This window comes from Polyergus mexicanus, unplaced genomic scaffold, assembly GCF_030449975.1.
Source record: "Polyergus mexicanus isolate NDT 795.1 unplaced genomic scaffold, iyPolMexi1.0 SCAF_1, whole genome shotgun sequence".
Classification (NCBI taxonomy): Eukaryota; Metazoa; Arthropoda; class Insecta; order Hymenoptera; family Formicidae; genus Polyergus; species Polyergus mexicanus.
The window spans coordinates 5,070,694-5,359,051 of NW_027223321.1; the positions used below are offsets into that span (position 1 = coordinate 5,070,694).

At 37.0% G+C, this 288,358-nt stretch overlaps 9 protein-coding genes, 1 long non-coding RNA gene and 2 other non-coding genes across 22 annotated transcripts in view; 6 read left to right on the top strand and 6 right to left on the bottom strand.

Annotated features, from left to right (window-relative positions):
• Positions 1-782: 782 nt before the first annotated feature.
• On the top strand, positions 783-5,697 carry LOC138933022 (uncharacterized). Its single transcript, XM_070295439.1, is given in 4 exon segments — positions 783-803; positions 805-861; positions 864-967; positions 5,096-5,697. Coding segments are annotated over 4 exon segments (513 nt in total). The 3' UTR covers positions 5,427-5,697.
• A 1,042-nt stretch (positions 5,698-6,739) lies between these two features.
• Alpha-man-ib (alpha-Mannosidase class I b) lies at positions 6,740-10,904 on the bottom strand. Its single transcript, XM_070295415.1, has 11 exons — positions 10,163-10,904; positions 9,859-10,026; positions 9,618-9,771; positions 9,323-9,508; positions 9,093-9,241; positions 8,810-8,998; positions 8,556-8,743; positions 8,336-8,462; positions 8,091-8,255; positions 7,824-7,973; positions 6,740-7,750 (listed from the first exon to the last, which is right to left on the bottom strand). The coding sequence occupies exons 1-11, from the start codon at positions 10,259-10,261 to the stop codon at positions 7,532-7,534; spliced, it is 1,794 nt and encodes a 597-aa protein (XP_070151516.1). The 5' UTR covers positions 10,262-10,904; the 3' UTR covers positions 6,740-7,531.
• Cypl (peptidyl-prolyl cis-trans isomerase-like 1 Cypl) lies at positions 10,527-11,764 on the top strand. The gene is made up of 5 exons (XM_070295428.1): positions 10,527-10,837; positions 10,907-11,040; positions 11,108-11,197; positions 11,330-11,437; positions 11,506-11,764. The coding sequence occupies exons 1-5, from the start codon at positions 10,767-10,769 to the stop codon at positions 11,619-11,621; spliced, it is 519 nt and encodes a 172-aa protein (XP_070151529.1). The 5' UTR covers positions 10,527-10,766; the 3' UTR covers positions 11,622-11,764.
• Positions 11,765-15,285: 3,521 nt separating this feature from the next.
• On the top strand, positions 15,286-228,942 carry LOC138933029 (phosphatase and actin regulator 2). Of its 10 annotated transcripts, none has more exons than XM_070295452.1 (16): positions 36,441-36,798; positions 51,481-52,844; positions 54,134-55,351; positions 94,200-94,364; positions 94,797-94,895; positions 97,255-97,602; positions 210,845-211,060; positions 214,534-214,758; positions 215,457-215,706; positions 217,480-217,512; positions 219,684-219,829; positions 221,516-221,672; positions 222,237-222,292; positions 222,536-222,639; positions 222,894-223,066; positions 223,399-228,942. In XM_070295452.1, the coding sequence occupies exons 3-16, from the start codon at positions 55,039-55,041 to the stop codon at positions 223,412-223,414; spliced, it is 2,301 nt and encodes a 766-aa protein (XP_070151553.1). In that variant the 5' UTR covers positions 36,441-36,798; positions 51,481-52,844; positions 54,134-55,038; the 3' UTR covers positions 223,415-228,942. The 10 variants fall into 10 exon arrangements, with proteins under 10 accessions (XP_070151607.1, XP_070151553.1, XP_070151580.1 ...); XM_070295479.1 differs by having other exon boundaries at positions 219,687-219,829; XM_070295469.1 differs by having other exon boundaries at positions 54,269-55,351.
• Positions 29,330-30,614, bottom strand: LOC138938220 (uncharacterized). Its single transcript, XM_070305054.1, has 3 exons — positions 30,474-30,614; positions 29,880-30,039; positions 29,330-29,575 (listed from the first exon to the last, which is right to left on the bottom strand). Exons 1-3 carry the CDS (start codon positions 30,553-30,555, stop codon positions 29,557-29,559), a joined length of 261 nt encoding a protein of 86 aa, XP_070161155.1. The 5' UTR covers positions 30,556-30,614; the 3' UTR covers positions 29,330-29,556.
• LOC138933090 (uncharacterized) lies at positions 191,360-192,849 on the bottom strand. Its single transcript, XR_011446923.1, has 3 exons — positions 192,072-192,849; positions 191,670-191,748; positions 191,360-191,378 (listed from the first exon to the last, which is right to left on the bottom strand). It is a non-coding gene; the product is annotated as an uncharacterized lncRNA (long non-coding RNA).
• A 1,064-nt stretch (positions 228,943-230,006) lies between the features above and the next one.
• S6kl (S6 Kinase Like) lies at positions 230,007-276,237 on the bottom strand. 2 transcript variants are annotated; one of them, XM_070295552.1, is made up of 10 exons: positions 276,149-276,237; positions 275,617-275,759; positions 275,363-275,457; positions 274,979-275,246; positions 274,814-274,898; positions 274,607-274,714; positions 274,363-274,521; positions 274,147-274,235; positions 230,701-230,925; positions 230,007-230,335 (listed from the first exon to the last, which is right to left on the bottom strand). In XM_070295552.1, the coding sequence occupies exons 2-10, from the start codon at positions 275,671-275,673 to the stop codon at positions 230,204-230,206; spliced, it is 1,218 nt and encodes a 405-aa protein (XP_070151653.1). In that variant the 5' UTR covers positions 275,674-275,759; positions 276,149-276,237; the 3' UTR covers positions 230,007-230,203. The 2 variants fall into 2 exon arrangements, with proteins under 2 accessions (XP_070151653.1, XP_070151662.1); XM_070295561.1 differs by lacking the exon at positions 276,149-276,237 and having other exon boundaries at positions 275,617-275,935.
• Bnb (bangles and beads) lies at positions 263,998-271,371 on the top strand. The gene is made up of 3 exons (XM_070295542.1): positions 263,998-264,316; positions 268,780-269,279; positions 269,420-271,371. Exons 2-3 carry the CDS (start codon positions 268,788-268,790, stop codon positions 270,377-270,379), a joined length of 1,452 nt encoding a protein of 483 aa, XP_070151643.1. The 5' UTR covers positions 263,998-264,316; positions 268,780-268,787; the 3' UTR covers positions 270,380-271,371.
• Trnan-guu (transfer RNA asparagine (anticodon GUU)) lies at positions 273,610-273,683 on the top strand. The gene has a single exon. It is a non-coding gene; the product is annotated as a tRNA-Asn (tRNA).
• Positions 273,948-274,019, bottom strand: Trnaw-cca (transfer RNA tryptophan (anticodon CCA)). Its single transcript has one exon. It is a non-coding gene; the product is annotated as a tRNA-Trp (tRNA).
• Positions 276,238-276,489: 252 nt separating the features above from the next.
• On the top strand, positions 276,490-279,148 carry Ubce2m (NEDD8-conjugating enzyme UbcE2M). Its single transcript, XM_070295595.1, has 4 exons — positions 276,490-276,772; positions 276,838-276,932; positions 277,107-277,313; positions 277,554-279,148. Exons 1-4 carry the CDS (start codon positions 276,670-276,672, stop codon positions 277,692-277,694), a joined length of 546 nt encoding a protein of 181 aa, XP_070151696.1. The 5' UTR covers positions 276,490-276,669; the 3' UTR covers positions 277,695-279,148.
• Positions 278,332-288,358, bottom strand: part of Msk (importin-7 msk) — a 10,705-nt gene continuing 678 nt past the window's right edge. Inside the window, exons 2-19 of the mRNA XM_070295583.1 lie at positions 287,936-288,017; positions 287,703-287,853; positions 287,440-287,598; positions 287,161-287,317; positions 286,885-287,075; positions 286,608-286,781; positions 286,380-286,525; positions 286,149-286,312; positions 285,394-285,513; positions 284,980-285,306; positions 284,714-284,900; positions 284,206-284,429; positions 284,031-284,123; positions 283,707-283,933; positions 283,382-283,587; positions 282,850-283,119; positions 282,609-282,752; positions 278,332-282,450 (exon numbers count right to left, since the gene is read on the bottom strand). Of these exons, the coding sequence (XP_070151684.1) occupies positions 282,383-282,450; positions 282,609-282,752; positions 282,850-283,119; positions 283,382-283,587; positions 283,707-283,933; positions 284,031-284,123; positions 284,206-284,429; positions 284,714-284,900; positions 284,980-285,306; positions 285,394-285,513; positions 286,149-286,312; positions 286,380-286,525; positions 286,608-286,781; positions 286,885-287,075; positions 287,161-287,317; positions 287,440-287,598; positions 287,703-287,853; positions 287,936-288,017 (3,090 nt within the window). The 3' untranslated portion in view covers positions 278,332-282,382. The remainder of the gene's footprint in view (positions 282,451-282,608; positions 282,753-282,849; positions 283,120-283,381; positions 283,588-283,706; positions 283,934-284,030; positions 284,124-284,205; positions 284,430-284,713; positions 284,901-284,979; positions 285,307-285,393; positions 285,514-286,148; positions 286,313-286,379; positions 286,526-286,607; positions 286,782-286,884; positions 287,076-287,160; positions 287,318-287,439; positions 287,599-287,702; positions 287,854-287,935; positions 288,018-288,358) is intronic.

Genomic DNA, 288,358 nt, shown 5'->3' on the forward strand with positions numbered 1-288,358 from the left:
TTCAGTCAGTGACGCGATTGCACGTTGTCGATATCGCGTACAATTCTCGAGTTGATCGCGATAATAAAATCGCGAAGGATTATATACCATGACGCGATGACGGAGTTAAATACTCGATGTATATTAATAAAGCGTGAGGAGACGTTCGTTAGACGCATGAGATAATACGAGAAGTAATACAGTGCGCTTGACGATTCTTTGATGTGAAAAAGAGAAATATGTTCTCCAACAAGTATGGTAAATCTCGCGGTCATGGCAAACCGAAGAAAGAGTCTAACAGCAAGAAACATCACATTGGCAATTGGATGCATTCGAAGAAAAAGAAAAAGCACGAAGCTAACCTCTTTCCGTGAGTCTTATCCGATATTCTAGAGTTCCATTTACAATATTAAAATGATACGCCTCGGTCTCGCGCCCTCGCGTTTCGCAACGCGACGATTTCATCGAACTCGAGAGATCAAGAGAAAACCAGCTGATAATTTAAAGCCCTCTATGAGACGCGGGAGTTAAAGGGCAAAATTTATCTGACGTCATTCGTCGCCCGTTTTCCATCGTCACGTGTCACACGAACGCGACGAAGACTGTCAATTGTGGATTTTCCGCGCGGAAACCCGATTCTAGGATATCGCGCTCGTTTTTAACGCGAGTTTCAATTCACGCGGCTGTTTCACAAATCCCTTGTCCTGCGTTTTCGCATGCGTGCCATGCGTGCGCGTACGTGCGTACGTCGTGTCACGCACACCCGCGCAGATTCCTCGCAGTGAGCGAGATCGGTTCTCGAGATGCCTTTACGTCGTCGTGCAGTTTCGATCGTATCCGTCATCGATCGTGTTGATCGCGACCGTACCAACGGCAACGACGGTGCACCGGTGCAGCTTTGGTGCAGCAGCGCTCGCGTTACCGTTGACAGTGTCATCGGCACAACGATGCGCTTTAAAAATCCGTTGCCGCAACACGGGAGTTATGAGTAAGTCGAGAAGGAAGGGAAACCGTTGCAAGCGCGTTGTAGGTTAAGTACCTTCGCCCCATCCTGTAATCCTATCACGTGTCCGCTCGCTCGAGCATGGTCGCGCCGAGGAATTTTTCTTTCGGTGATTCGTAGAAGGTTTACGATGTTTCGCGCCGGCAAAAAAACCCGTACACAATCCGTATATTTTGATATTTATTCGATTTATTTTGTATTTATTATTCGTTTTTTACTACATTCATAATTTGTAAAGGCTTTTTGCTTTCTTTTTATACTCGGAGACTTTTGGTATTTTGGTTATTTTTGAGGGGAAGAAGACTCGTTTTTAATGGGAATATAAATTAAATTATCGCGAAAGTGCAGAGATTAAAAATGTTATTTATATATCGCACATCAAATAACTTGGCGAATGAAATACGTACACAGCTAAAAGGCTTTCAGCAAGTATCAAATAGACTGATGGAATATTATAACCATGTTCTTTGAATTCTGTGCTTCGATCGATACCATAACACAGGTTAATATTTATAAATATACTCTATGAGAGAGACAGAAAGAAAAGAATCGTAAATACGATCTGGGTTTCAAGATTCTGTTTGTGGAAACCGGTTGTCTTTCTTTCTCTCCAATGAATTTTTCCAACGAATATCACTTCACGAAATACAATATAATGACTCTATAAAAATAGATGAAGAGATAGATTGAGAGAAACGTATTTTATAAACTTGCCGATTTTAAAATAGTAATAATTTCTGCAAATTTGCTAATTAGAATAGCAGGATATTCTAATCTTCGAACTTAATGATTCATTTACAAATTCATATTTTTTGTTATTTTTTTTAAATTACATTCCCCCCCCCCCCTATTCAATTATCTAATTATATTAATGTCTCTCTCTCTCTCTCTGTAAAAAAACATAATTAAAAAAATTATCTGGTAAAAAAAATATATAATTAAATTAATTAATCGAGAAATTAATATATTTCAATTTTCTAAAATAAATCTTAATTTTTTTTTCTTTCATACATATTTCCGTAATTATCGTATCGTACCGAGTTTCCTATAGTATACGGCACTGCCGTATAACACGTGTAAAGCTCATCCATGGTGGGATAGCGTTCTCAGAGTTCAGATCGGGCAGTTTCACGGCGACCGTTGACGGCGCGCGATTGTAATACCGGTATATCTTTCGCAAAGTCAGCGTTTCGATTCAAATTCGTAGTTATACGTACGATCGAACGCACGGTTTCGATCAGAATTTTATTAAAAAAATAAAAAAATAAAAAAAAAGTGATACACGTGTGCGTAATAATTATTAAAAACATATTACGTGCGTAAACAAATGGTATAATGGTGATAACTTGTGACATCACGTAAATTCGAAATTGTATGGAATAATCGTGTCGTTATTAATCATATATATATATATATTTTTTTACTTATCTAACTATTTATCTTACAAGCTGATTAATGTTTAACACATCGATACTTTTAATTGATAAATGATAAACTCCAAAGTAGAAAAAAAAAGTCTCTCCGATGCAGTATAGGCGAAACTAATTGCCCTGACAAATTTGAAGTTACTATAAAAAATAATGGAATATTACGTTCTTGCATAACATTATATATCGCGGAAGTGTTTGTACCGTGACAGCTATTTTTTACATTTGTTGTCCGTGCACGCATAGTTGAGAATGTATCGATTCGGTGCACATAATGCGTGATACTAGGAAAGCGTTCTAATTATTTTACGATATCGTTTTTACGAAAAATTCAAATTTATTTATTGGAAACTCTATTAATTTCTATATCGTCACTTAATCATCAGCTTCTCAATTTAATTTACATCTTTTTTTGTCAGAGGAATTATAATTGTATTTATTGTGAATTTTGCTCGCAGATTTTTTTTTTTTTTTTTTCCGAACAGCAAATTTATACGTCAATAATTTATGTACATTAACAAAGAACAAAATTTTGTTAATATATCCTTATAAAAAATACAAAAGAAAAAAAAACCTTATAAAAAAAATCGCATTAAAACGTTCAGAGGTTACTTAATACCACGAAATTACGTTATCAATGTTGCTATTGATTATCGTAATTTACTCTTGAAACGATTATTGAAAAATAACGAGATAATCGAAACCGCTTCATCATCATAAGCGTTTTATGAGTTTTATCAGACTTTTAATAGATTTTTCAATATATATATTGGAATATTAAAAACAATCGCGGTTTTTTTATTTGAATACTTTTAAAAACTATTGGCAGTATATCATAAATCTCGTTATTATATTATAATTTTGCAAACTTGTTATGTGTAGCTAAAGTTAATATTATTTTACATTATTTATTTTAGATAAATGATATAATCCAAGTATATAAGTTTTAAATTTTCTGACGCAATCGCAACGCGGGAAATGCGTGTTTCTCTTATTGTTCGGTGGCAATCGCAAAATAGATAAATCAGCGCGTAATCGTAATTCTATCGTCGTTTCTATCCGTGGAAAAACGAACGTTACACATTGACCTTGAGAAATAGTTTTTCTACAGATACGAAATATTTTTCTGTCAGCTGCTTTGTAGAACACAGCTGCAGTTTTCACTCTAGGTTTGACCTGGAGCGAATACAATTGACACGAAGGATCCCCCCTAATAGTATCCCTTAATACTAAACTAGCTAAACCTTGTGGTATTACGATGTCGCACGGTTTTTCTCATATATATCGGCATTCTTCTCTTTTTCTAAAATTTTAGAAAAATCAAATAGCGATTGAGAAATCAGACTCAGTATTGCTCGTTTGACTTTTCGATGATAACTAGAACTTTTAATTAACTTCTTAATTAGAGTCATCGTGTTTATCGTTTTCTATTTTTCATCGATAATATATTCTTTCAAAGCGTATCATAAATTTTTTCATTTAATTTATTTAAAAAAAAAAAAAAAAAACAGCTAATAACTATATTCAATCATTTATTTGATTAGCAAGTCTAATTTGAACGAATTGAAAATTTAATATCTTAGATCTTTTATGAAATCAATGATAAAAAAAAATCATAATTATATATTATTCTCATGTATTTTTTAAAATAAGATCGTTAATGTTTATTACATTAGAAGAATCAGATGTTCTTAAAGTGTGACTCTAGATTTTAATAATCTTTATTTTTTACGAAAGAAAAAGAGAAAAGATGGACGAGAAGAAATGCTGTTTGAAAAGAATCAATTACGCGCCGTTATTAATTAAATTTCAATAGAGAATATACGGTATGCAATGTAGGTCTAGTTAACGTTCGTTAGTCTCTATTAGCCAACAAAATGACGGTGGTATTCCGTTAATGTTCTTCACATGCTCGAGACTCGATCAATTGAGATGTAATCGGTGCGAGTGGATGCACCAGATGCGACGCAAGTTACGTACGCGATAGTAAACGTAATAAGCCTTTTATGATGGAAGATTTTCCATATACGATGTTTACAGAGACGCGCGTACATCAAGGAGAGTACAATTCGTAAGCATACATGATTGATAATTTTTACAGAGAGAAATGAATACCTTTCGCAGTTGCTTTACATATTTGAAAGACAGGAATGCGAAAAGTGATTAGATTAAATGGACAATACTAGATGAAAGTTATGTGATACTGGGCGCGTGGGAGTGTAATAGAAGTATAGTATTTCAAAGACCAGAATAAGTTCGCCGATAAAATTACAAACATTTCTCACGTGACGAGGGTTGGACTTGCGAAACATGCAGCAAGTGTCGTTTTATTCTACCCTAACCGCGGAGGAGAAGGCTCGAACGCACCCTTTTAAGAAAACTAGATGGTAGGTTCGCTTCCCGATGATTCCGGAAGATGTAATCTCGAGATATATTTACATTCTCCTATTCGTCTGATATCCCGTCCAGCGAATTTACATATTCGAATGCGACAGAAATGTATTTTGTAAAAATCTAATATTTCTATTAAATAAATATCAGTGATTTTTAACTCGCTTCTCTGAAAAACTTGAGAAAATGAATTATAATGTATTTAATTTCTCCGCTCCCTTTCAATTATTTAATACATATTTTCTTTCGGTTCTTAATGAAAGTGAATTAAATCAAAATATTTCGCTTCTTTCAGCGTGATAATGTCCTCCGGGGAACCATCGCCTCCGGCGCAGGCATCGATATCCACGACGAGTTTCGATGTGCTGGACAACGCGAGACTGATCAATGCCGCTCCCATAACATCGCAACCATCGAAACCCAGCGGGGACAACATCGACACCGAGGCGATAGAGGAAGCGGTACCGATCGTACAGACGACTTTACCCGTGCCAGAGTCGAAACCAGAGATCGAGAAGAACGGTCTCGACGTGGACACGAAGAAGTCGCCCGACGAGACGGATGTTTCCTGTCTGATCAATTGCCTTTACTACACACAACAGTGCTGCGATTGCACGATAGTCTGAGATCGTTCGAGGTCCTTAGTTAAATAAATGCCGAGGGAAGGAGCGTCGTCCCACGACTCCCCGATTCGATTTTTAGGATCTCGAGACGCTCTTCTCTCCGGCGTCAAATTTAAAAATCTGATTATGCAATAAGTATCGCGCGCTGTGAGGGTACTTTGTGATATATCAGAGAAGTATAGGAGAATATCCTCGCGGCGTGACATGTAGAAAATTTTATAAATAAATATATGAATGAATGTGCGTGCGCGTGATGCTCGCGCTTACATCCAAATTTTGAATGCTGTTGTATGATATTTCGAACACCCGTTATTCGATTAAAAGCAATCTAACAAACATATATACGTGAATAATTAACTTATATTTTTAGACCGCACGCTTCAACGAAAGTGTTTATCGTAGTTGCAAATATGTACTGCCATTGTACCGTGTATTCGTGGTAAACTGTAATGGTAAGTCGTAAAGAACGTGTCGAGTAAAGAACATTACATTAAAGTCAGTTATTAGTTCATAAGCACTTTTTCGCATATGTTATATATAGAACAAATTATTCGCTATACTCTTAAATGTCTTCCTTACGACCTCAAGTCAACGTTGTTAATGACACATGAATTTGACAGTATTAATTGTGACAGTTTGTAATTATTACAGGCACTAATTAAAATAATATCAAACAGCATTTTCCGGTATGTTGGTATAAGAATGCATTTATTACAAACGAAAGGTAATTCGAGAACGATTCTTTTTCGTTAATGCGCCAGTAACTAGAAGTAGTAGTATTTCTATAATGCAGCTGATGATTAAATCGAATTTTGTTTTATACAATTGTAACAGTAGCGTATTCATTTATTCTATCTGCTTCTACTATCTGATAGCATATGTATATATATATATATCCTAACATTCTTCGATAATGTTGCTACTTGTAGATAACATTAAAAATATGGACACAAATAATTTAAATATCTTCTTCCTACATTTTTATAATAATGTAAATTTCCATCGAGATTATGATTTAATCATCGCGCCGCACCGTATTAATGGCCTATATAGTAGTCGCAAACAAATATATTTCCTATTTTATATAAATATTCATATAAATATATGTAAAAATATAATTGTATTTATATTAAATAATTATAATTATATTATTATTATAATTATATAAATATTTATATAATAATTGGAGATTGCAAGTATACAATGTAATTTATTCATAAGCGAGGACTAGATTATTTTTGTAATATAAGATACGAATTTAATGTGAAGACTGCACTAAATAATAATTTTTATATATATATATATATATATATATATATATATATATATATATATATGTATTGCGTATTCTTAAAAATGATGTGCACAACTAAAGTTAGAAGTTTTGTGAAAAGAATATATGGGTAAGTACAATATGTGCTAAAAGAAGTTCTGTCTAATTTTATTATCTACACAATAGATAGAAAACAATAATCTGTATATTTACGAAATTTGAAATTTGGAAATCTAAAACACTAATAGCATCTATCAATGATTTGCCATATTTAGGCATGTGGTATATAGGCGCGAATAATGTTGCATATTTAATAATTTATTTGAAATCACATTTCAGTGATATAATGAATTGAGGAGAAAATAGATTTTCACAATCTTATATTGTTAATTTCTTTTGATATAACTATAAAAAGCTTTGCAATGCGATCTCTGTTGTATATTCAAAGTTTTGAGTATTTATAAAGAAATTGATTTAAAAATAATCATTTACTACATGGTTTCAAATCATCTGTAATCTTTTGTATTTTTGCCATAATATTTAAGCATTAAGTAAATTTGTGGCTATTTATATATATTTATATATATATAATCTTGTTTTGTATCATCATAAATGGACTTCTCTTTAGAAGAGAATTTTATTGAGAGTTTAACAAATCGAGAAAGTTTATTACGTCGCGAGAGCTCGAGAAGTTTAAAAAACTTTTATTACAGAAACAATGGTTGATCGTTTCAACAAAAACGATCCATAATTGGGCATTTAAACCATTATTTAACGGATATTAGGAATTAAGGGATTTTAGGATAAAAATCCAGATTTCATATAGGTTTACGCGTTATGATTCGTATATGGGTAACGGATGACCCTCTGAATTGAATACCCACCGATCCAAATCTATCAATTGTCTAGTGTCATCAAATAACAAGTACAAGTATTTTAAAGTTTCGGCGAACCAAAAACTTTCCGTCATATCTTGTTGACGCGTTTGTTGAACATTCCGGACATTACCAATACTTGTGTAGCCATTTTCGACTTTGGTATAATTCTCAAAAGCCTATTGAGATGTGTTTTACATTAGAGACATATAAAATGAAAATTTTCACGAGAGAGTTATGTAACACACCCACCTGAAATATCTGCCAACCCCAGTCTTGGTAAGTTTTATTTCCCGTAAAGTACCACATATAAAATAAACTCTCAATGAACTCGGGTCTCAGTAAATTGTGAGCATCGTTTGTTTTTACGTACATATCCATTTGATTATCACCCTCCACTTTCTACAGAATCAAATGTGGCTTATGAATCTTTTTTTTTTATAGCGTACGATATGAGGAGAATCGATGTTTTATTTTATATTTTTTAATCAAATTGATACGAATTTTTTGTAAACTTACTTGTATATTAAAATAAGTAATCTCAGGCGCGAGAAACGTTGGTTGGATCGCGTACGTTTGATAACAAGTCTTAACTATTTCTTCCGCAAGAGTATTATGCGTCTGCAATAGTCCATGATGTGCACCTAATGCTAAAGTACCTCCTAAATAGCATGTGAGGTGATCCTACAATATAAATTTACGCAATGTTCTATTTTTCTGTGTGTGTGTGTGTGTTGACTATTTTTTCCATTCTATTTATTTACCATTTTTGGTCTTGTTTCTTTGTTGGCACCGACCAATTCAGCGATGAATAAATATTTATTGACCGCTGTGTATTTAACGAGATGCTTTTGCGTTCCGGTAATACCTAACAAGTAATCGTCCCGTAAACTAAAAAAAATGTAAATAAATATTAAAAAATATAAAACTGGTTTTGAAAGCTTATATTCTGCATAATAATAATTTTTAGTGAGATATACTAACTAGTCTATAGTTTTTCCAGTTTGTAACCATTGTTTTAATAAGTATTCATAATAACTATCGCCGCGAGCTCCTAACGTAATTGTTGCATATTCTCGAAACTGACCAGTATTAGCGTTAATAAAGATGGGAACTAAGCCATCGTATTTTTCTAATTTATGTACATGTTCGGAAACTTTTCTGACTGCAGCCTGAAAAGATAATGAATTAAATATCTACTGCATAAATTGCTTAAAAGATGCAATCACTAAAATTACCTCAAACTTAGGTTGTCCTGTGCTACGACTAAGATCGCGAAATTCTAATTGAATCGAAGTAACTTCGCTCGTGCTACTATCAGGCCCCCATTTGGGACTATGCGCACTTCTAGTGCCGAGATTCACATCGGAATATGGAACACCCGACCTGGTAGAGAATGCTGGCATCATGCGATCGCCTAAATCCATCTTGGATATCGTCATTAAAATGAGAGATTAAAATTTATACGTCAAGACTCTGGCAGAATAAACCAACTAAAATTATTTTAAATCCATTACTTACGGCTTTATTTAAAAAGAGTATATCGCCAGAAAGATGATATGCCGCCAATAAACCACCTAATACTCTAATTGTAACTTCAAATAAATTAACATCCCTATTCAATGTAAACACTAAACTCTCTTCCACCCATTTCCTTGCCCTTGAAAATTCTAAAACACGATAGAAGAAAAATGTGTTTTTTTTTTCACACGAGATATTTTAAAGTTTAATTTAGCACTATTCATACACACCGTCATTTAATCCCATTATATATATAGTATCCAACGAGTCTACTATAGTAAGACCTAAACCAAACCATTCGTGATACCTCCTCGATATCGGCTTAACATTATCGTGACCCCAAGCATATTTCTTATACCCATCCCAGGAATGCTTAAACGCAGCTACAACCGCTTGTTGCCTACTATTTTGTGGACCTAAAAAACCCTGATTTTTATAACTTAAGCATAAATAATTGTAATTTAATCTAATTATAATTATCTATATATTATATATATGATTTTTTTTTCGTGAATTATAATCTACCACTAAATTTGAGAATGTTTGGCTTTGGTTGTGGTGGTTCACCAATTTGATCATCATCGACTTGATTAATCTCTGGTTGAAACTCGGGTTCCTCGATCACTTCACCAGGTCCAGCACCCTGTTCATCGTTATCTACAACAACTTCGTCGACTGCCTGTGGAATAAAAAGGAAAACGCAGCTACAACCGACTCGATATTTTTTTCAACACGGATTTTTCAAGCTTCTCTCGTCATTGTGTACCTTTTCATATTTGGCAGTTTCTCGTACAACTTCTACATTATTATAGTCTACCTCGTCAGAGGTACCAGCTTTGGTTTCGCTAGGTAAGAGATAAAATATTACAAGTATAACTGTGATAACTGTAAAGTATAGTATATTTCTCTGAAACCTGGACAATTGGTTCCATTGCTAAAAGAGAAATGTGCAGCCAAGTGAGGAATAAGTATGACAGAGAGATATTATATTATTCGAACGCATAGATTAATAAAAAAATGACAAGAACAGTATCGCGGTATATCTATATTTTTCTTTCAGATATACGTACCCTCCATAAACTGCGCGAAGTGCCCCGTGCAAACGACGAGCTATCGTGAATATTCAAACTAATATACTCCGATTTACTCGAATCTCTCGGCGAGAACATATTCTCATGCAGGTTAACTTGTTCCGGCACGTGCGGAAACTCGTCGTGCTGTCAGAATATTCGATATATAAAACTGCGACGAATCAATCCAACATGCCAAATTCCTCATTTATACTTTTTTTTTTTTTTGTTGCGAATATAACGTTTACGTGTTTTTACATTTTCGTTAAATTTATTTTATATATTATTACTTTGTAACGCGTATACCCTGCGCATGAAGCAGATGGCGCTCCATATGTGTACTTGTCATACTTGTGTCCTTGTCTGTAGGTAGGTTATGCTTCGGGTCAGTGTCAATGTCAGCACTGAAAATTGTTGATTGTGGAAATCTATAGTTCACGTGTGTGTGTGTGTGTGTGTAGGTTATCGTAAAAACTCGCCTTACCGTCTGAATATAATTATTGTTTCTTTTTACGAAAAATTCTGCTGACAGATGCGATAATATTTCGCTATAATTTGTTGTTTAATTGGATTAAAAAAAAAAGTACGTAAAATACAGACCACCATGTGCCTCTCAAATATATCCGGTGTGCCGGATAAACATTGGCAACCACCTTTCGTTGCCTTCGAGACTACGTAAGTTTATCCTGATTTTCTGACTTAAAACTTGCTTGAAAGTTATACTTAATCGATTTTAATTCTTAGAATGGGTGAAGTAACCTTCGAGTTATATTGGAAACACGCTCCCATCACGTGCAGAAACTTTGCCGAGCTCACGCGACGCGGATATTACAATGGCACCAAGTTTCACAGGATCATCCGTGACTTTATGATTCAAGGTAATGCATCGGAAATGTATAACGCGAGATATTTAATAATATTTTATTTCATGTGTCTTATATTTAGGTGGTGATCCTACCGGGACAGGAAAAGGTGGGATGTCCATATATGGTGAATGTTTTGACGATGAGATACACGATGATTTGAAACACACAGGTAATTTAACTTCTTTTCTATTGCCAAATAATTAATAATAGTTGTTGCGATGGATGACGTAATAAAAAAAATATATATATATATATATTATTGTTAAATTTCAATGTATACGATATTATAATATATATGTAGGTGCTGGAATATTGTCAATGGCAAATTCTGGACCGGATACAAATGGATCACAATTTTTCATAACGCTCGCACCTACGCAATGGCTCGATGGCAAACATACTATATTCGGTAAGCTGCGACAAATTAACTGCAATTTATCACGCATATTCTAAACTATTTTCATATTTACTTAATAGGTAGAGTTCATACTGGCATGACTATAGTTAAAAGAATTGGACTAGTTGAGACAGATAAGAATGATCGTCCCGTAGACGATGTTAAAATTGTGAAAGGTTCTGTGAGGAATGCTTGAATTTTTATAAGGAAATCTGTAAAGAGCCTTCTTAAGGCTTTTAAATTTAAAAACGTATTTTTTTTTTATCAAAACATTTTCCCCATTCTCATTTCTCTATGCATCTGTCATTTTATTATATATATGTATATAATAAAGTACACAAAAATGTGGAAATAAAATTTGCATTACTTATATATATATATATATAACTTGCAATCTCCAAGTAGTTTCTCATTACTGTAATTTCAGAGATGAGTGTTTATATTTAACCTAACCAAACAGTACCTGGTCGGTAAGGAAGCGAGGCGAAGCGAAACGAGTTTTACCGTAAAACGGTAAGGTAAAAGCGCGATTTTATCGACACCGATTTTTATCGATAATAGGGCGATATACAAAAATAAGGACTCACCGTTTTTGCGACGCTACCGTATCGATATCGGTGGTTCTCGGAATTGCTGCTATCGGCTTACCTCCCCCCCCCTCCACTTTACTCCATCTTCCAGGAATCTTCCAGGAACGGCGATCCCCGAATCCGGCCGGCGTGTATCCGATGTCATCGGCTCCCGGATAACACTTATTTCACTTATTTCACGTGTACTCGAAGCTACAACTGCAGCGAAATACGGAGGGGGTTTCTCCGATTCGCGTACACGCTATTTAATATACAAGAATAAGCGCGTATAACGCGCTTCACTATATATATATGCACTTTTGCCTACGAGCTTTATATTATTTACGCCGCTCGTTATACGCACCGCGTTATATACACTTCCGTCAACACTCGCGACGATGATGAATTATGAGCGAAATTCGCTTTCGGGATACGAGAAATATACGTATCGACGGAGATTTGGAATCGCGGAGCTACGTCATGTCGCGACCGTTCGTTTATCGCTATCGTAGCAAACCGATTACCGATGCCGATGCGCGCGATTAATCGCGTGACATTTGACGACGGGACGAACGCGCGACCCTAATTCCCGCGCCAAACTCACTCACGGCGAACATGAAATCGCGAGGAACAGGAGCTAACTTTTCGAATCCCGTCCTGCCGCGTCGCGAGCCGTTCCGTTACTCTACCCTTTTGATTCTCGAAGCAAAGATAGCCGCGAGACAACGGGCCAATCACAGCGCTCGGTTCGTTGTCAGCTAGTAGATCATTGGCGGATAGTTTTGTACCCGCTTGCGATTCTCGAAACGCGAATGCAGCGAGTCGATCACAGTGCTTGGCTCTTTTTCGAAGATCACTTCACACGAGTCGTGCATACAACGATACTTGAACAGGAGAGAGAGAAAGAGAGAGAGAGAGAAAATTAAAATATCCGATATATTGAAATAAAAGGCGTAAAAATAAGCCAACTGAGACTATCGTACCTTGATTGTTGCGTGATTAATCTTGAAAGAATTAAATCTTCTGCGAATATATGTATATATTCTCAGGACTTCTTTTCTCTCTCTTTCTCTCTTCTAGAAAAATTATTCGCCATCTACGTAAGTGAGAGGAGCGTAAAGGACCGCGCGATTGTCGAGATCCGCGATACGCGAAACGGCTCGATCGCGATTGATAGATGATATTTTTAACGCACTGTATGAGAAACGCTCGCGATACTTGGTTCGAAACACTCCCGTATTTGCGCGAGAAACTCATACGAGGGTATGAAACTCGCGAGAAAATACGGAACGGTTCCTCGAATTTCAACTATCGTCGCGACCCGTCCGTTAACGACTATACGTATGTACGTACATGCTTACGTACATACGCTGCGATTCTCCAAGTACGAATGCGCCCGATGTAGCTGACCAATCACAGCGCTCGATTCGACGCAATTGTCAAAGTGTCTATGCCCTAGTTGCGCAGCGAGCCAATCACAGTCCTCCTCCAAGTATTTACGAACAAAATGTCAATTATGATAAATGTTGGTAAAATGTAGATAGATCGAGGTCAACTGAAATTTTTGAAATATTGAGATAATCGTTATAAGAAGAATCTCGATTATCGTATCATGATTATTATGTTAAAAGGCTTTTTGGGAAAATTAAATTAAATGATGCGCGCAAGTAAGTAATTGTTTTAGCGTATATCGATCGATTGGCAGAAATATATTTATACATATTTGAAATGACGATGGATAGAAGAAGCAGAGCATTTTATCTGAAATTTAATGTTAATTATACATTTAATCTCCTATACTTTTTGAGTCGTTAAACAATACACATATATATGATAACATTTTTATCCGTTTAAAATTGTATAAATAATTCATCAAAATTTGTCTTAAAAAGATGAAAAGTTATTTTTTAATAACAATATATGGTAACATTTTTGTTTCAATTACTTAGCTATTTGTTATTATTATAATTTGTTCTTATAACTTGTTTCCATTGAAAAATAAGAAAACATCTTAAAATTAAACTTTAAATGCCGTAGAAATCTTTTATGACAAAATCAATAACAGGTAAAAATGTGTGTGTGTGTAAAAACCATGAGCAGTGAATGTGAAAAAAGATATTAGACAGAGTCTTAAATATCTTATTAGACATTTTTAAATTTTTATCAATTTAATATTAGTTTCACTTTGTTAATTTATTTCCGAGGTAAGGATGTAAAAACTATGAACAGTAAGCATGGAAGAAAGATTGTCATTTTACTTATTTAAAGAGTCTTAAATATTTTATTAGATATTTTTAAATTTTTATCTATTTAATATATTACATTTTTATTTTTGAGTTTATTTTTCTGAGATATTTTTTTAGTTTCAACGTGTTTTTTTCTTATTAACTGTATTACAGTGTATTTTTAATGGAAAAAGTTATAAGAAATAAACTATAATACAAATACACTTTAACATAATTGGAGCAAATTTATTAACAATTATAAAATTACTATTGTAATAAAGATTTATATGACTCCTTTCAATATGATTATTCATTATTATTTTTCCATTAATTTAAATAAAGAAAATGTATTTTGTATTCAACGTTTCAAAAGGCATAAGATCGCGTATAATTTCTATTAAATTTCTTTAGATGGAAATTAGCCACCATTATAATATCCATGTTTCTTTTCGACAAAATCAGGAGATTTGACGTCACGGGATTAATTCGCGGCAACTTCGCGTTATACCCGAAGTTTCTAACGGTCGTCTTCTCGGTTCGGACGCGTCCCTCGCCCTTTCCGCGTTTGTCGTGTCTTTTCATCTGTCAAAAGTGAATCTCGCGTGCTAACGAGTGCCGAATCGAGTTACGAGTGATCGGTTTAGCATATCAATGGATCGGCACGAGCGCGATTACACATATTTTTCATATAATCGGCGTCCGTGGCGTCGCGACGAAAACGCCGAACGGTGTACGATTAGAAAAATGGCGTAAGTGCAATCGCTTCGATTCGGCGGTGCAAGTACATTTTTCGCGTCGGAAGTGAATTTGGCGCGCGGACAAGTGTCGGGAGTGCCGGATTGAATTACGGGCGATCGTTTTAGTCGTGTGTGATCGATCGGCAGGATTATACGTGACCGATGTCTATCGTGTCGCGTTCGAAAAAACCGAACGGTAAAATTATAAAAATGAAGTAAGTGAATTTGCCTCTAGATGCACAGAGTGCTCTGAAATTTGACCAAATTCGAACACCGACGTCATAATGGTGCTTCTTGGTCTAACTCGTGTTAATTTCGTGCTCGAGTAAAGGCGGTCGGTATGTCGGACTCCGTCGTTATCCGCCAAGTCCGATCGTATCGTTAGAATTGTCGGTGGAATCTGTCCGCGAGATGTCGCGCGGACGCGAATCACGGCGATGCCGCCATCTGGCCTAATGTCGGCGCGCCGCCAACGTCGCGGGCCAGGCGTGCGTGGAAGTTTCGAAAAAACGGGCCCCGAGATAAGAAACGGTCCCGGTATGCCGACACGCGAACTAAGTCGCCGCGGTGCCGTGGATTAACGACGCGACGCGAGAGTTAACTTGAAAATGGCCGAATCGTGCGAGCGATTGGTGACGGTGTCGAGTGCAGTGATCGGTGCAGTCCCCGTGCATGGACAACAACAACAACAGCCGCCGACTGTCCCGGAACCGACGAGGATCCACGAGAATCAGGAACCATCCGGCCGTACCGGTACGTAAAATTCCCCTCCCTTGAAACGGAGTGTCGTTGGCGCGCGTGCCCGAGTTCACGGGGTCGCTTCTCATTTGAATGGCGAGCGTCGAGCGTGGCCGTGCAACAAGTGGGCACGGAGCGCTCTTGCATGCCGGACAGGTGCGTAACGCGACGACCTGGTCCCTTCCTCTCTCTCTCTCTCTCTCTCTCTCTCTCTCTTCATCCTCGGCGAGCTCTTTTGCGAATCGAGGGTCGATTTAGTTCGCATATGTGAGCTAGAGATACTAAAAATATACCGTCTTCTCAGATATCAAGTAACAAGTTCAGAGAGAGCCTGATACATTCAAACATATGTAAATAAGATATAAGATTACGCTAATTTCTCTTTCATGTAATTTTCACTCGTTGATCTCTAATTAATGGCCGCAGTTTCCTTACCCATATCTTGCTTATGTAAACAGTTATATAAATAATGTATTATCATGTAAATAGTGTGATACGATTTGTTTTCATTCTCGATACGTTGAATTTACTATTATTTATCGGAAGATAGAAGAGATCTCATTTATGTCACTCTGTAACGGTCTCGACTTTCTTTGCAATATACATATCTTACGTCCTTACGTGGTTCACCTGCCTCATGCTAAAGAACGATAAGAATTGATAAGTCGTACATGACGTGTCCTTGTAAACGGAGATACCATTAATGCATTTTTTCTTAAGAATATTATTCTAATTTTAATTATAATCTTTTATAAAATTAATTTCTTCAAAAGAACGAGTTTTTTTTGAGCTATTTCAATTTCGCATAAATAAACATGTATTTAAATTGCATCAACAACTTTCGATTAAACTTTTATTTTTGTGATTTTTATTTCATACTTATTTAACACGTCTTAAGATATAATTAATAATGATATTATGTAGACTGTTTACTTATAATATTTACGGTTTTTGATTAACTATGGAAAAAACCTAGAATCAAATGGATCCTTTTATAAGTAGACAGGAGATTGAGAAATGTACAACAAATCTTATTGTTAGAAAATTTTTATTATATCTCTATATAATTAATTTTCTCTTATATATTTTTTGTTAATTTTTGACTTTATACACATAACTCAATCGAATTCCATTCTCTTTTATATTTCTAACAACATTAGCTAGCTTGTAATTTTTCATGCTTATTTTACGTATAATTTATCCAACGTTTATTTCGCAAAATTATTAAATTAATCAGAAATATTATAGTTCGCAAGAGATTCCAATTTTCTCTTTTCTCTTTCAAAATATTCCTTACGTGTTTCTCACGAAACATTCTAAACGTTTTCGTTTAGAATATCACGAGTGAATGAGGCAGAAAAAAAGAGAAATGTATTCGCGTTTTACTGCAAAAAAAAAAAAAAAAAAGTAACGAGTTTCTCTCGGCGTTTTGTTGCATTTATTGCGCTTGCCTTTCTTTATTTCGATATTTTTGCGGTCTCTCGGTTTTACGATATCATGAACAATAGTTTATTACACGTACCATCGTTATAAATTCTGATAACACATTTCATCAATTTTGATTTATTGCTAATATTATCGCGAATGAAAACTTTCGTTTGTGTAGTAATAATAGAAGTTTATTTTCATATGCGAATTTCAAATTATCCTCACTGGATATAATTACATATTTGTTTCAAATTATTTAACTCTATTCTATATTTAAATTAATTTACATAGAAACGCCTATAATATAAAATATATATATATATATTTTTTTTTGCTGTGTAAAACATATGTTTACATATCGTAAGGATGTATGTGGCAGTTGGTATTATCGCGACTGCAATTGCCAGCAGTTACGATGGTAATATACGCAGTGAAATATGAAATATTTCCCGTGAAGCATTTTCTTCTCTTTAGAGATTTTAATTATGTCACAAAAGCGGAATTATTGCAAATATAAATGTTTGGGAGTGTTATATATTATTGAGATTGTTAATGCTGTCTTTTACTTTTGTAATACACGCGACTCCCCATAGAGGACACTATGTGAGGTTAATCCCTCAGGGAAATTGTGTTGATTATTACCGTTTTATAAAACTGAATAAAATAACACAAACCTGCATAAACTCTGCATTACATGTTTGAAATATGTTATGCGAAAATTTTACATAATTTTAATTAAGCTCGTGAGAAAAGAGGAAGAGAGAGAATCATAAGTTAAATTTACATATAAATTTCTATATTTGATAACTAGATTAATGTTTAAATATGTGGACCAGATTAAACGAAAATATCGTTGCCAGAAGGAAGTTTTATTTGCATAAACATGTAAATTTTTGTATGCTTGATTATTATTTAATATAATGTATAAGGCATACTTGTCATTGTAAATTTGCAAAAAAAGTTAATTTTGATATTTAACGCTTTATGCAATTTTTTTCTTTAGCTTTTACATATACATGTAATATTTATGCTCAATTTTTTTTTTTTTTTAGCGGAGGAGGATGCAAAGGTTGTTGCAACGAGTGAGATTGTGGACAAGGAGCAAATCAAGACGCAAAGTAACGGCGATACCGGTGAGTTTTACATTGAAATAATATTATTATTTAATAATTGTTAAATAATATTGATACTTAGACGTTATCATATAATTATTATTTAATAGCACGCGAAAATATTTTTGATCAGGGAATTTTTTAATCGACTATCCGCGATAGATCCTGTGATACAAATATTCGATAAGAAAGCTTCAGAATTATCTCTAATTAAATTTTCATTGTCCACGCCTATTATTCACTTATTAAACGAATCGTCAACAATATACTCGCAGAAAAATGTTTGAATATACGCTTGAATAATTCTTTGTACTATTAATTTGATAAATTTCGTGAAAAATATGCAAAGATTCGTCTATTTAAACGTTTTCGATCAAGTCTATATGTTCAATATAAAAGTCTTTTGAAGAAATCTCTAATAAAATCTTTTATTTCACGTTTCTTACTTAATGGTCCAATGAATCGCGAAAGGGATATTCCAAGAGAATATTTGAATATTTTCCTCGCAAGGATTATCCATTAAGAAGCGCAGCATCAAGAATTTTATTGAAGATTTTTTTCATATATCCTCGAATCTGTCCAGAAATTTAGAATTTCGAATAAAAGAGAGCTCGCTGCTAATGACGAAATTTCTTTTTTGTTGAATTCGGCGGGCGGGAAGAATGGGGCTTTGAGAATTTCGTAATTCATCGGGAGCTTTTGTCACAATACGCGCAAGGATTAAGGGGGAGAACTTTTAGGGAAGGTCCATTATGTGCGATTATGCTCGTTCAATCGTCATATTATTGCTGTCATATTTTGACATTTCTTCTTTTCCCCTCCATATCCATAGATCTCGTAATAAATTCAAGACTTCTCCGTGTTCCGTACTTTGAATCGGATCCTTTGCAAGACGCTTCGGGGATAGGTTGAGCGACACGATTCTGATTTTAGGAACCTCGGGGTCGCGATAGTCGATAAGTAACGTCGAAGGAGAAACGCGGAGGCGTTTGGGACGCTCGTAAATTATATCGGCGCCCACCGATTACTCTCCACCGTTTTTGAAGGGACGACCTTCACCTTGATCTGTCTTTCGCAGGTAAAGTCGAAAGACCGGATATAGCATATAGCATTGTAGGAAGCGAGTCTTTTATTTAACACGTAATCGACGCGTTGCAGCAAGATAGATTCGCGTGTCGTACGCGATTTTATGAGTGAGTAAGAACTATGTAATTCATACACCGTGCTTCATAAGAGGATTATGCGATATTCCGTATGAGAGGACACATGACCGAGAGATGAACGCATGCGTGTGTATGCATACTCGATTGAATCCCTCGGCGCATCTAAAGTTTGATATTACGGTTACTGGCACCAATGTAATACGAATGTCTTAATCTTGGAGTAATTCGTATCAGGTTGTTAAAATTTCTATTATCCTCATAATTTCAGAGCAACCAAAAGAATCAAGACAGTAACAAAAATGGTTTATACTTTTTTTTTTTTTTTTTTTTTTTTAACGTGATCAATATATACGAAATTATATTTTAATTATCGTAAAAATATCGCGAAAAATCATGCGCTTTTAATTTGATGATATCGAGAATATTTAATTTTCGTTATCGAGAATGCTTGATAAAATTTGATGGAAACACAGAAAATGCAAGCTCTGTTCAAACTCGAGCACATTGCAAATCGTGGGAATTTCGCGGCGAGCGCAATCGTGCGTGCACGCGATGCCGATGCGATGAGCTTTTATTCGCGATAGAATTGTAATTTTAATACCTCGTTTAGGGAGACACGCTCGCGATTAACAGTTACATATACGGCGGACGAGTGGACTATATGCGTATTTCGAAGCCCGGTAGTCGAGCTTAAGCTTGCGCTGTTTGGCCGCTCTCGGTCTCCCTTTCTCCACTTGTCGGGTCGTCGGTCTATCTCACTCCGCGCCTCTCTCTCTCGCTTTCGCCCGACGTCGAAATCCCCTCCCATCCCCTTCCTCTCCCTTCCGCCAGGGTTGGCTCCCTGGGTTCTCTCTCATCCCCAGTGCGCGCATCGAACCCGTCCTGGACGAAAGTCCTTCCCGCTCCGTAGGACGCACGTTTCCTCTTCCCGACGATCGACGTTCCCGACGTTGTTTCATTGGAGTCGCGATCGGTCGATCCCGTTTCCGGTTCCTGCGCGCGTCGCGCGTTACAACGTTCGATCACGGACGTTCGAGCGATTGCACGATCGTGGGTGGATTTAAGGGAGATAGTGCGTGTTTAATGTGATGGTGTAGAAAGGGAATATTCTCGCGATCGAGATTAGATGGATCGAAGGAAACGAGAGATCAGGATTTTTGCGGATGCTGCAACGGACAGCGCGATAGCAACGACGATAGATCGATGACAATCTCACTCGACCATCGTCTGAGGATATGAAAGTGATTGGTAAATATGTAACGTCACTTTAATCGCATCGTCGGGGATCACCGATAGATGATCGATGTGCAAAATCGCGGGTCTCGAAAGTCGAAGTGTCGATAGTATCCGCGAGAAATGACGAAAGAACTTTCTTTACTTACGTCACCGTGCGCTTAAGATTAAGTATCATGAATTTTCACAAGCGAGAAATCTCGAGCGAGCTTTACGTAAAAACGTTACCGACGAATGCTTGGAAAGCATAAATGAAATTAAAATTATGTGTTCGATCTTATAATGATCGCGGATGTAAAACGGTTAATTAAAATCGAATTTCTATCGAAATTTATATCAAGCATTTTTATCTGACGTGCATATTAAAACAAGAACGCATATCCGTGTATTTTCTATATGTTATTTTTTTTAGAATCCATTTCGCTTGTTTCGTTTAACGATTCATCTTTGCCCACCCCCGCGTTCCGTTTAATTTATATAACATTAACAATCCCTTAAAACTTGACAATTAAAACAATGACAGGTTTATAAAGTTTAACGTGGCGTGAATTTATGAATTACGAATTGCCTTTTGTACTATCGACGAGATCGCGAAAACGTAGACGGAAAGCAATTGGTATTGCGGCCGATAAATTGGAATAGTCGACGACCGTATTTGATATTACGCGAGGGAAGACAGGACGAAGCTGCGAATTTTTAAATTAAACGTAGAGAACAGTCGGAGATCGCGTTATTAGCATCGGATTTTCGATTTGCGCGAAGGAGACTTGATCTCTCTTCTTTCTCCGCCAACAAAGGCGCGGTTCAATTTCTCGTTGGACCATTCCAATTCGCCAATTATCGATCAACCTAGCGCGTTTCGACATATAGATAATGCCGTATTAATTCACACCTATAGAAATAGACGATTGACGATCGCATCGTGAACAGAGACGGTTTCTATTTAATGTAAGTTATAACACGCACACATAGTTTGCACAAATCGCGAATTTCGACGACGATATCATCGTCTCTTTCTCCAGCCTCCGTACTGCAACCGTTCGTGTCGATAAAAGCTTCGTCGAGAAACAAATATGTTTACTGAAAATTAAATGGACACGATTTGTATAAATATCATTGTATTGACATATTAAAAACTGCTGTTGTATATAAGACACGACTGTAAAATATATTCATTTAAAAATATTGGAAAAGATTTTTATTTTTAAAAATAACGCGATAATTTTGATATTTTTTTTTTTTATAATTCATAACAATTTAGCTTTTATTAAATGGTGATAAATAATGATGAAGATTGCATAAAAGATATCGAAAAATAATTTAGATTTTATTTTGATTTATGCAAAGTTTAGTTTGTCATTATTCATATTTTTTGTGTGGGCTTATGGAAGAATTTCAGCGATGATAAATAAATTATTAATATTTCTCGTTTTGTTATATTGTATTTTACTGTCATTCGCACTATCAAACTCGAGGCATCGCGCTTTGTTAATAATTTGAAATCGAAATTGCGCGTTAATTATGTATATCGATTGGGATTGATTTTCTTTCTAGCAATAATAGCCGACGACAGACATGAAAGCCACCACGTTTTCAATTGCCATATATATTTGTTCCGTTAGATAATTTTATCGAGGTCAAACGTCACTATATCGCGTACTATTTATTATGGGAAATATTGTACACGATTTTTGAATCGCCGATAATATCCAGAAGAGGATATTTAACTTGCAATTTTCCAACCAAGTGCTCCGCCACGTATAAAGGAAGAAATGAAAAATAGAGAGAAGCTTTTGTATGCGTCGATATGGTTAAGATAAATGAAACTTATCCATGCTTCGACTTTCTCTCGGTATCTGAAAATTAGTTATTTTTTTCCGATTCCAAGATTCTACCGATCCATCGGTCATCCCGTCGACCGTTTCACGATGAAACGATGACATTGACAGGAATGGTACGACATATGGGACGTCACAATGGCACGTCGACGTGTCTCATTTAATCGAGTCAAGCTCGCAATCGAGAAACGAGGAACGTACGAACGAACAATTCTGAGGGGAAAACTCGAGGGACATAGTGTTGGCGCGCGTTGCGAATGGGATAAAAATTTTGTCGGTATCTGCCGCGAATAAATCCTGTCACGCTCATCGCGCGTCGCGGACCGACTATTGTTTTTCCTCGATTGTTTATGTGCGTGTGTACGTGCGCGCGGCGCAAAAACCATTACCTTTAGAGGGGGGGCAGGTCGCGCTTGTTTAGATTAGTAGCGCGATCGGCATCAAGTCGTCTTCTGTGTTCGGTGTCTCACCTCTCGGTGAGCGATCGCTACGTCACTCTGTCGCTCTCCGAGGTAGCGAGCCTGCTGGGCCTCGCCGACGACGACGAGGTCCTCGCGGGCACGTCGGAGGAGAGCAGGAAACGCGCCCTATGGCAATTTTATTCCACGGGCATGCTCACCCACAGCCATAGCGACGGAGAGTTCCCGATCTACTCGCAGGGTGAGTGCAAAGATAATTTTTAATAGGATATTGAATGAATGAAATATAATAAAAACGCAACCGCGAGATATACATAAATATGCATCTAACCAGATGTTCGGATAATGGCCGGAATCGACTGACAGATATTTTTCGTTGAAAATTTAATTTTGCGTCATTAAAAATCAAACGTTCTTTTAATACGAGCCATCGGATGAGCATCGGTATAAATAGCATCGGAATCGATAGTTATAATCGTGCTGCGATCGTTGCGCTTCGACGATCAGCTGCGTCACGTAACGCGAGCGAAAATCTATATCGTCTAAAAAACAATTCTTTTGCGCAGATAAAATCTGTACGTCATATCTGCATTTATAGGGTTTATATATTTTTATACAGTGTACTGAGTGAGCGAGCGCGCCATGCGTAATACACATATGCACATTATACAATATATATATATATATATATATATATATATGTGTGTGTGTGTGTGTGTGTGTACGTTATAACAAAGATGCAATGAGAGAATCGATTCGCGCGGGGATACATTATTTTTTATTATTCTTTGTCGAACGCGAAAGGGCCGATGGTTGTTTACATATATTGCAGTTTTATCGAAAACAATACTACCTGCGATTATCTTTAATAGACATAATTGATATTGACATTAAAATCATAAATTAATGAGGGATGACAGTTTAATATAATCTAAAGTACTGTGGTGTCCATAAATATTGTAATAATACATCGAGATAATTGCGCGCGGTTGTAAACATCCATGATTATTACAATTACATAGGAGAGATATGTATGTAATAAGCACACACACATCATCGATCGAGCTATATTTTTTATCGCGGATACCGTTTTTAGTGTTGGATGAGAAAATTTCGTTATTTTTTAAAGGAGGGATTAATCGTGCATTCGAATAGCCCGTCATTATTTATGCTGAATTTTAGTAATATACGTCAATTAGGAGAGATAAAATAATCAGCACACGTAGTTAGATTCTATTAAATACGTTTTGAATATTTCAAAGCATGGCTATCGATACTTCAACTCACAAACTTGAAAAATAATTTGCTCTCTGAAAGTGTCATTTTCACGCTATAGAAAAAACTGAATACCTTGATATTTCGTGTTTGATACCGTGTTCCTCGGATGATACAATGCTTAAATAAATTAATGATGCATGTGATTTGTCGATATACATATACATACTTTGGTTGAAAGTCGATCCGATATTTTCAAACATTCTCTCAATCGATTGAACAATAGAGTACAGAATGTATTCGTGACGTGTATAGGTATATGTAACGTGAAACGTCAAAAATACAAATTATTGGCAAGTCGAGGGAAAGTTTGAACAAGTTCTCGTTGCGATGTGTAAAGTAATAAATTCTTCAGCGACTTCGCGCGATGTTCCACCCGTCCGAATCCGTCAGTCAGCTGACAGACAAGACTGATTTCTCGAGAGACGGCGATATATCGCCGCGTCAGTCGTGATGCGCGAAAAGTATGTATGAGAAAAGTTACAAATATCGTCGTAGAACACGTAGTCGCACACGCCGAAAAGAAAAGCAATTTGCATTTCGTTTTCCGTGTCATTTCGTCTGTAGCTGCGAGTTTTGGCGTCTACAGTGAATAGGATCGCCGACAATGAATGCCGATTTCTTTACCGACAAGTCGCGCTACAGAAGAACAATCGATGAAACATGCTTGCAAAAACGTCACGTGGAAATTATAAACAAAATTTTTAAGATATATATATATTTTTTCTCTTTTCATAATTTTAAATAGAAAAATTTAATTAAAATTCGCACATCGAGTCTTGTTAAGTGTCGCGTATAAAATCTCCGTGGAAAAGATGCGTTACGTATTTTAAATGGAATGATGTTTAGTACACGAGTCGCCGTCTCGTCTCGGTTTTTTTTTGTTTTTTTTTTTTTAAGAGTTTTCATATCTCTTTTTATCGCTAACAAAAGAGAAGAAAGGAAATAATCTTGAATTCGCGACGTTTTCTCAGACGCAAAGATATCCAAGCACCTTGCTGTAACTATTGCTTTTTATTATACCCTCTCGACGATCGGTTGTTGATTAGTACTTAGACGCAGGCAGGAGCGAAAGGCTTGATGGAGTAAGAAGTCGCAAACACGGTTGGGGCATCACCACCAGGAATCATTACTCACCGTATTCTCGCCGACAAAGTTCGACTGACAAATCACAGATCGTGATAAAGAACGGCGATTTAGTCGTCGCTCAACTGACCGTTCCAATTCGTCGGCCAAAGAACCGCGCGAATACTGAGAGATTTGCGGGCGTTCATGACGAGCACACGGCAGAATGTAGAGACGCAAGGAGCCGTACAAATAGATCGCGATATCTTTCTTTTTTTGCTATAAATCTTCTCCTATTCCAACTGGCGACCGCGCCACGGAACTATCTTTGGTTGTAGGAGATCGAAGGGTAACGGGAGCACGCGTTTATCATGTCCACCTATTGTGGGCGACTCTACGTTCGCTCTGCGGAGAGAAACGAGAGTCGTTTAAGAGCACGATCACGGAAACAGGCTTGCTAATAAAACAACGAGAGTGCCGTAATGAGGAAACATCTCTAGGATTCTACTCGCACAATGTCTTTCTTTCTATTATATACTTTAGCGAGAATTTTTCTTATTAATTCTAAGATAATTTTCACTTTTTTACAAATTTCAAAAATTTATATTTTGCAATATTTTAATTGCGTTAATTTTTATTTTTGACAACTATGACAGATATCATTCTCAGAAATATGTGAAAATAATTTAATATGTTTGACATTCTTTTACAATATATAACTGTAACAGATTTCAAAAATTTGAAAAGGAAAATTAAATTTATTTATTTAATTAATTTTTTAATTTTTATTTTTTCATATATAAATCCTTATTATACGCGAGTTTAGATATTTTAGTAGGCGTCAAAATTTTAATTGCGAACGTCGATCGGGCTCACAATCAGTGACCGCTCTCGCACTCGCATATAAACGGGTATTTTTGAAAGAAATATGACGAATATAATTCGCCATCCGCATTGAACTTAATCGAAATCCATTTCGTCGCGCATTTTCGCACCCGCGTGGTATCGGCGAACATTACGAGCTCGCACGTCGAGAAGCCGGCATTTAAATCTCACGGTAAGAATTAAATTTTGCGCGGTCGGTCACAGTGGAGATGCTGGCCGAAATTCGTCTTCGTTATTTCCGCGTCGACAGAAAATTAAATCAGAACTGTAGGCCGAGGAACGCGGCCATCTCACATTAGCGGGTGGATAAGATGTGTTTGTCGCGTGTAGGCGTTAAAGAGACTATCGCGAATAACACTAAATATATTTCGAGTATTTCGGTACTCGGGTGGTCACTTGGTTCAGTCTATCATTTTGATACAGAGTTGGCACCTCGCTCCGCAAGATTAATGATTTGAAATTCGTTTAGAATAAATGAATCTTATCGCGGTAGATGAGACTGTGCGAAAATTTATTTACCTCACTATTCTCGGATTGACCATTGCACGCACACACAAATGAAACAGACGTAGAACATTGAACGTAAATCTTCGCCATTTAAGATAATCTAAAGAAATTACCGCAACGTCGAGATTGCATGAAAATTTATATTCTTCTTCCGTTTTATAGCAATTATTTTCGAATAAATATAATGGAACTGATAACTGACGACGCTACTTTGCATTTGCAATGAAATAAATGATCATAATTTTATGAATTTCGAGAGGAAGGAGGAGCGTGCTAAATTTACAGAGGCACTTTCTAATCGCGCCCAAATTAGCGGATACCTCGCGAACCATCTGGTCAACCGAAAAGGAGATTAATTTAATTTGCGTTTAATCAACGTGCAGTCTCTAGCATGAATATTCAAGGCGTATCTCTTTCCACGATGTTTCGCCAACCCAAAGTCGACAAAAACATACGGCTCATGATCTATATACATTCATCAACGTGTATTTTGCTGTACCGTTGGTTGTCATGCATTTGCCTCTCCATTCGAGGATGGTTTTTCATTCGCTTACGCGTGTGATCGCGACCGTGAGCAGTAGATTATAAATTTATATTGCGTGACTCGGGAAGCGCAATTCGGGACTAATTAAAAATGCGTGATCGCGCGACATATTTGAACACGAGATTTTTCATCACGGACGCGCGGTTCATAAAATGTTATTCAGTCCTCGTAACAATGCGAGTTGAAAGAGTCATTGTTGTCGCTTGAAATATTGCAACGATATTGCAGATTGTAAACGATAAGATGATAAATATATATTTAAGATATAAGAAAGAAATGTAAAATGATGGATCGATACTTTTGATGCATGCGTGCAATTCTGTTGAATTTAATTTTGATATCAATCGTCGAACATTTTGCGCGCGGTGCGAGGAAAACCTCTTTTAATCTTTGTGAACATATAATAAGCCGCAATGATAAAAGCCGTGTGTATTGTAGGACGCAACTCCTCGCGTTCGATGCGAAAAGAAAGAAAGAAACGAGACAGTGCCCATATTGTTGTTGCTAGAATTTATTCCATGAAGATCTGAGATTAAAAAATCGAAAAAAACGCGTGCAACTTTGTCGTTCCCTTCCGTATTGGCTGGCTGCAACTTCGGGGAAGCTCATCCTTTTAGTGCCTCGTTAAATATTCACTAGAATCTCCGTTTAACCGTTGCGAGAGTCGCCGTGAGAGTCCCCGGCGAATCGACTTCATTCGGCGACGTTCTTGTCCCTCGAGACAACGTATCGTCGCGACCTTCGAGATAAAGGGTTCATTAAGATCTCCGCGTTCAAAATCAATGTGTCAAAATCAGATGATTAAAACAGCGCTTTCGTTAATTCTCACGGTGGACGTCGTCGGATTAAAGTCTGAAGATATAAAGAATGTTTATATTTTTTTGACATTTTACTTTCTGCGCGACTAGTCTCAGAAAACATTATCGGAGTATATAATCTCTTATATAATCGGCTTTTTCAAATTTTTAGATAAAGCATTGAATTCTGGATATGTTAGAACAAGACTCAATTGCAAAATAAATTAATACTGAAAATTTATACAAAGTTTTCAATCGATGATCTTCTCGTGAATTTCGTATCTCTCTTAAAATTAATAAAATAAAATAAATCTCTTTCTGACGTAATTTTTAGAAAGTTTTGAAAAAAGTCCCTGAATATATAGTATTAATTGAGCATTTTATTTTATACAATTTCACTCTCTTGTTACGACTTTAAAGTCACAGAGCCGTCAGAGCTCTACCGTATCTTTATCGGTTTTCTAAGAAGCAATATCCTTGGAATAGCGTTCCTTGGAGCTATCAGTATTTCGGTCGATCCAATCACCGGTGCGAACTCCAGTGCGGAAATCAGCAAGGCCCACGGAGCTGAGTAACGTATTAAATTCCGGCAGACCGCTATCGTAAATCGGGGACAACGCATCGATATATCCGTTAGATATCGATACATCATCGTACGATAACAAATTAGGCCGGAACTGTTCAATGCGGGCACCGTAATCATTGTAATCGACATAATCCCCGTTTCGTTTTACCGAGATATCCCATGATCCGTAAAAACTGCCCGATCCCGATGTCCTGCCTGACAGTTTTGTGTTCTGCATCAACATTGTAAATATCGTTGTCGCTTGTGAGAGACAGAATAATTTTCTCCTTTCGCGATAAATCCAATAATAGTTTTGCGAATATTTGAAAATATCCTTATTTTCTTGATTATTAAATATTTTGCGAGAATTTGTGAAATCCCTTATAGGTATCGATGTCACTTTGATCGCCGTTATCAAAGCGAGACCGAATCGATAGAGACTCTGATGTTTCATTGATAATTGACGCTCTATTACCTCTTAGTTTACAGCTGATACTGGCTTAGTATCTCGCACGATCACTTATATATATATATATATATATACTGTCTCAATGATCTCATGTAAGTAAATATTTGGCTGTGAATTTAGCAAGTGGCGATATCCTTGCGGCAATTGTAGCTTTCCGCAGAAGCTAATTATTGTTTATCCGCTTATCGAGATGATCCTCGTCAACCAACTCCAAAGTCACCGTAATTTCGACATTCGAAAATTGTATGATCATAGAGGAAATATAATTATTGCTTTATTTTCTTTTGATTATATTTAATAATAAAAATTGCTCGCAAAACGAAGCGATGTTATTTACATTTTTATGTTTAACATTTCTTCTCGTATAAGAAATAAGCAATATATAAAATGGTCCTTACTTATATAAAATAATAAGAAAATAGTAAAACTTAAATAGAAAATTTAAATAACAGATACTATAAGTTATATATGCAGCTTATGCTATAACTTAAATAAACATAAACTGAAATTTTTTTTTACATATTCACGACGTTCCAACGGCTTTCTTTTTCTGCAACTTCTTTCAACGGCCCCAGCCGGCACTATTAAAATAAACAATTTTCCTTTATATTTGTCGGTTCATTAGAGTTTTGTTTAATTTAAATACTCATTTTGCCTGCGTATTAGAATTTACAAATTGTAGGGATCTTGTTAATTAAGCGCTATGCATGTTCGTGCTCATTTAAAGAACTAAAATGAGAGACACATAGCGTTTTTCGTAGAAAAATATTTTTATATTACATTTAATATATTCCGCGCATTTATACACGCATAGCGTGTGCTTGATAGGGGGATGTATGGGCTCCTCTTTAAATCTACATAATCAATTTCAATTTTATGTTTTACCCGACATTAACGTAGGACACGGTAGATGATTTTCGATTTCCGTTTAAGACTGCACCTCCATTAACAATGTTGTCATCATTGTCGTCATAGAAAGGTCTCCTGTACCAGAATAATGGAAATCTGTAGTATGTGTCTCTAGCGATTAATCCCTCTTGACCGTCTGTAAGATGAAGATTAGAAAATTAATTATATAGTATCTTTAGTCGTGTTAAGGATGCGTATCAACGTCTCTTTTCATTTAATTTTACTTTACACTTTAACATTATTTAATGCGATTTATTTAAATTACAGAAGAGCCTAAATCTTCATTTAGTCAAAAATTAATTTAAAAGGAAAATTAAGTTTTCAATTTTTGAGAATTGTAAACTTTTTTGTTAGAGTTGTGTAAAATTTTTTCCACGTATAAAGGGCCATGCTAATTTCAATAATCACAAAATTTCTTTTTGAAAAATATCTTCCGGGTACAAAATTATATTATAAGATTTTCACATAGTCCTCGTATAAAATCAGTAACTTTTGCAAATCAGATTTGATAATACAATTGAATAGAATTGATAATCGAACAACGAGATAAATTGATACGAACTAACTCACCATCACCAAATTGAGGAAATGGTAAAGCGTTAACGAAGTTGAGTGCCGTGAAAACAATTGCGAGATACATCGCGAATCTCATTGTATTGCGCAGTCGTCTCACCGGATATAAATTGTACTCGATGGAAGTACTCGTGTTGAAGTTTGTCTGAATTATGCCGCGACATATCTTACGTTCTTATATATATACACACTTGTTCTACGCCTCGGTTCTTTCTATCGAATAACACGCGAGGCGTTAATTCGAAGACGTGACTCGAATGACTAATTTTGCTAACGAAACCGACCTACGGGAGAGTTCTATCGCAATAGTAGGATTCATCATTGTTAAATTTAAATATTCTGATAGGAATTTCCCACATCTTTGTTGACAAACGACATTGTGCTACGATGATGACTTCATGCTGATTCGAATATTTTTCTACATTTATCGATACATACGATTCACGGCACGATAGGAAACCAAAACAGAATTTTTCCAATCACGATTTTTATTTATTCGCAATGGAACATAGACGAGAACGACACCTTCTTCTAGCAAATCGGGATTGAAACTCATGCAAATTATGAATAATTTATTTTATCGTCGCTTACGTAATTTCCCATAGGATTCGATCCCGCAGACTTGCCCTTCGTCTGTGTATGTGTATCGGTGTTTCTCGTTGTGTATTCGCGCGATCGGATGTCGAGAAGCTTCCTATCGATCGCCTCGCCTTCCTGGAGCAACATCGCCCGTCGTACAGTTTAAAATACTCCGCCGAATGCGGAGACGGAGACCTTGCAATACTATTGCAACAATCGCTCGATCGGATTTGCCAGACTTAACGAGAACACTGTCCGTGGCGTAACAAACGTTTCCTCGAGTTTCCCTTCGCAAGCTCAGCGTCGCTCTTTGTGCGTTTAGTTGACGTGAAACTTTATTGCTCGCGTGCCATTACGAAAGAGACCGTGTAACTTACGCTCGTTATCAAGCCGTAAAGCGATCTCGTTCCCGCTCGCTTACTGAAGCACAACGCCTTATTCCTCTCGCAGATTTAAACGGAAAAAAATAAATACAAAATCCGAGCGGATGTCTCGGGGAAAGCGATAAAAGATGGTCCATTGAAAAGTGGGAATCGCCATAATTAGTCTTTGGCTTAATCCTGCTTGCGGTATGAAGGATAATGTCGATTACTAAGCGATGATTATACGGTCTCTGCGTTAACTGTAAACGATATTGCTTACGTTTCTTATCTTTATCTCTCTGTTTAGAGAGTTAACTTTTCGTGCGACGTATTTTTCAAATGAAAAGGGACGTCTCTCGCTTGCTAAGGGGATTTAGAAAATTAACGCTTAAAGAATAATTAAACTTTTAGTTTTGCGAAAATGTCTATATGGTATATCCTGAAACAAATTAAAGTACTGTACAATTTAATTGCCATTAGCTTAATGTCAAGAAGGAAAAAAGTAATTATTCTAATGCAACGCTTTATCACTGTCCGAAAAGAACTTGTGCTTTCCGTTGTTTCTCTGCTGATACACGTTCGTTTTCAGCTTCCTTACATACGCTAGCTCACACACGCTTATTGTTTATTGTGACGATCATCTATATAAATTTTTATTGTTTTCTATATCTTTACAGAGCGTCACTCGCGTCACGTAAAATTTTTCTAACAAAGTGTTCTTAAAAAATTATAATCTGCACTTATTAACAATGCATCTCGACTGTAGAGCACAAGTTTTCAATCTTTTAACGAATCCAATAACATGTAGAAGCATCGATAATCTGCGGAATTGTCAGATTAAGGGCAAACTTCGAAAACGATTTTAATAATTTTGCCGAAATTATATATCTAAGAGAGAATCTCCCTTTTTTTGAAAAACTTTCTGGCGATAATCGTAAATTAAATTTTGCGGTAGATGGAATAATTATTTTTCGTAAAGTTCTTTCGTTCATGTTTTTCAAAGGAAAACTTTTTTATTTGAACATAATTAGTGCAATATTGATACTTGATAAATTAACTTCTTTCTCTGTCTGCCCTTGAATGATATATTTCAACATATTCATATATTTTTTTAAACCGTAAATCTATTTCAACGATCGATGAAAAGTTCTCTTTCAAGGTTATTTTCTCCGCCACTGAACTCGGGGAATGGCATCTCGGTACTTCGAAAATCTTTTCCAGCTCGTGAGCGTAAAGGGAGAGAGAGAGAGAGAGAGAGATCTCTTTCTTCAGTGTTCATAAAAAGAAAGAAAAAAAAAAAAATCGCGTCATGAGATTCTCGATGGCGACCAAGGCGCTTGACGCTTCGTCGATCGATTATCGTTATTAGGTTATCGCTAACGAGTGCTTTGAAGTAAATCGTGCGGCCGTGTGTCTTTGCTTCCCACAAAGAATGTCAAGGAATACTTCTATGAGCCTTTTTCCAATCATTGCGTCGCAAACAATGTAACGACGATACGAAGGGTCTCCTCCGTTGATAAGCGTTTATTTGAGCAAAGTGCACGTGAAACAGATAATGCACGCTCACGTACCGTGAATGGACAAACGTTCATTGAATAGTTAAGATCTCCTGACGCGTTTCCGGTTGCAGAATACGTTGCGTTTTTGCAGCTTTTGTTATTTTATCGAGCTAATATCGGTGGTTGTTCGCTTTTTTTTTTCTCTCACCCACATGTTGTTCGTCGCCAACGTGTATGTACATATAATACAATGCTTTCGCTGCGTTAAATATTAAAACCGAGGTACAGCATTTGTTGATTAATCTTAAATTCAATCAGGTTTTTTTTTTTTTTTGTTTTACATAAACAGCAAATTCGTTGAGAAAAGAATAATGTATTCTTTCGAAGAAACGTTTGTTATTTAAAAGCAAGTTTTAATATCTCCATCATAGATGTTGACAAGATATTATAATAAATTATAGATTTACAAGATTATAATAAATCTTTTTTAGTTTCACATTTCGCCGTGAATAATTATATCATATTTTATATATATACATATATAGGTTCTTTTTTATCAAAAGGACAATGGAAATGATCTTCGTCCATTTACGGATCATTGATCTCGCAAAAAGAAGTGATCTTTTACACCTTACGGATACTCGACGACAGATATAACTGTTGTCCGATAATTCCTTTGTTGGCGAGCGGGAATCACACTTCCTCTCTCAATCTTCGCTTCGCGTAAGGTCCACAATCTTCTGTTTTTGAGATTTGGTGTTAGTCCGATCACGTAGAGCGTTTCTCGGTCCCCTTTTGCATTGCAGGGGATTCGATCGAATTCCCGAGTGGCTGGAGCCACTCTACCCCGTGACTCCCGCATATTGACGAAGGAGATTTGCCGAAGAGGTGAATCGCTTGATCGACGGTGGTCTTTCATGATAGAGAATATCGTGAATATTAAATCGTTAAAAGCATTGATATACATATATATTTCGACAGACTGAGGACACTGATTTCAATCGACGATTTCACTGCGATACCGTTCGATTCGAAAGAATTAAACATAATATTAATAACCAATATCGAAGTATACAGGGCTGCCCCGAACGTTCCAACCAGACTTTGAGATCTTATAGGAAATTTAATTCTGAAGAAAAAATTTCCTATAAACATAAGCATATAAGCATTTTTCGATTCACGTTTACAGGAAATTTTTTCTTCAAAATTAAATTTCTTATAAGATCTCAAAGTCTAGCTGGAACGTTCGGGGCCACCCTGTATATAAATTAATAACGCCATAGACGATAAGGCGAGGGATGATTTTACTAATATCGGTTAAGCTCAGTCGAAAGGCCATATTCCTTGGCATCGATCTTGGTAATAAATATATCTACCCCTATCTAGCGAGAAATGACCATCGACTAGATATCCCATGACCTTCCCACTTGGCTCTGCTTGGATGATAGCGAATACTGTCACGCGGATACTATGCTATTTGCGTCGTGTAACGCGACTGTAAATTATTCTTAGGACGATCGCGGCGATGGTCGGACGACATTCGTTCGAGAGAGCATCGAGGCACGACACCGTTGGCCGTCGCCGCACAATCCGATCATCTACTGGTCGGCTGATCACAGAAAGAGAGAGAGATAGGAGAGAAAGAGAGAGAGAGAGAGAGAGCGGCTTTCCCGTGAAGGGGATAGTTCATCGCGTTTAAGTATCGGCAAACGAACGCCGCGCGCCAGTGTTAGTGTGTTACCTGAAACGACGGAAGCTTAGCAAGGCTAAGGTGGTACCGCGTCAGCACGTTTCACTACAATGTAAACACGAAGGCCAGGTCGCGGACTCCAGTGTACTCGGCACTGCTGACGGGAACGGCCACGCGCGAATTCCAGCTGATCTCTTCGTCGCGCGCGATACGTCGTCCATCTCGATTATCGAAATAGCGAATTCCCACGGTTGAAATTTGATTTTGATAAATCGTGCTCTTTCGGAATAACGTGAATCTCGAATGGCTTGGAAATTTCACAGACTTTTGCCGCCGTTTCATCATGTCGAGGACTTTAAAAATTCTGCGAGTTAAAACGTGCTCTTGAAGTTGACAGACTTTGCAAGTTAGCTGACGTGTTAACGGACGTGTGTGAAACTCACACAATTGATAACATTAACTTTGCAAATATCGAAAACCGTACACTTGAATATGTTCTTAATGTTTGAATATTACAAATGAGATTTATAAAAATTCATTTAAAATTTAGATTGAGAGAAAAAGAGACTTTCAATTACTAGTATAGTATTTTTTTTAATATTGACCGTTCGTTTATTGTTACTTTTTTAATTCATGCTTGTTAATCCGATACAAGTAAATCTACGTTTTTAATACACATTGAATCGTTCGAGCGAATCGTTTGTCAATCTGTGAATGTGACACGCATGCTGATTAGATAAGATTATCGTTTCTATCGAGAATAATCTCGCGCGAGATATACGTGAATTGTCTAAATGACGGATATTAGATTACCGAGGAACTAATCAAAGGATCAACACGCTTTAATTTTTTTATTATAAGTAGTACTAAAGTGTTTGTGATAAAAATATTTGATCATTGACAAGACGAATCGTTTGAATATTTAGTCGAATATTAAAAATGTGCGAATGAAAGTAACTTGAATAGTCGAAATTATCGAGCTTGCGTGACTTTGATTTTCACGAATGAATCTACGATACGAAATTTGTATTCGGTCAACGGATACCGTTAATAGGAAATGTTATTTAGCTTCGAATATAGAGAGAAACCTACAGTTGTAGCTTGTATTTATTCGTCTGGTTTAACACACATAACCGTTGATCGCGATTCCTAAAATTCAATTTGCGTGGAACATGTTGCGTAAATTTGCGCGTATCGTTAAGTCTTTAAATGTCATTACGCCAACACGTAATTTCGTAGCGACCGAACTCGCCAATTGATGAAACGCTATCGCAGACGGTTTCTAATTAAAGAAACAACTACTGGCGAGTTGCTAGCGTAAATATCCCTGCGGTCGCGCCCAGAGTGTATTTGTCCGGTCTGCGGAGGGTGTGTCTTTCATGCGCAGGCTAGTTGTTAACCACGACTGAGGGGACGCATTCCGTGTTGTCCCCTTACGGGGATAAAGTTAATATCGGGATGCGTTTTGCTGGCAAAGTAATGGCAACCGTGCACGATACGCACGAACGGGTCAGTCTTGTCTTCGGATGATGATAAAACGGTTTAAAGCTTTCTCTTTCTGAAATAAATTGCGAGCTTGCGTAAATATGAGAAACAAAATGGAAACGAAATTGCATATTGAAATAGTATTGAAATTAATTGAATCGGTCACGTGTCAATGAAAAGGATAACCTTTTTAGTTATTTGTAACAGTTGACACAAAATTGAAGAAATAAGTTTATTTTAAATAATATGTCAACAACGTACCTGCCAAACAAAGTATCTTATAGATCTTTTAAATCTTCCGAGCAATTTAAAATTATTTGTTTCTTAGATAAAATATCGAGATAATAAAGATAAACAATTATAAGTGATAGAAAACGAGCGCACGAAAATAGATTGAATTAAATCGATGCGCTAAGTTTTGTACCAGAAGTGCAAACTCGCTTTTTTAACGTTCAAACAGTTGTAGAAAAACTTACGAGCCTTCGCATAAATTTGTTTCTGCGTGTCGCAAGCTGCAAGTCACGCAAGAAGTTGATAACTTTGTCTCAAAAACTTTAGAGACATTGGAGGTTTGCGAGGAAAAATGGCGTGTGCCTGTGGAATTCTCTGTGAGATAATGTAAATAAGTGCATATTGCGTGAGCTATTGCTGCGTGTCTTCTATATATTACACAATGAGCTTGTGGCGGTTCGGACCTTTCAAGGATGGTATGTTCACATTTTGTATCATATATTGTATATAGTTTATCAACTACTCGTCCGATTATTATATATAGAGTAAAATTTCCTTAATATTTAATGCTTTATTTCTAATTTTACGTTATTTTAACGTATTTTTTTATATCGATATTTTTTTTATTCTTTATTTATCCGTATGCGTTATCCTTGTTTTTATATTCTAATTACAGTGCTTTTCCATTCGCGCGTGATATACAATAATTCGCAATGATATTTCGCTGTAATAATATCTGCGAGCAAAAATTGACAGTTGCCATGGATAAAAGATAAGTTTATTCCATATGGTATATTAATTGAGAATACAAAGCACGAAATTCATTGCGCTTAATTAAACACACTCGAACGTTACATATATACTCGGACGGGCGAAAAAAATTGATCGTCGATATTCTACGTGACTAACGGAATAAAAAGCTCTTCTATACACATACGTATATCGCAATAATAAACTTTGCTTGCGCGATGGAATTTATTGTTACTTTCATAGACGTGCAACAAATATAGTATATAGTTTCACTCAATCCTTTGTGAAAATGTTCACCCACGATGCGCGACTATGATTAGAAGCTTACGGACTTTCTTGAAAATGATAATGAGATAGTATGCGCATTTACATAGTAAAGTTAAAGAACTTAAATGGTTGCGCTAGCACGTCTCTCAGTCTCTCTGGGAGGGATAAGTCACAGTCATTTAAAAATATTATTTTTCTTGAATAATAGTAAAATATCATCTTACATTTAAAAAGTTTTCAAACTTCTATCTATGCTTTTCCTGTTTGAATGGAGAAATTTTTTTCACGTTTTATTATCAACTTGTACGAATAAAAAACAAATTTTTTTTTGAGAAAAATTAATATCTGCAATATTTTAAATAATCTTACGAATGATCTTGACGTTCAAATTTTTTTTATGTAATGAAATTTCCACACGCGTATTTTTTAAAGCAACATACTTTTTGTTTTAGTTAACTTTTCATTTTATTCGTGCATCAGATGTTTATTAAAATATATATAATATAATATACGCTAATCTACAAATTTATGGCTTTGTTGGCAAGTACTCGATTCATCACGTTAATAGATAAATTGCATATATAGTTTGCATAGCTCATCGCGACATCGCGTTTCCAAAACATCTCCGATCGGAGCACTTCATCTAAATAAAGAGCATATCTTGTACGCGTCGACTTGGCAACGAACGACAATGAACATTTAGGTCATCGATTGCTCTCGAGAAACGCAGTGTCCTTTTCCAGAAGTCCCTATACGATCTTGCGAATAAATTCTGAGTAATTCTTAACGTCAATGTTTAATATAACTACTATAGAATTAATAGTACTATTACAGAATTATTTTAACTATAATAATTTATTATATAAAAACATACATAATTAAACTGCTAAAGAGAGAGAAAGAGAGAGAGAGAGAAAGAAATGTATGTCATAAGCGACTCCGTTTTAACGTTATATCAATTATACGAAATTTTCAGCGTAATAAAGTTTCATTTCGATAATGCCTATCTGGTAATCCGACCAAACAAGATTTTAACTTAAACTCGATTTAAAAACAATCGAGTTTGTTTGTAATAAAATTTACTTTTATTTCCTTCCGTTCGCAGTATAGAAGATCTTTGTCGATCAATTGATTACAAAAATGTATTTAAAGTTTAATTTATATCACACAAATACTTTTGAAAATGTGTATAATTTTTAAAATATAAAATATACAAGATAACAGCTTAAAAATATATATCTTATTAAAATGTTGATGTTTCAAAAAATTAATATATCTATCTCTCTTTCTTTCGCGTTATTGCATAATTATTATTGATCGACGGACGGTTATTTCTCGTAGAAATGGAGATTCATTCTGTGGTGCGTTACAATAAATAATTCCAAGCCTGTAATTCTGAATGATGAAGTCTTTTATCTTTTTCAAACGATTTCCTGCGCCGTGTCTTCGACATGTTCCGATGTTGCAAAAGGCTTGCGAGAAGGATTCCATGTTCGTGAGCGTCCCCGGGAGAGTAGCTGACATTGCGCGTCTCATTGTTACGTAACCATTGTTGTATTGCATGAAAAATCATTCTTTCCTCCGTATCTGACATTTCGAGTCTTCTACTCTCGTCACTCTGAACGATTGTACGGTTTCGTTGTAAAATACCTTTCGTCCTTTCACTATCTAACTCACAAGCTTTGCTATCGCAAACGTGAAACGTATGCAACAAAGATGCGCGCGATATAGAGTCAGATACGAGCAGCAGAATCGAGCATTCGGCGAAAACCGAGACGATGTTTGTCGTTTTAAAGTGCTACTCTCGAGAGTTTCTTGCGCGGGTTTAGACACGGATGCTGCGATGCACGTTCAACAGCTTCGATGGATCCTTTGCCTTCCCGGCTTCTCGCTAGCTAGTGATCCACGTAAGATTTCGCCGCGATGGAAGTTTGAAGAATATAATTTTTCTCGAAAATATAGCATAGTTTTTCGCGGTACCGTATTAACTACATATGTGTATAAGGTATAAATATATTCTCTTTTTATTAAAAAAATAATATACATATAAATGATATTTAAATATTATTTATATTTTTTATATCACACGCATATATGATTATCTCGAAATCGTGAAAATCTTAATTTTATATTCTCTGCGAATTTTTTACATAACTCAGCGAAAAGTATGAAATGTACTTATCGAGCATACATTCAATGGAATATCATGGCATTAAGGCAACCAGATAAAATTTACAGAAGGTCGGTTTTATGATTTCCGTTTGGACGATTTAATGAAGACGGTTTGACCTCGTGCACATAAATTTCTCTCACAATCCCGATTTCATGTAGATACTTACGTTTATCGGATCATCGGCATCGTTTATCAGAATATTCAGCGACACTATTTTGTCCAGAATGTTCCAGCGTGTACAATATTACGAAAGCGTCTCTGAAACAGACGTCGCGCTATCGCTCGCATGCTTACTTCATTTTTATCTCGGCCACGTAACAAGTAGTTGTAAAAACGCAGTACTTCCGTGCCTTTTCATTGCCTTCTATCAGCAAATTGAGGTTTGTCGCGAAAAGTAGGTAGAAATGCTAAGGAAAATAAGCTACTTACTTACTTTTCCTCGCTGTCTCTTCTTTCTTCGCTTTGACTTTTATATTTCTCTATTCTCCGTTGATCGCGAAAGTTTCCTTGATACAATCGGGTAAGAAGCGTTTGCGGATGAAAGCTTCCGAAAAAAGCGTGATAGGAGTGGAGCATATCGCGCCTAGAGAGCGCACGGTTATTGAATAAGGCAAGAAATACTGCAGGAACTCGACGTCGAAAAACTCGATGAGCCACCACCAACGTTATCGCCATCATCATTGATGGGGGGGGGGGGGGGGTCGAGCGGCTTTGTCTCGCTTTTTCTCGCAAGAGCTCATGCCACCCACCAACTCGTCGCACATAGTTGATCGATTTTCTCGATGGCTCCGAGCAAACTCGCGATACAGTGACGGTAATACATCGTAAACTCGCGCGAAGAGCACGCGGAAATTGGTAAACAGACTTTGCGCAAACCGGCCGGTCGTCGCTCGCGAAAACGACAGCTCGTGAAAAAGTAATTTCGCGCGCGACGAAGAAAGATGTTTCTCTCGATACGAGAGAGCGTGACGGAGGTGCAATGAAAATTGTCACGGAATACGACGGTCGTGAAAAAATAATGGCAATGGAGAGCATCTTTCTGCGCTTATTCAAGCTCGTGTTGCGCGATTGATAAAATAGATGCGTTGAAAAGGGACTTTAGTTTCGCTCATAAAATATCAATGACGCGCGTTTCCATGAAAATACTCGCGCAAATATCTGCGTAATTTCGATCTTATGATGATGCGCGATAGTTCGTCTCATTAGGATAGCCCTTGACAAAATAATTACATGTACAAAAAGTTTCATAACTTTCTTATTATGATACATCTTGAAAATTTTCTTTCCTTAGACTTAGAGACTAGAAAGGATATTTGCCATTGACAGAGGAGGGAAGATTATTTCGCTATAAGCTGCAATATATTGTTCGCGAAACTATTTCAATAACAGCTTCATGCGCTTTCAGCCGGGGACAGTTTCGCTACCGCATCGTCTCGTGTATTTGTAAGTTTTCCGTCATCAGTCGTAAAAAATTTTATGACCTACGAGATATGACAATACGATTAAATTTTTAATAAACGAAGATTTACTGTTCAAAGAAAAATAAGCATTATTTCTCGCTTCTCGTGTAAATCAAAATTCAAATTTCAACCAATAAATTTATGTATAGGCGTAAAGGAGCTCGGGTGCAATTACATTCTGCTCATTATAATAATTGTCGTAGTTGCTATCTACATTGCTATGTAGAATGAGAAACGAAGCGATGGCAACCGATGGAATATTATGTCGCGTAATCAGTGCGTGAAGATATGCTTTCGTAAGTATAATGGATATGAAAGATAAATTTGGGGAGTGATGTCTCTTATGTGAAAATTGCTGCAAGTATCCGGCATCAAAATGGAAATTCTAGATTACCGTAAATGCGCGACAATGTGACGTTTCATATCTGTTTCACTCCATTACATGCTAACAATGAAGTTTGCTTTGTTCGGCGAATGCAAATGCATGTCTCCTTCGATGACACCTATCCTCTTACTGCACTTTTTCAAGCGATAGCAAATGGGAAATAACGTTACTTTCGCCTAGTTTGACTCTTTGAGCGAATTTCTCTCGTTACTCTCGATCTATATACCTGTCAAATGCGGTTATGGTTTAATTAGATTTTCAGTATCAAATGAGATAATTCGTCTCTTTAATAATCGAGCACAAGTACTTTGTAAAAGTACTGTATTTTACAAATTACATTAAGAGATTTTGAAATTTTTTAATAATGAATTATAAGTACGAAATCGAGTGTGTGTGAGAAAGAGAGAGACTCTTTGAATTATCCGGGAAAATTTAAATTTGCAAAAAATTTTGCGAGAAAGACCTCTCCATAGATATAAATTACCCTGTAGATACTGTGTTTCATATTTGCAATTGCTTTGTCTGCGGATAACTCGTCCACGCAACGGGTCTGCAAAAGGCAGAGAAATACGGAACTAGCCATAGATAATCACAGTAATATACCTCGAACGACAATGCTTTTGTGGCACTCGAGCTGCGATATAACAATCGATATTTTAATGAAGAGGAGTTTCGCGTGCGGCAGATTAGGTATCTTGCGATTCTAATCGCCTTTAATGAGTCAATGTCGTAGAAATTTATTACGGGTACGCTCGTCTCGAGATAGAAATACGCGTAAAAACAGAATGTTGTTCCGAAATGAATTTAAAGGGAAAAATCAATATTCAGAGATTACCGACAATTTATTTAAAACCACTTTTTGCAAGCTAGCGGTTTTTATTTTTATAATTTTAACACCACAGTTTAATATAATATACCATATATTTTCGTTGAAATAAAAGTTATTTAAATTTATTCGAAAATCTATTAGTTTATATCTTTGATCTTTTATTTTCTTATAAAACTCGTTAATTATTAGAAGAGAATAAGAAAGAGAAATATATATATATACATACATTTATTGTTTTGAATATTATGAAAAAATTCCGTTTTTTCTTAGCTTCCCTGATAATATCTTCGATTTAAGGAAAATACACGACTTTTGAAATATTCTCTACAATATAAACGTTGAAAGCGTTGGTTACCTCGACAGGGAAGAATGCGTCTGACGGCGAGGATAATTCCTGTCACTCCGACACATTTTCCCTGCGCGTCAGTTTCGCGTTTATTGCAGAAATTTATCCCGGAAAAATGCAGAAAACGAGCTGCTCGTGTAACGTGTGCGAAATGCGGTACATTTTATTCTACCGAAGGCACATTTTCGCCATCCTGTTCGCGAAAACTGCGCTGATATAACTATATAGGTTGCGGGGCCGTGATACGCGCCATTGATTCGGGCGAGAGATGGGTGTTCGCGAAACAGTTTCCGTGCAAGCGGATGCATCATCTCCTCCGTCGCGCTGCGGAGACTATCTCTTAATCCTCCATCCTTTAATCATCCGACGATGTCGCATTGGCGACATCGTGACCCATGTTAATTAATAATCGACGAAGAAAGGATATTATCCGTTCCGTGATTACTCATCCCATCATAAAAGTCACTGCAGTTTTTCGATCGGCGACCGGAAACGCCTCTGACTACGATCTGCCTACATTCACAATGGTATCTGAAAAAGGAAATACGATTGCTCCCGGCTAAAAAGTCCAATTGCTCTATATTATGCTCTCCGTAAAAAAATATTATATTACATTCGCGGAATTCGTAGATTATTTGCTCTTATCTAGGTCTTTGCATTCGAATTGAGATGGTTATGTGTGTACGCATATAAATTGATATATTCATGAATCTTGTTTTATTACGGTTTTCTGCTCGCCTTATTTGAATTTTTCCATCTTTATACTCAAAATACAAACAAGCAAATGATGTTCCGCAAAGCCGAGATGCCGAGTGAAATTCTTTTCATCGACTCGACGACTGATTCTCTCAAGAATTGGAGAATAAATCTCTCTTCTCTCCTTTTTACTAATTTTAAAATAAATGGATTCATATTGAATTGTGCATGGTAACGTATGCGCGTGCGGTGTAACTTGCACGGTAGGAGCGAAGCGAATGTCATGGAAAATAAATCTGAAAATTTATCTGGTACAGCAACTACTTGTGTGTGTGCTCGTATTACTGACTTCGAGAAGCGAATCGTTGCCATATAATTGCGAAACTCTACGGATCCGTGAGAAGTTGTGCGCTTCACCATGTCACTTCTCCGATGCAAGATCTTCTGCATCCGACTCGTTGGAAAATTTCTTCGATATAGGAAAGCAAATACGCACGCGACGCAACTCGCTCTTAAAAGCCCGGCAACTATCTAGGCAAAAAAGAGAGACGAGGGGGAAAAAGAAGGATGAATCTCATCGACCCGCGAAAAATCAATATCGCGCACGTGCTACCTTTTTCGAACACATAGATCCGTCCGTCCTTTACGGTGCATTCTGCAGGAAAATCTCGTTGCATTCGCCGCGATTATTTGTAGAATTCAATGTGCATTGATGCGAAGTGCTCTCAGCGTCCGCAGCGTTTCCCTCGAAATTCTATCGTATATTTATGCTGCAGAAACCGTCGTTGACTCTTCTTATAATTCTATCTCACATTCTTATATATCCATGGCCGTCGGCGGTGTCTTTTTTTAAGAGACACCTTTTTGCCCGTTTCATAAAATGCAAACTCGCAGTAATAAACAATATTTTAAATATCTTTAAATAATGAGTACTGAAACATATTCTTTTTATTATGATTTGTTATCTTATTTTTATATATTAAAAATAATTTATATCGTGAAAGATCTATAGTTTTTTATTGTGAGAGAAATTGAAAAATTTGAGATTTAATAAGATGAGAGCAAAGCGACAACTCGCTTCTCTCCTAAGACGTCGCGGCTAGCGTTAATGTATGACTCGTGTAATGTGTGCAGCGCGTTCTTCAATTATTTCTCTTCTTGATTCGACGTATTGAAACCGGTACGTAATGGCTTTCCAATAATAACTGAGCAATTTGTCGAAGAATGCGCGGCGGAACGAAGAAAAGAATCGGTAAAAAAAGCGTGTAATTTTCTCTCTGTACATCGAGCAACTCGTAGAAATTAGCGTCGTATCTTCCCCTCGCTTTATCGCAGGGAGGAGTAGCCATGAAGAAAGGAAGGAGAGACAGATTAATTCATTTAATTTCCATTTATCTCCATTACGCGCGAAATCGGATTGAATTAAATCTTCGAAATTGCATTTCGGTGATCGGTGCGAAAAATTTATTAAAAATTATTTTTTTTATGCTACACATATTTTAACATATTTTCATTTGTACATGTATGATTTTGCTTGTGTATGTATACTATATTATATTTAGTAGATAGTATACGTAGAAGGAAGAAGGCAGAATATTTTTGCTTTTAAATATTTTTCTATCTGAACGTATTCTTTATCGCGGATTCCTGATTTAGATAAGATGATGACAAAAGTACTTTCTTTTTTTATTATCATTTGAGAGAGTTTCTTATCTTATTCGGCGCATATTCAGTTTGGGAATCTGATGTAGATCATCGTGAACCGCCCTGTTCTGGTTTTGTAGCATCGTGAGGCTTCGTAAATCACCTTCGTGAAACTCGTGGAATTCCCAGATGACGAGAACGTCATCCGAAGAATTTCCTCGCGGTAATTCTCCGATGTGGTTCTACGTTAAGAACAGAAAAGCTGCGATGTGTCGGTAAAGCCGATATCCCGATTTTCCACGTGGTCTTTAAGGAAATTTAATCCCCTTTGTCGGAGAATAATAATTGCGAAAATGTATAACAAAAGCCGAGTCATATGGGATTATCATTTAATTCGTTTTTTAATTGAAGATTTTTATAGATGGAAAATCGATTCGATTTCTCAAAGTATTTAAACAAACTTGAAAAATTTCAAACATTTAAATTAATTTTATTTCGATAACTATTTCTTTAAATAATATTAATATTCTCATATTTTCTCTCTTTCTTTCTTGCAATTCCTCCCGGAATAATGTCTCTTACAAGATATAAAACATCGCAACGCTGATTGTGCGTCGCGAATAAATCAAGAAGGGAATGTTGAAGGGATGATTCTCGCGCGAAGCAAATGCCTGTTCGATTCAAAAATATATGCATTGTTTTTCTCTCTCGCATGCAGTCCACTCATTTTTAAGCGTGCGGTTGATTTCAAGCTCAATATTTGCGGCGGATACGCAAAAAAACTGATCCGTCCCCGTAACACGCTGATAAAACGCGAGCACGGGATAAATCAAACGTATTATTATGGAGGGTGCTATTAATTTTACGGCATTTGACGTTGTTCCACGTGCGAGTCATAAACGCGAGAGACGCTTTGTTGATACATGACCACAACTCGAGCGACGTACGATATCCCGATAACATTGGACAATAAAATGATATACTCGTTCCTATGAATAAAAATCACCGATTAATTTCAACAAATACGTAGATATATTTTTTCTATTATCTATAGATTTGACGGAAGGGGATCAAATTTTACTCTTAATATTGCGAAACGCGAAGCAAATATTTAAAATATACGTAGCACACATTATGATAAAAATATAATTTTTTTTTTTTTTTTTTTTTTTTTTTAATATAACGATTTATATGAGTGTGTGCGCGAGTTGATAATACCTTGAAAAATTTTATGGAAGAAATTAACGTATAATGTATACGAGAGAAACGAGAAGCATATTTAAAAACTATCGCAAAGTCATATAGTGAAACGTCGATTAAGAGCGATATTATTGAAATATCGTTGAACATGGACGGGGAAGAAAAACCGAGCTTGCTGGAGAAATAAAGAAATTAATGGACCAGCACGGTTTTCATCATTCGCGGTTGCAATTTGTAACCAGGAATTTCGTTACGATTACTCGCGATAATCTCCCGTATACCGAATCGGCAAACTTGTGTGTGTGTGTGTGTGTGTGTGTGTGTGTCGCTGCGAATAAAATACAGCTGGACCGTAATAAATGCGACGCATTGCAGTCTATCAATTACTGTCACGTGCAAACATCTCAGTTGCAAAAATATACGATTTGTCGCTCAACCAATCCTATAACGTAGTGACGAATATTTTATGTTCTATTGTTTATTACATGGAAATTTTTATCAAATCTGCAAAGAGAGGTTTCACATGTGACAGCGGATATGTTAATAACGAGAAACTTTTACGGTCTAAAAGTCTAAAAGATCCGGTAATTTCGCTCTACCGCAATAATTTCCGTCGAAATCGCAACTACTAATAGAGGAAGGCAGGCTGAATCTACACGGTAATAAGGAAAGCAATCTCTTATACTTTGCCTGTCGTTCTCATCCTCCCCTGCCATTAATTTCCCGCCATTATCGCTCTGAACAACATCTTATCCAGACGGTTAGCTAACAACCTGATGGGCGTGCGACAAACTTAGTTATCCTAAATTTCTCACGCGAGACTTTTTGTGTTCCTTTAAATTTACATCGGTCTATGCAATTTTATACAGGGTGTCCGACATGTAAGTAGCTAAACGAAAAGTGGAGATAGATCGGGTCAACCTGAAGCGAAAAGTCCTATACCATTTTGCTAAATTCGCAATAATTATTATGTTATTAATTAAAATGTCTGAGGACTTTTCGCTTCAGGTTGACCCGATCTATCTCCACTTTTCGTTTGACTACTTACATGTCAGACATTTTATACTCTTGCTATCATATTTTTAATATTCTATAATAATCATTCTTTCATCTTATTCAATTGAATGTTTAAATTGAAAAATCTTGAAAAAATACATTATAATAATATTTATAATTATCATATAATTATAATCATCAATATATTTTCTAGTAAATTGTGACAAGTTATTATTTTTAACAAGAATGTTTTCAACAAGATATTTTGAACAAAATAAAGCGTGAATTTTCTTTTATCGTTAATTATCGTAATTCTGGGATTGTATTTGGCGAGTATAAGCACACGTGTCTTATACGCGTTACGTAGTGCGTTTAGTAGCCGGTGTATTCTCGGGGTATTGTTTACGGGTAAAGCGTTACTTCGTTCAACCTAACAGAGAGATGGGTAACCACTGCCTTGTGCCACGCACGCACTCTCTCCTTTCTCTTTCTATCGTATGTTATTCTCCTTTGAAGACTATTATGCTGCGTCTTCTTCCCTATGAGAAGATGCGGTTTACTCTTTAAAGGTAGAGAAAAAAGAAGTGGCATCATCCACCTCGATGCGAGTAATTCATCTTGCAAAGAGACTAAGTATGCCAACATTTTTTTTCTTTTATATTTTGATTAATACTTGTAATTACTTGTAATAACTCTTACATAATTTCGTGACGTAGGTATATTTTCAATGAAAGAAAGTTTCAATACTGCACAAAAAAATTTATATTGTAATCTAAATAAATCTTTGCTCATATTGCTTAATCTAACTTAATTGTGTTGAATTTAAATTTTACATATTAATTTTTTAAAAAAGATTAATTATTTGTGCTTTTTGTGAAATCGAAATCGGCTGTGATTTCTGAAATCTATCGATATTGGCTTTAATATCGCAAAAAAGAAATTACATTGCGGCGAAATCTGCAGTAATGAATTACAACCTACGAGTGTTGCGTGTTGCGCAAGCGGTAAATTGCATCGTTCAAAGTGGCCATACTCCGTGCGCGATTTCGGAAAAGGACTTGTCTCGCTTACGAACGATATTTTCGTCTGGCGTGTAATTCGCACAACTGTTCGTGTCTCGTAAGTAGCTGTATTTAGTATAGGGGAGCGCGAAAGTACACGTCGGATCGTACAAATGCTCGACCGTCAGCTGCTCGAGACGCCTCTCTCCGATGCACTGTCACTTTGCTTTAATTATACATACGTCTCAGCCATTTAATGGTAAATTGTCTTATAATTCGGGTCAGCTGAGAGTCATTCTTTATTGCAATTGTAATACGTTTAAACGGGCGGCTGCGAGGAATCCTCGGAAGTTCGTATCGAATCGGCGTGTAGACAATTGTCAAGATTAATCCTTACGGATCTCTTAATATTCCTTGTTTGATAAATAAATCGTTATGTGCGTTGAAGATTTTTACGAAGATCTCTGTGCATTTTTTAAGTGCGGAACATAATAAAGTTGTTCGCCGACAGATTGTTATTTTTTTAGAAATATGTAGATTGACCTTAATTTATATAGCGATCGATGAAACGGGTCAGGGGACAGTTTTATATAGCTCGCTTAACTTTGCGAGCGGACCTTTGCCATCGCGCCGGCGAGAGACCGAGAGTTCTTTGACCGCTCAACTGCGATACAATGCAACATTTTGCGTCGCAGTATTGACACATACTAAATAATACGCACTGTTGAGACATACCAAATAAATCGATAAATTTCATGCAAGTGTTTAATCGAAGAGATGATATATGCATACATATATATTTCCGAAAGGGATATACAGGGTGTCCCCAATTTAAATGGCAAAACTTGAAGAGCGTGCAAAACCGAAAAACCGAAAAACTAAGACAAGAAGTCCCTTTAGAGGTTTGCTCGTTTTTACTCCATTTTAAAGAAAATTGTAAAAATTCAATCTCTCATTGTCGGTTGCTCTCTCGAGTTGATTGGCACCGAATGAATTTTCTGCTTCTTGAAGCAGAAACAATGTCTAGCTGCAATTAATGAGATCAGTGTTAGATGTAATGCTTGCATTGCTGCAAGAGGACAACATTTTGAACAATATCTGCATTAAATAGATAATAGATGATAACATAAATAAAATGTAAATAAATAAGTAAAAAGAACGAAAACTTGTTTTTTTTTTCTTTTGTGATTTTCTCCAAAATGGAGCAAAAACGAGCAAACCTCTAAAGGACTTTCTGTCTTAGCTTTTCGGTCCCCTACGCGCTCCTCAAGTTTTGTCATTTAAATTGGGGACACCCTGTATTAAAAAAAAAAAAAAAAAAAAAAAAAGTAATATAGCCGGATATGTATTTATAATCTGTTATTTTTCTAGCTGTATTATTTATATGAAAATAATGATATATAATGGACAGCGAAATTTGAAAGAGAAATGCGTGGTACGTAAAGTTTCGTAAGAGAGAAAAAAATAAATAAATGTCTGCATTAATGTCGCAGCGGAACATCCGCCGTGCATACATTCCGTTTTTTGCACAATCCTTGTAATGTGTATAATAACTAATAATTTCTAAAAATAAGCTATTCTTATATACCATTAGCAATATGCATAGATTAAATGTGTACAAGGTTTACGTTCGTGATATCTCGCGGTTACGTAAGACGCATCGCGGATGAAGCGAGATGATGCGAGATTAAGCGAGACCAGGTCCGATATCGCATTTACATATAAATTTGCGAGTTTTTGTTTTGTAATTATTTATACGAACGCGGTAACTCGTTACGTTTAATTAAAAAGAGCTGTGTTCTGTTAAGAGATAATTTGATTTAATAGCAAAGACATTGATATGATAATTTCTTGGAATATTTCATAGGTATTCTTGTGCATAATGTATAAGTATTATACATTGCAGCGCGATGTTTCGCATATTTAAAAAGATCCAATAATTTGATAAGAAGATTCACGATCCTTAACGATTCGGATATACAGATTCATGGATCGATTGCATGTTGCTCAAAGGCTGCATCTCTTATTAAGTATTGATTACTGACGTGCATCCGCATGTAACGCGCATACTTTCTAACCGAACGACCTTGGCAAAATCGATACTCTCGTTCCGTTCTCCGCGTGCGAAATATTTCTCATATCTCAAGCCTTAGTTGTGACAGCGACCAGACTGGTGAGCCGAAAGGAGCGGTAGAGATCCGCGAGTCGGTTTAAATTAGCGAGTCTAGACGTCTCGGAAATACAATACCACGTGGTCGCACTACATCCACCGTCTGACAATTCGAATATTCGCGCGTCCGCCCACCAAAAATTTTCAATCAAAAATCCGTCTGGATCTTCGCAATGTGACTCGACGACTGTCTGCAAAAATAAAGCTTAGCTAGCCCGCACCATGTGTAATCTACAACTATACATGAGATAAATGTGCTCAACCTGTCAGGAGTCGCGCGGTCGTGAAAAGTACAACTTGTGCACAGTAATCTCAGATTTATCGCTCACTAACAATAGCTTTTACGACAGCGAGTTTTATCTATTCTTTTAATACTCAAACAATTGAATTTTGAGTTTAGATATAATTTATCAGCAAAATTTTTTATCGGGAAATCTTTAATTTATTACTATTATTCGTGATTGATAAGCAGCGAATTAATTGAGATTTTCCACAAGTTTATTTAATTTACATAAGAATTATCTTTATATCTACATGATGAATTAATGTTCCACGCATTTTATAGGAAAAATAGTCGGCAAGAAAATTTTATTTTTCTGTTTCAGGTATGTATTTGAAAATCAATTAGAGAAGGAGAGAGATCCTTTATGTGATTCGTCTGATTTAGTCGATCATCATTCCTCGGTGTCTTATTGTAAGTTATATAACATACATTTAAAATTATCACCTCGTAAAAAATAGCTGTAGTCTCATTGTCTCTGCATATATGTATATATATTCATTTAAATTACGGCGAATGCACTATGCTCGCGTCATCCTTCCACCAATCCATCGCTTCGTATTTGCCACACCCATGATTGTCATCTCGATTCCTAGACTTACGCGTGACTTACGCACATTTAAGTGTGCTCATTTAAGAAAGCGCGTGGAATTGATAAAGTCATCTGATATGAATAGCAACTTTCGCTTGCCATTCGTTATAGCTCGGAACATAACAAACACGATACAATGATTGAGATTACAGGCAGACAAAAGAGAGAATTTAACATTTTTTAATTATGGGATTGTAAAGGCTGCGTTCCCATATATTCTTTTATAATGCTACAGGGAAAAAGTCTGCGCATAATTTCTAAATTAATCTTCAAATTTAAAATAACAATGTGAAAAACGAAAAGCGTGAAATTTTAAAGACGCATATTTATTTACATATGTCAATACATCAACATTTCATTCTATTTCAGATAAATAATCATAGAATTTTGGTGTCTTAGCAAACTATAGATACTCGGATAAACAGATCTCTGACGAAATAAATTCCGAAATTAAGAGCATAACAAAAAGATAAATACACATGAGGTTTGAGATATAATTCAAACTTTTAAAAATATATTTAATTAAATTAAAACAAAAAAAAAAGAAAGCATAATTTACGATCTCTTTAATTAAATTGAAAAAAAAAAGAAGGAACAATTTATAATCTCCCTCGCGTATCCACGTGCACAGTTACAACTTCTCGGCCTTTTTACAACGCGTCTACATTTTGTACAATTTAAATCGTGAAACGGATCGCTCTGATCTAACAATAAGAAATTTTTTTCACACGGTTATAATCGTCAATGTCCCCGGGTGTAACGCGAGGAAGCGCTCGGAGGACAAGCCGGCGATAAACGTTAATTGAAGGAGAGAGTTACGGCGAAGAGGGTATAGGCGCCTCTACCGTCACCGCCAGCAGCAGCCGGCTACCGTCGTCTCGTCGCCGCGAGATGACGCCGCGATCGGCATGGCCGCTCTCAGTCCTCGTGAGCCTCCCTCGGTGTGTGTTTCGTGGCGCGGTCGTCGTCGCCGTTACCCGTCGTTCTCCATCGCTTCGACCGCTTGTTTTCGCACGTCGTCGGTCGTCCACGGCACGTTCGCGATTAATTAATTCCGTTCGCGAATCCGTCCCGCCCGACATCCACGACCGACGGCCCGTCTCATCCGTCGCGTTCCTCCACCGCCGGACTATATCCGTCTCCCTCTCTCTCTCTCTCTCTCTCTCGCGCCAACAGGAGGAAGAAGCACAGCATCGACGGCGACGGCATTCAGTGAGTTCGCGTCGTACGCACGTATCCGTGTTTATCTCAGTGTGCGTGACAGTGCGTTGTGTATATCTGACGTCGTCGGCGTCGGCGTTATCGTCATATCGACGACGAAGAGGATCGCTGGAATCTCTCTTGTGTTCTCGATCGGCCATCTCTCCGTCTCCTCAACGTGTCTTTCTTTCCCACCGTTTAAACTCTCCTCCCGATCCTCTCTTCCCGCGATAACTTTACCTTACCTTACCTTACCTTACCCTTACCTCGATCGCGTTACAAAATCGGAGTACTACGCGCCGCTCCCGTGTGTTTACGATCGTTGCGTCCTCTTATCGCCGTCTCGCTTTCCTCTCACCTGCGCTCCTGCCGCGGACAGGTGTCCCGTGGAAGCAGCCAGAAGCGAGCCGACGCCTGTGTACGCTCTCTGTGATATAACGTCGGCCTTACCCGCGCCTCGACGCTTCTTCCCGAATCCTGCCGAGAAAAACGAGCCCTCCACTGCCCGAATCGTCTCCACGACGATTATCGGAGTACGTACATATCATATACATCGTGTATACGTGTGTGAGAGCACGGGAGAAAAGAAAATTTTTACGCATATTTTATGTAACGGATGACGAAACGCCCCTAGTATCGTCGATTTGTCCTTGAAGGTTAATCGGTCGTTGGACTCGTGAATGGACCTTACGTAGTATCTTTTTACGTATCGTATATTTCCCGCTGTATCTCGTGTTTATTATTTAATAAATAAGAAAATGCGCGTCTGTGAAAATTGTTTCTTAGGAAAACACGTGACTCGATCGAGTGACGATCACGTATCACGCGTACGAAAGTAAGTGTATCTAACGGTTATTTGCATCGATCTCTCGATTAGGGTGAGCGATAGGTGATAGAGCGTGGTTAATTGTCTGTTAAATATCGCAGGAAAAGTCGCGAGGCGCGAAAAGAACCCGTATACACGAAGAAAATAAATCGTTTCTCTTGTTTATCGAAGAGATTTATTTTTGTTCGAGCATCTTTCTAAATTAATGTCGGGGAGTGATTGATTAATCGAACGTGACGGTATAACGTAGAATTGTTCGCGTAAAGAGGATTCAGAAAACAACAACAGATACGACGTATCGTGTAACGTTAAGCGTTATTGAAATTAATGCAACAGAGAGAGAGATGAAAGATTTTTTCGCGCGATCGCGCAAGAGAATCGTATATATTACGTTAACATAAACAGCGATATCGCTAAAAATGTATGGATTTTTATTCTTACACACGCGCCGAATAAAATTATTATTCTATTTTATCGCGTTTTCATTAACGCGCCCCAATCAGGTTATCCCTCGAAATAATTTTGTCGTTCATAAATCTGGCAGTAAATCGCGCCGAAGTAATTAAATATCGATGGCCGGCGTTTCATATCGCACGGAAAGCAGCAGCTTCGATATCCTTCAGTGATGGAACGATTCTACCAATTGCCGAATACCTCCGAGAATTCATTCGCATTCGCGTCGAATTACGCGAAAAGATCTTTTCCGCCTTAATGTTAAGAAATTCTGGAGTGAGATACAGATACGATTTTGATTTCAATTAATTATAAATGCATTTATACAGCCGGATCGATTAATCTCTCACACACGTCGATTATAATATATTCATGATATTAAATTAATAATTACATTTGACATTCGAAAATTAGCAAGAAATTATATTGAATTATTTCACATTTTTTATAAAAATGTATCTACTTAACGAGACCGCCAAATCGCATTTATCCACATTTTCCCACGTAAATCAGATCATATTCTAGTTATATTTTTTTCGATAGATCTTTGAGAGAAAATCCTTTAGTCCGCCGTTGGTTGTATAATCGTCGGGTGCTCGCGAGTGAACACAATGCACGCCATTCATGACGATCGGGCAGTGGCTCGTAGTTAAGTTTTCCTCATTCGCTGATGCGCAGGGACGCGCGACTCTCCTCCAGTCATCAACGTCGTCCGCCAGTCGCTCTCCAGCGGTTCTCCTCCGAGTGCGAGTAATTTTCCATAATGTGTGCCAATCGCGTGGAATTCCGTTGTAAATAGCCAGTGACTGTCCGTGAAGCCGATCCCGGCACAGACGATGATTTTTCGTCCATCTTGGTTCCCGCTAAAGTGCTCAGTGCCATCATCTCGATAGAATAACGAAGTCACTCCGGCATCGAAAAGAAATTTTCCGCGAGTTAATTGGTCCGACGTCAACAATAGAGCGATAACGTAGAACGTCGCTCGATGTGATAAACGCCGCTCACGAGATCGCGTTCAATCGACAAGCGTCATAGATTTCTGAAAACGCATCTGCCGGGATAATAGCGCGACGATCAGATGCACGTTAGTCTACGGAGTGATCGAGAATTCCCGATAAAGCTTGCCGAAAACGATTATCGGAAAACGTGATCTCTCGTAGACGATCGTCTCGTCGTCGTCGGAGGAGGATCGCGCTCTCGAGCACGTGGCCGTCGCGCGCGAATCTCACCGTCGAGCCGTGGAGCCGCGAACGAGAAGCGTCGAACGAGGACGACGCGAGTCGCCGCCGCCGCCGCCGCCGAACTCTCGAGCAGGTGCACACCGGGATGCGCGCCGCGTCGACAGGGCGGCCCACCCGGTAGCTCCGTTGCCGGCTCTCGTAGCGATTCTCAGGCCTTGGCGCCGGAAGAGACGGGGTCGCTGCAAGGATCGGGCTTCGAGCACCGCGATGTCGATACGCGTGAGCGGCGTCTACCTGGTGCCCACCAGTCCGGGCGCCACCGACAACGGCGGCAACGACAAGAGCGTCGACCATCGTCGTCATCAGCAGCAGCAGCAGCATCACCATCACCATCATCATCATTCGACGAAAACGGTGACGATCGTGACGGCGCCGCAGCGCAGCAATAGTCTGGATTACCTCAACTTCGAGGAGAAGCGACAGATCATCGCTTCGTCCTTGTCGCTGAGCGATTTCCTGGCGCATGGACCGGCAGCGGCCGCGGCCGCCGCCAAGGAAGTAGCAGCGAATACGGTGATAGGTGAGTCATTAAACATGTCGTTCCTCCTGTCATGAAAAATCGCGCGATTATTCGCGCCGTGAAAACTGTGCACGTGGGTATACTGACAATATAGGAGAAAAAAAATTATACGCGATACAATTGACGTTTAAACGTCAAATATATAATCAAATTTGTCAGACTTTTAAAAGACTCGTAATCTTGGAAAATTTTATTACGATAAAATCTCTCGCGATTATGATTACCAACAAGATTTTTCCAAGCGATCGAGTAATTTAAATAATGTAATGAACAATTTAATAGTGACTTTCGCGTTTGACGCGAATCGCGGTAAAAGATGTCGCGACGTAAAAAGATATTAGTTGTTGCGATGATACGAGAGCCTTTCTCTATTCGATTGGTTACTTCGTTATATCTACCTGGATAGATTGAATACGAACAATCGGACGAGGCATTCTTCTCGGTCGATCCGGTTTTACGGTATTCTACTATACATAGCGTGAATATTCTCATTTATCTACGACAGTCGTCGACGTCTGCCACGTTTTATTCTGTCTGCTTGCGATGATATTGGAAATAATTATCGCGTCAGTGCGGTAAGCATTTTACCGCATTGTATTTATTTTTTCATGAATATACACGATCTCGATATATTTAAATATTATTGCATTTTTTTTTTTTATATATATAAACAAGCTTTACCATATAACGATAGACTGTACCACAAATTATATTTACTTTCAAATATTTTATTATAATTTGTAAAACGATTCTTTTCTTCTCTGAACGAATTCTAATACTTACGATCAAAGAATTTAATCTTTTCTCAGTATATTATGAATTATTCATTCTTGAATTGGAATGGAATTTTATCAATAGAAACGCGAGACTCGAGTAAAAGTTGTGAAATACAAAGTGCTCACTGCTAATGAACTTTAGAGTGAATTTTATCGCTTATTAATTGATTCTTACGCGAGCGTGCACTTTGGCTCTCGATGCCAACTACATTAAATAAACTAACAAGTTGGATGGCGTAAATATTGCCTCGTAAATGCAAATCCCGATAGAGAGAGAGAGAGAGAGAGAGAGAGAGAGAGAGAGAGAGAGAGAGAGCCGGCAGATTTGTTGCCGAAAGAGTTAGTTAATAAGTGACGACGAATGTGACGTTGACGTCCATCGCGTTTCGATTATTCGAACAATAATTGTCGGCGATTCATTTTCATCGATGACGGTTGCGTGATTTACGAGCGATTGAGAATAGATGGACACCGGCTCTCGGTCGATGCGATTAGCGAGGCAGCAGCGGTGAATCGAGATAATCGACACAGGGAAGGGTGGTAATGTCGACGGGTTAGAAGTTAGAAAGGACGGGGGATGGCAGGGACGGGTGAAGGAAAAGACGAAGATGGAAACGCGCGTGCGACTTGTGTATATCCAAGGTAAAGAATCACATCGTCGTTTCACTTGGATTCCGAGTCAAGGAACTCCGATAGCAAACGCGAAAGAGGCACGACTTGTAAACAAACCCCGCGTGCGTGGACTGCGTGCGTGCGGGCGTGCGGGCGTGCGTGCGTGCGTACGGTGCATCGACCACTGTCTACACGGTGTCCCGAACGACGAAGTCGATACTGCCAGCGAGATGAGCAGCGTTAGTCTTACGCGACGGAGATGGTTTCTCCTCCAACATCCAGTATACTTGGAGAATTTTTCGAGCCTTCTTTCACTTGTCGAGTCTACCTGGGGACTCTCGTCTATCGCGGTTGGGTATCGTGCGAGGTCGTCGCTCGTTGTGCGAAGAAAGGGACAAAGGGAGGCGGTGCACCATGGCGCCGGTAGTCCTGCTTTTCCTGTCTCTCTCCTCTTCCTCGTATGTGCGAGGTTATTACACGGCCCTTTATTATCTCATGAAAGTAACGTTTTAAACGTAGCTCTTTGGGAAACACGGGAAATTGCGCGGATAGCAAGGGAGGATAGACAGCAAAGGAGAATGGATAGTTAAATATGGAAATTATACATAGTTTTATCGTATTTTCAGTATATGCGACGTATTTTTTTTTTTATCGCGGTATAAAATATTATCACATACGCGTATCAAAGTATCAATTACAGAAAATAGCCACTAATGTTCTCGTTATTATTTGTACAACATAATTGCTTGCGATTCGCGTTATGCTTTTACATTACGTCACGCAGGAAGATAACAGCAATAAATCTCTGCCTTAACACTTTTAATATTTCAATTTGTAATACGAGTTTCTTACGCACAGTTTCTTATTGCTGTAGACGATAAGAAAAACGTGTGATCTCTTCCGACCGGAACTGTCATATCAAATATTATCGTGCGGTTTCGAGATTAATATTTGCTCTGTCTATTACATGAGATAATTAAGGTAAACGAAGGTAAAGTTTCGCGATTTTTGTATCAGTATTATATGATTAATCGTTCGGTGATGTTAATACGTTGGGAGCCTGCGTAATCGTATTTCACGAACAGCTGATCGAAATGATATAATAATATTTTAGTTGCATTCTTTCCCCTTGCGATTTTATATACAATAAAAAGAATAATAATAAAAAAAGTAATAAGATAACTTTGATTAACATATAATATGCCAATTCAAATCTTAATTATAAATAAAATCCGTCTCTTTCGCAAGAGGTTTTCATGATATTATTTTATACTTTACTTTGTTGTTTTTTTCTTGATCGGATTTTAATAACGCGCGCATTTTTCCCGCTGATAATAGGTACGCGCTTAAGATTTTTTTATCTTCTTTTGCTCTTCCACCGAGAATTTTCTCGAGAAAGTATCGGGTTTATATTGCGTTGTAGCTGAATCACGTACTCCCGTTTCCGATGATCAATCATCCTCGATACACGATTACAACTACATAAAGAATCGAAATATTAATTTTGTCTACAGTTTTACTCTATCCAAATATATTATGGAACAAATTTTCCACGTAAATATTGCACGCAGAGAGGATTGGACGTTCATCTCGATTGCTAAATATTCTTTTTCAAAAGCAGACTAAATTTTTTTTTTCCGTACAATTAATCGATGTTAGAAGTTAAAAGAACAAAGTCGCGCGGCAAATGCAATTAATGGAGGGAGTTTCGACATTGGCGAGACCAATATTTAGCTCACCGCCATTACGAAACCGCTTCATTAACAGGCTACGAAACAATAAACACGCCACGATGCGTTACGCAACGCGTGTGATCGTCCATGCTCGAGCGAACGGGAGAAAAAGGCATGGTTGATGCAGTAATGGGTGCAGAATGCAGACGTAATATGGCAACGTCGCGCGGAAATCATTCATTGAGTAGAGAGCCGCTCTTGGTCGGTCGACGACTGGCCGACCAACTTGGATAAGAACAACGGAACTTTAGCGGCGAAGGGTTCTCCAATGTTGACAAGAGGCCCGAGTTCGTCAAATCCGATGTCTGCGATGCGTCTTAAGGATCGAGAAGCCAACCCTAAATCCCCATTAATCCTTATCCAAGCACGCGAATCTGTTGCGCTTCTCATGCGATTTAAACTCACTCTCTCTCTCTCTCTCTCTTTCTCTCATTCACTCACTCCCTTTCTAGAGTTGACGTTTCGAAAATATATTTCTAGTTTTATCGGATTTTATTTTTAGTTGTCAATAATCAAGACAAATGTATTTATGTAAATTTAACGTACTCAAGTTTATATTATAAATTAAATACTCGTCGATAATAGTTGGTCTTTTTTTTTTAAGTAATCTTGTTTTTCTTTTTATCGTTAATCTGAATGACTTAATAAATTTGTTCGTTATGTAATTAGGTATACTCTATTTTATATCTCTCCGTTTACGCGAAATTTATTATTTTCCAGCTGTGATCTTTACTTATTTAATATTAAAATAAAACAACATTTACTTATTCAAATAATGTTCTTTATTTAACTCTATCAGACACGGTTTTATTACTTGGTAATAAGATTCGTGTGAATAACGTAAATTCGATACGACGTATAAAAATATAAGTCTTTTTTTTCTTACATCTTCGATATAATTTCCCCCGAGTCAAGGTAAAGGCAGAGAGAAATTTCCTCGTTTAATCCATAACTATATATATCAGGTAAAATGTTCATTGTTCCACAGAAATAAGAGTGTTCTCGCGTTTCTTATCTAGTCTTAACTGCTCTCGTAGAACATCTTTTAATCTATTTTATTAAAGCTTTACACACTCTCTCTCTCTCTTTTTCTCGAAAATAAGAAATTTACATTTAGTTATCTTTATATATAATTTATCTTCACTTATTTTTTAATTATTTAATAAATTTTCATTAATAGCATACATCTTCGTTAACGATAAAAATTAAAGACAAACTTGATACAAAAGGATTGTGTGAGTGTCGGAAATGAGAATTATATGTATGAAAAGCATCTCTCTCAAAATAATATTACATATTTTCTATTAATATCAATATTAACAAGTTTTTTAGCGACGCTGCAAAATTAAAATGTGTCTAAAATAAATAAAAATATTTTTGCTAGATCGTTACCGTAAGAAAAAGTACATTCGTTTCAAGATCGTTGATCTCCGATAGACGTGTTTCTTCGTTAATTAATTATTCAATCGCGCATATTTCTCCTTCTCCGAAAGATATTTCTTTGCGTAACGCTGGCGCTGGCTTATCTAGTGATGCTAGAGATAAGAACAAAACGTGACTCATACAAGATTCATCGTCTAATTTCGCGCGTATATACCGAACATACGAGCTTTTCCACGGCGGAAAACTCGTCGTCTGAACGAGATTGGCAATCGTGTCTTTTTCAAGTCGTGACCTTTTTCAATCTGTCAATGATCATTAATCAAAGGTATTTAAATTGATGTCCGCCTAATCGAGCTGCTATTTATAAATAATTAAGAATCAATATAAAGATCATTTTACGTAAGATCAATTAATGCAGTCTTATCTGGAATTATTAAAAGTGGAATAACTTGAGCATCGCTACAACTGTCGTTCCGTATATTATATTGTATTATGTTACGTTGCGCGTCTGTATTTTAATACAGGTCTCAAACTGACATGCCCAGAAAGTCGCCGCGGGCGTATAACTGTACGGCACAAATAACATCTTATCTAGAAAAGAGTACGAAGTACGGAGAAAAGTTTGCGGTCGAGATTGAAAGTCGTCTGGCGTTGGGGACACGTCGAGAAAAATAGCTGCGAAGTTTCCGTTGTGTGATATATATATATATATATATTTCACGATATACGTGCTGGTAAATGCTCTATTCGATTCACGTATCGGGACACGGAGGAATATCTTTTTTCAGATAGAAATCAAAAACAAAATAAAGAATTGGTAGAGATGTTTTCGTTTGTTAATAAAAATAAATCGACAAAGAAAGCAAATTGCCATAAATGTACAATGAATTAGCATGAAAAATAGAGGAAAAATAAGCAACGTCACGAAGAAGCTAATAGGAATTACTGCGTAACAGCTAGATGTCAATGGAGTTGTTCAGGAATTTTTGGTCGCAGCAGTTCACCTCTCGACCTACCCTTAATTTCGCTCGAGGTCAAACTCGTTACATCTCGTGTCTTAACAAGCCGCCGTCGTCGTATGATTTGCTCATTGAAAGAAGAGCTTCTTAAGCCCATCGCTCGGCAGCAGTCACGTATTTATCGCGGAATGTCAAGGCTGCTGCTGGTCAGAGCGAATGTAAATTTCTACGTAGGATAGCGAACGATACGCATCGCGTCTATAAAACGCGGTGGGTATCAATGGGAGAGGCTCTCTTGTCAGTCTCTCCACGTCGATGATCTCATAGATTTAGCATCGTGCGCGAGGAAGAGCGAAAACGACGCGACAGCGGCGCCCGCCTTTCGATTTGTCATCTTTCACCTTTCTTCATAAGCTTGTCTCACGTCCATTTCAGTTACTTCTCTCTCCTTTTCTCGCTTAACTCGCCGTATAATTAGCTCCTCTTTGCATTTGTATTCGAGAGACGCGCGGTTCCCACGTGTCGTCGTCGGTGAGTGCGCTTGGCATTACGAAAGTCCGTCGTCTCATCTTTTTCGCGATGTGTTAACGTGGTACGCGATAAATGAGTTATTGCATTCGCGTTACGAAATTTATGACAGTACGGGCAGTTCACGATATAAAACCCGGAAGTTTATACGACATATATAAATCGCGAGCGACGATACCGATTGGATAGACCGCCGATTATATCTTTATTTTTATGTGCAATAAAGGAAAACAAATTTTTTTCTAATTGTTTTTCACGACGCAGCATACATTCTTTAAAGATACATTTATTCATAGATTTGTTCATTTTTTTTTTTTTTAGGTATTCTGTCTTTTTGTTGCTTTTAATTTTTTAAGATTTATTTATTTTTTGATATATGCGTATATTAAATAATTAATTATATAAAGTAATGAAATGAATGTAGTTAAGTATTGCGGCAGGAGTTTTCCTGTCGTAAATTGAGCGATTATACACTACTTAGACATTTGCGAGGGCGTTTGGCAAAGTGGTGTTTGCGAAGGGTGAACAACTTTGCGGCTATTTTCGACAACGCTTGGTGTCGATCATCTACTCGCAGCACAAGCATCAGAGCCGTATTTTTCCATCCGACTCTCATCATATCGAATAACTTGAATCGAAGAGATCGATATGTATTCGAGTAGCTATTCCTATCGAGCAGGTGTTTCTTTTTTCTTCCCCCAACCGTTACTTGCTCCTTTCTCCTTGACAATAGTCTCTTATTATGGAACAGATAGATTTTGCTCAGTGTCGTTCTTTATTTCTTTTTATTTCTATTCGGAAATTTGCAAGCTAGGAAATATATATTTAAAAAATTAAAGACGTAATTAAATATTCTTGAATTTATTTACAAAAAATTTAAAGAGATCTATATTTTTTAGTCATCTTTATATTTTTCAATTTTCCTTTATAAATATTCTCATAAATGTCAACCTCAACTTTTTATCGTGCTCTTGATATACACTATACACGGGCGCACTTTTAGCAAGAAATGATTTTCTAGAAATATATTATCTTTTACAAGTTCCGTTATGTCAATTCTCACGTTTAAAAACAATATATCAGCAGCGACTAAGATTCATCCAGCCGTTTGCGACACAAGAGGCGTGGATTAAAAAAAGCCGAAGCGTTCGTTCTCCCATAATGACAATAGACTACGATTCGGGACGTGTGAACGTGCGATCAAAGCGAATACGAAGTGAAATTGAAGTGCGGCGGGATCGGTCAATGTAGCAAACTTTGCTGGACGCCATCACGCCATTTCTAATTTACGGTTCTCCGTAACCGAGTTAAGGCGAGTTCCTACTGTCCCTTTGTAAAGTTTCAACGGCGCCGCTCGTGCGTGCACGCGTGCGTGAGTCGCTTTGCGACGGCGTCTTGGCGCGGATAAGATGAATATTAAGTCGTTCACACGATTGAGAGGGTTAATTTTAGTATTAACGCGCCCACGATTATCAGAATATGTTCTATAGACAGCTCGAATATTAAATCTCATTCACACTAGACAAATACCAACACTTTGCGCCTGGCAATTAGATTATAGTAATTAGCATGTAAATGATTTGACAGGAATTTCGCATTGCGTAGCATTGCCGTTGATACGAGTTTTCTTGAAGCTTAGAGTGAATAGAAAAATATAATTAAATAGCGTGAAATATTCGATATGCGCGAAAAATTAAAATAATAATCTTTTTCTGTTTGCAATTATTCGAAGAAAAGTGAGATGATAATTTGATCTTAAATCGATGTACGCAAATATAAAAATCTTTTGAAAGTATTGTCATTTTTTGGAGGAATTAACGTGTACGAAAATTAATAATACGTCAAAATAGTCAAATTAGTGAATCATTTTATTTATGATGAGAGATACTCGGAATTAATAAACAATGTTATGCTTTCCTGGTACGACTCATTGACTATAGTGTTGATTCATCGCTTACGTCAGACATATACTTGTCAGAAATATATTTTTCGATAATCATCTAGTACGTAATATCCTGTGCAATCTAGTGAATAAGAAATATTGAGCTCCGGTTTATTTCATTTACAGATTTTAATGTTTACAACTACAGAATTAATTTCATCGAAAAATACTTGTTTGAAAAGATTATATTATTTTTCCTATACTCTACATAAGAATAATATTCGTTCATATTTTATTTATATAATAATCTAATTTAATCGAACAGATTAAAATAGAACAGAATAAATTCTGCGAGTAATATGACAAAATGTCTATTTAAACTAAAATACATAAATTATGCTAAGTGTTTTTGAGAGACCGCATTACGTAAATTGAGAAGAGTCCAATCATCAAAGAATTTCAATTTACAATTAAATCATATTGTTCGTAATTTTCACTTGATAAATGGCTCTGGATTGTCTTTGAAATTACTTTGATGCAACGCGACGACAGATATGTAGTCGTCGGTGCTGATGTCGACAGAGTGTAGTTTTTCTCACGAAAAGAAATTGGTATTCGCGTCATTTGCCGCTCGTATAAAATCATCTTTATTAACAGAATGTCATGTTGCAACTATTATCAAGAGAACGGTATGAAGGATATAAAGTGTGTTGGTATAGAACAGGTTCTCTTCCGCGAGCAGCGAAATTGCAAATGCATCGCCGCGTTGTTTGCCTTATTTGCGATTCAAGTTAAACGCGAATTCACATGACGCAACTGTGTATAGTCATGTTTTCGTTGGTTGTGATCGAGTTTTATCGATAATTTGATATCGATTTTAGTGTCGTAGAGAGTGTTGGGTATACGTATATGTATACGTTTAAAATAAATTAATGTGGAAAGTGGAATATTTTTAGGAATGAGAATTTAAAAATTGCAATTTATATTCTAATAAATAATACAAGGTGTTATCTCACACATAGGAAATTATAATAATATTAAAATTGCATATAATAATATTTTAATATGAGAGAAAGAGAGAGAAAGACTTTAATCCAAAAAAAAATTTTAAATTAAAAATTTAAATTTACCAACGTAATTTTTTTTTTTTTTTTTTTTTTTTTTGCGGTCAACTAGGAGATGATCAAACACATCGAATAAACACGATTCTTGTAATGTGAAAATAAATGGACTCGTCTGCTTCTCTTCTTCATTATTCTTCGTCTTCCTTCTATCTCGCGCTTTAATTGAAGTCGTTTAACATGGATAAAATTTCTCGCGCAGCTTTGGCGAAATAAATTACTAGTTTTCTGCTTGCTGTAAATTTTAACACGTTTTCTTTGTCTTTGTTTTTACGAGTATTTTGATAATTCGCGATAAAAATGTCGCTTGATTTCTTTTAAAAAGCAAATATGGAGAAAGAAATATCAAATGATTTTAGAAAATATTTCTAGACCTTTATCTCATGCGTGCGGTGCCTTCGTAAGTTTCTTGACGAACGTGACGATTTTCCTAACAAAGCAATTCTCTAGATTGAATTATCATGCTTCTGAAACGCATAGTGTGTCCAATACGAGAGGAAAGTTCATGTATTCGCTGATTGCTGTGCTTCGTACAAAGTTCGATAATATTATTTAATTTATGTCAAATGAATTCTTTACGTACGTATCGAAGCGAAGAAAGCACGTGCGTTCCGCATTTCTGGGATATCCGATATCCTATCGAGTCGCCATTTGATATTCTGCCATCGAATCACATACCGTATCAGATTTGCATATCGAAAATGCGTTATTATTTTCTTCTTTTCTCGAAACAAACATTCTATACAAACGTACTAATTGCCGATACGCGGTGCCCGAGATAAATAAATTGGAAGATTCTAAAGGAAAAAGACACTGCTTTGAAGATTGCATCATTCTAAAGAATGCATACGTTGCCCACGCAATATTTATAAGACTCGAAGTTTTAATGTCTTATCTGTGTTTAAACATTCTTAGAGTTGAATCTCATAAAGCTTCAATGAAACTATTAAATATTCAAGAATATGTGAAAAACGAGAAATTTTATTCGCATCAACAATAGATCACACTTTATAACAGTATTAAAAACGAAATGCATACATTTGTCGATACTTAAATTGCCAATAAATGATTGAATGAGTTTCTGCTCCATTTTCTAGAAACCCAATTTGCCTGAGAAATATATTCGCGACGCTTTCACGAGATCGGTGACTCGAACGGAATAAGAGAAAGCATTTAATAATACGCTTTATGAATTAATGTTATTATTATTGTAATTCTCAATTGTCATTATAACAGTTCTCCTCCGTTAGCGCTTTCATGTCACGCTAAGTGAATACGAGACACGGTAATTTAAACAATAAAATATAGATATACGAAAGTATATAATTTAATTAAAATTAAAGATAAATTACCTTTCATATAATATGCTTAAAATATAATATTAAAAAGAGAGAGAGAGAGACCTTTCTTGTGTGCGAACTCACACAGTATTTTTAATTTATGATTTTACGATGCTACAAACGCGATGATCATTCGCACAATATCGAAAGTTTTTGCGATAAAATAATTCAGGGAACGGCGCCGTAAACAGCCAATAGTAGCCGCCGATAAAAGTTTCATGAATGAAAACAGGCGGCCGGGATAGACGACCGGTATGTCCGGGCGTCGATCTTTCTCTTTCGCAATTTCAAGATGTTCATAAATAATTCGCAAGAGAGCTCTCTCGGCGAATCTCGGGGATGGGGCAAAAGTGAGAAAATGCAGCGGACAAATATTGCGGATAAATATTTACGCGTACAGCGTAAGTATCGTCAAAACGCATTGCCGCATGTATGCAACGAGTATCCACTTTCTCCCTTTCTCTCTCTCTTTTCCTCTCGACTCTGTCTCGGCATCTCGTTTGCGAGCGAAACAGGACACGCCACGCTAATTACTCATTACGGCATAGGGACGAGCCTAGAATATTTCCGGGCAGCAACACCATCAGAATTAACCAGTATCGTATTCCGATCTGTAATAGGGTGAATTGAGGGTCAATTATCATTTAGACATTATCCAGAATATCCGCACGCGAATTTATAGATTCAATTTAAATGTCTGTAGAATATAATTTATTATATATATTCTCTCTCTCTCTCTCTCTCTCTCTCTCTCTCTCTTTATATATATATATATATACAAGCCTTTACAAGTAACAATTTTATTGAAATTTGTATTGAAATTTAGTAGCAAATTGTGAAAATACGTTTAGACATTCTATATATCAAACTGTACACGCACGTGTGCTGAAGACTATACATAAAAAATATTTTTCGTACATTTTAATAAATAAAAAATATTTAATCTATAAACTCACGAAATTGATACATCTAAGTGGCACAGCATTTCCTTGTCACTCGCGCACTTTGCATTGAAATATAACGTGTGTTTTAAAAGGCTATTTTTCAAATCCTTACGAAGGGGAAAAATCAATCTTTCGTCCGAGCTTTTTGCTGAGCTATACGCGTTTCCCCTCATGTCGATGGCAGTTGCGTCGCGATCGCCGCCGACACCTCCCTATTTTTTTTTTTTTTTTCCGTAGCACGTGGGAAGCGTTTATTGTAATCTCCGGTTAAGCTATGGAGAAAGGAGAAGAGAGAAAAATGCCGATGAGCGTCATCCATTAAAGCAGTGTGAAAAGCGACAACGTATCACAATAGACCGTCAAATTTGTGTGTCGCGTCGATAAAATTATTATCGCTGTCATTGCAAGATATTAATACTTTATTAATTTTGTTATAAGAATTTTATCTCTCGTTGTTACATACGATATTACAAAATATTTGTATGATAGATAAAATTGCCAACATTTTTATTTACCGTTGAGCTTCTCGATATCAGAGAGCTGACTTTGCGACCCAATTTGTCCAACTGCCATAAATCAGCGGAATGCATTTCACATCTTATCGCGAAACTCTCGCCGAGATATAATATCTTGCGGAGCTTAAATCGATCGACTTTTTAACGGCGGATATATTTTGCCGACATTCTTCGCGAATATCGAACGCAATACATGATACATTGCAGAATTGTCTCGTATTCGAACGAGCACGAATAACAATCGATATGGTTCATAGTGTATCAATTGTCGAACGAGTGGAAATCAATAACTATATGAATGCTTTCGAATTCGTATAGTTATTGATTTCCACTCGTTCCGTTATCGATTTCCATTCTCAATTTCAGTCATTTTTCTTACAATATTTTTGATAAAAATTGCGTACGAACAGAGCCATTTTTCTTAAAAATAATAAAGAATTATAATAAAGAATACTGATTATGAGTAATAGAATTTTAACGTAAAAAATGTTTCTTGAATCAATGGATATTTATTAATTCTCACTCAAATAATATCCATTAATCTTTGAATTAATAATCTATTACGTTTTATTAAATTTTTGTTCTTAAAGCATGAAATTACATTAGGTAAAAAGAAAATAAAACTTTCGATTCGAACGCATTGCTCAGAGCGCAAATATTATCAAGTTAAATGAATTGCTGGATACAATCTGAATTATTGCAAATTGTCGTTTTCAAGCTTGCATTGTTATCCATTTCGTCACGATATCACGGCATCGTTGACACTGTTCGCTCAATGCGTTTGAAAGACCTGGTGGATTCGACGATGTTCGCGATGTCCGCAAAAGTAACGGATCTACGCGTTACTCATTCTACCGTGACGTCACAAAGTGGTTCAAATCGTCGTTGATTTGCAATATCGTGAATACAAATGCGAAAAAAAATTGCGATGAAATCGATTGTTTTATAATAAACGTATTACTACGGTAGCCTGCATTTCGCGTCACAAGAGTGACAAAGTATGATAAGTGACAGGTGAACTTTGACAGATGAATTTTTAATCGCATAATTTAAATTATATTTAAAAATTAATTTTTTTTTTAGTTTAAACGTTATTAAACAATAATACGAATAATAATCATACTGGGCGGATAATTTTTTGTTTATAACTAGTTTTCTCATTGTATAAAAATGATTTTAAAACAAATCTCGAAAATCTTTCTCGACAATAACTATTTTTCCCCTTAGTCGTTTATTGTCGAGAACTTAATGATTATACGCAATCGATTCTTCCGTCGAAGACTTTCGAGATTCCTCGAGATAATTGGAACGAGCAGCGTCGCGTTTCTTTTGCGCTCTGACATCGTCGGAATTGAAAGATTTCTTCCAATTCTTCAGAATGACTCGGCGTCGATCGAAACCGAATAGATTTTTATGTAATGTCATTGTCCTTCCTCGTCTTGGTCTTGATATCCAACGTAAAAAAATTACAGTAACGGCAACTAGCTTTTACAATTTTATTGTTCAATACGCGGTTTACACGCAAAGAAGAGTTAGAATTTTTATTTATATTCAAGAAACGATAGAGAAATAATTATTAATTTAAAAGTTTCCGTGTCAAATCACGTATGGTATTTTTTTTAAATGATTTTTTTGAAGATTAAATAATTATATCAATCCTGGATTTCTGTTAAACAAAATTTCTTTTGAAATCAGCCGTAAGTCTTACTCGCATTTATCTATTGATAAATTCAACGTACTTTTAATCGAACATTCGATAAGACAGTGCATGCTTGTTGTTGCACATCGGCGCCAGTATACATTTGCTTCATTGTCGCTTCTACTCGGCAACAAGACCTCTTTAGACAAGTCGGGACTGGCCTGGTTCTATTCTAGTGCCGTGGCTGACAGGATAAACACTCGCGATACCAACGACCCTGTCGCAATATGGCGCGGTCAAGGTTTGCCCAGACATCCTCAAGGTTCTTTGGCGCATTTCGCGATTACCGTCCTGGCGCACCCGATACGAAGCATCGGCTCATAAAATAGCCGCTATTCCGAATAGTAAGTCGTTCACGATTGCCAAGTCAGTGCGAATTCTGCGTTTTGTCTAGGCTCGAGAACTGGCATGTAAGATGATACGTTCGTTGTAAATAAAATTCCGGTACTTTAGTTTCTCGAACGAATTCGACGTGAAGATTTGTTAAAAAAATATTTGTTTCTCAATATTAAATATTTTGATAATATATATATATATATTTTTTTTTTTATGCAGAATATCTTATGTTTTTACGAATTGATTCTTCTTTTTGAAGAGATTGAAGGGTTAACTAACGCTAAATCTTGCCGTTGTTAATGGTCGTATTCCGGTAATTCCGGATAGTTGAAACAAATTTGTATATCGGCGTTTTGTCGATTCTCCTGAGAGAGAAACTTGTTTTTCTCCGCTGTGAAAAACTAGTCGACGCATCGTACATATAATTGCGGTAACACGCTGGCGGAATGCGGAATATACATTCCACTTTTGCTTACGTAAGAAACATCGTTTCTGTCTTATCGCATCTTTACTTGATTCGATCGTATCGTAAAAGATGACGAGACGATATCGATAACTGGCTAAGGAAAGTATCTCATCTGTCTCGAGATACATTATTTTCGCACATTTTTATAATTAGTTGGCACGCGAGAAATCAATTTTCAACCAAGCGCCCATTCTCTCGATTAGATTTACTGTCGGCGTTTCTGAAAAGTGGTACTAAAATCTTTACGCTATGCCAGAGATTCAGCCGTTGCAAAAGGTTATATGGGCGCGCCGAGACCGTTTTATAGGCCGTTGCATCGGTGTGTGGTCAGGGTCGACGGATGTATCTACACGAGATTGGTATACATTGAAGGCTGATCGTGCATTCCGACCTCTCATACTTTTATTTTCATAGCTCCTAAAATTCTTTCTAAATTTTCATAAAGCATAAAGCATAAATTCTTATATATTGTATACGTAAAAATAAAATTATACATAATAATCGATCTTTAACACACAATCTCTTATAAAATAAAAATAATAGACGAGCGAGGAGAGGAAGATAAGACAAAAGAATTTTTTCAACGTAGAGGAAAAACCGTGCGAAGTTCCGCGCGACTAATAGAATTAGCCACGATGTTTTCACAGTCGATGACCCGTTGATTTGATATCGGTTGCCGCTCAAGCGTATCTATCGATCAGACGCGGTTATCGATTCCGCGCGAATTCCCGACCTTTCCTCGATTCCATCTCCTTTCAAAGAGACTACGGCCAATTTGACTAGGTTAATGCTATTGAACTACGTATATAATGTGACTATGTAATATCGCGATATCGAATTATTCTATTCATATGACCGATATATACACCTACTCATTTGTTATATCATTTACATAGAACACGATATCATCGCGTGCGATAAACTTTATCTACTAAATGAGTCATGCACTATTTATCAGGGTTGGGAAGTAACGCGTTACTTGTAACGCCGTTACCGTTACAGTTACTTTTTTTCGGTAACTGTAACGGTAATGGCGTTACAAATTTTATTTGTAACGGAAAAAGTAACTTCGTTACATTTTTCGGTAACGAGTAACGAATTTAACAGTTACTTTTATCGTTATTTTTTTCAAATTTTTTGATTTATTTAAGATATTATTCTTGCTATTGTGCGTGATAAAATTTTTATCTTAACCGTAAAGCCGTAAGCAAATCGACCAATTAGCATTCTTATTATGTTGTAAAAATGCTTGAATGTGATTGATCAACTTATGGCTCTTGCAGACCAGTGCGATGACGCGACGCGCGATATCCAATGAGAGCTTTATCTTTTCGGAAAAGCAGAGCTCTCATTTACTACCAGTTCTAAGTACCTTGCAACGAAAATTAGAAAATCTCAATAAATCTGACCTTATAGATTGCCATTCATTAGTTGAAGCTATTCAGCAAGGTTTAAATAAAAGGTAACTTATTAATTTGATTAATACATATGTTATTTAATTTTAAATAAGGATTTAATTGAAAAATATTATTTTATTTTAAACTATTGATTCAAAAGTATTAATTTCAATAAAACAAACAATGTCGCTTAATTTACTATATTTGATTTTAGATTTCTTACAATATTTGAAACAAAAGAATTAATAATAGCAGCATGTTTACATCCAAAATTTAAGTTAAACTGGTTAACCGGAGAAAAAAGAAAACGTGCTGAAAATTACTTGGAGGATTTATTGGGAATCCGATCAACTGAAAATTCTTCAAAAGCTGGAAAATCTGACGATCACGATGATTTTTTCATTTTTGAGCAAAAAACGGTGCAAAATGAATCTGAACAAGAAGAATTGCAACGGTTTTTTAAATCAAATAATTGTAATATAGAAATGTTAAACGACTATCCAAAACTTAAAAAACTTTTTATTAAATATAATACAGCTCTACCAAGCAGTGCATCTGTAGAAAGAATGTTTAGCATCGGTGGCTCTGTATTAACACCACAAAGAGGGCATTTAAATGATGATACTATGGAGCAACAAATTTTATTAAAAATTAATAAAGAATTTCGATAAAATTTAATCATTTATTTTGTAATAAACCTTGAATGATATCTTGCTTACAATTTTTTAAAAGTTTTTCTTATGCCAAATAATTTATTAGTTTGTATTGTAAAAAAGTAACGGAAATTGTAACGACTCGTTACTTTTTAGTAACTGTAACGGTAACGAGTTACTTTTTAGAAAAAATAACGGTAACGGTAACGAGTTACTTTTATAAAGTAACTTTCCCAACCCTGCTATTTATATGTATATGTGTATCGCGCAAATATCCAATATTTTTTAATAGTAAATATTAAACATTGGTTTATTTTTAATAGCAAATAGTTCAAATATTCATTATTTCTTGCTATCTAATATGTTTTTCATTTTGTGAAAAATATTAAAAATTTCTGTCAAACGAATATAAATATATTTAAATCATTTCTGTGCCGGCGCGCGGAAAAATTTTGCTTTGTAATGCGAGATTTTTGTAGCGATCTCGAGATGACCGATCGAATTTTAAAAAATATGATCGATGGACGTTCGTATAATTCCATCGATACAATTGTTCTATGGTATTCGTCATTCCCGTTGTCAAGTGTACATGAGAATGGCGTAGTCCTAAGTTGACTGTCCGCTCATTCATCATTGCAATTTCGTCTCGCAATTTCGTTGCTTCGAATACCACAGCGGTTCCTTATTTGTCAAAATATCCTGTTTGCCGAGACAACCTTGCGTTAATCTCGACTAAGCGAGAATCTTGTTTCGATTAAATACGATATATTTGCGCTAGAGTATGCGAAATGTTTATTATTATATATACGATTTTCATATTACAATTATTACTTTAAATGAATCGAATTGGCGTGTCCTCGCGATGATTGACGTAAGATAAGAATGTTTTTTATACATTAAATAATATTTAGAAAAAATATGAAAAAATTCGATTATACGCTGCAACGAAATTGAATGCAATTGAAATAGATACATGCATTTTTTTTTCGTTGAATATATTCAGAAGATTCGTTGGCTACAACCTTTGAGAGGCTCATCTCTCGCGCAGCTTCAATAGCGCAGATCAAAGCTTTCCCCTCGATCATCCAATCTATCCTTTTAACCCTTTTCCATTCAATGTATCGCGGATCGATCGGAACGGAACATCGAACAAGTTCACCCATTAATCTAAATTAAACGGTTTTTCGCGTAAAATAAAATATGTATTATTGAAATTTCAAATATATATTATATCTTTTTCTCTTATTGTCTCGCTCGTTTTTAATTTTTTACTTTTTATTCAATTTATGAACTTGGAAATTTATATTTTTAACTTAACGCTGGTAGAGTATTACATATCGCATCGAATAATATTCATTGCTTAAAATTTATGTGTCAAATAAATAACAGCTCGTTTACTTGACGAAGAATCATAGAGGAAATTGGAGATAAAACTCTTTAGAGAAATTTAGTCTATTTGTGCTATATCGCTGCATATGAGCGACGGACGTGAGCAATGATCTCAACTATTCGCTTCTCTTTTCCCCGAATTCCTCGTCGGTCACTCCGCGGATCGGCCAAGTATGTCGAGTCAACTTTTGGCGAGTTTCCACGAGGAAAATAGTTGGCGGACGCCTTCGTAACACTGCCAGCAACCTTCCACGACAATTAGGTTGTAATTTCGGGGGACAAACGGAGGAAGGAACGACGGCCGTGATTAAAAAGGCATTTCTCGCAGTGCGAGCTGCACTCGGAAAATTCATGCTTTTCTGAATTAGGGCATATAAAATCTTTTAGAGCAGTATTAGAGCATATAGCTCGAGAAAGCTAAATAACGAGATATTTGCTTTATTTCTTAATAAAGGACGATGTAGAATCAAATATATTATTTAATGTATCTCTACATTGGCTGTATATAAAATTGCTATTGCACCGCGAACCAAATTGCTTTTATCGAATTATCAAGAATTGATTGGATACGTGAATATTTTTTGAGATGAAAAACTTAAGTTACGACGTCCACGCGAACACTCGTCTTAGCTTGTTGGCACAAATATTCCAAGATTAAGATGTCAGTAGGATATTGCTGCCAGATATAGCTTTTTTTCTTTGTGAAACATACATTGCCGGTGAGCTTGTAGTCTCGTTCGTTCGCATAAAGTCGTGTAAAAAGATCGTAATGCGTGCCAGACGATGTTAGCTGCAGAATGCGCCGGGCGGCGCGCCGATAAAATGTTCCTGCGCATTCCTCGGTAAAGAGTTCGCCTACTTCTCGAACTATTTGTCGGATGCGGGGAAAATTTCATTGCTCCGAATTGGCGAAGAGGATTTCTTGGAATTGGGCCATCTTTTATAACAAATTCCGTATAGGGCCATTAAATATACTAGGCCGCCCACTTCCGGCAGAGCGAAAGTCTTTGCTATGCGACGACAAATATTCTTGCATTCCTTTTTAATATTTTATTTTAATATTAAGTATCAATATGACTATTTAAATATTTTTTCACGCTTATGCTTACCTATGGTTCCTTTTTATTTTTCTTAATATTAAAAATATACTAAGTATTTTAAAAATACATTCATCGCTTTCTATTTGTCACTGATTAAATGTCGTATCGTATATCTTTGTAAAGCGATTAATGCGTCAACGTCATGGGAAGGCGAGTCGCGAAAATACGAAAGACGCTACGAAAGGAGAGAGTGCGCGTAGAAAGAAAGAAGGAACAACATCCGCCCATCCGTCGTACGATTCTTTTTATCCCACGTATGATATCTTCGTCTCTCGAACTACGGATGTATGCCCTCGCGCATCCTGAATTGTCTTTCATTCTCCCGGTACGTGTCCGCATCGTGATATCGTCCCACCCTTCTGTCATGTATTTATATAAGGTACCTATCCGCCCGCTACGTCGATCGCTTTAAGGAATGTAACGGTTCCCGGCGGGAAGTAAGAAAGAAAGAAAGAGAGAAAGAGAGGGAGGGAAGAGATGGAGGAGGATGTGATAAGAAACGGAAGAATATCCTCTTTGAGCTTTAATCCGCCCGACAGATTCTCGAGCGATGAATATAAAATGCCTCGTATTTGACGTTGACTAATGTCACGTAGTAGAAAATTGACTTGTAAGGAAAAAATGCTCTCTACTCGAATTCGCAACAGTTAATATTAATTTAATAATGTTCGCGCTTGAGAGCAGAATATCTCCGCACGTAAGATATCGCAGAAGTAAATTTCGCACTGTTTTACGCATAAAGCTATTCTCGGGGGGAAAAAAAAAAAGTCAAGTATCCGGGAGTGAGTTAACTAAAGTCGAGAACACGTGCAAAAACAATTCGGCCGTGGCGAGAAATTTTTCGGAACCGATCACAAGCCGATCAGCGCGATTTCATTGTTTAAACGGCAATATTTTTAGCGCACCATTTATTATCGTCGATCGTTTCCTTCTGCCGTGCAAATAAAATGCAACCGCCCACGTTTAAATTCGTCGCCGGCAAGGCCGCTGCCCCGCGTTCGCTTTATTTATAACGTTTAGCAATTTTGTATCCGCGAACTCGAATGGAATGTCTGGGTCGTCCGGTCGTCTGGAATCCGCCCGTGCGCATCATTTTTTTTTTTTTTTTTTTTCCCGTAACATGTTGGTAAACATATATCAACGCGAAACTTTTTGCCAACACTTCCGCTCATCTTCTTGAATAAAGGTTAAATTTTCTCGTTACATAGTTTATTCGCGCAAACGAAACATATAATAATTAATATTTTTGAAGGAAGAAAAGAGACTTTAATTTATACAATATTTTCTATTATTTATACAGAATTACGTATGTGTAATTTCTTACAATTTTGCCCTCATGTGAGAATTGAATTTTGTTAAAAATAAAATTAATAAAGATAAATTAATATTTATATAAGAATTAAATTCTTATGAATCTTAAAAATTCCTCTCCCTCTCTCTCTTTATTACGCGATATTCGCAGAGATACTCAATTTATTTTAAAGACACTGTTAAAGACATTCGATAATTACTTCATCTAAACTTGGTAAATAATCCGCACATCGATTTCTTAATTTGATTTTGTTTTTCTCCCTTCTCTCCACGTCTACCAACCGCGTCTTTATCGATGAAATGTTCTCGATGAAGTTTGAGGGAGAGAATTGAAGTGAATCGATCGAAGGATTTAGTCGTATAAAACAAACCCGACGAATTCCGGAATGAAGAAAACCCAATATTGAATCTAGCAGGAATCTCGATCTTCTGCGAATATTTTATCGCTGTCTCTTGAGGTTTTATCGCGAAGATTAAATCTGATTTATTGATGTGATTTCTCATAAGTGAGAAATATATTTTTATTATTGTATAATACATAGATTTTTAAAACTAGCTCGAACTAGGATGAGAAAACGGACGCGAGGCTGAATTCGTATTTGCAAATAATATACGGGATAGAAATTGCAAAACGAAATACGAACGAGCTTGAAATGTTAATGAAACTGAAGAGAATTGACGAGCGCAAAGAAGAAAAATTAGGGATTACTTAAACATCGAAATACGCAAGAAGCGCTAAAGGTTGCTCCTTTATTCGACTGCAATTTTATGCAAATACAAGGTGTAGCTATTGTAACGACAAGCCGCGGGAATTCCAGAAGTAACAATATAACAACGACATTTGGAATAAAATCACAAGCGAGCAACTATGCATAACGGAGTATCGGAAAATCGATTCCGATTCGCCAAACTTCTATTCGCAACTTTATCTATTGTCATGCGGACATATAATTAACGACTATCCCAAATGTGCGACAAACCCTCGGAATAAGTTTTTTTTATTGCATACTATATATGCTATAAAAGCTTCTAAAATTTAGGAATATTTCGAAAATTACTCTCACTTTCCTTGAATTATTCTGACATTCTAAATGAAAAGGAAGGTTTTTCGAAATAACTGTTACATACGCGATAATAGAATAACACGTTGAATTTTTTTAAGCACGTGAAAACGCATCTGCCCAAGTTATACAATACCATAATTTTACCATCGGCATAATCTCCATATCGATAAATTATCAGAAACCATAATTAAATTCCCGTGCGAATTTTATACCGTTTTATGAGCTTTTCGATGTATGATGCGTACGCGATCTTACTTTTGCACAGCTATAACAAATTTTCCGTTTAACCTTCCGAAACGTTCTCTTCAAGGCCTTCTTCATGCATATAAAATATATGCAAATACGAAAGGATTGTTATGCGCGTAAAAGCGAATGACTACGTGGCTATAAATGTGCAAAAAGCCGTGTTTTAAGCGTGATCATCGATTTATTTCGAGACAAAGGTTATTGTCTTCTCGCACGATTCTTTTTCTCGCATAATACAATATTTATCATCGTATCGTTTACGTGATGAATTGGAATTGATTGATTGTCGGAATTTCGATAAATCAATGGAAACTTTGCAAGTGCTATTTCGACATCTCGAGGGGAAGAGAGAGAGAGAGAGAGGGGTGGGGGGGAGGAGAGATTCTCTCGATGACGATCGCATGACTTTTCTGAAGCTGGCATTGACGATTCTTCGCGGAATTTGTTATAACATTATTATCTACGTCACTTTCCTCCCTTTTTATTTTTCTTCCATTAATTTTCCCAGATTCTTTTGACGTTTGCGCGCTATCATGCGTTATCACGGCACGCGCATGGTTGCTCGCCATAGAGAAGGATATTTTCGCAAGAGACGCTGCTTCCGAAGATTACTCTAGTCGAATCTTAATTCTTGCCTCGCGCTCTATTCTTTACGTTTCCGTTCCGTACGATCGTGTAGCAAGCCGGATAACATTGATTTACGACGGTACGTGACGATGATACCTTTACAGAATGAAAGTTATCCTTTATGTACTCTTCTCTTATTTTTTCTTTCTATAATTTGTTCTACATTTCGTGAATTTCTTTTTTTTTTTTTTTTTTTTTTAAGAAATTTGATAATTCTACTTTAATTATGATCATATTTTTTGCAAGTTTTCAAACTTGTTTATCGGCTTGGTAATAATTATATTATTTATTTGATAAAAGTAACAATACAAAGAATTGGGAAGGGAATTGTGAGAAAAGTCTTAAAGTCTCATTTGAAACGTTTATATTCGCATGGGTATAAAAATCTAATGTGTAATTAAATTGACTTTAATTAATTTTATTTCATCGAAACGAACGCGAATGTGCATCGGATCGATGCGACTGATGAGAATACATCTAGAAATATCTTTCGGAAAGGCTTTCCTTGCCGCTTTGCTCAAACATGCAATTGAATTTATACGGTGTGCGGTTTACAAAGCAAGCCGAGAAAACCACGTATCGATCCGAGACTGGCGCATCGCGTCGTATCTTGTCTACTTTATGCTTATCTCGCATAAGATGGATATAGCGTTCTTCTATAATCATAGTTAGGATCGTATATCTCATATAGAGACATTTCGAGTGAAAGCTGATTTACCTAATATCTGTGCACGGAATATTCTTGCTTCCTCGCCGAAATCAGCTGATCGCGCTCCGCGATCGGCAGCGATGTCATTATGCAATGCGAGCGACACCAATTGCACCAATTCTATTTCCGTCAAATTCTGCATACACGCATTCATGGCGCAACTGAGGGCATTGTTGTTATCGCGTTACGTAAAATCGGAGCGAAAACGGCATTCCGACAATTTTAGCTATTTTGTCACGGTCTAGTCAATTTCCCAATTCATTTCAACAAAACCGTTATTCGACGAGATTTTCCTCCATAACAAAATTAACAATAATAACGTCATTGAAAATATATTGTATATATATATATGAATATTATATCGATATTATAAAAGTATTTAATAAATTTTTTATTGGACATAAAAGAGCTTTTATATAGGAAATTTACTTAATTATTATAATTATATCTTTATCGTACATATCTTGTTAATTGTTATAATCGAGTGCAGGAATTTTCGACAAATTACGGCGAATATCGAATAATACGCGGACAATCTGTCGTTATATACGCGATGCCGCGTATAACGATAAGTCATCTCACTTGACAGCGTCACGTATTTGCTCATGCGTGGCGCCAGGACGACGCGCGCTTACCACTCCGACATTTTTCCAGCGACCTTACTTTAATCGCATTCGCCATTCATCGTCACTCGTACACTGCCAAGGTCTTTGAGCTCGCATCTTCTTTCACTCTAGCATCTCCTCCGCACATCCCTCTCTCGCCCTCGCCCTTTCTTTCTTGCTCTGCCTTGGCACGTTTTCAGGGCTAAAAAAAGCAGCGCGCCTAACGAAGGACGGAAAAAAAGAGGGAGAAATCAATTTATTATTCTGGCCTGGCTCAAGCTTCGTCAGCATAAGTAACGAAGATACTGTAACGTTAAATATTCTCACGATAACATAGCGATAACAACATAACTCGATGAATAAACATAGATGATAGTATCTGTGTAGATAAATTTGTTTGTAACGTCTCGCGTTCATAAGTATGTGTGACAATATAATCTAACTATCGATTTATGCGCTAATTAAAGACATAATATTAATTTGATCGACGATTCAATTCATCTATATGAATGATCCAAGCTTATCCCATGGAACAACACAAGTCTATATTTTAAGATTATGGAAAAGGCGTGTAAGAGAAAAATTGTGAAGAACATTGTAAAGACAAATTATTTTATAGAAAAGAAAATAGAAAAGGACAGTGTATACATGACAGTGAGAGATGAGAAGAGGGCGGTAACGAGAGGGAATCTCCTTCCCAATGGAAGTCGAAAGTCACAATTCCCTCCCTTCTTGTTCTCTTGTTGGCGGTTTTGGCGATTCGCCAACTTTTCGGATCCCATGATCACGCGCGCGCGTACCATAATCACCGAGTACTCGGTCGTCGTCGTCGTCCTGGTCGTCGGGGTGGAAGGTGATCGAAACTTGTGCAGGAGGTCGCGATCGCCCCGGGCATAATGGGAGAAAGCGGAATCGGGGTTGCCGCAATTATCTTTTATCGCGGCGCGTTAACTGCAGTGTGCGTCGAAGTCATCGTTGGATTACTCCATTCGTCAGGAAAGAGATTAGCCCTTTCAAGCCGTGAATTATAAGAGTATTCTATTGTTCCGACTTTTCAATTCGTTCTTCTTGAATGAAATTTTATGTGTGTAAAAAGTAGGAAAAATTGATCGAGAAAGAGCAACTTTAATTATGTTACGAAATGATCGAATCGGATGTAAAGATATCGAGTAAAATAAAGTTTTAAAACATTATTTCGTTAATTAAAAAAAATCAAGTGCGAAGAACGAAAACTTTATAAAAGATAAGTTTGTGAAACAGACCATTTTTATATTTTTACATATCTCCTTTTCCCAAAGAATTTCAATCAATTGAATTTTATGAAAATCATCATGTATATTCTAATAAAACTAACTCTTGCCAAAATATTAAATGCGAAGCTTACAAAGATTGCAGAGAGTTTCACGCGTCATAGAGCGTCGTATATCTAGAAAACTAGTATTTCCCACCACGAGCTCCGGCTTTAGAACGGCATTGCAGCTGCAACTGCAATGTTGGACTTATTCACGCACCCGCGAGAGCTCGTATAAGGACGTTCGTTGCTTTTCTGGCTTTGTGTCTCGCTCGATTTTGTATCGCATATGTGTCGCACGAAGGCGCGAGTCGTGATACAGAGCGAGCAAGGCACGGATATTCTACAAGACGATTGTAGACCGATTTAGCTAGAGTTGAAATTTATCCTGCGAATTATGTAGTTGCTATGCATAAATTACACGATTGTCTACACCGATTCATATGTATTCTTGCTTTAATCCTTTATTTTTTAAGCAACACCCTCGCGACAAACAAATGTAAATTTGTCTCGACACGAATATATATTTTACATGCTCTATATAAAAGATTTTATATTATTTTCTATTTTATAAAATTACGATTAAAAGTTATTTATTGTAAAATAATCTTGATATGTATAAGTAAAAAAAATATACTTTTAATATTAAATTAAAAAAAAAATATATATTCTCTTTGTATTGCAGGTATGTATTTATTGTCGAATATCTTTTTTCGATTTTTCCTACACGGTTACAATGATTTGAATCGTGAGTAAATCACATTATATTATTTTATGTACACAATTTAATTGAATTTTAGTATTAATATTTATATATGATTTTAATATTGGCTCGACAAAAGTTTGATTTTTGATTAAGTTATCAGAATATTTATATAATATAGCATAATTCTCTTTCATTTCTCTTTTCAAGAGATAGTACCTTATCACATTTTTTGCTGGATATATTTTGTTGTCTCAATTAATGATTCGTGACATCATTAAACAGTTACAATATATGCAGACGTCGGATATATAAGATGAGAGCATGACTGTGCACTTTATACTATTTCAAATTGATGGTGTTGACTTGACGGATAGCTTTAAAGTCCATTTGTCGCGTCGATAAACATACGATTTATCTTCTTTCAGCAGACATAGGGAAAACAGCTTTTCCAATTTTCGCCGCTTTCGTTCATTATTTTCGCTAGATTAAGGGAAACGCTACACTACCTTGATTTCGTTCGCGGTGAGCACTCGCAGAGTGAATTTAATTTATGCCTGTAATCTCTCTTGAGATGTGTACGTGGCGAGACGCGAAAAATTTCGCCTCTCTCGTATAATTTCTCGGAATTATGAAGGAAAGAGAAACATTTCTCGGCGTTTTCGCCGAGGCGAAACTAGGGTGCAATCGAGAAACAATGAACTTAACTGCGCGCTTAACAATAAAAGCGGAAAGAGATTGCCCTCGCGAAATTGAAAATTTCTCGCACAGCCTCTCAATTTTATCGATTTTACAAATGCTGACGATGAGTTTTTTTTCTTTTTTTTTTTTTAGCTTTGCGTTATTGTCGGTCCGTTTGTCTTTATATTTATTCTCAAGTTGAATTTGTTTTAATTAAAGATTCAATGAATAGGATCAAGAGATTAATATTTTAATTAAATTAAAATTAATAATTTTATAATATTAAAATATTATGAAAATGTGCAGTTATTATTATGATTCGTCTGAGCAGTCTCGTGCTCTGTACAATGTAAATTTTAAACTCTTACTTTGGTTGCGATATTTATTGATTTTATTTGATGATAAAGTTTGCTCCTTCACCAATTTCCGAAATGTTTTTTTGCCTTGAGCACTTCTCGAGGGACATGTTCTTAGGTCAAGTATATCACGCTTTCGAAACTGCAATTAACGTTAGTGACCAGAAACGAGTAATTGGTTTAAAAGCTCAGACCTCTTGCATCTTGCGTAAATATATGATAATTTCATACAAATACGTTGATTGGAAGAATAACTCGTATCTTGCAAAAATATATCTAGGCATCTCTATACATCTAAATATCCGAATATTTCTCATTTACCTTTTTAAAAAAGATCATTTAAATTAAATTAAATTAAAGTTTAATGTCTCTGGTTTAGTTGCTAAGATTTGATATTAATCGTTAAAAAACTGCCGAGTCAATAATAACTTTCTTTTAAATTTTTGTTTTGATTTAACGATACATTTATTCGTACAATAGGATTAGGAAAATTTGTGTATTCAACATTAAACACAAATTGAAATAACGTAGGATAATGAAATATTATTTATATGCATGCTTTAATGATATTAACATGATGCTTGAAACATATTTAGTCTATAATGAAATATAAACCAATATCGATTCCATCAAGCTTTACGAATCAGATTTATAGTAGACTTACGCACGCGGTGCACGCGCGTGTTTTAAATGTAAATTGCTCAATAAGAAGGATTAATTGATAGTGACGACAAATGAGCCATGACGAGGGAATCGTAACCTCTACCTAAAAGCAATTTAGATAACGGCCGCGTTTACATGGTTTGCTGCAAAAGAATTATCGCATTGTCTATATCAAAATTTTATTCCGCGCCTATTGAAATAATTAAATTCACGGACCGTTGCGTTAAACAGTAAATTTAATTAATTAATCTACACACTCGGAAGTGTGTGCACGCGGTCGAAGCTGCAGCTCGTTATCGAAAATACGAAGCTTAATTGTAGCGAGGTTCTCTGCAAGTTTTGACATTGTCATTAATTAGAACGTTCGGACGTGTCAACTACATAAAATTCGTAGCATCGTTGCGTCGCACTGAGAACAATTTTTGAAATGCTACACGTTGCAAAAAGCTTTTTCCCAATCGCCGGATGCAAGATCGAATTAAACTCCATATTTCGCGTGGGCGCGGAAAGCTAGTTTTATCCGTAGTAATCATCAATGGCTCTTTTACGTCATTGAAATTCATTTACAAATAAAAGCGATAATGTTGACTTAAAAAATTTATACATTATATTATGTACGCGTAATAATAAAGATCCGTGTACGAATAAAATTGTTATCTTACAGAGTTTTATATCTTCATTTATTTCGACTATACTTGATAGAAAATTTATTGCTTTGAGTATATGAGAAAATCAAATATTATTTCTTCGAGCGACGTTGGTAATTTTGGTAACGAGTTTTTACGTCACAATGAAATGTGGAAAGTAGATTGCTCGAATGCGCACAATAATTACAAACAAATCGTAATTTTCGAGTTGTTCAATAATAGCTGTGACACCTTTTTCTTTCTATTTGATTCGTCGCAAATACGAATTTAAATTTAATTTTAGACTTTTAGAATTTGCATATGTACGTATCGTGTTGCAAGTAGGAAGAGACACGAATAAGGAATAAGAGAATGGGGGTATTAATATGATTTCAAAGACGAAAACTCCCGTTCGCTATATCATTTATAATCATGGCGAAAGGTCACAAGTCGTTATTATAATTATAGCGACACGAGTTTGTAAAATATTCCACTTGTGCTTCAACGATTAGAAATCGATCGAGTCATATCCCACGTAACAGATTCTATACGCGATTATTTAAAATACGGTTGGTTTTTTAATATATATATAAGTATATGATTAAATATCAAAATATATCGATCTGTAATCAGTAATACTCGAGATAAAAACAACAATGTTTTGCTTGAAAAGCAGTAGAGTCATGTTAAAGGAAGATTAATATTAAACCAGTATGTTTTTTTATATTTATAACGCAATCACATCCCGAAGATGATAAAAAGAGCTTTTCAAGAAAGCTTCGTTAAACTTTTCACGAGCACGTTAAACCGGAAGCATGCACTTATTTATGGTGTGCGCGATCCTATTAATACGCGAATACATGTAACAGTCGGCAGCAATGTGTGTTGCAGAAATGGCAGTAGTTCACCTTCCTTATTTTAGAACTGCAGTCTGCGCGCAATTCTTATTTAAATGTAGTTGCTAATTAATGTGATATTTATATAAATGAATTCAAATGTTACTTTGTATTCTCTCTCTCTCTCTCTCTTTTGCTTTTGTACAACATATATCAAAGTCGCAGTCCTTGAATGTTCATTTATGTTAAATAATAATTATCTTAGATTTTAATATTTTTTTGACGCTCAAAAAATCTTCAAACTTAAAATTTTTCAAAATTTCAAGCCGAAATATTATTATAATAATATCTGTCTTTCATCGCTTTCTCCGATACGCTCGAGAAATAATAAATTCAATTGCAGTTTTTGCCCTCTCTTTCCAAACGTTACAAACGTTTCTTTTCTCCCGTTGCTCCAGTTGCATATAAAAGAAGATATGTTCGCTATACGTCGTTTGTTCTATGTAGATGGTCGCGATTATCATACAACTATCTCTGCGTACAAATGCATGCCATTCCTACGACCACGTGTTGGGCTGCACGCACATTGTATGTGTATATACGCCAACGTAAACGCATTACTAACGCTAATATACTATATATACGGCGGCGTATATACACGCGAGAGCAATCCTACGAGGCGGCGAATAACGGTGCTACTCGTACGAGAGCGTTTACAACACAAGAGAAAGAGAGAGAGAGACAGACAGACAGACAGAGAGGGAGGGAAGAGGCTTTATTAAGCGGTCGGACGAGTAGAGGGCGAGTGGCCGCAGAGCGGAATCCAGTCGTCTCTGCGGTGTCGTCGGACTCGAACATGAACGAGTGCTACATTATACGACGGGCAATTCTAGGTACTATTTGCCTTCATCAGCGTAAATGTCACGGATGGCTTTCAGACAACTCGCAACAGTACTTTTTACGTACGAAGAGAATGATAATGAGCGCGCGCGTTCATACACATGGTGCTGCTTAAAAATATATTTTCTGATGACCTGCGATAGTATCTTGTTGTCTAATAGATCTTGGGTGCTTCGGAGAATTATTTATTAACTCGTGGTAAAATCGAAAAGGTATCGATATTTTTGGTTGACGTTTATGGAAAAAAAAATAATTTAGTTTACGATGTATTTTTCTTTTTTTTTGGAGAGTTGATTCAATTTTTTTTTTTTTTTTTTTTATGAAATTATTTTTGAGGCAAGAGATTCTGTATAATAAATATTTTAAAAGAGAATATATTCTGTGTGTGAAGTATTTTTCTCTTGGGAGAGAAAGTAGACAGAAGTGCGTAGGTGGCCGTGGTCGAATTTAGTCGTTGCCCCGAAATATCTCATTTGAATAAAAATCGATTCTATTCCGCGTTAACATTTAACGGCTAACTTGTTCGATACAAGTGGGTCGAAAATAATACGAGTCGTTGTTCGTATTCTTTTGTGCGTAAAATTGGAAACTTATTCATCGTCGAAATAATTATTTGCATATTTATTGGAATCGCGCGTGGAAGGGATGACTTTGAAAAAAAAAAAAAACGGTATTATCTCTGACAATTTATTATATCTGCATCGTCGCACAAATGCTATATTCAATGACCTAAATAATGCAATTAACGTATAACTATCAATTTTTTATCTTTCGATGATTCGACACAGAAGATGTTTCGAAAGAAATTACTATTGAATATTTATCGTGCAGGAAATTTTGCGAAGGATAACGCCGTAAAGTGTATTGAATGAGAAATATTCGCGTTTCTGGCAACGCGTGTTACATTTGGCAAGTGTCGCTGGAATGTGATGTATGAACTTGCATTTCTCTGCCAAATTTCATCAAATCCAATACCGCGGTCATTAGCACATAATTATCATTCTCTATACTATACAGTTCTATTTTTGCAGTTTGCCACAAGTATTGTCTTAAATATTGACCTGAATTGTGAGACTAAATTATGATGTTGCTTTGAAAAAGAAAGAGAGAGAGAGAGAGAGAGAGAGAGAGAGAGAAAGAGAAGCTATAGCTCCAAATAAATTTTTTTTTCTTGCCCAAAAACTTTTAAACTGACATTTATAGAATTGTACGAATAAATATTCGGTGACGTTACTTATGGCCTGGCATTCCTAAACAATTTTGTCGTTTCGAAAGAATAATTTGTGATGGTAGTATATTAACATTACAAAGCGGAAATGCGATAGAGTTATATTTTTATGCGAACACTTTAATAAATACTGCAGCTATATTTCTCAGATATCTTAGGTAATACAGAAAAGCATAAAATATAAGAAGAATCTTTTCACAACTGTCACTATTTATTTCGATATTATGACAAGAATTTATTATAGACACGCTTACAGCAACGAGTTACGAAAATGTTGAAAGAACACGATCTATATTGGCTGTCATCTCGACACGTTACGATTAAATCGTTTTTCGGCGAAATATAAGCTTTTGCTGCAAGCGCAGAACGCAAACGCTTGTGTACAGCTTTACGCGCGCAATCAACTCTTTGCGTTTGTACATGGAACGAGCGAGACGGACAGTGCGGATGTGTCGGTGCTTTCGAGGTTTTTTATTTGCCCATCCATAGCGCGTTCACCTGCTCTGCGAAAACTATTTTTCCGTCTGCGTTTTATTGAATTTTCCAATACACCGTGAATATTTATTTGAACGATATCGAGAGTATTTTCGGTCAATTGTGATAACGCCGTTTCGTCTGTGTGTCATAGTATTTAATATGTTATAGTAATATTTATAATCATTACAGTGATAATATTTTATATATATATATATTTTTTTTTTTTTTTTGTGAATGTCTATCGTAAATGATATCTCTATCGTCTTGAAACATGATAATGATAATCGGGAAATATATATCAAAGAGTTTCTCATGCTTTAAATTAAAATTATAGATATGAATAATATATTTAAACAGTAATAATTTTTCTTGTTACTATATATTATTTTTTTCTCGATAGGTTATTATTTCTTTCTTTTCCAATAATAACCTTTGAAGTTTTACGCTTAACGATACTCCCTTTATAATTCGCATATTAATATAGTACCTTGAAAAAAAATGTTCTCGGATTTATATCTTCCGATAATCGCGGAAAACATCCGTTCGTTTGCAGGAAATTGACAAATTCAATAAAATGAACACATAGAATATACAGTCGATGTGGTTAACATTTCGACGATATTTATTGCACGTGTTTCTTTCATTTTGCCTTGAAAAGATTTATTAATGGAAAACAGAGGTATCTCGTTAATTTTTGCCTCCGAGATAATTTTAGATTTAATATGCGTAACTAGATTTCAGTAAATTATAGATTATTCCATCCGCGTACGTCAGAACGTCGTGGTTGTTTTTAGATTGTTTCAAGTTAACGCTCGCATTTTAATTAAATTATTTACATTGCTGCACGTGACTTCTCTCTGCGTTTACAAATTACATATATACGTATCATTATTTTACTGAAACGTTTAAGAGTATCGGAATTTCTCGGAATGCGTTTAAGAGAGAGAACGTTCGCGGAAATTGCATTTGTTACGAATCTCGTGCAATTAGTAAGTAACGTGATGTAATTTAATCGCTTTACGGTTCACGTCTACCTCTAATTCGTTCGCCGATCGCGAATTTTTCCGATCTGCTATAATTGATCGAACGCAATAATGTCGACCGAGGAAATCGCGACAGTCGGGTACGCATGGTCAATTATAGCGCCCGAAATTGCTACGATTTTAGAAATTTCGGCGACATTTAATGGCCATACGTATTCCGTATCTGTTTTACTCGTGGTTTTGTTTCCGAGAGAAGTCTCACAGTAATTGCGTTTGGATCTACGACGACGAGCGCGTCCTCGGGTTTGTATCGAATCTTGAGATTGTAATCGAGGAAAACCGTCTTTCCGCGGAGAAGAGAAAGGTAGACGACCCCCGCCTTCACTTCAATTCCATCTTCTCATCCGCATCGAATCACGGCTCAATGACTTTTGTCTTATTACTCCTAATTGACTTTGATGTCAAACGCGACTAATTAAAGTTTCCGATTGCTCGCCGAAATATTATTGTCACAGAGCTCGATAAAACAAATAGTTGACGGCTAAATGGACTAGCAAAATTGAAACCGCAGGACACAAAAATGTATTTGTTTCATATCGATTCGATATTCAAAAAATTTTAAGAGTTCGTCATCTATTGAATTATTTATTAATGTTTAAAGCTTAATTTATGGTTTTTTTTTTGTTTTTTTTTATTCCAAGCTTACACGAGTGTTACAATTTTGGACATTATATGATATATCAAAAATATTTGATAAAAATTAAAAAAATTGTTTCTCAGAAAAAGAGAATATTTATCTATCCAGTAGTATAAAAGTAAACAATAGATATTATTATATTTATGAAATATAATTGTTAATTTATATAATTAAAGTCGTATAAGATTTTAACGAAAGTGATCGTGAAAGGACGTGGACGATGCTATTAAAGATTAACGAGCATTTAATTCTTGTGAAGGGCCGAATAATAGAGACCCGATGCGTGTGTCTTCCGTAATTCTCTCTCTTGGTCGAGGATATTTTTGACAATGGGCATTGCCTTTATGGTTTCCGATGCTTTGTAATGCGAGATTCTGTCTGCCATCGAGCATGGTTTTGAATTTAACGATTCCGTCATACTGGCATCGTCTGTCTGCTCTCGAATCGTAAATCCGCGCAAGGTCGATTTGACACTTAAATGTGACATATTCTATGGCGGTAACTTGCAAATTCTCTCCGTTAATATTGCATCTTTGTGAGAGAAGGTACATTAATATTATTTAGCTATTTTAATTATTATAAAAAATTTTTACATAACGTTAACTCTATAATTTTCTCAAAAAAAAAAAAAAAAAAAAAAAAAAAAAAAAAAAAAAAAAAAAAAAAACTGTTTATTTAAAAATAATTTGTGACGAGTGCATATATAATATATACATATATTAGCAAAGAGCGTAAAATGTAAGAAACAGTAAAGAAGAAGATAATTAGCTTAAGTTTAAGTTGCCGCATACAAATGATCATGTTCAGACACCTGACGAGCTTCTGGTCAACGCGGCAGAGACGTATCCGGGGTTTCAAGTTGACAACCAGCGGCCAGGTAATTGGAGAACGGAAAACAAAGTGGCGTTACCATGGCAACACCCCAGCATCCCTTGACGGTAGGGATGCCGCCACTGCCGCCGTCGCCGCTATCATCATCGTTCCCGTACCCAGGGCAACGTGCCCTCACTGCTACAATCCTTATTCCATTTGTGCATTTTTCCGCCCGTCGTCTGCACTTGTCTGCCGCGGATTGGGAAGGAAACCGCGTACACATCGATAATAATCAATCGGAGGATTACGCGTCATATGTGGCAGATTCTTTAGCTTTTATCTTTAGCTATTATGGTTAATAATACATAACAAATTAAGAACAAATGATAACTTGTATAAGATATAAATGAGGTACGATAGTGATTGGAATCTTTTCGATTTTCTCGCATACATGAGAAAGATGAAGAGTATATTCAAGAAATACCTTGGTTCCCTTCTAGTTCTCCGTTTAGCCATATACGAACTATGACCCGGGTCAACCGATTGTGGAATCGGCACGGTTCAAGGGACAATGACGCGTGTCTATTGTTGCGTCGGGTGCGCCTGTTGCATCGAAGCAATAGCAGCAATATCGAATTCTAACGCCCGGTTAAACGACATTCGAGTCCATTTGTCCGGCCACCGCAAGTCGATTAAGCGACATATTATGTTCATTATCCCCTTGGGATCGTTTTAATGACGTTTAATAATTAATTCTCTCTCTGTTTTATGCAAATAATTCGTCAGCGTGCAAGTTTCACTCATCCAGAAAAATCGCTGTTAATGTCTGTCAAATAGACAGGCTCGTATCTTTTATCATATTAGGTAGGAGTTTTATTGCGCTCTAACTGGGAGTTGTATAAAAATATCTGTCGCGACGTGATATTCACCCTCGCGCATAATAATTCCGCGAATAAATTATTATTGATCAACGAATCAATGATATCGACTTAATGCAGCTTCTCATAAAGATTAATCCGATTAACTTGCAACCATTTTATAATGAGAATTAGTAATTTAAATAAGAGTTATTAAATCATTCGCTCATCAAGCTATTAAGAACATGGTTACAACAGATTTTAATTGTTTCAATTATAATGCAAACTTTTGTAATTAATGAAACATTATGTAATAATATACGTAATTTAAATTTTATTCAAGCTTTTATTATAACACGATAACTTCTTTTTCTCATCGCTGCGATTTGTTTTTGTTAATTTCTTTTTCTATTATATAATTTGCGATATTTTCATACATTGTTAATTAAATAATTGCGTCGATTAGAAGATCGCGCCAAGATCGATTTTTATTTTTCTCCCCCCCCCCCCCTTTTTATTTTTCTTCTTATTGTCAGCGGGATTATGATTCTCGTCTAACAATAAGATGCTGCACATTTTCCAACAATGGTGAATACGGTCTATCGCGTTAATATTGCCATTGTCTATAGATCTGGTGCAACAGTTGTCGACGGTTTTCGATACGCGTGAATAGGTCCCTAGGAACATCGGAAGTGTTTTGTGGCGTCAATTATTCCATTTTAGCATCGGAGCTGATATACTCTTTTCCTTCCTTTCGCGGGATAAAGGGGAAAGCCTGCGGGAGATAAAGCAGAAACTTATTACACGTGTCTCACTTAGAGAGTAGAACTATCCGTCTATCTGATTTAGGAAGATCATGCAATCGTTATCATACATTATTGTCAGACAAAAACGTATAGCTGAAGTGACATTAATATTTTTATAATTGAAATAAAAAAAATGGGCAATACAATTATTAAAATATACAATTCTTTTTTAATTTCGACGAAAAATTTTCAAAATCAGGCATAGAAAGCATTACTCTCTCAATTTTGTATCTCTCGCGTGTCTATTACATAAACATAGTAATTGTTGTTTATTGCTCGTTTTTTAAACTGGTTTTTTTATAATAATCGAGCAACGCAACGTTTTTATCAAAGGGCTCACTCTTTAGCTCGCGATGTTTATTTTAATAAATATAACTTCTCGACTATCGCGGAAGGATTAACGCTTTGTCGGCTAATTAAACGATTGTCGTTTAAGCAAGGTTCGTCCCACGTCACGCTCCGAAAGTCGCTCTGTTCAAAGGAGCGATTTTTGCCCTCCAAGACGTTACGAGAATCCCGGAGGGGTGCTTAAGGTTACCGGTAATCGGCCGCTTCTACCTTACGCTCGCAAAACTGCCCTATCGCACGTTATCGGCCATTATTCCCCACGGGGATGTTTCTCAGAATCGCCATTCGACAGTGTTCGACCGTGCACGACGCACTTTCCTTCCGTCACATTTCACCCTCGTCGCACTTCTTCCCAAGTTATATACGAGGCTTTTGCATTATGCATCGTAGGGTGACGATGCGAGCAAGGCGACACGGATTGTTTATGATTGTGTTTATGGAAAATATTCTCTTTACCTTAGCGATAATCTAGATAGTTCTTTTCCAAAGCGGATTTTGAAGTGGATCCCATCTACATTTTTTTATATCGACAATACATGTGTATTCGGGCATAAGTAAAATGCTAATTAAAACTTATAGCAGAAATAATTTTTTTAAATTAAATCCGCTTCTTCATAACTTGCGAATAAATAAAGAAATCGCTGCAAACATCTTTTTTTTTTTTTTTAAATGCCGCGATATTTTATCAACGTTTATTAAAATAACGTAGATTTATTAAAAAATTAGTTTTGATAAGAATTGACTTATTCTCTCGAACTACACAACTTTTTTCTTGCAATTCTTCGTGCGATGTCTTGATTTTTTTACTTGATAAATTGCAAAGATCGTTATATGTACAATATTTACAATAGTTTTTCCCGTTTGCTGCGACAATTGTATTTGTGCAGAGGGGCGTCTCTCGATAGATGCGAGAGGGCAGTAACTACTGTATTATGTACTAAGACTGTAAATAGGAAGATAGTAGATGGCCGATAAGTGTTGGTTGAAAGGGCGTATTCAGAGAACAGTCTTTTAAAACGAACTCACTCTTCTTACAAGACCATAGCGCGATAAAGACAGGGTCGAAAGCAAGACGGAATGCCTTGCTTCTAAATGTAGAATTTAATTTTACTCGGTAAATTTTGTTTTATCTCTAATTAGACGTATTTGTTTGTCTTTGCTTCTGCGCGAATTTTATTTTTCAGTAGTAAAAAAAATCATTGTCGAATGATTAATTTAATTTATCTTGGTTGCGTCTATTTATGAATAATTGAAAAAGTTGCTTCCAAAAATTTCGTTCAATATCTTACGTAAAGATTTAACGATGCTGTTAAATTTTAATTATTTTTCTTATTCGTCTTATCGATTTTTACTAATGTGTTCGATACATTCCTTGTTATGCATATGAAATATCGGTAGATTTATTCGTTAGCATCTGATTATATTTGTTGCAATATTGATTTTGTAAACATGTGTTTGGCACAAGTGATTAATTTGCAATGGATTTTGACGTCAATAATTCTCTGGTTTTTCACTTTCTGTCAGCTAAAATTGCCATGGCACATTTCGCTTTCTGCTTCGGAGTGATTGGATAAACGTTACGGAACAACGCGATGAAAAATTCGTTAAATTATCTATGGGGTACTCTCTTGTGTCGAGTATCGATTTTATGTTGACATGAGTTGTGCTCCTGTCTGCTAGTAAAATCAACTAGAAAATAGAAACAGGCTGGATATTAAAAGTGAAATAAAAAAATGTTTTCTCGTATAGGGATTACATTTTTCTATGGATTATAAGCTAGTCATTGCTATGTTCGCGAAAATGCCTTAATAATGCTTGGTATTACTTCTCCCTTTATTAACGGAGTGTAAATTAATACATTAATTAAAATCAGTCAAATAAATTCAACTTTTGCTCATTGTTAATATTTTTCGTATAAATTTTCGTATTTACATATCGATCAATACAGTAATATTTGAAAAGAACACAAAAGCATTAATTATTGCATTATATGAAATTATTGTTTATTCAATAATCAGATCGTTTATAATATCTATTTATCAACAGATTGTTTATAATATGTATTTGTTATTAGATTGTTTATAACATGTATTATTATTTAAAAATATTTTTTTACATAAAATACTCTTCTCGCGTATTATTATATTATTGTTTTGCGCACATTTATTTTGACAATACTTGCGTAATAGTTCGTGCGCTGTCACGAAAGTTTAGTACACATGAAAAAATGTGTTTCTATCAAACTTTTCAAATCTCGATTAAAACTTCATTGCAGGAATAGTCGTGCAGTTGTAAAATAGTTCGTAATATAATGTTACATAAAGAAATATATATTTATTATATTTGACAAATGCGTTTTGCCTATTTAAAAAAATATCAATCTGTCTCATTTGCGATAAAAACTATAATCAAATATTTGAATATTGCTAAAGATTATAATATTAGCGATTCTTCTTTTAATTTGGTTAATTTCATGTTTGGCAAAATTTTATCAGAAATGTGTTTTTATCTATTTACGAATAACGTTATCACTCAAATATTTTATAATATCGATAAAATTTTTTATTTCGAGGAAATATTTTTTATCGAAATCCTCTGTAAAAATACTCTGTTTTATTTTCTCAATTGTCATATATGAAATATGTAGCATAGATTTAAATAAAAGAAATCGTGGTTTTCCGTATTAGATAAACTAAAAACCAATGGATCGATGGCCGTTTATTCGTTTCCACCCTTCCGGGCGCCGATAAAAGGGTTGATGGGAAACCTTGCATCCCTGGTCGGTAAACGCGGGTAACATAGGCAGCTACGTTTTATTGGAAAAACGGAAGATCTAGCTAACATATCCCAGGTTGATACTCCTGTATCACGCAGGACATGGATAAAGTTAGTTTGTACCGTATGCGAGTAATCAATTTTTGCAAATTTACATATTTATTTAAATAATCATTCTCGATGACTAACATACTCCGTGAGCACAAAACGATAATTTTGAAATCATGACTTTATGAGATTAATAATGTTGAAGTATGATAAATATAAAGAGACTTAGAAATTGAAATTAAATTTATTCTACTGCGATGATTTTTTATACATGAATCGAGTTTTTTTTTTTTATGTACGAGAAGATGTTCACATTAATGATGTAAAATTTACATCAATGTAATTTTTTTTTTTTTTTGTTGCAGCGAAAAAGCAAAATGGTGCTGCTTTACGAACAAACAGTTTGGGTTCGGGTGCGAGAACGCCGCCCTTGGAAAGAAAAAGTAAATTTTCGGCACTCGGTAGACTCTTCAAACCCTGGAAATGGAAGCGGAAAAAGAAATCGGATAAATTTGAAGCCGCTTCATTATGTGAGTATATAAATGTGCTTATAGTGAAAATAATATTTAATCAAATTTTATTTATAATATTTGCAATTTAAATGATATTTAAACCGGAAACATTTTATATAAAGTATCTAATAGAGAGAATTTAATCATGAATTTTGCATTCCTTTTCTTTTTATATTGGACATTATTATATTACAGAAAAAAATGCGTTTTAGAATAATAAATGTTACTCAATTCAAATATATACGTCTAAGTAAAATGTTTGTGCACGTGAGAGAATGCACATTAACGTATTTTAATCATCTAGAATTACCCGGTGTATAACGTTTTAAACGTTTATCGCGCGTGATATCGTGTTGCGAAAATAATCGTGCCATTTAAACTGCGCGTTACAGATAACAGAACAGACAATATAATGACGTTTTCGCTCGTTTTCTTTACCTTTGTTAATAGCGCTCGAGAGAAAAATCTCGGTACGTGCCAGCAGAGATGAGTTGGTGCAAAAAGGGATATTGCTGCCCGTGATACGATCGACATCGTTTCCGGAAAATGGTGAGAGTCTTTCTTCTTTATATATATATATATATATTTGTTGTCTACTATAATTTATTTTATTTCTCGATTTTAGTCTTTTGCAGATTTAACTGCGCGAATTTTCTTATTACAAAATTTGCGATATATCGTTATTTTGCAATTTTTTGTAGTATTTTACTTTTTAAATGGACCCATAAGTTCTATCATTTTTTTTTCTTTTTTTTATCATTATTTTTCTTGATAATTTTTTCATTGCGTGAAGCGCGTGGAAATTCGCGAATATTGGAATATTGAAATTTGCACGCGTGTCAGACAGACATTTCCGTTTACCTGGCGCGGCGAAAACAGTCCATCCGCCCTTTCGGCAGACCGGCCAGGAAACGAGGAACAGACTGCTAGAGGGTGTCGACAACTTGCCACCCGGTATAAGATCGTAATTGCGTTTTGCAGTCGTTACGGTGATAGAGACGTGAACTCAATTTCCGCAATCGCGACTAGTTACGTCGCGTCGAAACGACGCAATTAATCGCCCAGCTGATTTCAGACTCCGAGTTACGTTTCTTAAAATATTCATTTCTTATCATTGTCCGCGATATTAAATAGTAGCATAGGCGCGATCCTTCTTACCGACATTGTACGGAGACCTCTCGAGTAGTTTCGCATTTCGTTCGTACGTGGAGTTAGTTGGTTGGTTCGTTCGTTCAACGGACGAAAGATTTCATTGTCGCGATGAGATGGTCGATTTACACAAAGTTTCGAGAGATATTTCCAATTCAGCACTGATAGAACGTTAAAGTAAGTTTACTTTAGTTTTTACAGAAAGTATAATTGCTAGCATCGCATATATACTTTTTGCAAAGACAATGCTTGAAGACACACGACTTGTGTCGGGGAAGTAGATCTCGAAACGCTTCTTGCCGCTCAAGGGCTAATGAAACTTCTCGAATGATTAATATGTGTTCTCTCGGTACTTAACACAATAATTGTCGAGTATATCCTTCGTCAAGGAAACCTTGAGAATTCTATTGATTCCGAAACTATTCCGTCATTAGTCATATCCTTATCCGAACAATCTGAACTTTACGAGGCAAATTTTAAAAGAGAGAGAGAGAGAGAGAGACAAAAAGAGTGTACAACACCTATATTCTACCCTTTGTAATTAAAGTATCTCGCTTGGTTTCGTCAGATTATCGCGAAAAGTTGCGAAACTTGTCGGCGGCAATGACGTAAAGCCATTTATCAACGTACGTCATCCCGTTGGTTACAACGAGAGAGATACGTTTGTTTAAATTAACCGCAAAATCGACGGAGACTTGGGAAATGGCGGGGATCCGGATGGAGAAAAATGTAGCGAGAGATATTGCGTAGGAGGAGAAAGCAGGAAAAATATCAACATATACCAGATATCAGATGTCGGTATGATATATGAAAAGCTCAACGTCATTATCGCTCGACATACATATACCTGCATCGAATATCAATGTTTTGAAATATTAAATTTTCTTTTTTACATATAAACGTTAAATATTTTTTATAATTTTTTTTATATATATTTTATATATATATATATATATATATGCATATACAAGATATCTGTAATATGAAAAATATTTATTACAAACTACGGTATAAGTTTCGCATTAGAGATAAATATGAAAATCATATATTTGTAATTTTATTCTCTCTCTTTATTTTCACATATGTATTGTTACTCTTATATTTTCAGGCATGCACATTATTTTCATATAAAAGAAATTTTATATATATATTTATCCATATATTAAAGATTTTTAATTTTTGTTATTGTATGTATACAATATAAAATATCGCATATATTGTGTCGTTTTTGCGGTGAACTGAATTAATGCCACATCACTGACATCGATAGTTGTCGCATTGCTGACTTGTTACGCTTTGTGCGCTGATTTCCTACTTTCAAACTCTAACATTATCGAACGAACTTCCGGTTACACACCGAGAACCCTCTTGACCTTTGTAATTCTATCCAGGTCGATGTTCGGAATCTCCTACATTTAAATTCAATCCTTCTATGTAAATCCGATCCATCTATCCTTTGTATCCTTTGCGTATGTATTTCGTTTCTTTTATATCCAATCTTGCAATCTCAACTAACATTACACCGTTCAACACTCTCATCGATGGGTAGAATTTCAAACGTGTTGTTGGCATTCATTAATAAAATTTAGCATCTTTGTTCTTTCGCCCTAAATACGTAACAAAATTTGCCACGCAAATTTTATTTAATTACTTTGAAAATTGATTCCTGGATGTTTGCGAATTAATTAGGCTCGAATGCCAAACAGCATTATTTATCCGAACGAGTTAATATTCAAGATCGAACCTTGTCTTGTTGCAGAAACGATGAACGAGTCGACGGACGCGCAAAAACCGCCGACACCGCAGCAAGCACCGCAGCAGCAGCAACAGCTGCCATCGTTGCAGCAGCAGCAGCAGCAGCAGCAACAACAACCATCCGGTGGCATCGTGACGAGTGGCATCGGGGGTGGCGATGGCACCCCCGCAGCAACACCTACGTCCGCCGTGCAGCAATGCCAGCAAGCGGTACCTTCCGCTACGCCGACCCCTACGACTGCCAACTCGCATTCTGCAGGACCGCCCAGCAACAATCAACCCTCGCCTCATCCCTCGCCCCTTTATCCCGGAATACCGCAGCAGGCCGGACAGCCCAACGGCAGCACGCAAGGTAAGACGCAAACATCGATATGATTTCGACTTCTCGCCAAGCACGAATATGGCCGACGTTCGTTTCCGATTTCGGGTTTCCGCTCGCGTCACTCGCCTTGGTAATCGCCCTCGTATTGCACAGTTAAACGCGAGTTCGCATGGTTTCGGATTGACGACCGCTACGGTAGGCACGAATATTCACGTATAATTTCGTGAACCGTAATACTTGAACGATAATAGCGTGCCGGTATTCTATACATCGAATGTCGCTTGATAAAGACGAGGAATGTTAAGAATAAAATGTTACAGACGATTATAACGCGATGACGTAAATGATATTCGGTTGTGCTAATCTGGAAGCAAATTAGGCAGATACTCTCGGGATTTGATGTGTATTAATATTGCACTCGCGAGAGGAGGCAGGGAAAACAAATTATTTATTTCATTTTTGTTATATAATATTTAAAGGATACTTTGTTCGCGATGTTATATATGTAAATTTCACCGATATCATCGTATAATAGATTACCGCCGTGTTCGCATTCGTGAAAAGGAACATTTACAATAAATGTTCTAACATGTCTATTCGTAAAACCAAATCTAATTACGTGCTCATATCGACAGGTGCTCATTCCAATCTACGTTACATAATCAATAATGATGTGCGAAAAATATTTATACGATGAATTATATTCCATGATTATTTTCTTATGGTTCTTTTTATGGTAATCCTTCCACGTTGCTTTATCCTCAATTTATTGTTCATCTTTATCCGATATTTCGCGTATTATCGATTACATTAATATTTCAGAATATAAGAAATTTTAGTCTTCTTTGAGAGAAAACTTTTTCGGATTGTGGCATAACGAGCTTCGCTCTTATCATATCGAGCGCCTAAAACACGTATATACATACAATGGTGTAAGTATAAGCGATGACCTAATTACAGAATGTCGTGTACCGGAGATAACATTAATGGACTACCGAGTACAATCGCGGTGCATATTGTGCTATGTACGGCCGATTAAATTTCTCGTGAAATTCGCACCTCGTCCTTTTAGCAGTGTCTTGTACAGAATTTAATCAGAATTATAAATGTCAAGTCTAAATATGATTGGTTATAATAAGTGACGTTTTATATAATTCTCTGCATATTTTATATTTTTTTATTTAAGATTGACTTCTTTGAGAAAAATAATTCCGCGATAAAATTATACATATATATATTACATATATTTTTTAAAAGTAAACGATTTTTTCGGTTCAACAAAAGATTCAGAAAGAATCAACGTAATCTTTTGGGACGCCATCGATTATCCTTCGAGATTTTATTCATTTTATAATATGTTACTCAGTCTTTTGAGTAATATTATTAGTCGATATATCTGATAAAATATATAGATCGTGTGATCTAGATTTTGCATATTTTCGCAAAATGGCACGACCAACGTATTTTTAAAGTTAATCGAACGACAATCTGTGGAATAAATAATGATATACGGACGCGTCAAAATAGAAGAAGCCAATTTCAGTCAGTAATTCATTCTTCAATTCGATATTGATTTTCTGTTTGTAGCATAGAACTCATTTCTTGCTCTGAATTTTCTCAAAATTTCGTTATCTTGAAATCGAATAAAGTCTAGCGTTATTGCTTCTCACATATTAAATTTTTTATACATGTAATATTTATTTGAAATAAGTATTTCTTCGTTATTCAAGCTTTCAACTAATTATTTAAAAACTTACACAACTCTTGTGCGAACGAAAGATTGTTTATACATGATTATTTTTTAATTACTTTTAACTGCGCGATGAAAAATATTATTTATGAGATAAATATTATATAAATACACGGGAAAAAAAATTAGCTGCCGTAGCTAAAAACTGCGTGTGGTAGATTTTAGTCGTAATATTGTATATAGACAGCGAACATCTTAGCTGTGATATCTATTTATTAGGTGCAACAACAAATCGTTTCGCTGCAGTTTAGATATTTATTTTGCAAACCATGATTAGCTATGATGACGAAAATTTTTTTTTCCGTGTATATACATATATATTTTATCGTTATTCTCTTCATATTTCACAATTTCGATCAACAGACTAAATATAAGACAAGAAAAACAAACGTGTTTGCACGTAGCAAATTAGCTTTTGCGAACAATCCAATCGTTACACGTAACTAGCTGATATATAGCTTAGGCAAGGTTATCGGGTTTCTTCGGAGATTTAAACTGAAGCCATAAAAAAACATATTATTATAGAATTTGTAATGCGATATTGCAAGTCTATTTCTCCACAAACTTTTCGCAGAGGCTTGTATTTTCAACACTCAACACAATTCTAATTCACTTGAGACTGACGTTGACTTTCGCAACGCGAAACTTTCGGGTAACTTTACGAAAGAGATAATTATGTAACTTTCGTACGCCACACATTTATCGTCCGTTCTAATTGGATAAATTCGATTAATTCAATTAACCTATACGGATAATTTAATTTTGCGCGGATCAGCAGTTCTTTAGTGTATTCGATATGAAATAATTTCAGTCTTACTATATACAGGGTGTGCCCAATTTAAACGGCGAAACTTCAGGAGCATCATAGGGGACTGAAAAACTAAGACAGAAAGTCTTTTCTTTTTTTGAAAATCACAAAAAAAAGAAACAAAACAAGTTTTCGTTTTTTTACTTATTTATTTACATTTTATTTATGTTATCATCTATTTAATGCAGATGTTGCTCAAAATGTTGCCCTATTGCAGCAATGCAAGCATTACATCTAGCACTGACCTCGTTAATTGCAGCTAGACATTGTTCTAATGATATTTGATGCACCGCATCTATGATTCGGTCTCTTAATTCCTCTCTTGAATTGATTGGCACCGTAAAGGATAAGTCATCAAGTGTTTACATATATAAGGAGGAACCTTGAGGCAGAAAATTCATTCGGTGCCAATCAACTCGAGAGAGCAACTTGACAAGGAGAGATTGAATTTTTGCGATTTTCTCTGAAATGGAGCAAAGACGAGCAAACCTCTAAAGGACTTCTCGTCTTAGTTTTTCGATCCCCTACACGCTCTTGAAGTTTTGCCATTTAAATTGGGAGCACCCTGTATAATAATTCATGGAAGTAGGATAAAGTGGAAGCAATATAAAAATAGAATATTAGATTTATTTTAACTTATAAAATTATTATTATACACACGTAAAGAAATATATGTTTATTTAATCGTATACGCACAGATCTCGTGTTATTATATTTATATATGCGTACATATAGAAATATAATAGATCCTTTATCGCGAGTTTACATCTTCGAATTTGTGACGCAATGCGCATCAGAGAAATGTGATAATAAATTTATATATTTTTTTTTTACGTGTGTAACGCGAATATATTTATTCGACGCAGGAGTATCGTAGAGAAATACACTTCTTTCTCCATCTCTCGCTTATTTTCTTTCGAGCCTTTTATTTTTTCCTCTCCGTGGCGGCGCACTATTCGCCGTGACTTTACTTCAAAGGGAAGTGCAAAACCGTGCTCTCAAAGATATTTTGCTGCAGCGGGCGTAATATATTTCAATGGCTCCGTTGTGGGCCCATCGGGCGCATTTTTCTCGCGCGCGAAGAATCAGAGACGTCGCGCGTCGCTGGACGTCGACGCGAGACGATTCTCGCCAGTGCATTAGGACCGATGCAATAAACCTCTAGCACCTGTTACCGGTGACAGGTTATTTCATGGCGCGGAGTTAAGGGCCAGCTGTCACCACGGTAGATCGTTAATTCGAGGGAAATGCGGCGACGGCGCGGAATCAGTGCTATGCGATCTTAATTTATATATCCATCATTTCTATTTAATCGATCAATTTCTGTGAAATTTTTTATCGGGTGACTTATATATAATAGACCCTCGAAATTTCTATTCTCAAAGGATCGGGATCTGGATACGGTCACCATATATATGTATGTATCGCGCATGCTCGATAATGTATCGGGGATTTTACTACAGAGAGCTTGAATAATGACGGACCTTCGGAATTAATCCCTCGTCTCATGTCATACTTTGTCCAAGCAATTTTCGGGTATTAATCCCAAGCTTCTGTATAAATATTATCATCGAGATCGATCGATTTTTGTTGCGCGGATTCATCGAGCGACGAAAGTGAGAAAAATCATAGGGGAAAGATAAATCCGCAATAATTCTCGCTAAATTGATCTCGTTTCGGGTGATGTTTTATTTATCGCAATTTTTAAAAGATTCTTTTATTCGTTTGCGATTCATTTATTTCGTTTAACGAAATTCTATTCATAATGAAACAATGAATAATATTTCTGTCACACCTCACAGTTCCTTCATATAAGATAAACTTTTATTCTTTTTTAATTTAATTAATTAAATTTAACGTTTCTAAATACGTATAATGATAAAGGAAAAGAGAGAGGCTTAAACAAAATTTGCTCGCTAAAAAAGCTTTCGTAAACGTGACGTCTTTTATCTAACGAAGACGTGTCGGATCTTTTGCTTTTGGATGTTTCTTCGTCGCTAAACTTTAGAAAACCGCGAGAGGGTGCGAATTATATGTTCGTGACGAGGACGACAGGGCAAACAGGGAGCGAAGCTTCGTGTATACGCGCGGCCGAGCACGGCATTATTCGCCATTTCTCGTTTGTCTCGCGGGCAAGAAACATAGGCACAAACGGCGATCGATACATCCCTACAAGCATCACGGCTAGAGCCTACGAAACCTCTTTCTCCCCCATTCCATCCTTCTATTTAAATCCGTCTGCGTTCCACGGAAAAGATTCAAGTTGGTGGACAAAGTCACCGGATCGTTAACGACCGTGTTCTCGCACATTGCGTCTAAGTAAGATTTAACTCTTTATTTTCTGCACAAGACGATCCTTCCTGTATTATATCAAATTCTAATCTCTTAACAGAAAAAAAAATAAATAAATTTTTTTATTTATTGTTTTTACGATCTTATGATTGATTGTCGAAATACAATATTTACGTGTGTCAGAACTGATAAAAATCGTTTCTCATAAAATTCGATATATTCATATTTTATAAATACTTGAAGAATATTGTGAGATATACGAGTCGGTTTTTTGTTTTCAGCGAAAGGCTCGAAATCAAAGAAATACGCGAAGAATCAGCATAAATTGTTTTTTATTTCAACGAGATATGAAATAAAAAAAAAAAAAAAAAAAAAGATCGCCATTCGGCTGGAAGTTTCTGCTCCGCGGCGGGCAATATATTTTTTCATTTCCACGCCGAGAAACGACAACTCAACCGTGGCTAATGTCGCCGTACGGTCGATAGTCGCGTCAAGAATCGCGTCTAGATTCAATCTGTTTCATCCGTCTGTTTGCGAATGTTCCTTATTTTCAGTACTTTGTCACAATTTCCCCTAGTTCAATCTCATATGATAAATATATTTAAACAGATGGGAAGAATTTTTTTCTTTTTTTTTTTTTAAACATTGATTAATTTTTTGTCGTCTTTTTCTTATTAATACGTGTAGCCATTTTTCAATTTGTAATTAATGATTCTTCGATTCTATTTCATGTGACAAATATGTTTAAACAGACGGGAAGAAATTTTTTTTAAAACATTGATTAATTTTTTATCATCTTTTTCTCATTAATATGTGTAGCAATTTTTCAATTTGTAATTTAATTAATGATTCTTCGATTCCTTATTTATTAATAAATAAATCGTAAATACAAAAGGTCGACGCTTTAAATGTTTAAAATATCAAATTTTTTATATCGGTGCATTAAACGATGTCTTTCTGATACCGTAAAATGGATAGAGACACAAGCGAGACGTTCAATAATTCAAACATTGAAAAACAAGGGGCACGCTGTATCACTGGGAAAAGACTCGTGTTTTCCCAGCAGTGAAGCCGTCGCGGTATAGTTTCTGTAACATATAGGCTCGCACTGCAAAGAGACGACGAGATACAGAGAGAGAGAGAACGAAGGAGAGAGACGACAGGAGTAGAGAGAAAGAGAACGCGACTACTTGCGGATCGATATTGACGCGGAGCCTTTGTGAAACCTTACGCCGATGTTGATGACGAAATTCACCTTCATTGAGCATCTTAGCTTTTCTCGGAATTTCCTCTTTCGGTAAATTTGAGGTATGCCTGATCGTATATCTCGTGTATCCGCGTCATGATTTCGTGTTAATCACATGACATATCCTCGAAATAAGAAAATAATAACTTCCTAAAGCTTATTCGTATGACAATTTTCGATTAACGGCAAATCTTTTGTGATTTTCGAGATTTTTAACAGCATTCGATGTGATTCGTATATAACAAAACTTTCACGGATATCAATTTTGAATTTTCACGCCTGCGAGACGTGTTATCGCGGATTTATCGACAGCCATTCGTCAAAGCGATTCTGCGCTAGAGTTACGGGAAATCGATATCGACCAGGTATATTCGTCGAAATACAAGCCCTGCAATTCTTGCTTCGCGATCATATTATTTTCTGGTTTACAAAATCGTTTCCGATTTACTCGCCTCGCAGAAAAATGTCAATGTTGCGCGGTATTGCGGTATTCCGACAATTTTATTGCAGCGCTTTGCCATCGTTGTGAGCGAAAATGATTACATTATTATATCTTCTCGTAACTTGCAGTACTTACGGTAATCACGATTTGATAAAAAGTTTTCTGTTTCGCAGCATCGCGTTCCATTTGTTTTATATGCAATTTTCATTTCTTTCCCCGTTCCGATACGAGGAAGAAAAAATATCGGAGCAGAAAATAAAGCACGCGCGTTTCATAGGATGAAAGTTGCGGTGAGAAAATGGAACCCGAACCGAAACTTCTCTGTCCAGGCTCCATTAATGTAACTCAGGGGTGGTTTTAAGGATAAAGTGGAAAATTGAATCGCAACGATAACGGCAGGAAGATTCACTTAACGTCGACAGCGATTTAACCCTTTCAGAGTACTCGCAACTCTCCCATCGACGGACTCTATAAAGGAGAGATCCGTCTAGCAAGAGAGCATTTGAATTTTCAATCGGGCCACATATATTTTCCTCCTTCCATTATTCCTCGGTATCTTCGTGCCGCTTCCGATCCCCGAACGATGAAAAATCGCGTGACAAAGTTGTTACAGCTTGAAAAATACGAATAATATTTGAAAAATGGCACAAAGGATGGATAAATATTTTTTAAAATAACAGCGAACGATCTTCTCTTTTTAAAACGGACAACGAATGAATGTTACAGACTTGTGCTGCATTTCATAGAGAAGAATCCTTCTTTAGAAAAATTCTGCGTGTCTAGGATCTTAAAAACAACGCGATATAATTCGTAATACAACCACGTACTAGTTTCGCGAACCCCTATATATATTTCACCCATCTTTGCGTAGGAAATGGATTTCGTGGTGTCTGAGAAGATACTACGTCATATCCTAATGCAAAGTTTCGACACGGCCTATCGGGTGGACGGAAAAACTTTCCGCGCTTTCGGTTCCCAAGAGTTCTGCTGTGGGCAGGCAAGCATATTCAAAGTTGTACTCAATTTCTATGTTTTACCGACGCATGTTCGGTGCGTCCTTACGGAAGCCAATTTTGGAACGTGTTTTCCCGACATGGCCCTCTATGGCTATGCTTATCTAAGCTTTGTTTCTCGTTGTCTTTTATTCGTCGTTTAGCAGATTAGATTGTATGAACTACTGCATTATTATTCGATCATTTAACGATGACAGTTTTGTTGGCGTAAATTTTATTCTGCTCCAATATTTTACTTCAATTTTAAAAATGCATACGCGATAAGAAACTATCTTTGAAATTCAATTTTTCCATACGGAAAAATTGAATGAAAAGTATACGTGCAGCTATGCGCGATAGAAAGATATTTGATTGGAAAAAGATAGAACAAGTAGATATTCGAAAAATATAAATTGATAGATTCCACGAAAACATCGCCACTGGCACTGACATGATCCGGAAAAAAAAGAAAAGGAAAAAAAAAGTATGCGCAACTAGTTTCAACGAGGGGGTCACGTAATACACGCGACGTAGAAAATACGTCAACTTGATGAAAATAACGATTATGGTTCTCTGGGAAAAAATATATATTTTGCGCGTACGATTGAATGAAAGAATCTCGCGACATACACGTGACAAGCATGTGACAGGCAAGTACGTCATCTCTCCGACTGATCGACGTTGCGTCGATCAACGGACGAAAAAATGCACCGCGAAGATGATGCCATCGATCGAAATGCTCTTCGAAAAACATTTTTCGCATCTCCACAATGCGGTCGAATGGGAAAATTCGGTACATCCGGTGAAGTTTCTCGCACGTACGATAGTTTGTAAAATGCGAGAAAATAACATGTTTGGCGAATCGCGAAGGGGATTCCCGGAATTCCTCGTGAATATTTTCTATCGCTTTTCGTATCTCGCCGTCGAGAGGTCGATGAACTCTCGAAAGGGGAGGAGTGCTTTGAAGTAATTCTAGGAGGTTACATAGTTTGCACGTTTGACACGGATGATAGTTCGGGTGACCGCAACGTACATGTTTCGTCGAAAACGTATACACACGTGAAAGTTTTTGAAAGCATCGCGTGCAATGTTGTTCAAGCGTTCTCGTTTCTACACGCGTCACTTCTGATATACAAGTTGATTCACGCGTGTGAATCATACGCGACACGTACGACATATGAAACATCAAAGTTCTCTTTCTTTCGACGAGACATTGACGGAACGCGGAATGACGACGAAACGAGATTACAGTTGCGCGAACAGATCTCTGAGAAGTTGAAAAACTTTTAGAATTGCTTTATATCGCTTGAAAAAAAGGGGGATCGAGATGTATTGTAAAATTGCGGCCTTGGACATTTTTTTTCAGACGCGGTGCGCGTAAATATTTTCACGGAAAGTGAAAGACGATGGGAAATGTATCATTCGTCCCGTTCGTCCGGGCGAGGAAGGTCCATCTCGAACCGCGGTTGGAATTCGGCCCATTGTAATTTTTCACGGGTATAAATAAAAAAATTTATCCTACGCAAGATTGATACTTTCTTTGAAATCTATATTAACTATTGATTACGTCCCTTCTTTATTAAATACATCTAAAAATGTCTCTTACATTTAGATTATATTGAATGACAAACCTCGGCATTGTAAAATCTCTCGAATAAGATGAAAGTTCTTGATCGAAGGCGGTAGACTAACCCGTTTGACTTTTGCCAACTTTACGAGAAGTTTAGCTTCGATTCGAGAAGACCGATGTCGTGAGTTCTAAGTTCCGTTCTTCTCCCGTACTCTCAAAGATACGCGTATGACTGAATTTATCTGGTAGCGTTGCACGTTGGCAGAATTTTCAAACTTTTTGAATAAACTTTTAAAATCGCATTCAGAAATGCATTCAAAAATCTATTCAATTAGTTAAGTGGATAATTAAAGAATAGCAGCGAGGGTACAAGCTCCATAATTTATAACTTTCGTTTTAAATGCGAATTTATACTTTGATTTAAACGTCATGAATTATGAACTTACTTTGCTTTCTTGGATTGAATTATATAATTAAGTCATCGTCTTAATAAAACGGAATATAAATAAATATAAAACAATCTTAACTTTGACATTTCTATTAAATTTTAATAGAGCTATTAAAAGCTTGAAATGTGGAATACACAATTCGTGCAACAATCTTATTACAATTTATATTTAGAATTTTAGTAGAATTATTATTTCCGAAATAAAACATGTTAACTGCGATTAACACCAAACAAAGACATCAAAGCAGTCTCAAACTGACGTCGAAGCAATTGAAGAAGCTTACGGCGACAAATGCTGTTTCCCTTTAATCCAATAGCTGCCTATCTCGGCTATTGTCTTTCCAGCAAGCTTTAATCTGAATATATAAAGCACACACATACATATACATACATATACCAATTTAAACGCTATCGAATAATTTACATTGCTCGGATCATTGCGGTAAATTTACAGTCGCGTGGGTTAAGAACCCCTGGATTACATCGTTTCTTCGACGTGCGCCATCAGCGCGATAAACTTAGAGGTTTTGCGCGCGCGTTAGTATATAGTCGGCAAATTGGAAATCGATATGTCGACTCGAGTCTCTGTAGAGGTATGTACGATACAAGACCGTGTCCCGTGCCGTGTATGGATCAACTATAAGCATGTTTGCAGGCGCGTCGTCCAGGCGAGGCGCGATCGCTTTGAAAACTATCGTAGGAGTACGATCCGCGTTAGTCATTTAAATATAAAGAGCCATGTACATGTATATAGGTAATCGCAACGATCACGGTGTTTTTTTTTTTTTCGTCGCATTCGCCTGTAATACATCGCTGAAGTAACGACGAAATTGCTCAGACGACGATCATCTCATTTAACGATGTATTTTTCTCAAAATACATACAAATATATAACGCCTTCTTATTTTTTTTCATATTACATTTCCGCTTTGGATGCAAAGCAGAATTTTGTATTTTTCTTATGGCCTGAGTTTGGAAAATTCTTTATTAAATATTCTTTTATTAAATATTAATTTTGCGCATAAATAAATATATTGTAACATCCTCTTTAAAACTGGTTTTTCTTTTTTTTGTTCCAGGTATGTATTACGTCTAATTACGAGTGTTCCGTAACTCTTCGACTCACTGATCTTAGGAATGATCGTGAGTATATCTAATAAAAAAAAAAAAAAAAAAAAAAAAAAAGTAATGATGTTTTTGTTTCAATTTACGCCAAACATTGGATGTGTTTTAAAACGTAGTATCTTTTTCTCCTTTCAATTTGTATTACAAATGTGAATAAGAAAAGCCTTTTTTCCTTCGTCGCCTTTTTAATTGAGAATTCACGGTCGCCAGAAAGATATACATTTTCTTAATGATATTTTTTTCATCTCGACTTTAAGTACTTTAAGCACTCTATTGTTATTTAGTACATTAAGCACACTATTCTTATTTCTCTTTTTATTAAATTTTACGGCGCTTTCGCATTTTTGTATTCGCCGCAAATGAAGACACATCTACTGTTCGCGGGAAACGATTCTGTTTCGTTGCTTGTAATTTTCAGAAAACTTTTCTCCAGATATTTTACGCGACATTTTTTCTCTAACCGAAATATTTTTTTTTTTTTTTATTTGACGTGTTTTTAACACATATCTTAGAGTTTAATTTTAATATTATTTTTAATAGAGTATACGACGAAGAGAGACGAATATTGAATTGCGATTTGCCCAAGGAGATGTACATGTTAACGTATAAATCAAATAACTCTAAAATTAGCGATTGGCTATCTGTCATCATCGCATCTTCTGATATTTTGACGAGCGCAGTTGATCGTATAATAACGAGGTTAACGAGATAACTCGCGATTAATTTTCTAGTTCTCTCTCGGAGATCGGTATCGCAAATATCTCTGTGGAGTTCTTTAAATATTCGCCTGCATAAGTGGGTCGTTCAAAATGGATATCTTATTAGAGAAGAAGTATTTAAATTGATAAGATTGAACGAGTCATCTTTACTGGAGGAGGAGAATGAACTTTTCGAATAAAAATCTCGTAATTTAGCGAAAGTTTAATCAATATCGTCTAAATTTTAAAAAGAACTCAGTTTTTTTTTCCCTCTCGAAAAGCAATTCTCGCTCTCCCTTACGGTACCGATTAAAAAAGTCCGGTAATCTATAAGCGTGATAAATATAAAATATTTACTTGAAGACTAATGTTTGGCGAATAAAAGCTTCCTGTCTTAGGTTCTTTGCGAAAACGCGCAGTAATTATTCCGTTCTTTAGACGGACGCTTTTTCTGAAGAAGGAAAAAAAATCCATCTTATTTCTTTGTAAAAAAAATTGGAGAATGACGAATCGATCGTAAGTCACGACCGACCGACGTCGGTCAGCCACCTTCGCGTCAGGTGCATGATCGCGGATAGGGTGGTCGGTTATAATCGACGACGGCGGTTGTGCAGCTGCACCAGGAGAGGGTCAGCACGGGGTTGGAGAGGCCGCCGCCGGCCCGTCGAGGGGGTGGGTCGGTCTCGTCCCTCGACGGGGGAGGAAGCCAGCGCGCAAAGGTGGCGTCGGCGTCGCGACGCCCGGAGAGAGTCAGTCACAAGCCGACCTCGACCCGCCGCGTAACCTCTCAACTTTGACGTAAAAGTAAAGCGTTATTCGTCGCGAATGCGGTGGTGCGGATTTTCGGGATCGGGTACATCATGGCAGGTTAAAGAAAATTCGCGAGACCGCGAATTCGTCATCGCGAAATTGTTGACGCGAAACGCTCCATAGGATGATGACGCGCGTCTCGAGAGATCGAATCGCGCCATGCTGCACTCGTGCACTCGTGCATTCCGCGAAGTGATACGCGTCGCGTTGTTTTGTCGAGGAAGCTTTCTTGAGGAAGCGAAATCATCGCCGAGTCTCGCGACGAGTAAGTCCCAACCGGGAGATGACACGTTTAAAGTCGAGTCTTGCGCGTAATTATCATACATCGGGTCACGTACGTGCAACGTGAGTCTACTACCGGACCCTTCATCTTTTCCTTCTGTCTGCACGATCGAATTTCGTAGACGAGCGCGGCGATCTCGCTCGGATATTCTTTTCTTTAAAAAGAGGCGCGAAAGGACGCACGACGTCGTCGACAAACTCGAAATAGGTCACGCGACTTTTCCTTCTAGATTCGCGCCTGGCAACCGTGCTACCGATCATCGCCGATTCCACTGATAACCGATTTGTCGATTTCCTGGATTCGAATTAAATCGCCGATGAGCGCCTTGACCGAGCGCCACGCGTCGACCCGGGTATCCGCGTGACCCGGCGACCTAACGTATAGCGGCGTAGCTGAGGTCACTGGGTACCCCGCCCGGATGCTACCGTCAGAGAATTTCTCGCTTCTTCTTACGAGTAGCGATTTCCTGCACAAGATGATTTAAAGAAGAGAAAGTCTCGTCAAAATTATTCAAAAATGACATAAAAGAGAGACTAGATCGCTTACAGATTTTACTCGTGAAATCTTATTTAATTTTTTTTTTTTTGCGATTAGCAACTGTATCTGCGCGATAATAAAATTAGTACATCTAGATGACATATAATCTACGTTGTTTAAAAATTATATAAAAATATATTTATATATTAGAAACACTTAAATTATAAACGTATGTACGCGACGAGATTATTTTTCCTTTCAAGTTTGGATTAATGTTCGCAGCATCAGGTTTCATTCGTTATCACGTCCATAACAGTTCATCATTTATACGAGGTGTCTCGACAGATTCGCGTTTCTTATCGCGGTTGGTCACCGTTACTGCATCCTGTTGATAAACCATTGTTTACGTCGCAGGCGTTGCCTGAGCACGTGCTTGAAAATCGAATATGATGAACAAAAGGGGCCAGCTGTTTTTGCGAATCTTTCTCGTGACAAAATTCGATATTCATGTATCAATCTTCGTCACAGTGGTATAACATCAATAATATTTATAAAGAAGGAGAATATTGGATAAAGCTTTTGCCTTTGAATAACAACGTAATTGATAAATATTAATATTAATAAACTAACACGTCATTAATTAAAAAAAAAAAAAAAATACATTTGTTAATTATTAAACACGTAATCTTTTGTGAAAGCGACATATTTCGATAATATCATCAAACGTGTAGTTATTCTATAATAATTAGCATATTGAAATATTTTCCACTGTAAGAACCGGAAGGTCGACAGATCGATATTCTTTTTGCGCGCGCAATAATCCATTCGCGATCGCGCGCGCGCGATTACAACATCGTCATACGTGACCGAGAAGTTTAATCTCCGAGTTATCTCGCGAGTGCGCGGGGCCGATCCGATCGTGATTCTGATCGAGTGAGGATGCGCCGGCGTGCGACGTGGACGAGGACGCATGCTGCCGAGAAGCACGCGACGACGACGACGACGACGACGACGACGACGGGCCAGTAATCCGTGCCTCGGAGTCGGTGACCTCTCGACCAATCCGCAGTCCAGACGAGTGTGATGTTTGATGTTGCAGTGGTGTTTTATGCGGCGACGAAAAGGTGTGCACACTCTGTCCTCCTCATCACCCTCGTCTCGTATACAGTATATCGTATTATAACCGCTATATATGCTCCCGGTAACCCAATTTCTTTGACGGTGCTCGGCTGCAGATGCAACTGCGGCACGTCGTCGACCACCTTCTTTTCCTTCTCCCCCTTTCCCTCTTGTCTCTTTCATCGCGTTCGCGGCGTCGATTTCCCGCAGTTTCTCTCGCCGTGATTTTCGCCTCATTCGTGCATGAAAGGCACGAAGGTAATGTGTAAGAGAATTACTTTGCGTTGGTATTAATTTAATTCGCTCTTCGTCCCACGAATAATTTCTCTGTTTACTGCTTATTTATATTAATCTATTTAATACGAATAGAAAAATATATAGAAATACCATACACTTTTCGCGTCAGTACATAATAGATTCACGGTGAATCCGCACAAGAAAGTCTCTCGAGACCATTCGCGGTAGTGAATTGAGGATCTAGATAACGAAACGTATTAATTAGCACGACCGCGAATAGGACGATAGTTAGGAAAGCATTTAATCCGTTTAGGCTCGATAGAGGGTAACGCCGTGGAAAGCTCGATCGATTTGCAAGTGGAGAGAGCTTTACGAAGGACCGAAAGGAGGAGCGCGGTTATATGGTGGAGCCCCGGAGTACTTCATCTTTCGTAGGTGAAGTGTGTCGACACGCGACAACGACCGGCTGTGATCCAGGCAATAACCCTCAATGGGTACCACTTATTGTTAGTTTAACGGGTAGACCGTAAAAATGAGCCCGCCGTCGAGTCGATTGGCTAATCGCCGCGATCTTGTCACTCGCGATGCATCGTTTATCATGAAATCGCGAACGGATATCCCGCAGCGTAATCTTAATCATTCGCGTCGAGAGTCCTTGATTTCATAACGTGACTTTATTACGTGTATCGCGCACATGCGCCAACGTTTATTTACGTTGCGTCGCATTTACACGCACGGATTAGCGTGCGATGCAATATGGCTCTCTCTCTTTCTTTTTCTCTCTTGTGGCTATCGATCTAAATATCCTAATTTGAATCATGCTCTCGTATGACATACTTGCTCGTGTATATCGAGCTGGGTTTTAATAATGGCAAGTTTGCAATATAATATTTAAAACGCGGTGAATTATTCTTAAGGGGGCACATCCGTTTAAACCTTCGAAAAATGAGTAGATTTTCTAGATTTTTTTTGCAGCGCAACGACTTGATAAAAACTTTTTTTTATTTTTGTTACGGTATTAATGCAATATTATTAAGTACTTAAATAAAAATTGTCACGCACGGTGTGCATGAAAATATAAATTCGTTCGTTCATCATATTCGAAATCAAAAATACAAGATTCTTTTCTTTTTTTATTAAACCCATTAATGACTATCCGTTATCCAAGCGTTTTTTTTTTAATTTAAAAAAATTAAAAAATAGCGGCATATTGAAAAAGAGTTTTGTTTAAAAAAAAAAAAAAAAAAAAAAAAAAAAAAAAAAATGTTTATAACAAAAAAATGGGGAATCGGATTAAAAAAGGGCTTCATACACACCGTACATAAAAATATAAATTTGCAAATATTTGCATAACAAAAAAAAAAATCAAGCTGAAAAATTTTATTCAAGTATTTAATAATATCGTATTAAGAAAAAAAAAAAAAAACGTTGCGCTGCAATAAATCTAGAAAATATGTTCACTTTTCGAGAGTTCAAACGAGTATGCCCCCTTAAGTGTCTTATATTTTTGAAAGGAATAAATTAAGTCAGATATACTCTTAGGGTGTATAGATTATTTCTTAAAAGGGAACGGTAAATTAGAGAACGTTTTCACCTACTTTCACTCTTTGTGTTAATTATCAGCTAAATGCGCGGCTTGAAAGATATGCGTGACCCAACATCGTAAACAAGAAAGTCCCGTCACTTGCGCTCGATGGTTTTATCTCAACTGGCATATGACTGGCCATAAAATTTTATTGTTCTGGCTCTATAAGCGCGACAGTTTTCATTTTGCCAACGCGAAGTAGACGCTACCTCCTCGCATCTTCGCGTAAAATTCCGGGCATGTGCCATACACGTAACGCCGATATCATTGGCAGTATCGTTTATTCTTTTTCTTTTTATTCCGTGTAATTGTATTAAAGCGTCGATTCATCCCGATACGGTTTAATACAGAAATATTAAGGATAATAAATTATCGGATGTTCATTATCGCGCTATTTTAATCTGCGATTTTATTAATTTCGCTCCGACCTAATAATGTATCTCTGCGCTTTGTCAATTTTCCCTCCTTCATCGTCGCTACATTTTCATATACGTCGGTGGATTATAGACGATTCAGTGGCGTGACCTAATTTTACAATTAATGCTTTCGAGATCTAAGGGTCTGTAAATGAAATCTCGCATCCCTTCTCGCCGCTGTCGCTGAAATAGCCGCGCATCGAATTTTTTTAGTAAAATTTTATAGCAAAAGGTTGTTAGGGCTATATGTGCATACAATGACACATTGTACCGTCCAATATTTTCATAATTCATCGCGCCAAGTTTTCATACAGTACACTTCAAATTTAATATTCAATTCGTTATTGTGGCAAAATTGAACATGAAACATTGTTGTTTCAATTGTTTGAGAATTGCAGGAAAAGAAAAAAGATATCGATATCCCATTAATAACGCGTGCGACGAATCGTTTGAATAGTCACAAACAGTTTGATTGATTTCGGCAATAAAGTCAGGGAAATTTATATTTCTCTTGTTTTTTAATTTCATGTTTAGTTTTTTTTTTAAGCTACATATATATTTAGGCATCGCTATACAAATTAACAATAATATTTATTTAGCTAATTTTTAGGGTGTAATATAATTGACGAATTTTTTATACGGTTGCTGGAGGATATGTCTAATCGCTTATCCAATTTGTTCCGAGTCTTTCCTGTCTAGTAACGATATAGATGACCATTTTGAAGATAATGGTTAGTGCGATCGCATAGCGAGCCGAAAGAGACCGTTGTTTCGTGCATCTCTCCAGAAACGACGCTTTACGCGCGATACTTGATGATGAAGACTTTTAAGATAGTCTGGATTCTGAGGAAGATGCTTTCGGAATTACGCATTGTTCTCGAGTGCTGACGAAAAGTACTTTTCTAAGGGGACGATTACACACGGGTAGACACAATTGATGTCATAAAAGAGACGCGCTATAAGAAATATAACGACTGTTGAGGCACTTTCGGATAAGAAATCGTGACGAGAAAAAAATATATATAAATGAGTGTTATACGAGTCTGTTTATGTCAACGCCACACGTATTAGAACTGGAAAGGATAGCTGCTTTAGTTTCAATTTCGGAGCATCAGTAGTTTTTAAATATAGTTGATTAAAAGCTAAAGCTTTTGACGAATTCAAAAGTGCTAAAAATAAAATTTAGTTACTGAGATGTTTGTTGCAAATTTCAAGTGCATAATTTTAATGTTTTAAAGTTGAAAAATATGTTTATTCTGTATGTATTCTGTGGAAAACATTTTTCTAAAAAGAAAAGGAAAAGAAAACTTCTACCTTGTCTCAAGGATGTAAAATATAATATTGTTATATACGTTTATATATTGTTTATACGTTTATAAAAATTTCTTAAATAGAAATGATTCTTTACTAGAGCGAAATTGTAATTTAAAATAAAAAATCAAATCAAAAATTACAATCGATATCTCTTATTTTATCGTCGACATCGTGGTCGTCGGTGAAAGAACAGAGATTCCGACTTGTATTATGTTCGCTCTTTACGAACGGTTTACACACGATCCTCGTCTATGCGGGTAATATTTGCATCTACCTACACGTGAGAAATGGGGAGTATTGACATAGTTTAATAGCAGTGTAGCCAAGCATCAGGCGGATTTACACGCGTAAGCCCTTGCATCCCGTAATAGACAGTCGCAGAGATGCCATTGCGGAACGTAGGATATCTCGGGAATTTTAGTTGGCGAAATATCCCCCTCTCTCACCCCCGTTCGAATATTCCCACAAGTTCTCTCGCGCGCACGTGTTTCGCTGCTGGCCGCACAATGATCTGCCATTATCATGTCGCACGTATGTCGATTTTCCGATAATAAATCTGGCATTTATTTGGGTTAACTAGCCTCTAGCGATTCGCTATATCTATTTCTAGATTCTATTCCTGCTCAGAATATAGGCACAGAAATTGTGTTAATCATAATTAACTTAGTTTGAATGCTCTGATATAATCGAGTTAGCGAAACAATCCTAAATTTATTACGATCGATGACAAGACTTGTGCTTTAGCCAGAGAGAATTTCTGATTTCATCCATGATTTTTTTATACAATCGGAACCACAGTTTAAACTTTATTGAGAAAAGCGGCAGAGGGGGGTAATCGTTAGAATCGCAAAGCATATCACTCGAGGGTGACAACGAACGTTTCTCTGTCGAAAAGCACTATCTGCTTTTCTTCCGCCTGTTCATCTCCGTCAATGGCATGCCGTATGTACGTATTTCGTTGACCTGTTGTCGAAGGCCAAGCACAAAACGGCAGCGCCGTCGTCGTTTCCGGGTCAAAGTTCAACGAACGTACTTCCGCGTTTCGTACCGCGACGTTCGTGTTGCGCGAGGGTGGTTGACGCGTATGCGCAATACGCATATACGCGCGTAAGCGCGCGCGCGTGTGTATGTATGTGCGTGGAGGAGAAGGGGAAGACAAAGGGAAATGCGCGCGTTACACGCACCGGCGCAAATCTCAGAATAGATCAAAGGAAACGCCTCTAATATGCATTTGCGATATAAAGCAATGGTATTTTTCGGCTCTGTTTCGTGTCTGTCAATGTTAATTCTTCTTGCTGGAGAATTAATTTTTTTAATCTGTCACTTTGTTCTGTGTTAAATCGATCATCTGTTTTAAATTGTGTAAAAACTATTTTATCTTGCGTATTTGACTGTAAATAATCTTATATTTTTATACGTAAAAAAGAATTGTTTACATAATTTAAAAGAGTTGCAGAGTAAACAGATGGTGCGAACGATTGATACATCACAGAAAAATATGACCGATTAGAAAACAAATATTATATGACAAAAGTGGAAGTTTTTTTGACCTAATAATCCCCGGGGATTTTATTTTTGCGAAATTGTCTCAGCTACTCGATAGGTTAAGGGGCCGATTAGTTTTGATTCCTTGAGGATTCCTTTCGCATACGTCACGTGTCTTACGTCATCGGCCGAGGTATAGGTCGGCGAACTGCGACCTAGATTCGATAGACGGATAGATTCCACGCATTAACTAACGCGATTGCGGGGCAATCCGGTATTCGTCGATCCGAAACGCGCAGCGTATCGATCTATCAGCTTGATTTTTTTACGCGCGATTTATAACGCGATGCAACTTGCCATAAAATTTAAGCAGCTTATGGCGTTCTCGCCCACCGTGAACTTTCTTATAAAACCTTAGGAAGATCCGAAGAGGCCGCGAGGGAATATTATTGATCGTATTTTTTCATCTGTACAATTTTAGTTTAAAATTTTTATTCTTCGGATCTCTTCGAAACCATAACTTCTCTTCTTGTAAAGTAGCTTGTAGTAAAATAACTCGTTACAGGAAAAGTTTAGGGATGTTGAAACATCTAGTAGAATCGTGATTGTACAGTCAAAGGGGAAGGAAACTGAATTCATAATTTGAGAAAATGATGCAGCTCGTAGAAGAAATAAAGCAAGTAATTTGCAGCGTTTGTAGCATCGAGAGAAGTTACTAATGCAATAAGAAACGAGATGAAATACGTTTCAACTCTTTGATGTTCAACTCAAATCTTAAAATCAAGTGAAAATTGAACAGACTCTGTGCGCCGGAGAATTAATTACAAGCTACGTTTTTTATCGCGGAATCTTACTTTTACGTACCTGTAATAAGTGCTTCAAACACTTCGTCAAACGCTCGTGTCCACCGATTGATCCGCTCGCATTCATATCTCGCCACTAAAGACGATTTCGTAATTTACGAATGTATTGGATGATTGCATAAGTTCGTGCCCGATTTTCATAGATGGCATTAAGTTTCTGCATGGCGGAGTTCTATTGTTTTCGTGTGGTAATTGTTGCTTACACCGAATAGATGACGTTGTCTTATGTCAATTTAGCGTCAGATATTGTTCAGATAAGTCCATTTGTGCATAAGAGAAATCATTAAAAATGGAGAACGAAAAGGTGCATTTGCGGCATGTAATGCTATATGAATTTCGGAAAGGCGCGAGTGTTGGGATTGCACAAAAAAATATTCAAAGCGTTTATTTGGACCGCGCTCCTGCTCTCCGGACAGTCAAAAAGTGGTTTGGCAGATTTCGAAATGGTGATTCCAACATGGAGGATCAACCCCGCTCTGGACGGCCTTCTGGCATCGATGATGACATTGTGCATGCCTTAGTGGAAAGAAACTCAAGAATTACAACCGAGGATATTGCTGAGAGGCTGAACATCGATAATTCGACCGCTTTTCGTCATTTAAAAAAGCTTGGATACATTTCCAAGCTTGATACGTGGGTGCTTCATCTCCTGACTGAAAGGAATAAGCTGCAGGAAAACTGCAGGAGTTGCAATGGGAAATTCTGCAGTACCCGCCATATTCTCCAGATATTGCGCCTTCAGATTTTTATCTGTTCCGGTCTTTGCAGGATAGTTTAAATGGCAAGAATCTCAATTCCGAGGAAGCTGTCGAAAACCACCTTACAAACTTTTTTCAAGAAAAACCAAGTTCTTTCTTCAAAAATGGAATCGACAAGCTTATAGATCGTTGGAAGACCATTGTAGAAAAGAATGGAGACTATATAATTGATTAATAAAAGTGTTATCTCTAAAATATAATCTATTGAAGTTTATATTTAAATCGGGCACGAACTTATGCAATCACCCAATATTTTCTTCGGCCACGTGTCTAACGAGAATCGATAGGGTAATCAGTTTTAACTCACAGGAAAATCGGCGGATATCCAGCGTCGAGGACCTTTTCGCGGTTAAATCCAATGAGTCACAATGAATCGGAACATCGCCTTCTCCCGATTTAAATCACCGTTTTCTCCCTTTATTCACCCTCGAGTTGTGCATCGCCGCTTGATGGCTAAACCGCACGTTTCTCTTGCATTGCACACCGAATAGGATTCGGCCGTAAATGGGATCCCAGGATGCGATTCCGCGTGATAATTTATGTCTTTTTCTTACGTTCCTTGACGCCTCACACGTAACTCGCTTTATCTCCATCTCGCGTTATTCAGGAATTTATTACATTTTATTACTGCGGGCCTCTCTCGTCTCTTTACCACTTGTGTAATTCCCGCATTCGTTTTTCTTATCGCCTTTTACTTGTTTGTACGAACAATTGATTCAATAACGAATATATGTATAGCCAATTGTGTTTGTTTGTTTTGTGTTTATTGCGTTCAATTTTCTTTAATACAATATGAAGATTTATGAATCTTAATTTTTTTATTGCAGTTGATATCATACTATCATGTAGCTCAGCTATTATTTTTATTCGTTTTATCGTTTCAAACATCAATCTCTTTCTCGATAGAAAAAGACAGGTAATTTAAAACTGATCGCTCAGCTCTTGGCTTTATCTGATTCTTTTCTACGTCAATGGAATTTAATAGTTTTTCCGCATTTTATATAATACAATGCTCACGATTCGTGAATCATCGTTCTCTAAGGCAGAAGAGCCACAGTAAATATCTCGATCGTTTAATCACGTGATTGATCCGCTTGCACGGGTCTCTATTTACGTGTATTTTCTGGCGCATGGAAAATCTTGCTTTTATTAAATATTTTAGAATAAAGCTACCATGAATAAGTTTCGCAGTATCGCTACCAAGAAAGTGCAGTCAATGTGTCGCACGTGCACTATGTATAATATTTTGGTGCCTCATGAATAAAATAAAAATCGCCGATGCCATCAGAAGTATCATAGAAACAGCAAAATGGCTAACATTTCGCATCGAAGAAAGTGTCACGGCTGTAGCTTTCGTACCGACGTTAAAGCAGAAGCGTAATGTATAAAGTTTACTCGAAACATCTTTCACGCTGAAACTGAAGTTTATGAATTATGGAATTTTTTTATTCGTCGATCTTTCGTATATCTTTACATTTAAAGGCTTCTTGTATCTATTCATTCATTATTCGTCGGTCTTGTCATTCGTTTCATTCTTATCCGTCTCATCTTATCTCTCTCAAGTTTGTCTGTTCTCCATTTTAATCTTTTCAATTACAAATATAAATGCTATTTAGATCTTGGTACATTAACAAGGAAGATCTCTTTAGCGGCGAATTGCATAAATTGTTTTTGCAACGAACGGAAGAATGAAATTGCATCTGGCTAGCAGTCGTAACGTACTTATGTAAATTTTGTTTTGACCCGGTCTATAAACTCGAGAAAGAATAAAAGATTACGTTATAATTAATGCGCGACTCGCCTTTCGTTAACAAGGTGTATTTCCAAGTATATATCAAAAAGATTGTAGGTTAAATTTGAAATAAATTCTCCCAGAAAGTCTCTCTCTCTCTCTCAATATTACGTTTTCGCGCGAGTGTGTGAACATATGTGTAGTTGAATCGAGAATTTTGGAGTGTGCAAACTTTGGAGGCGATATTGTCATACAGGTTAATTTCGTAAACTTATTACGCGACACCGTGTAACTTAATCGTATACAGAAATATTTCGAGTAGTCGAGATAGGAATAGTTTGCGAATGCAATTGCTGCTTGTATTACCTAGATAATGTCACAATCGAAATTATATAGTCTATTTAGCGAGTAAACTATTATAAAAAGCGTCAGAACTTACACGCACGTGGCCAGTTTTATCTTTGACAAAGATGGAAATATTGTATATTAACGAACAGAACACGTTTATTCTTATCTGGCCTTATACTCATCAGATATAAAAATTGATATTATGATTAAATAGTAATAAAAATACAAAGAGAGAATAAAACAAAGGTCACAAAATTAATGTACGCGCGCGTATGTTGACAATACAATAATTTAAATTATCAGAAATATACGATGCGAGAAGTAAAATATTTATGCAATATTTACGTTTTTATTTAAGATAATCAAATTATCAAAAATTTGTGAAAAATTAATATCCGTCCTTCTTCTAAAAACAAATCGACAAAATATCATTTTTTTTTGTTTTTTTCTTCTTCTATTTCGTTGAAATATTTCATTTTATTTTGAAGCAAAAGATCTATCTATTTAAGAAATTATCGTGTACACTAATATAATTATCAAAATAATATATCGTTGAAAATGCCGATTAATTTTTTCATTTAAATGAAAATTGAATATATATACAGTCTGTGAAGCTAATTATATGGTGAAATTGTGTACTTGTAGCATCGTTTACGTTGGCGTTTGCATTATTAAACAAATGACACCGATCGGATTTTGCATCAAAACACCATCAAAATTTGCAGCCTAATTAATACCATCTCTATTCGTTGCACACACTATCGTAAAGCTGCGTTAATATTTAATCACGATTGTACAACATTCTTTTCTCGTTAATACATACGTATTGAAATGTTTCTAATTTAATTAAAAACAAAATTAAATAATATTACTTTACAAGGTAAACATGTATGATATTTACTCGTCGGTAATCATGTTAAATAATCCTATCTAAAAATTTTACGTCTCTAATATTATTTATGAGAGGAGAAAAAAAAGAGAGAGGAAGAGTATATTACGGTACGTTGGGTTCGAGTAAATATGTATGATGAAATAAAAATATACGAGCAACAGATATCAGTCTTTCCGTTGCTTGTGGTTGTACTCGATTATCGATTTTTCCCATATAAAGTTCATAACTCGAGTACTTCTTGAGTTTTGCTTTCTTAAATTTAAAATCCAATAATCCCTAATTGGGTCGCGATAACAACATATTACTATCTATCTCTCTGTTCTCGACACGACTTCGATCTCTGGCACCGGAAATAAAAATTACTTTCCACGTTATGATCACTCGATCATTCGAAAACGAAATAAAAATGTCGCACAAGTGAAAATGTATGATCGTACATTTGTCTAATATATTATCGAATGAATTTTTATAATATCCTTTTTTCGAATTTTACAGTCTCTTGAGAGAGAAATATTTTATCGTATTTCTTCAAGATGTGAAGTGTTGACATGAGAAAACGTATTATTAATACCGTATAACTTTTTCTCTTGAAATATGCAGGAAATTAATGAAAGTAAAATAGAAGTTTTATCGTAAAATTTATTGGAAAGTAACATTATATAAATTTTTTGCAAAATATTTAATATGTATATTTTATCTCTCTCTATTACTTAGCTAATTCTCGATCCAAACTGGGCATAGAAATCATTTCAGAATAAGCATTACGCATGCGATTACTCATCAATTTCTCCAAAATCGAGTTATTTCAAACTTTCTAGTTGCAGTAATACAATTATGGGGCGCGCAGTAGTAAAGCTCCGCGTCTAATCAGTCTCGTCGGACGTCGATGTCGGTGTAGACTTTGCGTGCAAAACCTCGAACGGCAATCTGCCTACTGGAAAAACGGTTTGTTATCTTTCGTATGTATGCGTTCAAATTACACATGTGGTGCTTCTGCTTTATACGAATAAATTGGCCTTAGTAACAAATCGTTGATCTATGGATATAAAATTCGCTGAAATTTTTCCGCGCACGCGACAGTATTGAATGTTTAATATTATATTTGAGATACACGAAAATAATTTATTTAAAATACAATAATTTCGATATTGTTCAACCAGCTGTATATTCCGCTATATAGATCCGAGATAATCAACAACGCAGAAAACGGATAATTGGATAGAATTCGATTCAATTAGTACTTACTAATTTTAACGGGCGCATTATTATTATTATTGATACGCCGAATCTCCACATAGTTTCTGGTTTATCACGGAATCGAGATGCGCGTATAAATTACACGGGATTAATTAACGCCACGTGTAAACGAGGAGCATCGGCTAACGGTCACGTATTTACCGAGCTCGAGCACAAGCCCGATGATCCTCGTTCGGCGCGTATCGCGATCGATTCCCCTGTGAGTCTCCCGCAACTTCCGCTAATGCGTTGTGACGAACAATCGCGAACAGAAATAGCCAAGATAATTAGCGACGGTTGAGCGATTCGCAGTAAAATACGAGACATATAATTCCACAATTGAATGCAAGCATCGACGTTTTTTTTTTTTTTTTTTAATATGCGTTGCACATGCGCGTCTATCGCGCGCTTGAGAACTCTCTTGCATTTCTCATTCCACTTGTGGTTAATCTCCTTGCGTGTACAGTAATCGCTTTTTAACGGAACGCAAAACTGACATTTCCAAGACGAACGAGTAATAAATTCGTATCCTTTCGCGTCCCGCTAAACTGTCAAATGTTGCGCTCGCATTAAACTCGGTTACTTCTTAGAAAATAATTTTAACGTACTTTCCCGTCAAATGGAATTTATAGTACACAGAATTATACACAGAATTGATGACGGGGGATCAATGAAAGTCTACGTAATCAAGAGCATCGTAGAAATTCAAGCGTCGCTACCATATTCATTGTCGAAGTTGCGATATTTATATTGTATATGCGAAACAAGCGCAGTTTACGTCTAACTTTATAACGTATCATTTAATCGACCATATTTTTTATCGCGGAAGCCGTCAGAAATGTTCGGAGCGTTATCACGGCGAAGTATATCGTACGCACGAGAGAATATTTATTAATTAATAAAAGCGTATCTCCCACGCAACACCTCATCCGATTCTGTCCACCCTCGTTCGATTCCGTAGATTAACGACATTAATAAACGATTATACATTTTTCTCGTAGCGATATTAATGCGCACATTAATCGGTATACGGGGATGTTGACACGCGCGACAGATTGCGTGCACGCGTGTGCAAGCTTAAGCTGCGAGGAGTAAATGCAATCAGAAATAGCATGTTCCTCCCGCTTTATCGAGCGCTCGATTTCGTGCTTTAACAAATCAGGAGAGTTATGATTAATTAATAATGAAGCTTGCTTTTTTTTTAAATATACGCATCAGTTGTATATATTTTTATGAAATAGCATTGATATTTTTCAATATTAAAATACATTGTAGCATTTGAATTTCATCTTTTTTATATTAAAAATATTGGATCGTTCTGTTTGATAAAAATTGTTGATATTTAAGAGCTTGGAGGGATCAACGAAAATTTAAATGTCAAAGTTCGTCGATTCATATTATTTAGTATAATCAAGCGAAATAACATTAAACCAGACACAGCTACGTTATTTGAACATATACGCTATATCTGACAAGAATTTATATTTGTCATATCGCACATAAATTTGCATTGCGCGCGTATACAGCATAAATGACACATTATTATTATTATTATTATTATTTTTTTTTTCCATTAAGGAAAACACTCGCGGGTTAATACGTGAAGCAGTCGCGCGAGCTGGGCAACCTGATTTTTAAAGCCGTGTTATCATTATGCGTTGTTATCTGTTCATTTTTTTTTCTTTTCAATTTACTCTAGAAAAAAATGGATGACGACAAGCCGACAACGGAAGCATATCGCGAAATTGCATTGGGAAATGGCAAGAAATAATTCATTCGCGTACGCAGAGATAGGCAATCTTATTGTAATTTCTCATACAACTGCAAAACCGCGATAGTGTCCCATTCGAATCATCGAGCGAGCCTTGACTGATTTCCGGTCACGATTGCCTAGTTCCGATCGTCGAAGTGATGACGGAGGTACAATTGCCGGGAGAAGGCCGGAAGTGCAAATAAAACGTTCTACACCGATACGAAAGATTATACAATATATGCTGCGGTTTATTATTAATTCAATGATAAAATTTATTTTGATAATACAATCGTCTATATATTTTATCGTATATTTTATTGTGTAAAACATTATAGAATTATTAAATTTTCATACATTTTTAAAATCTCTAGTCTGCGATTTATTTTTATTTATAATAAAAATAAATAATTATCTTTATTTAATAAAATAAACTTTATTTAATAAAATAAAGATAAAATCACGATGAGAAATCTCGTTACTTAAAACGTAATAAAATACTTTCTCTTACACTTAAGTTTAAGTTTTTCTTAAATTAAATCATCAATAATATTTATAAAGTTTTAAATAATATCAATAAAATTTTAATTAAATTATTTAACTAAAGGCTTTCAAGCTTTCTGTAATAGAAAAATTATGTCTTATAATACACAAGATATATACTTTTTTTTTCTTTTACCGCCAATCTGTAGGATGTCGGACGTTGTAATAACAAGATATTGAAACGAGCATCATCTATCGCGAACACCGCCCATTCCATCAATCAATAGAAGACAGAGAGAGAAGAGCTATTGACTATTATGGACAAAATCGCTGATAGTGTTTGAAACTTGCGCAAGGATTAACTAGTAGCAATTAGTTGAGAATAGGAGCCCTTCTCAGAGAAGAGGTTTTAACTAAACGTCTATCCTTACGAAAACGCCACGACTGTCAGAATAATTTGCCAACTCAGTTCTATCTCTCTCTTTCTCCTATCATTACATCACAAAGGACTAAACAATCCTCTTATCGCCAAATTCCCGCTTCCAGCGTAAAGTAACATCGCCAAACCAATGGCAACAAGCGATTCGACACTTTGACAATCTCGCTCGTCGTGTCACTTGGATCGGTCGCGTTTCGACCGATCTCGGACCATCGAGCGTCATATGGCGATCGACGAACCGTTGATATCCGCCGATTGCCGATGGTAGTGCGCGTGACAGGCGTCGGACGCGTGAAAAAGCGAGCGGGAGCGCGTGGTCGTCGTTAGTGCGCGATGTGCCGCCGGCTGGGCACTTCCGGTCTCGCGATCTCGATCATCCGTCGCGCCCGTGAGGCCTGTCGATCGTGGAGAACGTTGTCGGCGAATCCCTCATCGTCGCCGTTGCCGTTGCCGCCGTCGTCGTCGTCGTGGACGCCGTGGACCAGGGCCCCGATTCTCAGGCCCCTCGGATCGGTCGCGCTGCGCTCCTCTCGGCGCCGCTTGGCGAGCTGAGGGCAGGCCGGAGGATCCTCGGCAACGGCCGCACCGATGATGGGATTTATTATGGGCTGCACGTGTTTCAAAGGTACCACCCTGTCGCATCTCTTCCAAGGTTGGTACCGCTTGAGATTGAGCTCTCTCGCAAATCATTGAGCTCAAAAAGTCTCTTCTCTACCCCTCATCAATGATTGCACGATGTGTGTATATGTATGCGCGCACGATTTATATGGAGATCGATAAAGTGGAATTTGAAACATTTTACGCTTTAAACACGTTTATAATTGAACATCGAACGTTTGAAGAACATTTACTTTTTACCTTCTAACTTATAAAAGTAAAAAAGCGCAATTTTTTTATCGAATTATTACGTTTTGGATGACTATTAAAAAGAAAAAAAAAAAAAAAGAAGAATATTAGAAAAAATTAATACATATTTTGCATTTATATTAGATATTGTTCCTTGTATCAGATAATTATTTAATATTGATAACGCGGATAATTTATTTTTACGTTGAACGTGTTAATCGTATCTTTAAAACAAATAATTCCTCAATCATATATATAATCGGTATTGATATAATACAGTAAAACGATATATTATTGTGTCTCTATTTCTACATATGTTATCAATCTCCAATCTCACATATATCTGTATTTTTTTTTTTTTTTTTTTTTGACTCGATAAATTTTTAATACTCATATCACTGTTTACACATTGATTGAAGATAAATCATACAAAGAACAAAGTTGTGATCTATAGGTGGTCTACAAAAATAAAAGTACAAGTGCATTTGTCGTCTTAAATAATATATCACGAAGAATGTAACTTTATTACTAAACACACGAAAATGCATGAGATAAGGAATTGATGTTAAAATTCAGCAAAATTGAAATATATATGGAATGTTCGTTTAAATTCAATAAAATTATTTCACTGCTTTCAAAGATTCTATTAATAATGTCTTCGCGAGTATTTGTTGCTAATGACACAGCTCGTTACTCTGCGAAGATTATTCTTTTGTATAATTTGGTTGATTAAAATTTATACGCGCTTATCCGCGTAATCGATAATCGATACTCTGTTCCAACAAAATATTTTATTATATGTGATTCATCGACACGTGTTGTCACTCGAACGAACGAACGGATGGAGGGAGGGAGAAGGTTGAAAATCAAATAGCGTTATTTTCCGCACCCTCTGTGCGCGCACTTATATGCCTAATATCCATTTACACACGTGCGAGTGTGTATCTATATCCGGAATCACGGGCCGAAACTATTTGAAGTTCGTAAATGGTCACGTGTTTCGCGACGCGTAACTGTCACTTCCCCAACCAAGCCAACACAGTTCACATCCTCGCTTGCGTATGTATGCACGTGCACACCTACACGCGTGTGCGTGTATCCTACGGTCTCGTTTTACTGTTATGTACCGTCCCGTATTTACCGACGACACGCGGATATCGTCGACGTTTCGCAGACACCGAAGCACGTCAGGGATACGTGCATCGTAATGAGAGACTAATAAGTTTGTGTATTGGAATTGTTTTCGCGTAATAATGGAAAATTTACATCTGCTAAGTATTTTCACACTTGACGCGTAGATATTGTTCTCGCGATAAACGCGAGAAGTACTCCACGTGCGAGAAAGACGGAGAAGATGTGTGAAAATATTTTGATCTTTTTTCATGTAAATCTGTTATTAAATTATATTCGGATAATAAAAATAAGGAACAAATATTTTCACCCATCAACAGACTTAAAGATTAAAGATGTAGAGTGAAATTATAATATCAAAAATAATATTCTCGAGACGGGTTAATTTCGATTAAATTACGATTTTTAAATCCCTCAAATATCTCGAATTTTTTCTCCATTTTTCGACATACAATGCTCACGTCACGAGATGACACTTGGAGAGACTAGGCATTGACATTTTTATATTCCTCCGTCTAGCACAACGATGCCATTGATCACGCTGCTGTCACGCAGGTGAATGCGTTTCGATGGCATTATGAAAGCGCTTCGCGTGGAAAACAATGCCGCCCTACACGGTGTGAAGGCACCTTGTGTTCTTCACACGTGTGACGTGTCGCGCGTAGGTATTTCATTGCGCTCTTCCTCGCGCGACGTGCATAATAAACAGCGAATCGTGCTGTCCGCGACGGCGTTTTCTTTGTAAGCAAATTAAGCGCGTCGGCGTCGCCGAGGAGACGGCAATGCGCGTCGTTACGCTAAGCATAATATAATAAAACGAACTTCTCTTCCTCGAACGCTTTGAAGGAAGATCCGTTCAGAAATCGCGACAGATTTAATGAAGATGTGAATATTTCAATATTTTCTCCGTAAAAACATGTGTATCAATTAACGAAGGGAGCAGGCAAAAGATGAAAGCTCGTTGACATCGGTTTCAGGAAGCTATAAATTTTTCTCTTTTTACCGATTTTCCAATGAAATAAAAATTTATCTTTAATTTTTACCATGAAGTTTATTCTCAAAGGATATATCTAATGATTCTGCGGAGCTTTGTACGCGTTCAGACGAGATTTCTACTTGGCATCTGTGATGTCTTCGGAAGAAGTTCCATGAGCTTCACTTTATTGCTTTAAAGCTCCATCTTCTGTGATATTTCACGTAGTATCGAAACGTCCGGGAAATCCTTTTCGTATATTGCTTGTGAATCATTCCACATACATCTGTTACGAGTACCCAATCGCAAAGGACGTAATTAGAGTCTCATGTTAATTTACACTCGTCAAATTAAACTCATTGTGGGATTATCGCTGAAAATTTTCAGGTTTTCATGCTCCTATTTTTTCGAGTACCGTCTACTTCGAGCTAACACGGTTCAGAGTAACATACAAGAGCTAACACAGAAACGCACGCTTGTGATACGCGCAAAAGCTTAATTATCATACTATTATAATTCAAAAAGATGCAGAAAAAGCGAGGAATTGTTCAGAAGGAGAAAGAGGAACACGAGAAAGATAAAGTAAATTCGGTATCTCGTGTTAGCTTTTAATTATTTCTCGTATGAAGGATTTCACCCGCTATATGTCGTAAAACAATCGTGGCGTTTATTGTTATTCTCTTTCGTTGTCATTATTGTCACGTGGTTTGAGCGAGTAGACAGCTACGCGAGACCGCTGTCATCTCGTTTGAACAATTAGAAATCATCGGCCTACGCGATTAATTAACTTCGTGGACTTTGTACCGAGGTCGACTATTTAGCAACGTAGGTATTTCGCGGAATTTATGTATATGTTTGAAAAACAGAAGCGATAGGTTAAATGAGACAGTTTCATTGTGATGATTATTTCTGTGCGTCAACTCTCTTCTCGCGAACAAAAGACGAAGATATCGATCGGTAGATTTGTATTGACGCAGAGTGCGCTTCGATAAAATCAGACTTAATTAATTCTAACCACGTGTTGCAATATCACGAGTTTAATAGGTTTAAGTGGAATTGCGTATGCGATACTCTAATAAACTTTATAAAATCGGACTTGTGAGAAATTCTTTTACCATTCTTTTTTTTTTTAACTTATTAATAAGCTACGCAATTTTTATGATGTGTTAAAATTGTGTTTCTTTTTTCTTGTTTCAGGTACGTTAATTACATCATCATACACAACAACCATTCATGTATTGCATTCTTGGCTATCGATTAAAATTGTAAGTATATACATTTCAAATTTTGTTCGATCAAACTATGTGATTATAAAGAAAAAGTCTAAGTAGATAAAAGAAATAAACCGCTAATGGTTTATATTGATTTCTGACGATGTTATATATTAAAATGTATTTTAAGCATTTGCCTTACTTACACATGCGGACATTTAATAATTTCTCAAATAAGGAAGACTCGGTATGTTGCGTAAACATTGCGACATTTAACTGTTCAAAGGTTTTAACGTTTAACCTTTCTTAATATCGATTAAGTGAATTGGTATTTTTCACATGTAACATATGTATTCATAAAAATTTTAAATGCTATATAATGCATCCGGGAAAATATAGCTTTTATTAGTTTCACCAGAGAATTTTATCTTCTAAAAACTTGATGTTTCTTATATTAAGTTTTGGGAAAGTTTAAATTAAATATTTGAAAAAAAAAGTAAATCTGGAAAGAGAATCGCTCGTATCGAAGTTTCGAGGAAAATCGTTTGTTCTAGATTATACAGGGAGAAAGATATATTTTTCCTTTAATATATCTTCTTTAAGAGAAAAACAACCCGATAAATGTTTCTTCGATTTAATCTAATCATTTTCCTTGCGAAGACGACAGATGTTCTCTGCAAATCTTTCTTTTTATTTAATTCTACGAGGCTGAATTTATTCGTGGATATTCTATTTCGGTGCCTGGGTATTTTCAACCTTCTTAAGGCCGTGCATGTTATCGATTTAATATTACAGAATTAGCATTCTCTTTGGTCTTTCTCTCCTTACTTTAGCTATGAATATCGCTTCATATGAGCAGATCTTTCAACCAATTTTCTCGTTTCTCTGTTTCTTTTTTATTTTAGCACGTAGTCGAGAAAATTTGTCAAGTACAAACAGGCTCGTAAAAAGACTCGCATTTATTTTATTGCAATCTAGTAGATCACTTGCGTTCTTTTAGAGATGATGCATGTCGCCATCTCTCACAAGGTTCGGAGATGCTTACTAACGATCAATAAAATCTCGCGCGGGTTTATCGTGGCGGAAAAATTGATGAAAAATTATTAGCGCTAAAAACTTTAGGAACATAAGTATGCGATATTATTGCATATTTATAAAAAAAAAACAAAAAAAAACGAAAGAGAGAGAGTTTGTGAAATTATTTTTTCGATAAGACTTGTTATAAAAAATGTATGATAAATATTTTCCTCTTCGAATCCACTGCCGGTAAGGCTTTTCCTACAATCGATTACAGACCAGTACCTCCAGCAGATTCTGTCCATGATGTGGCGCCTCCGTGTTTGTTCTCGGAAATATCTTGTGTTGCCGAACTGTTGGAGTAATTAAGGTATTTTGCGTATTATTTGCCTGCATATCAACTCTAAATTTCGTTCGAGATCTTAATCATACTAGATTATCTGTAGCTAATTGTCTTCAATAATATTCATAATGCTGATGATATTTATTCCGATATTAATTAATAATCTTCAATATATCGGTAATTAAATATAAAATTAAAAGTTTCTAAATACCAGAAGAAATATACGTAAAAAAGAATAAAAAGCTTATTATCCGTTAAATTATAATTGTCTATTGTGTTTTTAATTTGTTTTTCTATTGGCTTCTCATATTGATGCGCCGAAACGATGGTGGCGCTTCCATATAATTAACTATCCTAATCGTTATAAAAATAATTTCACGACAAAATTGACGCATCAATTAATTAAAACTTGCTAATCAACTTTGCCGACGATGCGCATATTTTAATAATGCAAATCTCGTTTTTTTTTTGTTTTTCGTTTTAATTAAACGGGACATCCTCCACAAAGACAAGTGGCAAGAGACTTCTTTCGTTAACCCTGCATTATAATAAATTATTCCGCGTCGATTTTAATCGCTTTTCGCGATCGATTTTCGCAGACGCGATAAAATTTTTAACCGGAATCTAGTTACTGTTAGCAGGATCTTGTTCGTTTTTTCCTTCTTACCTTCTTTCTTATTCAATGCACGAAGACGTCGGCTATGCTCTAATAACGTTGCTCCATTATTCTTATTTTTATTATTATAACACTTTATGATATCTCAAAAAGAGATTGCGACAATGATTCATGTTTAAGGATGTATGATATTATATATCGAAACGTTAACAAAAGCATGAAAATTTCGTTTAGACTATTCCCTTGACGGTTTGCAAATTATTTCAGTTTAAAGTTAGTATTGATTTTTATGGAAAATCGCGTATCGTAGCACTTATTGACAAGGAGAAGATATTGCCAACGAAATAAAAATTTTCACATATATTAAGAAAATTCTAATAAATATTTATGCAAAACTTGATTTAAATTTTCAGTTACTTGTTTAAAAGTCATTTACTAAAAATTGTAGAGAAATATTATCAGTCTCTCTCTCTCTCTCTCTCTCTCTCTCTCTCTCTCTCTCTCTCTTTTTTTTATTTCTTGATTTCAGGAGATATTCATGATCAAAAGTTTTTGTCATAAATAAGGAAAAATATTAATTATAAGTATTTTCATTTACGAAGACGGTAAAAACTATATTATTTTGTAATACTTTAATTTTTTTTATAATTCGATTTATTTATATTTGATTTTTCAAATAGTATAAACGTAAGAACCATCGCGAGTAATCATTAATCTCGACGTCCGGAAAGGTCGGGGTGAAAATTAAGAGAGAAAGAGAGCATGCCGATTTCCTTTTCTACAGCTAACAGCCACGACCCTGATTGTTCGCGCAGCGCAATTAAAGCCAGTCTGGAATTCTTCCAGTAAGGAAGAGGCTGCGAGAGGAATCGGCAATTTCGCATGCACCAGTTCCAGGACTTTTTTTGTTAAACGTGGAGTTTAATTAAAATCAGCGCGTGAATGGCGCGATGACTCGCGCGGAAGAAATCTTACTGACATGTTTCGGGCGACGACACCGCCTAGGAAATTGCCCTTTTGCGCACCATTTTATTGTTATTTCATGGGTTAAGAGTCTGCGTACGATGTAATACAATTTTATGGCCTTCGCCGCGATATCAGAATCGCTCCTGATTAAACGGGAGATTTCGAAATTTGCTTTAGGTTGCCTGGTAAACCGTATTACTTTCCGGCGTGAATTAATCTCTCGGGAATAATGTGAGAAATAATTAATTTTTAATCCTTTCAAGCGCCGTGGAGTTATGTAAACGTTGCTAAGTTTTTCACGGAAGATGAATGAACAATCCATTCTTCTGGCATAATATTAATGCAAGCTATATTTATAAACGCTACATATATGAAATTTTTATACATATAAAGTATACAGTTACTTGAGAAACGCTACATTAATCTATATAACTTGTCTAATATCATCTTTTCCCCTTTTTTTTTCATACGAATTATATCGCGGGAACAATTTTTATTGTCGTTAACGATAAATCTTATATCACTTTTTATTGATGTAAAATATCTTTTCTTTCGTCGCGTGTGTTTTAGAAGAATGGAGATCGGATTAATAATCAATGTTCATTCATTTTCTTCCGTTTCGTGTTGAAATTGTTCATTTTTTCGTCCAGAAAAATTTTTTGAAAAACTCAATTCTTCAGGATTAAATAACATTGCCAAGCAATGCTGCGAAGAATACGGATGTGCGAAATGAAGCTTTTATAGTTTCATGAGCAGCTTTTGAACAACCGACTTTCATTACTTCTCACTCGCTGACCTAATTCGCCGCCACGGTTCTCAGCACGTTCGCAGATCGAATTATTTATCAGCAGAGTCGGTACAATCGGTTTAGTATATCGGTTCTCTCGCTAACATCCTTCTTAGCACTTAGATTCGCCATCGTGGCTATAAAATGGGGAATAAATTATTCCTTCGGGAATTACGACGATTTACTGTCGATTGTGAGCTCGTAGTTGCTATCTTAGCGAACTGTCAAAACTATCGCTCCGGCACGTGTACCGCAAGATCTCTCTCTCTCTCTCTCTCTCTCTCTCTCTCTCTCTCTCTCTCTCTCTCTTTTTTCCTGTAGTTCCGAGGGCTCGTTTTGTCAGATCGCATCGCGATTATATAACATCATTTTTATTGTATTTTGTTGAAGTATTTCGGGATCGTGTCGCCATCTTCCAAAATTCCCTATGGCTGCCGAAGTTCGTATGCACTTGTCGTCCTTAACCCACATCACGTGATACTCTCAGTCTGCACGTGGCGCCCTTTGAGCATCACGTTTCCCTCGGAAGCTCAATCGGTGTCTACATCCTTGCCCTTCTATAACACGAGCTTTCATTTCCAAATACGTAGTTTTATATTTTCAGCTGATTCCGCGATGCAAAATTCACAATTGTTTCGTATTTTTAACGTCTCTTTTCGAGAAGAGATAAAAAGGAAGACCTGAATATATAGCGCGGTCTTTGCTCTTGAATTATTTTTAACTATGTACACAGTGTATTTTACAGGAAATTTACATTTAAAATGATAGACAAATCGAATTTACGCACGTTACGCATTCTAATCGCTCCTATATCTACCTACGTTGGTTAAAATTTCGCGAACACATGGCTGACGCGCGTAAAACGAAAACGTATTGTAGTTTGATTTTCCTAAACGTCGCCGCAAATCTGTGTGTCGCGAAAAAACTGCGAAATGGTAACCGCGTATCGGATGAATCGCGGATCGATTTTCCGAGCTGTTGTCGCCCGACGAATGGCCGCTTTCATTTACCGATTAAAATCGGCTATCGAAGAGCCGAGGGAAAGTACTTTCTTTGTCAGGATAAAAAAAAAAAAGCAGCTACTGGACGAACATTGCGACGATATCGAACGCCCATCAACGAAACTCGCCTCTAAAGCTCTTGCAGCGAGAAAAGAGCACGCTCCTTCGTCGCAGTGTCATTCTTTAACGGTTTTCACCGAGCTTTACCCGACGTTTGCGTTACCCGAGGCGAGTCCGTCGCGGCCCGAATAAGGAGGTCACTCCGTATGTGTGTCCCCAAGATCGAATGGAGAGAAGGATGGACCGCGTGGATTTGTGACCTCGTTGCATTCATTCTTCTCGATCTCATTCGAGGCTGCTTAGCGCTGCACCCGCGACGAAACGATTTTCAGAAGCGTTTTAAAGCGCCGAACGTGCCGCTGCCTATTTTATCCGGTCAAAAAGCTTCCTCTTTTTGTCGGTACTCCTTATCTTGCGAATACCTTTATTTACCGCTTCTTGTTTTTCAAGCCGCACTAGCCCGCGTTGAAAAGTTTTCGAAAGTTTTTCGAAGACGCTCACATCTGACACTATACTTTCCTTTTTTATTTTTTGCTCTCGATCGCGAGATTTAATGATATTAAAAAAAGATAAAAATTCTCCGAAAAATGCTGTAAATATATGAAATAATTTTTAAATTGATATAAAATATTATAACTTTTTATATTCTTTTTAAAACGAAGAAATATAATTAATTATGATGCGCGATGTCTCAATAAAGAATCAGTAAATAAATATCGATCGTTGCGGAAATCTTTTCACCATTCATTACCTTCTGCCGGATGCAGAAACGAATCGCAAACGTGTACTACTCTCTCCCTCGATTCGTTCGCTTTTTGCGTTTTTGCTTCGGTTTAAAGCGGCCGATAGAAAAAGCAAGAAGAGGGAAGGGAAAGCGGAGACGTACGGCGCGGTACACAATGACATTTGGTGGAATCCTCCAAGGAAGAGCGCTGTTGATTGGAAACCATTTCACGGAGCGTTTCCTTGCAAAGGTAAATGAGAGAATCGCGTCGTAACGACGTGAAGGGAATCTCGTGGCTTCTCACGAACGTGTAATTGATGCTTTGCGATCGATAGGAATGCTGCCTATTATGCAATGGTATATAGATCCGACCGAGCGATTCGAATTTCCCCGCCATCGATTACGCGAGCAACATGCGCATGATTGATACGGTATTTTTCGAAAATCTTTACGTACACGAAGAGGCGCGATTTATTACGGTAATATAACCGCTACAATTTCATAAAGTCTCTCTCTTTTTTTTTCTTCTTCTTCTTCTAAAAACGCAAGTTCATATCAGTGAAATTCTACAAAAACGTACATTTCTTTCAATGCAATAGGATACATTTTACAAATATAAATATAATGTAATTTTGTTTCACATACACATTTTTACAGGTTTGATTTTGATGCTAGAGTTCTAATATCTATTAAAAAATATCGCAAGAATTTTAATAAATGAAAATCAATGTTAATAAAATATTTAATAAAAGAATGCCGCTTTAAAATATCTGTAGAAGATTACAGAAAAGTAATTGCGATTACGATGAAATGGTGCGGATTTAAAAGTTAAAACAGCTCATCATTTTTGGTACATCTACGGTACATCGAAATTTATGTAATCGCTTAACAAATTAATAACGCAAAATATTATTTATGTGAAACATATTTGAAATCGAATAACAGATTTCTTTTAATGAAACGTGATAAAATGTTACAATAAATTTTTGTTAACATTATTCAGCTACAATATTTCGAAATTGAGTATTTAAGATCGAATAATAAATGTTTCGTATTACTGTTCGAAATTGATATTTCATCAAAACGTTTATCGAATTTTATTTAACGTGAACATGTACAATATAAATCTCTGAGATAACTGTCATAGTTGCTATGTGAAGCTAAAATTTCCATATTCATTGTCCATGGCATCTAGTACTAATGTTTGCATAAAATGTTATCAAGCGTGAACAAGCAAGCGTTTCTGCGCGGTGCGCGGTTAAATTTACGATATACCAGAATAGATTATCAATTTTCGTCTAATAGCGAGAAATGGCCACGAGATTTACGCCAAATAATTTCCACTCTGTATAATGAGTGAATTCTTAAAAATCTTTAAATTAGAGATTTTTAGATTGCATGAAAAAGCGTAAGAAAAGAAATTGAAAAATAACAATTTAATTACAATGCATATGCATTTTCGAAACTATTGAATAATTTTTAACGCTGCCCTTTCGCGTAGCTTACTTTTAATACGTATGAAATAATTATTTCGGGTCACGTAGTTACCGTACGGTGGTCTCTTCGTAAATTGGCCTGCAAATGGCAAAATATCAAAGGCGGAAAATAATGGAATCAAATTATTACTGCAATGCACATACACGTTTCGTGACTACAATTCTACTTAATTCCCTCGACCAGCGCGAGAATATTTGTATCCTTAGGTTTTATTTATCAGATTTTAATTTTCATAAGATTATCAAGCGATGTCGTCTGTGCTGAGTGCGCAATTCGTTTTCTGTCAATTTTTCACGATTTAATCCGTTATAGATGCGAGAACAACAGTTCGCGTTAAATATTGTTTTTTTTTTCGCTCCATGTGTGCTTTTAATCATCTCGTTTGCGTTGCGATATACGAAATGCCGATATTCCATGCATACCGACACCAGTTGGGAATTACCTGACACCGACTAGAAAATAATTATCCTACGAGCTATACTAGTTATACCGGGAGCTTATTGGTATGTGAATCGTACGTAGATGGTATTTTCGACACTCGGTAAGCGTCACGTTTATCGAGCGTCTAATAAGTTTGTACGTATTTCTCTCTCTCTCTCTCTCTTTTTCTCAATACACCCTAATCCCGGATAACTCGCAAATTCATTTTAAATAGATCCTTCTTCTTAATTAGATTCACATTAAAATCTGGACTGTTAAATTATTTTGGATAGCTTTTACATTTTGCAAAATATTCTGTAAAAACGTTTGATAATTATTGACTTAGAATACATAATTCATAACTGAAAATACAAGAGAATGCGAAAAAGATTTTGCATTGTTATAAAAGTAATAATTTATTAATATAAATATTTTTTTTATTAATAATCTATAGGACTTAATATATGGATAAAAATAATTAATATAGACTAATATTAATATATAATAGATAAAAATAGTTAATATAGATTAATATTAATATAGATAAAAATAAAATATTTTTTAAAAATCTATACAGATAAAAGTTATATATTGTATATCGTAAATAATTAATGTTAGTGAAGTTAACTCATGGATAAATGTTTTGTGTCTAGATTAAATCACGCCCACGTTCATTAATCATTTAAAAATCATCAATTTTTAAACGTCGATAATCTTTAAGCAGACAGGCAGTTAGTTAAGTAATTGCATTGTTTATAGGAATTATGTGAATAAAGTAAACGCTTAAACGCGTATTTTTTTAAAAATTGTGTTGTTGAACTCGGAGCCTTCTGTGATTAAAAATCTATGCTATTTGTTAGTATTTATTCAAAATAGATCAAATACCATTTGATAGTTGAAAATGATGTATTTGAATGATAGCGCTGAATTTTTTATACTTTTTTTTATTATTAATAATGGAAAGATATTTTTCGTTAGGATCGAGACATAATAATAAATTAATCAATATTCTCCAAGTATAGCAAATAATTCTTAACAAAGTTAGAATTTTTTGTCTCAATAATTTATTCTTTACCTCATGACGCAAACTTGTGGATGAACATGTACTTAATATTTATGGGAAAATAAAATACACGGAGGAAAAAATTAAAAGGAGGTATTTATATTTATGTAGGCGTTAATTACAGAGGAAATGATGACGTTAATATAATGCTAATATGACGCTAATATAATACATCATTATATAGACTGATATTAATTAATTCATATTATTGGTTTTATTTAATTATGTAAAAAAGAAATGAAGAGTCTCTTCTCTTTCAATTCTCTCAGACAATTCTTTCAGAGTAAAATGTAAAAAAAAGATCAAAGTAAGATCTATTTAGGATTTAAGAGTTTCGTTTGCGTGCTAGTGTCAGTATTGCAGCGACGCGATAAAGGATTCGAAATGAAGATAGAATCTACGCAGGTATTACGATGAAGAAGATTCAATTAAGATTGTCGCCAAGTAGTACGATTTTAATGAAGGCGTAACCTCGAATCGATAGATTCGAAAAATCTCTTGTGGAAGTATATCGTTTATGCAAGAAAACAACAATAAATTAAATCCTTCTATCTTACAGTACATTTGATTTTATGAGATACCATTCTATTGTATTATTTTGTCTTATATTCTCTTCTTATTTTGTTTATTAAATTAATCCGTTAATTTGTTTGGTCTTTTATTTTTATTGCAAATAAAGAGAAAGAGAGAGAGAGAGAGAGAAACTTTATATCAACAAGAATAGATAACTTTATAATAATGTATAAAGATATCATTCATCAGAACGTTACGGGATATTGTTTCTTCTTTTTTGACAATGTATCATGAATGGATTACGGTAAAATTTTTTTTACATCCGTTACAATGGAGCGAAAAGAAAATTATTTCGTGGTCGACGATGATGCATTACGAAAAGGACGATGTGTTGTCGGAACGATATCGGAATCGTTACATATCGGGGCTTGACGAGCAGGTACGATTTCGCTCGTGTCGACGAGAGCCGCATCGGTGACGGGTAACGATAGCGACACAGCCAGGGCCACGAAATCCCCGGGACGCGAGTCGCGCGAGGAGGCGGCGACCCCGCACCGCGCCTTGGCGTTGCAACTGCGGCTGCAGTTGCAGCGCGCGCCCACCCGCATCCCCGCCGTGAGAACCGCAAAGTCATCCCACACACGCTCTCCTTAACCTTCCGTCATTATTTTGCCGTTGGCGTTTGAAGGACGAAGGGTAAAAAAGGCGCTGACAATGATCAGCTGGAACGATGAGCTATTAAGACAGTTGGCGCGACGTAGTGAACGGAAAAGTATTTTTACGCCTGACATTTATTTACATAATTCGCAAAATTGCGAATCAACGAGAGTCGAAGATTAATTCAGGAGATATATAATTTTTGAAAAATATATTGTATAATAATAGATCTATTTTCGCCTCTTTCAATACATGTTTATGACACATATTTAAACAAGAATCGTTTTCACGGTACAGTTATTTCGTTTATTTTTTATCGCAATTATGTATTTCTCTCTTTTTCTGATAACAATGTAAAAATTATGTGTGCATTTGATTATATATTTAAACAACTGAAATTTCTGGGATTTGTTTTCCTTTGTATTTTAATTGTAATATGCACTTTGCGGAAATTGTATATTGAATTCTCTCTCTCTCTCTGTCTCTCTGTAAAAGCATACGCGAATACAACCGCAAAAATAAGATCTTATAGTGGTATTATAATATAATAATAATATAGTCGGTGCTTAAAGCTGAGAGACAAGGCGAATATCAAGGTCGCACCTGGTAAGCTTCCCCAGATTTTCCAGAGAGCTTGGGAAACCTTAACCATATCTTTACCGTATATCCTTGGGTATTAGAGATGTAGATCGTTATTCAGGCGGCTTCGTGGATCTGCGAATTGCTCTTTGGATAATCCGCAGTGCAATAATGTGGAGAGACTTAAAAACTTTAATCTCTTTACGAATAACGAACGCAGTAGATTAAACTCGATATCGTAATATAATTAATGTAGAAAATTTCAGAAATTACCATCATCTATTGCATTATATCGATTAACATACTGTTATTAAAAAGCAATAGCGGTAGAAATAATGCTCTGGAAAAAAGGAGAAAGACCAAGCGTGTATAAGAATTTCTTTCACTTATATAAATTTAATTGAATTGCGGAAGAAATATTGTATTGTATATATTCTTGCTACAATTATTTTAAATATTTTATTTGTACTGTTATTTTTATGTTAAAAGTTTGTCTCCGGACAAATACTTCCATCATCGAGTTCTCAGAAACGTCGACTAGTCAAGAAGACACTTAACGAAGTTGAATTATTACGCGCGAAATTTTTCCTTGACCTTTCTTTTTATCGAGCATCCTTCCTCCTTTGCGCGATCTTAAATCATCATATAATATCGTAAGAGTCACCTCGCGCGTGTTATCCTATTTCAACCAGACGCGTCTCCAGTCGCGAAGAATCTTGTAACTTTGGGCTTCCGAGGGATTGTCATACGAACGAAGTTTCCCCTACTGTCTACGGCGAGTAACTATGTTCCCAATCGCGGTAGAAATGTAAAAAAAAGGAAACTTCGTTTCCCCCTTTCTTTTCTTCACGAGCGTAGTAGTCTTTTCTATCCTTTTCAATCCTCCAAATCGATATGGTTTCCTTTTTGTACGGGCCAAAGTAGGGGGAGGATCTTGTTTTCTGCCACGGTTTTGCGAAAAAAGCATGACGTTTCTCTCGACGCTGCTCGTTTCAGCGAGAGCGGCTTTTGCGAATGCGCTCTTATGTACCACGACTAATGATCTTTGTGATTGATACCGCGACTGTACGTTCGCGTTCGGTATCTCGTTCCGAAACCCCCCCTTTCGGGGCACATGTTTTTATCTTTGAGAGAGAAAAAAATTTAATTTCTGCCTGGCCATTACATCTGGAAATTAGGATATGTAAATAGCTTTCCGAAAAAAAAAGAGACGGAATTCTTTTGGCAAATTCTGGAAAAGGTACAAACAAGGAGCACGTACAAATCTCAATTAATTAAATTGTTACGAAAATGATCATCGGGTCTCTACGAATTTCTACGAAAAATAATCCCTTGTCCAATTTTCGCGACGATAAATCACGCGGCATTTATACACGCGCGAGAAACTGTCGCAGCGCGATCGATTGTCACAATGAGTCGAATTTTATCGTCGAGATTTATCGACAGTATTGAATTCTGCGCCCTGGAATGTGGTGCGCAAGCTTGGCACATCGGAATCGTAATTCTTGGGAAAGGACGTGCAGCCGTTTCAAAAGCGGCCTCGAGAGCTGCATTGGAAATTCGCGTCGTTTCTAAGTGTCAATCGATTTCTATCGGATACGAGGATAGCAACGGCAATCGCCGAGAGTGTAAATATGCCCGTCGTATCTTAAGAGTGGGTGTCGCGAAGACGGCAACAATCGGCACGTGTATAAAGTGGGGTTGTTGCTACCGTACATAGATGTTACTCGCTTTAGAGAAAATGAAGTTTGAATTTATTAAATCCGCACGCATGTGGCAAGAAATATTTATCAAAATATACATTTCAAAATTGAATCGTTTATGAAAGGTTTTTCTCAATTTTGTTTCGACGAATAATATAAAGAGAGAGTCGGAACGATACGTGATAATTTATTTAACATTTCGTCAATGGTAGCGCGTTACGATAACATGTCAAGCAGCGAGAGGAATTTTAATTCGATAATGCAGATTGAATTAAGCGCACTGTGTATTAATGCAAGACGAACAGATCCGATTTTAGATTACCGTTCTCGGGGCTATGCATTTATCATCAATTACGCGAAAGTTGATATTTATGTAGGGTTTTATATGCATCGGTATTTCACATTTTGGCACGCACGAGTATCGAGGAGCGCGCTTCAACGCCCCCGCGCATTAACTCGTGGATAATTAGTGATATTGCATGAACTAATGTTTGCTCGACGTTCTCGAGGAACAATGGTCCCCATAGTAATTTACATACACGCGGCACAATACATACTCGGATCCGATTAATAACTTGGTAGCGCAATGCAGGCTGATCCGGCGTCGAAACTTGTCGCGCGAGGTCACGCGACGAGAGAGACATTTGCCAAATATAATCCCGGCAATATCGCGTTTAAAATGATTTGGCGGCACGTGTGTTCTATCGGGTCACTTATTTACCCGTTCGCAAGTTCGGCAAAATAAACCTCATTAAAAATAAGTACGTCGCGTAATAAGTAGCTGAAACGTACTCCGATGAAAAACTCAAAGTGTATCGAAGTAAAACGAACATTTTTTTTTTTTTTTTTTTTTTTTTTTTTTTCATTAAAGCAGAATATATTTTTCTCTCAATTTTGATACAAAAGGAATAAAATTTTTTACAATTACCCCTATCGAGCTAGCCTCTCCACCTTGCAAAAATAAAAAAAAACAAATAGCGTACAATTATGAGCCATTTATGAGCTTTCATGTCCCGCAAATTAAAAATTTTGAGCTCGTTGCGCTACACAGGAATTTAATATTTATGGTGGGAGGGGGCGATATCGACTCAGCCCCCCACCACTTAAAAATAAAAATATTCAATCAATCTTTGCGGCAGAATTAGGAGCTATTTATGAGCTTTTAAGCTAATATAGTTTTAATTTTTGAGCTCATCCCCTTAACCCATAAAATCACCCTACGTCTTCCCGGCACAAGAGAGAACTATACTCAAAATTAAAGAAATTAATTATTTTCCGACTAAATATTGTTTATCGATTTATGAGCTCGTAAAATACACAAATTTCAATTATTGAGCTACAATCCTTTTACAATAAAACCACCTCACATCTCCCCGGCGCAAGAGATAACTATACTTAAAATGAAGGAAATTAATTATTTCCCAATTAAATATTGTTTATCGATTTATGAGATATCGACTCGCCCCCCCCCCCCACCATAAATATTAAATTCCTGTGTAGTGCAACGAGCTCAAAATTTTTTATTTGCGGGATATGAAAGCTTATAAATAGCTCATAATTGTACGCTATTTGTTTTTTTATTTTTGCAAGGTGGGGGGGGGGCTAGCTCGATAGGGGTTTTACAATTATATTTATATCATTCTTATAACTAAATATTTTGTTAATAACATTAATGCAGATTTTTTTTTTCTATTTGCAAAGAATCTGTTAAATTCGATATCGCACGGCAAAATATATGCGACTTCTAATATTCGCGTATTTAAAAATCGAAAATCGTTTTGTATAATGTGTCACCTTTGTAGGGAGATATTCAGCGAGCGATGATCAATCATACGAACGGCGGTATATTAAGAGCGTCGACGGGCGTTCTAGCACGTTATTACAATCCCGCACGTGGCAACACACTAAAGACGGGTATTTCTTTATTTTTTTGCGCGTCTACGCGCGAAAACCATCATTGATATTGTATGTGTCGCAACCATAGCCAGAATTCAGATTATACCGCGTGACAGTGAACGATGAGCTTCTCTTGTTTGGGGCTATAAACAATTTCGTGTTTGCGGACACGTGGCGATCAGCTTGACAAGTTCATTATCGCGATTGAGATCTCTGCGTCATTTGCCAGTGAAAATACAAAAAGAAGAACTCGCCTAGTTGTTCCACTTTTATCGCTGATAAATAATTCCTTTCCGCTGTGCAATCGCAGAAATAAGAAAATATCTTTTCTTTCCATGGAACGTTCTCCTCGCGGTTAATTATTTCGTTGAACTCGGTGACGTAAAACGGTAATCGTGTTACGCCAAAGTAGCAGTAATTAAAGTTGACTTTTAATATAAGCAATTAAAGAGCAATTAAAACTTTTTTTATTGTTTATACGCGTATAGAACAATTGTCAAATTTTTAAATAAATTAAAAGAAAGATGCATCTTTAATCATTTCTTATGAGAGATAAAGAAAATAATTTATATGATTTATATGATTTTTTAAATTTTTATTTACGTATTTTATATTATTAAGAAAATTCTCGGAAGAAATTTTTTATAAAATAAAATAATTTCTGGACGCGAAAAGGAATAGAGAGATTGAAGAGATAAATATGAATAGATGAAAATATAGTTCTACGGATCTTGTTGTGGCAGCTTTTCAAATAGCGCTATTTGTATTGTAGTAGCAACGTTGTTTCGTAAAACTATTGTAAGAGTAGCTATTAGCGATACGTTACTCATTTCTTGGGTCGTTTGTTCTTTTTCCCGACCATCGGAACGTAACACGCATTTCCCCTTTAGGGCAGTGCATAAAACCGTCGAGAGAATTCCGTAGCATTCGGTAAACGTGCCCGTAAAATTTATGAGCTCTTTCAGACTTCTTCACTCGGCAACTCTGTTCTGGTACATAGCTTCCGTAGTCTGTGATGAAGAATTTCATAGACCGTGCAAGACGATCCGCGTAACCCGTCGCGAAACGATTTACGTGAAATCATCGATCAGCTGATATCTGTCCGACAATTTTTAACGAGAGATATTTTCTACAATAATAAATAATATTAGTTTTCTGATAAGATTCATATTTTATGCGAATTGTAACATTTTTTCTGATTTATTACTGCGCGAATAACAGGCAATATAATTTTCATTTAAGGGAAAGAGAGAAGTTAATATCGATTGCACGAGTGCGATTAATTACGAGAATATATGTATATTCGCTCATGACCTACTTACGCGGAACGCGGAACGTTTTCGCATACGAATGTCTCCGCGAAACGAGAATTTCCTCCGATGCGTAGAAGGATAAAAAGGGGAGAAACCGAGAGAGATGAACTCCCAACACGTAGTAGAACCTCCCAGCGAACTGTACGGGAACGGAAGCTGCGAATCCGTTCAATTGTACGAGACTGCCTTGTAATCTCATTTTCATCACCCCGAGAGGACAACGACGGCATTAAAGATTAAACTCCCGCGATATTCAAACGAACTGTCAATCGTCTTACAGTATTTGCCGGAGTCGTACGAAATTTGCTAACACCCTAGCGTCTCCGTCTGGTGCGAATTATTCTTTTTCATCTCGCTGACGTATCTTGATCTCTCGAGATGCTGCAAGTGATCGTTCGTTCTACTTGAAATATTAGATTTGGATAAAGAAAGAATTTGAGAGAAAAAGAGAGAGAACTTTATTATTATAAAATACATTTTATTATATATATATATATATATATTTCGATAAACGTTAAATATTATGTTAAAACGATATAAATATTTTATGTAAATTCATGCTTCAATTATACGAAAATAATTATTAATTTTCAAGCTATAAAACAAATTTAATGATAAATAATAACGAAAACGGAATGAATGTTAATACATATAACTGATGTCATTTTAATCGATTTTTTTCTCGGAAATTATATGAAGAACGTTTATGCAAAACCGATATTTTGTATATAATAATCAAATAGCATTATATCACGAGCACCAGACAGTTCGCAACAGCATCGAGACATTTTCTTAGATTACTATCAAGAATGTGATGAGTATTTCATGATGTAAAAACGTTATATAGTGTGTATGTATTATAAAAATATAGAATAAAACATGCAAGAGCGTGCTTGTAATTTTTATTGGCTGTGAAAGTTTGCCATTAACATACATAAGTAACGCGTAATGGATCAACGTGAATAGAGCATTATCCACGTAAATAGCTTACGTGACAATGTAACACGAAAATAACGAGTTTATTGTGCAAAAAAATTGCCCGCTGTATTTTTACGTCGATATGCGTCGCGTCGAAATGCGACGTCTCGGACAGATGGATCCAATATTAATGGTTATCGCGACCTTAACCCGGGCATCGGCAAGGTCGGCGAGGTTTCTACGACGACCTCGTACGAGGTATATTCCTTTCGCAGCCGATGCGATGGAAAAGCGAGCGGGAATATGGTACACGCGAGTAGATCCGCGACGGGTAAGTCCGTATGATGGAAACGATTCACGTTGCACGACATTCGCCCTCTTTTCCCGAGCTTTCATGAAAGATCTTCGTCGTGCCTCGAGACACCGGTCCTAATCCGTTCTCGCCCACACTCGCTACCTCGATACGCGAAAATCCTCCCAGCGAGACCGAATTCCACTTGGACGAGCATTCTTTTGAAATCTAATTCCTTTTTCAAAGGAATATAATATAATATTGAAACTGTCGAGAAAAATAGCGAAGAGATATCATAGCGGAAATTGCATTTACTGTGTTCTCTTAAACTCTGTTTAATATCCTGACACGATGAAACGAGATATGCATGTATTGTATTGAAGCATTTCATTCGATAAATCGAAAAGGAACATATTGCTCGTCTTAATCTTCTCACATTATTACATCTTCGATATTGTATAATGTACGAATTGAATTCCACTACTCGTAACGGGATGCATGTTGTGTCTCGCGATAAAACAAAATATATATATATATATTTACAGGGTTGGGAAGTAACGCGTTACTTGTAACGCCGTTACCGTTACAGTTACTTTTTTTCGGTAACTGTAACGGTAATGGCGTTACAAATTTTATTTGTAACGGAAAAAGTAACTTCGTTACATTTTTCGGTAACGAGTAACGAATTTAACAGTTACTTTTATCGTTACTTTTTTCAAATTTTTTGATTTATTTAAGATATTCTTGCTATTGTGCGTGATAAAATTTTTATCTTAACCGTAAAGCCGTAAGCAAATCGAGCAATTAGCATTCTTATTATGTTGTAAAAATGCTTGAATGTGATTGATCAACTTATGGCTTTTGCAGACCAGTGCGATGACGCGACGCGCGATATCCAATGAGAACTTTATCTTTTCGGAAAAGCAGAGCTCTCATTTACTACCAGTTCTAAGTACCTTGCAACGAAAATTAGAAAATCTCAATAAATCTGACCTTATAGATTGCCACTCATTAGTTGAAGCTATTCAGCAAGGTTTAAATAAAAAGTAACTTATTAATTTGATTAATACATATGTTATTTAATTTTAAATAAGGATTTAATTGAAAAATATTATTTTATTTTAAACTATTGATTCAAAAGTATTAATTTCAATAAAACAAACAATGTCGCTTAATTTGATTTTAGATTTCTTACAATATTTGAAACAAAAGAATTAATAATAGCAGCATGTTTACATCCAAAATTTAAGTTAAACTGGTTAACCGGAGAAAAAAGAAAACGTGCTGAAAATTACTTAGAGGATTTATTGGGAATCCGATCAACTGAAAATTCTCCAAAAGCTGGAAAATCTGACGATCACGATGATTTTTTCATTTTTGAGCAAAAAACGGTGCAAAATGAATCTGAACAAGAATTGCAACGGTTTTTAAAATCAAATAATTGTAATATAGAAATGTTAAACGACTATCCAAAACTTAAAAAACTTTTTATTAAATATAATACAGCTCTACCAAGCAGTGCATCTGTAGAAAGAATGTTTAGCATCGGTGGCTCTGTATTAACACCACAAAGAGGGCATTTAAATGATGATACTATGGAGCAACAAATTTTATTAAAAATTAATAAAGAATTTCGATAAAATTTAATCATTTATTTTGTAATAAACCTTGAATGAAATCTTGCTTACAATTTTTTAAAAGTTTTTCTTATGCAAAATAATTTATTAGTTTGTATTGTAAAAAAGTAACGGAAATTGTAACGATTCGTTACTTTTTAGTAACTGTAACGGTAACGAGTTACTTTTTAGAAAAAATAACGGTAACGGTAACGAGTTACTTTTATAAAGTAACTTTCCCAACCCTGTATATTTATATATATATATATATATATCATCTTATCTTATTTCTGATAGAAGATTCAACTTCGATAGAATTCCCTATACGTTTCATGAAACAATGCGCGTCTATCCCAAGAGTCTCTCGTTCTGGCGGAACGGAACTAGCAAATAGGAATATATCGAGAATACGATCCGAGCCCCGGAGTCGAAATCGACGAAAGGGGAAAATCGGCGGCGTGGAAACGGGGAAGAGGGGGGTGAGGGAAAGGGAGAGGGAGCGACCGCATAGGAGGAATACGAGGGTGTAACGAGATGATGCGAAAGTGGTGGAGGGCGGCATAAATCCATAATGCCCGTAACGCAGACCGATAGATTAGCCCGGTTGACAAGAACAAACGACCCGTAGCGAAGCTTACCGTTGACACAAGTGCATAACGACCACCGCAAACCCCTCTTGCCCTCCCTCCCTCCTCATCCCTCCGCACACGCACCGCCGTTCTCGCTGGCGCGAGACATCCGCCATTGATTTATCGCGCGATGTTTTAACCGCAGACGTCCACAGAACGCGGATGAGGGAACATCCCGGACTAAATCGGGGACGTCTGTCGTAATGTCGAAAGACTCGCGCGGTTGATGCACTCGGGGATGATGAGAATAGCGTTGATAGCGAATTTCGCGACTCGTTTGAACTCGAGAGCTTCAATCGAAGAGCTCGTTCGCGCGAGTTTATTAAATCAATTTTTCGACAGAGTGTCCTTTCAACCATGTACCGTATCATTTGTACGCGAGACACGCGATACGCGTAAAAAGATCTACTCGGGTGAAACAGCATCGTTGATCAAATTACGCGCTGACGCGACGATACACCTCGTTCCCTTTGATTGCACCGATAATCGCAATTATACAATTAGTGAAATTGTTTTATATTAATTATTTTTCTTTCTATTCGATCGACATATACAATATGTATATGTTTTTCACGCGCCAGTTTTGTTTAATCGAGCGATTTCCTTATTTCAATACACGTGTACGTACACGTATATAATTTATGAAAAAATATATTTTATCTGAGAATTTATCTGTTACGTGTGTTGAGATATATTTATATTTCAGTTTTTCTACTTCTTAATTAGTGAAAATCGCGATTCCATTAAGATAAACTTGGGATATACGAGAGCAATGCGGTTATCGGTTTATTGAATATATCCTGCTAAGTTTCTAGTTTCTATTGGAGCATATCCTCCGTCGTCTTTAGCCAATATCATTAAAATCGATATCAATGACGATAACAAAGTCGGGTGGCTCTGATGTATAGCCACGGAACAATGTGATTATCGATATCGGTCAAACTTTGACGAGTCTCGACTACGAAGATATCCCGATAACGGTCGGCCGATAAAGTGCATTAGATCTCTCGATATTCAAAACAGGCGCTCGCGAAACTAATACCATTACGTACTGGTAGCACCAGTCGATACCGGGGATGGATCGGTCATAGAATTTCATTATATAGGTAAAATTATACAATACTTTGATCAGTGTATAACTCGATGAAAAGAAACCTATCGAAAGATAATCGCTTCGCGAGAATCGTACAATAAAATTATTGCTCGTCTCTCGTCATTTTTATTTCGATAAAACTTTAGATGAATGATAAGAAGGAAATTATTACCGGCTTAAACGCGACAGCGCAAAAGATGATATTTTCGGTTAGTAATAACCGCATCAACGCACATCGGTCGCTCTCGCAAAACGTCGAAACGAGCTGGCTTTAACGGCCTTCCGCCGTTCCAGCATTGCTCCCGGCTTTATATTTCAATTGCGCCATTGTATTGGGTGATTGCATAAGTTCGTGCCCGATTTAAATATAAACTTCAATAGATTATATTTTAGAGATAACACTTTTATTAATCAATTATATAGTCTCCATTCTTTTCTACAATGGTCTTCCAACGATCTATAAGCTTGTCGATTCCATTTTTGAAGAAAGGACTTGGTTTTTCTTGAAAAAAGTTTGTAAGGTGGTTTTCGACAGCTTCCTCGGAATTGAGATTCTTGCCATTTAAACTATTCTGCAAAGACCGGAACAGATAAAAATCTGGAGGCGCAATATCTGGAGAATATGGCGGGTACTGCAGAATTTCCCATTGCAACTCCTGCAGTTTTCCTGCAGCTTATTCCTTTCAGTCAGGAGATGCGGCACCCACGTATCAAGCTTGGAAATGTATCCAAGCTTTTTTAAATGACGAAAAGCGGTTGAATTATCGATGTTCAGCCTCTCAGCAATATCCTCGGTTGTAATCCTTGGGTTTCTTTCCACTAAGGCATGCACAATGTCATCATCGATGCCAGAAGGCCGTCCAGAGCGGGGTTGATCCTCCATGTTGAAATCACCATTTCGAAATCTGCCAAACCACTTTTTGACTGTTCGGAGAGCAGGAGCGCGGTCCAAATAAACGCTTTGAATATTTTTTTGTGCAATCCCAACACTCACGCCTTTCCGAAATTCATATAGCATTACATGCCGCAAATGCACCTTTTCGTTCTCCATTTTTAATGATTTCTCTTCTGCACAAATGGACTTATCTGAACAATATCTGACGCTAAATTGACATAAGACAACGTCATCTATTCGGTGTAAGCAACAATTACCACACGAAAACAATAGAACTCCGCCATGCAGTAACTTAATGCCATCTATGAAAATCGGGCACGAACTTATGCAATCATCCAATATTATCCCCACGAAGTCCAGATGTTATCGAAGCGATTGTACAGGCGCGTGCGTTTCCAACGCGATGGCTGCCGATGTCTCTGCGAGAAGGGACGAGCAATGGTGCTTGCGAAAGTCATAACAAGGTTGCAGTTGTTATGCAAGTTCGTCAATGTTAATTCTCTGAGTAGCGATTTAACGCTAATTTTCAGAACATGGTTCATCCATTAACCGCGACATTAGCACGTACGTTGGCTATACGAATTTTCGCGGTTACGTAACGATCGTTTCGTGCGTCCATTTTAAGTTCAACGCGTCTTCAACTCGCGAGATACGCTCGGAAAAAAAAAAAAAAATATTTTTAACATTTTCAATATACTGGAACAAATAATTACAACATTGCGTAACGTCTGATAAATTTACACGATAACTCCAGACGATGATAAGATAAAAGATGGCTTGCGAACTGCGAGGCGTACGTGACGTGACGCGACTCGATAATTCTCCATATGATGTAGCACTTAACTCAAGATAGATAACGCCCATTCATCTTTAGCTCATGCTAAAGCACAATCATTAATGCAACGCTTTTCTCGCGCACGTACGCATATATGTAGCAGATACGACCTGATGGCGCCCGCGAGACTCCCTCTCTATCCTCGGAGGAGGAATCGAGAATGTTTAATGACGACGCGGCGCTCCGTAAACGCCTTGTCTCTGCGCAATTATGCTAAAACGATGATTATAATTGCGCGATCGTCGTACCGTCGTACTTCCGTCGTACACGTGACGCGGATTTTCCACGGGGAGGCCATATACAGTATCTCGGTACGGTTTGCAGAATATAAGCCGGGTATATACGGCGGAAACTAGGCGGGACATTTTCTGTTTTATTCCTTTTTCCGCTTTTTCTCCTGCAGTAAAACATCCTCTTCGGCTTCGCCGTCGTAAACGCGTCGTAATTTTCTCCGGGGCATCGTGTTCAGTCGCAACGATGAGTTCGTGTCGTTATTATCGCGAAAATCAAAGACTCGTGAAAATTAAATTGAAAAGAAAAGATGAGAAATTTTATTTTTGTCTCTCTCTCTCTCTCTCTCTCTCTTTCTCTGTGATATTCTTAATTTTTATTCTTTAGGATATATAAATATGTTTTCTTATCTTTATTACATATTTATTATGGTCTTAAAATGACGTATTCGCTGACACGTATTAGTCATTTTAATTCAAGTTGAGAAAAATCGGTTTGCCCGCGGCCGAGTATCGAAATTCTCTTTCCTCTCGTCAACGCGAAGGGACCAAATTTAGTTCGAGGATTTCGAGGCTCGTGATAGACTTGTAAAAAAAACTACATGCCCGTCCAATAACAGAAACGGTGAGTGCTCTCGCCGAAGGCACTTTTCGATCTGGCGAGCGAAAGAGATCTGAAAGGCCGCGAAGAAAGAGAGAGAGAGAGAGAGAGAGAGAGAGAGAGAGAGAGAGAGAAAGAGAGAGTGGACGACCCCAAGAGACGACATTACGTACCCTCGACACTTCGGGGTTATCTTGCCGACACCCCGGAGTCTCTCCCCGGAGATTGCCGATCGTGCCCGCGAACTGGGTTAGCCCGGATAACTTTGGATGCTTCCGTACCGTGACATTACGTCTGCGGGATAAAGGCGGGCATTAATTGAGAATAGAGGGCGGTATCTTGACGATAATATTCCCTTCGAGATAAATCTTGTGCAAAGAGATGGGAAGAGATGGTGCACGCAAATATTTAATGAGATCTTACTTATGTTAGTCGCAATTTTAATATCTTCGTTTATACTTATCTAGAAAGCTGGGGATATTAATCGCTTCGACTAATCACTTATTATATTGTAAAATAATCATCTTTGCACAACAATCTTTTGATTTAATGTGATGTAGATATGCGAAAGTAAAAATTAGTCTAAGATTATAAATAAATTGAGAGTTACGCGATAAAGCGCGCGTCGGTTTAGAATAGTGCTATTTTATTAGCTACATCGAAATCCCTGGGAAGACGAAAGGAAAGGAGAAGCAAAGCCACTCGCATAATTAAATTTTAATTTTAATACTCTCGATGTATAGATTATTCCACCAGGATTCATACTTATTCAGCTTGCATATATATATATATTGTATATATCTTTTTTCGTTTATTAGAAAAATTTTGGACCTCGTTTACATTTTAATAATCTACAATCGGCCAGAATTATAAGCAATAAAGTTTTAGTATTTAGATGTGAATCTGTAAGTAATGTCAAGTTTTAGCATTTAAATTGCATATTTTGTACTGCCATGAATAATTGAGTCTAGAAAGAAACGGAGAATCGCATAAAGGGGCTGATAATCCGCTGTAGAACGCGCGGATGTGCACGTATTAATAATAATCCTTTCTGTAAACTGTTCTATTTATAAAGTGCTGCATTTTTTTAACGTCGCAATCGCGAGAAATGAATATCACAATTAAGTATTCTCGCGATACCGGGGCGCGGTCTCGAAATTCTTCTTACTCTCGCCGAGCTGTAAGAGAGAGCCGTTCGCGCACGTGCCTCGTCTCACCCGTAAAAGCTAATTTTCCTAATTTTCACGTTAATTTATGCAAAGAACGCTCCGCGCATTACGGCGCTTATCCCCAAGCCACATTTTAACGTTCCTCCAACGCTCTGAATAATCCAATACGTCCGTCGGTCGACGTCACCCACACGCCAAACACCGACAGCGCGCGCCAGGTTCTTATGCAAACGAGGACAATACATTTTTAATTTCATGCAAAACCACGCAAACCCGCCACCTGCCGCAACAGCGCGTTCGCGACAGATTCGACGTGGACGAGTCGACATTTCGCCCGACGCGCTTTACTAACCAATCGTTTTCTCGCGATCGGTTCGCATTTTCCGGTTAAATTAATCGTCCGGCGAGAGAAGCATCGTCTCTGGCCAGGAGAGAGAAATGGGAGAGACTGCATATATCGCGCCGGATTTACTAATGACTAACCGAGAAGTCCGTGACTAGCGTACATTGGATCATATTGATTTTGCCCAGGGACTCTCGGTGGATTTTAACACACACGTGACTGATTCGTGTCATCAATGATACGCTCGAATACGGATTCTTTATTTACGCAGCGATTACAAGAAGCATCGCTCTATAATTTTATTTATTTCTAATAGAAATATTAGGGAATGGAATAATATTGTCGGATTTTTATATTATTTATTGCAATAAACGATAATAAGAAATGTAGTACCGAGAATAATGTATGTTATTTAAAATATGATATAATGAAAAGGAAACGGTGAAGAAGGAGGTTAATTAAAATGTGACATGTACAGTTTAATCTTACTTTCTCACGTTTTTTTTTTTTCCCCCAATTGTTAGAACTTGTCCAGCTTTATGATTCATCGATAGAAGCACACGATATGCACGACTACTCGGAATTAGGTCAGAACTGCTGAGCTAATTACGGCCCAGCAATAGATAATTAATGGATAACCAGCGACACGGTGAACCCGACAGTTTATTCTCGTAGGAACAATGCTTACAGATGTCTGAGCAGGATAATAGTATTATAATATGGCTTCATATAACAAGGATGCTTTACGTATCTCTTTTTAAAATGTCTTCTTTGTTTAATTAACAATGACACATACGAGAGTCCGTTATGTATTTTTGTTTAGACGATCCAACGAATTACAAGCTTATTGATGATTTTTACACGGATGAATAACGTCATACATTCTCGCGAAACGAGAAATTTTCCGAAATGAGATAGTATACACACCTGACGTTTCGACCAAAGAATCGAAAGCTTTCAGGATTTATCAATTCACGCTCTAATAATCCGACGCATCAATAGTCCGTCCCGTCGCTTTCGTTTGTTCCGCCATTTATCGTCGAAATGAGAAAGCGCTGGCCTTTGTTAAATCAATTCGATTCGTGGATGCATCGTAATCATCGCGATTCTAATTACAAGTCTACGCGTCGAGGGAGATTTCTTTCTTTCTTTTTTTTTTTACGCTAATACATAGATAATAAAAAGATTGCTCGATATGTTTTTTTGCACATTTTATTTCGCCATCCTACGCATACCTGACCGCAATGATTACAGAGTAATTAAAAACACCGCGTGGACAAAAGCGCTCACGTGTGAAATAAAAAAGCACGTGTGTCATAAGACAGTTGGCGAAAACGGATTCCGTCGCGTATCGCGAATGATTGAAATTTAATCTTATCGATCTGTGCGAAAAGAATGGACTCGCACGCGAGCAGAGGCGAACGTGGATCTAAATAATCTATATAAATCCCAGTTCGTGCGATTATCGGAGCTCTTCAAGGTTCATTGTAAAGAGTTTGAAATATCAAACATTTGCGAGAAGAATTAAAGTAAGGAAAAAAAAATATATATATTTCTCTGGATTTACGTTACATCTGTTACGTCTAACAGTAGCTTATAGGAAAGCACTTTTTTACGATTGTGCAGTAAAATGAAATCATGATTACGAAGGACGAGAAATGTTCGGACGCACGTGGATACCGGTGCACAAGCAATCGTGTGATAATAAATCGTGTCAAGGTGTCAAAGGCAATAACAACTTGGCCTCCCGCATTGTCCGTAAAATCGCGAGCTTTTCCGTTCGCCGATGTCGCGTCGGAAAAGCAGAATTGAATTGAATTGAACTTGTCCGTAACTGAAATGTCATTAAAAGAGAGCGATTATGCGCTGACTTCGAGAGACTAAGTGACAGATAGCGAGGGAAAGAAGATAAGCGAAAGGAAAGAATGGAAAGAACGAGTACCGAAATAAGTCGCGTTTTGTTCAGCGAATTCTTCGGCGACATTTCTTTTTTACGTTTCAGCTATTGTTCAACTATAATCTACCATGTAAAGTCAAAGATTTTTAAAAATAATTTTTATTTTTTAAATCGTTTCTATTATAATTTTTCTGTCAATGCTTTTTGCCTTAATATCCGAAATCTGACTAAATTTTATTTTAATCGATTACTGGTTTATCTGTAATGTTAAAATCTTTCTTTATTTGACTGTTTCTCAAGAAAAACAGAAAAGTAGTTCTGTCCCTAAGTTTGCGTATTAAAAATAATTTTTGATATAGATGCTCGTGAGCGCAACGAGGTATCGACGCTCGAACCCTCGTTCCTTTTGTCGACTCAATATAAATGCAAAATTTTCACACCTCGAAAGAGACAGAGAGGACAGGAATGAAAAGTGAGACAATCGGTCTTTTCGAGAGAGAATCGGAGTTGTACCTTGATTTGAATTCCTTTGTATAAACGTTCGCAAGCACTCAATTGCGTTCGCAGTTCCCGCATCATTTCCGCTTTTCTTTCTCTCGCTCTTATAATGACATTTAATATGGAAAATTTAGGATGTATTATAAATACCAATAGCGAAGCTAATTTCGAGCTCAAACACGCTTGAGATCGTCGGATTCTGAATTTCAAGATTTAATTTCCAATTAATTCGGAGAATTTATAATTAACGAGTATTACGTAAAATGTATACGAGCATTATAGTATATATATTAATTATGCGAATGATATACGATAATTATCGAGATTATATAACTCGTGAATATAAAAAAATCTCTGGGCCTTTATTAATATATGTTGATTATTGCAAATTTTTAAATAAAAACTTAATTTATACAATATTATTAAAAAAGTGCTTTATCTAATAGCGATTGTTAAATTTAATATAAATTGATTTTAGAGTAAAATCGAAACTTTACTCTGCGAATAGAAAACTTTTATTGCGCAAACTAATTTTTTATGAGAAAATTGCGCAACAATAGCTATAAATACGTAGTGTATTTCATGAATAATACGCTGCTTGATTAAAGGTAATTATTCAAAGAGCTACTCTGTGTGCACTGATACCCTTGATATTGCGTAGGAAAGGCCATAATTATTCTCGCGATCATTGATTGACGTCGAATATCAAACAATACGTTGCGAATGCGCCGTCATCAAATACTAGCGAAACTCTTGTTTATATATATATACGTGTGTGTGTGTGTGTGTGTAAAGAAAATAATGTACATCAAATGCTGGAATACAACAATGAATTATAATCGCGATTAATTGAACATTACCCGAGGTTGAAAACGATACCGAAGGGCAGTGCATTCTTTTCGTTATAAGAGTTATAGTCTTTCCGTGTAGCTAATTATGGGGAGAGTTCCACGTAAACACATTAATTAGATAAGGAGAATGAAGGTCGGAGAAAGACAAGACAGTAATGAGAACTTTGAGATATGTATATTTCTGTTAAAAAAATGTCGTTCAAACATCAACAACAACAAAAAAGTATTATATTTCCGGACAGACATAGCTCATATTATCGCAAAAAAATAATAATAGCCACATCTAATTTTTTCGCGAATACTTTTCACGACATTTCTTTGTGTGTGAATCGTATCCGCAAAAATTATATATCATCTGTTTAAAAAAAAAAAAGGAAAAGGATATCGCTAAATGTGTAAAAATTCGCAAGGAAATAGAGATGTGTGCATTGCTTTGAGAGAATAAAAGAAATAGCGAACAATCACATGTGTCATGCCCGATAAAAATATCAAATCGTATATTGAAGTTTTTTTTTTTTTTTTTTTTTTTTTAAGTCGCTGTATAAGAATATCAGTGACGCGAATAGATGGAAATGTATGTCGTGCAAGAGCATCCGCGTGAGAGATTTATTGCGAAATCGTAGCGTTTGAATTACTCCGCTCTCTTTCTCCTTTGACGTGGAATTTTTTAAATAAAATATTTTCTCGCTGAAATTGGAAAAAAATTACGGACGTTACATGATGAGGGGATGTGCGTTAATAGATTCTCAAGCGCGCCATATGCGCTGTCGGGTAAAATGGGTTACGAGAGCCCGCCAGACCACAATCCGCAGAGCTTAATATCAATTACTAATTGCCATTAATATCTCTCTATTGCTTCTGGGAATGTAATCTCCGCGTCTGAACGATCTGCCGACGTTATTGTTAATATTTGCGATACGATCGCGCGCTTCATCTTTTTAATTGCATTATTTTTCAATTGATCATCATTTATGTGTGTTTAATTTAAAAAAAATTTTTAATATTTTATGTCTATATATTACTTTTTAGGAACAACGATAACGTTTGAAGAATTCTTTTGAACGCCTGTCCCTCCTAGTAATTCGTCGTAAAAGTATCGGAGAACAGAGTTTCTCTTCTCCCCTTTTCTTTTCGCCTCATAATTAATAAATCGTTTAATTATTTCCGACAATTCTCCGACGGTATAATAGTGAAATGAGCCGAATCGGCCGACGTGCCGCATTGCGCTCACATAATTCGAGAAATCTCGCGAGAGGGGCCCGTAATTTTCCCTCTCGGAACGATACTCGTAGACTCGCCGAGCGTATAATACGTCATTCCGAAGTTTATCTCGCCCCGACGCAGCGCTTACACACCTCTCGGTTGACTTTCGCGCGATTTCGCGCATCGATGGAGCGAGGGTGAAGAGGAGGGAGGGGGGGGGAGCGAGGAATGGAGGAAGGGTGCCTTTTCACAGATGGCGAAACGCTTTCCGATTATCACGTCCGTGCAATGCGCAGCGTGCGTGCGATTGCAATGCGACCGTGCATTATCTGTACATGTATGGTATATATAGGTATTTTATATATGTGTGTGTGTGTGCGCATCCTTTTGCCCCTGCGTCGTCACGGGTCACACACAGTCGCATGTTGCAATCCGCAAAACGTTGGTGATAGTTATACTCCGCATTATTAATACCGATTCTCGTTCATCTCTCCTCCCTCCCTCCCTCCCCCACTGTCCGCGAGAGGGATACTGAAGGCGGTACCGATCTACCCCCAGACATTAATCTCCCCGAATGGCGGTTTGTAACGCCATTTAGGAAAAGTTAGGAAGATTATTGAGTTGTATTGGCTATATTTCGCTCGTTCGTTAGCCGCTCGTGCGAGCGAGATGTTTGAAGTTGCGCTAGGATTTTATCGCGGCGGAATATTTCGAGCTATCCACTTTAATACTCGCGATAGTATTTTTATTTCTCTTATTTTTTTATTTTATTTTATTTTATTTTTAGCTTCGAAGCACGTGTGAAAGTGCGGTGTTACGATTAATTATTCGGCAAGTCGCATCGTGCGCAAGCTCCGTAGCGTTTAATCGGCATGGCATTTAGCATTTGGGATCTCCCTAGACATCGGGGGTGTGAACTTTCACATATTTGCCTGGGGCCGAACGGTAGCGGAAAGCATATATACATAATATTGGTTCGGATGGCGCTTAAACACGAACTAGGTCTCATCATCAATCCTGAGATACGGAACACGTATAATCCTCGTATGTGATGTTTCGTACGAAGGCTTTGAATAATTCAGCAAAGGATTTGTGGGAGAGAAACGGGCGCGTAACAATGTTGGAAGAGAAATGACGATTACTGCAATTAACAGTATAAACTTTTTATTAACTTGCGGGAAATTGGAAATCTACCCTTCTTTAATTGGAAATCTACTCTTCTGATAACTAATTTCACAGTCGCTGCACCGATTAGTTTTGGATAGAAGCGACATTCGCGTGTCACGAGCCAACCAAAATCCATTTACTTATCCGTCTCATCATCATTCGAATTTCCGTTACTTAAACTACGAAGTAATCTCTGCGTTACCACCGTTTGCTGGAAATCTTCGTAAAATTGGCTTAAAATGAATTTCGCCTAATCTCGCATGCTAGTCTTATCCGAAGGGCACGGAGCTAGCTTCCAAGATTAAACAATTTCATAGTAGACATATAGCAGATGCGGTTGTAACGTGAGACTGGAAGGAAGAGTAAGAATGATATATGTGGAAGATTATACCCGCAAGAGCTTGCTCTTTTCCAGATATTTACCGTAAAATTGGATAAATATAATATTCCAAAGGAATTATTATTTAATCTCGCTGAAAATTCTTGATTAAGAAGATATTCTGAGAGCTTGTACGATAAAAAGGAGAATAATTTCACGCATAAAACCATCTTGCCCATACGTCTATCTCTTACAAGACGCACGTTTTGCGTCTACGACGATCTCGGATGCGTCTTCCGGAAGATCCTATTCTTGCAAACATTGATTTAAGAGTTCCTCCTGGCCAATGGGCGTAACAGCGTAATTTTTGCGCTGAACGCGATGAATACCCGCAATATATCTCGCTATGTACGAGAGGAGAATAAGGACATATCTAAGTGGCGGCGAAACTGCAACCGAGATGGTAACTCCGCGAGTAGGTCGTGAGTGCTTTTGGCATTCTTGAACACCACCGTCAGGACGAGCAAAGGAAAGGAAAGACAGAAAGAGAGAAAGAGAGAGAGAGAGAGGGAAGGAGAAAGACAAAATACGCGGGAGAATCTCGAGACAAGATCTTGTCTCTTTTGTATTAGATTAACCTTGGGAGAGACGTGGGTGGCGTGATGGTTCACTCGTAGGTGCTGGAAGAGGAAGGGAGGGCAAAGGGAAAGGAGAGAGCTTTCAGAGACGTGATCGTCGTAACTCCGCGCGAAAAGAAGGAAGTATTTCTGGTTCGCTGTGGGACGAAACGACACTTCCGCTCTTTCCTTCTCGTCCTTGCCCGTCAGCGATTCGTCCGGAGGAATAAAATGCTGGAGAGAACTTTCACGAGTGGGTGCTTTCGGAGCGCGGGGGGCGTGATACGCGTCGAAACGATCGGATTCGCGCCTCGTGGGGGATTTCGGGGAAAATCGGGGAACATCCCCGCGGCGATGAGAGAAAATCCCGTGACACCGACATTGTTCTCGCTTGCTGGTCTAAGTCTTAAGACATTAATAATGGATGCCAAATTTTTTTTTTTTTTCTCGATCGTTCGTTTCTTGTCGTTTTCTCACCGCCCATTGTGTACGCTTCCGTAAAAATTCTCTGCGATTAATTAGGAATAATGATTTTTAAGGACACGTTGTAAATTTTTCGTGAAAAAATTATTTATCTAAAGAAAAAAATTTAGCCGATATCTTTTTTATGTATACAAATATATTATATTTTTTAATTAAGTAAATACATCCTTATATAATTAAAAACAAATACTACTTTTTAGAATAAAATTTTAATGAGATCTCTATTAATAAGATATAAATGATTTATTTAATATAACGCAGACAAGAAAGAAAAACTTATACATCATATGTAATTTCGCATTGAATTAAACAATAGATAAGTTGTTTTATTAGAATAAATTGTTACTTTCTTGTATCAACGACTGCAATAATTTGTATTAATTGTGTAACTTAAACTCGTTTGCTATCTACTTGAATTGTAATTAATTGGGCTTGTCCAACTCGAAAGCCACTTTCTAGTAGTAGCGGCCAGATACAGGTCAGGCAGAAGGATACACAGCGGAAGCAAGCAATCGCCAACGATTTAATGGCTAAGTGGTAGACGATCCAATATAGCTATAGACAATAATTATTCCTTCAAATAGTTTCGCAAATGGAAATAATTAGCACGTCTTTTTGCACGAGAATTATTGAGTTGTTGATATTTGTATGCCGTTTTTTTCATGTTTAATATTTCGCATAAAATGTTTTACGTAAAATTTATTTATTTAAAAGTTACGTAAAACGATCTGTCGTAGGAAGAAGAGAAATCTTTTTCAATCCTTATATTTTACGTAAAAATTATAATCTGTTTGGTTAGTCTCGCTTTCTTGCATGCATCAAAGGAGAAATTGCGATTGAGAAACGATATGTTAGCTAAAGCATTTTAAAGATTATCTTTTTTACGGCGAAGATGGAATTTCTTTCAAGTTGAAAGAGAGATATTTAATTACTAGAATTCAACGAATGCGCAACTCTAAAGCAGATGTGCGTCGACTCTCCTCTCGCGAACAACGAAAGACGAAAATATCGGCCGGCAGTTACTTTCCAGGCTTGAAAATTTTGGGGAAAATTTTTATGCCATGGTCGCACAACTGACTTTATCACGAAATTCGCTGGAAGAGGATCTTCCTTTGCTTTACAAATCATTTTCGTGCTCTCGTTGCTTTTTTTATCTTTCGACATATATTATCGTTTTTAACTAAATAAATCCTTTTCATATTTTAATCCGCTCGTGCTCTTTGATTTAACTTTATTTTAAGAAATGCTGTATTTCCGTCGTGTTTATAAAAAATTTCGTTACACCTTTTTATGGTTATATATCATGAATTTATATGTCATGAGAAATAAAAGCAAAAAAACGTAAAGAAAGCGAACAAGACTTGTGATGTTGGCATACAATTTTCAGGAGATCACATCGCTTGGAATGATTACGCAACATTTTCCTTGCTCATATTACTATTGAAAATGTAGAGGAAATGGAAGCTTCGTTGCATTATATAATAGTCATGCACATTCTATACGAGTGCATTTTTCGCGGAGTATGACCTCATTGTAAATTATGCAACAACTGCAATTGGTTATATGTCATTGTATAGTGATCACTTTTTTATTTTTCTGTTTTAGGTAAGTGTATTACGTATTTGAAAATGTTTACGCACATTTGCGGGAAAAATCGCATCAGTACACATCCAGAAAACGTAAGTGACATAAATATATTACCCCCTTTTAACAAAATAATATTTTATTTTCACGACGTGCAATTATTAGCACAATATTTTTTTTTTTTTTTTTGTGACATGTTGCATTCCGTGTAAAATACGTGTTTTTTTTTTTACCATTTTATTTGTAAGTAAAAATAAAATACTTTTAAGCAAAGTCATCGCTCGTCACACTTTTCTCAATGAAGAAGGCGCGCTTCACGGTAAGATTTCAGATTGCCATTTTTCAGGAACGCTACTTTTTGATTGCCATGTCCATTAATGTATATCGAGCGATGCATAGAACAGGCAATTGGGGGGAACTATGTTGAACGCGGGCGTGGCTTAACGCCAACTAAGGCACTGCATTATTGCGGAAAATATAGTAGAGGAATGAAATATATGTATATCGATGATGGCACAGCTTTATCTTCATACTATGGTGCACGCGAGAATAGAGAAAATTATTCAGAGAGTCGCACATTACGCTTTAACGCGACTGAATTGGTATTATTTCCCGCGCTCGAGTCTTATTTACGTAATATCTGCGGTGATTTAGCAACTGGGCACCGTTCATGCCGGCTGAACCGACATCCGTTACAATATTTGACACTTTATGCTCTGAATAATGAAGGCCACATTCGCCAATTAAGAATTACACTCTTCCGTTCGGTATAATTTACGATTAGGAACGCATTGATCTAGGCAGATTGCAACAGGCCGCTACGAGAGAAAATGGGGGGAAGGGACTTTACTTTATGAAAAAAAAAAAAAAAAAAAAAGTGAGGAAAGCAATCTTTATCGATCCGGTGGGGTTTCGAGCCTATACAATTCACACATATCTATTCGAGGAGGAGCTCGCTCGTGAATCAAGCCGAGTCCACACGGAGAAATACTCTACTAGCGCTCGTAAACATTTGCCCATCGGCGCTGTATCGATCGTCGTTTATATCTGAAATTTATTTCTCAATCCCACGTCGCTCCCGCGGGACACCGACGACAAAAGTCGCGTAAAAAGGGATTGCTATCGCTACACGAGTAATACAAGCGTATTTGAGGCTCTATGCGATTTGCTATTCTTCCTGTAATCCCGGTCCCGTCGTCCTAAAATTGCCTTATCTCGGCTCGAGCGTGTTCTTGGCGGCTGCGGATAATCGTTCATTTTAACCGCCGTGTTCGGGGAAGTTGCGGAACGTTCTCGCATACACGGGCACTTTGTTCGTAAAAGGTCGAGCTGCTCGAAGAAGTGCAGGCGCTCTTATGTCAGGGAAAACGGATAGGAGGATGCCGGGATTGGGACGAATCGCTTGGAGTGCTTGAAATAATATCGCAAGAACGCTGACAAATGGACCGTTTATTTTGAAAGTGGTGTAAGTCCTTTTTTTTAAAAAATGAGATATGACGTAATTTATGCTTAATTTAGTGTAAACTTTTTGTTTATAACTAATTAGTATTTAATATCTTAAAAAATGCCAATGCTTTGTTGAATTTAAAATTGGCCGGTAAAAGAAATTGCGTAACCATTGATTATGAAAGTGGTGTAAGTCCAATTTCCATCACGATGCCAGGCCTATTACATACGAAAAATATAAGGATATGCAGCAGCTATTACCTTATATACCTCCTGTGCATCATGAATATTTCAAAACACTGCCACATGAAGAGCATAAATAATTAATAATACCAATATCTTGTGTTAAGTTTAACAATATATAAATATAATTAACGTTCAAAATAAAAAATACTAATTCTATTTTATTTCTTGTTATTATTTATAAACAAAATTGGATTAATATGAAATATATTTTAAGTGATATTTGTTATTTCAAAATTGAAATGAAATGATATTTACAATTGACTAATTATGAAAGTGGTGTAAGTCCATTTGCAGCCTGGAAATATATATTATTTTAGTTAAATTCGCCGAAAAGAAATTTATATAATCAAATTACATATTGATAAATTAGTACAAACATTCCCAGACTTCACATAATTAACCTATATTTTTTAATTGTCAGATCTGCTAACATTTAATTTTCTCGAAACAAAAGAAAATGGACTTGCACCACTTTCAAAATAAACGGTCCAAATATTTTCGCGCGAATTCTCGTTCTACCCCGTAGAAACTTGGTAATTGGAAAAATTTGATAATCTTTCATTACCACGTGCATTTTTACATTGGCATTATAACAAACCGCGATGGAAGAATAATCCATTGGTATTAGTCGGGTCGCTTTAGAAACAAACTTTTTAAATTCGAGAGCGGCGAAAAAGAGAGACGTTGTATGTTTTAAACAATCTTTCTACTTGCAAAAAAAAAGAAAAAAATTGAATTTATCGCTTCGGTTCAAAGGAACTGATACGTTCTGCGAATACGGAATGCCGAATGTCTTTCTAGCGTCTCTCTCAATTAAAAAATCAATTAAGACCGCTCTGAGATAATTGCATTACGTCGCCGTGCTCGAGAAGAATTGTATCGTAACGCTCGTTGCTAGAAAGGGGGATTATGATTGAATTAATAATTCGAACGCATATACATGAACCGTAGTAGAGCGACGCGCCGGTATGTTTGCGCCTCGCGAGCGTAAATTTAATATTATTTTTTATCTCTCGAATGCACGGAGAGGAAACGTTTCCGCGCGAAACCATTTATTTTGCTTAATGCTTAATGCGTGGGATTAATAGCTCGTGACATTCGCGTTTCGCGAGCGTCTTATTAAAGCGAATCTCATTCCCTCATTTATAAGCGACCAACTCTCGACGGAGGCGATCCGCTCCTAATCGAGATTTAATTTGGACGGATTATTTGTACTCGACTTAACGCGTGCGCGGCTCGTATTATATATGGTGGAACTATTTCTGAATTCCCGTAGGAATGTGAATGCAATTCGCGAATCGAACGAGGATCGAATGCTGGTTTATTCCAATTTGGCTACGCGATAATTTTCGTCAATAACAAAAAAATGCGAAAATCTACCGGCTCTCACATTTCGCATCTCCTCTCATTATTTTTCCATGCGATTTTTGATGAATTGTCGAAAAAGTTTTCGCTTCGCGGTAAGAGAACAATATAGCTACTTCTATAGCCGGTGATTTTTGAGAAAATTTTCTTGCGCGAATTCTTGTATCGGCGAAACACCGACCGACCCACCGTTGCCTACTTGGAGATAACGCGAACTTGTAACTTTGGTAATAACTTTGCTAAATGGTAGATTCGGAAGATGATAACTTGGCCGACGATAAAACATTTTAATCGCGCCATCTTGTTTTTAATCATTTAAAGAGCATTTAATAAGTTTCGGGAAATTTCAGTGGAAATTGATATTGGATTTTATGCATTGCGGAAAATTTCCCCACGCGATGAGTACAAATGTCAAAATTGTTGAGATACGATAAATGTCAAAAGAATATAAAATTATTATAATCTTTAGATATATTATAATATTCTTCGTGGGAGGAATGTTTGATTTGGCGATCAATTATTCATGTTTCGATTACACGTTGAAAAAGCAATTCAGTCAATTCCCGATTTCAATAGCTATCACGTATTTCCCATAGCGTCTGCGTATAGGGTGTCTCAGAATTTATCGGAAAACACGCTTGCTTTTGTTCGTGAAATTTTTTCGCGCTAAGTTTTCGTTATCGGAAATTAATAATACACCTTCGGCCCACCTACGGGGGCCCGATTGAAAACGTAGGTCTTTTTGCGGATTCGCGCGTCCTTTGTGAATTTTTTGAGACACTCCTTGTACGGTTTCGATACCTTTTCTGTTTGCGTACATATGCCAGGATCGTACGTGTTAGAGGAACGAGAGTAGAGGAGAGAGAGAGAGAGAGAGCCTAACACCGAGGATTGCGTGGAGCAAGGCTCGGAATAAATCGATGGTGGCTGCATGCAAATTATATATGATTCCTACCCGAAGGCTACTTATAAACGTAAATAAGATCATGTATGTTAGATCGTTCACTGAGGCTGGCTCTCGTAATATGAAAGAAAAATTTGATTTAATTTTTATTAATCAGCGATACAATTAAATCAATCTTTCTTGGCCCGTGTAATCGCTCATACTTGTGTTTATGCGTTCGCCTTCTTCCTTTATAGAGAAAATTACATAAAAATTAATAATTAAAATATGAAAAATTTAAAAGAGCGCGAATTTGATGATTTTGATGATCGCATTTTATCGCGATTCTTTCACCTTCTATCGCGTATATTAATATTGTATTTACGTGTTCATTAAATTGTTTCGAGTATTCGTGCCGGCGAGATGAACAGCGAGAGACAGCGATGATTCTCCATCATTTCGGAATAGCTCTCGACAAGTGAGGAACGTACCCATGTATTTTATTAATCGAATTTCGACCACAAAATTGCCGGACGTGGCCGGGCCACAATATCATCCATCTATACATACGAACCGATTTCAATCTACGATTCAATAGGCCAACGCGAGACGAAGCATAGATAGTTATGAATTGAAGAATGAATCCTAAACGAAATTCCCCCCTCCCCCCCTCCCCCCCACCGATGTCGCTATTATGATACTTACGTCGCAGTATCCCTGGCACGGATCGAGTCTTTCATTAACGGGATTGATGCATTCGTTCCCGATGCCACATTTAAAATATATTGTAGAAATTGATATAAAAATAATACATCAAGATTAAATTAAATTTTGTAGTATTTAAAAAAATTATACATTGAACATACACATGTGTATGTAGTTTATAATAGCTAAAATAATAATATAAAAAGAAACAATATAAATTTTTATTATATCGTAACGCCTTTTGAAAATAGAAGAGGAATATGTCTCTTTGTAGAAGAAGGACAATTTTATTTCCGCACCTAACGCATACACAGATATCTTTTTCATTTCCGGATAAAATGTTCCGGATTGTTCTAATTTCAGATTAATAACATAGGTAGAATTTCACGCGAGGTTTTTATCTGTGTTTTATTACCAGATTACCAGCGGTAGTATTGACGTTATTGCAGTACGCGTGGATGCTTGATAAATGAATTCCGCATGATTGAAAATTGCAAGTAGACACTCGATCATGGTTATCCCTAGTTTGCCCTTCTCTTGTCAGTTTATTCCTGTGCAGTGGGCGTTCGAAAGAGACTGGGGTGGAGTTTCATCTGCCGAAATCGATATACAAGGGAACCCGCGAAACATACCGACGACGATGTAGGAACCGAAGAGAGGTCAAGGTCTTGATCTTCGGGAAAATTCGCAGCACTCCCACTCCAATATTTACATCCCCCCCCCTTTTTTTTTGGACAGAAGTACCGAGAGTTTGCGGCGTTCGTTTACAGTTGCTCGGTCACGTTTCACGTCATTACGATGGTCGTTTCTGAAGGGATTTGTAATCAGCAGCGATTTGTTCGAAAATTCCGAATTTTAAGAGCTCCTAGAGAATTTTTAGAAATTATCCTTGCGATTTTTTTATTATCAAATACTTTATCGTTTTCCAGGAGCTCAAATATCGTAATCATTTAACGTATATTAATCTATCTAACGAATAAATGAAAAACAGATTTTCATTTAGTAGACATGTGCCCGAAAATCGTAAAGTGTCACAGCAACACACTCGCGAAACACAGAATAATATATGTATAAGAACTTAAAATACCGCAGATTAATATCTCTCTCTTCCTAGATGATATGATAGAAATGGATGAAAATGATTATTTATTCTTGTTAAATTTTCAGAACAGCTTTGTTTTTTTTTTTACTCCCTTCATCTGATACCTAAAGTCTCAGTTTCAGTTTTAATAAACTACTAGTGTCATATCTGACAGATAATTAATTTCTATAACCCAGAGGTAGAGATAAATGAATCAAGAAACTAGCCACTCCATTTTTTTCTCCTTTACACAATTTTAAAATTGATGAATACTTAATTTATAAGAAAGAAATATATTCTTATAATATATTTCTTTATATTTGTTTTTCTTAAACATCAGCTTTATTTATTTTATTTTTTTTTTTTTTTTTAGAAGGAAAAGTAATCCGAGAGAGAATAAGATAACATGGTTAAGCTGACTGATGATTATCATTGACCGAATTCTCGCGTTGCCATCTTTGTTCTGCTTTTTCGCAAAGTATGATGTGGTAGCCTCTTATCTCTCGTTTTGCAAGCTGCTGATAGCCCGACATAACTTTGCTACCCGCCATCAATTTATTTCCATAAGTTGAAAGTGCCGGGGGCAATGGAGAGAAACGGGAAGAACTGCGGGTCCCCCCAAATCTCCCTGTGGCCTTTATAGTCCTTGAAACTTTCTCTCACTCCCTCGGGCGGTTACATCGGGATTACTCAGCAAGATGGCGCAAATTGAAGCATTAAAGCACATGCGAATTGTCGCGAAACCATTTTGCTTTCTCATTTAGAATTTTACAAATTATTTTTAACGATCTATTTCATTAATGAAACGTTTGTATTAAAATGAGGATAGAAAACTCTAGTTTTCTATCAATTTCGAAATTAATTATCATCGACATATGGTATATTTCTGGATTTTGTTATTGGCAGCTGGGAGTTTGTTTCTGTCTTTTATATTTCCTACGTTACGTTAGTTTCAGTTCAAGCACAGAGTAATCGATCAAAAAAAAAAAATGCGATTATGGTAGAAAAAGATGAAGGTATGTTTCTTATATAAAAAACTTTCTGCGTTAAATTTCTTATGATTTCTCTCACAAGATGTTTACATTAAAGAGACATTCAAACTTCTTCCCATTGATTGCAATTGTAAAGTCATAAATGTTTGCCTTTCGTTTTTTTTAAGATACATTTTTTTTTTAAGCAAGATATATATTTTTTTCTTTATTTCACGCGCATTCTTTTTAATGTAGCACGTTCGATTGAAGCTTCTCTTTCAAAAGAACTTTTAAAAAAACTCTACTTTTATGAGATTGTCCCATTATTATTTATCAAGATTTTTTATTTATTACATTATATATATATTTATTTATTACTTTAATATTTCCGACGATTATTATAACAGTTAAAAACTACAAATAGTGTGTCGTCGATTATTATTCTTTAAAAGCTTAAAGTGCGAATATAATTTATGTTCTAAATTTTCTATGTTACCGCGTTTGTGTAGCGTTATCGTAAACAATGTTATTAAACACATGCGTCTCGTGAAACGTGGAAAGGTTCTTGTTCACACGAAGCGCGCGAGGGAACTTGATAAATCAATTACTCAAGTGATGCGCATTTTCTCGCCGATCGCACTTTCTCCAAACCACATTTTCTTTTTTCCAGAACGCAAAGTAATTGCTTCATTTCATTCGATGTCGATTTGATACCTCACGTGTCCGCCTACGCTTTAATACGTTTAACGAAACTTTCTATCCAAGCGTATATTTCTGGTATTAGCTCGCGTATCGGAGAGAAAGAAAAAGACAGAGAGGGCAACTGCGCGAGACACACGATTGGAACTTCTTCACTGAATTTTTATACGTCCCGCACAGCTGAGACCCGGCGATGGATTCTCACTCTCGCGAGAAAATTCAGTGGAGCGAAGATAGTACGGGAGATCGATGAGAAATTAAAAAAATGTCAAGGTTTCACAAACACAATTTCTTCGCAATATTTTCTGCTTCGTCGAAGAAAGTAAACGGCAGTAAGCAACTTGTAATAATAACGAAAGACAAATATTTCCACGTCATTTCGTATTCAATGTAACGCGATTGCCAAGAGATCTATATAATTTCTGTTGATATACAAGTTCTGATTTTATAACTTTTAACATTAAAATGATAATGTAAGCGCACGTTAATATTCCGTTGGCGGATAGAATTAAGAGAATAAAATATAAAATTAAAATAATGTGCGATTAACTTTAAAGTATCTTTTGTACAGTCAAGAGAGAATAAGAAAACTTATAAAAATCTCTATTTATATAAAGTAAACTATTATTCCAAATTTAAGTGCATTCGTGGAAAATTAAATTAGACCAAGTTACCTCGTAATAATTATTATTTCAATATTATTATAGCATATGCAATGTGTATATATCATCTCTCGTGATATATTTTTATTTTTTGAGAGAGATAGAGAGAGAAGAAAAGGCAGTTTAATATATCCAATCGCAAAAGTAACTTGAGCATCAATACGCGAAATTGGCATTACTTTCCCATCAAACGATTAGTATGGGGAAAAAAAAAAATAAATAAATAAGAGGAAACAATATTCTTTGTAGAAAAAATACGGGTTACTTTTTAAAAATTATAAAAAATGAAATAATATTCTTTTCTCACTTCTTAGTTTTAATACGTTTATGTAATAAATATATTATATCGATTATAAACTTTGAAGATAATTAAGTTAGAATTATTAAACCAATATATTTATCGTTTAGGGCTCCACGGTGGCTCATTATCGCCGAGTTTAATCGTGCATTGTAATTCAAACTCCCGAAACTGATTGCATATGCGGGACAGATATTATCGAATTGATAACATTGCGTTTAGGTACGTTTACATCGCGTCCACGCGTTCGTTTGTGTTGGCGCGAAGAGCGTGAAGAAAAGCCAACTTGTTTGGAAATTAAATAAATTCTTACACACAATCGGAGAGATTCGAATTAGAGCGACATATTTGAACAACTTCAATGGAACGTCTTGTTGTTCTACCAGTCGGACAAAATCGTAGTTGAGTAAAATCGCCTGTCGTCCCGTGTTAATAAATCGCATGCGTCTAATTACGCCATCTCCAATTAGCTGCCGCGCGTCTACCTTTCTAGGTGAAACGTAATCAACGACTATTCTACGCAATTATACGATTTAAACAATTCACGAGACGAAATGGCGTCCTCGTGCAATGCGTTTCTAACTTTTCCCGCGTTGACATCGCTAAATGCGTTTACACATTGATATTTATATATGCGAGATGGGTGGAATTGTTTAATTATTTTCGCTTAAACTGTTTGACGATTATCGTGCTTCTATGTAATTGCAATTTGCTACAAAACGCAATTTTGCAGATTTAACGAAGTTTTTAGCTTCATTGTAATGATAATGTGACAATATCTTTGCGAGGGAAAACGGTCTTAGAAAAACAAGACACTTTTACAAAGGACTTGAAGATTGTGTAAAGAGATCGTTTCTTTTAAGTCGTGAGACAGCACATTTTCAGGTATTTCATACAGCAGATATTGTCCATTAAAAAGGCGCGTGTTTCGGCTTTTCGAAAAAGAGAGGGGAAAAAAAAAAAGATTGGACGCGGGCAAAATATCGTCGACATCGCGTTTCACAAAGGCTTATGAATGCAAAGTTTGGCCGATGTCGACCTTGACCGAGTTTCGAGGGAAAGATAACCGCCGATGAGAGACAGGTCGTGGAATAGACAAGCGTTTGTTGGACATCAAAGCTTGATGAACGGCGGAATCATGGAACAGTTAAGCGAGATATACGTAGTTGTGATCGACCTTAACCGAATTTCAACCGCGTGAAAGGCACGTCTCTCGAAATTTTTTCATCCGAATGATTTTCGATTTCGCCGACATGTGAAGCTTTTTCGCTAATTTAAAAAAATTTCCAAAACTTTATCGCATCTAATAAGTAAGAAAATGATGAGTATTTATTATTTATTTTATTTCATTTATTATATACGATAGTTTCTCTCGCGTATATGTTTAAGGGATCTATCTTCCTAGTTTGACATTCGGAGAATAAGGCGATTTTTGGGAATCTTTTTAAAAGAAAAGTATAAAACACATATTAATTCTAAACTTTGCCCCGTTTATTAAATAACATTTCAAGTATATCCTGAATTTTTTTCAAACAAAAATATTTGTCTATTTCGGAGTTATATTAGTTCATCCCATGATTCCAGTCCTTGTAATCATTTGAAATATAAAAATCGAAAAGTTTCTTCATCTGTATGAGTGTAGCTATCGCGTGAATTAGCAGCGTCTCAAAAGAAATGTCATTCTTCATCAAAAAATTCGTTAGTTTTGTAAATCGCAAAATTCGAATTTTGCAAATATTGATTTAATTCTAGTTCACACGATAGCCACACTCATATACATTTAGAATCTTTTCGGTTTTTTTTTTTTTTTATGTCAGATGACTATGACGGCCAGAATCATGTTCGCCACGAACCTTTTTTTTTCTTTTTTTTTTTTTTAAGACATCCTGGTTGGATTACTAATAACTGTGAAATATTTTTGTTTGAAAAAAATTCAGGACATATTTGAAATGTTACTTAATAAATGTGCAAAGTTTAGAATTAATATGTTTTATACTTTTCCTTAAAAAAAAAATTCCCCCAAAATTGTCTTTATTTTCAGAGCGTCAAACTAGAAAGACTTCTTAATTTGGAATAATTTTTCCGATCGTTCGATCCATAAAAATATAACAAGCGAGCCCAGGAGAGATTTAATAAATAGACAAGTCCCGATGAGATACACTCCGAGTCTTCGCGCGAACATCGTGGTATCCGCACATCAGGACACCTGATGATCGAACGATTCATTCATCCGCGACACGAATAACCATTCACAGGCGACTGCCGGGCGGCGTGGGTGCGATAAACATGAAACGCGTCGCCTGTACACGCGATCTCGTCCGCGTCATGTGGCGTCGCGACGCTATTTCAGTACATTCTCGGCGCGTATGACGGGGAAAATCGGCTGCGCCTGTAGAGACGTCATTGACTCGCGCAAAAATATATTCACCGCGATATCGTATACAGCTTTATAACTGTGGGCGAACTGAAATCCCTTATATAGAGTGTCTCACCGGATGTCCTTTCAGCCATAGATTCCTCGACGGTTTTAGTATCGAGTTTCCATAGCGACGATTCGATGAAAAGCGACGGAGTTATTTAATGCTGAAAATCGAAAGATCTTACATCTTAACTTGGAAGATCCAAGTTGAACGCTAAATCGCTACCTCTTACCTATACCGATTACTTATCAATTTTATGAGAACTGGATAACTTAAGCGTTAGTTGTCTAAATATTAAAAATTCAGAAATGATATATGGTATACTATTGTGAAATGAAGTTATGCGTTTATACATTTTATCTTCTTGTATGAATTCATATATAAGATTCTATATTAAATTAAATTATTCTCAACGCGATTTACATCAGTGCGTAAGTTTCTGCTCGCCGCGGATCCAAGCAAGGCACATGCGCGTTTTTGACGTCACGTAGGGAAAAGAGGAAAAAAGCTATTTTCTGAAATCTTAATGAATCGAGTTGTACCTGGCTTTACAGCGAGTGTAGAATGATATTTATTTAATATTTGTCATCCTCCAGTATGCGCACATTAAGGAAACCCAATATGCCCTTACCTTTTCAACGAGATGAAAACTTTAATCGCACGTGCGCAACGTGTTCAAAATTCTTGAAACTATGTTTGAAATGTTTTATTCAAGTTTGTGAGCATCGCAGCTGGTTTAAGGGGATTAGTTGCCTCTGTATGAATGTCCTTGGCGGAGCCAATTTTTACGCGTTTCGTATTGTTACCTAATTGAAAACAACGTGTCTCAGTATAGTGAAAAATGACGTTTCTTGCATTTTTAAACTTTTATCTCATATTTCGCAGCCTCCTCTGGAAAAACGTAATATCGCACAGCTGACAAGTTTAATAAAATCTTTGATAATCGTCAACGCGAATGATAATCTCACTACGATGCGGCGAAACAAAATTTTGCTAATAAAACTTTTGTCCGAGAGCGAATTCTGATCAGTCGTTTCAGGAGTATGGAAAAATTTCTTTTTTTCGAATACATGAATTTTTAACGTGGAAATTTCGCGTGTCGCGCGAAGATCAAAGATCGAGCTTTATTCGCACCGTGTGGAAAATTCAACAGCTATTTCGCATGTTGAGAAATTCAATCTAAAGATGATGACTGGCACGAATTCACATTCTTGATGCGACATTTATGAAAGAAATTACGCGACGCCATTTAAACAATCGTAACTGTCATCGCATTAGCATTTTTACATAGTTACATAAAACTCATTGTATATGTTTTATTTTCGATATTCTTTGATGAATTTGAATAAATTCTATGCCGATTTCGAAATTCCAAAATATGGTAATCAAATAAGAGATTTGCATAAAGTTTATCTCAATACAATTCTGAATACATATGTATACATTATTATCGATAAAATTTAGAGGTAAAAATAACAAAATAGTTTCCTCAGTGAGAATTATCGAGCACACGCAGTTTTTTCCAATCACTATTTTCGTTTCCATCTAGAAATTATTCTCTGACAAAACTTATTTTTGTAGGAATCTCCCTCTCGCGAGATTTATTTTTACAGATTGGCAATAAAACGAATTCTTATTCAAGATTTATTTACTCCGAAATAACTTTTGGTTAAAAGTTACATCTGCGAAATCCGGATTTCTGTCGTTATTTTATGGGTAATGCATATGTGGACGATATGCGCATTCAAACACAACAGTGATTATAATAAATATCAACATACTCGACGATCGTGGAAGAAATTTACCAAAAAAATTGCTACAGGTGATATCCATAAAAGATGAGAAAAAGGCCAAGCAAATAAATTTGTCGCAGGAAATAAAAAAAAAAAAGGGAGGGGGGGGCATTCGTCACTCTTACGATTGCAGCGTGGGCCGCGTATTATTTATTGCTCGTGCACTATCATGTGCAACGGAAGAGCATGGAAATTTTCGCGACGCGAAAAATGTCCGACAATGGCGTAAAAAAGAGTTGCATCGCGTCGCGAAACGAGGTAATTAATTATTCCGTGAAGAACGGCGGATGTATCGATGGCAGCCCAATAATTGTTTTTTCACGCGTGACTATATAAAATATCGGAATTTTTTTCACCGACGATGGTGCGTTTATTTTGTTGGGAACATCTCGCCGCTTGTCACGAATACTGTTTTGGCGAGAAACACGCACACTCTCTCTCTCTCTCTCTCTCTCGCTTCTCTGTCTTCACTGAAAAATGCAGTATTCTGTCAGACATCAAAACGCGGTACTTTAGCAATTTATCTTCTACAAGAAAAATATACAGTCATCTAACTTTCTCAAATTTAAGTAAGTTTGGCACTCAGTTTTGATTTAATCAATCTTATCTCCGATTTAATTAAACTTTATTTTGAGAAACTTATGTATTAAAGTAAGTTAAACCGCACATGATAAAATATTTAAAAACAAAACAAAACAAAAAAAAAACAATTACGTTTTAATCGGGCGAATTTCGCTGATTGTTCGATTATTATCGTCGTCTCTTCGGTGATCATCGCAGTTGATGATATCGCGCCCCTCACGTACGACGGAACACGTGTGTGTAGATTGTGACGACGAGACGACACTTTCATTAACGAGCCATCTTGCGCATAGTAGTCTCGTTATAAAATCTAGGAATTCGTTTTAGCGAAAGAGTTTGCTGGAAGGCTGTTCTTCAAGCACGTTCGAGTCATATCATAATTGAAGGAGTCGATGTTTTGTGACCGCATTCATTAATTTTTCCACCACATCTCTTTCATCTCTTGCTTTTTTTTACGGCCAACGTAAACTTGGCTTCTTTACGATACGTCTCTTTTACGAGATCTTTTTCCCCCGGAAATTGCTAATACGCGACAGCGCCAGGATATATATTTTCATCTCGGTCGAAGGTAAACGACTATTCTAATTGGCTGTACAAACGCGAAACGATTATAAATATATAAGTAAATCGATTTAATAAACTTCCGTTTCGCTTTAATACGCGCTTTAGTGCTGTTACAAGTCACTTTGAGAAATTAAATGTGACTCTTTGAAAAGTAATAACGTTCGACATTTTCCCTGCAATGCTTTTCGAGATGTTTCGTTATATATATTGTATATAATCGATGGTGAAAAATATACAATATGAAAAAGAGATACTATGAGATATGAACAAGGTAATTGGACGAGTTATTATTATTTTTTTTTTTTTTTTTGCATTCGCTAAACCGCTCTTATAAATATTGTATATTTACGCATTATCTAAGTGACTTGAATTCCCGACAAGCTTGTTCACGTCTGATACTCGTAAACCACAGCAAGTTCCATAAACCGATCTCTTTATCCACTTTCCCTTATCCCCGGGAGATTGCTATAAAGCATCTTCCCTTATACTCACGATAGCGGTTATCAAAAGCAAGACCTTCAAGCTGCCGCGCATAAAGCACGTCGTTAATCGAGAAATGGGAGTGATGGTTGTAAAGAAGTTATTTTCTGCTAATATTTTATTGGAAAGCGTACATGTTCCTATTATATTGCAAAATAATCATATTGTCGTGTATTATTAGAGCCATTTATATTGGGTGATTGCATAAGTTCGTGCCCGATTTAAATACAATATAAACTTCAATGGATTATATTTTAGAGATAACACTTTTATTAATCAATTATATACTCTCCATTCTTTTCTACAATGGTCTTCCAACGATCTATAAGCTTGTCGATTCCATTTTTGAAGAAAGGACTTGGTTTTTCTTGAAAAAAGTTTGTAAGGTGGTTTTCGACAGCTTCCTCGGAATTGAGATTCTTGCCATTTAAACTATTCTGCAAAGACCGGAACAGATAAAAATCTGAAGGCGCATATCTGGAGAATATGGCGGGTACTGCAGAATTTCCCATTGCAACTCCTGCAGTTTTCCTGCAGCTTATTCCTTTCAGTCAGGAGATGCGGCACCCACGTATCAAGCTTGGAAATGTATCCAAGCTTTTTTAAATGACGAAAAGCGGTCGAATTATCGATGTTCAGCCTCTCAGCAATATCCTCGGTTGTAATCCTTGGGTTTCTTTCCACTAAGGCATGCACAATGTCATCATCGATGCCAGAAGGCCGTCCAGAGCGGGATTGATCCTCCATGTTGAAATCACCATTTCGAAATCTGCCAAACCACTTTTTGACTGTTCGGAGAGCAGGAGCGCGGTCCAAATAAACGCTTTGAATATTTTTTTGTGCAATCCCAACACTCACGCCTTTCCGAAATTCATATAGCATTACATGCCGCAAATGCACCTTTCGTTCTCCATTTTTAATGATTTCTCTTATGCACAAATGGACTTATCTGAACAATGTCTGACGCTAAATTGACATAAGACAACGTCATCTATTCGGTGTAAGCAACAATTACCACACGAAAACAATAGAACTCCGTCATGCAGTAACTTAATGCCATCTATGAAAATCGGGCACGAACTTATGCAATCATCCAATATTCAAAAATACACGTAAAATGAAATCAGATTCCAAAAATCTTATTAGACTTATATATGACTACGTCACATATTGTACTTATGATTTATTTAACGAATATTCTGAAATATTTTCTCCTGAAAATATTTTTGTGACATTTCGAGGTTGAAAGTAATTTCGCTGAATTCAAAGTGAAAGTATCATGTTATCATTATCTTTGCGCAGATACAGCGTAAGTGATAATTTAATAAAGCAAAAGTCGTTAGCGCAACGCGCGCTCACCCTTCTCGTTATTTGCGTCTCAGCGCCGAGCTCGTATCTTGGCTTGCCGGTTACCAGAGTCCAAGGTTGGCAGGGCTTGATGGAGTCGACGTGGCCTATAGACGTTGACGATGGACCGAGGGAGACAAGCGCGCGTGTCTGACTAGGGGCGGCGAGAGATGGGGGCGAAGGGGCCAACGTATATAATGATCGATACTGCTGATACTACAGCGCGGATCCCGATCGCGCGATGTCCGTTCTCTCTCGGTCTCCCTCTTTTTCTCCTCGCGTCCCTCAATCCGGAACGCAGAGCGGCGAAATTTTCCCTCCACCTCTAGCCTTCCATTCGTTACCGCGACTTCCTTCCTCCCTTTCGGCAGCGGCGGCGGCGGCGCCCCCCCGGAAAATGAAAAGGCTCCTCCACCGCCAGCCGAGTTTTCCCCAGTAACGATCGGTTCCCTTGCCCAGGGTACGAGTAGCGGATTTCACGACGCCGATCCCTTCCCAACCCCGCCGTCCTACGACGATCCCTCTGTCTTCCTCGATCCCTCGTGCGATCTCTCACCCCTCCACTTTTTCTCCTACTCCTCCTTCCAGGCACGGATCATCGTCGTTCGATGCCCCGCCGTTCGTCTGGTTTCTTCATCCCTTCGAGGCACCGGTTCCAGAATTGCGCGCAAATTTTATTTCGCGGGTCGAATGACGGAAATTCGAAATATTCAATTTTGCGCTAACACTTAACGCTGTTTTATACGCGTAAAAAAAGGTATATTATTGTGTTGCGACGAATTGTACCGCGACTTTGAGCACACCCTCTTGAGTTAGGGATGAAATACGCGCGTGATGAATAATGAAGCGGATCCGATATGTACACGTGCACGTTACCGGTAAGCCGAGGTATGGTATATGGAGAGCCCGTATGTAATGTACGATCGAACGTGCGAGCTTCGGTAGGAATACGTGGATTATGCGATGTAAATATTGCGATTGTGCAGATGCCCGCGGAAATGCGGATAGAGAATTAATCGTGGTTGCTCGCTGCATCCATCGCATGATTGTTTTTGTACGTCAAGTATCGAATAATGCGGATAATTGTAGCTAGATTGCTATTATCCGATGATACGTGTAATACTATACATTTCCGAGGAAATATTAGTTTATAATTGTCGTTATTATTGTCGAGAATATTATGTGATGCTACAATAAATTGTAGCAATTATTCTCTTCGCAATTTGATCTGCATTGATAATGGTTTTCTCATTTTTTCATTAAATAAAAAATACAGTGGTATAACTTTATCTAATATTCTCTTTTCTCGCACAACCGTTAATTACCATTTAATTCACAAAAATATATATACACGATAGAGATTTTATCAGGGTTTACATACATATTTTTATTTAAATGTCTACTTTATGTAAAAATAATAAGGCATAATATTGTTGAAAGATATATTATTCCATCTCGTTTTCCTTAGTTTGCTCGCTTATTTGCTTTCCCCATTTGTAATTAGTTATTAGGTTCCCGTTTGATTTCCATCCGCGTTCATATTTATAACGAATTTTCATTGCATTGATTTCTGCAGCTAAATGCACGACTTATCGATAAATATGAAATTAATGAACATGATATATAATAATCATGCGTATGGAAATTGCTGATAAAATATTTATTATAACTACGCGGAGCGTGTGTACAAGTGCAAATAAATGAAAAATATATGTGTAAAATATAGGGATAGAATCACGATACTGAGCTGGCGAACATAAGTAAGCAAAACTGTTCACTGCGAGTTTAAAATCTTTTTCACAATTGCAATTTATTAAATGTTATTATTTTACATTGTAATCAAGACCGGGATGTGATTATTTTATATCAAGATTGGATGTGCGAAAGAGATACGGAATAAATTTAAAATAACAATTTACGCCGCGATATTACGCGATGTATATTGCTTGCAGGATTTATGTGAAAAATTATTTTTCTTTTTTTTTTTTCCATTAGTTTAATCTTCACAATTTTGCTATGATTATAAAAACGAAAAATGTCTCGTTTAGGAATCAGCATTATCTTTGCCATAAAATCGCAAAAAATACAACCATCACTCTCTACGCCATACTCTCGTTCGCAATTTATGTCAAAGAATATTACCATTTACAACTTTCGCATTATTTCTCGAAAGAAACGACAACAAAATAATGTAGGATATAATAAAAGAGAGGGTATTTCTCACGTTTTCTTGTTACTTCGCAATATGTTCCACGTAAGTTCTCGTTTATAACAAAATGAGATGAAATAAAAATTGATAAATAAAAAATAAGAGTTCGTCTAAAGTTTTTTTCAAAAATTTAAAAGGGAATCTTTTTCTTGCAACAAACGAAAAAAAACAGAACGGAATATTTCGATAATATGTTATTCCTATGCTCATAAATGACGGTAATCAAGAATTCTCGCATCATTTTTAATATAAATATATATCTCATTTGTTCATTTTTATAATGCATAAAAATTATACATATAAATTCAACGTTACATAAAGTCCGCTTCGCAGGAGAACGAATCTTAATATCTTTCGAGCTCTGAGCACAACACGTATCCGGTTGTATACCGTCAAGAAAGTTATCAGTGTGCGATTTGTTCGGTATATCTCTCAAATAGGTCCAGCCCTGCCTCCGCCCTTTGGCATCCCCCACCGCGTCTTCCTTTTCCAACCACCAGCCGAACGCCCACGCGTCTTTTTGGCCGTGAGCGAAAGCGCCGGAGCGGTCGCAGTAATCCTACGTTTCTATCACTTGCGCGCGCAGCCGCGCGATCAGGCCGGCTGAGCGCAGCCGGCTTCGACTACTTCGGCGCGCGCCGCGAGAGACAAAGAGAGAAGAAGAGAGAGAGAGAGAGACGAGCACGAGTAAGTAGTAACGGACCGTCAGTACGGGGCACGCTCTCGCGAGGAGCGCATCTCATTCAAGAAAGGATACGCTCGCTCGCTATCTCCCTCTCTCTCTCTCTCATCACTTTCCATCTGTCTACGCGCGCAACTGGTGATCGATTCGCACTTCCGGCGTTGGTCGACTTCGTTCGATATACGGTGATTCGTCAAGGTCACTCGATCGAGAGCCTAAAATAGATCGTGTAACTAGCGAAATCCCAGCACACCAGGCGTGCCTGCATCGTTCATTTCTTCGTGGACCGCCATTCGCTCAGTGAATGTTAACGATATAATAAGATATGTCGAGTCTTTGCAAATCGCCCATCTCGATCTTAACGTTTCGTTGCGCCAATTTTGGTTCTCGCATAACGCGTCGCAAAGATCAACGGTGAGAGAAATCACGAGTTCAGTTTCGTGTAAAATCTGCTTTTTAATGTGAGTTCTTAATTTGATTTATTTATTACTATGCTTTTTACATATGAAACAAGCTGTCGTCGAACATACATTTATCGATACCCATCGTGTTCCGTTTATTAAAGTTATCCGTTGTGAGTCATTGTTTTTTTTAGCAAAACAGAACAATGGAAAAGTTCTGCATTATTTTTCCCAATCGTATTCAACAGCATTTAATAATCAGTCTGACGTAATGGACAAATAAATATAACTCTTGGAAACAATATTCAATGAACTTTCATAAATAATATTGAAGAGAAAAAACAAAAATATATATATATATATTTCATAGACGGAACTCGAATGCGCGATGAGGATGTAGGCGTAGATACGAAAGTTTTATAAATGAAAAGTGGCTGACATGGCAGCAATTTAATATAAATGTATGTATCGACTCATAAACAATTTATGCGTATTCTATAAACAATATCAAAATCTCTCCGCTGAATGCGATGCATCTAGTAGATCGCAAAACTTCAGTTTTTAATTTTCTCGCAAATATCGAACGGTATATTTCGTCCTTATTACAATATATATAAATAAGCTTAATGCAATATTCGTGATATCTAGATGAGGTGGCTATCGTGGAAAATAAAAGCAAACAATATAGCAATTACGAACTTGTATGTGTACGTCGTTAATACGTTTCAGTATTATTTTTAATGGCATTGTATCTTTACGCGCAAATTTTGTACAAATTCTTATAATCGCGAGCGTTCGAAACACGTGAAAAATTTCGCTGGCCGAATTCTTTACGCGTTAACGTTCGTTTCTACTTGTGAAACAGCTTTTACGGAGAATGCGATGTAAATTCCGGAAGCTCGTCTATGTAACATTCCAGGGAAAAGTTTGAAATTGCGCGCAGCCCTGCAAACAGTTTCGATCGATCGAAAACTTGATTTTAGATATATTGAAAACAAGATACAGTACACCGAATTAAAAAAAAAAAAAAAACTACGAGGAAATAATTTTCGAAAATAAATGAAAGAAAAGTTTTGTATATAAAAGGTGATTAATTCTTTGCTTGATTTTATCAATGAGAGAATTCTATATAAAGAAGAAAATTATCAGATAAAATTATATTATTTTTTTTTTCCTTTATTGTCGATACGATTTAATTATTTTTATAGTTTTGCAATATCTGTGTTATTTTAATAAATAATAACAATATATGTATAAAATGAAATTTCCTCTAAAATGTCGTTTAATACAACGCTGCGTTTCACAATAAAAGTGAACCATATGTAACTGGAGACATATTTAGACAAGGTGGGAAAATTGAATTGTATTTTTGAGAAGATTTCAAACTTTTACTTTTAAGCAAACTAATTAAGATTTGAAATTTTAAGACAAATTTTATTTCTCGCACGAGAAAAATTATTTTTTTGACGAAATCTAAAATTCATATTCGCGCGCGATTTCTTCGAATATTATTGTGTATCGATTCGCGAATCAAGATTATCGCGGCAAATGGAGCGAGTGTTGGCGTTTGTTTCGAGTTGAAAGAAGCTCATCCGGCACAGTAGGATTAATGACTGGGCGCGATTAAAAGTTTTCCACTGAATACAATTCGCGATACAGACGTGTCCCACGGCTTCTTTATCTTCGGTATGTAACGTCCGATTTAATGCGACACCCGTTATTTTAAGGTGCGCAACTAGTGATCGTTTTAAACTTGTATTGCAAAGCTGCTCCGATTACGCAACTATTGTAGTCGCCAAAATAACATCTTCTTTGTCTCTTTCTTCCTTCCCATCCCTCTCGCGACAAATCAGTTGGCGTTATTGCAGCAAGATATGAATCAATATAAAACGTCCATCGGCGAATATAGCGGTACGATATGAGCGAGAGAATTATTGAATCATGTAAATGCGAAACCAAAATATTGATAAAGGTATTTTATTTAAAAATATGCTTCTCTCTCTCTCTCTCTCTCTCTCTCTCTAATTCACTCCTGATATTTGATCTCGCGAAGCTTTTGTATAACATTAATCCGCTATTAGTTTTTATATTATTAGTCGTGATTTTATATCGCGCCTACATTCTCGAGTTTAACTCCATTACGCTGTTCGTGTCATCGCGATTTCGTGCCGCTCACATTTCATCGCGTTTGCATTTCTCGAATTCCACCTCGATCGTATTCGTGTCGCGTGTCACGACGTTACGTCACACATTGATAATCTGGAATTTAATCATGGACGATAATGTATTATTTTCCGAAGCTCTCGCCATGGCTTCCACGTGGATTGGTGGATCGATCGCTTGATCGAGTCCACAATTCTCACCATCTCTTCGACAAATCGATTCTCGCCGATATATTATCTCGGAGCGTAAATTATCCTCCGATTATCCCGTCCCGGATTCGTGTGATCGCGGAGGGAGAGAGAGTTGATCGGACGATCGGCGCGACGAGAGCACGCGAAAACGAAACCTCGACGGGAAGACATGAGCGGGGTCGGCTTCCTGGCGGCCGTGAAAACGTTCACGCCGGGCGGCCGTCGACGGCGACGCTGCGAGAAGCAGCAGAAGGTCCTGGAGCTTCCGCCGGGCTACGGGATGCAACCGGATGTTGTGCCCCCCTGGGACGCCGCGCCACCCATCACGCCGCCCGCCGCATTTTTGCCTCCGGGCTACAAAAAGGGCTTTCCAGGTGAGCAGCTCGCAAATATTTACAAATGCTCTTGCGTAGCGAGAAGAGATTTCGCGTACGGAGTGAAATGAGATTTTCCTAAAATGTACCTTCATGTAAGTAAAAACGATGATCGTCTTACATAAGGAAGATTTTATAGATACTACTACAGAAATATTTTTCTCTACTGATTAGCAGGAGAAATAGCTTGTCACGCTATTCTTGAAGAGAAAAGTTCTCTTTCGTTTAAATTAAAGATACAATATTTTGACATTTGCTTATAATATCGTTTGTGTTAATTTTTCAATATATATAGCGGAATGATGCAGAATGTAGCGAGAATAGCGTATCGAATGTTGCAGTGACCTTTTCTCAATTAATCCTTCATATAAGCGGATAATATCGCGAGAGGTAAACTATTGACCAAAAATTTATAAACTTTCGGCTAATAATTACTTCAATGGCATTACATGCATTGGCATTATACACGCTGTTCAATTAATTATACCGCATTAATTACATTATACTGCATGTTGAACTTCGATTATCGATTACGAGTTATAAACCAGCAAGCTGTAAGCTATTTTTTAATTTTTTTTTATCGATTAAATCTCTCACTAATAATTTAAATGCCACAAGAAAATTTAATTAAAATTTAATTAAATTTAATGCCGATGTGGATCCAAAAAATTTGGATTCACAATTCTTACTTTAACCTTCGTAAGGAGTACCTTATTTAGTTCGATCGCCTTTTATCGTTCGTTATATCGATTAAATTCGATGCAGGAAAATAGGAGAACGAGTTGTAAGGCGATAAATAAGCGCGATAAAGCCCCGTTATTTCAGAGAAAAGAAGGTGGATTCGCGAGGGGGCAAGATAATACGGGGGATTGAAGAAAATCGTTTAAGCGAGACGCTTCCAACGATATCGTATGTGTATACGTATCGCCCTCATTTTCCGCGATGTTTCTGGAATCGTGTTATCGTAAATTATCTCCAGGCAATACCGCGCTCCTTGCTTAATCCCTATTGCGTCTCATCACCGATGTATATGTCGCTTCAGTTCAGGTTCTTGTTTTCTTTCTGCGTCGTTCCTTAACCGCATCCTTTCCGCATTATAACACGATTGTTGTAGCAAGAATGCAACACGTGCTTTTTTTTTTTTTTTTTTACTTCAACGGATTTATTTATATTCTCAGAATTAACGATGAACTTAATGTCGTGCTATTTACTTTATTTCTTTATTTATTCTTTTGATCTCTTTTCGCGTACCTCTAATACTAAATAAACGACAATTGTTTATTTCGCTCCCCCTTTTTAATTGCTTCGATATAATTATCACACGGATTTAAACGGACCGATTAACCATCGCTGATTATGAGAGAGATTTTATCCCGATTTAATCCAGCGACTTACGACGCCGCGAAAATAGACTGTAAATCCTCGTCGCCGGGAAAGGAGATTCACGATCTGAGTTTTAGTCGCGTGACTCGATTTCCACGGCAAAAATTTTATCGAAAATTTTCCGATTTGCCAAGCAATTGGCTTCTGGCATTGCGAGTATATCGGAACGACGATAGAAATGCTGTTGACCTCGGGGCAAAGTGGCAAGGGACGATATTTGCAAGGGGAAATAGAAGTTCAAGTTCATTGGCGAAAGGAAATTTTCTCGTTACCACTCCCGGGGCGAGGATCTTATTCGCAGCTCGTGTGAACTAAGGTTTCCCTCGAATCGACAACCGCAAATTGAATGGCACGAATGAAGAAATTAATGACTATATTTCACATGTTGACACAATAGAATTCCAAGCTTTATCGTCGAAATATTGTATTTAATTGCATATTAAAAAATTATCAATGTCATATATATTTATATAAAGATTACTTAACGTTCCAAGAAAATATATAATCACGAAGATTATTAAATTAATTTAATATCTCTCAATATTAGAGAGTTTTAATAAAACGCTAACATTGACATTTTTTTTTTCCCCCCCTCTATGAAGATGAAATATTCTATGAATTTTAACGATCTCCAGTTTTTCTTCAAATTTTTCCGCGACGTGAAGCGATAAAGCGCGTACGAGTCCCCGAATAATTCGCAACACGTGCGAATGAGCCGACAAGATCTCGGCCGAGTAGGCGATTAGGTCGAGGTCGGCGATTCTCTCTGCGGTTGGCGCCGTCCTTCCCTTTCCCTTCCCTCCCTTCTCGAGGCTGCTTCAAATTTACCGAGATTATTAACGTCGGACATGATGACAACTGGGTCGAATTTTTCATTGATGAATCATGAGGCGCCGTTCGCACGTTCCTAGAATTTCGGAGCTCGTGCGTCCCAGTTTCGTCACGTTTTCCCTCTCTTTCACGTCGTCTCTCTCCGTCCGACACTCTTCGAAATCCGCGTCCTTCTGCTTCTCCGTCTGTTATCTCATTCGCGGCATTGTCCCTAAAATACGACATCTGCATTGCCGATGATAAATATGCGCGACGTTCGCTTCTTCCACGCGCTTTCGTTTATTTACAATGCTTTGGGCGCGGCCAAAATGCGCGGTCAGTCGCGTCCCTCTCCCGCGAATAAAATCAGAATCGCTCGATGATGCCTCACTCGGATGATTAAATTATACGGAAGTATTGCGGGATCAAATCGTTAGAGATTCTCCGCTACTAATTTTAACGAGCAAAACAAATAAATTGAAATACACGAGAAATTATATATATCTAGATTTTTATAGGTAAATATATGTTTTTTTTTTTTAAATTGTCGATGGACAAATATAAAAAAGATACACGTTGTTTCATTTAATATTTCCAGAAGCGTAAGTAACACGAAATCCGCGGGAGTAGGTGGCATAAAAAAGTGCTTTCATGATAACTCCTTATGCGAACAGCGTGCTCGCAAACCACCGACATGGATTATGTTTTGTCCTTGTTTCGTGCTGACACCAAAATCAATATCGCGCATAGATTCCAGAACACTCGAGTCTTTTATCAGTCCGATCATTATTATGATTATATTGTATGCGAAAGGCTCGATCGCGGAGAGTATCGACGTACAAATTTCACCGATATCGCTCGCATAATTCGCAGACATGATAAATGAGCTTTCCGTGCTCGCACGTAGATGATATCCGACGTCATTACATAGGCTTCGTTCAACGCTATTTATTTTATCAATACCTTAATCCCACGCCTGAAATCCATAATGGGTGATAATTATATTACTATTATATCAGTGATGTAATTATCGATTATAAGAGAAAGTATGGAATTAAAGCTTTGTAATTTTTATACACTCTTATTGCACGCTAATTTATATATATATTTAAGATGAAGTGAATATATATTCAAGATGAATTTTAATTATAAGAATCTTTTACATCAAAATTATATTATTGATGAGAAATAAGTGAAGAGTTTAAAATCTATGTATTTTTCAAATCAAATTTATTCCTACGTTTTTCGAATTGCATTGTCGCGGACAGAGGTATAATCCAAATGTGACCTAATCATTGAATCATTTTATTTAACTTGTGCCCTTTTCGCTGATCGGTAATTTTTTTTTTTAGCACGTTTATATTTAAACGAACCAACGGCCAACTCGTTCTCGTATTTTTAATGGATCAGATAAAATTTATTTGGCAATCCCAGCGTCGCGTCGTACGAATTTTTTTTTATCGCCCACGTGGAGATCTTGCCACGCGCGGAAAACAGCTGATTATTGACGTTATACTACACATAAAGCTGTTCGCGTTATCGATAAAAAAAATAAAAGTAACTGTGATATATCCCAAATATTGTCGAAAAATATCGTCCAACGAAATAATATATTGACACAATTTTTCGATACAATGATATTGTAAGATAGAATTCGTGCAACGATTTTTTCTCACGCTCCGCACTTTCAGTGAAATGGCCGTAATTAGCACCGTAATTACTCGGATAGCTGGGTAAAGCGCATAATTATCGCGCGATAATTATTGACAAAACTCATTCGTAGGATTAAACTAATTCGGCAAGGATATGAGCACTTACTTCTGAAAGATGTGCGGAAATTGTTTCTAGTTTGAAGTAATTCAATAGCAACGGAATTTCTAGCTGTCAGTGTTTTCGCAGCTTGTTATACTTCGTTAATGTAGTTACTTGAATTCATTCCATGTTTATCTTACACTCTCTCGCTATAATTATATAAAATTTAACTCTCAACTAATTTTCAAAAAAAAATTGTAACAATATAAATCTATTAATTTTAACTTATCGCGAGCTTCTAACGTAAAGTATCTAATTATAATAATTGTCAAAGTTATCCAACCTTCTCCACGGGAACATAACAAAGTTATTCATTTCTTCGGATAGAGTATTATTGTAAACACGATATGTAATCATTGTGGGAGGACATTTGACAGTTTGAATATTCTTATGCAAACATCCGACTATATTCTGCACGTATGCAAATTTATGGTAGATTAAACAACTCGTGCAGCTGACACGAGCTTAATGATAAGTAGAAAAGCAAACATACCGGTTTATTTTTATGACGATGTAACAACCTTGTATAGGAATCTCTCGTTATAATAGTAATGGATAGCGACACGAGGAGCGCATTCTCGCGATTCACACTCGAAACGCAAGGAATTCGTTATTTTATTGAAAAAAATTATTTATCGATTATGAAGTGGCACGTATAAAAATCTCACGTTATTTGATATTGCATGAAAATTCTGATAACTTATTGACCGATTATCGCGCGTGAAATCCTGAAAAAAAAAATCATAAAACCAGATGGTTCGGCATTACTAGATCCGATAGGCATTTATCATCTGTTTTGTAGTCAACTTTGAACAATCGCGTTTAATCAATCGAATCGAATTAGCTTTGGAGAAACGACGCGCAACACAGGATCCTAAGGGGGATGACACGTAATCAATCCAACAATACTCGCATAACGGGCGTTTATGAGCAATGCCGGCATCACCTGTCAGATTACAATTCCATGAGAGCTAATACCTTCAAACCCCTTTCATTCGCTCTAGTGATTTACGTACGCGTCTAACACGCGTCGGTTAATTCGATGAAACGCGTATGCGTGCGTGTGTATAGCACCCAATCAATACATTAGCCCTGTAATGTGTCTGCCCGAGTAATTATACGTAGCCGTAATCGATCGATATATCGGCCGCGAATAATCTGCGGAACCAGGAGGCGTCGCGGGAAGACGCACGAGAATCGGTACCCGCGCGAGGTGCGTGATATATCGATTAATCGATCCACGCATTGCCGCGATCACGCCGCGACGCGACTATCACGTTTATCGACCAATGCGGGAATTAATCTCGCAAGCGCAAGAAGGAAAAAACGCAATAATTTAATTTGATACGCGTATTCCGCCCAAAGCTACGCCCGCAGCACTCACAATTAATTTGATGAGTTCGGTTTGGTTATTTCGCGTTCCAATTTATTCGCATTTCACAGATGACCACCCCCTCTCTTCCGCCCTCGCCCATCCAGAGTGTCGGCTGACCTTATTTAGCGCGAAATGAATTTAAATTAATTCGTTTGATTCGCATTCACACAAATACACGCGCAAATAAATGGTAATTCATTTTTATTGAACGTGTCGCGCGATAATTATGAGCCGGCTCTTGTCTCGCGCATGCTTGTGTTCGTCGATAAATAATTTTCCGTTAAATATGTGAGAAAAAATCTCGGCGAGAGGCCGAAGAGCGGTCGCAAAAAAAGGCATGTCGCGCTGTTAAACGGTTAATTAAACGCATAGCAAAGGTTTTATTAATCTAAACTTAATAGGCAGCCGTCAGCTGTTAGGTATTACATATCGTAGCTGCGTGGACGAATAAACGTTGTCGCTTTCGCTCTGTCGATCTTCGATACTTTAATTGAGCGTCACATTACTGAGTGTTAATAATATATTGGATGATCCGAACGGAAAAAAATCAATTGTAAAACCGAAGAGAAACCAGAAGACTGCTGGAGGGAAACGTGTTATATCCAAGAGAGGTGAAATCTCAGGAAAAATATAAGAAAATTCTCTGTCTCTCAGCAGAGTATCAAATCTGTTTATGATTTTTTTTTTCAGGATTTCACGCGGTTGTTCTTATAATACACAGAATATATAATTGAAAATTAATCACATAAATAGACTTCTGTTTCTCTGATATCGATTTTTTATATGTCATATCACGTCATATGTCATATCAAGATATTTCTGAGTCCCGAGGGGAGTATGAAAATATATTTTCGAGCCCCCTTTTTTCATTCTCTCAATTACTATCTCTTTTGTTTCCATTTTATTCAAAAATATTAATATAATAAATATATAATAATTACGATATCTCTCTTAGTCTCACTCTTTCCCTTCGACCTGTTCGGCATGAGTGACCCTACCGGTAACTATTAGCGTTTTCGAGTCAAGCAAGTTTAATTAGATTTGAAAGCGATTAAATTCAATTTGCCATAAATATTATGTTTGACTAAAAAATAAGTTTAATCTGATTAATATAAATAATATAAAGCGCATTTCCCGTTTTTGACGCTATTTTGGCTTTAAAGCGCAAGATCTTTTGCCCTGATTAATCAATCAAACGCTTATTCAAAGTATTTCATTGATTAATAATTTAATCTAATAATTCAAGTATCGCTAATAATTCACGATGAAGTATATGATTTATTAATCGATCTCAGAACGATCAAACTAGCTTCATTCGAAAAGGCTATACCTTATCGCCGGCATAGCTCTCAGGTTCATTAGAGTACTCAAACCTCCTCATCCGACAAACGCCTTCGATAAGGTGGAGATGCCATCGAGGAGGAAAAATTTTTATTTCAATTTTATATTATTAGAATCCATCAGAAATTTTTAGATTACATTTAGAACATATTAAAAATTAGATATAGGTGATAAACAAGGATTAATATTTAAAAATATACAATATAATGTTTATACCAGTTAATGGTTATATTGTATAATATTATAATAATATATATTGAAAATACATAAAATATACATACACATTTATACATATCTTGTTATATTATATTGTACATATACTAAACATATAAATAATATTCTATTATATTATATATTATATATTATACGAAAATGTTCGAAATACTTAACTTAAGAGAGTTTTAATAGTCCTAACAATTTTATTATTGCTGGTTAAGCCAACGGGAATCTGGGATCATCGAAATTTCGGGACGTGCCCTAATCGCGCACCCTAATCGCGTGTCCTACACGCATGCCCTAATAGAATGAACCGTATGTTGCTTCCGTCGAGCCTACCTTTTGTTGATCCTGGCCATATTCATTATGGCTACATCTAACCAGAAATGCTTCAATCTCTGTCAGAGATCAATGAGGGAAATAAATTCTTTCTGTTGCCGGCTAATTATTAACGCCGGTGCATGAGCGTAATTTTACGCTCGTTTACGGTCGTGAAACATTACGACCGTTTGTCATGCATCGTTTTATGACTTTACTTTAATTAATATAATGCCAAATTATCCATGAAAATTAATTGATTGAGAAATTTTTATATAATAATATACATTATTATTTATAATAATATTATATACAATTTATAATAAAATAAAATTAATAAAATATTTATATTTTATATAATTTAATAGATTGATAATTTGGCTTTACATCAATTAAAGCAAAGCTTTAATTAACATGAAAATATTGATGAATGGGCTATACGAAATTAATATAAAATCGGCGCAATATAAGGATACATTATTACTATTTTATATAATTCATAAAATTACTAGCGCCTTCTTCATTTGACAAATTAAATAAAATTTATCAATTAAAAGAAATATTTTATATCTTTTTCAAATTTTTGCTTTAATTTATACTTCAAATTATACCTATAATATGTTTTAATGCACATTAAAAAAAAAATCGAGTAAAAATTATCTCATTCAATCTATTTTAGCCCATCCATTTCGAAGCAACGGATCTATTTACAATCTACAATCTACATTTACATCTATAATATCTACGAATCCGTTACCTCGAAATAAAATTAAGTTCATCACTCACCGGCACGCAATGCGCAACAGCGGAGTTGATGGTCTTGAGGCTACGTTGTCTGTAACATACAAATATAAATCTCAAATTATAACAATATTCAAATTATAATTAATATTACGTACGGAATAGTTTACATCCGATGCGTCCAATACTAAACACCTCTCTCTCTATATATATAGAACAATCTTATAAATTATAAAAAGACTTTTCTTCACTTAGAAACTTTCATCGAATTTATATAAAAGTCTTTTTTTTTAATTTTCTCTTGTTTATTTCAGTCAAATAAAGAGATCAAATTAATGCGCGTACGCGATTTTTAACAACTGATATGCAAATAATAAATACTCACCCTAGGGTTGCTCCGCCGGTGCAGGATGCCTCTCCTAGGCCTCCTCCTCCTCTCAGGATGCCAGGGTCGCTACGTTGATCTGTAACATACAAACAGAAAATCCAAATTGTAACAGCGTTTAAAATACGTAAATAAAATATTAGATAAATAAAATAATTTTATAAATTTTGAGAAAAAACACTACTAATAACTAAAAATTCCATATAAAACCGTAATCTAATAGTAGAAACTTTTACAAAATTATAGCTTTTATATAAAATCTTTTTCTCTAATTCTCTCTTGTTTAAATCATAAATAAATCATCAATAAAAAATCAAATTACTATTTGGCGATTAACTGCTTGATTTAAATTGCACGTACGCAATTAATAAATAATTAATATACAAGTAAAAAATTACTTACGACAGAGTTGTTCCATCGGTGCCCGATGCCTCTCCTAGGCCTCCTCCTCCTCCTCCTCTCAGGTTGATTCACCCGCTTTAAACGGCACTCCCGCACTTTTATTAAAAGATTACTTCCGCACTTACACGCGCGATACTTTGAACGACACTCCCGCACTTTCGAATTTCGGTACGATCGAAGCCCGCTTCACGTGAGAATCATACTTGGAATCGACAAGTCGGGAATTCACCGATTACTTCGAGCAAAGGTTAAGCGGAAGCGGAAGAAGACGAAATCGATCGATGGAATCGACGCGAATGGGGTTCGCTCGACTCTTGACCCGCGCCTGCTCCCATCGAGGGCCGACTAGAACTTCGTTAGGAACGATTTCATACGAACCACCAAGTCTCTATCGTACAGACTGAGCCGGGTTTATCGTAAGGCTGATAGACGGGTCGAGAATGAAGATACCCACCTCCTAGGTGCTAACAATCTAGATCACTTCGAAAGCGGGAGATCAACTTCTCTAGCGAGCGAAAATCGAACCTAATTAATACAGCCGACTCCTCAAATGCCAAACATGTTAGTATTGCTACAATGTGCTGTTAGACGGTACAAGAGAAGGGACCCATTAACGACGATTCCAAAACAATCGACCGAACTCTAACCGATTCGGGCCGAACCGTTCGTCGGAGCAGAACGTGCCCTCAACAGCCGATTCTCGAACCGAAGTTCAAGATTAACCGCGCGAACATGCATCTATACTATGCACGAACATACGTTGCTACGCGGCCGGCATTCACCTCAGTCGCGATACTGAGGCGTTTTAACGTTGCCCCTATATTAATATATTAAATTTATTAATACATAAATATTTATATAATATATAATATTAATATAGTATTAATATTAATTGATATTAATATAAAATTAATTATATTAATAGGTATTAATATATTAAATATTGCAACGCTGAGGGATATCCCATTTAGTCGGCAACGAAGTATGATCCTCGATTACAATCGTGAAAACGAGATAGAGGTCCAACGCGAAGACGCGACGACGCGAAAACGCGATACCGCGACAACGCGACGCATCGTTGCTCGTACGGCACGATGACGGCAACGACGACGCACGTAATGTGCGTTCAACGCACAAATGCGCGTGCCACATACGAGCCATTGTACGACTCGTGGCAATGCTGTGTTGACACGCGACGCGAAATACGCGAAAGCCGTCCGCGGCACGTTGACAGCACCAACGATACGACGAGTCGTCCGCGGCGCGATGACAGCTCGGTACTTGTGGTTTTCCCTTCGCACTAAACCTTTAGGATACTTAGGATCTTAAAGCGCCACGTAAAGAATTTGACGGAGCGTCTCACATCACTGTCTTTCTGTTCGAGTGTCGTCGCGTGAATGATAATAAATATCGTAGGAAAGGAATTTGTGACGTAGCGTCTCCCACTATTACCGTTACTATTCGAGTATCGCCGCGCAAATCATAACAAGACGTAAGACGTAAACAATAGAGCGCTACACGCCACCAAGGCCAAATACCTTGTTAATGATAATACACTGCCGAAATATTTCACTTACTATAACATATAATATATATATATACGCGGAATATATTAAATTATATAAGTATTTTTTAAATTATAAATTAATTATTTATTAATCAATAGGTATACTACGAAGCCTTTCGTTAAGTTAATTACTTGATCCTGCGACTCGATTATTTAATTGCGCGTTCTCAATCCGAATCATATTTAGATCGTCGAAAAGTCGAATGATAAAGCATCGGACAAAATATATTTAACTTTAAATATTGTTCAAGAAATAATTATTGCTCGTAAAGAGAAATAGCAACAAAACGATAATTTATTACATTTTTTATTTCTGTCACTACGTTTGTCGCTTGATTAAATGAATAAATTACGCGAAATACCCGCTTTGAAATTTATTGTTGCGATATAATTACGTATGATTTAACGTATGTAAAAGATAATTTATTATTAATTATATTAATTGTAATTATTTTTCGGCTTGATCGCGTTTGAAAAAGAAATTTGACGGCTTACACTCTAATGTTTACGCCACCACAAGGCTGAATATTTTGTTATTGATAATATGTTACCGAATATCTCACATACAATATAATGTATATATATATACGCGGAATATTAAATTATACAAGTATTTTAAATTAATTATTTAGGTTAATTATTTATTAATTGATAAATGTATCACAAAGCTTTTCGTTAAGTTAATTATTCGATTCTGCGATTCGATTATTTAATATTTAATTGCGCCTTCTCAATTCGAATGATATTTAGATGATCGAAAAATCGAACGATAAAACACCGGACGACAAAAATATATTAAATTTTAAATATTGTTAAAGAGAAATAATTATCGCTCATAAAGAATACGTCGCCAAGGCCGAATACTAGATTATTGATAATTCGTTGCCGAAATATTTTACGTACTGACATTATATATATATATATATATAATATTAAATTATTACAAGTATTTTAAATTAATTTTAAATATTTCGAAGGTAAATTTTTTCGCAATTCCAGCTTTTTATTTAGAGTTCTGAGTGGCATCCCACGAGGTATAAAAAGAATTATTAATTTCTAAAGAAATCAAAAATTTTTGAAAATAAAAGAACATTAAATTAATTTTAAATATTTTAAAGATAAATTGTTATGCAATTCTGACTTTTATGGGTAGCGTTCCACGAGATATAAAAAAAAAAAAACTCTTAATCTCTAAAGAAATTTTTATGAATTAAAAACTCTTAATTTCCTTATAAATCAAGAATCTTTTTTCATACCTCGCGGGATATCGCGCGGAACGCGCGTTATACGCTAGTATCTGAAAAATCTGATTTTAAAGATGAAAAATGAATCCGTTGGATTAAATCTTTTCCGATATTCATTTTTACTGTCATACTTCTGAGATATTTCTTCATACACATGACGCTCGAGGTATTACATACATAGGCTCCATTATTTTGCAGCTGCGTAGGTGTTTTCGCTCTCGGTACCTCCATATCCGGTACCTTCTCGCGGCATATCGTACATATTTTATAGATACAAACGTTGACAGTACCTGTGCTTACCATATCATGCCTCTGGCGGCTAAATGGCCATTTGCGTTTGAATCGAAATAACAATCGTTAAGCCTCCGGGTGTCGCGATATCTATTGAATGCGCGTGCTCGGTGGATTATAGGGCAGGCAATCATAAAGGCGACCGGGATTAAAAATCGATAACGCCATTCTTGTTGTATTAAGAGTCATTTATATGTAAAAAAAATTATCTGTGAAAATTGATAAGAAATTTTTAATTTTTAAGGTCATCTCTATTTAATACGATCGTATTTATGCACGGAAAAAAATTTTAATTAACTTATTAATGCTACGTTTTGCGTTTGATGATTTCGATCATATTTTAATTCACGCAACGAACAACGATGTAAGATGAGCGACACTTGAGTTAATTCGAGTCGCGAATCGTCCCGGTTACTTCGTTAACCACGCGTTATTCGCAAACACGTCTGATAAAGCGGCGCAGCGTTTTTTTTTTTTTTTTCCTCCCTTTGCGTACCGTTTTTGCGTAATACCTCGCGGCAAATGCGAGGTGCAACATCTCCCGTCATTCATACGCGCAATTTCGCGTAACTCTTCTCCCGTGCAATTTTATTGCCCGCAACCAGATCGTTGACGTTGGCGTTTTATGTGCGTTAGTGTACGTGGATGCTGTGCGAATGTTATAAGCGCATATTCACATGCATCTGCACTTCGCGCAATGTCAAATGGCACCCTGTGGTTTACGAGTATCCTCGGTAAACGCGCACAAAACGTGAAAATTGCGCGACACAAAATGCACATTGTCGATGAGATTCTAATGCCCGACGCTGTCCCTGCCAGAATTAATATAATCAAATTAATAGCTGCAGACTTTCTCTCCATCTCGCGTTTTAATGCGTCTGTCTCATTCCTATAATAATATAATTATATTGATTTATTAATATTTTAATATCTATGTCTATTAATAATTTTATATGTAGACAATTGTTTTGTAAATTATTCTGAACCAATATCAGTTGCAGCTGTTACATATATTAAATAAAATTATTAGAAATTTTAATAGAAAATAAATTATATTAATAGAAAAGGAGAGAAATATGATATATTTAAATATATATATATATATATATTTGCATATTTTATTGAAATCTGCAATAATGCCACAACTATGAGCATTACATAATGAAATCGCTATCCACAGAAATATATGTAATATTATGAAATAATTCTTCGACTCGTCAACAAGTGACTCATAGAATTGCCAAGTTAATCTCGACAAAATTGAAACTGTGGACAATTATTGGTCTCATTGGCGGACAGGGAATGATGACTATACTGCTAAATTAATGTCGCAGCCGTCAGTGGTCAATCATCTTAAGCCTGCGCGGGATGGACATGAGATTTCGAAATAATTTTCGCGTATGTAAAGTATACTCTTGCGTACACACGCGCAAAAGTGAACGTTTGCATCGAGAAGGAGATTGTTCGCGCATCTTGCTGGCTCGATTGCAGCCACGATAGCGTAACCGACATCGTCCTTATCGCGCTCTCCTAATAGCGGAGGCTGGCAGAGTTTTAATTGGAAAAAAGTAACTGGCGAGTAGGTCATCCTTTTTTCGCTCTTTTTAACGACACTGCTGCCAAAATTCTCGAGGAGAATCTAGGAGTTACCGGAAACTCGCGAAAATATCACACACACACACACGCTGTAACTCGTGTGAGTATAGATGCTCTTTATAAGATACTCAATCGCACCCTGAATTGAATTCCTCGATTTGAATTAAAATCATATAACGATCCGACAGAATTGATAATCAACGAATTTATAAAAATCACAATCCTCGGAGCGCGAATGTATTCTCTTTCTACTATTGTATTTTACGCGTATACATATACATATTTATATATATCTTTTTTTTCTGTCTCTCTTCCTCTTTTTTTACACCGCAAATCGCATTAAACGTTTTTCTTCGTCGCAGCTGTTTCCAGCCGGAACGCGATAAAAAGGCACCCGCCACCCACACGCCGCATCGCCGGCATTAACCCGCACTTTGTTGAATATCGGGGATCGCCGAGTCTCGCATTGTAGTCCGGAGGGTCCCCAGATGCGAGACGCGCAAAAAGTTCGACGCAGAGAGCGAACTGTGAAATCTCGGTATGAAAATAGTCGGCGGAGAAAAGTATTGGTCGGAATTTAACATCCCCAATGCGCGACGGCGTCGATGCCGCAATGGCAATTTTTTTTTTTTTTTTTTTTTTTTTTTGTTCGTTTTATCCGCGCGGATTATCTCCGCTGGGTGCTGATGTGGCTCGCGCGCTGTTTCACCGACGTATTACACGCGCACATATTCATTATTGTTGCGAAAATAAATCTACTCAAAGCTGTATCATGTTGTTCGACGATGAAAAAGGAAAATGTCCCGCGTAGTTTGTTTTTCTATATGATTATGCGTTTCCAAAGCTCTTTTAAAGCTAATACGCCGAAATGAGATCGAGTTTAATAAAATCGTCCTCATGACTTATATCATTAGTGATTCGTGAGAAATTGAAGATTGTATTTTAGATTTAATAAGAGAGATAAGAGGATATATTTATTATATTTATTGTATATTTACAATCGAAAATCGAGAGGCACTCGTTTGTCCAACAGCTCTCATATTTAATTTTATGCGCGTCGCATTGTAAATGTGTTTACGCATTCTCGTGGATCCTGTGGCGTAATCTCTGTGACAGGGAACATCGATCTTGGCTGAATTTTTTGCATCTCGTATACAGAACACTTTGTTTAAATCTCATCTCGTGTTCTGCCAGCTGCAGAACGAACACGTCTTATTCCGAGCGAGGCGTTTAGTTCTCTAATTGCTGCTATTCCAAGACTAGCGTTCTCGTGCGCTACCAATTAAGTTTGAACGATGACAGATGCTGCTGAATCGTAGATCGGACGTTTACTTTTGAACGATGGTGAAAATGCGACGAGACATAATGTTCAAATAAGAGCGCGGTAACGTTTCCTACTAATAAATCATCTTAGCTTTCAGTTCGTCTCGCTTGAATTACTGACTATCAGGTCTTCGCGCTGTCTTCAAATTATTTAACACGGATTAATTGTAGTTGATCTAATTCGTGTAATTGCGAAATTATTACGGATGATTGATTACAATTTATTTCAGCCGACCGTGACGTACTTCGAAATTGCCTAATGGAATCGCGTAGGAATTGCGATGATTTATATGTTATTTAATTAACATGTCGGGAACAGCCATAATCAGAGGAAATCTGTCAATCCTCCTATATTCTCTTTATTACATTTCTCTGCTTACTTACGTTAGCGTTTCATAGTTTTCTATTTCTTTTCACGGCATATAAGAAACTGGACTTGCTCGGACAAGAAAAAGCGCGACGATAAACGCTGCGATTCGCGCATCCAGCTATTATTCCGTACGATAGAACGAGCGGCTTGAAATTTATAATTGCTTATCGTGCGAATCGCAAAATGCGAAACGCAATTAACTTTTTGAATCGATTTAATTTGCCCTAGCAAAGTTTCTTCCTCTCTCTTCGTCTCACTTTCCAGCCCGCCTTCCTGTACATGTCAGCTGATAGTCTATCCGCAAAAATAGTTTTCCCTGCGGCCTGTCACTACTGTCGACCAATAACGCGGTCTTTCTCGCGTAACTGGCTTTTATCACGATCTCTCGTGACCGATAGAGAGAAAGAGACACGATGAGACACGTACTCGCAACACGCGATACATACCCACGAATGACGTTCCAATTGCGGTGATTGCGACGGATATGTAACTCTATATCGACGACATGGACGACTCTATCGAGTCATCCATAATAAATAGCGTTTTCTTTTGTAATCAATGCACGGCTGGGGCTGTACTCCGGCAATTCGCAACCAGGTCAATCCGGAAAACGAAATTGTGCGCAATTAAAATCGATCGTTTTTTGCTATCAAAAAATGTACCCGTCTATCATATTTCATACCATCTATACGGAACAAAGGAAAATGCTACTTTTATTTCAAATTTTCGTATCCAATCTTCTTGGTAATCATTCGCTAAAAGCTACATCGATGTATCGTTTGAAACTTTTATACTGTAATATTCTCTCTCACACAGAATTATTGACGTCTCCATTAAATCAGAATTTAACGCAGCATCAATAAAATATTAGAGCAGCGAATTCGGAAATATCCGGCCTTTTTTAGCGACGGATATTTACGGCTACTAAATTAAAGATGATTACATAATAAATAGAGAAGCTGGACAAATATGTCCGACAGAAGCTCTTTATAATTCTCGGAATGAATCTCGCGTTATCATTGCATCATAATTATTTTTAAACTGTATCCACACGAATTATTGTCACTACCGTGGGAACTATTTTGATTATTACGCAAGAGGCTCTTTGACACGAGGAACGCCGATGCGGTCACATACTTTTCTCGTGACGCAAGACGGAAAAGCGTTCCCAGGTAGAGGCGAAAATGTGGTCGACGACCTCATGCGGTGACGCACGCGGATAATCTCGACCGCCAAAATATTATATGTCTTTGGCTCGTTCCATGAAAACCGTCCATCTTGTGCATGGGCGTAAGGGGTGGCGTGAGGATATGAGAAAAGACGATGTTTAACTTTGGTATAGATCCTTTAGGGTAGATTCTACTGACGTGCTAACCTGCTGGCATGACGAGAGCCGAGGATAAGACTTACGTGAGAGACCGAGACTGAAAATAAGCCCCCCTCGTGTCGGTGAGAAAAGAATTCTGTTCACTCTTATCGACTCTGGGATTATTTCAACTCGCGTGTTCTGGATGGGGCGAGAATTACATAATAATTTTATATGCGAGAGAAATAATATATAAATAAGATATAAAAAAATAGATATATTTTTAATTGCAAGGATCACGTAAGATTTTGTGCGATCCGTGAAAGATATGTAAAGATCAACTCGAAATGAAAAATAAATTAAGAGAATGTACTATGGGAAATATTTCCTATACTTTTGAAGCGCTTAAGCTCTTTAGATTGTAAGCTCTTTAGCTACGTTTTCTGAAAATTTGCTGAAGATATAACGTAACTATGAAACAAGCCTTTACAACATGCCTGACTGAAAGCGTTTCCACTTGGCGACGCCGCGAGATAATTCTAGCTTTATCGAGGAGAGCTCTCTAACGAACTTGATGTTTTGAGCGCGCTGGTAACGACCGAAACTATATAATAATCGTGCAAAGTGGCGCTTCAAGTATTTTCTGAATTTGCGTAGGTAGTAAAAATAATTTTTATATCTTATGAAAGCAATTACAATGGGTATCGTTGTCCGATATTAATTTGGTTAGCATTCTATCGAGTTTCCGCGATGGAAAAGTTGATCCTGAATAGATTAAAGAATATAGTCGGCGAAATTTGCCGATTTAAATCCACGCGGATCTCATTTCATAAAATATTCTTTCCACGTGTGTTTCATGATGGGAATCCCGGGAATGATAACTACCCGGAGACGTGTCGGTCGGGGTCGAATAACACGGACGAGTCGGCGAGGGTTTTCGTCCTGTAATTCCGTTGAGATTACTTGCCCTTGCAATTTCACCTAGCACGGCGCTGTCAGTGAAACTGAGCTGGATAAAAATGATAATCGATGAATATTTTCGTGGATACGGTTTTCGCGCTCGGTCGTGATGAGGAGCATTATTCGCGTCTGAAAGTGCTGGCAATTCTTTGTATATCACGCGTATCATCCCAGCGGGATGAAAAGCGACTCCTGTTGAAATCTCTTTTACGCGTACATTCTCTTTGCACGTCAAGTCGACCTTGCAGCTGCTAGAAAACGCATCCGTTCGTTAAAGAGAGCTCTTTCCATCCAGTAGTTTCGTATAATCGCTGTAATTACGAGTAGAAGATTCATCCGTACGTTAAAGAGCTGTCTTTTACGTTGCTGTGATCAAGAATTCCCGCGAAAATATCCTTGCGTTTCGCAAAATTAATATTATATAAAGGTGAATGAGTGAATCGCGATATAAAAGACAAATATGTTATTCGAGAGAATCGAGATCGAAATCGAGAAATTAGAAGAAAATATCATCGGTGGGATAAAATGTCAAATACCAAAAATATCTACACAAATTGATGCAAGAGTTGAAACTCACATATTACGATCATTTTTCTTTCTCACATACACAAAAGTGACGTGACGTAGCCTCGAATGGTATAGCTCGCGACGAGACGCTCGTTTGATTACGTTATCTCGTCGAGTTGGCGTATTCATTTTCACGAACGCGAACACGATAGTGGTACAGTTGCAAAAACAGTACGGTCTGTGCATCTCGCACGTTTATTTTTTATACTCGAACCCGACCTTCGTCACGACACGACTAAAAATAGAGTCCGCTCGTCAAAAATAATTGAGCAGTGTCGGTTCTTCGTGACAAAAAAAAATGCGAACATTAAACACATTAATACCGCGATTAAATGTACTTTACAATCCATCTAAAGAGAGTTGTTTCGTTAATACGATTTAAATTGTAGCTGCGGTCGAGCTCGATCGTATCTACCTCGGATTAAACGAAATCGCAGCCGCGGTTTAAGGATGTATCGAAGCTATGTATCTTCAAATAGTACAATATTGATGAAAATTGGTAAGGTTGTTCTTTACGTCTTTCCAATGTGCTAAAAAAAAGTTTACATTAAGTCACTAAATCGTTAATAAGTTATTAGGATTTTAATTTCCAGGTTTTTTTTTGTTTTTTGTTTTTTTTTGTATAAAATAATAGGCTCATCAGTTTTTTATTCTTCTGCTATAGCTACAATTGTTTTTTATTTTTTTTTTACATTTTTGTTGTGGAAGTTTTTTTTCATACATACGTTTAGTAACAATTTTATTTTTCCAACGATAAGTTGTAATATTTTCCAACGCGACATGTCAGCAATACAACGTAGTCGCTAATCTCACTTTATGCAACTCTTTTATTTTATAAAGTTAGATTCAGAGCATTTTCATTCTCAAAAGTTTTATCATATAAATAAGAAAATTCATAAATAGAGCTAAAATAATATTGGGAAAGTGTAAAAGAATATCTTTCTACAAGTAAATATGTAATTATCATATCATTTGTGTCATTAATATTTACTTTTATTATACAGAGTGTCCTCAATTTAAATGGCAAAACTTGAAGAGCGTGTAGAGGATCGAGAAACTAAGACAAGAAGTTCTTTGGAGGTTTGCTCGTTTTTGCTCCATTTTAGAGAAAATCGCAAAAATTCAATCTCTTATTGTCAGTTGCTCTCTTGAGTTGATTGGCACCGAACAAACTTTCTGCTTCAAGGTTCCTTACATATGTAAACACTTGATGTTATCCTTTACGGTGCCAATCAATTCAAGAGAGCGATTAAGAGACCGAATCATAGATGCGATGCACCAAATATCACTTGAACAATGTCTAGCTGCAATTAACGAGGTCAGTGCTAGATGTAATGCTTGCATTGATGCAAGAGGGCAACGTTTTGAACAATATCTGCATTAAATAGATGATAACATAAATAAAATGTAAATAAATAAGTAAAAAAATGAAAACTTGTTTTGTTTCTTTTTTTGTGATTCTCTCCAAAATGGAGCAAAAACGAGCAAACCTCTAAAGAACTTTCTGTCTTAGCTTTTCGGTCCCCTACGCGCTCCTCAAGTTTTGCCATTTAAATTGGGGACACCCTGTATATAGGACGTAGATGTTCAAAAATTTAAAAATTCGGGTACTTTTGTCTAGGATTGTATCTCCAATACATCTTTAATCGATTAGGTCGTCCAACTTTCGTACATATGGGCGATATTTGAGTTTGCTGAATAAACGTTCGAGGGATCTCTTGAAAAAGAGATCCCTCATGTTCCTGCATATCGTTATGTTTTAATGAGCGTCCCTCCGGATATTCAAATGTATTCCGGAGTCCTTGTCGTTTCTCGTAAAATTTCGCCGCACTTATCCGCGGATTAATTGCGCCGTTCTGAGAAATTTTTAATTCCATCGTAAAAATGAAAAATAATCTGCGTCTCTATTTCGCTTAAGATTATGTCAATGATTTCGAAATCTCGCGCAGAAAATATATTAAAATATTTATACAACACGCAAAGAAATGAAAAATTATTTTACATTATAATAATTCAAACGAAAGATTTGATTAGCGCGGATATGCTAATCGATAACCAGCGATTATGTGCGAAAACCTTGCGACTAATTGGACTGCCGGTAGTCTAGGAATAGTTTGGAGCAGCTGGCCGGTCGCGGAAGGCGATTGAAGAAACTTCCGGTCTTCTTTTCCCGGTAAAGCTTTCTCTGTAAATGTAACCGAAATTCCAGACTGCTGTGTCTCGAAGATCGTGGGAGTTAGAGCTGCGAGAGAGACGGTGGAGGAAGAGGAGGAAGAGGTCGAATGGAAACGGTTCAAGTGGCTCTTCAAACTCGAGCCTTCGTAAACAATGCTTCCTTCCTCCCTACAGATAACACCAACCGGTTATTACACACGTTGTCGACTCGAATCTGCAGTTTACTACTTACGGTTCGGATAAAGCTCACGGCGAATAACAGTCCCGCTCTCTCGCGTACTCAATATCGTCGTCTTTCAATAGAGAACCTATAACATCTCTTAAGAATTCGCATCGCTACGCTCAATTATGGAGGAAACAAAGGATAAAGTAGCGAACAAAAATTGGCGAACGAATATTGTTCTTATACACATACATTTCTTCGTTTTATGCTTTCTGTTAATTTCTCTTATCGTGTATCTCATCGATATCGCGGTATTCTATTTCTTCGATTATACAGGGTGTCCCCAATTTAAATAGCAAAACTTGAGGAGCGCGTAGGGGATCGAAAAGCTAAGACAGAAAGTCCTTTAGAGGTTTGCTCCTTTTTGCTCCATTTTGGAGAGAATCACAAAAAAAGAAACAAAACAAGTTTTCATTTTTTTACTTATTTATTTACATTTTATTTATGTTATCATCTATTTAATGCAGATATTGTTCAAAACGTTGCCTTCTTGCATCAATGGAAACATTACATCTAGCACTGACCTCGTTAATTGCAGCTAGACATTGTTCAAGTGATATTTGGTGCATCGCATCTATGATTCGGTCTCTTAATCGCTCTCTTGAATTGATTGGCACCGTAAAGGATAACATCAAGTGTTTACATATGTAAGGAACCTTGAAGCAGAAAGTTTGTTCGGTGCCAATCAACTCAAGAGAGCAACTGACAATGAGAGATTGAATTTTTGCGATTTTCTTTAAAATGAAGCAAAAACGAGCAAACCTCTAAAGGACTTTTTGTCTTAGTTTTTCGATCCTCTACAAGTTTTGCCATTTAAATTGGGGACACCCTATATATATAGTTTTGGTGTAGGAAGGAAGCAAAACATTTCCGTGAAATGGAATTTGCCGGTATTAGCTTTGAGAGTTTCATAGTTATTTAGTAAAAGTTCATTTTAAACTAGGTGTGCGAAACGCGCACGTGTGCTCCATGACTAATTGGCCGTTCGTATCGGAGACGACCGAGCTTTTTAAAGCGTGTGAGCGACTTTGCGCTATAAAAGGATCGTGAGAAAAAAAGGTGGTCTTCTTCTTGCCCGACGCGCCTCGTATAAATAGCTTCACCTATCTATCAAGCTTGCGATTCTTAAAGCGCTCCACATCGTAAAGCGCACACTGAACGGATTTACGAGATGCGTGATTACGCAAATATTTCCAGCCACTGGCGCCGTATTGTTGACATCCTCAGCTGCAACAAAAATATCAGTATCCGTCCGTTGACGTCACGGATACGTCACGTTGATATGTCGTCGCTGCGACAACGTCACAGATATATCGCTCGCATTCTCGAGACGTCACTTCGTCTCGGCACGAACAATCTTACTATCGAATAGCATTTTTATATTCTATTTTTTTTTTTTTTTTTTATATTCTCATTATCTAGCAAATTAAATACTGAGAAAGATATATCGTGTGTAATTCTTCGTATGTGTAACGAAATATTTTTATCGTGATGTATATTTGAAGAAAAAAGACCAAAAACAAAAAAAAAACAAAAAAAAGCTCTAACGAAAGATCACTGATAAAGATCTTTTGGGAGAGATTCTATCGGGTAGAACGTACAATCTTGATATCACAAAGGTTCAACAATTAACATAGAGCTCTTCTATATTCTACTTTGCTTCGCGCCGCGTGATTCTGACACGAACGAGGAAAATGAGAACATACCCGTTTGTAATTTCTCATTCGCGGTAGCACACGCGCGCGAAACGAATCTCTTCATTATGTAGCTCGTCGCTGGTTTGCGGTATAATTTATTTCTCGTTCGTTAACCGAATACGGTCCCGGCAAAGAACACGGCACAGAATCAGCAGTGACAAAGAAGCTCTCGCGATACGCAAAGATCGCGCAACAAAGTTTATGCGTTTCTCATATTGCGACATTTTAAGTGCAATGCCAAAGGCGTGATACAGAGGCCGTTTCGAAGGACGTATAATCCCGTGTGAAATATCGCAATATTGTATTTAGAAATAAATAATAATGCCTTGCATGGATTGAGTACGTGATAATGTGTGACGTATCTAAAAAATATAATTTCTCGAAATACTTCGTGTGGAATAAATTCTGATCGTCGCGACCGAAGCAAAGCCGAAAGATATGTTTTCGAAGAAAACGAGCAGTATTCTTCGAATAAAAAAAAAAAAAACCTTGGTTGCGACAAAAGTCTGCTATTTGTTTCAATCGCGCTATAAACCTATATATGTCACGGTCGAAGAGCTCGCTGGCACACGCTGGTTCACGCTCTATAAACAATGCCATTGCTTTAGGCGATTAGCTAAACGTTGCGAATTTATGAAAATATATATTTGACCATGCGCTCTCTCTCTCTCTCTCTCTAAAATAAACGTAACAATCTGTGCTCTCAGAAATTACATCATACTAATTAAGCAAACATCGTTTCTTTTTTTTTCCACACACTATATATATCACACACATCTCCAATTAATCTCTCGAAAGATCTGCTTTAAAACTAGAAGGTATTGGGTGATTGCATAAGTTCGTGCCCGATTTAAATATAAACTTCAATAGATTATACAATATTTTAGAGATAACACTTTTATTAATCAATTATATAGTCTCCATTCTTTTCTACAATGGTTTTCCAACCATCTATAAGCTTATCGATTTCATTTTTGAAGAAAGAACTTGGTTTTTCTTGAAAAAAGTTTGTAAGGTGGTTTCCGACAGCTTCCTCGGAATTGAGATTCTTGCCATTTAAACTAAACTATTCTGCAAAGACCGGAACAGATAAAAATCTGAAGGCGCAATATCTGGAGAATATGGCGGGTACTGCAGAATTTCCCATTGCAACTCCTGCAGTTTTTCTGCAGCTTATTCCTTTCAGTCAGAAGATGCGGCACCCACGTATCAAGCTTGGAAATGTATCCAAGCTTTTTTAAATGACGAAAAGCGGTTGAATTATCGATGTTCAGCCTCTCAGCAATATCCTCGGTTGTAATCCTTGGGTTTCTTTCCACTAAGGCATGCACAATGTCATCATCGATGCCAGAAGGCCGTCCAGAGCGGGGTTGATCCTCCATGTTGAAATCACCATTTCGAAATCTGCCAAACCACTTTTTGACTGTTCGGAGAGCAGGAGCGCGGTCCAAATAAACGCTTTGAATATTTTTTTGTGCAATCCCAACACTCTCACGCCTTTCCGAAATTCATATAGCATTACATGCCGCAAATGCACCTTTCGTTCTCCATTTTTAATGATTTCTCTTATGCACAAATGGACTTATCTGAACAATGTCTGACGCTAAATTGACATAAGACAAACGTCATCTATTCGGTATAAGCAACAATTACCACACGAAAACAATAGAACTCCGCCATGCAGCAACTTAATGCCATCTATGAAAATCGGGCACGAACTTATGCAATCATCCAATATTTTGATTGTTATTCAGGAAAATATAAAAGTAACGCTGTCATTTGGCTAGAATAGAATTTCTAGCTAACTTTGATGGGAAAACATTTTCGCGTTCACAGTCAATTTAAATTCCCGTGCGCTTGATGCGCGCCGGAAGTTGAGTAGCGTGATGCAAAAATCGCATCAGTCATACGCGCGTGCTCCGATTTTTTTTTCACCCTCGTGCGGTTGTTTTCGCGTGGGGGTTTTCGTCGTAACCGAAATTCCTTACGCGTAACGCCACATAACGGAAATATTGCCAAGGGCGAGCGGCATGATTCTATTCATAGATACGTTCGTTGTGTCCAAGTTCCAGATGCATCAGCCGATATGCGTTCGTGTGTGTGCCAGTGAGAGCGATAGCGCGTGCACTTGGCACACGTTCACGAGGATCAATGTGCGACGATTGGGTGTGTGCGTGCATCAGGACGTGTAACGCAACTGAACTTGGACGTTGGCATGTCGTAGGCGCACTTGACAAGTTCTGCCTGAGAACTCTGTATTTCTCTGTTTTTACTCTTATTTACTCGATATTTGCCATGCGATTTCTCGCGATTGTAAATTATAACTTGAAATTCGTGTTCGACTATTTCAACATAAATGATAATAATAATAATAGCGCGCGTAAAACATTGATCGTTCGAAGATACAAGGCTATATATCAGACGCCGAAGTAGCCTACAATAATAATAGTAGGTGGAAGATCGTCGCATCGTATGTCATCGAGTAAGGCAGGCCTTTCGACGGAGTCATTGATCTATTTTCGTCCGCGTTCACGAATCCATGAGTTTCTAATTCCTGAACAGTCTCGCGTAAGCTTCGAGACGCGTTGGAGGAGGAGAGCTCGAGTTTAACTTTGCGGCGAACGAAGGTACATCGGTCACTGACGGATCGTGTATGTCGTTCGTTTTGACTTATACGGCAGAGACGATTAGACACTAGTCGGGGACTAGTTGCGAAATTTATTGCGGCTGCTAAAGTCGACCTTCGAAATTGCACGAGTCTAAAGAGCTGCGGCGACACACTAATCACTCATGGGTCGTATCGTTCATCTTAATTGGCGAAGTAAGTACAAGCAGTCACGCGCGAAATTTGTTGCGCCTATTAATCGTAGCCCGGCGATCTAAACCGCGATATCAACATGCGTCCGCCGTTAATAGAAACTTATTGTTCGACACATCACGCTATCCGAAAGAATTTATATAGTTAAAATTATAATTCACAAAAATTACCAATCGTTAGCATGTGATAATTCCAGGAGCGCGGCAGCTGTCAAAAGTCAAAGACTGATAACGGCGAATTTTTTGACAAAGACCTTTATCGCGATTCGAGAAATTGATACGATACATAATTTAAAATATTGATTTTTTTTTTTTCAACAAATATAATAATAATAATAATATACAGATAATGATTATACCGATGCTTCTGGGAATATTAAAGAATAAAAATTAGTTTGACAGTTCTAGACTAAAACTATCGAACTACATTTGCTTTTATGGTGCTCTATATGTTGTTGACATTATTAGCAGCGTGTCGAAAGAACTGACGCCTACTTGTCGTGCCTTCGGAATTCCATTGGCGTCTTTCCAAAATCATGTCGACGAAGCTTCCGGGACGTGTAAAATCCCTCAAATGGCAGAATCGATTTTTATCGCGCGCGTGCGAGCAGGCGCAGAGAGCGTATTCTTTCATAAACGGAGATCGGCTATTTCTCTTGTATTCTTCGGCGATTCTTTGGATCCTCCTCCTTTTTTTTATATACAATATTCATGACATACGCCCGCGCCTTAATATTTATCGGGTTACGTATAGAGTAATTCATCGCCGCGCGCTTCCGACATCCAGTTATTTACGTCGAACCTTTCTGATGTAAAAGAGCCGCTAAATATAGAGAAGATGCGCGTATTTTTGCAGGAATATCGATCGCGCTACTTAACTCTGTATGAAGCGAGGGCGATTGACTTGCCTTCAATTGCAAACGCATCGATACGTTTGATCCTGAATTCCATTAGCGTAGAAGACAGATTTCTAAAAACGTAATTTCTGCGAATCGATTGTATCTTTCCGCCCTTTATTGCGCGCGCTATCTTTAACTTTATTGATTCGATTATATATTTGAGATAGTCTTATTTTATTTTTATTCTTAACTTATTAATTTCTTAATTTGAAATAGAGTTTCACGATATATTTTTAACCGATAATATATTATTTTTAAATATTTACCAACTCAATAAAAAGGACACATCAATTGGTATAAAAAAAAAATTGTTTTTAAGAAAAAGTATGTAATTATTTATTTTTTTTTTTTTTTTAAACAATTATTTATCTCATTATTCTATACTTAAAAATATTATGGTAAGATTATCGAAAATTAAATATTTTACGAGATATTTTATATTTTATGCCAAAATATGTCAGAATAAGATTTAAAATAACTTAAAAAATACTTCATTATTGTTTTGAAAGTAATTTAACTTTTGTCTTAAACTTTTTTGTCTAAAATCATTTTATATAGATATTTTAGAAGGCAATTTTTAATGACTCACTCTGTACATAAAAAAAAAAAAATAATAACGGGTGAAAAAAAAATGGTATACCGTTAACATAGAAATACCCGAGTATCGTTTGATCCATGACGGAATTGGATTGAAATGGGTTTCTCTCGTAGCGATGCCGATTGATTTATCGATATGTATTGCCGGTAGAAAGCGAATTTTTGAGAAACTTGCACCCTGCCTTTAATCCTGCCACTGTCGAATCGGAAATGTGTCAAGTTCTCGAAATCCGCGAAACGAACGAACGCAATAACGTAAAACCCCGCTTGTGCGGTCGACAGTCGATAACGGACGCGAGGAGCTTTTTGTTCCGCTAACGCGTCGCGTCCGAGCCCGGCTTGGAAATCGACGTGGTGTCCTTTTTGTGACGGATGTCACTTCGGCGTCGTGGCGTGTATGTCGAACTTTCGCAATGGTAGACGGATTTTTGACGACAACCAATCAGTGAAACGACCATTTCTGGATGAGGAAACAAACGTAATTTGAAGATACCCTGTGCTCGAATGCGCTCAACAGATTTTACCGTGACCCGATTCTTTTCTCGTAATTATATGCATATTCTAATGAAGAAATAATTCTGAGATTGATATAACAGATTTATAAATCATTATTTGATATCAATAATAAAAACTTGTAACGGTTTTATATATTTATTAGAATATATAAAGAATAATTTAATTTTACTGTAACTCTTAATTTTTTTACTTATGGGATATGTGACAAACTTATTTAAATATTATTTAAGATTATACGCGAGCAATTACACACACTTGTTTTTTAGCTGCATCTACAACATCGATCGAAAAATAATTCGAAAGAAAGTATTGCAACTGCGATTCAGCGAGAAAGCGAAAAAAGCCGATAAATCACCACGGCAGATAAATCGATCGGAAAAACATCGCAGAAGCCACCCGCAGTGTTTCGCGGAAAAATCATCAAACGAGAGCGTGATTATTCGTATTTATTTGCACGCGAATCTGCGAGGTCGAACTTTTCTCTGAGCGAGCGCATCGTCCGCGTTCGAAAAAAATTTCGATAAAATTCACGGGAGGGGAGCGAGAAATCGGAACGTCTATCTGCGACGCACACTTCTCTCGCCACGGGGTTCTGACCGGTGTCGAATTTTTTTTTCTGTTGCAGAGCCGAGGAAGGAAAAGACTGAACAGAATGCGAATGGCGCGATATCGCCGAGCGGCGGCGGCGGCGGCGGCGATTCGTCGGCCGCAAATCTGGGCCCGACCGGCCCAGGGGCGCCGGTCTCGGGCCCAGTCCCGGATTCCGGGAACCAGCAAAAGCCGAACAGGCCGAACACTCTCGACGCTAGGGTGGTAGCCAGGAGGCTGATCTTATTCGACAGTGAGTACACCCGCGTGTGCGTCCGTTATTCTCGCGTATCGATCGACCGTCGTCGTCGTCGTCGTCGTCGTCGTCGTCGTCGTCGTCGTCGTCGTCGTCGTCGTCGCTCAGAGAAAAGTTCGACGAAATGGATGATATCGGCGGAGGCGTACGTCACGCGAACGTATCGATTTTACAACGAAGGGTGAAATAATGGGATTGGCTCAAGTATCGGTAGATTTGAAGGGTGGGAAGGAAGAAGGATAGCGAGAATAATTTTGTCGCTTAAACGGCCCAAGACATTTTCCCCATAAGCTAATAATATATGTTTTCTACAAAGTCTTTTTTCATTTCACTATTATTACACTCTGGTGAAACAATTAACAGCTTTGTTTATACTTAGGTATATAAATATGAAATCGGAATTTTTGTATAGAAAATACACGTTTATTGTATGAAAATGATAAAAAATATTTTATTCCAAGTATTGCCAATTGCTAGCTATACATTTTTCCCATCTCCCTGACAATTTGTGGATGCCACGCCAAAAAAACTGTTGCTCCTTTGAGGCAAACCAGTCATCGAGCCATTTTCGTACATTTTCGTAAGAAGTGAATGTCCCAGTGCGTGTCCCATCGATGCAAATAAGTAGTAATCGGATGGAGCCAAGTCTGGTGAGTAAGCCGCATGCGAAAGTATTTCCCAACTAAACGCCTCAATCGTTTCCTTGACCGGTTTTGCTGTGTGTGATGGTGCATTATCACGAAGCAAAATCACTTTGCGTTGCCTTTTTTGATATTCTGGTCGTTTTTCACGCAAAGCTTGATTCAAATCGATCATTTGTTGTCATCCTCATCCAACAATATTTGCAATTCGCTGTCTTCAAACTTTTTCGGTGGTCTTCCACGTTCTTCGTTTCTCACGTCAAAATCGCCACTTTTGAATTTTTTAAACCACTCAAAGCACTGTGATTTACCAAGAGCATGCTCACCGTAAGCTTCGACAAGCATTCGATGCGATTCTGCAGCAGTTTTCTTCAAATGGTAACAGAAAATCAACGCTGTCCGCGAATCGTAGTTTCCAGGCACAAAATTCGACATGTTCAACGACAATATTAAAAACTATGCTGTTGTATGAAATTTGTATTGTTGTGAGTTGAAAATCTTTATCAGATGTCAAAACAAGAAAATGGCGCCAATGACGCGGTTTGACGGTAACTACATTGACAGCTAGGGCCAGCTATAGGCAAATTCCGGTTTCATATTTATATACCTGATAAGAGTACTTAACCTGGCATTCACATTTACTGAAATCATATTTTATATTCTTGCCTTACGTATTCTGCGAGTTTATTTAAATCATAATTATTCGAAAAACTTTTTTCTTGTATTTGTATTTGTAAAAAGGTTCGCGAGTAGATCAACCGGCATAAAGTTGGGTTTATATTTGTTATCGTTATGCAACTTGTAGAGGCTTTCGAGTAAGAGTTTCCTCTCCAACCTGAGGATCAGTTTAGATATGCAATAATAGCATTCTTTTATAACTCCTGCCGGACGAAGAGCGATGAGTCCTCGCAAATTCATGCCGCATGAATGCAATTATCATCGAGTGTATCACGGAAAGTTTCATTATTGGATTTAGTTGTCCCTTTGACGAGACTTGGTATTATTTATCTCTTGCAACGTTTACAATTTAATAACATTTATTAGAGGCTAAGAGATTGATAAAACGCAAATGCGTTGAGATTTATTCGCGAGTCGTATCTATCTCTTTATATAAAAATATTCTTTAGCTATAGTAAAGAGTACATTAAAATACAAATATAAAATTTTCCAACATTGTTACACTTTATCGCTCCTGTTACCGTATGAATTGATAGCCAAATATTAAACTTCGATTTAGGTAATATCGAATATTTAATTTAATTAATAAATTATACGCGCTACAACACACAATTTCAGGAAAAAATTGATATTATACTTTAATTGCTGTTTAACCGATATTTATTTTCATTAAGCAATTTTTTAATGAAAGAGAATTTCTTTATATTTTCCTTAAAAAAAAAAAAAAAAAAAAAAAAACAGAGAAAAAAAGAGAAAATAAAATTTTTTCTCCAAGAAATAAACTTTCGAAAGAAAGTTCTGTGTAAAATCGAGAAGATTTATTATTCTTAGCGTTACCTGCTGTACCAAGCTAATAACACCACGTACGTCGTTTAGAAAATATATTTATTCAAATAAGTTTGAGATTTTAATGGCACTCCGATACTTTGTACACAACGTTAATTTATACGATAACATTTTGATATATGGCTTAAAATTTTCTCTATAAATTTCAAGCTGAAATCTACTATGTTCAAATATGCGTTCATGATGAAGCGCGACCGGGGACGGTTCCTGGGGGAATGCGTGGTAGCTAAAGTATCTCGTTGGTAACCGCCTGGAACTTTGTTCTTTTGTACGTGAGAATTTAGGTGCGCGACGTTATCAAATGGCCAGCAGCGCGCTGCATCCAGCGAGTTATTTAACATTCCAGCCGATACCGGTCACGAGTATAACGGCCGAGCCGTTATTCGTGAAAAATACGCCGGTCTTTTTATATCTCGGGGCGGAAAAATTCAAATTTCGAAGAGAAAAATAACTGAAAAACAGGCTGCGTGCGCCAAATTAAAAATTCCGCACGGCAATCGAATTTAATAATAAAGAAATTCGGCGAAATTCGCCGCGAGTAATGTGTTTCGCAAGTCTCTCCTCTCAACTGCAACGGCATTCGTCCGTTTGCCAAAATATCGTTGCTTCTGCATTGCGATGAGTCATATCTCTCGAAACAACTGGCGTGGGCTTCTGAGGAGCGCGTGGAGCGCGTTTTCATTTCGATTTGTATTCTTGCTTGGACACAATCGTTCGAGACGATAATCTGTCATTTTTTCTGTTTATAATAAAAATATCTTAATCCTAAATATGTAATACGATCTAACTTAGAAATATTGAAGGAAGCGAGAATAATTAATTCAACGTGACGGAATGAGATTAATTGGAAACAAGATGAAAATTGTGCAAATTAAAAATCTTCACATTGCTTCCTCATCAATATTATTTCGCTCGCAAAGCTCAAGTTGCTTAAAGCAAGCGGATTTTTTTTGCTTTCTCATAAAGATACCTCAACGTTTGCGAAAGTTTACAGCGTGTACGGATATTTTTCAAAAAATTCAACCCTTTCAACGATCCTCACCAAATTCCATATCGACTATTCTTTAAAATGATACTCTATTCGTGTAAAAAGATTTAATCTGACATTTCAAAATTTGCGAAAGTTAGAGCATGTACAAACATTTCTCAAAAAATTCAAAATTTTATTTAAAAAAATCAACCCCTTTATCGATTATCACTAAATTCGATATCAACCACCTTTTAATATGATATTCTATTCATTAAAAAAAAAAAAAAAAAAAAAAGTGTATATATCTTAATTCCCATCTTTCCTTCTGTTTTCAGTGGACAAGAGGGTGCTGGATCCTCAGGGCGCCGACAATCAGCAGGTTATCGAGAGGTGTTACCCGTTACCACCTCAGAATACCCTGATGCTGTCGGAGCTCCCGGAACCGCCGATTCCGTTAAGCGAAATCGGCCCTATACCACCCCCGCCCATGTTCAGCTCCCCGAGTCCTACTTTGCTGGCGAGGCAACGGCAAATTCCGCTCTCAGACTGCGAGGATGAGGGTAAGCGTCTATAATAAAATACACTATTACAAGCGATAAGAGGAGCAATTATCATCATATTATAAGAGAATCTTTCTTCGACGTTTATTAGAATCTGCTCTATTAATATTCAAAGATAAATCAATATTTTTTTCAATATCGACTATATTTTTTCCCCTCTCATTCTCATTTCGATTGTCTTGACACGCAATACCGCGATATATCAAATTATAAAATAATAGGCGGTAATGAGGCGCTTATTGTTATGGAATTATTAACATTGTTTATCTCATTACAATTTAATTTGATTGTTAATTATCCGTCCGCGCTAATTGATGATCGCAATTTCGTATTGCATCGATATACTTGCATCTGCGATGATACATGTATGTCAACCGAACACCCATAAATCAACTCCGTTATAACTTGTCGCGTTTAATTATATTATATAAATCGGAAAAAGTGTGCAAATCAACGTGCACGTGTTTGTTTATTTCAATTAATAAATAATGAAATAATAAATCTATTTATTACGCATAAATCATTAAGCTTGAATCTTTCGAGTTTCGATAAACGATGAAACAACCATTTTATCTTTTTGCGTGCAAATTCGAAAAAAGCTACCTTCTTCATTTTCACGTATAAATGTCGAGCATGAGACAACAGTTTACGTCTCTCTACTCGCTTGAAATCTCACGATTTGGCCTGCCATTCGATAGATGAGGAAGACATCGACGTGGAGGAGGAGGACGACAATATGTACGTCTTCAGGGTGTCGCAGCCGGATCCAGCGATCGACACGTCCCGTGTCGAGGAGATACCGGCGAAGGAGCCCAAGTTCCACGCCGTGCCGCTCAAGAGCGTCCTGAAGAAGCGCGGTTCCGGAAGCGGACCCGGCACGCCGCAGAACACGCCGACCCAGGAGAACAGGCCGCTCACTCTTCGCCAGGAGCTCCACGCCTCATTCAAGTTAGTGCTCTTAATCTCTCCCCTCGCGCTAATATCGAAATCCGCTTTACAGTTTTACTGCTCGAGTATATCCATCGATGCGGAAGTGTTTGCGAAGAGGAATTAATTTGTATTTTCACGTTGATTCCAAGTGTTCATTTATTCGAAGGAGAAAAGTCACGAAGCTTGAAATTCGAAATTAATAATAATGCGTCAGAAATTGTAATTTGCAAAATTCATTTCAGAACTCGATGCTTTTTAAAGTGAACCTTAAAGGCCATACTCGTTTGAAAAATGAGTACATTTTCTAGATCTTTTTTTGCAGCGCAACGATATGATAAAAAAATTTTTTTTACAATATTATTAAATAAAGACTTTCGGCTAAATTTTTTTTTTTTTTTTTTTTTTTTTTTTTAATTATGCGAATATTTGCAGATTTATATGTTTCGTGCACGGTGTGCATGAAAACGTTCGTTTATCATATCTGAAATCAAAAAAATACAAGTTTTTTTTTTTATTAAACATTAATAGTTACCCGCTAAATTTTTCCAAAATTTTAAAAAATGAGAAAATGGCGGCGTGTTGAAAAAAAGTTTCGTTTAAAAAAAAAATCCTTTTTTTTCTCTTTATAACAAAAAAAAATGGGGAATGGGATTTGAAAAAATGCTTCGTTAGCAAATGCTGAATCTTATTACGAAGTCGCATGCAAAATTTAAAAGCCGATCCGTCGAACGTAGCCCGAGTTTTCGTGCATGAAAATATAAATCTGCAAATATTCGCGTAACTTAAAAGAAAAAAAAAAAAAAATGTTTAAGCTTAAAATTCTTATTTAAATACTTAATAATATTGTAAAAAAATAAAAAGTTTTTATCAAGTCGTTGCGCTGCAAAAAAAATCTAGAAGATGTATTCATTTTTCGAGAGTTCAAACGGGTGTGTCCCTTAAAAGATGTATGGACTTCAATCTTAAAATGCATTGTCGTCCTTTGCCTTTATTGCGATCGTTAAAAAGGCTCGAAGACTGAATCGCTTTGAACCGTTATTGAAGCGTTATATTGCGTAATGATCACAACGATAATTAGGAAGCAAAAGCGCAAAATGAATGCGGAACACGAGTATTTACTTATTTTTCTCGAACATTTCGCATCGAAACTCGAAACTCGCCGTAAGAATTGGGCGCTCTTCGAGAGCCATCCAGCGCAAATTTGCCGGGATAATTTGCTTTCTACACCGGCTTTTCTTTAATTAAAAATCGGCTCGAAAGCCTCTTTTATCTCGAGAGTCCCGTGTTGTTTGATATCGGAAACCACCACGTATGCAGACAGATTTCGAGTACGCCTAGTTTTATCTCCCATAGTATTATTATTCTCGATTGTAATGAAAGGAGTAAAAACGTGTCGCGGACATCGAAGAGCCCTAATTTCTTCCGGACGTAGCCCTTTAATTTCTCGTCTCGCTGCTTGTAGTTTTTGCATCCCCGCTTAAGCGAATACGTAATAATCTCTCGGACAACATTAATCTTCAAATTATTTCAAACTGAGATAAAATATTTTATTCAACAAGAAATATATTTTCTCTGCCATACATTAATGTGATTCTGTAAGAGACGTTAAATTTACTCGTCGCATTTTTTTACCATGAAATTCCAAATGCGAGACGGATTATTGAAGGGAAACGTACGCTCTCTCTCTCTCTCTCTCTCAAGCGAGTAATCATGGAATGTACTTCGTGCACCCATTCGCCATTAACATGTCAATCACTAGTAAAGCATCGTATTTTTCTTATGCTTAACCAGAAGGCCACCGTTGAGGCCTAGGATGAGAATATGGTAATTGGGCATTGGTTTAACTAAGCATGTGTGCGAACCGATATTGTATATATTATACATACATGTACATATATATATATATATATATATCCGTATTAAAGATATCTTGTCCTTTTTACGTCTTTCACGGCGCGCGGTTGATCGCGAGAGAACCAAAATGTTCTAGTCTCCTTTTCTCTCGGTGACTCTTTACCCGAGCATGGCAATGTTGGAACGTCTTAAGCATGAGAAAACCTTAGGGAAATCCATGAAAAATCTCTCAGCCTTATGCTTGTCACGCCGCATACATTCGATCACGCACGACACGCGCCGCGTGAGTCGAATATCGCGCGAGATGGGTCGAATTGTTATTTTCCCTCTCGCGTGATCGATAGATCTCGCGGGTCATGCGATCCATCATTAGTCGGCGGTATCGCTCGCGGCTTATAAGTCGGATAATTAAGACGAGGAAAAGAGATCGACGAGGAGAACTCGTCATAATTATTTCACCCGTGTGAGTATATGATATCTCTTTCACATATTTATATCTAATTAATTATATATCTTATATTTTGATACTTCATGTGTCCCGTTAATTTTTGATATATATATATAAAGCATGTGACCTTTTCTCCAACTATTAATAACTATAATTACTGCTATAATGTATTTCACTTTTAAATATCATATTTTACCAGATGCAGATTGCAGAAACTTTATATTAAATTAAGTTATGAATTTATATTGTTCTCGTTCGTAATTTATTTTCCGTTGTCCTGCAGTCTGTCTGCAGAAAATCAAAAGAGAATTTACAAGCGAAATGTTATCGTGTTATCCTGCATTTTTCATTATGATACAAATTATATATGTAATATTTTTTGTAACTTAAAAAGCTCTAGAAAGCTCATTAATATATGTATATAATATTGAATTGGAATAATTTTGTATAAAATTCGCTAGACGAGAATCATAATTATTTAATTATTACAAGAAACGATAGTATTGCCGGTTTTTGTTCGCATCACATTATTGCAGCTTTGGCGCTTTAAACTCGCCGGCTTCATAACGTTGTTGAAAAGGCTTCGAAAATATTTGACTCGAGGCAATTCGCTTCTGACATTACGCACTGCCCTCTCGAAAGAAGAAGTAAAAAATTTAGTGTAAAAATATTAAAGCAAAAACGAGACATAATTGGTCCAGGGACCGTGCTTTGCGATTTCTTAACGATTTCTTTCAGGAATTCTTTACAAATTTTCCTAGTCTTTAGAATCATGAAACGTAATCCAATGAGAATATTGAAAGTCTTGACACAATGTATTATCGTAAATATAATATTATGAGAAGTTCTTATAAATATAAATTGCCGCGAGAAGAGAAAATCTTAACTCTTTCTGAGGAATACTTTGCGTACACAGTCAAGAATGGCGCTCGTGCTAAATATTCGTAAAATGTTTACAATCTCTAAGAGTACTCGAAGACATTTTATTCTTGAAAGAAAATTCACCGCAATAAGTTTAAAAGTTTAAATTCAAAAATTCTCGACGCGAGGGAATGCGGACCGACTCGAGAGAAATTGCAAACTCAATTTAAACACGTTGAACGCCGACTCATTTTAATTAGATTCATGATTATTATAATCGCTGGTTCTCGCTGTATATATTTGAACATTTTTATAATTTTATATTCAGCGCAAAATGCCGGTTTCAAAAAAAAAAAAAAAAAAAAAAAGCAAGTAGAAATCGCAAATAAGATTTATATTCGCAATTAGAAAGAGAGAATATATTAAAATTTCCATAATTATTACGATTACTGTATATTATCCGTTTTACCGTTCGCTGAATTTTCGCAATAAATTTTCCACCTTTCCAGAAATCTCGCTCGCGAATATGTCGCGCAACACGTAGCTTGCGCAAAGAGCAAGTAGTACAATCGCGAATAAAGTTTACGTACACACGGCATTCAACGTGTCGAACGGGTAGCAGCCGGACTTGCTCCCGTTGTTCTTCACCCGACACATGTCTGACACACCACTATGCATCTCTACCCTTCTCCGCCCGAGCATATCCCATCTTTCGCATCTCGTTCTCTTGTAGCACCGTAGAGTAGAACATTGGTTCACGTAGCGTCAACCGGCGAAAACGCTTTCCGAATGTATTAAAAAATCTTGCACGTCTCGTTCCTCGTTCTTTCAGCAGTCGACCGGTTCGATTCGGCCTCGCTTTGCCCTGTACGTTGGAGAACAAGGAGAATGCACGGCCGTATGTCATCAGGGAAGACGTGGATGGCGATTCCGGTGATGGACAAGTCCTCTACAGGGATGATTATGACGACGAGAAAAGTAAGTCGTCTTCGATTTTATTAAATTTCTAACTTAAATAAATTGTACGCGACATATTTATAAATATATACGTATCGATTTATGAGACCATCATATGACGTACTGTCACACTGTTCGTGTTTATTTTCTCACGCAGTCGCACATCAATAAGAACGCAGCCTAATGCATATGTTAATTAATATATAGTGCACATAGATAGAATAAATAGTTCCGCGATAAAGTTCGCGTTTTTCTCCTATTTTGCGGGGAAGAAGAGAGACGCGAGGGACTGTTCTATAAATCTTGAAGAATATAGTTTGGAAAAAAGCCGAGTCAGTCACAGCTGTCGGAAGAACTTTGCGGAACGCAGAAATAAAAAAAAAAAGGGGGGGAGCTCGGAGAACTTGACGGACTTCAAACATTTGCGAAAGTTGTGGAAATTCATAAGAAAGTGGAAATTTTGATGCGCCAACGCCAGAGATAATCAATGTAATCTTTAGAGAGCTTCAAATTCATATTTTTTGCGTCCGGAACTGAATCTAATGTTCATTCCATAAGTACAATGTATATCGCAGTAATTTTTTTTTCCGTTACGCGAAGATAATTTAATTGCCAAAACGAAATACTAATAGAAGAGTATAATATCTATAAATATCTTATTATATAAATTTATAAATTATATGAAATTATATAATTACATAAATTTATAAATAATAAATATATAAATTATATAAATTAATAAATTATATTCTTTTCAGAAATATATTCGCTTTTATATATCTTAAAATAGAATTGTAAACAACAGCACACCGCGCACTAAGTAATTTTATTCATATGACATAATTTATATAAATGACCTAATATACGAGAAAATAATCTGTTGAGCGCTTTATCGCGGATTAAATGTCTCGCGGGAAATTCACGCGAATTGTCCAACATTTTAAATCAGCCTTCAACGACCGGACTAATTATATTCACGCCAGGTCGTACGTATGTATATGTATGTAGTAGACATTTGAGAGGTTTATATTAATCCTCGAAGATAGCTGGCAAGTTACTCAGTGTGTTCCTAGTCGTTCTTTAATCTGGATTTATCTCGCGAGCTTTCCGCTCGCTAAATTATTATCGAATCGCGTAGGAGTGGACGATCGTAAAGTTACTCTCTTAAATCCAAGCTGATCCCTCAAAATTCATATATTTGCTTTAAAATTAATTTTCGCGAAAAAGCACGCGAACGGTAATTAATATTGCCGGAATTCCGATTTCGATTACGCTTCGAACACGTTTCGGACACTTTCCGTATCGAGAAGGAGAAGGAAGGAGGAAGAGAGAGAGAGAGATAGAGTGATGACACGATGCTGTCGATATGGACCGCATCGACGGTGTCGATCGTCTGCGCCTCGGTCGTGCCGATCGAACACGCCCCGTTGTTGTATCGCAGCTTCAGCTGCTCGTCGATCTTGGAGGGTAATTAGCGATCGTGACGTAGGATTGGACGCAAGATTAATTAACACCGATGCGCAATTTAATAAACGTCTGTGCGAAATTCATTCCGACTCTCTTACATTTTAATTAAATCTGATTATTCTATTATCTTCTTTAAATGTATTTTATTTATTGTACCATCTTCGATTCTCTCTATCGTAATAAACAGAATGGAAAATCAATGAGTTGAAGACTAAAATTCGATATCTTCTGTTTTGACAGACCGTTTGGCAGCCAAGATTGCGCGCAAGGAATCGCTTTCGCTGAAACTCGCTCTTAGGCCAGATAGACAAGAACTCATCAATAGAAACATTCTTCAACTACAGACAGATAATGAAAGGCAGGAAACGAAAGAGGCGATTGGTGCCAAGCTCATCAGGTGAGAAAATTGTCCGGTCATTTATCACGTAATGCCTTATATAATCACGTCTGCGAGATTTTCATTCCAATATGATATAAGATGAAGTCTTCCTAGAAGTCAGCTCAAAATCGACGTTAAAATGAGAGGTTTTGTTACCTAGGCTTTTGCCTTCTTGTAAAATAAATAAATATTATTAATAAATAATAAAGAAATGAATAAATATTTGTTTCGGATTCGTCAATTTAACGTATTAAAGTTACGTTTAAAGTTATTTTTCGATAATAACGGAACTGCGGGCGTATTATTTCGGAAATATCGATCTCCTCCCCTTTTTTATCGACATCCGTCTGTCACGATTGATCAGGCTTGCCTGAAAACGAGCTTGAAATAACAGCTGTCTCTCGAAAAGATTACGCTCGGATAATGGGACGAGTGGTGTCGACTGCGGTGAATCACATTGTCTGCACAAAGTGGATGCCCCGTTTCCTCCCGCGCGAATTTCTTCTCTTTTCCTCTCTCGAAAGAAGATTAAAGTGGCCGATGAACTTACACCGATTCATTCACGTGCCATTCTCATTTCAGGCGGCTGAGCATGCGGCCGACTCAGGAGGAACTCGAGGAGAGGAATATTTTGAAAAGTAAGTTTACTTGATTAGTTTTCTCTTTTTAATTGCGAGCAATGTCTGCATAAAGGGTTTTTGAAATCTATTTAAATGCTAAATTTAAAAAAAAATGATTAATCCCTTAGAATTCACGAATTATGCACGTTTTAACTTGATATAATAACAATCTACTTTCTACGAAGATTGAAATTAAATTATTTGTGTTTGCTTCGTGAAATCGAATGGAATTAAATTTCGAGTTGCAACATTCGTTTTCAGAGCAAAGTCCTGCCGAGGAAAAGAAGCAGAAGGAGGAGAAGAAACGATATCTCCTGCGCAAACTGAGTTTCCGACCAACCGTCGAAGAACTCAAGGAAAAAAAGGTAATCAAGTGTAAAAAAAAAGTTTTTCTGTAAATCTTTACGAATTTTTGTTGCGCTACACTCTTTAATATTTCACGATACGCAGATTGATTACACGTATGTCGATCGCAAAAGATATAGCTGAATTTGAATCAAATCGATATTTTATCGTATCTTATTTTATGGCGTTATTTTCTGATAAGGGATTAAAGGATTATAATAAAGCGCTATAAAAACGAAAAGCTATATACCTATCTTTTCCGTTCTTTCTGCAGATTATTAGGTTCAACGACTATATCGAGGTAACACAAGCTCACGATTACGATAGAAGAGCCGACAAGCCCTGGACGCGGTTAACTCCGAAGGACAAGGCTGCCATTAGGAAGGAATTGAACGAGTTCAAGAGTTCGGAGATGGCCGTTCACGAGGACAGCCGACACCTCACTAGGTACTTGATGTTTTACAAATTTCTAGCGAAGCTACTTTGAAAGCACAGTTTGCACCGAATCAGCATTTTATTAAAATAATTTCGCTAAATGTGTTTAGCATTGTAAAAATTGGATGAAAGCATGTATAAAGAAATCGCCTTGTATTACTGAACACTGTCGACTCGATAAAATTTGATGATTTAATACAAGCTCTTTGAACTTAACTAAAGATTAAATCATGAAAGCTTAGCTTATCAAAATTTTGATAATTATCAATATTATTGAGACGTTATTGATATTTCATAATTCGACTAATATGTTTTTAATGCGTATCCTTTTTTTGATTTTGCAGGTTCCATAGGCCATGACAATTGCAATGTGTTGAGGTGCTACAGTGTGGTGCGGGTATACGTGAAGGTGCAGTATGGTGGTCTCGTGTCGAGGCTGGATAAGAAAAAAAGTATCGTTGCTCTTCTTTCCGAATTTAACGAAAGTGCGGAGTGCGCGATACTCGTCCGATTGATGACGGTAATTTCTTTGACGTTGCTGCGTCGTGTCGCCATTCGTCGTTGTCGCCGTACATCATTCATCGGCACTTCCTCCGTCATCGTCATTTACATATGTCAACGGCGAGCGCCACCACGACGTCGACGAAGATTGTGATAGGGTGATTCGCCGTCCTCGCCGAAGAGGACACGGATCATTCGCCGATTTCTCTTCTTAAGGGTCGTTCACACTCGTGCTTAGCCGCGCAAACAGCTCTTCGCGTTTTCCGATACCTATCTAATCCTTTTATGTCTGTTGCGCCAACTCGAACGATGATGTCGTTGTAGTGCATGCGTCGAGAGGCATCTCTCATTATATATTCTCAATATCTTCGAAATATTCTTGAAATTTTGCGCAGTGAATTCTAAAATAGATATACTGCGCGTATCTTCTTCCGTATCCGTTGAAGCTTAAAAAACTAACATTTATCTTCAGATCTATTCTTAAAAGCTTGCCGCTGTGAAAATCAAAATGCTGTACAGAATATAAATAAGACTTTTTTATAGAAACGTAAGAGTGTGTGTTCGCGTTTCACTGAATAAGATCAGAAGTCATTTCTGATGGTATATCGTGTCTCATTCGTAATTGACGTTTCGTGTTATGAATTTTATAAATTGTTTTTTCTCTTTGTTGTGTATAAATTTAAAAATCACGTGAGACAGACATGTGAAAACGCGAGATTACGTCTATCACAAATATGTTTTAGCGATAAAAAGATGATACGCAATCGGAACGTGTGTCACACGCATATATTGATGCGTGAAAATATGTAGATTAATCACGCTTATAAGATTAAGATTAAGCGTGAGATTTTGGCATAATTCCATGGACATTGCGAGCTCGCGTGTGTGAACATACCCTTAAATGTATCAAACACCATTTTGCAATCAAGCTAGCTCATCAGTGTCACCTGGCATCATTGTAAATGTAAATCGTTTCAACTTTCGAGCCATCGTAACGCGTAGATATGTGATATGTCTTGTTGATATCACTAAAAAAATACTCGAATTCTATAAAAAACAAATATTCAAGAAAAAGAGATACATCACATTATAAGCGATATCTCGTAATTAACGTCGTTGTGAGTTGGGTTTAGTTGGAAAAAAAAAAAAAAAAGTTTTAGTATTAATATTTTTATACGTTGACGAATATGTAAAAGGCAAAGGAAAAAAAAGGGTCCGCAAAATAATTTTTCGATATAACTCTCGTTTTTAATGATTAAGAATATATTTGGCTGATGACCGAAAATGTGATTTACGATAATTCCATGTTCTCACAATTTTGGCGCGATCTGCGGGCAGAGTATTCACTGCTTATGACATACTAACACAATTGCGTGCATAGTTTGTTAGGCTCTTCGTTCGCGTCGCGCGAGGAATGAAAACAGCCATTCGGTGTCTACGACAATCGGTCGACTGCTCGATCGACACAATAACTGTTTTCCTTTACTGCCAGGTATCACTCTCTCGTGGAGCTGCCTTGAACAGCAAGCGCTTACGATTATCTAAAGAAAAAAAATTAGATATACGTTTGCGGAAAATCAGAGATGCATTGTGCAATGTAACTTTGTACAGGAGTATACATAGCATGTATATTAGTGATTATTATTATTATCATTATTGTTACATCTCTCGATAATCTCGCTATAAGGACGCGCTCTATGGTCCTCGTTAATTTCGATCGCGCGTGCGTGCACATGCGTTTTAATTGCAGCGATGTTAATAAATTTCTTAAGAGCAAAAATACGCGTGTTAGTTGTTGTTCCGTATTCGTCGAGTACAAATGTAGTACTTTTACAATGATTTAGCAAAAATAAATCATTAAACATATCTTTAATAAATACGATGCGTGTTTGCTACGCATCTCGAAAAATGCATTATTGATCTGTAGTAATAAAGGAAAAATATATCAAAATCTCGAATCTCTTTCATAGAAGTTTATTATTAATATATACTCGCAGAACCCGGAACATCAACAATAATTAATCTGCTCTTCGTAAAAGCAATTTGCTGGGTGAATATATAGTACTGTCATATATAGTACTGTCTATAATACAGATAAAAAAGAAAAATTGAATTAGGCACAAAATTAGCGTTAATTGATGTCGGTGATGACCGGCTCGTAGTATCTGAACTCGTTCGGCCCATTATTCTCATCCGAGGGTAGAACGAGGAAAAAATATTTAGATTCGCAGCTGATCGAAAGAACGAAGCCAAATGATAGAAAAAAAAAGAAAAGGAAAAAGGATAATGAGAGAAGATACGTGCCTCGATGTGCGCGATGTCTTGCACGCTTATCTCTGGAAGCTTCTTGCATCTCCTCCCCCGCTTATCTTTCTCCAGGTTTATATAAAACCTCCTGCTCACGTCATTGACGCAGAGATTCATCGTCGATCATCCCTCCTTTTTCTGGAGAATGGCGAACGAAATGAGAGAGAGAAATATATGAGCTACGACCTTGCGCAACGCGCAAATCTATAGCAGCGGTGAGTAAAAAAAAATCATGATTGAGATTCTACTTTCCTCTCCTCGTTTCGAGATCCTAGTTTTTAACGATCGTCCAATGGGGTGAGAGGATCGGTGTGTAAAGTGTCGATCTTTCTCTTAACCCGTCGGTGAACTCAGCTGTTCGATATTAATTCGTCAACTTCGAGGTCGTCGAAGGTAAAAAGGACAAGACACCTCTACCTTCGGGAAATACCACGAAGAAGTACGTCATAAGGAACGTCATAAAATAATAAGCAGGGAGATTAAAGTGTCTCTCTCGTTCCATTGGTCGAGCGCTGTGGCTACCATGTAGTCGAACAAATATATCCATTTCCGGATTGTCTGGACCGGTGTGAGTGCATACCCGTGCGTGATTGTATGTGTGTGAATAAAGTGCGACGAAAGATTACGAACAAATATTTTAGAATTTAGAAAGAGAGAGTGGTCGAAATTTAAATGAAAAACGTCTCTGCCAATAGTCCTTTTTTTCCTTGTGCTACGTTCGAGAACGTATTTTTGTGCAGACATGTGTGTTTTATGTATACTTTCTGCATACATTTTAATGTAATAGATACTACTTGAATCATATATATAGTAGGGATTAAATTACAAAAATGCCAATTGTTTTAATTGTCGAAGTATTATTAAAAAATAGCGATAAAGGTATTTATAATGGCGGAGAGATTAAGCGCTCTTATTAAACTTTCGTGAGCATGAATAAATAACAAAATCTTTGTCTTTTAATTTAACTTCATAATTGGATTTTATTTAATGAAAATTTTAATTTGAAATTAAATTGGCTATTTTCAAATAGGGCAATGTTTTGATCTGTAAAGAGATGTTCTCGAGCGTAATCTGATATCTCCACATCTGTTCGAAGCGTCCAACTCTCTGAGCATAAAACCAAGGCAAGAAAAAAAGTAAAAGCACGCGAAACATATATCTAATAATGAATCATTTTGTGTACATATTAATAATATATATAAATATATAGTAAAAAGAGAACCCACTCTGCTACATGCTACGCGATATTACGCAATATGTATGTATGTGTATGTGTGTGTGTGTATATATATATATATATATATATATATATATATATATATATATATATATATATATATATATAAACGGTGAATAATTATATAAATATTAATTTTTAGATAACTACGCGCTCTAAATGCAAAACAATACACCATATATAAATATTATACATATAAATATATATATATATGACGCGTACAAGCAGTATGTGCATTTTCCAGCACAGATAGATAGTTGGTATTTTGTGTACAAAACTGAAAACAATTGTTGGACATTCTCTGGATGGCCGCGCGTCATGACGAAGGTAATGGGGATGAAATTACGAAATTCGAGTCTCCGTTGCAGTCGCATTGTCGAACAATTATACGACAAGACGATCGACGACGTGGAACGGCACTGACCCGCGTCACGAACCATCGACCCCGTAGTTACTTCATATATCGTCGTCTATCATCTGAATGTAATGATATTATCGTCCGTGCTTAGCGTACTCTCTGTCTCTCTCTTTCTCTCTCTCTCTCTCTCTCTCTCTCTCTCTCGTTCGCATCCTACTCGACGACGCGCGTCCGAGCCGTTCCCCTTTTGTGTCGTGCATTAGCGACGTTTATTTTGCAAGCGAATCACAAATATGAAGAGATCAATCGGCTGAATCCTTTAAACGATTCATACAAATTTTCAACGAATGTTTCCCTCTCTTCTACAAATAAAAAGTAATGTTTTATCTATATAAGAAAATATATATATATAAGAATCTCGCGTAATGTTTCCCACGAGAAACGTGGCTATGAAGTTGTTTCGCGATTTGCAGAATGGCGGAAGTTGTGCGCGATATCCGTAATAGTGTCGGGCTGTAAAAACAAGTAACGGAAGTGAGTTTGTCGTAATCACTGAACACATACACAGACGGACAATTCTACTTGTATTATATTATCTTACGATAGCGAAGCATTGTAACAAGAAGAAATAATAGTAATTTAAGGGTGAACGTGTGAGAGGAGAAAAATGCATGAAAAAGAAAGAGAGAAAATGTGTGTATGTAATATGTTATCATCGAGATGGCGCGAACCGACGGTTCTCCAAGGGATTTTTCGCGATATTGGGGAACCTCGGAGGTTCGCGATTACGAAAATAGGCTTAGGGCGCTTTCGCGCGGGATACTCGTCGCGCGAATCCTTCGGATTTCGATTTGCTTAAGGGTAGACATAAATGACAGTGAACGGGAGGAATCGTCCGCGCGAGAGGAACAGATCGATCGACCCGAGTATCCGGCGCAAGGGCAAGCAGCCTAGAGATTTTTACCAAAATGACTCCACGCCCGATGACGGGGGGGGGGGGGGGGGGTGCAAGCAGTTATAATTAGATGTAATTTCGTTCTGTTTCACGAGCGAAAATCTCTTTTTTCCCCCTTTTCCCACGATCTTTCGATAAGAAGCAGCGATACGGTGCGGGGAAGCGATTGCTTTAGCGCGATCATTCGCAAAGATCATTCTGCCGTTCCGTGTAATCTTGTAAAATCTTATCCTCCCGCGTCTATTTCTTCCGTCGATCGTACGATCATCGAGATCGCATTTCCTGGGAGATGCGATGGACAAAGTGCGTGTCTCGCCATTATACAGAATGAAATAATCTCCCTACCTCTCGCAATCGTCGCGCGTTTCGTCTGAGTGCGGAAATCAACATAAGATATTAGATCATCGAGACATTACTTAGAACAAACATTCTCTTTGAGGATAATACGCGGAAGCGCCTGAATAATTACCTCGTGTTTAGCGACGTAACTATTCACGCCTCGCGCTCCCCCCCCCCCCCCCCCCGCCGCACTATTCAACTTACGCATGCATTGTTCTTAAGAAACGTTGATTTGCGCGCGCACAAAGCGTGTTTCTCTTTTTATTGAGTTTGTCCATCGACATTTCCCCTTAACGTTGTTCGATTGCGAACATTCGGACAGTGATGGATTGCTGAGGCGTTGCACGGGACATAATTTGGGAAAATTGTATTATATATCGAAACCGAAAGATCCTCTATATGTAAGAATAATAATGTATATATGATTATATATATATATATATATATATATTATACACGGTAAATTTGAATTGATTGCACTCTCGAGAGAGTAGCTGCCTCTTGATCCAATGAAAAAATCGAGGCGCATCGAAAACCGGACGGAAAAATGGAGAAAGAAACGAAGAAAAAAATTTATACGCGCGGATATGTATTAAAAGAAAAGAGATAGAGAGAGAGAGAGAGAGAGAAAGCACATTGTTCTCGCATTCAATTTCGGAAGACGCTGCGTTCTAATCCATTTTTGTTTCGTTGTTAGTTTGTACGCACTACGATTATCGCAATTTATTGTATTATCGACGAGATACTGTAACAAACAAAAAATACTGTTAACTATTCTTAAAAAAATTAAAACTTTTGTAAACTGATATCACACCCGTTGAACCGGCTAAGAGTTTACTTATTTGACGCTTCCTTCTCAGGTACTTGAATCCGATCCTTCCGATACGAGCTGCTACATTAAATTTACACACCCGAATTTACCCAATCGGAGAAAAATAATAAATTAAAATAAATCTTTAATCGGTAAATTAAATTATCAATGACATTCCTATTTGAATTAAGTACCTCTCTATAGTTAAATTCTAGAAAAGTTATAACTGATTGATAATAAGGGATCTTTTTCATTTGGAAAAAAGGAGCGGATTAAGAAACTTTTTAGAGCAAACAATCGCTGAAATAAAATAAAATATTTTTGTTAAATATGTTATTAATATCACACATCGTTATACCTGAGTAATGTACTAAAGGAAAATGTATTTTTTTAATTCGCTTAATCTGAAATTCTCTATTGGAGATTCATTAAATAGATTATAAAATTCGACGAACACATCGCTCCAAATATTCAATCAATATTTATATAAAAAATTATTCTGATGCAAATTTTATCAAAAATAACTTTCTTACGTGCGCTTTGAAAAATGTATATATATGTACAATATAATAGAAGAAAAATATTTTTTTATAAAAGATATACATATAATCAGATTGAAAATGATATATATCATTATGAGATCAATGACTCGTCCTCGTAGCGTTACCATCTGGAAACGACTCAAAATTTGGAAATTCGTGATCAAAAGAATCCACTTTTTCTTGCCGTATTTCTCGTCGGTTATCCACTCCTAGAATCCGGAATGGCGATTCCTATATGTGACAGAAGAGGTGGCAAATAATTTCAATTATAATTTTAATTATTTTAATTAGTTCCTATATACGAATTTATAATTAAGAAAAAGTTGATCAAAACTCAGTCTTGATTTAATTTTCTATGGAAATAAAATATAAATACATCCAATATTCTTTATGTTTTAAAGTAGTATTTTGAATAATTTAAGCTGTTATATAATGGAAAGTTTCTTATAGAATTTTTTTTATATTCTCAAAGAAAACAAAAGAATATTATACCGAATAAACGTTGAAAATTTTCTATATACGATAAGTTATTTAAATATTTTTATTCTGTCTTAATGACTGGGAAAACAAGATTATTATGTGTCATTATTCATTACCTTTTTTAACATATAACTTTGAATATCGTAACCCATGTAAAAAGCGATCCTTTGAAGACTGAGAAGATTTCGGAGCCTTAAACGAGGCTCCGGTTGTAAGAGCCGTTTCAGAAGATCCCTCGCTGCTGGTGAAATATCTACATTCGCTGGTAAGGTTCCCGGTATATTCGCGCAATTCGGATCATCTTGGTCAGGTAAATACTCGGACGATAACGTGGACGGATACTGTAACAAAATTGTGACATTTACAATTGGCTTTCCAGTCCATAATATTGATTCTCTCTCCAAAAAAAAAAAAAAAAAAAAAAAAAAAAAAAAAAAAAAAATCATTATTGGCTTTATTTAAAAAAATTTAATTTTTTAATTTTTTAACTTTATTTAAAAATTTTTAATTATGCTATATTTTAATTATTTAACATTATTTTATAATATTGTATCGACTATTTTAGTTGCTGGAAGCAATTCATAATACAAATTAGAATTCACGACACGACTTTTTTATTTCCATTCGATGTAGGAATATGTTGAAATAAATATAATCGATATGAATTTTTCTCCTCGTGGCATCGCGCATTTAGTCATTAATTGGGGGTCGCGCATACACACGGGCACACCCGCGCTCGGAGGACCACAAGGTTTGCGGAAGGACTCCTTTTTTTTCTTTTCATCATGGCCGTAGAGAGGCGGGGGAACCATAAATATCCACTTTTATGGGAGAGAGAGGAGTAAGAGACTAGAAAGAAGCTATTACCGATGTGTGGATTCCGGCCTGTCTAGTCGCGCTGCTTCGTACGGCCGGCATACCACATAGGTACATGCACAGGCAAGGGGGTCAACGGCCACTCACGACCCTCAACCTATCCTATCCGCTCGTTCACATGTCCCTCCACCGTGTGGTACGACCTCGCACGACCTCGCACATGCCGCCTCGCGCGAGCGCGGATTTCTTCGCGCAGCTTTATACTCGACGCGCGTCGAACGTGCAAAACGGGATTCACTTGGAGAACATTTTCTTTGTCGTCGTCGTGTTGTTATCGCGACAATATGTGGCAAAACATACCGCGCGTGTCCGTTTTGACAGAGGAATGGCTTTCGAACGATGCAAGACGTGTTCGCGTGATTATTATGGTACGTATCTCGTTTTACGCAATTCTCGCGGTAAAGTGAGCAAGAGGACAATCCCCAGATGCTTTTCAGAATCTGTTCCGTTTATAAAATAGTGGCTTTAGATTATTCCGTGAATACGGATTGTCCTCATTTGTACATAAATGCAGAAGACGACTGACTTTTCGGAATTTGATGCCAATGACTTGGACATTTCAACAGGAGATGCTACAGGAGGACCACGTTCTTTCTTGTCAACGCAACGCGTAGCTTTTCGAGAATTAATAAACGTCTTTCGGTAAAGAATTATTCTGCGAGAGGCTCCACTGTTCGAATTTTATTAATCTCCATATAGATTCGTCTCCGATCCGGTTCCTCGGTAAAATATGCGCACACTAATCGCTAATTAGCCTCGATATTAAGCCGCGCAGTTTTTCACATCGTTGTTTACAAGCGAACGAGAGGTGAGGAGACCCACCTGACGCTTGTCAGGTCGTTGGACCACGTGCGCGGTTTCGATCGCGCGGCGAACGGGATATTTCAATTCGATCTCAGCGAGGGAACCTTGACCGAGAGAATAACGGTACGGAATGATCACTGTGAGATCGTACACAGTAACGTGCGGCTTTTGATGCCGCCGTCTCGTGCATAGATCAGCCGAATCGTCCGCCTCGTCGGCGCCGCCGTCTAGGCAACCTTCAACGTGCGCGAGACAAGGAGATGAAGGAGTACCTTGAAGACGCGACGTACGAGCGGGAGCAACGAACCAAGAACGACGAGAAATTAAGACGACCGTATCTTAATTATTTCTTAATTATTGTATTTTTTTTTTTTTTTTTACATTTGAATTATTCGACGGTCCATATTTGAAGACTTTTGTATGATGTATCTGTGACGTTTCGAGGTATATTATGTTTCTCAATATACAGACGTGCGCAAATGAGCGTTAACGAGCGATCCGTGGTACGCCTCCTTCCAGGATTAAGACGCGAGGATTGAGTTACAGTCGCCGAGACGTAATTTCGTAAAATTGTACTTCCTGCCACGTGCTGCTGATGACAGATTCTACGTACGAAGCGAAATAAATTATGATATTTTACTCTCTTGCGTATCGCCATCCACATCGCTCCACTCGTGTACGAAATCAAAGAACAGAACGATATATGTATACGCGATATGTAAATATATTTTTATACATACCTTGTATACACTAAATATAGCCGCTCGGACGGCTAATTCTTGAGCAAATTCAAGCTTCCGTGCGACTCGATCGCGCCGCGAGTACGTTCATTAGCACCATATATTCTTCGCTATTTGCTTTTATCTTCTACATGATCGCACTTTTCATATATATATATATACATACTTTTGTCTAAAAATAATATGTATTAACAAAAAATTTAGAGAATGTATGGAATCTTATTTTTATATGGCCTCGAGTATTCAAATCGTTTATTTGAGATGCGATTTTTTTTTTCTTTTCGATATAATATTTTTGCGATCTTTGAAAATGTAGGAAGTGTTTTGGAGCGTTTCACATCGCGAAAACATTTGGAATAGAATTACCTACGGAGTTTCTCGTGGGAATCTTTCTGTCTCACGGAAAAAGTGACCGTTGCGATTATTACGGTAATTAAAAAGCACCACGGGAAAGGTCGAGAAAATAAGAACCCGCGGATGAAAAAGATTCTCTCCGTTAGTAAGCGTATTAAGCGTGTTTTTCTTGTCGTGGGAAAAATGTTATCGTGTATGTTACTCATAAGAATAAAAAATATCTTTTCGGAACATCTTGTACACCAAGTATACAGAAAAACGAATTAATATGCAAAAGATTGATAAAGTATTTGCGTGCGAATGCGATTGAAAAAAGAGTTTCTTTTCTTTTCTTATTATTTTTCTAATTTTCTTATTATTTTCCCGAAGACTATTTCTTACTTATTATTTATAAGTTTTATTTATTCGATAGTCACAATCGAATATATCTAGATTATAGTTAAAATTTCGCGAAATTAATTTCAAGCGTTTGTGCCGTAAAAAAAAATGCATACGTTCAAAATACTAATAAAATTTTCATCGAAATGGACAATAAAGTGGCTTCCTTCATCCGCAGCTCGACGCAACATTAGCGTTCACGCATCACGCATCATGCGTGGAAGATGCGTCGAGCGGATGTCACGAAACGAAGAGGAAGCTCCAAGATAGACTTATGTCATGTATCGTATTTGTAACTATGTGCTAATCCCTCGCACATGAGCGAGAATAATTAAGGATTTGTCTGCAAATTAATACCTTTATAATCTTTTATGCCATAATTATTTCGGATATATTTATCTTTTTCTAAATTATATTCTTCAGAGTTTGAAGATAAGATCATAACAGTTTCTCAGATCAATGGATCATATAAAAATAAATCATTTAAATCATTTAAGAAATGAGACACGTAATACGAAAATGAATGCTATGAATAAAGATAAGAGCTTCATTCTTATTCGTATCAATCGACGATTTATAAGATCGTAATTACGAGATTTGTGAGAGAGGACGGCGGTTAAAAAGATTCGATAACGCGATAGAATGAAGAGTATAAATTTCACAAAAATAGACAGGACCAAAGGATCTTCGATGTCACATCTAGGAATCTCTGCGACACAGTTGCCTAGAGTACATTCGTCGATTAAGTCCCGACTCGAAAAACAATATTGAGCGTATTAGAGGAGAGATGATCGGTATTACGGTGCGCAGACTTGTTTCTTGTCAAGGTGCATCGACCAGAAGGCCGGTTCTATTCCCGGTATGGCAACGATGATCTTCTGTCACGGCGGCATCCCTGTGCCGCCGAGCAAAAGGTAAAATCATGCAAATAGAAGCCGGCAATTACGAATCCTCTTCACCGGTATCGACACGACGCGAGAACACCGGCGAGGCTTTGTGTGTTGGACTCTCCAAATATTTTACAACTTCAGCTCTCGCGCTGTAATATATGCCCGATGTTACATCGGAGAGAGATTACGTAAATCCTCTTAGCTCGAAATTGAGCAAAACAAAGAATAAATCTTACAAAAACGCAGAGAAAATTTTATATATATATAACAAAATAATAATTATTATAAAAATAATAATTATGCTGAAAATGACATAAAGATATTAGTCGATTAAAAATTCAGGCAACGTTCTCAAGAGTGATGCATGCGTTGGAAAATATCTCCACACGCTTGCGCATTACGCTCCACATACCCGCGTGCGTCTATAAATAGATTTAATACTCGTATCATCGAATCTTTATGATCAACTCATCTTCTTCTAACAGTACACGCAATTAGAGTGGCTCAATTACACATTCTATTAATCACGCCGCAATCAACGCCGATGTACCCAGGGAAAAGAAACGCGAAATCGGAAGAAAAGCTAAAAGAAGACGACGAAGTGAAAAAGAAGAAGCGTACAAGATAGGGAGAAGAAGAGGCACGAGGAAAGAAAAATAGAATGTAGCAGCTATGCGGGATGGAATAAGGAAAAGAGGAGACTCTTGTGGGAAAAGAGAAAGAAAGACCGGTCTCGTGGTTAGCACACGGCAGACATTAACATTCCCATTAACCGTCTGTCATTAAACGGAAAGGCCGCCGAAGGGAAGAGGAAAATTCCGGGGTAGGCCTACTGCGCGCTGCTGGCGCCAGGAGTAATCGCCAGGGCGTATTAAGCGCCTCGTGCAAAACCCACGTGCAAATTCCCGATGACTATTTATAAAATCGCCTTGCGGCAGCCGCGATAAAATACCTCGTAACGATGCTCGCGATAAGTAGGAATAACACGTCCTTCGACATAATCGGATAGTGCCATTGACTCGTGAGCCTCTTCTCTCTTTCGGAGAATTTAAATATTGGCACTTCTCGTTTTCTTTTTTCTTTTTTTTTTTTTTTTTTAATCATTGAAATTAATAATTTGCCCCAAATTTATAATATTTTTTCCTCTCGTAAAATTTTCTAGTAAATAAATATAAACTTTTACAAATTTTATTTAAAAAACTGCCTTGTATATATACAACGCTAAAAAAGTTTAAACTAGTTTATGAAATGGCCGCTTCTATCTGTTTACAAAGGTGCTTGTTGAGAGATAAAGGTTCCACATAGATTTTAAAGGGATTCAGAGCCAATTTCTCCGTGATAAATCATATTTGAGTAACGGCTGATACGTACGGATGATCCGTCACTTCTTCCTCCGTCGTCTTCTGCCTTCATTTCTATCCCATCATCTCGCAGCTGGGAAAGAGGCCGGTTGACGTTTACGTACAAGTCGGCAAAAACGTCAAAAAAGGAAAGAGCAAAGTGGAGATTCGAGCACAATAATAATCAGCCAGAGACTAGGCATATAATAATTATCGTCGACCACATCGGCGGAATTCTCTCGTTGGTCGCTTATACGTGATAGCAGAAGCCGCATATTTACCACGCGGATAATAATCTACGATCTATAAATAGTCTCTGGCAGAGAGAAAGAGAGAGAGAGAGAGAGAGAAATTGCGCCGCTTCTTCGTACCAAAAGAAGAGCTAAAGGAGCAAGAACCGCGTTATTGCACACCCGGTGGAAGGAAGATAGCGGGTATAACTTGCGCCGCCTAGATTGCCATTCCTAAGAAATGGAACGGCCATATCCGTTCGTTCGTTCGCCAATATCCATTTGCCCTGGCTGGATATTTAGGATCTATAAATACCGAGAGGATATAGAGGGGAGGGGGGGGGGGAGGAGGACAGAGACCATTCGCGATCTGCATAAACCAGACAAAGTGCCACCGTAGGTCCATCGTCGTGCGATCACATCTTTTTACAGAAATGATCTCGATCCGAAAATCTCTTCTTCGCTATCAAACAAGTACTATTATCATATCGATGCGTAATCAATAGATTTTCCTCTTCCTGGTCTGATAATGACGAGCTTATTAGCCTCGATCGTTCGATCAATGAAATCGATTAATGACTTATTAATATCTTTTCGATAGACGCGCGATATCAAGGACGAAGCTCAGAGAGACCGAGGAAGAAACCATCGGCGCTTCTGAAACCATCGGCGAGCGTATGATAATCGCGCCGATTTCATAGTTACAAAGTAGCAATCGTCGAAACAAACCGCGATATATCACTAGGCGGACGTCGTTGCATCCGTCTATGCTCGAGGAAGCTAAGAGAAGAGGAGGTGCGCAGGCACGCACGCCACGCACACGCGATCGCGAACATCGCGCTGGCTCGCAGGTAATACCGCGAGATCTATAAATACATCTCGCCGGAGGAGGCATGGTCGCACCGGTTGCACGCCAAGTATCTCTCGTTCCTGCGAGATACAGGTAAAAGAGGACCGGCCGGTTCAGCTCGGATGCCTTCGCGAGCATAGGCGCCAACCGGCAGACGCGGAATCGGTCGAACAACGTGATGCGTGAACGGTGGATTAGACGGAATAGAAGAAGCAGGAACCAGGATGTGTTGGGAGGAACGATTGACTGGCTGATCGGCTGATTATATAACGCCGTTTCATCAAAACAGCGATTCCGATGAAAATGTTCGTACTCATCGTCCCATGATCCCTCGCTAATTCCGGTCCCCCTTTCAAAGTTCTTTTTTTCTAAAAAAAAAAAAGGGAGGGGAGGAGGAAAGAACGACCGGTGATAATAGCCGTGAAATACCTGTTTCGCATGGTTGAATAACGTAAAACGCTAATTCGAATTAGTTCAGAATTCTTTATCGCGACATTCAATCTCTTTTATTTTAAAAAGACTGCCTCGTTCGTGGAAACATCACAGAAATATTTACGAGTAAATAACGTTAATGTACGACGTATCAATTTTTTCTACGTCTCAATTTTAACATGGAAATAAACGACGATAAACGCTCTTCGTCCAATTAGTTTAAATGAGAGGAAAAGATGTCGGAAATTTGTGCGCTCTGTACGCGCTTATCGATTAAAAGCTTTGTGTACATTCGAAACGAATGTACTTGCACAACCGAAGGGGAACACGCTGTTGGTGTCACGCGTACGATACGCATCTGCAAAACGCTGCACCATTCGAGGATACCCGCTGCGTGACTTTCATAGCGCAGCCATCGTCATTAACATCCGTGTCCTTCGCGCTTCTCGAACCGATCGTCGTCGATCCCGCCTATGTCAAACGCGATTCTACCAGCGGGACGTATCCGGCTCGGCGACTTTTTTACCCCCGTTGCAAGCGTTCTTCTGCGTCGTTCCCCCCCCTCCCCTCCCCCTGCCCCTTCTTCACCGAAAGAAGGTAACCGCGACGTTTGTGATCGTATCCTGGCCGCGATGACGATATCGTTGTACGCACCGCGAGGAGACGCTATCGTCGACTCGTCGCGCTAATTTTTCAACCGCGAAACTCGCCCGACGCCGCGAGGGGCGAGAACGAGAGAAAGGCAAACAGGGTATCTCTACGATTAAGGTTGCGCGATGAGGCTGGTTTGCCTTGCGAAGGCTTTCTTACGTCCTGCCGCCGCAAGTGCGATGCTGATCCTGCCGGTGCGCAAAAGTACATCGCACCTCTGGGAGTTCTCCTTCTTCTTCTCCTATCGGCGCTTCTATTCCGAAGCAGCTTTTTGCGCATTATATACCTCGCGGTCGATCCGAGCCAAGGGCGCACGCTAGATTGCATCGCGGAGATGCCCTCCCCGAGGATTTAGCGGCGAATGACCGAGATTTATTGAAGTAGAAAGTACATTAGACTGCATCGCAATATGCAGAATGCAACTAATAAATATTGGGTGATTGCATAAGTTCGTGCCCGATTTAAATATAAACTTCAATAGATTATACAATATTTTAGAGATAACACTTTTATTAATCAATTATATAGTCTCCATTCTTTTCTACAATGATTTTCCAACGATCTATAAGCTTGTCGATTCTATTTTTGAAGAAAGAACTTGGTTTTTCTTGAAAAAAAGTTTGTAAGATGGTTTTCGACAGCTTCCACGGAATTGAGATTCTTGCCATTTAAACTATTCTGAAAAGACCGGAACAGATAAAAATCTGAAGGCGCAATATCTGGAGAATATGGCGGGTGCTGCAGAATTTCCCATTGCAACTCCTGCAGTTTTCCTGCAGCTTATTCCTTTCAGTCAGGAGATGCGGCACCCACGTATCAAGCTTGGAAATGTATCCAAGCTTTTTTAAATGACGAAAAGCGGTCGAATTATCGATGTTCAGCCTCTCAGCAATATCCTCGGTTGTAATCCTTGGGTTTCTTTCCACTAAGGCATGCACAATGTCATCATCGATGCCAGAAGGCCGTCCAGAGCGGGGTTGATCCTCCATGTTGAAATCACCATTTCGAAATCTGCCAAACCACTTTTTGACTGTTCGGAGAGCAGGAGCGCGGTCCAAATAAACGCTTTGAATATTTTTTTGTGCAATCCCAACACTCGCGCCTTTCCGAAATTCATATAGCATTACATGCCGCAAATGCACCTTTCGTTCTCCATTTTTAATGATTTCTCTTATGCACAAATGGACCTTATCTGAACAATGTCTGACGCTAAATTGACATAAGACAACGTCATCTATTCGATGTAAGCAACAATTACCACACGAAAACAATAGAACTCCGACATGCCATCTATGAAAATCGGGCACGAACTTATGCAATCATCCAATATTATAACGTGCGTGTTCATAATTAAATACAGGGTATCGTAAGCTGAAAAATAATTATACAGATTATATATAGATGATAATATATACAAATAAAAATAATAAATAATAATAAAAATAATATCACGGACGCGAATGTGGAAGAAGCTTGTGAAGAAGACGCGTTCACCGTTCATAGAGACGCGGTCTATTATATCATGCCGAAGATAACATATGCGGCAATCAGAATCCTTTTCTTCCCGGGAGATTGACGAAGCTGGTTCAAAGCTTGCTTTCTTTGTCGCATCTTGAAAACTTGGCGTGCGCTAAACCCTTATCGACGTCGGCTCCTCGCGAATTATCCACCATCCCATGCCGCGATGGCGAGAGATTTAATGACGCTGTTAATATTGTATATTTTACGACCATCAGAGCGGTATAAATTGGCGCGACAAAAGAGAACGATCGAAACCTTTCGAGAGATATTAAACGAGTGTCCCTCCTCCGCTACCCCCTTTCCCTCCGTCCCGACGACGACGGGGTAATCAAGTTCCGATTATCTTTTTATCCTCGCAGCTTCTTTCGTAACCGAATGGCGGAGACGACGAAGCTCGAGGCGCTAACGAGAACGCCAGCGATCTTACGATGCGGATCGTAAGATGCGCGCACATGTAGCGGCAATAAAAGCGGCTCGTCTCTGTCGTCCGTTGTAAAGACACCCTTACTCACGTTTAACGGCACGCGCAAAGAAGGGTAACGACGGTCACGGCCGAGCTAGACGCGGGAAATAAGATTGCGCTCGTTGCGGTGCAGCGAGCTCGACGACGACGATGTTGTAAAGCCGACGAGCAACCGTGGTTTTTAACGCTGACATTAAGATATCGCGATAAATGATTGCCGACTGAAAGGGCCTTACAAACGTCATCGTCAACGGTGACGCATTCCTCGAGGAAATTACCTTTTTTATGGTATCTCGTTGTCGTATGGGGTCCAAGTAATATGTATGTATGCTCGATAAAATGTGTTCCTTTAAACAGAATTTATATATTAATGTTTCGTTTATTTTCATTTATCGATCTTAACTTCAACGCACCAACAATTATCATTTCTAATATTGCAACTAAAAATTGTACGGTGCATTAAATATAAGCGGGAAAAATAAGAAGAGAGAAAGAAAGAGATGAATTCATATCTAGAAATTTATATCTTAGACTTTAAAAAAAAAAAAAAAATAATTATTACAAGTTTCCTTTGGATCGAGCGAAACCCTTATACAATCTGAAATTATCAAGAATCTATTGTCAACAGCCGTGATGCGTTCTTCTCTTCGCTGAACACGATACGCAACTCACAAGAAGTTAACGAGACACGTAAAGGTGCCTCCAGGAGATGGTCCGCGTAGCGACGACGATGTCCCCCCCTCCCCCTCCCCCCTCCTTGTCGAATACATCCAACATCGTCCATAAAGAGACGTCCCTTTTCCTTCCGCTTAATAATGGCATGGACAAAGGAGGATGGCTGTTCGGATAGTCACGCTCTTGGCACTCGCTCGAACGAAGTGGAGACGCTCGGTCCCTTGCGATCTGCACCGCACGCGCATTACGCATGTTTCTGCGAATGCACGTATTCAAGGTACGCGCTCTCTTTTCTTTCTTCGTTTTCATCGTGCCATCGCTCCATCGAGGCATCATTACACGAGATGGGTCCCTCCTTGTTCTTCCAGCACCACGACCATCTCATCCTCCTTTTCTTGTCCTCTTCGTCCTCCTCGGCCTCAACCGGCCATCATCCACTTGCGATCGCACCGGATCTATTTATATCGCAAAGCGCTGGACCGCGTATCGGCGGCGAACGCTCCGCAGTGGAAACTTGAAAAGAAGCTGGTAATAGGATGCGGCAAATGAAACGTAGCCTTGTACTTGTTACTGCTTCTCCTCATCGTCGTCGTCGTCGTCGTCGTCGTCGGCATTTGTACACTACTTGAAGGAAATATTATTACTACGTTGCGCTTCATGGAAATGTAGTCTAATGGAAGCGGACGGGGAATTGTCACGTAGATTAGCATGAATGCGATTCCGGCGCGGCGACCGCGACAAACGAGAGATTCTAACATCCCGGGAGCGACTATCCAATCGAGCCAATGTATTGTATCTTCCGCGAAAATGATAATGTCGTAATGCCAGGTAATGCCACCGTTCGCAACGATAGAAACGTATTGTGATATTTAATCTTCCGTATTAATGATGAACGATTCTTCTCTGACGGAAATTTTATCGACATCTTTTTTTTCGATCTTCGCTATCTATTTTCGATTCGAGCTCTACGATGTGTTCCCCCTTCGAACTGGGAGGGAACAGGGATTTAATCTACATAGAAGAATCTCGCGGCACCATCTCCTACGCTAGCAGCGTCGTATTTTTTTGAGGGAAGACAAGAACGCTCGCGGGACCCCGGCCACTATATCACGAGCCATCGGACGGCAGAAGTTATTATCGGCTTAAAAATTCGTTGGCTGGCTTTCGTCGGTGGGGCCCACGGGCTCGAAAAGTCGTTAACAACGCTTCCACCGACGAGAATCGTGGACTCCGTGTCGAGGGAAGAAAAAAGAAGGCGAAGACGAGGGGGACGAGAAGGCGAGACCGAGTACGAAGGGACTCGAGCGCGAGAAATATGGGGTTAGGGCCAACGAAAGCGAGCGGCTAGAGAGGATAACGTCGGGGCCCAAGCGAAGTGAAGGACAAGATTTTGCGAAGCGTAGCGAACGCGCAAACAAAGCGGAACGGCCGAGGGCGCGGCGACAAACCGCGAGCGGAGAGAAGGATGACTTGCGCGTACGAGATACCTGGTGGAAAAAAAAAAAAATACTCCACCGTCGCGAATCCTTTTATCGAACGATTCGCGAAGCACGAGCGATGACCGCCGATTGTCCGGTCGCTTTTTGCGACTTGAATTCGCGGACGACGTATGGGTCGCTCGAATCGCGAAGTCTACCGCCTCGCCGAAAACGATGACGAATCCGAACGAGTTCTTTGTTTCAGAATATCTTTCTGGATCTGAAAGAGCGATAGCTTCACTACCTCTGTACGACGTTTCGAAAGCGTCGATTAAAAATATAGAGGACGAGAAGGAATAAGATTGATAAAATATCATCAGGCTAACTAGCGAAATTTAAAGAGACTATCTGATCTTCCCTGATCTTGATAAGTGAAGGAAACCGATATAGATCGAGTTTTTACTGACGTGTGTGGTTACGCGGTCGTTCCTCGCAAAATCGATTATAATGTAGAGATATTGAATCGTTTAACGACGACGAAGACAGGCCGCAGGAACGGGTTCGGCGAACTTGGCGAACGCCAGCAAAAACCTCGAAGGTCGCATAGTCTTCGCCGCTGCTGCTGCGTCCCTTGGCGACCGGTCGTCGCATCGGCGCCTTCGGGCGCCGTGAAGGGTGAGACTCTTTTTCTTCTCGTTCATCCACCTTCTCCTATCGCGCGGCCCTTCCTCCCTCCCCCTCATCTCCTCCCATCCTCCCCCCTGCTCACCGCTGCATCGATGCACCGCGCGCACGATTGTACCATCTTCTCTTCTTCTGTTCTTCGTCCTCTTCTCTTCGATCTCCTCTCTTCTCGTCCTTCCTTCCTCTGAGCACACCGCGGCCGTATACGGGGATTCGCGCTGATACGGTTGCGGATGGCGAAGAGAAGAGCTAAACCTGCTCTCCATCGCAGCATCCCGCGACTCTCTCTTCTTCTCTTTTCCGCCCTTCTGTCCTCCCGTCCCAGCTGTTCCTCTCTCTCTCTCTCTGTCTCTTTTACTATCCTCCTAAGCCACCAGTTTCGAATCAACACCGAGTTCTCCGTCGTATTTTTAGAGCGGACTCGCTTCGTCGAACTAATTGTGTTTTACGATCGCACGGCTGAACTATGGTATATGTGTAACATTAAGATTTTCTTCTTTTTCAGTAAAATGAGCGCATCATCAGAATAATATTATCTATATATTCTCTTCTCAAATCAAAAAATACCTAATACGTGAGTATAAAATCTTCAGACAAACGAAGGCTTTTGAAGCGGACGATTCCCATGCGTAACACGCACTGCGATGCATTTTCTCGAGTTGCTAAATAACGACGGTAAAATATACGTTACGCTATCAGACGCCAGGATCTTTGCTAACAATCGACAAAACCTGAATCATTCATATTCAGAGCCTTGTATCTCTTTCGCACCCAACGAATCACGGCGAATAACAAAACCAGGAGTGCGCGAGGAGGAAAGCGGTCGCGAACGAAAGGAAGGAGTGGAAAATGAAGAGGGAAGGACAAGGGGAAGGGAAACACGATGCTGCTGCACGTCGTCGCGATCTAATTTAATGGCTGGCGCCAGGTTTCTATCTAGAACTATCCGTTAATCCTGATGCGCGCCTCGTTATTTCTACTCTCGTCTCTTCCTTTTTTTTTCCATCGGATCTTGCGTATTTAGCTCGACGACCGCCATCGATTCCATCACGATAGGACACGTTAGACTTGTTTTGCTACCTTCTCTGTCACTCTTTCTCTCGACATTCTTTTGCGCATTCGATGTTAAACGGCTTTCAAATCACTGATAACGCGTCCCTTCTTCGCGTATATCGGCGCTAAAATCAGCTCACCTCGTTCACTGATATCCTTTCCCGTTCCATCAACGATGAAAATATCATACGTGAAATAGGTGAGCGTGTCCCCACTTTCGCGACGCAAATCGAAATTCGAGAGAGAAATAATTCGAACCGCGTCACAAGCATTTTGAGTTTTGATCGATGAGTCGCCAAGTTTTGCGTGGCTATATTTTGACAGGTGGAACCTTTCTCTTTCGTTTCATATAAATCCACGTATGCGCTAACTTACTCGAAACTGTTTACGAATCACGTGTAACTATCTGCCGCACGTTTATGTATTTTATCACGCAAATGTTAATTCCTTCGAAAGAGTCTCCCACATATACCAAAGGTAACGCCCACACGTGAGAAACGTCAACGTGACGTCTTTCCCTTTCTGTTTAAATCGCGCAATTAAATCCAGCGATCACTATCCTAGAATCGTGTACAGACAGTCTCGTTGACGGATGAAAAACGAGCCCGAGGTCGCGATGTCAATATTATATTTAGTTACGAATCTCGATTTAAGGGAATATATTCGTTTGAAGCTTTGAAAAATAAGTACATTTTCTAAATTTTCTCGCAGCGCAATGATCTGATAAGAATCATTTTTTTACAATATTAATATAATATTATTAAGTACCTCAATAAAAACTTTCAGCTTAAAAAAATTTTCTTTTTAAAGTTACGCGAATATTTGCGGAGCTCCTTCAATTTTAAGAGGCTGCACGAGGTGTGCATAAGAAACGTTCGTTTATCATATCTCAAATAAAAAAAAAAAAAAACACAAGTTTTCTTTTATTAAACATATTAATAATTATCTGTTATCCAAGCGTTTCTTTTCAAAATTTTAGAAAATAGAAAATGGCGGCATGTTGAAAAAAAGTTTCGTTTTTTTTTTTTCAAAAATTCCTCTTTTTCTGTTTATAACAGCAACAAAAAAATAGGAAATCGAATTTAAAAAAGGCTTCGTTAGAGACTTCGCAGAGTCTTATTAGGAATTCATATGCAAAATTTGAAGTCAATTCGTCGAACGTAGCCCGAGTTTTCATGCACATTGTGTATAAAAATATAAATCTGTAAATATTCACATAACTTAAAAAAAAAAAAAAAGGTTTTTTTTAAGCTGAGAATTTTTATTTAAATACTCAATAATATTGTACGAAAATAAAAAGTCTTTATCAAGCCGTTGCGCTGCAAAAAATCTAGAAAATATATTAATTTTTCGAGAATTCAAACGAAAATATGCCTAATTGAATCTAATAAATCTTATTCGAATATCGCTTCGTCGCTCGGATAGGAATAATAATTTCGAAAGGACACGAATCTACCGTTAAAGATCGCGCCGCGCTCCATTAAGTCCCTCGGCTCGGCCGATCGCCGCCGATTCCTCGTGAACTCGCCGCCGTGATTCTTTCCCTCGCATGGGGATTACGCGTTCCCGCACGCGCTCGGCCCGCGTATGTTAATACGCAGCTGCGTGTCCGAGCGAAGCCGTTCCCCGCCATTTTTCCGGGGTGGTTTCTTGGCCGTTGTTTTGATCGCGATCTAAGTATAGACACGCGGACAACGTGACATCGATGGCCTGGATTCGATCGGAAGAGATCGACGGCGACGCCGAGTCGCGCGATACCTTAAACTCCTTAGGAACTTTATAAAGAGGTTCGGTCTGATTGTAATTGAAAAATATTTTCCGAACATAAATATAATAAATCGTTCTGTTCTCATAATCGTGTGTTTTGGACGATGTGTTGGGAGAAAAATGCGTTCTTTTATCTTACACGGAATATATAAATACATGAAAATACGATATCCTGCGCGATAAGGGAAGAATTTTAAGTGCCTTCTTCTCGAAATGAAGTTTTTATGTCCTTGTTCCATCCTCACACACGTACGTGTACTATATTCTTTTTTGCATTTTTAATTTTCTGAAAGAAATTTCTCATGCGAGAACAGGTTGAGAGATCGTTCATTTCAGGTGTGTGAATACTTTGTTAAAATTCGCATTAAAAATATATGATTTTATTATTCGATAATAAATTTACATTTAGACTGTTTCGCTCCGAGGAAACACATTGTACATTCCGCCAAATGAAATGACAATACGGCGCCGTAACTTATCTTCGGCGCGATACGAGTAAAGTAGCTTTGCCGTTAATATTATTTCTTTAAACACGAATCCTCGCGTGTAAGGTCCCCAGAGGGTCGTAAATTTTGCCGGTTCACATTACAACGACGGCGATGGGACCGCCGCGATTCGCGAATGGTATAATGACGCGATTTAAGCGAACACCGATCTGGTCATTTTTCGTCCACCGGAGTCAGCCAAACACGATCGTTCGTCCACAAAAGAGGCGTGAAAAAAAAATAATGAAATAAAAAAGAAAGATCAGATCCGCGAACGTTAATCTCGAAACTTCTTTCTCGCCCTTCTGTCACTCCCTCGGCACTCTCGGCGTCGACGATGAGCATTGAGTAACGCGGTGATAAAGGCGAGAACGCTGGCGCGAATATCACGATAATCAGCCGAATGATGGATAATGATCGGGGCGGCTGCCTTTCGCGCCCCGTCTCCCTTCTTCCCACCGGTCCCCGACCGCGACCATTATTCAATTGAATTCAATGCTACGCCGACTATTACGGAATTGACTTCGAGAACTTTCTTTCGGGCATCCGTCTCGCCGCACAGACGCTACTTCCGTCGGTCAGCCCTACGAGAAACGACCTGTAAGAGAGCCCCGGTCGTTGCGTAAAAACGCAGGATAGTTTCGAGGAGGACCGAGAAGACATTTTACAGAATCTGATTTTATATAGAGCTAATTTTATAAAATCTTCGCGATATATTTGTTCCTAGAAATTTAGAGAATTGATCTCAGAAAATATTGCCTTTCGTTGAAGCAGGCTTTAGCTGCTACTCGTTAAAGGCGTGCGTTTATCATCTTCATTGTCATTTCGAAAAATCGTTTATTCAACTTATTCGTATCTATATTTTACAAACAATCTCGTTCTCATTATCAGTCAATCTCTCGATAATCGGCAAGGGTGTCTCTTCTAATATGAACATCATCATTGTCGTTCGGATAAAATTCGAACAGACACTTCCATTTGCCACATACCTGGCTCCGATAAAGGGGCACCCAGACGGAAACTTGCGCCGCTGAATTTATTGTCGCAGCACTAAGCGAAGGTATAGTTAATTCCCAGTAGCGTAGTCGCGTCACGTAGCTTCGGGTACACGAAGAGCAGAAGGCGGCGCGGTATGGCCGAACCCCTGCTGGTATTTCTTCTTTTCTTTCTCCTCTTCCGATTGTGCGCAGCGCTAAGCTCGAGCTGGCTACTACTTTGAGATCGTCGAGAGAGAAGGACGTCTACTGTACTTCGCACTTCGCACCCGGACTGCTAATACGGGCTCCGAGACTTCCTATGTCGTAGAACTATAGATACTTCACGATGTCACAAGGGAACAAAGTGTGCGAATTCGACATTCGAAGATGATAGATCGATTGAGGGGGCGAACAAACGAGTGATCCAGAAAAATACCAGGCCGTTCGGCGGATAAAATTTGTCAAAGTTTAATATAAATCGAAATTCTTTTTATAAAGAAAATATATCTACAATGGATGCAATTAAAGATATTATATATATATATAATGCAAAAAAAAAATAATAATTTTAGTTGCGTTCGTCAAATTTTATTTATACCGTGTCAAAGAATAGTATAGAATTTTTATCCTAATGTCCTAAACTATTCAACGCTGCGTACAAAAGGATTGATTTTCCTCCGAGCAAACAGATTTCGTTCTACTGAACCTATCGTTGAACAATCAGATTAAAATATATATACGCCGCTTATGATACACATGATAATAATATGGGGATTTTATGTTAGATATCACCAATCGATTAATCCACTCATTCATCAGTTTACCGGGTAGCCTCTAGCGCAATTCGCGATATTAATTACGCGTCTTAATTGATTTAATAACAAAACGCAGTTTCAACGACGAAACTCGTTATCTAAGCCTTGAACTTTTCAAATAAATATCGCGATAGAAAAAAAGAAAAAAGAATTGGCCATAATGAATACTTATGACGCACAATTATAATTTCTATCGCCACTCTTTCTTGTCTTGATCGAGCCATAAATCTTTCAACTTGCATCACTCATGATTAAACATGAAGCCACGTGGTCTCTTGCTAGTGGAAATGTCAAAATCAAATCATCAGAGAAATAGAATTATTAATAATTAATTTTAACCACAGATTATAATATATAAACATTCATATCAGCATTAAACTACAATTTTGACAGTTGAATATTGTTACACGTAATTTTAAACTTACGATAAAATAACGTAGAATTATTGTTATACAATAACAATATAAATTACTCGTATATTACAACATTAAACAAAGAGTTATAAGTGCTCTTGAATTTTGATCAAACGATAAAAGATCGGAGATAAAATTAACAAATCATTTCGAAGTCGCGATTAAGATCAAATTACATGATATGTGATTTTCCAACGCCATGAGATCTTTCGATTAAAATATCCACGATGATTAAATAGACAGCTCGGTAGAGCCCGAAAAGCTCGAGTGATAAAAAAATAATAATAATAAAATTAGTCACGATCGCGAGACGGATCGAATTTACAGTTAACGGAATAACGGGAAAGAATGAGACAAAAATTTTCCTATCTCTCCTACGCAGTTGTTCTTTGATAGAAGAGTTCGCGTCGATCCAAACCGATATTGACACTTTCTTAGACTCGAATTAACGCCAATTTCATTCGCAACGTATATCTTAATCAATTGCGCTCTAAGCACTTCGTACGCGGCGTCAACTTAATTAGTGCGCCTCTCCTAACTGACAGCGTTCAAAGGGTTGAGCTAAACCGGCAGTGGCCTCCTCTCATCCTCATACATAGACCGTAAATAATACTAAACGATCTTAAAGCGTGAGCGGCATGAAAAAAAAAGAAAAAGAAAAAAAAGTGAAATTAAAAAAGAAACGTATATACAGATAATTCCGCCGAAATAGATCCAATTAAGGATCATAAAGCAAAAAAAAAAAAAAATGAGCCTTGCAAAAAAATAGAACGATTGCTTCACATAAGTGCGTAATATGTAAAGTTGATCGACGCCTACACTATTAATGCGATTGATTTTTTCATTATCCTTCTCGCGGCGCCTATTTCGTAATTATCATATTACTACGTATTTAAACCCGTTTTCCACACATACAATAATGCATGTGACTGCAATCTAATGACTAAACTCTCCACGATACGCCAGCGTGTATATTCATGCACGAGATTGATTTCAGAATGTATGGGCATAAAAACAAAATAGAATTTTTATCGTCGAGATCTCTCTCACCGTTAATATTGCATCTTACCAATTGATTCCAAGTAGTAGCGAATTAAAAGCTTTATTAGTTGTCATAAAACATTAATCTTGACAGAATAATTGATCTTTATTTCATTTTTTTCCATTCGAATACATTTGATGCGTCATTAGCATTATTATGATATCGATTTCGTTTAGGAATTGTGATAAATAATAGTTGTAGCTATGAATCAATGCGAATATGAGGGACCGCGCTTCTTGCGCTACGTTACTCCAGGAAGACATGCAACTTTAGACAGCCGGTATGCGAGTTGTATTGTATATTTGCGCGTTGAAACTATTTCTAGAATTTATAAATTCAAAAAAGTGCAATGGATTCTATCCACGATCGGTATTTTGCTTATCGTTAGCATTGCGCGTCCATTGACAAAGTCACGAAGCAGCATCGCGCTCGGAATATCGCATCGGATCCGATGAATATCGTGAAAACTTCAGGCTAAGCAGGAAGAATACTGACGTTTCTCTAACGTGCTCTTACGACGTCGTGGCGGCTAATCTGAAATGGATTTCTATCGAGGGATCTCTTCCTAGTTTGACGCTCTGAAAATTTATGATTCTACAGATTACAGATGAGAAACATGATTTAGTTGAATGAAAATTGAAGAAAAAAAAAAAAATTAATAAATTAATAATATTAAAATTCTTTCTTCTTAAATATACTTTCAATTTTATATCTGCTTTATTATACTGTACATAGGTATGTGCCAAAATACGAGATGCGAAGAAAGCATAATCAGCACGTTGTAAGACCCCATGTAGAGTGATGATCCTTGAGCAAGGGATGAGTCACTTCCCCCTTCGTTCTCGAGAGAGATAAATATGAATTAAACATCTCCATTCAAATACACATCCGCGTTAATCGACGATACTTATGCGCTGAAGAGCATGAACCTTCATCCGAAATAACCAAAAGATACGTATCTACGTTCGAAGCAATATAAACGGCCTTGTCGGATATTGTCGAGGTCGCAAATTAATATGGAATTTCCTATTATTTACCTAATATGGAGTTGGTATTCCGTAGCCATTTTTACGTAGAAACGGAGGAAGAAGGCGAACAATCTAAGAAATCAAAGTAATAATGTCTTCTCTTATCCATATTTACATATAAATCGTTTAATTATTAATAAAATTTTAATTTATGAACGTATTAAATTATAAACGAATAGATAGGATTGACGAGATAAGCTCTCCGTGGTTATAAGAATTTTATGCTGTATCTTTGGATCTAGAAAGCTTTTAAATCCGCAGTTATACGAGGAATTGTTACATGAATCGCGTGTTGCAAATTATTCTAACAAACAGAGAGTTCTATAGTGTGATTTAACCACGGACAATCTCTGTACCCTATCATGCGCGCTATTGCCTTCGATCCAAATGGACTCCAAGGCCTGTTATTTGATCTGACCCTAATAGATACTCTTGTTTGTCTCTCGAAAGATAAAAGGAACCTTTTGTGAGTACTCGTTGTCGAGGCACTCTTTCAAAGAAGTTTGATCTGGGGGGTGATTGTAAAGTAACACGCACGTTCCCTAAAGGGCTTACGGCCGTTAAGCGGTGGAATATTACCAGGGACCATCGAGACGCAGCATGCTGGGAATTTTCCAATCGTTGAAAAGAATCTCTTAAAAGCGACATAATACTGGCAGATAAGGAACATGTATCTTGGATTATTTTACGACTTCGAGGAAAGTGTAATAATCAGTATTCATCCTAAATCTTGCGTTGTCATGAAAAGTCAAACGATGTGTTAAAAGCATAAGATTACACCGGATGCTTCTAAGTACGCTTGTGGAGAATCATATTCCTTAAATAATTTCGAATATATTTCATTTTCGAATTTATTCTTTCAAGATTCTTAATTGTGAAAGTTACCCAAGTCTAACAGATCTCTTGATCTTTTCTCTCTGCCAAGGATATTAGTTGAAATTAATTAAATTGTGTTTCGAAACAAAACACACGATCACGTAAATACATTAATCAATTAAATATTATTATTGTAACATATGTAAATATTACTTGGTTGCATGCCTGCTTAATATACAAAATCACTTCAATATTGAATCGTACTACACGCTATATGAGAAAGCTTGATGTTTTACTCAGTTAATCGTCAACCTTTAACTGAGAAAGACTTAAAGGTCGAAACTCCGTGGTATCTACAAAGAGCAAATATACTATGATTAATATAATTAATATGTAAATACTTTATAACATCTGTGCCTAATAGCGGCTATTTGACGGAATTAAATCCTTTCATTAAATTAAATTTCGTTTTCCTCTCGTGTTCTCTTTTTCTCATTATTTCCTTCATTTCCTTCTTCAAAAGATTAATATATAGCATCGATCATTCGTTAGCTACGTCATTGAATCAACGTGACCCTGAATGCAAACACGCTAGCCAAGTTTGCGGTCACTTCACATTTCGTGATGGCGCAAAGAAATGACATGGATTATATCATCGACGATCGTCAAATGCAAATCGAACGTTCCCAACGACGACGGGCGACGCAAATCGATCGGCTTCGTTCAGACGGACCAGATGCATTCGGGTGAAGTAGCCGATTAGTCGAAGGAGAAATAATATGTAGGAACCGATTTGCGCATGCATGCGCAATGTTTTCGATCAGACACACACGTATATTGTAATTCATTGACGCGCCAGCTGACGAAGCTGGTGAAGTATGAATGAGCATATCGAGGATTCATCATCGCGCGCTTGTACTTTATCTCACATACGTGTCGCGCATAAAAAAACAATATCAATTTCATCGGTTATTTTTTTTTAATCTTTTTCTTTTGAATGTTCTTTTTTATCAACCTATATATAATTATAATTATATATATATATATATATATATAAAATTAAGTAGGAAAGAAAAAAGAATTATTAAGTTACGCTCATTTAATGAGTACTGTCGATGTAACTGGGACTAGTCTACTCTAACTGAATTCTTTCTATGCAACATAATTAATTGCGCCGCAGCTAGCAACGCATACAAATCGATTCCTGTCAACCAGTTTCGCTAAGGTCGTGCACTGTATAACGTGATCATTCTCTAGCCGATAGCAGACCACCGTACCGGGTACGGGGTCTGCAACGAGACGCATAACGCCTTTCCTCGTGATCGACGAAACCCGTCTTCCTCTCCTATCTCCGAGGATTAAAGGCGAATCTACACGATTCGCTCTCGATCGTCACGAGCAATCGCCAGTAATATCGATGAGCGGGATAAAGATTTATATACGGCCCGATTAACGATAGCTCTAATAAATTATTTATAAAATAATTTAATTAATTATTTAATAAAATCTGCGAATTTATTTAGAATTAGTTTATCGAGACTCTAAATTGAATACGTAAATGACTGTCATTCGCAGCAGCGAAGCCTGTTATTAGCGTGTACATGTAATGTGTACGAGACCTTACAACGTGGATCCCGCCCATCGTGTGTAACATATACACCTGTGTCGGCATGCAAATGGACTGTACTCGCGGGGGACCGGTTCGTAAAGGTCGAGCATGATACCGAGGTCGTTTTCTCCATGAGTAAAGATCGATGATATCTATCTTGTTTCGATTCGCATGGCCTATTTGCGCGATGACGTTTAATGGATTATTACATTGTAAACATATTTTATGACAATTTTATATTTACATAGGCAAGCTCCCTGTTAAAGTTCATATTTACTAACTTTCATCGCGTCAACTGTCATTGGCAAACCCTTTTAGCAAAAGAAAAGAAAAAATCAGATTTCCAATATTAAAAGCATTTATAATAAAGTTTTTATTAAATAAATATATTATTTATTAATTGTTTCAGAATTAAAAATGGTTCGAGATAATTCGAGATAGAAACACATGATACGCATTGTAGAGCTTTAGTGCAAAAAGAGTTAATAGCAACTAATTTTGATGCGAAATACTAGCATAAAAATAGATTATTATTATAGAATATTATTTTATTAAAAGAATTTAAAGATTATGTTGTTGCACAATAAAGATTATTATTATTATTATTATATAAAATTTGATTCATGCAATGTTTTTTTTTTTTTTTTTTTTTTCCTATTATTAGCCTTTATTGAGGAAGTAGAAGAAAATCACACGCGAGCGAGGAGATTGGTACAATGTAATAATCCGATACATATCATTATTTGTATTGCACAAATCAAAATTCACTACGCTGTAGTTTCAAGTATTCGATGCTATCGGAATTATTAGAATCTTACGGAATTCTGAGAAATATAAAATATGCATTGGTTGATTGCGAAACGTTGCGATCACCCGTCAGAATATATAGAGAATTTTTTTAAGAAATCTCTCGTGCCTATTAATCCGAGTACATAATCTTTAGTAAACTTCGTCTTTTCCTATGACAGTTCTAAGATGTCAAATGTAAGAGAGAATTGCAATATTGCATCTTACGAAGATCTTTCAAAGACCTTTCAAGGATCAAGGTATCTTTCATTAAAATAAAGTTATACCTAAAATTCAATTGAATCGAATAAAAAAATATAAAAGAAATCATATATGATATTTTTTCTTCTTCAACAATTTCAGATAAGGAAACGCGATACGAGGGATGCAAAAATTTCTTGAATCTCGATTGCATAGAGATGCATTGAGCACGAAGCGCTCAGGGAGTGCAATTCTGCAGAGACGAGATGATCGGAGTCGAGGAAGAGGAGGAGAAGAAGATGAGAAGGAGAGAAAGGGGGAGGGGGAGGGAGGAAGGCGAGAAAAAGTCTCGGACGTTAAACCGCCCGCTCGCTCTGAGCTCTTAGGGTAAAAAGATAACAGAAGAGGTAGGTAGGAGAGAGAATAGGTGAGAGAAAGAAATGAGGATGGAGGAGAAGAGGAGGATGAAGTGAGGCTGTGCATTCAGGGAAGGATGACGATGTAGCCGAGGGGGACATGCGGACGCCAAGAGAAAGAAAGGGAGAGATAAGATGCGCGAGGGGGAAATCGGAGAAAGAAGGAGCCGTCACGCCAGGCCTGTTCTTTCGAGGTCGCACGTACGTCCGTATAATACTCGTAATACGTGTAATACGGATAATACCTGTAATACCTGTGTAACGCATTATACATCAGCGTGCACGACCGGCCGGCGCGGCGGCGACAGGCGACGACGACCGATCGTACCTCCGCGTCCTTGCGACTTCCCGAGGAAAGGGGGCATCTCTGGGGACGGCGGATGATTAAGATGAAAAGAGCGAAACGAGATGCCATTGCGACGAAAATCGCATCTCGTATATGTATTGTATATTTTAGCTTCGAGAAATTACACTTGGAAAGAGGATAGACTGCAATATATGCAGATAGTCTCGAGCTAATATATGGCATCCGTAGTAATTTTAATGTCATAATAAAATTATCAATTTTAATGTCATAAATTATAAGACAATATTTGAGAGAAGATTGAAGAAACAATCTTCCCCCCGAAGATAGATCGAAATCGTGATTTCTGAGATGTGTAATTTTATCAAATTGCCGAAACTATCCTTGATGCAGATTTTTTTTTTTTTTTTTTTTTAATGACGATAATCAACGACATAAAGATAAAATCATAGAGATGATCGTTAAGAGATAAAAAGAAAGAAATATCGAAGGATGTCTACTCAAGAATCATCATTTTGTACGCGTCGTACAACGTGACGCGCTCGTCGATGAGTACGAACGATCACCTGTCTGAAAGACAATCATCAACGATCGATGATCGGGGTTACCTTTTATCATCGATGAATGTTCACTCCGAGAGTTCACAATCGCGTCCTTCCGAGACATAGAAAAAATCGCACGTCACCTTGTTGTGCGGCGCGATAATTATCGTAATCATTTTCCATGCCATTCTATTAATGCGCCGAATAAATTTCGGCGTCTTGCAAAATCGTGTATGCGACGCGTCTAATTTTATCGCACGCCCTTAAATCAAAATCGCGAATCGCCCGCGTAACTCATGCACACACCTCGTCTGCATCGACGAAGCATAGCGACGCGATTGAGGAGAATGCATCAGAATAGATGGAGAAAAAGAGAAAAGAGGGGGGAGGGGGGGGGCAGGGGAAAAAGAAAACGCGGAGAGAGAAGAGATGGAAGGGAGGCGCGTAAGAGGGTGGACGTCGAGGAGGAAAGGAACGAGGAAGGGTGGAGGGAAGAGATGGGGCCGGCGAGCGAGACATGGATATATCGTACGGTTAAGGCTAAGTTAGGATGAGGATAGCGGCGATTATCTTAACGATTCCCTGCGGCAAAACCTGAACGGCAACCCGTTCCGGCCCCGTCCGTCGTCTTTGGCCACATAGTATATACCGGGGCTAATGCCGTTGCTGTTGCTGCCGCTTGACTGATGCTGCAACGACGAACGTTGCTGCTGCAAAAGGAACACGGCGAAAGAAATCGTTCAGCGGAGAGAAAGGGGGAGGGGGGGGGGAGGGAGAGGATAGAAGAGCCAGCTGAAAATAATAGCTATAGCTGCCGGCAGAAGCTCCGCGAGCTCATCAGACGAGAGAGAGAGAGAGAGAGTTCAGAGATCCTTCTTCTCTCGTCACCGTATGCTCGTGCTTCCTCTTCCCTTCTTTCTTTACATCGTAGGAAAGGCGACTGAAGTCGAGACAATCACCCGCGAATATGCAATCTACATATTTGTCGATGACGTGGACATCTTCGTATGAAAATTTTCATCCTTTAACAAAGGCGGGAATAAAACCCCAAATTTAAAAATGAAACTTGTTGTCCACAATGATAATAGATGACTAAATTATATATCTTTTTCGTATCTTTTGCGTCTCATCTACTACTCTTCGAATATAAATATTTAGATAATAATAATCTGATAGTTCGACAATTTTTAAATAATGAACTGGGTAAATTTTAAATAAAATATATATTTAAAATTTTAAATAAAATATATTTTAGATTTTTAATAAAATATATTACTGGAGGTGTTTTAAATATTGTAAAGTATATTATTTAAAATTTCTCCAGTCGCAAAAGGAAGAAAGGCGATGTTCGAGATATCAGTGATAGCTTTTTCTCCTCGATCCACATTCTCTCGCGATCAAGTGTCGTGCGAGGTGGAAAAAAGATCCGGATGGAAAAAAAGGCGAGAGAGACAGCGGGGAATCGCGCGATGGGATGTACGCGACAAACGAAAGAACAATTACATCTGCGATCGGGGAGGATGAGAAGAGACAGACCTTGGGCTCTTTGCCAGATAATCATAATGTTACACGACGATCCGCGCCGTGTAATGCCGTATAATGTCTGCGTCACGATGTACAATACATTGCGAGACCATTTACCGCGAGCCTGTCTCTAAGAGCGAGACCGCTACGATGGGGATTGACTCTTGTGTCGCTTCCTCTCGCCACGGTCGATTCGCAAAATTAGAAAACCCGCAGCTATTCCTGGATAATGGGATAGCGTGTACGTCAGTCGCACGCGAAAAGGATGGGGAGGAAAAAAAAAAAAAGGAGCCTGACTCCGTCACTCGCTCGATTTGTGGGTCAGGGAGGCACGAGAGGAGGCAGACAAAAGAAGCAGGCAGACTCGTCGCCATCAGCAGGACGCGCCAGGACCGCTGTTATCTGGGTTACCACCACGCATCATCATTATTTCATAATCATCGGAAAATCTACACTCCCTCCAATAGATTTCACCGCAAAGACCCATCCAACACCCGCGAGCCTTTATTATATTAATTTTATTATATTATATTATATTTTATTATCCTTTATTATATTATATTAAATTAATTATGTTACATTGAATTATATTAATAAATAAATTTAATCGACGATATAGAGATAATTCAAACAATTTATTAAGTTTAAAATTTTTTTTGGATCTGTATTATAGATAATATTCTCTCTTTTCATTATTGGCTAATGATATTTTCATTTCCACAAACTTTAAGTAATATAAACTTCAAACTAATTACTGTATCGATTTTTTTTTTCAAATTGCCCCTTCTCTTTCTTTCTTATAAAAAATAAATGTACACCTCTTATTATGGACTTATTACGTTATGATCGGTTCGGTTACAAAATTTTTTATAAGAAAAACGCATCGAATTAAAATACAATATATATTTTATAGCTCGAGAGAATGCGAGAAGCTAATTGTATCATTAATGAATGAAAAAAAAACGAACAGGATGACGACAGGCATCCAGACGGGCCAGTTGCAACCCCGATACCACCTCCCATGTGCCACCGCCATGAAAACCGGATTGGGTTTGGGATAAAATTAGGATTCGAGTAGTCAAGGTCGGCCGGGACCTGCCTAAACGTTGGCTTCTCCTCGCTTCGCTTCTTCATCTTCCTCATCTCCTCGCATTCTTCTTCACATCGCGCGACCTGAATCCTCGGTTGCTATAGCAACAATTCACTCGCATCGTGTGCCCTTATGATATACGATGGAAACGACGCAGCAATGTAGAAAGAGCTGTTTAAATAATAGCTTTTAAAAGGCGTCTCTTACTCGATATCTTTGTATCTCGTGCGCTTGCGAGGGAAAAGCGCTATATCGAAGGGATACACATAGGTTTACTTCGCGTAAATAATGCAGCGCTAAGAAGGATCGTTCGCGAAACCGCTCTCGCAGTTGCACGAGAGAATCCTCGGGGAGCCCCATCGAGATACGCGAAAGCATCTTTTCAGATTTTTTTTCTCATCTTCTCCGTCCGCAACTGACGTCCCCTTCAATCTTTAATGACTTTGTAGTTTCACATATTTTATACTCTTCTTTTATACTCTTCTCGCTGGAGGGGGGTTAGAGGAAGAAAATCGATCCAGCGACGATCTCCTTCGCGAATAAAGAAAATACACAACGGGATGTAAATTCCCCTTCGAGCCGAAAAGATTGTCGGTCAACGAGATGCGATTTGACGTAAATCAAGAAGTGCGTTGCACGAAACGAAGAACATACGTATTCAGCAAGATCTCGCTTTTAACGATCGGCGTATCCAGCAATGACCGATCCAGTCGGTGATTCACCGCGATTAAATAAGAATTACCGTCGAATGCGCGCGATTGTCAAAGATGAATGAAAAAAAAAAAAAAACAACAACAACGTCTCGCGAGTTATAACAACGATTGTGACGTATACAAAATGTGCATGTGATCTTAAAGTAAGTAATCAATCGATGACGATTATGGAAAAGAATTCTCCAGTCAATCGAAAATTATTTTCACGCAAAAAACTCTGATAATAATAAGAAGAATTTGCAATATGAGCAATAATATTAATTAAAGACAAAGGAATACCTTGATAACTAATATAAAACAAAATAGCCAGTCGATATCTTATGGATGTGTGTCATATGTCAAACATTGACAAAAGCATGAAAATTTTGTAGATTGTTCTACTATCTTTTCTGAGTATCTCTGCAAAACTTGATAATATAATTCTCTTAACAATTTGCAAATTATTTAAGTTAAAAGTTTGTGTATTAATTCTTAATTATGGAAAATCGCGTATTGTAGCATTTATTGACAAATTTAGACAAGGAAAAAACATTGCCAACGAAATAAAAATGTTCACATGTATTAAAATATCTCTTAATAAATATTTGTGCAAAACTTGATTTAGATCTACTTCGCACGTTTAAAAGTTATTTACTAAAAATTATAGAAAAATATTATCTCTCTCTCTCTCTCTCTCTCTCTGTTTCTGCAAATTATTCGCTTTGTTTATTTCTTGCAATTCATTTCAGAGAGTATTATTTACGATCAATAGTTTCTGTCATAAATTAGGAAAATATTGATTACAATTTTTTTTACGAAGACTTTAAAAACCATAATATTTCGCGATCATCTTTTAATTATTTTTCTAATCCGAATTTATTTATTTCATTCTTCAAACAATATAAAAGTAAGAAACTTTTTTTTTTAAATTCTCATAATTTTTTGCTACCATTGTATTGTACATCCAAAACGTCCTTAAGAATATGAAAACCCTCGCGATTTGTCGCACATTTTAAAGTTTGATGTACGAATCCATCGCTTATCGCGCACGTTCGTCGTTCATGCATTTGCACATTCTTGGATTAAACGCGATGAGAATGTCATTATGGAACATCGTTAACATATGTATCATCCTCTGTGCACATCAGTATGATATATGATAAATAATTGTTATAGATCGCTCGCGGTCAATAACAGTTGCAGCGCCATAGGTGCAATCGTTTTGCGCGGTACGTCAAATACGTCACTTGATGACAATTTAACAGCGTCCTCGGCACACCTCGTGCCAAGATATTGCTAAAAGTCTCATTGGCAGTTTGTGTGAGTCATCGACGAACCGATTATTTAACCGAGTCAATTATCGCCGTTGTAACTGAATGGCAAAAAGCGTCGTTTGCGAATTTTCCGTTCGAGAAAGGGAGCGTTACGTAATACAACATATGTATGTAAAACAACAGGATGGCTAATGAAATCTTTGCGGTTAACGAAAGTCAAGTACGACAAAGTCATTATTATTTCCGCGAAATAATTATTTCTACGGAATATCGCAGACGCAGGCAAGTCTGTATACACATTGCGCTTATTTTTATTATACGCGGCGATAAAATCCCGACTTTATATGCGCGCACATCAATGGCGTCCTTGATGCACGTGCGGGATTGTGAGAAATCGCGTCTGTGCGCGCTAATAAGCACTACGGGGATAAGCGAGCAGGACGCAAGAGCAAAGTGGCGTGGCGGATCGATTTAAAACGGGAATTTCGCGTATCTCCGCGTATTTCAGGTTTTCGTTCCAATGTGACAAATTCAATGCAAATTTTTTTCCATTTTATTTAAAAAAAAAAAAAAACGAGATTCTTGTCTCTAAAAAATTGAAGAATAAAAAAAAATATATATATATATACAGAAATGTTTCACGATACTCGAAGGTTTCTTCGGAAAGCTTTAATAATTTCGTATAATTCTAACTGACATTCTCTACCTTATATCTGGTATCCTTGTCCCGAATGGATAATTTAAATAGAATATTTGTTTTTTCAGCCTTGCGATCCGCGGGAATCATCGACGCCGTCCTTCGGATATACACGCTTGTGTAAAGATACTTTCCGGAATTAACACGTAAAACTTGCGAGAATCTCTACGTGACATACGCGACCGGACGTTATTCGCAATTAGTGCTGTTAAAGAAACAATGTGAAGGAGCGATGCTTACAACGTTATAAGAACTGAAAATAAAAACGTCGTACTTTTTCTCGAAGCAGTACAATTATGTAGTAATTAGCATTCTCATAATTATATCATAAAAACGAATTATACTGGGATTCCCGGTTGCATGTCTGTTTATGCTATCTTTTTTATGCAATTTGTAACGAATAAGATTTATATATTTCACACATTAATATTTTATTTTTTCCACGTTATGTCGCAAAGTAGGCAAAATAACATCCAAATAAAAAAAATATATATATATATATAGAGAGAGAGAGAGAGAGGGATAGAGAAAGAGTGCTAAAAACACAACATAATATAAAATAAAGTTTATAAAGTATTCTTCTAAATTTAGAATTGATTTCTTTTTAGCGAAAATTGAGGCGTTGATTATAAACTTATTTAATGGTAAAAATTTAAAGAAACCTAGAAGAATTTTCGTTTTATAAACGTTAGACGTAATAGGACACAAACTTATGGAGAATCTACTTTTTCGCAAACGGCAATTTTAATAAACGCGTATTATTCTAACGGTATGTAACGGTTGGGAATCGTTGATTGTAAAGCAACCGCCGCCACCGCCTTAGCAATAACTGAGAATGCAGGAAGGAGAGCACGATATTACAAAAAAATAATACGTAAAAAAAGAACATTGAGAATATCACGCGCGTCTATTCATGGATGGAAATTTATCCATAGCGAACAATGGAAAAATCAGATATTCAAAATTTCTTCAAGGGTAGAAAATTGATTGCTAGAAATACACTTTTGAATGATTAAAAAATAATTTACTCTTTCCGGAGGAATATAAACTGCGTAATTTAGTTGAATAGAATAGTTTCAAATTGTTCCTTCTACAAAAATATGCAAAATTCAATTTACTTTACGGCCTGCCAATGATTTAAAGTTTGCCAAAGTTTTACGACGTAAAGCCGAGATAGCGAACAAGCGAGGTCATCGATCTCATTTCGGATAAGCTACATATAACACCATCAAGATAAAAATCATGAATTATTTATGATTTTAATCTCGCATTAATTATGCACGCGTCGACCGCGAAAACGCTAGTTTAATAATAACGGCTCTTTCAGTTTAAGCGCGAAAATATTTTAGTGATGATGAAGAAAATTATCGATAGCATATTATTTTAATCGAAGGAATGAATATTAAAAACTACACGAATTACGAACGGAGAAAAAATATATACAGCGTGTATTTTTATAATATTCGTAAAAAGATTTTGGACCAAGTAACAAGAGAGAGAGAGAAAATATTGTATATACAAAAAAAAAAATCTCTGTTTTGTACAAATATCATTTAAGTATCGTCGATATTGATAAATAATTTTTCATGAAAAAATTATGCTGCGTCGAGACAGAACGATATGTAAACTTATGGTTTACATACCTAATAGTATCTATATATATGTGACGCGTGTATCACACGCGTACGCGATTCCATCGTGCGTTCCTCGATGCAATGAAATAAAACAATTTTCTTGGCGGCTCAAGATTTATCGAATTTATTCGCAACATATCTGCGATGCGTAAAGTAATGCAGTGCAATGGAAATTTTAATGGATAAAAAAATAATGATAAAAATCCTTATTTTATGAGTTAATTTCCTTAAGAATTAAAAATAAAATAGCTGTTGCTCCCGCAAACTTTCGGCCATTTAAACATGTCGAGCACGTGCGAGATTCATTTACGTCCATTGAGAGAAGTGTCTTTGCCGCGAATGAGAGAGAGACACGTATGTAAGTAATGACGACACGAATCTTGCCCTCAACGGAAAAGATTTGTCCTCGCGTCAAGAAAAAAAGGTCATATTGCTGATAAGTCATATTTAAAAGTTGAAAGGACGATAACAGTTCGTTAAGACTTAATAGACCTGTCCTAAATTTACCGAGGAATAATGGATAAATAGCTGGACTTTTAACAATGTGTCATAGAGCACATATATTTCTAAAACACGGTTTGCACTTCATTTAATTATTTCCTTAAATCCACTAAATAATCTCCTTTTTTATTTATTTTTGTTGAAAATCAGTTAATAGTTAATTTGAAAATTAATTACTCACTGCAAATTTGTAAAAAATAAATGTCCATTCGGCCCTTCAAACGTCTATTCAAGGTCTGTCATAAGCCTATATAGTCCTGCCGTTGCACTTCCGCTCGATATGTTGAATGGTCCCAAATGAATGCTTTTAAAACACAAACGCGACACGTCATATCGGCATGCGGAGTTTGCAGGTGCGTCCTCAACTACGATTAATCGGGCAAGTATGAAGAAACTCATAGATCGTTTAATAGACAATAAAATAATTTGTGTATTAGCAAACAGATCATATAAATTCTCGCAATGCCATCCTGTAATGTGACAAGTAATAAAGTATTAAATATAAAAATATAAATGAGAGAAATATATTGTACGTTGGACAATGAGATGTATCTCAGAAATATTTTAAAAAACTTGCTAATCTTTTTTTTTCAGGTTTTTCAGGCATTCGTTATGTATCTCTTATTCTTCTCCTAAATTTTCTGAGTCGTTTGAAGTATCGAAGTTTAAGTGAAACTTATCTACGGTTGACAAAAGTTATCTCATATTATGTAAAAGCATTTTTACGATTCTACTTAAAGAGATTCTAGTAATTGGTAGTAAGCCAAAGACGATTTTGCTGTATAAAATAATATTAGAATGCCTTATATAGTACACACGATTTAATTATTTACGAGTCACAGGCATATATCGTTCGGATTAATTATCTTTATCTTTAGATCAATATGACGTATACAATGGTTAAAAAATAATAGTGGAGGAAGTGCTTTAATTTTTATCGCAAAGTTTCTATTCTAGCTGAACGTACATAATATACAATGTTCATAATTAAAGGGTTAAGTCCATTTAAGACGTTAGGTCCCACTAGGTCAGCAACACAAGCCACGTTACGAATTCATTTCCGAACTCGGAGATCTTTTCAGGACCGGGCATATGAGACAGCCGAGTGTAGATGTCGTGAATCGAAGCGGAAAAGAGCAAAAGAATCGGCGAGCAGGTTGAAAGTAAGCAGAAGCGAGCGAGATCGAGGCAGAAATGCGAGAAGCGGTGTAGGAGGAAAAGAAAGAGAGAGGAAAAGATGTAAGACAAGGAGAGAGATAAGGTAGGTAGGTAGGTAGGTAGGTAGGTAGGTAGGTAAGCAGATAGAGTCCAAGAAGGGCGGCGAAGAGAAGACTAAAAGAGGGGACCCTCCCGATGGCTCGATCGGCGAGGAGGGTCGGGGCCCCCTTGCACGATCCTGGCCGCTAGCACGGGTGGGTAAATGGGTATATAAGCGGGGCCCCGGCGATTCCATCTCGACACACGACCCAACCTTCATCCCGATCGCCAACGATCCTTCGCAAACGAGCGTAATCTGCACGCGCGCGAAAAAAAAAGAGAGAGGGAAGACAGACAGGGAGAGAGAGAAAGAGAAGGGACAGAACTCCCCCGCGTTATTTCGTTCTCCGATCGATCGCGCCGATCGATAGTTTGCGCGAACCGGTGAGAGCCGACCCGAGGGAACAAGAGCAAGGGAAGCCGAGGAGGAGCAAAGGAAGCCGTTGCCCGACGCCAACTCGTCTAACGAAAAGTTACTCGCTTACGGAGAAGAGAAGACAGACGTGAGTACACAATGTTCATTTACTTTCGTAGAGTTTTGCAACCCTCGAGCAAAGAAACTCCGTCTCGCGACGAAAGAGAGAGATGGTCTTTCGATAGAGAGACGGAGACGAGTCGTCGTCTGTCGACGACCACGGATTACCTGAGTCGACGATCTCTCGAAACGCTTGTCTAATCCATCAAATCTTTTCGAAAGTCAAGTCATAATTTTGAAAATTTCATATCGAGCAAAACTCGAGAATTCGAAAATTTCTCCCAATAATCGATCACGATCCGTAATTATCGAGTGAAATTTTTTTCTCGTTTTTGACATTTCATCAATTTATCATTAAATCTTATATGGATTTCAACCTAGAATCCAATCTTCCATTCAATTCCGAAACATGAATTACGCGATAGACTTCATAATTAACCGTTTGATGAAATCTCGAGTCGCCGCAAGTGACATGTGTGATCATCGGACGCGGTTGACTCGGACTGATTATTAATTTTGTGCGCAGGAGACTTTTCTCGAGACTAGCTATCCTGCTTTCGCAATACGCGTAGCACTCGATAACGAGTCACCGTGTTGCGGTTTTACCGCGACGGTAATAGAGACAGTTTTGAAAGTGGTGCGCGACAATGCTATTATTCGCCGTTCATACTGGTAATCGCTCGTTCGATTAATCGAGGCGCAGCAAACACGGATTTTCGAAATAGCCTCGATAAAACGTCTCCCTCTTTGCCAACGAAGATGATTATAATCCTCTAAACATTAAGCTGTTTATCTAATATTAAAAATAATTAAGAAGAAATTGTTTATAAAATATGTATATGTTTATTATTTGTAATCGCTAATTTTAATTCACAAGTAGAAAGAAAAAAAGTATAATCCCAATGTTAAAAAATTGCAGTATATTCGAATATAATCTAATATAAATATATAAGTTTTTCTTACTATCTTATATTAAAATCTCTTTGAAATTATCGAAACAGGATAAGAATGCATCGTAGCGTTCGCGTTCAAATTTATTATTTTTATATTAATTAGTATAAATAAAATAGTATAAAATAATAAGTATAAAATAACTATGCGAATTAATTGCGTGAAATTTCAACGGATTATTCGTATGAAATTTTATTCACTTTTACGTTTCTCTGTGAGACGAATGTCTCTCGTTAGATAATATATGACATTCGTAGCTGTAAAGAGTCCATAAGAAAAGATTGACTCACGAACAACTCTGTCTTTTACGTGTCAAGAGAGTCCGGTGTTAAGAGGTCAAAACGTGCGTCATTCGCGTAGCAAAGCGCGCGCTACGTCGTCGCTGTATACATAATTTGTAGATTTCTCAAGCAGCAACCGCGTTTGCGTAATTTCGCGTTCCCCCTCTCGCGACGCGCTTTCCGATCCTTAATTAGACATCCTAATCTGTCAATCTGCGAATTACCTGCGCCGCAACGTCAACTCGAGGTCACCAACTTCGGCGGCCATCTTCTCGAGTAGCTTCCTTTTTTTTTTATACAATATTTGGCGAGCATCATTCTACGAACAATCTCTGTTTTTAATTAATAGGATCTTCCTCGCGCGACGAAGTAAGTTACATAGATTTAAAACAGACAAGGAACACAAATCTCGCCATTTCCCGCTGTGTGAGAGTAGGAAAGCTGCATTTCGTAAATTTAGATTGAACCAAGGAATTTCGCGGCTTCAGATTAGACGAGCAGGCGCTATTACAATACGCCGCAATCAAAAACCGCGAGGATGAAAGGCGAGAAGAAAGAAAGAGAGAGAGAGAGAGAGAGAGAGAGAGAGAGAGAGAGAAGAAGAAGAAGCAAAAGACTATAATCATTGACGTTGAAGCGCTTGATGGTATACGCGACTTCTTTGTAAGCGTAGTACCATCATTACATCTCTGATGATCTTGATGAGGTAATCGACGTCCATCATCTTTCACAGGCGTTTCCTGCATCTATCGACCTGGCCGACGAAGACTTATCTGTATTCGTAGCGCGATCAACGACGCCTTCCTCTTCGAAAAAATTTCGTCCATTCTTTCTACTTCTTCTTCTTCTTCTTCTTTCTCTCTTCAAAGATCGCGTGGAACGGAAGAGATTACGTCGAAATCGTTGGTATCGCCAAGCGCGTATTCGTCATATGTTGTCTCTCGTGACGTCGTATAGGAAATAATTAACGTACGTGTGATGCACGGATGATAAGTCGACGGCATGGTACTTGAATCGGCTGGCAATTAAGTTTATTACGACGACGCATCACATCGCCTACATCCGGTGTAATTATATTCGTCGCGGACACTTTCATACGTGAATATTTGACGACTTGAATCATAGTTGTCTCTATTCGCGAGTCTTACCATCGCTCTTTCTTTTGTCGAAACTCTCAATAATCATCCATGCAAATCAAAATTAGCTTTTACAGATACAATTAAAAAGATACTTCTGCATTTGATATCCGGATATATCTTCTGCTCCGAGTAACTGACGCGAATGCTCACAAATGTAATTTTTGACAAAGATGGTCTCGGCGATATTAACGATATCGGCGACGCGGTTACGAAAAGACAGCCGACTTCGCAAGAATATGGCAATAGTTGCAGCCAATTGCGTCGGCAAACGCGAACTCGCGCCGATCTCGTCGTAAAAATTCGATCGCTTTGCTACCTTCCGTCCGTTCACCGTCCTCCATTACTACGCCTCGTTGTTCCTGTCTTTGTCGTCGTCGTCTTTCCCTCTCGATTCTATCGCGCCGACGAACGCATTCCGGTTTGCCGCAACCCGACAGTTTCCACGAGGCGTACGACAAGCGCAATCTCCGCTTTCAAAGAGCGAATATAAGGAAATCTCAGAGAAATCTTCATTACTTCACGTGACTTAAGAATAACAAGATAAACTTCCTGAATTTTATGATTAAATATTGTGTAAATTTTTTACATATCATTAAAAATTGATTTCAAGATTACACGTCATAATTTTTAATCGATATATTCAAAGAGGGGTTCATATAAAATTAAATACAAAAGTAAAATTAAATATCACTTTTGGTGAGTTTCTATTGAAATTGTTGCCGAAACGATCGACGATAGTCGCGCAGAATAGCAAGCTAGACTGGAAAAGTGATTTTGACTTTTGACACAATGATCACGGTTAACTCGAGCGTTAATGATTGCCAATCCAGCCACACCAAACCTATAACGCGTAAATACCGCGTCGTTTATCTTCGATTTCATCTATATACGCCTACTCGCAGACATATAGACTAATCTAGTGTTTCACTCGCGAATGTGGCGAATGTTTTGCATTTCGCGATCGTTTACGATGCAAAGAGGCTCGCGTCGCGCGATGCAGATTTATTATTTTTATTTTCGCATAAAGTATGAACGTTTCATATCTGCTATTCGAGAATAAATTTACACATTATATACAAACGCAAATATAATATTTATCGAGAAGTAAAATCTACTCGAAATATAACTTCATTTTCAATCGCCTGTATCGCAAAAGTCATCAATATCCCGGCATTTTGCAACGTAAATTTTTATTTCAGATATAAATAAACAATCTATCCTCAATGTTTTGTTCACCCTACAAAACAAGAGTCGACACGAAAAACGTTTGCTCTCTATATATTATACGAAGTGAGAAACCGAACCGTACACGGAGAAACCGTACGCGCGTACGTAACGAGCGTAAGGGGCACGCATCCTGTCATTAGTTCCATAACGTTCGCCTTATTCGGTGCATTCGGTTCAATGTCACCCGTCCCTCTCCATCCTGCCGATTCTCTCGCGGCAGACCCCATGTAAAATGTCCATCGGTACCGAGCGTGACGTTCCCCTTCCTCCCCGCATCCTATATTCCAGCTCTTCTTCCTATTAACGCGATCATAGCTGTCGTACTTTCGTCTAGCGATCCACGATCAGGTCCATTCATGATGAGCTGTCACGACGACAGCTCGTCCTCGCGTCTGTTCGTCTAACTGAAAGATTGCGCGTCTCAATATTTTCTCCATGTAAGTCTGAGTGAGCATTATTATATATAAAAAAATCAATCGTTGGAAAGAAAGAAAGAAAAAAAAATCCAAGTTCCTGATCATTTTTAATTCTAATTGTTGTATGATTATTTAAAAGTTTCATAATTTCTTTACAATAAAAATTATATTAAACGTATTAATTCGGTAACTTTAAATAATGTATAACAATAAATGAATCATAAAGTTAGTTAAAAAGAAGCATAATCTTAAATTTTGTGATCGTTGCAATCGAGAATCTATTTCCTTTAGCCTTTATAATATAAAATAATTATATTTTCAAATATTTCGTGAGATTGTTAAAAATGGTAAAAAAAAAAAAAAAAAAAAAAAATGTACTTTAATAGAACTTTGATTTTAACAAAATTAAGTTAACGAGATTTTTATCAATCTTATAATATATAATTCACCAATCTAAAATTCAATATTTTTTTGCAGATATCACGATGATCAAGTTCGCCGTAATTACAATGGTGTGCCTCTTGGGGCTGAAGACGGTTGCAACCATGCCGGTGGCCGATCACCAGGCGGGCCACGAGCCGCTACCGGTCGCATCTGTCGAGGAGAAGGTCCCGGCGGAGACCGTCCTGAAAGCGGTGGATGCTGCGCAGAGTAACGTACCTGCGGAATCTGTGGCGGAGATTAAGCCGACCGAGTTGTCCGCCGCGGTCGACGCGGCGTCAGCTAAGAGCTCCGCGGAGGCCGAGCCAATCGAGACGAAGAAGGAGCTAGAACAGCCGAAGGCGGTGATCCAGGAAGTCCAGGTACAGCCCAAGTCATCCGAAGAGCAAATCGATTCGGTGGAAAAAGAGGAGCCGAAAGTATTGGCCGCCGAGGCCGAGAAGCAGGAGCACGAGTCCTTGAAGGAGGCCGCTTCCGAAGCCGATGAGTCGGTGCAGCCCGCACCACAGCCGGCCGAGGTTCCAGCCGAGAAAGCAGTAATTTGCTTTTTTAATTTGCGATGATCAAATAGTTTATCTTGATCCAATAACATTTGTCTCGTTTATCTGATCATACTTCAACCGCTTTTTACACTATTCTTAAGGTAAATTTAATCCTCCAATTTTGCGTTTCCCAGGAGGAACAACCAGCCGTTCAAGGTAAGAATGCGGAGCCAGGGGAACCCGCGACCGAGAAGCCTGTTATTGCGGCCATCGAGAAGCGCGCTGACGACGCCGTCGCCGAGATCGTCAAGGAAGAACCGAAAGAGGAAAAGAAATTAGAAGAACCTTTGGCAACCTCGTCAATCCCCAAAAAAGAGGAAATTCCAGAAATTTCCGCGACTCCTGCTGCTGAGGAGAAGAAGAACGAGGCGACCGAACAGCCGAAGGAATCCACGAGTCAGTCGCTCGCCAAGATCGTAGAGAAGCCCGACCGCGTAACCCGCGAGACCGTCGAAATTGCCAACGTCGCGGAAGGAACGCGTAACGCCCCGGCTATCCCGGTCGCTCCCGCCGTCCCGGCCGTTCCCGCCGCCCAGGAATCAGCCCAGCCGCTGGAGAAATCCGGACCTGTCGAGACCGAAAAGATCGCAGCGGATATTGCGCCCTCGTCCGAAGAACATATACTCGCCAAGAGCGAACAAGCGGAAAAGGTGCCTGTCGAACAACCGGCCGTCAGAGCTCAGAATCCGAGCGAGGAAACAATAGCCGAGGAGGAGTCTGAGAAAGAACCGAAGAGCGCCGAGGCTCCCATCCAGCAAGTGAAGACGGTCAACGAACAGCAGCCGGCACAGTCTCAGGAGTCCGGTCAAATCAAGCGAGGCGCAGCGGAGACGGTCCTCGAACAGCCTCAGGCCAAGTCGGAGCTTTCGCTTGCTGAGAAGTCGCAACCGGAGCAACAGCCTGCTCAACAAGCTGCTCAACAGCCAGTTCAGGAAGGCGCTAAAGAGCCGAAGGAGCGTTCCAACGAATCTTCCGAGGAGAAGCCCAGCAAGGATAGCAAGGAGCCCAAGAGCAGCGAGGAGTCCTCCGAGGAGCAGAAGGAACAGAAGGACAAGTCCAAGTTGGCGGAATTGCTCCCGAAACCCGAACAATAAATTTTGGGCGCGAGGAGGGTTTGATCGACGAGTAACCTCAGAAGCGCGGCAGCAATAGAAGCAGCAGCAGTACCATCTCGAGGAAGAGGAGGACTGCTCCTCTTAAGGAATCGGGTCGAGCTCGTGCATCGGCGTCTCTACGAGACGCATGCACGAGTTTGCCGCGATACGACAGATGCGAAAGCAAGCGATAGAATGTATATGTGTGTGCGTGTGTGTGTGCGTGTGTGTCTGAAAGCGAGCGAGAGCGCAAAAATGCAAACGTCGAAAACGACAAAATAAGAAGCATGTAACGATGAGCCCAGAAAATGTGAAAGTATCAGCGCAGCGTGAATGAGAGAAAGAGAGAAAAAGTGCGAAAGAACGACCCCCATCGACCCGATCAATCTTTCTAAGGATAGGGTTGTCCGATTTTCACGGCGCACTACGATCTCGGTAGCGCGTCTCCGGGGACGATCGCGTGTTGCCGGATACTGTCGGCGGCATCGCCCACGGGTGGAACGACACTCGTAATCGTTTGTTGGTTTCATCGATACGCACGTGATCGACGCTCGATCTCGGTAATCCCGACGACGGTGATGGAGAACACACGATGAACACACCTTTCCCCTCACCCTGGAATGCGGCTCGGCCTGGTACCGAATGGCGTTCGTCCTGGCGGACACCGCGATCTCCGCGAGGACGAACCCGGGGTTCCCTCCCGATATCTCGATATCTCTCATCCCCCTATGGAATCCCCCTATATCCCATCTGAAAATGACACGCACTTCTACACATCCCCATTCCGATAAACTATATAGTAAGTAGCTCGACTCTGTCTTCTTTTTAGAGATATTACATATGTCATTATTATTATTATTATTATTATTATTATTATTATTATTATTATTATTACGATTTAGTACCAGTACCACTATTATTATTAATATTATTATTTGTATTATTGCTATCACATCATCGTTATAATAATAATTATTATTATTACTATGAAATCCCGATTGTCTCGTTTATATATATTTCGTTGCTATTTACTAATCATTCATAATTATTCGCATGTATTTTATCGTGCGGAACTTATTGGAGCATATGTAGAATTAAGAGAAAGATATCTCTCTCTCTATAACAATAAGTCACACATAATCAATTCATTTAAATTTTAAATGTCTCTATTTCATCGAAATATTTGATGAAGAGAGCAAATGATTTATGACAATTTTCACGATCTAAAATACGGATAAAATCTATTAAAGACATTGCAAAGATATTATGCTAAACACGCAAAATTCTAAGCAAGAATAATGGATTTTAAAAATCGTATGCACAATCATACGCATAGAATTTTCTTTCAATAGTTTTACTATATTAACATAGACATTTACTGTATGTAAAAAAAAATATTATGTGTAAATATGTGTTTTCAAAATTTTTGAATTTTCATCATTGCATCAGTTTAGACTTGTTGAAGCGTAGCCTTGTCCAGCAAGCATACTTGGATAGGAGCTATTGTTTACGGAAGATATATAAAATGGATATATTCGACGAATGATATATTTGCGAAGAGATCAATGGGGCTCCGAGACGGACGAGGGGTACGCGAGGGGTGACATACGCCGATAAATCCCGCGATTTACGCAGCTTCGCACAAATCTGCGCGTCACAATGTTAGGTCGTCGCGATTAAGGCGTAGTAGCGGTCGGTGTGATCTGCCAATCGCAATGTGTGTCGCGTTTCAGCGTCGCAGAAACGACAAGGACCCGGACCCGGTGGTAATAAGTTAATAACAAGTGAGTCACGAAGTAGCACTTACATTCTCAATAGCATGTGAATCTACCGCGTCAGATATGATAATCGGGTGCTTCCGCCAGCGGATAAACATCTTCGCACTTCTCTCAACATCAAATAACAGGGTACAACGAGCATGCACCGTCGACGGATCGAGTAAAATGATAATGCCCCTTAAACTCTTTATCATGCCCACGAAACGTATCTCACGATCGTGGCCTATCTACTTGAAAGTTTAGTCTCTCATAAAATAATAGGGTTCGCGATTCTTTTATAAAACACGTACTTGGAAAATATATAGATAATAAAAGGTGCAGATAATAAAAAAAGTATTCTTGCAAATAAAATTATAAACGTATGGAATATTATTAATTGCGAATGATTTATATCAAATTTTCAGAAGATTTTAATCCATAGAAATATTTATCGATTCTCTTTTCAGACAGATAAAGAAATTTGTATCAATCAAGTGATTGTACGCAATGTATCACAAATGAAGATACATAAAATATAATAGAAAGAAGAGAAAATATTTATATTATATTTCGCGATACTTTCAGAGATAATGGAAAAGATAATTTAGATATCTATTCATCGCTGACTCAGAGTTGAAGAATTATAGATTTTTATATAGATTTTCATAACGCACATATAGTGCAGCGAACTCTAGCAAAATCAATCTGCCAAGCGATCGTCAAGAGACAAATCCACAAATTTATGCCGTCATAGCTGACACTTAACTTTCTATTCTCGCGCTAATGCAGCTCCATAACAAATTGGCTATCCACGGAGAATGGATTTGCACAAGATTCCCAATGGAGTCTCGCAATTGTTTGCGAATATCGCATGCGGCACGCCGGCATTTCTCCTAGCAATGCAGCAGATTAATCAAAGGGCGAGCGAGCAACGTTCGATGATGCACCAGGTGTAAACAATTATACTGCGATACATACCAGGTGAACGGACCCGGCGAAATGTCAAGGCGTGCAAGAGAAAGAGTTTTGCAATATGCGACGCAACACGAGATTATTTCGTTTCATTGTATGGTCCTGTGTATTCACGCCTTTAACATTAAACGCAACTATTCGATTCTCATGTTGAACTTCGAAATAAATCTCGGATTAAATAACGAAGATATAAATTAACTCGTTCTATTTAAAAGCACGCGTGCTTCTTTACTATTAAATATATTGCAAGAACTTTTGCATTTTAAATATTATTGTATAATAATTAATTGTTGCAGCTATTGTTAAAAGATTTTATTAAGGTGAAATTCGCGTGAAATTAAATTAAGAATCGGATAGTGCGAATTAGTTTCCGCATTTTTTCTTTTAAAGATTTAATCTTTTTAAATTTAATGAATATTTATATGAAAAGACAGTTCTACGAAAAGTGGATGATAATTCTGGATATCAGTAACTGTACTTGTCGGAGAAACGCAGTCAACTGCCTCCGTGGCGCAATCGGCTAGCGCGTTCGGCTGTTAACCGAAAGGTTGGTGGTTCGAGCCCACCCGGGGGCGTTATCTTTTTGCAATTACTGTACACTGACATGATAATCACGTTTGTTTCTTTATGTTAACTTTATAAAAGTCTCGATGTGTATATCTAAGTACTAATGCAAACCAGTTTCGTGATCTATGAATTTGAATACATAAATATTAAAGTAAAAGACATACAATTGATTATATATTTTAAAACAAATGTGATAAAAAATAATTACTGCTAAACTAATTAATTATTAATATAATTTCTAGTAAAACGAAAAAAAAAAAAAGAATAACTTTTGACCCCGACGTGATTTGAACACGCAACCTTCTGATCTGGAGTCAGACGCGCTACCGTTGCGCCACGGAGTCTTATGATGTTGTGCGCTTCTAATATAATGATACTCTAGTCGCATACTTATAGTGAAATATAATGAATATGTCGAATTGCAGACATATAGTAGAATATATGACTTATATTTAAAAATCTAGCTCATACCTCATTTGTAAGTAGAAAACAGGCTAAGACTCCCAGTGACCACCAATCAACCTCCTGTCCGTAATGTTCTCTTCTTAAGATTTCAGGTGCTGAAAAATAAAGATAGTTTGCATAAATGTAACGAAATAATATAGAAAAATATACTCAATATTTAAAATTATTAATCATTATTTTTTAAACAACTCGCATTATATTTCCATAATGAAATTTTCTTACCCATATAAAAAGGTGTCCCACATAATGTATTAGTACGTTCTGTGCGTTGCAACCATTTGGCAAAACCAAAATCGATTATCACAGCATGGCCATCTTCATCAAGCAGAACATTTGTGGTTTTCAGATCTCTGTGCACTATGCCAGCGTTGTGTAGAAAATCTGTACATGATATATACATGTTTTATATAAATATACAGATGTCAATAATATATTAGCAATAATGTATCATTGAAATTATTCTTACCTATAGCTAAGGCAATTTCAGCTACATATATCCTAACTACTTCTTCAGGTAAACAACCAAACTCATTGACTAGTGAAAATAATTCTCCCCCAGAAATGTAGTCCATCACTGTAATATTATTTATTTCTGTAAATTCATCTCAGACTGTGCTTAAATAATTATGTTAAATAAAACTTCAATGCAAGAGTAATAAAAGTTTGTACATACATATATATAAAGTCTTTTTGCTTTGCCATCTGTGAATAGAATTTACTATGAAAGGATGATGTCCAACCATTCTCTGTATTGCTACCTAAGTATAAAATATCAAATTTCTCATATCAATGGCATATTTATCAAAGCAATATTGTTATTTTAGACATGTACACATACCTCCTCTTTGGCTTGTTTGATGGCATTTTCTGCTATAATCCTGGCTTTGCTAATGACTTTTAGTGCAAAGACTTGACCAGTCTCTTGTTTTTGCACTTTATATACTCTTCCATAAGTGCCTTTGGCTATTATATCTAAGAAAGTATATCCTGTTTTCATAGGTATCTCCTTAATTGAAAATTCTGGTAGAAAGATTGATTGAAAACGTCGAACTGGCCATACTGTTTTGGAAGATGCATAAATATTCTGTATAGCGCCATTGGTCCAACTGAAACAACAAATGCAAATTAAGTTTGGCTATTCAGCCACAATATTTAAATAGATAAAGGTCTATTATTAAAGATTAACTATTATCTAATATGATAAATATATTGTTCGCATTACCTTCTATGGGAAACATGAAATAATGATTTTTGTTCTTCGTTAGAAGCCTGTGTTGTTGCGACGCAGCTTCCGCCAAGTAGATTGCTAAGGCTATACTGTAAATTAAAAACATCATTAATATCACATATGTATATTTATAAGTTATAATGTATAGTATGGAATAAAGGAAATATATGACATAGAAAATATTGTTTTAATGATACATAAATAATTTTGTTACAGGTTAGGAATATACATCCAGATAAGACACGCACCTGACTATCATACTGTTGATAATTATGATAGTTTTTCTTGGCGTTAGAATTGCCCATCCAGTGAGGGTACTCCAATTGATCGTCGATTCTCTCAAACGAACGGATGACAATTCGAAAATAGCGCTTTTAGAAATGTCATTCCGCTGTAAAGTTATTTCAAGTTCAAATATCGGGCATATTGCCAATTTGTTTGTATATATGTTACATTCTTATTAAATCTTGTAATGATGCGTATACTCGCTTTTATCTTATACGCGATTTTATTTTAACGAATTCACGATTAAAATCAACGATTACGAGTTTCGGCGAATAAAATTATTGTATTTAGCATTATCCGATAGATAAATAGCATATATCGATGTAAATTACGCTAATAGCAAATTAGCAAATTACGATTATATAATAAATCGTTACACATCATGAAAGATTTCGCACGCAATGATATGCAAATTGCATGCGACATATTCGCAATTTCTAAAATCGGCAGACAAGTATACGACTAAATTACAAAATGCATTCGAATATATGTTACCTTAAACAAGCATCAACGGGACACTTGGAAATCTTGTTAAAACATCTTATTGCAAAGAAAAAAAACAGCGTACGTGTTTCACAAGCGAAGAAGTGCGCGCCATTTGAATTTATACGAGAACGTTAAAATTCAAATAGTATAGACGATGTCTCATGAAACGTGATTGGCTGAGAAAATATCGCGCCCACAACGCCATCTTTCGGTCGGGGAAGTAAAATTCCCGAGCGCGAGTAACCCTTCGTAGATAATAGAAACGCGTCGATCCCGCAGGACCCGTTGTTACCATACTCGCGCGATGCCGTGACATCAGCGTGCTCGCGACCACCATCCGTCCACGTGACACTAGCTCCTACTGACTGCGATACGTGCGTGTGGTGCGGGACCAACCAAGCGATTGATCCCGCGCGGGTGTCAAAAATTTGTTGATCTTTATAGGCGCGATTTTTTTATGCCATCCTCGATCGCGACCTCAGTCCGAGAGATACGTGCATGTTAGCCCGCGTTTGACGCGCGATCTAACTATGATCAAATTATTCTCGTTGAAACAAGCGAAAAAAGATGGCGAGTCACCCAAGGCTGGCACCCAGAAGAAGGCGTCCGCGGCGCAGTTAAGAATCACAAAAGGTTCGGGATTGTATAGCGACGCATCGACGCCGCTCCGTCTCTCACCTCTGGCGTTCCTTTTTCAGACATAAACGAACTCAATCTTCCGAAAACATGCGGTACGGAATTTCCGGATCCCGATGATCTGCTAAGCTTTAAGCTAATCATCTGTCCAGATGAAGTGAGTACACGTGTATTGTCCAGAGAGTTTCAAGAGATCTCTTACGATATCAAATCGGATAATGACTTTCATTGTCCCAAAATTATAAATTTGAATCATTTTGCGACGTCAACGATTCGATGGCAATTCCTATCAAGGTTGTCAATCTATGGTTCAATCAGTTGATTGTTTTAGGGGTTTTATAGAGGTGGTAGATTCGTGTTTAGTTTCAAAGTCGGACCTAATTATCCGCACGAGCCACCAAAAGTAAAATGCGAGACTCAGGTCTATCATCCTAATATTGACTTGGATGGTAATGTGTGCCTCAATATTTTGAGAGAGGACTGGAAGCCTGTACTCACGATCAATTCCATTGTCTATGGTCTCCAATATCTTTTCCTAGTATGTTTTATTCCATTAATATATCTTGCAACATATGGTACAGAATCATGCTAAAAATAAAATTATATTGTTATAATATCTTAAAAGAAACTTTCACAACAAAATTTACATACATATCTGTGTGTGAAAGTTTCTTTTAAGATATTATAATCTTATATTTAGCATGATGATATTCCTAATATCTCTAATTACTGTTAATTCTTTTATATTATTAAAATTGACAAATAAATGTAATGACAGGAACCAAATCCTGAAGATCCATTAAATAAAGATGCTGCTGAGGTTCTACAGAACAACAGAAGGGCATTTGAGCAAAACGTAGTAAAAGCTATGCGGGGTGGTTATGTAGGATCATATTATTTTGAACGGTGTCTCAAGTGATACAGTGCCTCACCATCAATGCTGTACATGCTTCGCCGAGGACTCGCTGTGGGTGAAAAGATCCTAAAGTATGGAACGGATGCAGAACTATACGGTGTCCTCATTGTCATTTGTGTGACAACATTAACATATTTACTTTCTTTATGTCTTGCCAGGCCTATATACATTTAATTGGACAAATATTTTCTGTTAATAAACCTGAAGTGAAACGGATGTATCATTCATTTTGCTTTCAACAATTATCAAAATGTTTATCGGCCATGGCATTATTTTAGTGAATTTGAAGTGCAGTGTTGAAAGAATTGTAGAAATATAGTTTGACATTTGACAGATGATAGATGTTACACTGCAAGATATTTAATTGCTGCATTAGATGCACACAGTAATTCTGGACCTACAAAATTAGAAATTTTCCATATCCTGAATTTTTAATTCAGTTTTGCGTTTTTATAGGGATCTTAATTTATAAAGTATTTATTTCCTCTCCGAACTATGTAATTTTCATTTTCATCATAGTTTTTTCACTGCAGCATCTATCGAAATCTGCTTCTCATTTAAATATATGTACAAGTAACTTAACTTATGTATTGACTGAGAGTGGAATATAAGGCTGTTACGGAACTGGAAATGTTTTGTTTGGATTTCCACAAGCAGTATATTTTATTACCCAACAAAAAAAAAATAGATCTTTTTCTTACATGTACATAAAAACGAGGATCAATGTTTTTATGAAACAAGTTAGAATTTATTTCACACTAAGAGAGGAGGATTGATTTTCTTTGCCCTATGTACAAGTACAAACCTTATAGCAGTTGCTAACAATTATAAGAGATACAATACAATTGTAAGATTTTTTATGCTACAAAATTTAATTTATTATTATACTTCATAATTATTAGAAACGTTGGGAAGTGTATTTTGAATGACACATTTGTACAGTGTAAAATAATTGAGCATAGCTCAATGTAATTATAAAAAATTGTGATACATGCTAGAATCACAAAAACATAACAAAGCGTATTAGAATGTGCTACCAATTCTTCTCTTTCTCTTATCTGTTCTTATGTTGATGTATAAACCAAAATATTTAACTAATATCATATATGTCCCTCTAAATAAATCTATATACATTTTGGAGTTCACAATAGTAACTAATTGCTGGTGAAAATAAGAAGAATAGACAACTAGGAGAGCTATATCTATACAAAAAAATTCTTTTTACATCGAAATTAATAGAATTTAATATTGCTATCTTTTTGAACGGTTTTTTTTTTATTTTTTTTTTTTATTTTAAAGATATCAACGACTTACAATTGTGAATTCCAAATTATTGCGCGCGGTTATGTATTTTGTATTTTATTGTTTACTAAATGTGTTTGATTAAACAGGGGTAAGAGAAAGTTAAATGCTAAGCATTTAGTTTAAATGCTTAAATTCACAAACATATTGTAAACTCCAGAAATAAAGATCTTGGATACTACATCTTCAGTTTAATAGCGAAGTTTCTATAAACTTCATCCATATATTAAAGCATCAGTATATAGTTGTATCTTACCTCTTATCAGTTTATACTATACAATATCAAGACTTAAAACATATATGCGATCTCGTCATAAGATTCACTGTTGCTACATCATAATTTATAATTATCATTTTATATTTATATATATATCATTATATAAAAATTATCGAGAGAATGTGTGGTAAATATCCATTACAAAGAAGTTGCGGTTTGTATCCTATAAAGAGCAAAGGAACAGTTTTTGTCTTCTCTATCAGTTATCGTTAATTTATTATACTTTAATACACAGTATACTTATAGAACTTATGAACTAGAGAAGTGTCCTGGCCTCACTCCGACCTACAGCTTACTCTGCTGTATTCTTTAATTTAGGTCCCATCTGCATTAAACGTCCCAAGGCACTTTTTAAATACTCTTCTTTGAGAAAAATTGACTTAATCAATTAACTTTTTCTCTTTTTACATGCACAAAGATTTTAACCCAATAATGAGTCGCGAGTTCGGATCACAATGAGAGTGATGGCATCTTTATTTGAGCACATCATATCATTTATGAAATAGATACGATATTAGAAATTGCTTATGCTTTATATATATTTCTGATATAAACGCTGCAAGAAATCGATAATAGTCGTAATTCCAAGTAATGCTAAAAGCAGGGTACTGCAAAATAAAATTGAGAAAATACAAGGAGTACACAATTCGTATCCTTAATTATGTTAGAAATATGATTCCCTTTAATATAATTCGCGTATATGTACAGAATTTTTTTATAATTTAAGCACTCTTACCAACTTCAAGAAATTCAACTTTACTATGGATATCAATCAATCAGCCATGTAACTTTCTGATATTTACAATTTGAAATCATCTCCTATTACATATAAAATATTTCCAGCCTTTTAAAATTTAAAAAAAAAAAGAGAGACACATGTATTTCATATATAGTACATTTTTTAAATATTGAGCAATATTATAAACATACACTTTTCTATATCTTCTTGTCTCATATTATTTTATATTATTAGATTTTAAAATACTAATATTTATTATGAACAAATAGAAGCTAACCATGTACAGTCGAGCAATTCTAAATATGCTTTAGGGAGCATATTAAAAAATTGCAAAACTTTGTTTTATTTTGCAATAAAAACATTTTTTTATTGAATCCTATATTAAATTCCTTATTAAAATTGCAGCTAAAAGTTTATTGAAGTTTTTAAATAATGAAAAATCTATATATCTTATATATGTCTGTGATTTTTTTTTAAAACATACTGATCATTAGACATTGACATAATCTATTATATATCGTTTCTCGTCTATACCATATTTATCATATATATTTGCATGCACCCTGTATATAGAATCTTTACCAGGAAAATCAGAAAAAATTTATATTACATGTGATTAAAATTATTGCATATTTCTTGCAGTTTTATGTATAAAACAGCTAATTGTAAAATCGTATATTCGACAAACAAAACAAAAATCTGGTAAGTATAAATATTCATAAATATATATCAGATACATATATAATATACATTCATATATACATATATAAATATATATATATATATGAATATATATATATATATATATATATATTATTTTTTTCTCTCTCAACAAGATATTGATGGAAAACGTAGTTTCATTAATCCAATAATTTTAATAAAAAATTTTTTAAATACAGATCATGACTTGTACTTTGGAGCGACACGTAATTGATGCATGCATTCTTTTGCATCCTGATAAAAAAGCACTTGTGCAGTAATCATTTCACTAACCACAGCACAGAACACCTCTTCTTTGTACGCCTTTATCATTTTGGGCTCTGATATTTATAATTTATTTCTGCTCCAAGTTCGTCCTATATAATTACAATACACATCTCATGAAAGAAAGAGCTATGCTTTAAATTTATTTGTATTTTCGTTGATTTTCGCTTTTTTTTTATAGTGTACTGTAATTATATTCTACACTACAAGATCTATAATTGCAAAGATTTTGTTACATAGTTATAATAGCTATCTAAATTGCTTTTGCTAAGCCAAATAGCTAAGCTTATGCTAATTTGATGTAGCTCCATCTTTCAGAGTATATTGTGGATAAAATATATGATATAAAATTAGTTTTTCAAAAATAAAGTAAGCTGTGCTGGGATTTACGTAAAGTGATTGGTAGCTGTGCAGAATGTTTGGCCATATATATAATACAATGTACATTTAAACAAAGACTTGAAAAAACAGTATTCATTTAAAGATCTAAATTTATCTAAATAATTGCTGGCAGGCAACATAGTTCTGCGAGTTATTTCTAGTAATTTTGACAACTTACACTTTATTTTTTTTTGCTGTCGAATAGTAATTTGCAAATAGATCTGGAGAATGTATTGCATAATGTTTTGCTGATTTAATTAATCATTAATAATATCAAATAATATAGTCTATACACATACTCAAAGACTTCTTGATATATTTATATACCAACAATTTTAACACAACGTTTTTATAATTATATAAACTAAGCGATTTTGTTTGCTAAAACAATTTTAGACTAAGGCATGCGATTCGAGATTATTAAATATACATTTTGTACGAAGAGTATGTATCTAGCAAGCCATGCTAAAATTTTTTGACTCAAAGATTTATACCAAAAAAGAAAACTATATATAATAATTTAATGTTATATATGAGAAAACGTATAAGAAACATGTATAAGAAACAATAATTTATAAAATTATTATGTAAGGAATTTTAAAGAAAATTTATTACAGCTTGCTAGATATTATACTTCAATTGAATCAAATTATACGAATATAATTTATAGTATAATTTGTATAAAAAAGAATGTACATTTTTCTTTTGTATGACCAAAACATTTTTCTGTCTTATAATCACTAAAAGGCAAATTTGCTGTCTCGACTAATGAAACAACTGTGTATACAAGACTGATCTCATGGAGATAAAGTGTTAATGTCATTGTATTAAAGTAAGACTTTGTTGTATCGCCTTAGTAATGTACAATTAGTTTACACAAAAATAGGAAATAGAAAATGCACAATGTTTTCGAAATAATCATGTAGTAATGATTGCTACAATTGTCTGTTCCAAATGTTGTATAATTTGTTTACTTACTTAATTTAAAATTCAAATGATTAAAAGTCCTTATCGACTTAAAGGTGTTCCACCAAAGTTAAATGAGGTGGGTACAGTCTGTGAGTGAAAGGCGTAACCTAGAAAATTAAAAAGATATTTTTCATAGATTGAAGTAAATGAAACAATATACAGAAAAATAATAATTAATTCATTGTCATTTTTATTTATATAGCAAATAATTATTTCTCAATTATATAATTATTAAATAAATTATTGAAAGCAGAAATAAATTTACCTCCGCTCTGTTCGATTCTTTTACTCTCTAAAGCTGCTTTGCGCTGATCTGCCAACAGGATAATTTCTTGTAGAGCTTTCTCTTGTTCAGGACTCAGAAGATTCGTTAACGCCCTATACCAGGTCATGTCGGTTCTTTCAATATCTAGTTAAAAATTTTTTAAATATGTAAAATATAAATTATAATGGATATTTTGCTCGAAATTAGTTTATATAAAATACTATTTTTTACAGATATTTACTTTGTATGACTTCTTTGAAAACAATGTATTCATCTTGATTGGAATCGTCCGAATCTAAGGGCGTGATGTAACTTTCAAGAGCAGTCTCTTCGTTACCGTCATAGTCTGAATCGTCATCAACATCAGATCTGTGATCACCGTGACCATCTTGTATAGTTGCGTTAACATTAAAACCATGTTGAGTGGACGCCCGTGTTGCCTTGTCCTGTATATTCTCAAGATACTCCTGATTAGCATCATCTATTTCGTCCTCGTCAGAGGATAAAACATCTGAAATTATCAAAATTAGTAAGCTCTTTTGTATGGCAAATTAATAGATATTTAATAAATACAGGATGTCCGATGATTTTTGACACACCCGAAGTGTGAAGGTAGAAATTGGTCGATCTTTTTTAATTAATTTCTCAATAATTATTACGAAAATCGCAAAATGATACAGGACTTTCCTTTTCAGTTTGAGCCAATCTACCTTCACACTTCGGGTATGTCAAAAATTATCGGATACCCTGTATAATGAAACATATTCTTATACCTTCATCAATGTCGCTTTCTTCCTGGTCATTCTCGTCATCGTCTACATCTGCGACCTTAGCGGCGTATGCTCTTTTCAGACCCTCGAATAATAGGATTAAAGACGGTATAATTTGCGTCGCACACTCGTTCACAGCGGCTGGTCGCGCAGGACCCATGCTGATTAATGTACACAACCCAAGAACGCATAATTTACGATCGTGTAAACTGTAAGAAAAAATCATACATCTTATTCTTGCAAACTGTAGAAATAAATCTAGTCTGAAATTTTATATTATATAATTCTTTTTTAATAATTTTATATGCTCCATATAAAAAATACATACCCCAGGAAACAATCTGTATCATTGATCCATTGTTTGATAAAACGTGAGGCGAGCGGCTCTGTCGACTGATCAAAGTTTCCTTGCAATCTGTCCATTGTTTGCAGACACAATGCAGGATTGTAATATAAAGCAGCAATAACTACTTGAAGACACATCGTTCGCAACTCCGAAGTTTTAACTTCGCGCATTAGACGTTCTAATACTAATTGCACAAGCGATGGTATACACTAAAATTTAATCGATTATTCATATCACACATTTCATAAATTAATAATTACATTTATTTGCGTGTAATTTCTCATTTTTGACATTGTAACATTATACCTGATCTATGTGTCCTTTACATTGCAGAATTATAACTTCTAGCAGCTTGGCAGCATGACATTCGGGATCTTCGCCACCCTCACCAGTCAAAACCTATAACATTAGCAATAATGTTATGTTTAGAAAATAGTTATACTGACTTGGATATAAAAAAAAATCGTTCGTAAATACTCACAGCTTTACACATATTGAACATAGCCAAAATATGATTTTCATTCGATAAAAATGCTGGAGTATCGACGGTGATGTAATTATGCAGTGCAGGCATCATGTCAGTGAAATAATCGAAACCATCCTTTTGGAAAAGTTGATACACGAGCTCCAGAACTTTCCACATATCTTCGGATATACTTTTACTCGTCAAGTCATACACTAGCGATAATGCTTCTTCGTAAAATTCTAATAGGAAAAGAAAAGAATTGTTAAAATATAAAAAAATATAATTTTTTTCTCTCTATTCATAAAATAAAATTTATATACGTATAATATAATAACATTACACACATATTAAAAGTCACAAAATAAAATCAAGCAATTCAATAGAAAAAAACGAATTAAAATTTAACACTAATTGAAGACGGGTAAATCGGTATCATTAAATATGTATCGATGTTATTTTTATCGCGATGCCAATCTTAGATATTAGCATAAAAATTTAAATATACGAAAAATAGAAAACATACCCATTACACTTTGTCCAAAGATATGAGCTACTACTTGGAGGACAATTGGTTCGAGTTGTGACATAATTTGGGGCTGTTCTTCCATTACTGACAAGACTGTTTCTATTGTATTCAACAGGCCCATTGCTGTTATTGCCTTCTCGTCGCTACCTTCATCTGTTTCGAGCACTTGGCTAAACGTAGCAGCCTAAAAAGAAGAAGATATAACATAATACTCTACTTCATACACACTTTTTCACAAGATTACATACTACTAAACATCTTACCAAGTGTTGACAAATTTCTACAGCGATTGGCATTAGTTGTTCAGTATATGTACAAACAATCTTTTGCATAACACTCGTCAAATCATCATTTTCCGTTTGCCTTATAATAGTCAATAATTCGAGCGTGATTTGCTTTATTAACGGTTCGATATACTTTTGAGCCTTGGGCTGCGCCGCAAGCATCATTTGAAGTGCTATGGCTGCTTCAACTTTAACAGGCAAATCTTGATCAGTTAGAAGAGCATTTGTAATCAGTCTAATCGCTTCGACTAAAATTTGTTCTGATTTAAATCTAATTTCCGAAAAGTAATGCATCACCCAACAGGCCTGAAAATATAATTGATACGGTTATCACTATTATGTCGCGTTTATATTACATAATAATGATACTTTCATATTTATCGTTTCACTTACTCTTGCTCGCATATGGCCGTGAGGACTACTAAACTCGGGAAATACGTATTGCAGTAACATCTTGTCCATTTGTTCCTTGTAAATCTTCTTCTTCAGTAAAACATCAGCCAAACTTCCAATCTATATGTATGAATAAAGTATTATATATTATACAATATTAATAATAGATATAAAAGACATGTAAGAATATATATATATATATATATATATATATATATATATATATATATATATATATATATATATACACAGGGTGCTAAAATTTCAAATGTAACAAACCGAATCTCGATAATTAAATGAAATATCGAGATCCGGTTTTTTTGAGATTGTATTGTTTCGAGACCGACAAATTTTGATAAAAAGAATAAAATTAAATTAGAGACAAAATTTCGCAATGTCGCGTATTTATTTAAAATCCTTTAATTTTACCTCAGGAGTATTCTAATTCATTTCCTTTTCTTAATTTCATGCTTTATAACTTTTATTTCATGATACTTTTCGATAAACCTAATAATTTTAGTATTGTTTTTGGTGAAAATCTTTAGTTTCTTTTTTTGCGATTTTCTTCAAAATGAAGCAAAAACGAAAAAATCTTTAAAGGACTTTTTGTCTTGGTTTATCGATCCCCTGCACACTCCCGAAGTTTTGATATTTAATTTCGGGACACCCTATATATATATTGTATATAACAGAAAATGGTGTAGAATAGCCATACAAAAGATTTAAAGAACACAAATACTTTTATATAAACATACCATGTGTAATGCACCATCTTTTTGCCTTGGGTCTGCATTTGGACTAGTTAACACCTCTAAACAAAATTGCATCGTCTTTTGAAGCATATCTTTTCGTTTTCTACATGCTGAGTGTAACAAGGTTTGCGCCGCTGTTACCGGTGAAACAAAATCTTCGAAAATATCTGAAAGTAAACTGATAAGCAAAGTTCTTTAAAATATTTAAATCAAATACTGTTAACTCAATTTTACCAAATTTCACTCTGATATATTCATAGGGATCAGTGTTCCATAGCTCCTCATCAGTAGCAGAATATGAGAGGATAGGGAATAAAACATCACGTATAATTTCAAACATATGAGGCTTCAAAAATTTCCAAGAGAATGCATGGCTTACACTGAAATTTCAAAACGTTATTATTATTAAGTTAATCCTTCATGGCAAAACATAATCATTCATTAATTAATATAAATTTTTACCCCTGATTGATATAATTGATTGACTGCTGTACTACTCTAGGAGAGACATAGATTTTCCTACGATATTGATCCAAGATTTTTAAAAGAACCTCAAGAATACCAGCGCTGAATGTTTGCAAATACCATTCGGCAAATTCCATATATTCTTTGGTCACATTTCCTGGGCTACCATATCTATAATTAACAGTGCAGTATCAGAATATAAATATTCCTTCATTTCCATCATTTCCGACATTGGTTATGAGCTCTTCATCGCATAATAAATTTATATAATTACCTTTCAAACATCCTATGTAAAATATGTAACGCCCATTTTTTACATTTCCACCAAGGCAGTTCCGCACGTTCGTCATCGTCAAGATCTGGATTATTGATCTCTGGTGGTACTGGTCTATCAGCTATTTGTCTTACTACATCCATCCACTGTGAAAATACTTCTCTCGAGATAAGATCAAGAGGAAGTGTGTACTACAGGGCGGATAAGATATGTCATTAAATTTCAAAATATTCGGATAAATATTATTTTGTCTTATATTTCGATACTCCTGCATACCTGGGTAAGAGCAAAGAAAATTTTTAGTATCTGTTTCTGAAGTAGGACAGATTGCTCAGACGAATCTGGCAATAAGCGTAATATCAATTGATATATCATAGGCAATAACAAGTTCATTGCTTCATTTAATGGTCCCCTCTCTTCTGCTTTCTTGTACCTAGTTATCAGAGCAGTGTGGAATATATAAAAGATATATATATATATATATATATATATATATATATATATATATATATATATATAGTAGAACATCGCAAATGCATGATTAAATATACATACTCGAAATTTTTAACAAGTTGATGCAGCGCGAGGAGAACACCAGGCCAACACGAAGCATCTGGATTCTGAAGATATATTGTAATTTTGTCCACTATTTGCGTCCATCTTCCAGGGAAGTCATGTTTAACTATATTACTGATGCATACTGCTAATTGTACTCTAAACATATAATGCAGAAGGACGATATATGTTATAATAATTACAATATATATATATATATATCTAGTCTTAGTTAATAATGTAAATTAAATATTATAACTTGCCTAATTATTTCTGGAGCGTGTACCACTGCGTCTACTATAGCATCGCGTATCATTGCACGATCTTGTTCGTGAATACTAAATTCTATGGGCCCACTATCGGCCTCTTTATCAGCCCAATTTGAAGTAATTAAATTTTTTAAGTAAATTACACCTATAAAAAGATAACAAAAATATTGTATTTTATAATTTAAGTTTCATCTTCAATCTTACATGTAGCACAAATTGTTATTTACCAGCTTGCCTGACAGGTACGTCAACTTCATTTGACATTACTACCTGTAGGAGCGTTGGAGCAAAACCAATGATTTTGTGAATCTGAAAAATTCAATGATATATATAAAGGATATCGTTATATTCACTAGTACACTGCATCATTAAAATATTATTATTGTTACAATGTTATTCTATAGACTTATGACAAATTACAGAATGTATAAAGTATATGTATGTATATACTAAGTATATAGAAATAATACATCTACAGTGACATATGAATGAGGAAATTACAAGTTGTATCGAAAAATTTCGTTCGATGATATAACGCATTAATATGCGATATGATACATATTCGCTCGTACAAGTACAATTGCGAAAAGTTTATTCCACGCTCCAAAGGATAGAACGTCCTTGAAATTATCCTCTTCGCGCGCGAGCAT

Coding starts and splice junctions, on each gene's coding strand:
- LOC138938220 (XM_070305054.1), bottom strand. CDS start 30,555: ATGAGATTCGCGATGTATCTCGCAATTGTTTTCACGGCACTCAACTTC. Junction 30,040..30,473: donor ATTTCCTCAATTTGGTGATG/GTGAGTTAGTTC, acceptor TTCATCTTACAG/ACGGTCAAGAGGGATTAATC.
- Bnb (XM_070295542.1), top strand. CDS start 268,788: ATGATCAAGTTCGCCGTAATTACAATGGTGTGCCTCTTGGGGCTGAAG. Junction 269,280..269,419: donor AGGTTCCAGCCGAGAAAGCA/GTAATTTGCTTT, acceptor TGCGTTTCCCAG/GAGGAACAACCAGCCGTTCA.
- LOC138933029 (XM_070295452.1), top strand. CDS start 55,039: ATGTCGATACGCGTGAGCGGCGTCTACCTGGTGCCCACCAGTCCGGGC. Junction 217,513..219,683: donor AGGCCTAGGATGAGAATATG/GTAATTGGGCAT, acceptor TCGTTCTTTCAG/CAGTCGACCGGTTCGATTCG. Junction 219,830..221,515: donor TGATTATGACGACGAGAAAA/GTAAGTCGTCTT, acceptor CTGTTTTGACAG/ACCGTTTGGCAGCCAAGATT.
- Cypl (XM_070295428.1), top strand. CDS start 10,767: ATGTGCCTCTCAAATATATCCGGTGTGCCGGATAAACATTGGCAACCA. Junction 10,838..10,906: donor TTCGTTGCCTTCGAGACTAC/GTAAGTTTATCC, acceptor TTTAATTCTTAG/AATGGGTGAAGTAACCTTCG. Junction 11,041..11,107: donor CCGTGACTTTATGATTCAAG/GTAATGCATCGG, acceptor TCTTATATTTAG/GTGGTGATCCTACCGGGACA.
- Alpha-man-ib (XM_070295415.1), bottom strand. CDS start 10,261: ATGTTCTCGCCGAGAGATTCGAGTAAATCGGAGTATATTAGTTTGAAT. Junction 10,027..10,162: donor CTTCGCGCAGTTTATGGAGG/GTACGTATATCT, acceptor TTTCTCTTTTAG/CAATGGAACCAATTGTCCAG. Junction 7,974..8,090: donor TTACTTATTTTAATATACAA/GTAAGTTTACAA, acceptor TTGATTCTGTAG/AAAGTGGAGGGTGATAATCA.
- S6kl (XM_070295552.1), bottom strand. CDS start 275,673: ATGGGCAATTCTAACGCCAAGAAAAACTATCATAATTATCAACAGTAT. Junction 274,522..274,606: donor TGAAATTGCCTTAGCTATAG/GTAAGAATAATT, acceptor TATCATGTACAG/ATTTTCTACACAACGCTGGC. Junction 230,926..274,146: donor GTTTTCTACTTACAAATGAG/GTATGAGCTAGA, acceptor ATTTTGTTACAG/TATCCGTCCACGTTATCGTC.
- Ubce2m (XM_070295595.1), top strand. CDS start 276,670: ATGATCAAATTATTCTCGTTGAAACAAGCGAAAAAAGATGGCGAGTCA. Junction 276,773..276,837: donor GCAGTTAAGAATCACAAAAG/GTTCGGGATTGT, acceptor TTCCTTTTTCAG/ACATAAACGAACTCAATCTT. Junction 276,933..277,106: donor TAATCATCTGTCCAGATGAA/GTGAGTACACGT, acceptor TGATTGTTTTAG/GGGTTTTATAGAGGTGGTAG.